The sequence below is a fragment of the Musca domestica genome, unplaced genomic scaffold (genome assembly GCF_030504385.1).
Source record: "Musca domestica strain aabys unplaced genomic scaffold, Musca_domestica.polishedcontigs.V.1.1 14, whole genome shotgun sequence".
Classification (NCBI taxonomy): Eukaryota; Metazoa; Arthropoda; class Insecta; order Diptera; family Muscidae; genus Musca; species Musca domestica.
In genome coordinates this window covers 2,945,453-3,233,810 of record NW_026712192.1, presented here as the reverse complement: position 1 = coordinate 3,233,810, position 288,358 = coordinate 2,945,453, and the positions used below count along the sequence as shown (strand labels likewise).

Here is a 288,358-nt window from a genome sequence, read left to right as displayed (position 1 = left end):
AAATAACTGATCACAATAATAGCTAAAAACGCCGAAAACTCAATATTTAAGGAGTTATGGCCATTTTAAAGTTTTCGATAATTCATGCCCAATAACTGATTACAAATAATAGCTAAAAACGCCGAAAACTCAATATTAAGGAGTTATGGCCATTTTAAAGTTTTCGATAATTCATGCCCAAATAACTGATCACAATAATAGCTAAAAACGCCGCGAAAACTCAATATTTAAGGAGTTATGGCCATTTTAAAGTTTTCGATAATTCATGCTTAAAAAAGTGATCACAAATAATAGCTAAAAACGCCGAAAACTCAATATTTAAGGAGTTATGGCCATTTTAAAGTTTTCGATAATTCATGCTTAAAAAAGTGATCCCAAATAATAGCTAAAAACGCCGAAAACTCAATATTTAAGGAGTTTATGGCCATTTTAAAGTTTTCGATAATTCATGCTTAAAAAAGTGATCACAAATAATAGCTAAAAACGCCGAAAACTCAATATTTAAGGAGTTATGGCCATTTTAAAGTTTTCGATAATTCATGCTTAAAAAAGTGATCACAAATAATAGCTAAAAACGCCGAAAACTCAATATTTAAGGAGTTATGGCCATTTTAAAGTTTTCGATAATTCATGCCAAATAACTGATCACAAATAATAGCTAAAACGGCCGAAAACTCATATTTAAGGAGTTATGGCCATTTTAAAGTTTTCGATAATTCATGCCTAAAAACTGATCACAAATAATAGCTAAAAACGCAGAAAACTCAATATTTAAGGAGTTATGGCCATTTTAAAGTTTTCGATAATTCATGCTTAAAAAAGTGATCACAAATAATAGCTAAAAACGCCGAAAACTCAATATTTAAGGAGTTATGGCCATTTTAAAGTTTTCGATAATTCATGCCCAAATAACTGATCACAAATAATAGCTAAAAAACGCCGAAAACTCAATATTTAAGGAGTTATGGCCATTTTAAAGTTTTCGATAATTCATGCTTAAAAAGTGATCACAAATATAGCTAAAAACGCCGAAAACTCAATATTTAAGGAGTTATGGCCATTTTAAAGTTTTCGATAATTCATGCTCAAATAACTGATCACAAATAATAGCTAAAAACGCCGAAAACTCAATATTTAAGGAGTTATGGCCATTTTAAAGTTTTCGATAATTCATGCCCAATAACTGATCACAAATAATAGCTAAAAACGCCGAAACTCAATATTTTAAGGAGTTATGGCCATTTTAAAGTTTCGATAATTCATGCCAAATAACTGATCACAAATAATAGCTAAAACGGCGAAAACTCAATATTTAAGGAGTTATGGCCATTTTAAAGTTTTCGATAATTCATGCCCAAATAACTGATCACAAATAATAGCTAAAAACGCAGAAAGAAGGAAAACTCAATATTTAAGGAGTTATGGCCATTTTAAAGTTTTCGATAATTCATGCTTAAAAAGTGATCACACAATAATAGCTAAAAACGCCCGAAAACTCAATATTTAAGGAGTTATGGCCATTTTAAAGTTTTCGATAATTCATGCTTAAAAAAGTGATCACAAATAATAGCTAAAACGCCGAAAACTCAATATTTAAGGAGTTATGGCCATTTTAAAGTTTTCGATAATTCATGCTAAAAAAGTGATCACAAATAATAGCTAAAAACGCCGAAAACTCAATATTTAAGGAGTTATGGCCATTTTAAAGTTTTCGATAATTCATGCTTAAAAAAGTGATCACAAATAATAGCTAAAAACGCCGAAAACTCAATATTTAAGGAGTTATGGCTATTTTAAAGTTTTCGATAATTCATTGCTCAAATAACTGATCACAAATAATAGCTAAAAACGCCGAAAACTCAATATTTAAGGAGTTATGGCCATTTTAAAGTTTTCGATAATTCATGCCCAAATAACTGATCACAAATAATAGCTAAAAACGCCGAAAACTCAATATTTAAGGAGTTATGGCCATTTTAAAGTTTTCGATAATTCATGCCCAATAACTGATCACAAATATAGCTAAAAACGCCGAAAACTCAATATTTTAAGGAGTTATGGCCATTTTAAAGTTTCGATAATTCATGCCCAAATAACTGATCACAAATAATAGCTAAAAACGCCGAAAACTCAATATTTAAGGAGTTATGGCCATTTTAAAGTTTTCGATAATTCATGAACAAATAATGATCACAAATAATAGCTAAAAACGCCGAAAACTCAATATTTAAGGAGTTATGGCCATTTTAAAGTTTTCGATAATTCATGCCCAAATAACTGATCACAAATAACAGCTAAAAACGCCGAAAACTCAATATTTAAGGAGTTATGGCCATTTTAAAGTTTTCGATAATTCATGCTTAAAAAAGTGATCACAAATAATAGCTAAAAACGCCGAAAACTCAATATTTAAGGAGTTATGGCCATTTTAAAGTTTTCGATAATTCATGCTTAAAAAGTGATCACAAATAATAGCTAAAACGCCGAAAACTCAATATTTAAGGAGTTATGGCCATTTTAAAGTTTTCGATAATTCATGCCCAAATAACTGATCACAATAATAGCTAAAAACGCCGAAAACTCAATATTTAAGGAGTTATGGCCATTTTAAGTTTACGATAATTCATGCCCAAATAACTGATCACAAATAATAGCTAAAAACGCCGAAAACTCAATATTTAAGGAGTTATGGCCATTTTAAAGTTTTCGATAATTCATGCTTAAAAAAGTGATCACAAATAATAGCTAAAAACGCCGAAAACTCAATATTTAAGAGTTATGGCCATTTTAAAGTTTTCGATAATTCATGCTTAAAAAAGTGATCACAAATAATAGCTAAAAACGCCCGAAAACTCAATATTTAAGGAGTTATGGCCATTTTAAAGTTTTCGATAATTCATGCTTAAAAAGTGATCACAAATAATAGCTAAAAACGGCGAAAACTCAATATTTAAGGAGTTATGGCCATTTTAAAGTTTTCGATAATTCATGCCCAAATAACTGATCACAAATAATAGCTAAAAACGCCGAAAACTCAATATTTAAGGAGTTATGGCCATTTTAAAGTTTTCGATAATTCATGCTTAAAAAGTGATCACAAATAATAGCTAAAAACGCCGAAAACTCAATATTTAAGAGTTATGGCCATTTTAAAGTTTTCGATAATTCATGCTTAAAAAAGTGATCACAAATAATAGCTAAAACGCCGAAAACTCAATATTTAAGGAGTTATGGCTATTTTAAAGTTTTCGATAATTCATGCTCAAATAACTGATCACAAATAATAGCTAAAAACGCCGAAAACTCAATATTTAAGGAGTTATGGCCATTTTAAAGTTTTCGATAATTCATGCCCAAATAACTGATCACAAATAATAGCTAAAAACGCCGAAAACTCAATATTTAAGGAGTTATGGCCATTTTAAAGTTTTCGATAATTCATGCCCAAATAACTGATCACAAATAATAGCTAAAAACGCCGAAAACTCAATATTTAAGGAGTTATGGCCATTTTAAAGTTTTCGATAATTCATGCCCAAATAACTGATCACAAATAATAGCTAAAAACGCCGAAAACTCAATATTTAAGGAGTTATGGCCATTTTAAAGTTTTCGATAATTCATGAACAAATAACTGATCACAAATAATAGCTAAAAACGCCGAAAACTCAATATTTAAGGAGTTATGGCCATTTTAAAGTTTTCGATAATTCATGCCCAAATAACTGATCACAAATAACAGCTAAAAACGCCGAAAACTCAATATTTAAGGAGTTATGGCCATTTTAAAGTTTTCGATAATTCATGCTTAAAAAGTGATCACAAATAATAGCTAAAAAACGCCGAAAACTCAATATTTAAGGAGCTATGGCCATTTTAAAGTTTTCGATAATTCATGCTTAAAAAAGTGATCACAAATAATAGCTAAAAACGCCGAAAACTCAATATTTAAGGAGTTATGGCCATTTTAAAGTTTTCGATAATTCATGCCCAAATAACTGATCACAAATAATAGCTAAAAACGCCGAAAACTCAATATTTAAGGAGTTATGGCCATTTTAAAGTTTACGATAATTCATGCCCAAATAACTGATCACAAATAATAGCTAAAAACGCCGAAACCTCAATATTTAAGGAGTTATGGCCATTTTAAAGTTTTCGATAATTCATGCTTAAAAAAGTGATCACAAATAATAGCTAAAAACGCCGAAAACTCAATATTTAAGGAGTTATGGCCATTTTAAAGTTTTCGATAATTCATGCTTAAAAAAGTGATCACAAATAATAGCTAAAAACGGCGAAAACTCAATATTTAAGGAGTTATGGCCATTTTAAAGTTTTCGATAATTCATGCCCAAATAACTGATCACAAATAATAGCTAAAAACGCCGAAAACTCAATATTTAAGGAGTTATGGCCATTTTAAAGTTTTCGATAATTCATGCTTAAAAAAGTGATCACAAATAATAGCTAAAAACGCCGAAAACTCAATATTTAAGAGTTATGGCCATTTTAAAGTTTTCGATAATTCATGCTTAAAAAAGTGATCACAAATAATAGCTAAAAACGCCGAAAACTCAATATTTAAGGAGTTATGGCCATTTTAAAGTTTTCGATAATTCATGCTTAAAAAAGTGATCACAAATAATAGCTAAAACGCCGAAAACTCATATTTAAGGAGTTATGGCCATTTTAAAGTTTTCGATAATTCATGCTTAAAAAAGTGATCACAAATAATAGCTAAAAACGCCGAAAACTCAATATTTAAGGAGTTATGGCCATTTTAAAGTTTTCGATAATTCATGCCCAAATAACTGATCACAAATAATAGCTAAAAACGCCGAAAACTCAATATTTAAGGAGTTATGGCCATTTTAAAGTTTTCGATAATTCATGCTTAAAAAAGTGATCACAAATAATAGCTAAAAACGCCGAAAACTCAATATTTAAGGAGTTATGGCCATTTTAAAGTTTTCGATAATTCATGCCCAAATAACTGATCACAAATAATAGCTAAAAACGCCGAAAACTCAATATTTAAGGAGTTATGACCATTTTAAAGTTTTCGATAATTCATGCCCAAATAACTGATCACAAATAATAGCTAAAAACGCCGATAACTCAATATTTAAGGAGTTATGGCCATTTTAATGTTTTCGATAATTCATGCTTAAAAAGTGATCACAAATAATAGCTAAAAACGCCGAAAACTCAATATTTAAGGAGTTATGGCCATTTTAAAGTTTTCGATAATTCATGCCCAAATAACTGATCACAAATAATAGCTAAAAACGCCGAAAACTCAATATTTAAGGAGTTATGACCATTTTAAAGTTTTCGATAATTCATGCCCAAATAACTGATCACAAATAATAGCTAAAAACGCCGATAACTCAATATTTAACGAGTTATGGCCATTTTAATGTTTTCGATAATTCATGCTTAAAAAAGTGATCACAAATAATAGCTAAAAACGCCGAAAACTCAATATTTAGGGAGTTATGGCCATTTTAAAGTTTTCGATAATTCATGCCCAAATAACTGATCACAAATAATAGCTAAAAACGCCGATAACTCAATATTTAAGGAGTTATGGCCATTTTAATGTTTCGATAATTCATGCTTAAAAAAGTGATCACAAATAATAGCTAAAAACGCCGAAAACTCAATATTTAAGGAGTTATGGCCATTTTAAAGTTTTCGATAATTCATGCCCAAATAACTGATCACAAATAATAGCTAAAAACGCCGAAAACTCAATATTTAAGGAGTTATGGCCATTTTAAAGTTTTCGATAATTCATGCCCAAATAACTGATCACAAATTATAGCTAAAAACGCCGAAAACTCAATATTTAAGGAGTTATGGCCATTTTAAAGTTTTCGATAATTCATGCTTAAAAAAGTGATCACAAATAATAGCTAAAAACGCCGAAAACTCAATATTTAAGGAGTTATGGCCATTTTAAAGTTTTCGATAATTCATGCTTAAAAAAGTGATCACAAATAATAGCTAAAAACGCCGAAAACTCAATATTTAAAGAGTTATGGCCATTTTAAAGTTTTCGATAATTCACGCCGAAAACTCAATATTTAAGGAGTTATGGCCATTTTAAAGATTTCCATAATTCATGCTTAAAAAGTGAAAACTCAGTATTTAAGGAGTTATAGCCATTTTAAAGTTTTCGATAATTCATGCCCAAATAACTGATCACAAATAATAGCTAAAAACGCCGAAAACTCAATATTTAAGGAGCTATGGCCATTTTAAAGTTTTCGATAATTCACGCCGAAAACTCAATATTTAAGGAGCTATGGCCATTTTAAAGTGTTCGATAATTCATGCTTAAAAAATGCTTAAAAAAGTGATCACAAATAATAGCTAAAAACGCCGAAAACTCAATATTTAAGGAGTTATGGCCATTTTAAAGTTTTCGATAATTCATGCTTAAAAAAGTGATCACAAATAATAGCTAAAAACGCCGAAAACTCAATATTTAAGGAGTTATGGCCATTTTAAAGTTTTCGATAATTCATGCCCAAATAACTGATCACAAATAATAGCTAAAAACGCCGAAAACTCAATATTTAAGGAGTTATGGCCATTTTAAAGTTTTCGATAATTCATGCCCAAATAACTGATCACAAATAATAGCTAAAAACGCCGAAAACTCAATATTTAAAGAGTTATGGCCATTTTAAAGTTTTCGATAATTCACGCCGAAAACTCAATATTTAAGGAGTTATGGCCATTTTAAAGATTTCCATAATTCATGCTTAAAAAAGTGAAAACTCAGTATTTAAGGAGTTATAGCCATTTTAAAGTTTTCGATAATTCATGCCCAAATAACTGATCACAAATAATAGCTAAAAACGCCGAAAACTCAATATTTAAGGAGTTATGGCCATTTTAAAGTTTTCGATAATTCATGCTTAAAAAGTGATCACAAATAATAGCTAAAAACGCCGAAAACTCAATATTTAAGGAGTTATGGCCATTTTAAAGATTTCCATAATTCATGCTTAAAAAAGTGAAAACTCAGTATTTAAGGAGTTATAGCCATTTTAAAGTTTTCGATAATTCATGCCCAAATAACTGATCACAAATAATAGCTAAAAACGCCGAAAACTCAATATTTAAGGAGTTATAGCCATTTTAAAGTTTTCGATAATTCATGCCCAAATAACTGATCACAAATAATAGCTAAAAGCGCCGAAAACTCAATATTTAAGGAGTTATGGCCATTTTAAAGTTTTCGATAATTCAAGCTTAAAAAAGTGATCACAAATAATAGCTAAAAACGCCGAAAACTCAATATTTAAGGAGTTATGGCCATTTTAAAGTTTTCGATAATTCATGCTTAAAAAAGTGATCACAAATAATAGCTAAAAACGCCGAAAACTCAATATTTAAGCAGTTATGGTCATTTTAAAGTTTTCGATAATTCCTGCCCAAATAACTGATCACAAATAATAGCTAAAAACGCCGAAAACTCAATATTTAAGGAGCTATGGCCATTTTAAAGTGTTCGATAATTCATGCCTAAAAAATGCTTAAAAAAGTGATCACAAATAATAGCTAAAAACGCCGAAAACTCAATATTTAAGGAGTTATTTCCATTTTAAAGTTTTTGATAATTCATGCCCAAATAACTGATCACAAATAATAGCTAAAAACGCCGAAAACTCAATATTTAAGGAGTTATGGCCATTTTAAAGTTTTCGATAATTCATGCTTAAAAAGTGATCACAAATAATAGCTAAAAACGCCGAAAACTCAATACTTAAGGAGTTATGACCATTTTGAAGTTTTCGATAATTCATGCCCAAATAACTGATCACAAATAATAGCTAAAAACGCCGAAAACTCAATATTTAAGGAGTTATGGCCATTTTAAAGTTTTCGATAATTCATGCCCAAATAACTGATCACTAATAATAGCTAAAAACGCCGAAAACTCAATATTTAAGGAGTTATGGCCATATTAAAGTTTTCGATAATTCATGCCCAAATAACTGATCACAAATAATAGCTAAAAACGCCGAAAACTCAATATTTAAGGAGTTATGGCCATTTTAAAGTTTTCGATAATTCATGCCCAAATAACTGATCACAAATAATAGCTAAAAACGCCGAAAACTCAATATTTAAGGAGTTATGGCCATTTTAAAGTTTTCGATAATTCATGCTTAAAAAAGTGATCACAAATAATAGCTAAAAACGCCGAAAACTCAATATTTAAGGAGTTATGGCCATTTTTAAGTTTTCGATAATTCATGCCCAAATAACTGATCACAAATAATAGCTAAAAACGCCGAAAACTCAATATTTAAGGAGTTATGGCCATTTTAAAGTTTTCGATAATTCATGCCCAAATAACTGATCACAAATAATAGCTAAAAACGCCGAAAACTCAATATTTAAGGAGTTAAAACTCAATATTTAAGGAGTTATGGCCATTTTAAAGTTTTCGATAATTCATGCTTAAAAAACAATAGCTAAAAACGCCGAAAACTCAATATTTAAGCAGTTATGGTCATTTTAAAGTTTTCGATAATTCATGCCCAAATAACTGATCACAAATAATAGCTAAAAACGCCGAAAACTCAATATTTAAGGAGTTATGGCCATTTTAAAGTTTTCGATAATTCATGCCCAAATAACTGATCACAAATAATAGCTAAAAACGACGAAAACTCAATATTTAAGGAGTTATGGCCATTTTAAAGTTTTCGATAATTCATGCTTAAAAAAGTGATCACAAATAATAGCTAAAAACGCCGAAAACTCAATATTTAAGGAGTTATTTCCATTTTAAAGTTTTCGATAATTCATGCTTAAAAAAGTGATCACAAATAATATCTAAAAACGCCGAAAACTCAATATTTAAGGAGCTATGGCCATTTTAAAGTGTTCGATAATTCATGCCTAAAAAATGCTTAAAAAAGTGATCACAAATAATAGCTAAAAACGCCGAAAACTCAATATTTAAGGAGTTATGGCCATTTTAAAGTTTTCGATAATTCATGCCCAAATAACTGATCACAAATAATAGCTAAAAACGCCGAAAACTCAATATTTAAGGAGTTATGGCCATTTTAAAGTTTTCCATAACTCATGCTTAAAAAAGTGATCACAAATAATATCTAAAAACGCCGATAACTCAATATTTAAGGAGTTATGGCCATTTTAAAGTTTTCGATAATTCATGCTTAAAAAAGTGATCACAAATAATATCTAAAAACGCAGAAAACTCAATATTTAAGGAGTTATGGCCATTTTAAAGTTTTCGATAATTCATGCTTAAAAAAGTGATCACAAATAATATCTAAAAACGCCGAAAACTCAATATTTAAGGAGTTATGGCCATTTTAAAGTTTTCGATAATTCATGCTTAAAAAAGTGACCACAAATAATAGATAAAAACGCCGAAAACTCAATATTTAAGGAGTTATGGCCATTTTAAAGTTTTCGATAATTCATGCCCAAATAACTGATCACAAATAATATCTAAAAACGCCGAAAATTCAATATTTAAGGAGTTATGGCCATTTTAAAGTTTTCGATAATTCATGCTTAAAAAAGTGATCACAAATAATAGCTAAAAACGCCGAAAACTCAATATTTAAGGAGTTATGGCCATTTTAAAGTTTTCGATAATTCATGCCCAAATAACTGATCACAAATAATAGCTAAAAACGCCGAAAACTCAATATTTAAGGAGTTATGGCCATTTTAAAGTTTTCGATAATTCATGCCCAAATAACTGATCACAAATAATAGCTAAAAACGCCGAAAACTCAATATTTAAGGAGTTATGGCCATTTTAAAGTTTTCGATAATTCATGCTTAAAAAAGTGATCACAAATAATATCTAAAAACGCCGAAAATTCAATATTTAAGGAGTTATGGCCATTTTAAAGTTTTCGATAACTCATGCTTAAAAAAGTGATCACAAATAATAGCTAAAAACGCCGAAAGCTCAATATTTAAGGAGTTATAGCCATTTTAAAGTTTTCGATAATTCATGCTTAAAAAAGTGATCACAAATAATATCTAAAAACGCCGAAAACTCAATATTTAAGGAGTTATGGCCATTTTAAAGTTTTCGATAATTCATGCTTAAAAAAGTGATCACAAATAATATCTAAAAACGCCGAAAACTCAATATTTAAGGAGTTATGGCCATTTTAAAGTTTTCGATAATTCATGCTTAAAAAAGTGACCACAAATAATAGCTAAAAACGCCGAAAACTCAATATTTAAGGAGTTATGGCCATTTTAAAGTTTTCGATAATTCATGCCCAAATAACTGATCACAAATAATATCTAAAAACGCCGAAAATTCAATATTTAAGGAGTTATGGCCATTTTAAAGTTTTCGATAATTCATGCTTAAAAAAGTGATCACAAATAATAGCTAAAAACGCCGAAAACTCAATATTTAAGGAGTTATGGCCATTTTAAAGTTTTCGATAATTCATGCCCAAATAACTGATCACAAATAATAGCTAAAAACGACGAAAACTCAATATTTAAGGAGTTATGGCCATTTTAAAGTTTTCGATAATTCATGCCCAAATAACTGATCACAAATAATAGCTAAAAACGCCGAAAACTCAATATTTAAGGAGTTATGGCCATTTTAAAGTTTTCGATAATTCATGCTTAAAAAAGTGATCACAAATAAAATCTAAAAACGCCGAAAACTCAATATTTAAGGAGTTATGGCCATTTTAAAGTTTTCGATAATTCATGCTTAAAAAAGTGACCACAAATAATAGCTAAAAACGCCGAAAACTCAATATTTAAGGAGTTATGGCCATTTTAAAGTTTTCGATAATTCATGCCCAAATAACTGATCACAAATAATAGCTAAAAACGCCGAAAACTCAATATTTAAGGAGTTATGGCCATTTTAAAGTTTTCGATAATTCATGCCCAAATAACTGATCACAAATAATAGCTAAAAACGCCGAAAATTCAATATTTAAGGAGTTATGGCCATTTTAAAGTTTTCGATAACTCATGCTTAAAAAAGTGATCACAAATAATATCTAAAAACGCCGAAAACTCAATATTTAAGGAGTTATGGCCATTTTAAAGTTTTCGATAATTCATGCTTAAAAAAGTGATCACAAATAATATCTAAAAACGCCGAAAACTCAATATTTAAGGAGTTATGGCCATTTTAAAGTTTTCGATAATTCATGCTTAAAAAAGTGATCACAAATAATATCTAAAAACGCCGAAAACTCAATATTTAAGGAGTTATGGCCATTTTAAAGTTTTCGATAATTCATGCTTAAAAAGTGATCACAGATAATAGCTAAAAACGCCGAAAACTCAATATTTAAGGAGTTATGGCCATTTTAAAGTTTTCGATAATTCATGCTTAAAAAGGTGATCACAAATATTATCTAAAAACGCCGAAAATTCAATATTTAAGGAGTTATGGCCATTTTAAAGTTTTCGATAATTCATGCTTAAAAAAGTGATCACAAATAATAGCTAAAAACGCCGAAAACTCAATATTTAAGGAGTTATGGCCATTTTAAAGTTTTCGATAATTCATGCTTAAAAAAGTGATCACAAATAATAGCTAAAAACGCCGAAAACTCAATATTTAAGGAGTTATGTCCATTTTAAAGTTTTCGATAATTCATGCTTAAAAAAGTGATCACAAATAATAGCTAAAATCGCCCAAAACTCAATATTTAAGGAGTTATAGCCATTTCAAAGTTTTCGATAATTCATGCCCAAATAACTGATCACAAATAATAGCTAAAAACGCCGAAAACTCAATATTTAAGGAGTTATGGCCATTTTAATGTTTTCGATAATTCATGCCCAAATAACTGATCACAAATAATAGCTAAAAACGACGAAAACTCAATATTTAAGGAGTTATGGCCATTTTAAAGTTTTCGATAATTCATGCTTAAAAAAGTGATCACAAATAATAGCTAAAAACGCCGAAAACTCAATATTTAAGGAGTTATTTCCATTTTAAAGTTTTCGATAATTCATGCTTAAAAAAGTGATCACAAATAATATCTAAAAACGCCGAAAACTCAATATTTAAGGAGCTATGGCCATTTTAAAGTGTTCGATAATTCATGCTTAAAAAAGTGATCACAGATAATAGCTAAAAACGCCGAAAACTCAATATTTAAGGAGTTATGGCCATTTTAAAGTTTTCGATAATTCATGCTTAAAAAGGTGATCACAAATATTATCTAAAAACGCCGAAAATTCAATATTTAAGGAGTTATGGCCATTTTAAAGTTTTCGATAATTCATGCTTAAAAAAGTGATCACAAATAATAGCTAAAAACGCCGAAAACTCAATATTTAAGGAGTTATGGCCATTTTAAAGTTTTCGATAATTCATGCTTAAAAAAGTGATCACAAATAATAGCTAAAAACGCCGAAAACTCAATATTTAAGGAGTTATGTCCATTTTAAAGTTTTCGATAATTCATGCTTAAAAAAGTGATCACAAATAATAGCTAAAATCGCCCAAAACTCAATATTTAAGGAGTTATAGCCATTTCAAAGTTTTCGATAATTCATGCCCAAATAACTGATCACAAATAATAGCTAAAAACGCCGAAAACTCAATATTTAAGGAGTTATGGCCATTTTAATGTTTTCGATAATTCATGCCCAAATAACTGATCACAAATAATAGCTAAAAACGACGAAAACTCAATATTTAAGGAGTTATGGCCATTTTAAAGTTTTCGATAATTCATGCTTAAAAAAGTGATCACAAATAATAGCTAAAAACGCCGAAAACTCAATATTTAAGGAGTTATTTCCATTTTAAAGTTTTCGATAATTCATGCTTAAAAAGGTGATCACAAATATTATCTAAAAACGCCGAAAATTCAATATTTAAGGAGTTATGGCCATTTTAAAGTTTTCGATAATTCATGCCCAAATAACTGATCACAAATAATAGCTAAAAACGCCGAAAACTCAATATTTAAGGAGTTATGGCCATTTTAATGTTTTCGATAATTCATGCCCAAATAACTGATCACAAATAATAGCTAAAAACGACGAAAACTCAATATTTAAGGAGTTATGGCCATTTTAAAGTTTTCGATAATTCATGCTTAAAAAAGTGATCACAAATAATAGCTAAAAACGCCGAAAACTCAATATTTAAGGAGTTATTTCCATTTTAAAGTTTTCGATAATTCATGCTTAAAAAGGTGATCACAAATATTATCTAAAAACGCCGAAAATTCAATATTTAAGGAGCTATGGCCATTTTAAAGTGTTCGATAATTCATGCCTAAAAAATGCTTAAAAAAGTGATCACAAATAATAGCTAAAAACGCCGAAAACTCAATATTTAAGGAGTTATGGCCATTTTAAAGTTTTCGATAATTCATGCCCAAATAACTGATCACAAATAATAGCTAAAAACGCCGAAAACTCAATATTTAAGGAGTTATGGCCATTTTAAAGTTTTCCATAACTCATGCTTAAAAAAGTGATCACAAATAATATCTAAAAACGCCGATAACTCAATATTTAAGGAGTTATGGCCATTTTAAAGTTTTCGATAATTCATGCTTAAAAAAGTGATCACAAATAATATCTAAAAACGCAGAAAACTCAATATTTAAGGAGTTATGGCCATTTTAAAGTTTTCGATAATTCATGCTTAAAAAAGTGATCACAAATAATATCTAAAAACGCCGAAAACTCAATATTTAAGGAGTTATGGCCATTTTAAAGTTTTCGATAATTCATGCTTAAAAAAGTGACCACAAATAATAGATAAAAACGCCGAAAACTCAATATTTAAGGAGTTATGGCCATTTTAAAGTTTTCGATAATTCATGCCCAAATAACTGATCACAAATAATATCTAAAAACGCCGAAAATTCAATATTTAAGGAGTTATGGCCATTTTAAAGTTTTCGATAATTCATGCTTAAAAAAGTGATCACAAATAATAGCTAAAAACGCCGAAAACTCAATATTTAAGGAGTTATGGCCATTTTAAAGTTTTCGATAATTCATGCCCAAATAACTGATCACAAATAATAGCTAAAAACGCCGAAAACTCAATATTTAAGGAGTTATGGCCATTTTAAAGTTTTCGATAATTCATGCCCAAATAACTGATCACAAATAATAGCTAAAAACGCCGAAAACTCAATATTTAAGGAGTTATGGCCATTTTAAAGTTTTCGATAATTCATGCTTAAAAAAGTGATCACAAATAATATCTAAAAACGCCGAAAATTCAATATTTAAGGAGTTATGGCCATTTTAAAGTTTTCGATAACTCATGCTTAAAAAAGTGATCACAAATAATAGCTAAAAACGCCGAAAGCTCAATATTTAAGGAGTTATAGCCATTTTAAAGTTTTCGATAATTCATGCTTAAAAAAGTGATCACAAATAATATCTAAAAACGCCGAAAACTCAATATTTAAGGAGTTATGGCCATTTTAAAGTTTTCGATAATTCATGCTTAAAAAAGTGATCACAAATAATATCTAAAAACGCCGAAAACTCAATATTTAAGGAGTTATGGCCATTTTAAAGTTTTCGATAATTCATGCTTAAAAAAGTGACCACAAATAATAGCTAAAAACGCCGAAAACTCAATATTTAAGGAGTTATGGCCATTTTAAAGTTTTCGATAATTCATGCCCAAATAACTGATCACAAATAATATCTAAAAACGCCGAAAATTCAATATTTAAGGAGTTATGGCCATTTTAAAGTTTTCGATAATTCATGCTTAAAAAAGTGATCACAAATAATAGCTAAAAACGCCGAAAACTCAATATTTAAGGAGTTATGGCCATTTTAAAGTTTTCGATAATTCATGCCCAAATAACTGATCACAAATAATAGCTAAAAACGACGAAAACTCAATATTTAAGGAGTTATGGCCATTTTAAAGTTTTCGATAATTCATGCCCAAATAACTGATCACAAATAATAGCTAAAAACGCCGAAAACTCAATATTTAAGGAGTTATGGCCATTTTAAAGTTTTCGATAATTCATGCTTAAAAAAGTGATCACAAATAAAATCTAAAAACGCCGAAAACTCAATATTTAAGGAGTTATGGCCATTTTAAAGTTTTCGATAATTCATGCTTAAAAAAGTGACCACAAATAATAGCTAAAAACGCCGAAAACTCAATATTTAAGGAGTTATGGCCATTTTAAAGTTTTCGATAATTCATGCCCAAATAACTGATCACAAATAATAGCTAAAAACGCCGAAAACTCAATATTTAAGGAGTTATGGCCATTTTAAAGTTTTCGATAATTCATGCTTAAAAAAGTGACCACAAATAATAGCTAAAAACGCCGAAAACTCAATATTTAAGGAGTTATGGCCATTTTAAAGTTTTCGATAATTCATGCCCAAATAACTGATCACAAATAATAGCTAAAAACGCCGAAAACTCAATATTTAAGGAGTTATGGCCATTTTAAAGTTTTCGATAATTCATGCTTAAAAAACTGACCACAAATAATAGCTAAAAACGCCGAAAACTCAATATTTAAGGAGTTATGGCCATTTTAAAGTTTTCGATAATTCATGCCCAAATAACTGATCACAAATAATAGCTAAAAACGCCGAAAATTCAATATTTAAGGAGTTATGGCCATTTTAAAGTTTTCGATAACTCATGCTTAAAAAAGTGATCACAAATAATATCTAAAAACGCCGAAAACTCAATATTTAAGGAGTTATGGCCATTTTAAAGTTTTCGATAATTCATGCTTAAAAAAGTGATCACAAATAATATCTAAAAACGCCGAAAACTCAATATTTAAGGAGTTATGGCCATTTTAAAGTTTTCGATAATTCATGCTTAAAAAAGTGATCACAAATAATATCTAAAAACGCCGAAAACTCAATATTTAAGGAGTTATGGCCATTTTAAAGTTTTCGATAATTCATGCTTAAAAAAGTGATCACAAATAATAGCTAAAAACGCCGAAAACTCAATATTTAAGGAGTTATGGCCATTTTAAAGTTTTCGATAATTCATGCTTAAAAAGGTGATCACAAATATTATCTAAAAACGCCGAAAATTCAATATTTAAGGAGTTATGGCCATTTTAAAGTTTTCGATAATTCATGCTTAAAAAAGTGATCACAAATAATAGCTAAAAACGCCGAAAACTCAATATTTAAGGAGTTATGGCCATTTTAAAGTTTTCGATAATTCATGCTTAAAAAAGTGATCACAAATAATAGCTAAAAACGCCGAAAACTCAATATTTAAGGAGTTATGTCCATTTTAAAGTTTTCGATAATTCATGCTTAAAAAAGTGATCACAAATAATAGCTAAAATCGCCCAAAACTCAATATTTAAGGAGTTATAGCCATTTCAAAGTTTTCGATAATTCATGCCCAAATAACTGATCACAAATAATAGCTAAAAACGCCGAAAACTCAATATTTAAGGAGTTATGTCCATTTTAAAGTTTTCGATAATTCATGCTTAAAAAAGTGATCACAAATAATAGCTAAAAACGCCGAAAACTCAATATTTAAGGAGTTATGGCCATTTTAAAGTTTTCGATAATTCATGCTTAAAAAAGTGATCACAAATAATAGCTAAAAACGCCGAAAACTCAATATTTAAGGAGTTAAGGCCATTTTAAAGTTTTCGATAATTCATGCTTAAAAAGGTGATCACAAGTAATAGTTAAAAACGCCGAAAACTCAATATTTAAGGAGTTATGGCCATTTTAAAGTTTTCGATAATTCATGCTTAAAAAAGTGATCACAAATAATAGCTAAAAACGCCGAAAACTCAATAATTAAGGAGTTATGGCCAATTTAAAGTTTTCGATAATTCATGCTTAAAAAAGTGATCACAAATAATAGCTAAAAACGCCGAAAACTCAATATTTAAGGAGTTAAGGCCATTTTAAAGTTTTCGATAATTCATGCTTAAAAAGGTGATCACAAGTAATAGTTAAAAACGCCGAAAACTCAATATTTAAGGAGTTATGGCCATTTTAAAGTTTTCGATAATTCATGCTTAAAAAAGTGATCACAAATAATAGATAACAACGCCGAAAACTCAATATTTAAGGAGTTATGGCCATTTTAAAGTTTTCGATAATTCATGCCCAAATAACTGATCACAAATAATAGCTAAAAACGCCGAAAACTCAATATTTAAGGAGTTATGGCCATTTTAAAGTTTTCGATAATTCATGTCCAAATACTGATCACAAATAATAGCTTAAAACGCCGAAAACTCAATATTTAAGGAGTTATGGCCATTTTAGAGTTTTCGATGACTCATGCTTTTTGATAATTGGATAATTGATGCTTAAAAAAGTCATAACAGATGATAGCTAAAAACGACGAAAGCTCAATATTTAATGAGCTATGGCCATTTAAATTTTTCGATGTGGTACAGAGTATTATGTCTTTGAACATTTGTTTGTAACATGTAAAAGAAAAGGAAGTAGATCCATAGTTCATTTTGATGATCTTCATAGAATCACATATTTGCATGTCCGTCCGTCTGTCATTTGTTTGGACTAAGGACGAATGTTTTTGAAATTGGTGAGAATCGGTCTAAATTTAGCTTTAACTCCCATATATATGTTTCATCCGATTTGGGGTTTAAATCACTCACTTCCATAATATGCACTCTAAAACAATGATATTTGGTACCGTATATCAAATACAACTCAGGAGTACCTCTACCAAATTTTATCGAGATCGGTTCAGATTTGGATATAACTAACATGCATTGTGCACCCAATATTTGACAAATGGTATGGATTTTTGAACATGCAACGGAATTTTTCCGGTTCCGGTTGATCAAATTTTTTCGGTTCGTCAAATTTGGTGAAAATCGATTCAGATTCGAATATACCTCCTATATTTTAGTTCCCTTCGATTCCAACTTTTAACTGGAATAGTAGCATGTCAAAATGTTCTACAAAATTATTTGCCATAAAATTCTACTATAGGCCCTAGAAGACGTCAAGAGTCTAAGTCTTACCTAAAAGCCCGAAATTCATATATATTAAAAACACATTTTAGGGTTAAAGCTGTACTTTGTGTGAGTTTACGCAAAAATCTCCAACATAGCATCATTTTAGAAGAATGGCGTCAAAAACGAAAATATTCTTCACGAAATTTCACTAAATTTCAACAAAAAATTTGAACAAAAAAAAAGAAATCTCAAAAAAAAACTCGAAAAATTTTCTTTATTTTAGAGGCAAATACTATACAAATACTACTCTTTCCGACAAAACTTTACACGTTAGAATTGGGTCTTACGAAAATGTTTTTCTACAGAAATATTTTAACAATTTCTTATCTCAGCCAATATTTACAAATCAATCGCAATTCGACGTAAATCTACCATCAAGTGGGCTCATAAATGTTTTTATACCCTCCACCATACATACTATGGAGCGTATATTAAGTTCGTCATTCCGTTTGTAATTCATCGAAATAATCATTTTAGACCCAACAAAGTATGTATATTCTTGATCAGCGTAAAATTCTAAGATGATTTACCCCTGTCCGTCCGTCTGTCCGTCCGTCTGTTGTAATCACGCTACAGTCAAAACGAATTAAGATAGAAAGCTAAAATTTTGCACAGATCTCTCTTTTGTCTGCAGGCAGGTCAAGTTCGAAGATGGGCTATATCGGTCCACGATATCGTATAGCCCCCATACAACGGTACCCCCCGATATTCGATATTTTGATTATTTTAGATACATTTTCTAATAGAATTGTCTGAGGTTCCACACAAGAAGTCCCTTCTGTGTACTTTCCCCCCTGAAAGAGAATTGTCTATATAGGTCCACGATATCGTATATCCCCCATATAACGGTACCTCCCTATATTCGGTATTTTGACGATTTTAGATACATTTTTCAACGGAACTGTCTGAAAATCCATACAAGAAGTTCCTTGTGTATACCTTATACCTTGGAAGAGAATTGTCCTCCCCATATAACGGTACCTCCCGATATTCGGTATTTTGATGATTTTAGATACATTTTTCAACGGAATTGTCTAAAATTCTACACAAGGAGTTCTTTTTGAGCACTCCATCCCCTGAAAGAGAATCATCCATATAGGTCCCGATATCGTATATCCCACATATAACGGTACTTCCCGATATTCGGTATTTTGTTGATTTTAGCCACATTTTTCAATGGAATGGTCTGAAAATCCACACAAGGAGTTCCTTGTGGGTACTTTATTCCTTGGAAAAGAATTATCTATATAGGTCCACGATATCGTATATCCCCCATATAACGGTACCCCCGATATTCGGTAAATCCTGATATTCTACACATGGAGTTCTTTATAAGCACTTTACCCCCTGACAGAGAATTCTCGATATTCGGTATTTTGATGATTTTAGCCACATTTTTTAATGGAATTGTCTGAAATTCCAAACAAGGAGTCCCTTCTGAATACTTTACCCCCAGACATAGATTTGTCTATATAGGTCCACAATATCGTATATCCCCCATACATCGGCAGGTTCCGATGTTAGGTATTTTAAAGGTTTTAACTGAATTTTTAATGGATTTTATTTTTTTTTTTCTTTTGAAAGTTTTCTAGTTCGTTTCAAATGGCGGAGGGTATTCAAAGTTCGGCCCATCCGAACTTACTGCTTTTTTACTTGTTTTTTTTCACTTTTTTATCAATTTCACTTACATGTAACGATTCTTCATAACTCCTGCAATAATTGGCCAAATGTTGCAACTCGAAATCGTGAGCAAACTATAAAAGACGTCAAGAAGCAATGGAAAGTCTTTCAGTTCCTTTTTTGTACTCGAAGTTGATTCGTGCAGAACGCAATTGGTGATAATGAAACTCTCTAACGATTGGTCGAAGAAGGAAACAGCTACCGAAGATGAAGGATCAAGCAACAAAATATCCTCCGATATCATTATAAGCAACACCATGCCTTCAAAAGTTTTGAACGAGTCATCTATGAGCACATTGAAGAAGGAAAATTTGGAAGACCCTTCTGTATCACAGATTTGGGAAAAAGAGGAATGGTTCAGCCCGGAAAGTTTAGCGAAATTGGAGAAAGATTTGGCTGCCAAAGGACTAATTATCCATCCATTAGCTCAAGGTTTGGAAAACATTGATTGGTCGGATGATATCGATTGGTCGAAGAAGGAAACAGCTACCGAAGATGTAGAGTCAAACAACAAAATATCCTCCGATATCAATATAAGCAACACCATGCCTTCAAAAGTTTTGAACGAGTCATCTATGAACATATTGAAGAAGGAGAATTTGGAAGACCCTTCTGTATCACAGATATGGGAAAAGGAGGAATGGTTCAGCCCGGAAAGTTTAGCGAAATTGGAGAAAGATTTGGCTGCCAAAGGACTAATTATCCATCCATTAGCTCAAGGTTTGGAGAACATTGATTGGTCGGATGATATCGATTGGTCGAAGAAGGAAACAGCTACCGAAGATGAAGGGTCAAGCAACAAAATATCCTCCGATACCATTATAAGCAACACCATGCCTTCAAAAGTTTTGAACGAGTCATCTATGAACATATTGAAGAAGAAGAATTTGGAAGACCCTTTTGTATCACAGATATGGGAAAAGGAGGAATGGTTCAGCCCGGAAAGTTTAGCGAAATTGGAGAAAGATTTGGCTGCCAAAGGACTAATTATCCATCCATTAGCTCAAGGTTTGGAGAACATTGATTGGTCGGATGATATCGATTGGTCGAAAAAGGAAACAGCTACCGAAGATGAAGGGTCAAGCAAAAAAATATCCCCCGATATCATTGTAAGCAACACCATGCCTTCAAAAGTTTTGAACGAGTCATCTATGAATATATTGAAGAAGAAGAATTTGGAAGACCCTTTTGTATCACAGATATGGGAAAAGGAGGAATGGTTCAGCCCGGAAAGTTTAGCGAAATTGGAGAAAGACTTGGCTGCCAAAGGACTAATTATCCATCCATTAGCTCAAGGTTTGGAGAACATGGATTGGTCGGATGATATCGATTGGTCGAAAAAGGAAACAGCTACCGAAGATGAAGGGTCAAGCAAAAAAATATCCCCCGATATCATTGTAATCAACACCATGCCTTCAAAAGTTTTGAACGAGTCATCTATGAACATATTGAAGAAGAAGAATTTGGAAGACCCTTTTGTATCACAGATATGGGAAAAGGAGGAATGGTTCAGCCCGGAAAGTTTAGCGAAATTGGAGAAAGATTTGGCTGCCAAAGGACTAATTATCCATCCATTAGCTCAAGGTTTGGAGAACATTGATTGGTCGGATGATATCGATTGGTCGAAGAAGGAAACAGCTACCGAAGATAAAGGGTCAAGCAACAAAATATCCTCCGATACCATTATAAGCAACACCATGACTTCAAAAGTTTTGAACGAGTCATCTATGAACACATTGAAGAAGAAGAATTTGGAAGACCCTTTTGTATCACAGATATGGGAAAAGGAGGAATGGTTCAGCCCGGAAAGTTTAGCGAAATTGGAGAAAGATTTGGCTGCCAAAGGACTAATTATCCATCCATTAGCTCAAGGTTTGGAGAACATTGATTGGTCGGATGATATCGATTGGTCGAAGAAGGAAACAGCTACCGAAGATAAAGGGTCAAGCAACAAAATATCCTCCGATACCATTATAAGCAACACCATGACTTCAAAAGTTTTGAACGAGTCATCTATGAACATATTGAAGAAGAAGAATTTGGAAGACCCTTTTGTATCACAGATATGGGAAAAGGAGGAATGGTTCAGCCCGGAAAGTTTAGCGAAATTGGAGAAAGATTTGGCTGCCAAAGGACTAATTATCCATCCATTAGCTCAAGGTTTGGAGAACATTGATTGGTCGGATGATATCGATTGGTCGAAGAAGGAAACAGCTACCGAAGATGAAGGGTCAAGCAACAAAATATTCTCTGAGGGAGATGATGAAGAAGGATTGAATGGAAGATGTCGCAAAAGATTTAAATACTTTTAAGAATATCATGAACCAATTTAATAATAAATATAAAGAATAAAACAATAAAAAATCATGACTTTTTTTTTGCTTTGTTTTGGGTCTGGTAATATTATTATTATTATTTGGTTTTGTTAATAAAATAAAAGAAATATGAATAGAAAATTGTTGTCTTTTTTATTATGAGGGAATAAAAAAAATAATGGAGTGAGAAGGGGGTTTGTCTTCTCATTTTATATAATTATTGGGGAATATATTTAAACAATATTATTGGATAGGTTGGATTGGGTGTGGAGTCAAACATAAGCAATACCATATAAATAAATACAACATTCTATGAATATCATACAGTTTAAAAACAAGTGTTTTAAGATGAATTGCTACACTAAATATATAAATAAGCGGCGCCTACAAAACGCAAACAAAATATGGAATGAAAATTGTTTTAAAATTGGAGGACTCTATTTTCTATCTACCAGCAAGATGCATTTCTCTAGGAGAGGAAGGAAGAATGAAACTGAGTGAAGGAGGATTTTCAGAAACCAGCTAAGAAACCATTGAATGAAGCGAATTATACCACCACCTTTAAATTAGAATTAAAACATATTTTACCCAACGATCTATTTTATTCACCATATGTAGCTTAATAAAAGAATTGCTTTTTTTTTTCATTTATTAAGCATAATTAAATTAAATTAAAGAATATTATAAAGACGTCGTCGTCGCAAAATGAAGTCAAATGGACAATAATGATATTTGGATTGTCGTTTTTTTGTGGATAGCGACAAATGATAGCTATTATCATTGTCGATATAACAGTCGACGTGAAGTCGATTTTTGAGAATATCTGTCGCCGTAAAAAATTGCGACGACATTGTATTTTTTAGTCGACCATGAAAATAACAACAGCAAAACAATTTGAGTTGGAAAAAACCTCTGTTTGGCAAAAGGGTTTACCAAAGGTCACGTTCCTGCTAAGTTTAAATCAGATTGGGAATCCATTGCTACAAAATTAAATGTAAACGGGCCTCTGATTAGAGACTCCGAAGGCTGGTAAAAAGTATGTTAAAATTAATATTATCTTTGTATATTTTTATTAGTTAGTTTTCTAAAATTCTATTAAGTTCGGAAAGATTTAAAAAAAAATTGTGCACAATAAGAGTGAAGCCAGCAGCACTGGAGGTGGCATTTTTAAGCAAATGACTTTGTGGCATTGTCGCGAATGTAATGCAGTTTCAAAAGTTACTGAACCCACAAGAAATAGAAAATACGAAAAAAATAAGTGTAACAGACGTTATAGTTCATGAAAATGAGTAAATGGACAATGCCGATGACAAGACTGATGTAACTACTATTAACGATTTTCCATCGCCCAGAAAAAAACAATGGTTAATTGCTGTCAACTTTTATTTTAAACTGTCGATGTCGCGTCCATGCATTACCGTAATACCATTTTTGAAACGAAGCGATGGCGAGGGCGACTTGCACATAAAGTCGACGACAACTATAGAAACGACAACCGTAATTGGGCCGATTATTTTATTTTTATAAAAGGCAATTCATATTTTACCCAAAATCAGTATTAAAATAGAAGTTCCAGTAAAAGCATGCATTTCTCTAGCTATCAAAACGTAAGCTCATCAAACTTCCTTGAGGAATGTTTTTATAGAGAGGAGACGCGGTTGAAGACATTCGATGCCTGGCCACTAATAAATCCAAAACCTAGAGAAATGGCAATGGTTGGATTTCATTATTCAGGACAAGCAGATAGAGTTATTTGTTATTTTTGTATAGTTGAAATTTTTCGTTGGAAAGAAACAGATTCGCCACTGGCAGAACCCAAACAATGGTCTAGCAACTCTGCTTTAATGTGGGGAAATCCAACCAACAATATACCATCAAACTTAAAAGCATTTAACAATATTCTACCTGAAGCAGGCTTTGATACGCGCGGAATGCATTATATTGTCATATCAGAGCAATATCAATCCAAAGAAGTAAATCATTCAAATTCAATAGCCCCACCTATACAGAGTACTTTAACAATTGATAGTATTATAATGTTTCTTATATTTTGCCTAGTAGTTCTTACTGGTTTATACACATTTTTATTTTATAAATGCATAAATAAAAGATAAAAAATATAAATCAAATAAAACAAGATGATGTTTTTTTATATAACATTTATTAATTTTGTTCTACATTATCATTTATTACTTTTACTACTGCTTTATAGACAAACGTTTAAAAGGAACTCCAAACACAAATGTCCGCAGCTGAAAGAATTGGATTTTTGTTTTCTTGTATAGTTATAAGTTACATCAGTTCCTAGATACTTCAGTATTTCCAAAGGGGGCTGAAGATTGCCGAAACTATCAAAATATTCTTTTTTATTATAATTTTTATAGTATGCTACCCAATGAGTCCCAGGACCTTTATACGATCGAGATTAACAATACCGCATTGTACAATATGTGGTTTTTTGGGAAGTTTATCACGCATATATACTCTCCTAAAATGCGGAATATATTTCCTTGTTACATATCGATTGTCGATAGTTTATTTTTATAAATATTTCTGAGCTGTATTCGATATATTTCCCTGAATATCGTTGTTACGGAGTGCATATTACGGCTGTGAAAACCAGTAAAGAAAGTCCTAAAGTCGGGCGGGGCCGATTTTATGATACCCTACACCACTTTGCTAATTTAGTTGAGCTCCACATAACAAGTAAAAGTTTTTATAATTTAAAGTACTAAATACGCCGAAGCATTTGCATCTTTTAAATTCAGACTTGTATTGCCCATTTGGTGCAAAATTAATTCTAAATCAGATAAAGATATATATGGGAGCTAAATCCAAATCTGAACCGATCTCGATAAAATTTGGCAAAGATATTTCTGAGCTGTATTTGATATATTTCCCTGAATATCGTTGTTACGGAGTGCATATTACGGCTGTGGGTAACAAATACTACAAATCGGATGAACAATATATATGGGAGCTATAGCTATATCTGAACCGATCTTCACCAAATTTTGCATACTACCTTCTAGACTCAATTCGGTCGTATGTTCCAAATTCCATCCCATTTGAACAAATATTAGACGTTTGGTGCACAATAAAAGGTAAATCGGACGAAGTTATATATGGGAGCTATATCCAAATCTGAACCGATCTCGATAAAATTTAGCAAAGGTATTTCTGAGCTGCATTTGATATATTTCCCCAAATATTGTTGTTACAGAGTGCATATTACGGCTGCGGGCCAAACAAATGTTGTTTGGAAAATTTCATCTCAATCGGATAATAAATGTGACCTGCATTTTGTTCACAAAAATACATGGACAGACGGACGGACGACGGACAGACGGACTGACATGCATAAATCAACTCAGAAAGTGATTCTATGCAGATCGTCAAAAGGAACTATGGGTCTATCTCGTTTCCTTTTGCCTGTTATAAACAACCACCTTGTGGTGTAGGGTATAAAAATTAATATTTAAATTTTATGATTAAATGTGATAGTGTACAGTCAATAAAATGCGTTTGATGGAACAAGATACAAATATCAAAGTGATAAACTTTGATTTTAAACGACATAATAGCGGAAAACACATACATAGCAAATTGCTACCAAACTCTATAAGAGCTGTAATAGTTGACCCATCGAACTGGGGAAAACAAATGTTATGATTACTTTGATTGAAAGTCCTAATTGATTAAAATTCGAAAACATTTATATATATTCAAAATCACTTCATCAACCAAAATATAAATATTTAGAAAATCCCTTCACCCCTATAACGGAATGGCGTTCCACACATTTTCCGAAAATGCTTATTTTATACAACCAAATGATGCTGAAGAAAACTCTATAATGATATTTGATGATGTTGCTTGTGAAAAACAAAATAATATTCGTGCATATTTTGCATGGGGAGACAGAAAAATATCGATTCTTTTTATTTATGTCAAACATACACAAAAATTCCAAAACATCTTGTAAGAGATAATGCAAATTTTCTCATTATATTTAAACAAGACCACGTAAATATGAAACATATTTTTAATAAACATGTTGGAGCAGATATGTCGTTTAACAAGTTTGTCGAGTATGCTGGACGTATAAATATGGATTTTAATTATAAGCAAAGATAATAGCATTTTGAATTTGAAGGATTTAATGTATTTATACAAATTTAGTTTCCGTTATACTTTGATTCAATCAGACATTGCGCTTAATCCGTCCAGCGTATATTGAAAGCTACAGCCTTTCATACCTCATAGTTTGCTTATATAAAACATCAAACATTTTAAATAACATTCATTAAAAAAAACCAACTGTTTGAAGAACGACGGTTTTAAAACCACCAATTTGAAAACCATCGGTTCAGAAACCACCAGCTTGAAAACCATCGGTTTAAAAACCACCGGTTTGAAAACCATCGGTTTAGAAAAAAATGGACGACGACGTTTTTAAAGAACTTATTAAATGTTTTAAAAAGAAAATTTCAATCAATCAAACAGGGAAAGAACGAGATGGGAAAGCGATTAGAGTACACATTCAAACCAATAATAAACCCACTAAAAAATGTTGTAACATTATGTCATTTAAATTTGGCTGAGACTAAAAATAAAATGAACATAATTAAAAATGAATCTAAAAATGAGGTAGATGAAACCAAGTTCAGTGTTAAACACGAGGATCAAGATTACTCCATTGATGATACATTTTGCATTATTGGAAAAAAATACATTTGATGCAATATATGGTCCACACAAAGTCGAAACAGGCGATTGAAATTTTGAAAATAGCAAGCTATATTTTGTTGAAGATAAAATAAAAATTGGAAATCAAATCAATCTCTAACAGCTGGGTTATATAACTATAAAAAAAATAATGAACCTCTAATGGACAAATAAGAGGAAACCGAGGCCCCAAAATATACAAAAATATTTCAATCTACTCACACTGGCGAGGGCCTAATGAATGAATGAATATATATATATATATATATATATATATATATATATATATATATATATATATATATATATTTAAATTTAAATTTATATATATATATATATATATATGATCCTAAAAAAAATATTTGTATAAATAATGATTTAACACTGTTTTGTTCTTGATTTAAATAAGCAAAGAGAAATTTGACTGGGAAGAGATATTTTCTTTTTGCGGCTCTGAAAATAGGAAAATTTGAAAATAATCAGTCGGAAAATAACGACGCAGTCCACAAAGCTTACCTACAAACACAGATCGTATATATCATCCGAAATAAGAAATTTGCGAATTTCTGTTGGCAACCCTGTTGTGATTAGTGTCAAAAAAACTGTGGTGCTCCGTGCTTTTGAAAAAATATTAGTTATATGTTTTATTAAATTAATTAATCTGGTAAAAAAGTGTTCAATAGTGATTTTGTAACTCAAAGTGATAATTGGTGCAGTGTTTTAAAATCTTGTTATGTCTTTTAAAGTAATATCAATTTTCCAATTGTGTAGTTGTACATTCTCCTTTTATCCACTTTCTTTTGTTACAATAGCTAATTAGTTGTTGTAACATATCGTCTTGTTTTGTTTTGTCATCTCATAAGAGTTGCCAACATTTAAAAAAGAATAAAATAAATTAATAAAAAAAAATCCAGCTACAGATCTAATCTTGAAAAATATAGTTGTAACTTGTGTATTAAAAAGAAATAATTATGATTAAAATAAAAAATGTCGTGACCTTTTGAATTGTGTAATATTGTTGCAGAGGATGAATTGTGTGTTACCTGTTGGTTTTGTCTTAATCAATGGCATGCAAAATGTGCTAGGATTAATGCAAAAGTTGTAGACACAATTAGAAATAATATTAGTGTTCGTTGGTGTTGTGTGCAATGTAGGAAACTCTCTGCAGACTTTTATAATTTTGTAAAGGATTTGCAGTCGGAATTAACATCGATGAAAAAAGATTTTTCCTCACTATCACTCCGATTTGAGAATTTCTCTACATTGTTTGAGAAATACCAAGAATTAGATGAGATTGTGTCGTCACCGTCAGTTTCTGGCCAGAAACGCAAAAGGGCTGCGTAAAAGGCACCAATTAGGGGAATGCCTAGTCGCAAAGCAATAGTTTCTGTGGAGAACACTGTTCCACAACCGGTTTCAGTTAATTTCTAAGAAATTAAGAAAACCTCACAATCTACTCGTAACATACAGGAATTATCACTTCCTCAGGGGTTCTAGAAACCAATATAGCGTTGGTTCACTAATGTCATTACCTCAAAACATTATTCTTGACCAAGATCTCAAAAACTGATAAATGGAAAGACGAGCAATTGTAAATGACCTTCATTCTCAAGCGAGAAAGCGCTTTCCTCGCGGAAGAGTTATAACAAAAGGCATTGACGATTTATGGCAAGCAGATTTAGTGGAAATGGGAAATTTTTCTACAACTAATAAAGGAATGAAGTACTTGCTTACAGTTATTGATACTTTCTCTAAATACGCCTGGACGGAAGCAGTTAAAACAAAAACTGTAGTGGCAGAATACCCAAAAATTTACAAACTGATGATGACAAAGAATTTTTTAATAAAGACTACGAAACTTAGGAAAATATATTCAATTAATCATTATTCAACATATAGTGTTATGAAAGCATTTGTTGTTGAGAGGTTTAACCGTACCTTAAAAACTATAATGTTTTGAGAGTTCTCATATAATGGGGCATATCAATGGATTGACCTTCTTAAAAAAACTTGTTGATTAATATAGTAGACGGATACATTGCACTATTGACATGGCACCCATAGAAGATAATAAGAAAAATGAAAAAATGTTGCTAATACTGTCTATACTCATATTAAAACATTCCCTCCATCTAAATATCGTGTAGGAGATTATGTTCGAATAAGTAGATATAAGAATGTTTTTGAAAAAGGGTATACATCGAATTATACTACAGGAATTTCTTAGTATTTGTTTAAGTAATTCGTTGAACTCTATTAAAAGATCTATTCTCCACATGTGATTGTATATGTTCACTTACCTATTTTTTTATTTTAAAAAGCTCATTTTTGCGGCACCTGATCTACATCTCCTTTTGCGGAACCAGTAGACCCAGCCTTTGAGCACTAGTTGTTAGAATCTTTAAGTTCATGTTAACGGCACCTAGTCTACAATTCCCTCTGCGGAAACAATAGACACCAGCCTTTGAACAGTAGTCTTTGTTTAAGATATTATTTTCACTGTTATTTGTTTATATTTGTTATAAATGTTATATGTTTTGCTCTAATTCCTTTCTCTATAGTGTATTTTTACCTATTACTTTGCCGGCTGATATACTAGACTGTATCTGGCACCACTAACTCACAACTAACCCACCATTCCTGGTCTTTGGTGTGTACGCGCTCCCTACGTATGGGGAGGTCGCCCCCTCGGTCGGCAGGGGTGGGAGTGAGAGGCGTGGGAACGAACGAAAAAAAAAAAATATTCCGAGTAAAATAAATTCATGTAACAAATCCAGTTACATATTTATTGAAACACTATGCAGGTACCCCTATCACAGATGGTTTTTACAAAGAAGAATTAAAACATACACGATATCCTAATACTTATCTTGTGGAGAAAGTTTTCTATGACCAAAGGAGATAAAGCATATGTGAAATGGTTGGGGTTTTCTAATAATCATAATTCTTGGATAAATAAAAACGACTTATTATAAGAAAATATTGTAATGTTTATTTACATTAATACATAAGATTTGATTTCCCCTGGATATAAAATGGCAATTTAATTTATCTTCCTGTGAATGCCAAAGAAATAAGTTCGCTTAAAGTGTGGACATTACCACTCTCGGATAAAGGCATACAGTTTTTAAAATCCATTAAACTACGTCTCAAGGAAAATGTCTGAAATATTTAATGTTGAAGACAAACCGTTCTCAGATGACACTATTATTAAAAAAAGATTATCATAGCTATGTTCCGTACATCCGTTCTTTCAAAAACAATGATGAAATAAGAATTACAATTCAAAATCAAGATCTATATATATTACCAAGTGAAAGTTATATAAATGTTGAAGGTTCGGTAACATTACCAAGAGGAGAACTATTGTCTAATGCTCGTTTAGGTAATAACTGCGTAGCCTCTTTGATGAAATCCGATATGAAATAAATGGTACTGAAGTCGATCGCACACGCCATTTGAGTGCATCGAGCACAATAAAGAATGTTGTTTCTCTATCGAGTGCTAAACGCAACACAATAAGAAATGCAGGATGGAATAATGGAGAACATCTTAAGCATGGGTGTACTCAAAAGGCTGTTGGGGTTTGCGGAAGATTACAACAGAGTCATTTTACATAGTAAACATGATCTTATTGTGTTGCGGAGTTTATCTGATCAATATACATGCTATTCTACCGACTCCGATTACCGAATGAAAAATTAATTTTGACAATCACAAATATAACATGGAGAATACTTCATATACATTTATCGGATACATCTAAATTACAAATTATGAAAACAATTAACAATGGAAAGTCGCTCCCTATAGCGTTTCGAAGCTGGGACTGTCACTTTAATCCAACATTTCCAGGTTCAACAAAATGTCATTGGAATGTTAAATTATCAACAAATAGTGAAAGACCACGCTTTGTAATATTAGCTCTAGAAAATGATGGAAAATTCATTCACTCTAATTTAGTAAATGTTAAGGTTCATTTAAATTCCGAAACATACCCGTATGATGATTTGAACTTAAAATTTGAGGACAACAGATATGCAGTACTATATGATATGTACGCAAAGTTTCAACAAAATTACTTTTTAAAAGAACCCGAACCAATTCTATCATGGGAAAGTTTAAAAACATGCCAATTGCAGTAATTGATGTTAGCTATCAAAACGAAGTCATTAAAAGCGGACCTATAGATGTTAAGCTGGAATTTGAAACTAATACACCAATACCATCGAAAACATCAGCATACTGTTTAATACTCCATGATCGATTAATTGAATATACACCACTCACTGGAATTGTTCGAAAGATAATCTAAATATTTTCTCATTTAATTTATTTTCTTTATTAATACTTTTTTGTACCTACCTCTGTCATAAACTTTCAATAAAATAAAAAAGCATTAAAAATAACTTTATAAATGTTTTATTTATTATTATTATTTTATTTCAGAAAGGAAATGTGGAATAAATAGCTTACAAATAAATAACAAATTATACAATATATTAAATTAAATTGGTGTCAATATCCATTTCCGATTCATAATTCTGCAGCATATTACTGAGATCATCCTCATCCTCTATACCATAATGGCCCCAAGCATAGGTGTTTACTTTATCTAATCTTACTTTTCTTTTACTATCTTTAAAATTTAAAACTACTTTATACAACTTGGTTGTATACACTTGGTGTAATTTGGATTTAAAATTTATCATGTAATCACTAGTACTAGTTTCATTGTATAAGGTGTTCCTAAAGTTATTTATGGTGTACCGCCCAATGACACATTTTTTGACACCTTTCGCTTTTTTACCTCTTGACCATAATCTACCGTATATGAATACATTTTAGGCCATAGTCCAACAAACTCTGTCATAATTTTTCCACTGTTTTCATCCTTCATCATAGCGATAATATTTTTATTACGGCGAGGTATATTATACTTATTATTATTTATGGGTATGATTTATGATTTCTTCATAGACATTTCCAGAAAATATTGTACATACAAAAGAGTCAGTATCCATGTAATTTAAAATTATGCGCTCATCGAATTTCTTCTTCATGTATTCATAGTGGAAATCATACATCTTCCACTTGGCTAATTCTAATATACAGAAACCAAGATATGTAGGCTTATTGTATGTTACTTGTAGCCGATTCATTTCAATAGCCCAAAAATCTGTACAAATTTCAGTTACACTGTTGAAATTCGGTCTAGATATTAAAGATCTAGCACCCAATACATTTGGTGCTTTATCAGGCCAATTTGTTAGTACCTTTATATCTCTTCTTTTATCAACATTCTCCATAGTTTTGCCAAAAACTGCATTATTTAGAAGCTTAAAAAAGTTTCTATGAAAATCGTTAGTTGCTTCTTGCCTTTATTTATTATTTTTATTGATATACGAGGCTAGCCATGGGGATGGTGTAAATGATAAAGGACGATGATCTTTTTTTTAAGACAAACCATTTTCTAAGCATTGTTTTAGATTCATGTAATGTATTGAATAATTCGTTTTTGATGCAAAATCCGCTATAACTTTTGGATACTTTGAACCTAAAAGTTTCTTATTTTCTGGACAAAAGGGTAAATCATTATGATTATCGTGAAGATTCTCTGGATAATCTAAGTTAACTACTAGCACATATCCAGTTTGTTGATTTACTTTAAAATTGTGAATTGTCTGAGCATCAAAAGGCGTCTTGTCGAGATCAACCCACGCAAAATCTCCCGTAGGCAGTTATTGTTGCATAGCCCAACCATAAAAATTGTTAGCATCTATATACAATAAATAGGTAGATGGTTTACTACTGTCGAAATCTTTCATGTATTTGTTATTTGCTTTGGTATGTCTTTTAGAGCATTGTGTAAGGCCACCTCTTAAACCATTTTTAAACAAATTAAACATGTCTGAATCTGTTAACAAATCCAAATCTATTTTTGTATGACGAAGCATAGCATCAAAAGATAAACCAGGAACTATGTAATATTGGCGTGCATCTAGTTTGTGAATTCGTTTACATGATTTCCTAAAATTTTCAAAAACATCGATTAGAAAAAGCACGTCTTGCATTTAAATGTTTTCCAAACTTGTTTTACGTTTTCATAGTCTTCTACGCTACAACTTTTATAGTTTAATTTACTATGAAATGCTTCAATAGGAGGTAGAGCAGTTTCATCTAATTTTTCGAATAAGTCGATATATTCATAACAGAATATGCCCTTTTTCCTCATCAATCCAAATTCATCATTGTTCGAAAAATGTTTCCTTATAGATGTCAAGTCTGAATCATCACAGAAACTAGCTAATGCGTCTAAACTGGCTGCCATAAAGCGGAAAGAATCTAAAAATCTATATTCAAGTGTATCATATCTACCATCACTCATTTTTATTGTTTGTGATAAAGATGTATACAATTATTATTTATTGTGAGATATAATATTTGTTTTCCCTTCAATTGTACTCAGCAAATTTGTTACAAATAAATGCCAGTCCTAAGCAGAGAAATTGTGGAAGTACATAAGGATGAATTTTGAAATTGTATAATTTATATTACACTCATTGTGAGCTGCTCGCCTATACCGTCCAGTTATATGACAATGATCACGAACTCTATCTGTACCTAACTCGTCATCACATATATGACAATACACTGCGGAAGAAAATGATTCTTTTTCATTTAATGTCAATGGTGTCATTGGGCGGTTTACATTTAAATACTTATTATAAATATTCTTACCTACGCTTTCCGGAGTTTTTATAAATATTTGAGCGGCGTTATCACCGGTATAAGAATAACATTTATCTAATCTACTAGCAAAACTATACTTAACATTAAACCCAAAAGCGCATGGAATATGATTATTTATTGTATTACTCACTCCCCCTTATCTTTTAAAACGCACTCAAAATCGGCGTATACTACAAAGGGGAAATCCATTTGCTTCTTCTAGTTTGCAAATGCTAATCTATTCTCACCACTACAATTCTCCTTATGTCCCTCAAAAAGTCTCAAATGTAAATGTAATGTAAGTGTGTAATAAAAACATGTATTACATATTTAAAGATGATTTCTTCCTGAGGAAAGTTGCGGTGCCAATGACCTAAAAATAAAATATATATGTATGTGTTATTAGAATTATTTATGTGTATTGTATTTTCATTATTCACCTTGATGTATCCTTAACTAGTATGTAGGTGAATTGTTTTCGTTTTCCAACAATAGCAGATTGATATATGTATAGGCTTCTCTTTATTAGTGACGTGATATGGTCCAACAACAGCATTTTCCTCGTACCCAAAAACGTTAACACTTTTATTTGGGTTATTTTCTTTAAAGACTTTTATTGATCTCAATTCTAGTGGAAATTTAATTTAAATCCATCTTAAACAATTATTATCCGATCTGCAATATTTCTGATGATGTTTTACGAGCATTCGTAAGCCTATTTCCGAATGCGGCAATTATGTACCATTTTAAACAATACACATCATTATTGAAATATTTATGTTGGTATATATTGAGATCCCTTCAGTGGAGAAGATTTGTTAACGCTTATTTCAAGTGTTTTTATTTAGATTGAATTTAATCAAATAATGTGTGCTTAAATTGTCTTCTATTAGTGCGATAATTGATTTTTCAGTATTGCGAATTACTTCATTGAAGTCGAGAGTATTATTACATATTTTATATTGGAACTTCTCGATTCGTTTTTCAAAGCCTTAACTCGTTGATTGTAGGTTTTCTTTAATTATTCTCTCGCTTTTATTTCTATGCAGCTCTGATCTGCAATGCATGATCCAAGTTTCTAATAAAATTTTATTATTGCGTGAATTGCAATATTTTGTTCTTTTTGTGCAAGGTTCATTTTGCATTTGATTATCTAAATGTTGTGCTTCTTGCTGTTATGGTTGAGTCCATTTTGCTGTAGTTTGGTTCCTTGCTCAGAATGTTCCACCGCATAATGAAGCATAAGAGCTGCGGAATACAATAGAAATTTCTTGCAAATATTGCACATTTTGTGCGTTTCTAAATGTTTTTTTATAAGCTGAAGGGCTAACTGAATTCTTTGAGCAGAGTTTGCACACAAATTTCCAGATTCCATTTTGAAAAGCTTCACACGTAAAAAAATTTTGACACTTTATAGCCGAAGTCTCAACAGAAAGTGAATATGAGTAACAGACTTTTCACAAAACATCGACTCTGTTACAACAATTGTTTACACCATGGGAATTTTGACTGTCTCCTATAAGAAACTTATTTTAACCCGATGACTACCAAGAATCCATCATTCAAAACGACATATGAGGAAGTTAAAAAAAATCATTGAAAATCAATGCATAATTCAGACACACATCTTAAAAATTCCCTAGAACAGAAATTAGCCTTAAGTATGTCTCAATGCTAACACCTGCATACATTATAGAAATCCTGGGTTGTCGTCAATAAAATCAATTTACACTTGACGAACACCAAGATTCTATCACTCAAACAATATTTTTAGAATAAATGTCCACCTTTTTCCGAATTTATTGACAATTAATTCATAATTCAAACATACGAAAATCTTAAGTATATCCCATGCATACAATAACTCACTGCTCGATATTAACTGCAATAGAATGCCCCGTGGTTAATAAGTCATAGGCACGATCACACACATACATAACGACCTGCATGACCCCCATTTACACCACGTAAACAAATCACGTTCAAATCAAAAATCTTGGAAAATAAGTCATAGACACGAACAATACAAATAAAAGAGATAACAACCACAACACCTTGCCTTTGACATGTGTATTGAACACCTGCATTCCCCCCCGGCTACTAAATCCGCATAAATTATCCCCATATCAGACGCTAATTATTCTATACTGACACTAATTGCTAAATTTTAGCTATTAAATTCAGAATCCCCAAGCCCTATCTACTGTTATGGCCATTTTAAAGTTTTCGATAATTCATGCCCAAATAACTGATCACAAATAATAGCTAAAAACACCGAAAACTCAATATTTAAAGAGTTATAGCCACTTTTAAGGCTTTCAATAATTCATGCTTAAAAAAGTGATCAAAAACAGTAGCTAAAAACGACGAAAACTCAATATTTAAGGAGTTATGGCCATTTTAAAATATGATGTCAACAAAATATGTCAGCAAAAATCTTAAAAGACGCAAAAAGCTCCAGCAAGAGGAGATTTTCCCAAATTTCCTAATTGAAAACAACTTTAACAGATGTCAACATTTTGAATTTTCAAAAACTGTTCATGTTGTAGGATTTCACCACAATTAGATCTGTGGCGAAAATGGCGTAAATAAATATCACGCCATAACCAAATGTTGCGACGTCATTACATTAGCCACAATTAAAACAATCAACTTCAAGTGTTTTATACCCTATGCCACGCTGTGGTACTGGGTATTATGTCTTTGGACATTTGTTTTTAACACGTAAAAGGAAAGGAGGTAGATCCATAGCTCCTTTCGATGAATCTTCATAGAATCACATTCTGAGTCAATATTTGCATGTCCGTCCGTCTGTCCATGTATTTTTGTAAACAAAGTACAGGTCGCATTTATAGTCAGATTAAGATAACATTTTCCACAAATCATTTGTTTGGACCAATAACGAACTCCTTTGAAATTGGTGAGAATCGGTCTAAATTTAGCTATAACTCCCACATATCTTAAGATTCAAATTTAATTTCATTGTGCTCTATATTTGTAATTGCGTCCAAATAGGTTCATCCGACCGAATTCAACCCAGAAGTAAATGCTTCAAATTTGGTGAACATCGGTTGAGATATGGCTATAGCTCCTCTCCTCCTAAATTCCTCGCTTTCGTAATATACACTCCAAAACAATGATATTTGGTATCATATATCAAATACTCAGAAGTACTCTAAGAAGTACCTCTGCCAAACTTTATCGAGATCGATTCAGATATGGATATAGCTCTCATTTATATCTTTTTCCGAATATTGTGCTTCTAATATGCGATTCCGCTTGATGCATATTATATCATACACTCTATGCCTTCGTAAAATTTGGTGAAAATCGATTCAGATTCGAATATACCTCCCACATTTTTTTGTTTCCACTGATTCCAACTTTTAACTAACGAATAAGTCGATATATTCATAACAGAATATGCCCTTTTTCCTCATCAATCCAAATTCATCATTGTTCGAAAAATGTTTCCTTATAGATGTCAAGTCTGAATCATCACAGAAACTAGCTAATGCGTCTAAACTGGCTGCCATAAAGCGGAAAGAATCTAAAAATCTATATTCAAGTGTATCATATCTACCATCACTCATTTTTATTGTTTGTGATAAAGATGTATACAATTATTATTTATTGTGAGATATAATATTTGTTTTCCCTTCAATTGTACTCAGCAAATTTGTTACAAATAAATGCCAGTCCTAAGCAGAGAAATTGTGGAAGTACATAAGGATGAATTTTGAAATTGTATAATTTATATTACACTCATTGTGAGCTGCTCGCCTATACCGTCCAGTTATATGACAATGATCACGAACTCTATCTGTACCCAACTCGTCATCACATATATGACAATACACTGCGGAAGAAAATGATTCTTTTTCATTTAATGTCAATGGTGTCATTGGGCGGTTTACATTTAAATACTTATTATAAATATTCTTACCTACGCTTTCCGGAGTTTTTATAAATATTTGAGCGGCGTTATCACCGGTATAAGAATAACATTTATCTAATCTACTAGCAAAACTATACTTAACATTAAACCCAAAAGCGCATGGAATATGATTATTTATTGTATTACTCACTCCCCCTTATCTTTTAAAACGCACTCAAAATCGGCGTATACTACAAAGGGGAAATCCATTTGCTTCTTCTAGTTTGCAAATGCTAATCTATTCTCACCACTACAATTCTCCTTATGTCCCTCAAAAAGTCTCAAATGTAAATGTAATGTAAGTGTGTAATAAAAACATGTATTACATATTTAAAGATGATTTCTTCCTGAGGAAAGTTGCGGTGCCAATGACCTAAAAATAAAATATATATGTATGTGTTATTAGAATTATTTATGTGTATTGTATTTTCATTATTCACCTTGATGTATCCTTAACTAGTATGTAGGTGAATTGTTTTCGTTTTCCAACAATAGCAGATTGATATATGTATAGGCTTCTCTTTATTAGTGACGTGATATGGTCCAACAACAGCATTTTCCTCGTACCCAAAAACGTTAACACTTTTATTTGGGTTATTTTCTTTAAAGACTTTTATTGATCTCAATTCTAGTGGAAATTTAATTTAAATCCATCTTAAACAATTATTATCCGATCTGCAATATTTCTGATGATGTTTTACGAGCATTCGTAAGCCTATTTCCGAATGCGGCAATTATGTACCATTTTAAACAATACACATCATTATTGAAATATTTATGTTGGTATATATTGAGATCCCTTCAGTGGAGAAGATTTGTTAACGCTTATTTCAAGTGTTTTTATTTAGATTGAATTTAATCAAATAATGTGTGCTTAAATTGTCTTCTATTAGTGCGATAATTGATTTTTCAGTATTGCGAATTACTTCATTGAAGTCGAGAGTATTATTACATATTTTATATTGGAACTTCTCGATTCGTTTTTCAAAGCCTTAACTCGTTGATTGTAGGTTTTCTTTAATTATTCTCTCGCTTTTATTTCTATGCAGCTCTGATCTGCAATGCATGATCCAAGTTTCTAATAAAATTTTATTATTGCGTGAATTGCAATATTTTGTTCTTTTTGTGCAAGGTTCATTTTGCATTTGATTATCTAAATGTTGTGCTTCTTGCTGTTATGGTTGAGTCCATTTTGCTGTAGTTTGGTTCCTTGCTCAGAATGTTCCACCGCATAATGAAGCATAAGAGCTGCGGAATACAATAGAAATTTCTTGCAAATATTGCACATTTTGTGCGTTTCTAAATGTTTTTTTATAAGCTGAAGGGCTAACTGAATTCTTTGAGCAGAGTTTGCACACAAATTTCCAGATTCCATTTTGAAAAGCTTCACACGTAAAAAAATTTTGACACTTTATAGCCGAAGTCTCAACAGAAAGTGAATATGAGTAACAGACTTTTCACAAAACATCGACTCTGTTACAACAATTGTTTACACCATGGGAATTTTGACTGTCTCCTATAAGAAACTTATTTTAACCCGATGACTACCAAGAATCCATCATTCAAAACGACATATGAGGAAGTTAAAAAAAATCATTGAAAATCAATGCATAATTCAGACACACATCTTAAAAATTCCCTAGAACAGAAATTAGCCTTAAGTATGTCTCAATGCTAACACCTGCATACATTATAGAAATCCTGGGTTGTCGTCAATAAAATCAATTTACACTTGACGAACACCAAGATTCTATCACTCAAACAATATTTTTAGAATAAATGTCCACCTTTTTCCGAATTTATTGACAATTAATTCATAATTCAAACATACGAAAATCTTAAGTATTTCCCATGCATACAATAACTCACTGCTCGATATTAACTGCAATAGAATGCCCCGTGGTTAATAAGTCATAGGCACGATCACACACATACATAACGACCTGCATGACCCCCATTTACACCACGTAAACAAATCACGTTCAAATCAAAAATCTTGGAAAATAAGTCATAGACACGAACAATACAAATAAAAGAGATAACAACCACAACACCTTGCCTTTGACATGTGTATTGAACACCTGCATTCCCCCCCGGCTACTAAATCCGCATAAATTATCCCCATATCAGACGCTAATTATTCTATACTGACACTAATTGCTAAATTTTAGCTATTAAATTCAGAATCCCCAAGCCCTATCTACTGTTATGGCCATTTTAAAGTTTTCGATAATTCATGCCCAAATAACTGATCACAAATAATAGCTAAAAACACCGAAAACTCAATATTTAAAGAGTTATAGCCACTTTTAAGGCTTTCAATAATTCATGCTTAAAAAAGTGATCAAAAACAGTAGCTAAAAACGACGAAAACTCAATATTTAAGGAGTTATGGCCATTTTAAAATATGATGTCAACAAAATATGTCAGCAAAAATCTTAAAAGACGCAAAAAGCTCCAGCAAGAGGAGATTTTCCCAAATTTCCTAATTGAAAACAACTTTAACAGATGTCAACATTTTGAATTTTCAAAAACTGTTCATGTTGTAGGATTTCACCACAATTAGATCTGTGGCGAAAATGGCGTAAATAAATATCACGCCATAACCAAATGTTGCGACGTCATTACATTAGCCACAATTAAAACAATCAACTTCAAGTGTTTTATACCCTATGCCACGCTGTGGTACTGGGTATTATGTCTTTGGACATTTGTTTTTAACACGTAAAAGGAAAGGAGGTAGATCCATAGCTCCTTTCGATGAATCTTCATAGAATCACATTCTGAGTCAATATTTGCATGTCCGTCCGTCTGTCCATGTATTTTTGTAAACAAAGTACAGGTCGCATTTATAGTCAGATTAAGATAACATTTTCCACAAATCATTTGTTTGGACCAATAACGAACTCCTTTGAAATTGGTGAGAATCGGTCTAAATTTAGCTATAACTCCCACATATCTTAAGATTCAAATTTAATTTCATTGTGCTCTATATTTGTAATTGCGTCCAAATAGGTTCATCCGACCGAATTCAACCCAGAAGTAAATGCTTCAAATTTGGTGAACATCGGTTGAGATATGGCTATAGCTCCTCTCCTCCTAAATTCCTCGCTTTCGTAATATACACTCCAAAACAATGATATTTGGTATCATATATCAAATACTCAGAAGTACTCTAAGAAGTACCTCTGCCAAACTTTATCGAGATCGATTCAGATATGGATATAGCTCTCATTTATATCTTTTTCCGAATATTGTGCTTCTAATATGCGATTCCGCTTGATGCATATTATATCATACACTCTATGCCTTCGTAAAATTTGGTGAAAATCGATTCAGATTCGAATATACCTCCCACATTTTTTTGTTTCCACTGATTCCAACTTTTAACTGCTCTAATAACACGCATTCAAAAAATGTTCATAGTTGGTATGATCTACTAAATATAAATTCCCAATATTGACTTTCATTTGTTACTGGTAGTTCTACTGAATATGCATTGTGGTTAGGGTACATATAGTCGGTGCCGACCGACTTTTGACCTTCCTTTACCGGTTTTCTTTGGTGACTAATTCTTGGAGTATTTTTTTATTAAATAAATGTCGCCGTATCTCGCACACGGCACTTTCATTCTTCGTTACAAATAAAATTAAGTAAATACAATACTTAAAATTCAATTATCGAACTTAGATAAGGGATTGAGTTGTAAAAGTTTTTAGAGGGAATAATTTTTTTTCTGCAGATAATTCATATTTAAGTTGTTCGAAATACATTTGCTCTGAGCGTGAGGACAATTTTTTTTTTGTTGCCAGGAAACTATTTTGCGAAATAAGAATATTGATTGTTAGTGAGAAGTAGAACAGTATAGTTCTCACAGAACCCAGCAAACATTTTCATGACAGATCCACACAGTTATATACGAAGTTTTTAAAGCCTCATAAAAATATGTATTCTTTTTGTCTTCAGATTAGAGAAGGTTTATCAAAGGATATTAATTTATTTATTTTTTGGCTAAATGATAGCAACGAAATGCTTTTATTTGAATTTATCTCTGTTTTTGGGATTTATCGCCAAATGGTACTGCAGAGACCTATGTTAAAGGGTTTTCTTAGTTTTTATCCACAACAACTGAGAAACAAAATACCAAATAATAAGATTGTAAGAAACTCTGTGGGAATTCCTCAAAGTACCCAAAATTAGGAAGTGCCGTTATATAGGTCCCATATATAAAAATCAGCTTATCCTCACAAAATTTAGGAGATATTTTTAAAAAACATATCTATAATTTGCAAGTGCGGTATGAATTAAAAAAAAGAGCCAGGTAACTCATAATTGGGCTTAACATTGTGATCGAAACCTTGAAAATATCGAAAATTAGGAAGTATGGTAACATGGGGCCCATACCAAATAGTGAAGCAATCTTAACCTTTTTTTTAGCAAGGAGAAATTATATCTACTCTTAACTCTTAATGTCAGGCTACACATGATTTGACTTAAAATTGTGGTTGAAACATTGAAAATACCAATAAGTAAAAAAGCTTTAAATTCAGCCGGGCCGAACTTTGAATACCCTCCACCATTTGGTACAAATTTGGCAATTTTCAAAAAATTAAAATCCATTAAAAATTCTGTTAAAATCTTTAAAATACCGAATGTAACCGTATATTAGGGTTTGTACGACGACGTGGACCTGCATACGCAACTTTTGTCATAAGCCTGCACAGACAATTTTCTGGCATAGGCTGTAGTATCCATTACGAATTTTAAATACAAAATTTGAAACAATTCCGGTAAGTAATGTCGCTAAAATCATCAAAATACCGAATATCAGGGGGTACCGTTATACGAGGGCTATATGAAGATGTGGACCTGCACGGACAGTTTTCTGTCACAGACTGTAATATGCATTACGAACTTCGAATACCAATATTGAAAAACTTCCGGTAAATAATGTCGCTAAAATCATCAAAATACTGAATATAGGTATAGTTAGGTACCGTTATATGGGGGCTATACAAAAACGTGGACCTGCACAGACAATTTTCTATCATAGGTTGTAGTATCCATTACGAACTTCGAATACCAATATTAAAACAATTCCGGTAAATAATATCGCTAAAATCATCAAAATACCGAATATCGTGGCGGTACCGTTATATGGGGGCTATATGAAGACGTGGACCTAGTCGGCTCATTTTCTGTCTTAGGCTGTAGTATCCATTACGAAATTCAAATACCAAATTTGAAATAGTTCCGGTAAATAATGTCGCTAAAATAATCAAAATACCGAATATCGGGAGGTACCGTTATATGGGGGCTATACGAAGAAGTGGACCTACTCGTCTCATTTTCTGTCTTCGGCTGTAGCATCCATTACGAACTTCCAATACTAAATTTAAAATAGTTCCGGTAAATAATGTCGCTAAAATCATCAAAATATCGAAAATCGGGGGGTGCCGCTATGTGGGGGCTATACGAAGACGTGAACCTACATGGCCCATTTTCTGTCTTATGCTGTAGTATCCATTTCGAACTATTTGAAACCTATTTTGAAACAATCCCGGTAAATAATGTCGCTAAAATCATCAAAATACTGAATATCGGGGAGAACCGTTATATGGTGGCTATACGAAGACGAGGACCTGCACGGACAATTTTCTGTCATAGGCTGTAGAATCCATTACGAACTTCAAATGCAAAATTTAAAACAATTCCGGTCAATAATGTCGCTAAAATCATCGAAATACCGAATATCGGGAGGTACCGTTATATGGGGGCTATACCAAGACGAGGACCTGCACAGACAATTTTCTGTCATAGGCTGTAGCATCCATTACGAACTTCGAATACTAATATTGAAAGAATTCCGGTAAATAATGTCGCTAAAATCATCAAAATACCGAATATCGGGGAGAACCGTTATATGGTGGCTATACGAAGACGAGGACCTGCACGGACAATTTTCTGTCTTATGCTGTAGTATCCATTACGAACTTCGAATACCAATTTTGAAACAACTCCGGTAAATAATGTCGCTAAAATCATCAAAATACCGAATATCGGGAGGTACCGTTATGTGGGGGCTATACCAAGACGAGGACCTGGACAGATAATTTTCTGTCATAGGTTGTAGTATCCATTACGAACTTCGAATGCCAAATTTGAAGTAATTCCGGTAAATAATGTCGCTAAAAGCATAAAAATACCGAATATCGGGAGGTACCGTTATATGGGGGCTATACGAAGACGTGGACCTACTCGGCTCATTTTCTGTCTTAGGCTGTAGTATCCATTACGAACTTCAAATACCAAATTTGAAATAGTTCCGGTAAATAATGTCGCTAAAATCATCAAAATACCGAATATCAGGGGGTACCGTTATACGGGGGCTATACGAAGACGTGGACCTGCACAAACAATTTTCTATCATAGGCTGTAGTAGCCATTACGAACTTCAAATACCAAATTTGAAATAGTTCCGGTAAATAATGTCTCTAAAATCATCAAAATACTGAATATCGGGGAGAACCGTTATATGAGGGCTATACGAAGACGTGAACCTATATGGCCCAATTTCTGTCTTATGCTGTACTATCCATTACGAACTTCGAATACCAATTTTGAAACAATTCCGGTAAATAAATCATCAAAATGCCGAACATCGGGAGGTACCGTTATATGGGGGCTATACGAAGACGTGAACCTACATGACCCATTTTCTGTCTTATGCTTTGGTACTCAATACGAACTTCGAATACCAATTTTGAAACAATTTCTGTAAATATTGTCGCTAAAATCATCAAAATACCGCATATCGGGAGGTACCGTTATGTGGGGGCTATACGAAGACGTGAACCTACATGGCACATTTTCTGTCTTATGCTGTAGTATCCATTACAAACTTCAAATACTAAATTTGAAATAGTTCCGCTAAATAATGTCGCTAAAATCATCAAAATACCGAAAATCGGGGGGATACCTTTTTAAGGGGCTATACGAAGACGTGAACCTACATGGCCCATTTTCTGTCTTATGCTGTAGTATCCATTACGAACTTCGAATACCAATATTGAAACAATTCCGGTAAATAATGTCGCTAAAATCATCAAAATACCGAATATCGGGGAGGCACCGTTATATGGGGCTATACGAAGACGTGGACCTGCACAGACAATTTTCTGTCACAGGCTGTAGTTTCCATTACGAACTTCAAATACTAAATTTGAAATAGTTCCGGTAAATAATGTCTCTAAAATCATTAAAATACCGAATATCAGGGGGTAAAGTTATATGGGGGCTATACGAAGACGTGAACCTACATGGCCCATTTTCTGTCTTATGCTGTAGTATCCATTACGAACTTCGAAGACCAATTTTGAAACAATTTCGGTAAATAATGTCGCTAAAATCATCAAAATACCGAATGTCAGGGGGTGCCGTTATCCTGCATAGACAATTTTCTGTCCTAGGCTGTAGTATTCATTACGAACTTCAAATACTAAATTTGAAATAGTTCCGGTAAATAATGTCGATAAAATCATCAAAATACCGAATATCGTGGGGATACCGTTATATGGGGGCTATACGAAGACGTGGACCTACATGGCCCATTTTCTGTGTTAGGGTGTAGTATCCATTACGAACTTCGAATACAAAATTTTAAGTAATTCCGGTTAATAATGTCGCTAAAATCATCAAAATACCGCATATTGGGAGGTACCGTTATGTGGGGGCTATACGAAGACGTGAACCTACATGGCCCATTTTCAATACCAAATGTCCTGCAGACATAGTACACATTTGAGTAAATTTTTATCAACTTACTTCATTTCGTTCGGAAGCTAGAGTGATTTCCACAGACGGATAGACGGACAGACGGACGGACTTTTGGAATTTTTCAGATGCAGATTGCTTGGAATTCGTTCATTTTAGGTATATTATGTCTGGGGCAATATTATAGATAACAATACTAGGATTATTTTGAGCAAAAATTTTAACCCTCAAGTGGGTTAACAAAGGGGTCATTTTTGTGCTTTTATTAGAATATGGCTAAAAATTCATTTTAAATGGAATAGTAGCATGTCAAAATATTCTACAAAATTATTTGTCATAAAATTCTACTATAGGCCCTAGAAGACGTCAGGAGGCTAAGTCTTACCTAACAGTCCGAAATTCATATATATTAAAAACACATTTTAGGGTTAAAGCTGTACTTTGTGTGAGTTTACGCAAAAATCTCCAACTTAGCATCATTTTAGAAGAATGACGTCAAAGACGAAAATATTCTTCACCGAATTTCACTATTAGTCAACAAAGAGAAGAGATCTCTATCTCCGCTCAAAATAAAAAAAGCTCGAAAATATTTTGAGGCAAATACTATTTTTTCTACGACCCCTCCTCCTTTCGACCCAACTTTACACGTTAGAATTGGGTCTTACGGAGATTTTTTTTTCTACAGAAATATTTTAACAATTTCTTATCTCAGCCAGTCGAAAATAATTACAAATAAATCTCAATTCGACGTAATTCAACCATCAAGAGGGCTCTTAAGTGTTTTTCACTTTTTTTTTTATCAATTTCACTTACATGTAACGATTCTTCATAACTCCTGCAATACTTGGCGAAATGTTGCAACTCGAGCAAATTGTGAGCAAACTATAAAAATCGTCGAAAAGCAATAGAAAGTGTTTCAGTTCCTTTTTTGTACTCGAAGTTGATTCGTGTAGAACGCAATTGGTGACAATGAAACTCTCTAACGTAGTTCTAGTTTTGACCGCCTTTCTGATGGTTTTTGTCGTAAGTCAGAATCGGGAATTTTTTTGAAAAAGAAGTTGAATTTTAATTTTTTGGAATTTTATTGAAATCAGGTTAATGTCAACTCAAAATCTGTAGACGTGAGTGCCATTAGTCATGGCGATGATGCCGAACATTCTCAACCAATTGACCCTAAAGCTGTCGCCACTACTGTAGCTGTGGAAGTTACAACGACCAATGTTCCTGAATCTTCAGAAAATACAGATAGTACTCCGGCCGATGTAACAGAGGTCACCGAAGTTACTGAGGGCTCAGGAGCAACGGAAGTTACTGAGGGCACAGAAACTACCGAAGACACTGAAACTACCGAAGTAACTCCCGTGGTAACTGAAGCTCCCGAGGGCACTGAAGCTCCTAAAGGCATGAAAGGTCGCAAAGGCCTGGATTCATCACAACCTCCACTGACCTTGGAAGAACCTCACCAATTTATCGATCATTTAATGAAAGTTGTGGCCGAAATTGTAAATTCTGTGGTAAAATCAAAATTTAAACCTATTCTTCCCATCCAGGATCCGGATAATTTCTATATTTTCGCAAATTTCAGGTTGATGCTGTCCACAATAGCCGAACACATTTGCCACCCAGTGAGTAACCTTTGCAACCACATTTAGATAACCGACCAAGACCTCCTTTCCCTCAACCCGTTGAGGTAGAAAATTAATTTTGAAAATTCGTAGAGCAAATAATGTTCAAAATCTTTTCTCAGGTTTTATTTAAATAAATTATTGGCGGTTGTTAATGATATAAAAAATATTAAATTCAATTACTCCTCCTTTATAAACATGAATACTCTGCTGTAGCCTTAAGGCCTAAAACAGATCACAAATTAAATCGTGACTTCGGCGTGAAAATGCAATACTGTTGTCAGCTACAAGTGGCAACAGTGTTGTATTTTCACGCCGAAGCCACGATTAAAGCTTTGATCTGTTGCACCTTCTTACGGTCCGCCTAAAAATATGCTTTGAAAACACATCACCGAACCTCTCAGAAGGCCAACCTATCTAAAAACAAGTAAGAAAGCTGTAAGTTCGGCCGGGTCGAACTTTTAATACCCTCCACCATTTGGTACAAATTTGGCAATTTCCAAAAAAATAAAATCCGTTAAAAACTCTGTTGAAATCTTAAAAATACCAAATGCCTATATGACACGTAGACCTGCATAGGCAACTTTTGTCATAAGTTATAACAATATATAAATGCGAAACTTGAAGAAAAATCTGTTTATAATGTGGCTAAAATCATCAAAATATCGAATATCGGGGGGTACCGTTATATGGGGGCTATATGAAAACGTGGACCTGCACAGACAATTATCTGGCATGGGCTGAAGTATCCATTACGAACTTCACATGCGAAATTTGAAACAATCCCGGTAAATAATGTCGCTAAAATCATCAAAATACCGAATATCGGGGGGTACCGTTATATGGGAGCTATATGAAGACGTGGATGTACACGGCCCATTTTCTGTATTATGCTGCAGTATCTATTACGAACTTTAAATGCCAAATATGGAACGATTCCGTTAAATAATGTCGCTGAAATCATCAAAATACCGAATATCGGGGGTACGTTATATGAGGGCTATACGAAGACGTGAACCTACATGGCTCATTTTTTGACTTAGGATGTAGTATCCATTACGAACTTCAAATACCAAATTTGAAACGATTCCCGTAAATAATATCGCTAAAATCATCAAAATACCGAATATCGGGGGGTACCGTTATATGGGAGCTATATGAAGACGTAGACCTGCACAAATAACTTTCTGTCTTAGGCTGCAGTATCCATTACGAACTTCAAATGCCAAATTTGAAACAATTCCGGTGAATAATGTCGCTAATATCATCAAAATACCGAATATCGGGAGGTACCGTTATATGGGGGCTATATGATAACTTGGACCTACATAGCCCATTTACGAACTCAACCTGCCTACTGGCAAAATATACATGTATGCAAAATTTTAGCCTTCTATCTCAATTTGTTCGAAAGATAGTGTGATTACAACAGACAGACGGACAGACAGACAGACAGACAGACGGACATGGCTAAATCGTCTTAGAATTTTACGCTGATCAAGAAAATATATATACTTTGTTGGGTCTGACATGAGTATTTCGATGAGTTACAAACGGAATGACAAAATTAATATACCCTCCATAGTATGGTGGAGGGTATAAAAAAGGGTAAAGTGATTGACCGACTGACTTAATGATTCATTAAGGACCAAGCGAAAAGGCTGTAGCTGGAAATTTTTGGGTGAGATTCATTCTTGGACCGAAAGGTTCAAATAAGTCAGGGTTTTTGGAATTTTGTACTAGAACGGTACGAAAAGTAAAAAAAAGGTACTAAATATGGTACTCTTTGTATTTGAGAAATCAATAGAGCTAGAACTCTTAAATTGTGGAATAGGGGTCATTTATGGAGTTTATGATGAATGTACCAAAGTGTACGAAAAGTACTAAAATGTACCACATTTGGTACTACTTCGTATCATGTGAACGGTTAGAGCTAAAAACTTGAAATTTTGGAATGGCAATCAAGGTTGAGGAGTAGAGTCGATGTAAGGAGGTAGTTTTGAAAGTGTGTACTCATACATACGAAAAGTATTAAATGGTACTAAATTTAGTACAATTTGAATTTGGAGGAACGGATGGAGCTGGAATCGTGAAATTTGAAATTAAAATTAATGGCGGAGTGTTAGATTGGGATATGGAGGAAGTTTTCGAAATTTGTACTTATGTTCACGAAAAGTACTAAATTGTACACAATTTACTACAATTACGATTTGGGTAAACCGATAGAACTGGAATTCTTAAATTTAGAAATAAGATTACTATTGCATCCTGGGACTAAAAAATGTAGGTACTAAATTTGGTACAATTTAAATTTTGAGAGAACCAATAGAGTTGGAATCCTGAAATTTGGAAATAAGATTACCAATTGTATTGAAGTTCTGAGGAGTGTGGTAGTTTTGGAAGTTCGTGCTTTGTGTATTTAAATTGTACTAAATTTGGTATAATTTAAATTTTGGGTGAACCGGTAGAGGTGGAATCCTGAAATTTGGAAATAAGATTACTATTGTATTGCATATTTTGGAGATTCGTACTTAGGGGTACTTAATGGTACTAAATTTGGTACAATTTTAATTCTGCGAAAACCAATAGAGTTGGAATTCTGAAATTTGAAAAGACTGTCGGAGTGTAGGATTGGGATATGCAGGTAGTTTTGGAAATTTGTACTTATATATACTAAATTTGGATTTGGGTGAACCGATAGAGCTGGAGTTCTGAAATTTAGAAATAAGATTAATATTGCATTTTAGGACTGAAGAATGTAGGTAGTTTTGAAAATTCGTACTATATGGTACTAAATTTGGTACAATTTTAATTCTGGGTGAACCGCTAGAGGTGGAATCCAGAAATTTGAAAATAAGATTTCTATTGGACTGTATGATGTAGGTAGTTATAAAAATTTGTACTTATGTGTACTAAATTTGGTACACTTTGGATTTGGGTGAAAAAATAGAGCTGGTATCCTAAAAATGGGAAATAATATTACTGTCGGAGTGGAGGATTGGGATATGTAGGTAGTTTTGGAAATTTATATTTATTGTACTAAATTTGGTACAAATTGGATTTTGGGTGAACCGATAGAGCTGGAATCCAAAAATTTGAAATTGGGATTACTGTAGGAGTGTAGGATGTGGGAGAGGGTATGTAGGAAGCTTTGAAATTTCGTACTTCTGTGTACTACATGGTACTTAATTTGGTACAAATTAGAATTGTGATGAACCAATGAAGCTGGAATTTTAAAATTGGAATGATAGTCACTGATGGAGTGCAGGATCGATGTACCAAAGGGTGGTTTCGGCAAAAAAAAAAAAAATTCTACTATATTTGGTACAATTCGGTATTGGGTGAACAGATAGAGCTTGAAATCTGAAATTTGGTATTAGGTTGGCTGTTCATGTGTATCCGGGACATATGGAGGTGATTTCTGGGATGCGTAATATAATTGTACGAAAAGTACTGAATGCTCCTTTATTTTGTATTGGATTACTGATGGTACCTGTGTTTGAGATTCGCCAGTGGTTTGGAAATTTGTACTACAATTGTACGAAAAGTACTAAGTGGTAGTAAATTGGGTATAGGGTGAAGAGATAGGGCTTGAACTCTGAAATTTGAAATTGGGGTCGCTATGCATGTGCAGCCTGGACACATGTAGGTGGCTTCAGAAATGTGTACTATAATCGTACGCAATGTACTGAATGGTACTATATTTGGCATTGGATGAAGGGATAGAGAAAAAAATTCGAAATTTTATCTGATATCTGTGTTTGAGATTTGGCGGTGGTTTCGAAATGTGCACTATAATTGTATGAAAGTGCGATAACTGTTGGTCTCTGGGATTTTATCATGGAACGGTTTTGCAATTGTACGCAAAGTACTAAATATTACTACATTTGTATAGAGTAGAGTATAGAGTGGTATAGAGTAAGCCGAAATGGAGTTGGAAAGCTTACGAGCGTACGAAAATAATTAAATATGGTATTGGGTGAAGGTATGCAGATGAAATCCTAAAATTTGATATAGATGTCACTGTGGTTAAGAAATGAAGATGATTTTGGACTATATTCGTACTAAATGTATTATAATTGTACTAAACGGTACTAAATTCGGTAAGGGTGGAAATTACAGAGCTGAAATACTGAAATTGCATATTGAGGTGGTAGTTTTGCAAATGCCTATTATAATAGTTAGAAAAATGACTAGGATTGAGAGATGTAGATAGTTCTGGATATGCATACCAAATGCTACATTTAGTATTGGGTTAAGGGATGGAGCTAAAACTCAGAAATTTGATATTGAGGTCACTATAGCTTTCAGAGTTTACATATGGAAACGTTGAAATTGTTTTGGACAAAAAAATTGAATGTGAAAAGGAGGGAAATTACCCTCTCTTTTTAGTTACCTTTGCGATGTAAACTTTTAAAACCCTAATATACGTGTCCTCTATTTTTAGTTCTGCTTACATAATCTCTAGGATTTTGCCTGTCACTATGTTCCTGAAAACTATTGTTTTTAAAGTCTAAAATGAAAATTTATATTCTTAAACATATACTGATTTTTAAATACCCATATTAGTTGTATACCCACAGCCATATGGCTAAAGAGGGTATCATTTAAGACAGTCAAAACGTGCCTCATCGCTCACGATAACTCTCGAAGGTGGTACCCGATTTGGTCCAAACTTGATATATCGTAATATTATTATCAAACTTAGATCGAGTTCGGAGATGGGCAACATCAGTTCACTCCTTCTGGTACCTCCCCCACAAAAGATCGAAAATTTACAAAAAAAAAAAAATATTTTATTGCACAGAAGGAGATATGATAACCCGATTTTGCTTGTACTTTGCTAATCATAATATTTGCATTAGGGCTAAGTCTAGTGCGAAAATGGAAAATATCAGCCCACTCCATCAAGTACCTTCCACACAAAGGCTCAACATTTTGAATATCCATGAAACTCATAAAACGAGAAGTTAACATCCGATACCATGCAGACTTGGTACATCTCAAAACTACCTTCAACACAAGGTCTGTAATAAAGATGGTAGAAATCGAACCACTCCTTCTTGTACCACCCCCACAAAGGGTCAACGGGTTTTGAATAACCAAAACTATTATAAAATCCGATTTCATTCGATTCCCTTCATATTTCACTCATCCATCCATTTTTTCCTCTAACACAAGATACACTGTGAAGATGGGATATATCGGTCCACTCCTTCTGGTACCTGCCCCACAAAGAGTCAAAATTTTGAATTTCCATCGATCGATTCCATTCAGACTTGTTACATCTCAATATTTTAATATTGGCCCATTCCTTTGGAACCTACTCCATAGAGGGTCAACAATTTGAATAATCATAACAGAAGTCAAAATATATTGAAATAATCGAACATTGGCTAAGGGTACACAACTGTCGGCAAAACCGACTGATATTTTCTAACTTGTTTTTTTTAATCCACGATTGATAAAAACATCTTTTAACTCATTTTTATTCATGAATTTCAAAAAATAACATTTAAAATTTCCGCGATTATATCCCTGAAATAGTATCTTGAAAAAGCCCTGAAATATTATTTTTAAAAATCCACAAAAGTTAAAATATTCACTCAAAAATATTCCTGAAAATTCCACAATTGTAGTCCCCATACTCCCTTCCAAAAGTCGGATATTGTTTTAATGATGATTCTGAAAATATAATCTTAAACCCTCAAAATTTAAAAAAAAAAACAATATATGAATTAAAAATATATGTATGACTTACTTTGAACTCATCTCAAGATTGTTTTTCTTTTGATAAATTCTAAAACAAAATAAAACCAGTAAATAAAGTCTTAAAGTCGGTCGGGCCGAATTTATGATATCCTACACCACTTTGCTAATTTAGTTGAGCTCCACTTAATAATTAAAAGTTTTTATGGGAGAATTCAAACATACACGCTATGATTATAATTATAATTTAAAGTTCAAAGTGCTTAATATGCCGAAGCATTTGCATCTTTTAAATTCGGACTTGTATTGCCCATTTGGTGCACAATTAATTTGAAATCGGATAAAGATATATTTGAGAGCTATATCCAAATCGGAACTGATCTCGACAAAATTTGGCAAAGATATTTTTGAGCTGTATTTGATATATTTCCCCAAATATTGTTGTTACAGAGTGCATATTACAGCTGCGGAGGACAAAAATAACAAATCGGATGAACAGTATATATGGGAGCTATAGCTATATCTGAACCGATCTTCACCAAATTTGGCATACTACCTTCTAAACTAAATTCGGTCGTATGTGCCAAATTCCATCCCATTTGGACAAATATTAGAAGTTTGGTGTACAATAAAAGGTAAATCGGACGAAGTTATATATAGGAGCTATATCCAAATCTGAACCGATCCCGATAAAATTTAGCAAATGTATTTCTGAGATGTATTTGATATATTTACCCAAATATTGTTGTTACAGAGTGCATATTACGGCTGCGGAGGACAAAAATAACAAATCGGATGAACAATATATATGGGAGCTATAGCTATATCTGAACCGATTTCGATCAAATTTGACATACTTATTTTCAGGCCTAATTTGATTGTATGTGCAAAATTTCATACTATTCGGGCTGATATTACACGTTTGGTGCACAATAAAAAGCAAATCGGACGAAGATATATATGGGAACGATATCTAAATTTTGACCGATTATCTCCAATTTCAATAGGGTTCGTCCTTGGGCCAAACAAATGATTTGTGCAACATTTCATCTGGATCGGGCAATAAATGCGAACTGTACTTTGTTTACAAAAATACATGGACATCCCTGTTACAAACAAATGCACAAAGACATAATACCCTGACCACCTTGTGGTGTTGGGTATAAACAGCAGACAATCTTGTAGAAGATTAACAGAAGACTTGACAGGGCTGTATATCTCCCTATAGAAGTAGGTTTGCAAAACCTTTAATAAAATACCTTCAATTCTATTTTTAAATGATTTCAAGATTTTTCATATCTTCTAATAGAATATCTTTAGACATTTTCATCAAAAATTGCTTTTTTGTTCGACGTTTTAATAACTGATATCGAAATATAAACTTTGTTAAAATACTTAAAATCGGGGTTTACGCTTATATAGGGACTATCGCAAAAAGTGGACTGATATTGTCCACTTCCTAAACCAAGCAAGCAATTCAAAGCTCTTCATAAATTTTCGAAGCTACACATTAATTGTTGCGGAATATATCTCAAAATATTGGGGTCCCTTCGTATATGGTAAAGGCTATTTAAGGCCTTAATAATAGTTTGACCCGTAACTACTTTGAGGTTTTGATCTACAAACCAAATTCTATTAAATAAGCCTGGCATTTTCTAAAAACCAGAGTAGCTTTTGGACAGAAAAATTATAAAAAAGTTTGCAACGATTTCGAAAATACGCAACGTTTAGAAAAAAAAGGTTTTTTTATAAACCGAAATTGGTGATATTTTTCTATGGTACATATTAAGCATACTCATTTCTTTTTTTATAAACCGAAATTGGTGATATTTTTCTATGGTACATATTAAGCATACTCATTTCTTTTGTATAGAGACTCCCATTAAAATTTGGTGGATTTTTGTGTTAAATATTTCTTTTTTATACACTTTCTGTTTAAAGCGAAATTTTATGTTATTTTCAGACGTCAACTTGCGTGTGCCCCTTTTAAAGGGTTAACCATTAAAATAAATGGCAATAAAATAATAATAAGAAGAGTGTTGCCAACCATTTTTAGGAAACAGCTGAGTATTCCAGTAGCCAAAGTGCCAACAAGGGGGAAAATGTGCCAAAATTCGGGCCATTTGGGCTGATATTGGCCATTTGGTGGTCAATTAACCCGAAATCGGATGAAGATATATATGGAAGCTATATCCAAATCTGAACCGATTTCGATAAAATTTAAAACAGCTATTTCTGTGCTCCATCTAATACCTGGTACCAAATATCACGGTTGTGGAGTGCATAGTAGGAATGTGAGGGACTTAAAGATCAAATCGGATGAAAGATATATATGGGAGCTATAGCTATATCTGAACCGATTTTCTCCAAATTTGATATACTTGCTTCTAGGCCGAACTCGGTTGGGTGTGCCAAAATTCAGGTAATTTGGACTGATAGTGGACATTTGGTGCACATTTAACCCGAAATCGGATGAAGATATATATGGGAGCTATATCTAAATTTGATCCGATTATCTCCAATTTCAATAGGGTTCGTCCTTGGGCCAAACAAATGTTGGTTGCAAAATTTCATCTCAATCGGATAATAAATGCGACCTGCATTTTGTTCACAAGAATACATGGACAGACGGACGGACGGACGGACGGACGGACAGACGGACTGACATGCATAAATCGACTCAAAAAGTGATTCTATGAAGGTTCTCAAAAGTAACTATGTGTCTATCTCGTTTCCTTCTCCATGTTACAAACAAATGCACAAAGACATAATACCCTTACCACTATGTGGTGTAGGGTATAAAAAATCAAATTAAATTGTGTAAAAACCAGTAAGGAAAGCTCAAAAGTCGGGCGGGGCCGACTATATGATACCCTACACCACTATGCATATTTAGTAGAGCTCTCGTAAAAAGGTTTATACAGGGCATTTCAGAGCTCTATGAGATATTTGGTACAAAATCAAAATCTATCTAATTCTATCGTGCATTTTACGAACTATAGCTATATCTGAACCGATTTTCACCAAGTTTGATGTATTTGATTCTAGGCTGAATTCGGTCAGATTTGCCAAAACCCAGGACATTTGGGCTGATATTGGACATTTGGTGCGCAATCAACACGAAATTGGATGAATATATATATAGGAGGTATATCCAAATCTGAACCGATATTTGTAAAACTGAAAAAGAAGATATTTCTTGGCTGCATCTGATACCAAATATTATTCTTGTATCGTACATTTTTCGAATTTGAGGGACTTAAAGTACAAATCGGATGAAAGGTATATATAGGAGCTATAGCTGTATCCGACCGATTTTCACTAAATTTGATGTACCAATATTAGCCATTTGCTGCACATTTAATCCGAAATCGGATGAAGATGTATTTGGGAGCTATAGCTATATCTGAAACGACTTTTACTAAAATTGGTGTCCTTGCTTCTAGGCTGAATTTGGGCAGATATGCCAAAATTCATGCCATTTCGGTTGATATTGGCCATTTGTTGCACAATTAACTCGAAATCGAATGAAGATACATATGGGTGCTATATCCAAATCTGAACAGATTTTGAGAAAATTAAAAGCGACTACTTTTGGGCTTTATCTGATATCTGGTACCAAATATCATTCCTGTGAAGAGTATGCTATGCTATACTATATCCAAATCTGAACAGATTTTTATAAAATCAAAATCGACTATTTTTGGGCTTTATCTGATATCTGGTACCAAATATCATTCCTGTGAAGAGTATATTACGAATGTAAGGGACTTAAAGAGCAAATCGGATGAAACATATATATGGAGCTAGAGCTATATCTGAACCGATTTTTACTAAAATGTGTGTACTTGCTTATAGGCTGGTTTCGGTCGGATTTGCCAAAATTCATGCCATTTGGGCTGATATTGGCCATTTGATGCACAATTAACACGAAATCGGATGAAGATATATATGGGAGGCATATCCAAATCGGAACAGATTTTAATAAAATTAAAATCAACTATTTTTGGGCTTTATCTGATAACTGGTACCAAATATCATTTCTGTGGAGTGCATATTACGAATGTGAGGGATTTAAAGACGAAATCGGATGAAACATATATATGGGAGCTATAGCTATATCTGAACCGATTTTTACTAAAATTGGTGTACTTGCTTTTAAGCTGGTTTCGGTCGGATTTGCCAAAATTGATGCTATTACGGCCATTTGGTGGTCAATAACCCGAAATCGGATGAAGATATATATGGGAGCTATATCCAAATCTGAACCGATTTCGATAAAATTTAAAACAGTTATTCCTGTGCTCCATCTAATACCTGGTACCAAATATCACATGTAAGGGACTAAAACACTAAATCGGATGAAACATATATATGGTTGCTATATCTGTATCTGAACCGATTTTCACTAAATTTGATATACTTGCTTCTAGGCTGAATTTAGTCCGATGTACTAAAATTCAGTCCATTTGGACTTATATCGGCCATTTGGTGCACAATTAACCCGAAATCGGATGAAGATATATATGGGAGCTATATCCAAATCTGAACCGATTTCGATAAAATTACAAACAGCTATTTCTGGGCTGTACCTTATATCTGGTACCAAATATCACGGTTGTGGAGTGAACATTACGAATGTAAGGGACTAAAACACTAAATCGGATGAAACATATATATGCTTGCTATATCTATATCTGAACCGATTTTCACTAAATTTGATATACTTGCTTCTAGGCTGAATTTGGTCCGATGTACTAAAATTCAGTCCATTTGGGCTTATATCGGCCATTTGGAGCACAATTAACCCGAAATCGGATGAAGATATATATGGGAGCTATATCCAAATCAGAACCGATTTTCTCCAAATTTGTTGTATTTACTTTAAGGCTAATCTCGGTCACATGTGCCAAAATTCGGGCCATTTGGGCTGATATTGGCCATTTGGTGGTCAATTAACCCGAAATCGGATGAAGATATATATGGGAGCTATATCCAAATCTGAACCGATTTCGATAAAATTTAAAACAGCTATTTCTGTGCTCCATCTAATACCTGGTACCAAATATCACGGTTGTGGAGTGCATAGTAGGAATGTGAGGGACTTAAAGATCAAATCGGATGAAAGATATATATGGGAGCTATAGCTATATCTGAACCGATTTTCTCCAAATTTGATATACTTGCTTCTAGGCCGAACCCGGTTGGGTGTGCCAAAATTCAGGTAATTTGGACTGATAGTGGACATTTGGTGCTCATTTAACCCGAAATCGGATGAAGATATATATGGGAGCTATATCTAAATTTGATCCGATTCTCACCAATTTCAATAGGGTTCGTCCTTGGGCCAAAAAAATATTGTTTGGAAAATTTCATCTCAATCGGATAATAAATGCGACCTGCATTTTGTTCACAAGAATACATGGACAGACGGACGGACGGACGGACGGACGGACGGACGGACGGACGGACGGACGGACGGACGGACGGACGGACAGACGGACGGACATGCATAAATCGACTCAGAAAGTGATTCTATGAAGGTTCTCAAAAGTAACTATGGGTCTATCTCGTTTCCTTCTCCATGTTACAAACAAATGCACAAAGACATAATACCCTTACCACTATGTGGTGTAGGGTATAAAAACCTGAAACATGTCAATAAAAAGTACAAAAGAAAACGTACACCTAAACTACAACCAAATCTTAATTTAACTTTAACTATCACCACAGAAACAGTGCTCCTGGCGGCTGAACAACCAGGAGATAGCCCTCCCCCCGAGAACACCTCTCGCCATCATGTCTATTTATTCCTGAAGTCCCAGATTTGAACCTTAACTTACCATATTTTATCCCATTTCCACCATCTTTCTAATGGGGCTTTAAGCTGAAGACATGTTCATCTTTTTCATAAAAATTTTGTACATTTTATTCAGCCTATTTTTACGATTCAAATAGAGAAACAATTCATTAAAACATCTTATATGTTTTTTATATAAATCAAATTCAAATTGAAAGTAAAAAACTTAATGACAAGGAAAAAATTTGAAATCGAATCAAATTTATAGCGCCAAAACTAATGCCAAATCTAATATTTTTCCTTTCTCCTTTTTCCACTTTTAGGTTGCACTGACGGACACCACAGGTAGGGCACCCTGAAGGCAGCTAATGTCTGTGGTTCTTCCAAACAAGTATGTGCGGTATTGTTAAAGTTTAGTTTTCTTAATTATATTCCACGTTCAATTTATTATAATTATATTTCTTTTTCTTTCAATTTGTTTTGTTTTCAAAGTTTGTTTAAATTGTCTCCAAATTTTGTTTAATTTTTAAATAAGTTCAATTTATCTCTTTTAATTTTCAAATTTTTATGAAAACTTTTTGTTTTTGTTATAAGTTTTCAACTTTTGCCTTTTGTCCTTAATCTTTGTTTAATTGTTTTAAGGCTTTGGATTTTGTTTAAAAAAAGTTTGTATTTTGGTGTTGTTTGTTTATTGTTTCAAACAATAAAAAAATTGTTTAATCTTTTTAACAAGTTGTTCATCACAAAAAACTTTTGCTGGTTTTTTCTTTGCTGGTTACAGGGAGCCACACATCCAATCTTTTTCGCAGGTAAAATCAAAAGGAAAGGTTTTTCTGAAAATTTTGGCCGGGAAATTCTGGTTGCCATTTTTATACCCTACACCACATAGTGGAAAGGGTATTATGTCTTTGTGCATTTGTTTGTAACATGGAGAAGGAAACGAGATAGACACATAGTTACTTTTGAGAACCTTCATAGAATCACTTTTTGAGTCGATTTATGCATGTCAGTCCGTCTGTCCGTCCGTCCGTCCGTCCGTCCGTCTGTCCATGTATTCTTGTGAACAAAATGCAGGTCGCATTTATTATCCGATTGAGATGAAATTTTGCAACCAACATTTGTTTGGCCCAAGGACGAACCCTATTGAAATTGGAGATAATCGGATCAAATTTAGATATAGCTCCCATATATATCTTCATCCGATTTCGGGTTAAATGTGCACCAAATGTCCACTATCAGTCCAAATTACCTGAATTTTGGCACACCCAACCGAGTTCGGCCTAGAAGCAAGTATATCAAATTTGGAGAAAATCGGTTCAGATATAGCTATAGCTCCCATATATATCTTTCATCCGATTTGATCTTTAAGTCCCTCACATTCCTACTATGCACTCCACAACCGTGATATTTGGTACCAGGTATTAGATGGAGCACAGAAATAGCTGCTTTAAATTTTATCGAAATCGGTTCAGATTTGGATATAGCTTCCATATATATCTTCATCCGATTTCGGGTTAATTGCCCACCAAATGGCCAATTTCAGCCCAAATGGCCCGAATTTTGGCACATGTGACCGATATTAGCCTTAAAACAAATACAACAAATTTGGAGAAAATCGGTTCAGAAACAGCTATAGCTCCCATATATATGTTTTATCCGATTTGGTGTTTAAGCCTCTCACATTCGTAATATGCACTCCACAAGAATGATATTTGGTACCAGATAAAAGATACAGCCCAGAAATAGCTGTTTGTAATTTTATCGAAATCGGTTCAGATTTGGATATAGCTCCCATATATATCTTCATCCGATTTTGGGTTAATTGTGCACCAAATGGCCGATATAAGTCCAAATGGACTGAATTTTAGTACATCGGACCAAATTCAGCCTAGAAGCAAGTATGTCAAATTTAGTGAAAATCGGTTCAGATGTAGATATATATATAGCAACCATATATATGTTTCATCCGATTTAGTTGTTTAATCCCTTACATTCGTAATATTCACTCCACAACCGTGATATTTGTTACCAGGTATTAGATGGAGCACAGGAATAGCTGTTTTAAATGTTACCGAAATCGGTTCAGATTTGGATATAGCTCCCATATATATCTTCATCCGATTTCGGGTGATTTACCACCAAATGGCCGTAATAGCATCAATTTTGGCAAATCCGACCGAAACCAGCTTAGAAGCAAGTACACCAATTTTAGTAAAAATCGGTTCAGATATAGCTATAGCTCCCATATATATCTTCATCCGATTACGTGTTAATTGTGCATCAAATGGCCAATATCAGCCCAAATGGCATGAATTTTCGTACATAAGACCGAATTCAGTCTAGAAGCTAATACGTCAAATTTGGAGAAACCCAGTTCAGAGATAGCTATTGTTCGTAAAATGCACGATAGAATTAGATAGATTTTGATTTTGTACCAAATATCTCATAGAGCTCTGAAATGCCCTGTATAAACCTTTTTACGAGAGCTCTACTAAATATGCATAGTGGTGTAGGGTATCATATAGTCGGCCCCGCCCGACTTTTGAGCTTTCCTTACTGGTTTATCATGATTTTTCTATTCATGATAGTTACTATTATAGCCTTCGAAATAATCTTTTTAATAATCCTCAATTATAGCCGTGAAAAAAAAAAAAAAAAAACAATATTAAACCCTGAAATAATATTTTAAGAAATCGGCTATTATATTTCCGAAATTATATCTAGGAAAAGCCCTGAACTATTATTTTTAAAAACCCACGACAATTGTTATATTCTCTGAAAAAAATATTCCACAATTGTAGTCCCCATACTACCTCAGAATAGTCCGATATTGATTTACTGATAACTCTGAAAAAAAAATATTCTTAAACCCTCAAAATATTATTTAAAAAAAATCCCAAGAAATGAATCAAAAATATTTGTATGACTCACACTGAACTCATCTCGAGTATTTTGTTATTTTTTCACCTTTTGATAAACTCTAAAACAAAATATAAACATTTTCCAAATCATCACTTGCACGATGACACAAATTCGATTATGAAATTGCGTATTGAGAAAACTTCAAACACTTGAGATAAGTGTTGTTTTTTTTTTAATTAGAATATGTGTAACAAAATGCAATCGAAGTAAAATTTTTCCGATATCATTTATTACATCAGAATTCACCTTGAAACTATAAAACCAGTTAGATTTCTTGGAGTATGGACTAGTTGTTATACGTTGCTATTTGAAATCGTTTGACGAAACTCCAACAACAATGAAACTCTCAATTTTATTCAGTTTTCTGACTGTGGGCCTTGTGGCATTTGCGGTAAGTTGGGAACTTTGTAGCATTTTTTTAAAAATATTTTAAATATTTCCTCACTCCTTAGGTCGATGTTAACTCGGCACGAGTTAGATACTATCACAATGGTTTTGAGTTGAAAGGTACTGAGGCTCCGGAGCCTACGGATGTTACTGACGCCACCGATGCTACTGAAACCACAGAACCAGATGAAAGTACTGATGCTCCTGACAATCATGTCCCCGACCAATTGCCCATTGATGAGGCGCATCGTTTCATTGAACATTTAATGGATACTGTGGGCCAAATTGTGCAATCTGTGGTAAGTGCCTGCACGTCGATGCTTCTTAAGGTTCATGAAAAACCAATTTTTTAATAGTCCTCAATTAAATCTCTTGGCGTTCTTGGGAAAATAATCCCTAAAAATACACGAGCCCGTCAAAGCTTCTTAAATTGTTGGGAAAAAATTGACGGAAAATCCAGAGAAAAAAATCTAGTAATCCTTGAACAAAAAAAAATTCAAAACGTCCAAGAATGTCCTTAAAATCCTTTAAGAGGATATTTTAAAAACTCAATGTCCATGAAAAAGCCAATTGCTTAATAGTCCTCGATAATCTCTTGGTGTACTTGCGAAAATAATCCTAGCATGACTAACCTCCAAGTGTCCTTAAAAAATATTCTTAAAACCTAAGCTTCGACTAAACGAATATCCTTTAAAAATATTTCTAAGACATTGATTTTCGAAGTTAGCCGAGGAGGATATTAGTAAAACCATTGCACAATGCAGCCACAACTATTCTACATCTCCATATGTAAACCCTAGAAACCAACAGTGACCTCCGTATCAAATTTCCGAATTTCAGCTCAATCTCTTCACATAACACCAAAATTAGTACCATTTAGTACTTCTCGAAAAATTGGAGTACACATTTGCGAAACCACCAACAGATCTCAACACCAGGCACCAACAGAAGCCTCAATATTATATTTCAGAATTTCAGGTCTATGCGTTCACTCAATACCGTATTTAGTAACATTTAGTAGTAGTCGAATAATTTTAGTACACATTTCCAAAATCACCACCATATCTCAAATCCAGGTACCAATAGGGCCTCAATATCAAATTTGAGGATTCCAGCCCTATGCCAATACCAAATTTAGTACCATTTAGTACTTTTTGCACAATTAAAGTACGCATTTCCAAACCACCGCCAAATCTCAAACACAGATACCATCAGTAATGTAAATATCAAATTTCAAAATTTTAGATCTTTTCCTTCACCCGATACCAAATATAGTACCATTCAGTACTTTTCGTACAATTATGACACACATTTCCGAAACCACCATCAAATGTCCAGGCTACAAATGAACAGCGACTCCAGTACCGAATTTCAGATCTCAAGCACAATCTGTTTACCCAATACCAAATTGTACCAAATATAGTACCATTCAGTACTTTTCGTACACTTTTAGTACACATATCCAAAACCACTACCAATAGGGACCGCAATACAAAATTCCAAAATTTCAGTTTTATCCGTTCACCCTAAAGCAAACTGTTCCAAATTTAGTACTATTTTGTACAGTTCGTACACTTAGTACACATTTCCAAAACCATCTTCATATATCAAGCTTACATTCCAACCTTGATTCTTATATCAAATTTTTAGTTTTAGCTTTTAGAAGTTAAGTACCATTTTAGAACTTTTTGTAACCTCAAAGTTCGAATTTCCAAGAACTCTTTGGTTCATCTATTCACTCCATCGAGTTACTCCATTCCAAATTTTTAGAATTCTAGAATAGAAATTATTCAAATTTTAGTATATTTTAGTACTGAGAAATCCGCATTTAGTGATCCAAATGTCCTTGACGAAATATTCTCTGAGAATCCATGATTACAGCACCGAGTATCCTTGAGAAAATATTCTTTAAAAATCCAAGATTATAGCAGCGAGTGTGCTTGAGAAAATATTTTTTTTTAAATCAACGATCATAGCTCTGACAATCCTTGAGAAAATATTTTTAAAAATCCACGATTATAGCTCCATGTGTCCTTGAGAAAATATTTTTAAAAATCCACGATTATAGCTCCATGTGTCCTTGAGAAAATATTTTTAAAAATCCACGATTATAGCACCGAGTGTCCTTGAAAAAATATTCTTTGAGAATCCACGATTGTAGCTCCGGCTTTCCTTGAGAAAATATTCTTTAAAAGTCCACGATTATAGCACCAAATGTCCTTTAGAAAATATTCTTTAAAAATCCAAGATTATAGCACCGAGTGTCCTTGAGAAAATATTCTTTAAAAATCCAAGATTATAGCACCGAATGTCCTTGAGAAAATATTCTTTGATAATCCACGATTATAGCACCGAGTGTCCTTGAGAAAATATTTTTAAAAATCCACGATTATAGAACCGGGTGTCCTTTAGAAAATATTCTTAAGAAATCCACGATTATAGCACCGAGTGTCCTTGAGAAAATATTCTTTAAAAATCCACGATTATGGCACCGAGTCTCCTTGAGAAAATATTCTTTAAAAATCCACGATTATAGCACCGAGTGTCCTTGAGAAAATATTCTTTGATAATCCACGATTATAGCTTCGACTGTCCTTGAAAAATTTTATTTGGGAATCTATGATTATAGCGATAGTCCTTGAGAAAATATATTTTTTAAATCCACGATTGTAGCTCTCAACCCGACTATCCTTGAGAAAACAGTCTTAAAAATCCTGCGTGTCCCTGAGAAAATATTTCAAAATTACGACTCACAATGTCCTTAACGAAATATTTTTAAAAAGTCCATGATAAGGGCTCCAGCTTTTCTTGAAAAAATCTTCTTAAAAAATTCACCGTTGGGACTCCGAGGGTCCTTGGGAAAATATACTTTAGAAAATCCATGAGTATACCTGCTAGTGTTCGTCAGAAAATATTCTTTAAAAATCCATGACTATAGCTTCGGCAGTTTTCTAAACAATGTCTTTTATAAATCTCTCTAACTCTCTTTCGTTCTCTCTCCTCTCTCTTCTCAGTTTTGACACAAACCATTTTTATTAATATTACCCTTTTCTTTTTCAAAAAGACTGAAGGAATATACTCAGGAAAACCTGTGGAGATTCTCTATTATGAAGGACGTCCACATCCACATTTCCCTCAGCATGGCTTACCCAATCACCATGAATCTGAAGAAGGCAATCATGTGGCTGGACATCCCAACGGTCATGAAGGACCTGAGGAAGATAACCATGTACCCGAACATCCCAATGGTAATCACGAAAACCCTGACGATCACCATCCAGAGCATCATGAAGGTCCCGAGAATAACCATCCAGAGCATCATGAAGGCCCCGAGAATAACCATCCAGAACATCATGAAGAGCCCGAGGGAAATCATCGCCATCCAGAGCACCACGAAGAACCCGAAGAAGAAAATCACCATCCAGAACATCATGAAGAACATCCAGAGCATCATGAAGAGCCCGAGGGAAATCATCGCCATCCAGAGCACCACGAAGAACCCGAAGAAGATAATCACCACCCAGAACATCATGAAGAACATCCAGAACATCATGCAGAGCCAGAGGGAAATCATCGCCATCCAGAGCACCACGAAGAACCCGAAGAAGATAATCACCACCCAGAAAATCATGAAGAACATCCAGAACATCATGAAGAACCAGAGGGAAATCATCGCCATCCAGAGCACCACGAAGAACCCGAAGAAGGGAATCATCACCCAGAACATCATGAAGAACACAAGGAAGACAACCACCATTCCGAACATCATGAAGAACCAGAGGAAGATGATCATCAGTCAGAACACCACGAAGGCCACAATGAAGATGACCACCAACCAGAGGATCACGAAGGCCACGAGGAAGACGAACACCATGAAGGCCACAAGGATAACGAACACCACGAAGAAAATAACAAGGAATCTGAAGAAGAAAATCACGAATCAGAACACCACAAAGAATCAGAAGAAGGTGATCACCATTCCGAGAATCACAACGAATCCGAGGAAGAGGAACACCAGGAAGAACCGGAGGAAGATTAGTCTGTTTTCGTTCTATTCAAATTAAAATCACCGTCTAACTAAATTTAAAGGTGTCCCCACATGCAGGTGAATGTGTTCACAACACCTTCGCCAGGCTTAGAGATTTCCGAGCAGATTTCCTCAGTTCAGTTAAAGAGCTATCTAAATTTGAATGGAATTTCGTAATTTTATTTACAAAAAGTAAAAAAAAATTAAAAACATTAATAAAGGAAATTATATAAATTGCGTTGAAACTCTGACTTTATTTTTGAGGTTGAAATTCGAGGGCTTATTCTACACCAAAAATTAAATTTTGGTGCAAGTAAAATAATAAATATTTTTTTAAGACCTGAAATGACGAATATTTAAATATTGTAGGGGGAGCTTTGGAAATATTCACAGAAAAAAATTAGCAAATAATCTTGTAGAAGATTAAGAGAAGTCCTGCAAGCAATCTTAAAGAAGCCTTAAGGGCATCTTCCTATAAAAGAGGTTTTGAATCAACTTTTTATAAAATACCTTCAATTCTACTTTTAAATGATCTCAAGATCTCGTATATCTTCTAATTAAACCCTCAGCCATAGAGAGGATATATATCATTTGATACGGCCAAATCACGCCTCATCGAAATAACGGTTTTAGACCCAAGGTCTCTTTGGACCAAAACCGTTTCAGAACATTTGAAGTCGATCTAGCGATGTCCGTCCGTCCGTCTGTCTGTTTGGCTGTTGTGCTCGAAAACTCTCGAAGGGAGTATACGATTTCGCCCGAACTTGGTAAACTGTAATATTGTTATCAAACTTAGATCGAGTTCGGACCACTCCTTTTAGTGCCTTCCCACAAAAGGTAAAAAAAAATATTTTTTACTGCACAGACAGAGAAAGGATAATCCGAGTTTGCTCCAACTTTGCAAATCCTAATATTTGCATCCATGCTAGTTCAGGTGCGAAAATCGACTATGTCGGTCATGCAATTATTCATTTGACAACATCTTATTGCCAAAATATATATTTACAAATCAATTGTAAATACACATATCAGAGATGGGAACCTGTGAAATTTGAAAAACAAAATTCAAAATGCAGAGATGGGATTGCTTCTTTGAATTGACTTTACTTTCTTAATTATACCATGGCACATATGGCGCACAGTAAAATTGAAATCGAACGAAGATTAATATGGAAGTTATATCCATATCTAAACCGATATCCTACAAATTTGACAAGAGTACAGCTGGGACCATTCCCCAAACTTTACTACGACTAATCACCAGGGATACAAAATTCCTGCTCAACCCAACTGCCATCAATTAATTCCCTTGGAACAATGAAACTATTTGAATGTAGTGGAATTATTTCTTAATTGTTAATATTATTCCGATTTGGCGACAAAACAACACAAACTTCTTACCCGTGATGCACCAATGAACACTGCATTTGTCTAATGAACAGGCAATTGATCTTTTCCCAATTGTTAGTAATATTTGCTCCACTAGCAATGTTCATCAACATATAAATAACACTGCTTACCATCAATCATTAATAGCGATGACCCATGGGCAATATTTTACACCACCTTTATATATTGCCCATTAATTAGCCGTCCATTCTCCGCGAGTAATAATCCAACGATCAGCGTTGTTATAACAAGAATAATATTATTTTCTTACTTATTCTCTTCCTCATGTATATTAGATTCGAAAAGATGGACTTTTTCCTCCTAACTATAAAAATGTATTTATTAATGTTCCAATGAACATTTCTCCTCGGCGTCGAAAATAGAATGACAAATTAACAAGTACCCCAGCGGATTTTTTAGCACATACATCTTCCATCTGAGACCAATGACAATGTAGGTGCGACCCATCCAAAGCCTGTATACAATTTCTACTTATATTTACACAGCGATGGCCTAGGCCGTCAGACGAGTCCGAAATCTAAAGACAATGTAAGCGAATGTTGGATGGGTCCGATATCGACCGACAATGTAAGCGAATGTTGGATGGGTCCGAAATCTATAAACATTGTAAGCGAAGGTTGGATGGGTCCGATTCCATCCACATTTTAAATTGTGGAACTTAAATTTCAGCTGTTTTTTTATTAAAATATTCGTATTATAGAACAGTGTTTCAACAATAAAATATTCTTATTGTAATTAGAAATAATGCATAAAAAAGAAATTCATAAATTCATAAATGTTTTTCAAAAGACGTGGGAAGAAATAAAGTTTAAACTAAAGAAAAAGAAAAAATTACATTTTCCAGTTTTTTTATTGTAGGACATTGTTCGGAAGTGTCTGGCCTTATGGAATTTGAAACAATTTCTAATTTTTTGGCGTAATCTTGTTCATAGAATCCTTCACATCGGACAGCTTCTGAAATAAGGATAGAAAATATAGAACAATTTTTTAATATTAAACAGTTATACTATAGAATAGACTAATGGATTACATTTTAAGGAAATATAATATCACTTTTCCATAAATATGTAAGAAAAAAGTTAACTTACCGAAAATGGCCATATTTAAAAGTTTAAATTCCTTAAACGCCTTTTTATTTCGGGTACCATCTGGCCTTATTTTAATAAGGCCATCTGGTGAAATTATAACTTTTATGATACTAACCTGAAAGAAATTAAATTATTAATGGATTCTAACGGGGATTTTTTAATATTCTTACATATTTTCCAAAATCTTCCACAATTTTGGAATGCATGGAATCTGCTCATTTTGTAGAATATCATTGTTTTCCAAACAGTCCGTCCTCAACTGTGCATTTATTTTAAAATTGTCTAATTCTACTTTCTTTAACCGTCTTAAATTACTCCTACTGAGTCCTGACATTTTATTTAACTTATTTAACAAACAACACTTACTATATTCTTATTTTATTAATTTATTTTAATAACTTTTGTTCAATATTCACAACTTGCACTTTCAAAAACACTTCACAGAATAAAATTTTGCTTTTAAAAAGAAAAAAGCATCATAAATGAATAACGGTACAACACCGGCTGCAACAACACACAAAAAAAACTTACAAAACAATACAAAGGCATCCGATTCAGATGCAAGTGCGATGGACACATTTTATTTTTTGTTTTGTTCTTTAATTCTAATGTGGATTTTGTTCCACAATGTAATAGCAATGCGACTCATCCAAATCAGATGCTAGTTGTATGCTATAAACCACTTTTATTTCATTTTTTCCAATTGACAAAATAGCATACATTCGGATGGGTATTAAATTGTAATGGCGAGCGGACTGCTGGGACGTTCTTTTACTAAGCAAACAGCGCTTCTTCCTTGCTCTGATGTTTCTTCTTATTAGAATACTGGTTATTTTTTTCTGAGCAATTAGCGTTATCAAATCTCTTTCTCTCCCTTGGGTAATTGTGTTTGTTCTTGCTCTATTTATAATATATATTATATTTATAATAGTGAACACAGTTTTGCAATACAATTGCCATAATAAGAGAAAGAGAGTAACAACCAAGAAGAATAAAAAGCAACAGTGCTTATGTGGGGTATGTTCAGTAAAAGCTGCTGTAACGTTTCTCACACAAACAGGTATTTCTAGGCTATATCGATAAATGTTGTAGAGTGCAAATTATGCCTTTTGGGGACATAAATATCAAATAAAATAAAATAAATGGTAGCTATAGCTATATCTGAGCCGATTTCCTTCAAATTTAATATGCTGACCTCCAAGCTACAATTGATGGCATATTCTAAAACTTTTCTAACTTGGGCATATATTAAGCATTTGGTGCACAATAAAGTGGAAATTGGTGAAAGATATATATCTAAATTTGCACCGATTATAACCAATCTCAATTGCGTTAATCCTTGAGTCAAACAGAAGATCTGTGCGACTCAATCCAACAATAACTTTCCTAACAAAAATACATGGACAGACAGACGGACGGATGTGCATAAATCGACTCAAAATGTCATTCTATGAGGATCATCAAAAGAAATTTTGGAGATATTTTAGTTCCTTCTTCATTTTTCAAACAAAAGCACCAAGCAATTATAACCTAAACCACAGTTTAGCGTAGGGTATAAAAATCATGCCAATGAAAAAATACTTCAAAAACCAACGTATATACTACCCCCGCTAATCCCTGAGAAAAATCAAAATACATTAGGGGAGCTCAACTTATCTCAAGCATTCTGATAACATTTGAAAAAAAAAGAACAGACATTCCCTAAGATAACAGGTCTTAGAAAACTTTGCAGCAGCACTTCAGACAAGTATCGTTAATGCGAATATCGACTAAGGGGCACTCGAAATAAATATTTCGATGTCGTTTATCTAAACTTCGGAGCTATATAAGTCAATTGTATTCCGGTGAATATGGACTAGTCATACGTTGCTATTCGAATTCGTTAGACGAAATTTCAACGGGAATGAAACTTTCAATTTTAGTTGGTTTTCTGGCTGTATGCCTTATGGCATTTGCGGTAAGTTTGAAGCTTTGAAGCCTTTCTTTTCTTAAAGATTTTTTGTTTTTTTTTTTACTCCTTAGGCCAATGTTAACTCGGAGCGAGTGAAATACTATCATGATGGTTTAGAGTTAAAGGGTACTGAGGCTCCTGAGGATGTTACTGAGACCACGGATGCTCCTGAAACCACAGAACCAGCTGAAAGTACTGATGCTCCTGATAGTCATGTACCCGATCAATTGACTATTGAAGAGGCCCATCGTTTCATTGATCATTTAATGGCTACTGTGGCCCAAATTGTGAATTCTTTGGTAAGTAGCTGATCCTCCTCTTAATGTATCCACAATTGTAAGAACCTTGAGAAAAAATTACGTTTATGTGAGAAATGCTAGTTTAGCATTACTGTAGATTTTACTGAACATACCCCACACAAACACTGTTCTTTTCTTATTTTTTCACCTTTGTTACTCTCTTCTCTTGTTATGCCAATTGCAGAAAAACAAGTGTTGGTTTATGTGAGACATGATGAGGAGCATCACTATAGCTTTTACTGAACATACCCCATAAAGCACTGTTCCTCGTTATTCTTCCCCCTCTGTTACTCTCTTTCTCTTGTTATGACAATTGTAGAGAAACTAGTATTAGTGAGAAGTACCGTAGTCACTAGCATAAAAATGAATGGAGCAAAAATATCAACAATCACACAACGGTGAGATAGAGAGTTGTAAATGGAATTTAATTTGTCTTTGCTCAGAAAACAAAAACCAGTATTCTAATGAGAAGAAGCATCAATGCGAGAAAAAGGCACTGATTGCTCACAAGAATTTTTCATTCTATTTTCGCAACCCAGGTGAAATGTTCATTGGAACATTTATAAATACATTATATAAGTTAGAAGAAAACGTGCGGAAAGCTGTGTCATTTATAGTTTGGAACAAATATCACTAAGAATTGGGAAAATATCGATTGCCTGTTCATTAGAGAAATGACGAGTTCGGGTAAGAAGTTTCAGCGGCAAATATTATTAACAACCAACCAGAGACGGCAAATTGAAATCGTTGCAAAGGGAATTCGTTGAGAGCAGAAGGGTCGACCAGGGATTGTGTATCAGTGGTAGTTAGCCTTAGTAAAGTTGAGGAAGGGCCCCAACATATTCCATAAACATTGCAGCACCGAATGTCGTGGACTGTCCTTGAAAATTTTTTCCTTAAAAATCCACAATCATGGCTCCGACTTTCCTTGAGAAAATATTCTTTAAAAATCCACGATTATGACTCCGACTGCCCTTGAAACTATTTTTTAAAATCCACGATCATGGCTCCGACTGCCCTTGAGAAAATGTCCTTAAAAATCCACGATTATAGCTTCGACTATCCTTGAGAAATAATCTCTAAAAGTTCGCTATCATAGCCCGGGCAGTTCTTAAGAAAATGTTCTTTAAAAATCCACTTTTACAGCTCCAACGGTTCTTGAGAAAATATTCTTTAAATTTTCACTTTAACAGCTCCGATTGTCTTTGAGAGAATATTTTTAAAAAATCCAAGATTATAGCTCCGGCTGTCCTTGAGAAGATTTTTTTTTTTTTAAATCCACGATTTTAACTCCGACTGTTGTTGGGAAAATATTTTTTAAAAACAACTTTTTTAGTTCCGACTATCCTTGAAAATGTTTTCCTTAAAAATCCAGGATTATGGCTCCGACTTTCCGTAAGGAAATAATCTTTAATACTCCATGTAATTAGCTCTGACTGTCCTTGAGAAAATGTCCTTAAAAAATCCACGAATATAGCTTCGACTTTCCTTGAGAAAGTATTCTTTAAAAATCCACGATTATGGCTCCGACTTTCCTTGAAAAAATATTCTTTAAAAATCCACGATTATTATTAAAAAATCCACTTTTATAGCTCCGACGGTCCTTGAGAAAATGTTCTTAGAATTTCCACTTTAGTAGCTCCGACTGTCCTTGAGAAAATATTCTTAGAATTTCCACTTTAGTAGCCCCGACTGTCCTTGTGAAAATATTCTTTAAAAAATCCACGATTATGGCTCCAAGTGCCCTTGAGAAAGTATTCTTTAAAAATGTGCGATTGTCTTGAAAAAATGTTCGTGATAAATCTCTCTTGCCTCCTCTCTCCCTCTCTGTTTTTCCTCTCTTTCCAAGTACACTTCTTTGTTTTCACACAAACCAATTCTAATATTTAAGCACTTCTCTTTCAAAAAGCTCGATGCATTGCACTCCGGCAAACCTCATCCACAGCCAGGTTATCCGCATGAAGGCTTACCCAATCACCATGAATCCGAAGAAGGCAATCAAGTGCCTGAACATCCCAACGAACATGAAGGACCTAAGGAAGATAACGATCTTCCCGGACATCCCAATGACAAGCATGAAAATCCTGACAATAATCATCCAGAGCATCATGAAGAACATAAGGATGATAAACCAGAACAGAACGAAGAACCAGAGAAAAATAAACCTCATCCAGAGAATCACGAAAACCCTAATCAAGATAAGGAACATCCAGAACACCATGAAAACCCCGAGGAAAATAAACCTCATCCAGAACATAACGAAGAACCCAAAGAAGATAAGGAACAACCAGAACACCACGAGGAACCCAAGGAAAATAATCACCTTCCAGAAAACCACGAAGAATCTAAGGAAGATAGCCGCAATCCAGAGCACCATGAAGAACCTGAGAAAGGGAATCACCCTGCACAACCACTCGAAGAACCCAAGAAAAACGAACCCGCTGTAAACGTTCACGGACCCAACGAACAACTGTCCATTGAACCCCGTACCATTTTCAGTCCATTCTGGTGGCTAGTAAAATCCGGGATGAAAACTTTGCGCGGAATCAATTGCAGTATTAAGGGTGTCGTCAATGTCAGACACAATACCGAAGAAATGCTACACAATTTCCAACGTTGTGAGGCTGGAACAGTGAAACAAGTTCAGGCAGTCGTTGATTCGGCCTACAAGGTTCTGGCCATTAGCGCCGAAATAATTCACATTAACGATGAGGATTGTGGCAATCCCAATTACATGGCCGATAATGTTGATCCCAAAGCTAAGGCTTCGGCAAGTTGTGCCAAAAAGTTGCGTAGCAAAATCATTAGCTTGAATAGTCAAATTAAAACTACCGTTAAATTGATCAAAAAAGTACCGCAAGATGCTGGGGTGTGTGTCCACAACACTTTTGGCCAGTACAGAGATTCCATTGCAGATTTTCCCGGTTTCGTTAAAGAGTGTTCCAAATTGAAGTAGATTTTCTTTTGTAAATTTTGAAAAAAGAATTTAAATAAATAAAGAAATTATAGAGTTGCATTGAAACACAAAGTATTCATTTTGGGTGTGGATGGGGGGAGATCATTTTGTCCTTTCTTTTAAGCTGCTATCAGATGATAAGGGTTTTACATATGTTGTGTCAAATTTTTCATATGTAGAAGTTGCACACATCGTGTGATACATGGACGACATTTCAGTTGTGAAATATATGAGTAAAATACAAATGTCCTTTTTCGATCACAGCGATCCCTTTTTTTAATAGGAAAAAAATATAAAAATGTTGTTTAATTTTTGTTGGAAAATATGTAAAATTACATGTGTTGTAAATTATTATAACCAGTAAGGAAAAGTGGGGGGGAGTGGTCCATTGTATGGGCGTTATAGAAAGGCATGGACCTGCACCTGACATTTTTCTGTCTTCGGCTGTAGTATCCATTACGAACTTCAAATACCAAATTTGAAATAATTCCGGCGAACAATGTCGCTTAAATCACCAAAATACCGAATATTGGGAGGTAACGTTCTATGGGGGCTATACGAAGACCTTTACCTGCATAGCCAGTTTTCTGTTACAGGATGAGGCATTCATTACGAACTTCAAATACGAAATATGAAAAAATTCCGATGAAGATGTGTCGGTGGACTTAAAACCCCAAATCGGATGAAACATATATTTGGGAGCTAAAGCTTTATCCGAACCGATTTTCACCAAATTTTATGTACTTGCTTCTACATTGAATTCGGTCGGATGTGCCATATTTCAGGTAATTTGGACTGATATTGGCGATTTGGAGCCCAATTAATCCGAAATCAATTGAAGATATATGCGAGCCATATCCAAATCTGAACCGATCTTGATACAACTTGGCAGAGGTATTTCTGGGCTGTATCTGATATCAGGTACCAAATATCATTCTTGTGGGGTACAAATTACGCATGTGGGGGACTTATAACCCCAAATCGGATGAAACATATATATGGGAGCTAAAGCTATATCCGCACCGATTTTCACCAAATTTGATGTACTTGCTTCTACATTGAATTTGGTCGGATGTGCCAAATTTCAGGTAATTTGGACTGAAATTGGCCATTTGGTGCACAATTATCTCGAAATCGGTTGAAGTTATATATGGGAGCCATATCCAAATCTGAACCGGTCTTGACACAAATTAGATGTGGTGTTTCTGGGCTGTATCTGATACTAAATATCATTTTCTGGGGTGCATATTACGAATGTGAGAGTCTTAAACCCCAAAATCTGATGAAGCATATATATGGGAGCTAAAAGTATATCTGAACCGATTTCCACTAAATTTGAAGTACTGGTTTCTACGACGAATTCAGTCCGAATTGCCAAAATTCAATCCATTTGCGCTGATATGAGCCACTTGGTTCACAATTAATCTGAAATCGGTTAAAGATATAAGTGGGAGCTATATCTAAATTTGAACTGATTCTCACCAATTTCAATAGAGTTCGTCCTTGGGCCAAAAAATATTGTTTGGAAGATTTCATCTCAATCGGATAATAAATGCGACCTGCATTTTGTTCACAAAAATTCATGGACATGGACTGACTGACATACATAAATCGACTCAGAAAGTAAGTCTATGAAGATCCTCAAAGATAACTATTTTTCTATCTCGCTTCTTCGCATGATACAAACAAATCATGGTAGAAGAATATAGGTAGATGCATCAGCGCTTGGGAACATTGATATGTCAAAAATTTTAAAATGTTTTGTCAAAAATAAGTAGATTTTTATATGTTTTCTTATACGACGCAAATCTGAGGTTGTAATGTTATGTATTTTACAACAATTTTTACAAATGTCAAGGATTTTTCATTCAAGATTTTCAATTCCAAAATAAGTTTGACATTTCATTCTCCCAGCAGCTGTGTCGATGCGACCAACTGTATTCTTCTACCATGAAACAAATGCACAAAGACATAATAGCCTTACCACTATTTAGTGTAGAGTATATAAAGTAGTAAAGAGTACATAAAATGTATTAATAATAAAGAAAATAAAAGCAAACATATTATGCCCTTTTGTCAATTTTTAGCTGCCAGATTAGTATTTAAACAATTATAACTTGTTGACTTAAATCAAAGAGGTTATGACAATTTAAACCATGTAAACCTTACATTGAACACCATGTTTTGTTGGACGACATGTTTGACAATCACGCCATTTACTAAGGTAGCCAACTAACAAAATGAATGCCCCTTCAAATGGAATGGAAAATACAACTCTGTGTTAGTATTCCAATCAAAATGAATGGCATGAGAAAAAAACATTATTTTCAATAGAGAGTCATCTCTTTCTAATTGGAGATGCCATATGACAATGGCAAAAACAAAACAAACTGAAAATTGTGCAATTAATCATAAGAATAACAACAACATATTGCACAAATGAATGCATGACCAATTTAGGAATTATCTAATTTAATTTCCATATCAAAACAAACCGGAAAATATAATAACTCTTATGTTTTTATTTGCAAACTATCGACAAACATATGGCAACACTCACACAACAATTTCCCAACAATCTATTCATCGCACTCACTTCTCTTTGAAACTCATTGGTGATTCGGTTCATTAGAAAATCAGTCGCTGTTGTGAACGGACGCGCATCTTGACGAGTGCTAGTGAGCGAAAAAGGTAAAAATCTTTTCAACAGAAAACACAACAAACTTCAACAGGAAAAAAAACTAATTAAAGGTAAGTAAATTTGAAAAAAGTGAAAAGCGCAAAGGTTATTCGAATAAGAAAAAGTCAGCAAAATGGAAAATTGTGTGAAAATCTTAGAAATGGTTTCTATGATAGAGACTTGTAAATTTTTCTTTCTCCAAGGGTGGTGGGGATCGTGTGAAATCTGTTTTTTTTTTGGCTCAGACTATTGTGTGTTGCTACCATTTCTTTACAGTCTGTGAAAAAATCAAAATGGCGACTCTTCTCCACTGCAGAAAATACTGGAACACAACGAATGTGGATGATGATTACTATATTCCTTTTCACAATAGTGCGCAATTAAGAAAAAAATCGGCGGTGATATGGTCGAAAAATATGAATCCTTGGTTGAATATTGCAAACAATCATATCGTATGTTTATTAAATGAATTCCTAGTGAAACTTTGAATCGGAAGATATTGAAGAAATAGCAGCAGGGCATTATTAAAGTTCTGTAACTTTTTCAAATGTGGTTTTGTGTATCTTTTTTTAATGGCCTCTTTTGTGTGTGAGAGAGTGTGTGTGCGTGTGTTGTTAGTTGATTTTCTCATGCCGTCGCGCAAAATTGTTGTGTCGTCCATCGTCATCGTCGTTTATGGTTCGTGACTGAGTACTGCTTTAACTGCTGCAGATATATATGTACATGAGATTGGTACGTTTGTGTGTACCTATCGAGGTAATATTTTTTGGCGGTTTGTTAAAGAGGACTCCTCGTTTTCGTTGTGCCCCCCATCTATACTTTTTTTCTTGTTGATGTATGCTCTTCATAGACTTCAGTTTTGTTGTTTTTGTTGAATCGACGGAGACGATGACGATGCATTGAAACATGTTTTGCGCGCGAGAAAAACTCACGTTTTTATTTTGTTTTGTGTGCGTGTGTTTTTTCCCACTTGGACTTGTGTAAATTATTTGTTATTATGACATCTTGGCGCACATTTTGACAATCTTACTTATAAGAATGGACTGGCCGCCAGCTGATTGGATGTGTAGGCTCGAGGAGTTATCGATAGTGGTTTTGTAAACAAAATAATTTCACAACTTTTATTGGACGGGACAATTGGAAGATTTTATAGCCATTTTCCTTATGTACATATTAAGATTGACCATTCTCTAACATCGATTTAAAGAAGTGGTTGTTCACAGCTATGAATACCTAACGTAAACATTTTTCTGTGGCAGATTTAAATTATTTATTATGTCTTTGTGCATTCGATTGTACCTTAAAGGAGGACGCGATATAGATCCATAGTTACTTTTGGTGATCATCACTTTCTGAGACGATTTATGCATTATTTTCTTTCCGTCCATGTATTCTTGTGAACAAAATGCAGGTCGCAGTTGTTGGCCGATTTGAGATGACATTTTCCATGCAATATTTGTTTGGCCCAAGGAAGACCCCTATTGAAATTGTTGATAATCGGATCAGATTTGTATATAGATCCAATATATCTTCAACCGATTTCGGGTTAATTGTGCACCAAATGACCAATATCAGACCAAAAGTCCTGAATTTTGGCATATCCAACCGAATTCAGTCTAGAAGTGAAAACATCAAATTTGGTGAAAATCGGTTCAGATATAGCTCCCATATATCTGTTTCTTTCTATTCGGTGTTAAAGTCTTTCATGTGCACAATATGCAACCACAAACATGATATTTGGTACCAGATATCATATAGAGGTCGGAAATACCTTTGCCAAATTTTATCAAAATCGGTTCAGATTTGGATATGAAATCTATCGATTTCAGGTTAATTGTGCACTAAATGGTCAATATCAGTCCAAATGACCTGAATTTTAGCACATCCGACAGAATTTAATCAAGGACTTTGTGGATCTTGGCTCCGATATTTATTTTTAATATAATCCTTTTCGAAGTGAAATCATGCACTCTATAGCAATGTTATTTGGTAGAAAAGATTAAAATATCTCCGTCAAATTTGGAGAAAATCGATTCAAAATTGGATAGGCCTCCCATATATTAGTTCCTTCTGAAACCAAACTATAACTGCTCTAAAACCAAAATTTGATTCAAATAGATTATTAGTGGTGTAGGTTATCATATAGTCGGCTCTGCTCGACTTTTGACTTTTCCTTACTTGTTTTATGTGTGTCACACTTTTCACCCTATTTGCTTGAAATTTGGTATATAATTATAATTAATTACATCAGGACTAATCTGGTTTGTCTAAGCTTCCGACGTTCTTCAGCTGCAATTGATGGGAGTTGACTCCTTGAGCGGAATTCATGCTGTGATTTTGTATGGCATTTGTACTTCAGTATGTGAATGCCACTCAGACCTGCTTGATAGGCTTCTTGGTCTAGAGGGTCTATCTAGTAGCGTTGGACCTCCCACTCTTGATCATGTATGTCATTCCTGACACGCATGGGTGGGGGATGACTCCCATGATAACACCCAACCAGATACTGTAACGAAAGTATATGGTTATGCTGACGTACTGGAAGGACCTTCGCCTCCTCATGTAGATGGTCCACTGGTGCCATGAGGAGGAACCCTTTCGCAGTTCACTGCGGAACATTCTGACAGGTCTTAATTTTGTTCCACTGCGTAGAACCTAAATTCGCAGACCACATTGGGCCTCATAGCTGACCACAGACTGACTACCGCGCTGTAAGAGGTCAACAAGCGTCTTAAGGATCTTGCTCCTACCTTTCATTTTTCGCTGATTGGTGTGACTTGCACGAACGGCTAGAACATGATGTCGAATGTGACCCCTAGGATCTTGGGATAGTCCTTGATCGGAATAATATTTTAAAGCATTTTGGAATGTTTAGACGTCAGATATAATTTGGTTTATATTTTATATTTTCTTGACTTTTTAGAGTTCAATTAATAATTGGTGTTCAAAAATCGGTTATTTTGGTCTAGATAAATACATAATTGGTCTGTTCCAGAACTGCAAGAATGTACAAATTGTTACTACGATAACCAATTTTCCCTGCATTGCCGAAATCAGGGTAAAACCTCGACCTTAAGAAGAAATAAATTCAATCAAGTCAATCAAGTACTAAACTAGAGTTGTTCCCAAGTAATCTTTTTTAAGCCACGTTCGAAATTTTTCAATTCAAATTCCTTGTTTGACACGGTTCTACTAAAACTATTTTCACTGAAAAATATTAATACGTATGACAAAATTTTGGAAAAGTTTTTGGAGTTTTAAGTTTAATTTAATTTGGGTCTACAAAACTGTTTTTATGGCTCTAAAACAAAAAATTACCCACAATTTAAAATCTTAAATTCTCAACATTAAATTTTCAAACAAGCACTTCAAAAAATAGTTTCGTCATGGTTGGTTACAAGAAGGAAAGTTTATTGTGTATTACAATGTCTCTCTTTGTCTTGCATTTATACTGCAGTAAAAATGTACTTGAGTTTTTGTCATCCTTGCATGTGAAGTGGATTTGTGGATGAATGTGGTGGTGATGGTGGTCAACAAGAAGATTGAGGTTCTTTGCTTCCATGCCCCGTCGTGTAAGACAAGCAGCAAACTTTGTTATTGATTATTTGTGATTTTAAATTGAAAACATTTTGGGGTAAAATATACATCATCTACTCTATATAAACGAGCAGTTGCAACGTACCGTGGCAAATAACACACTGTCATCATATATTAGATAAGGAAATATTTCTATCGAACACTTGAATAGATCCAGCTCTAGTTCCTTGTTGTGATTTGTGTTAATCCCCTTTAGACCCTGTCGAAATTTTTGTCGTTCTTCTAATTATTTCGGCGTTATATGCATACCAATGGCATATAATTTCACCATTTGAATATATATAATTAAAATCAAATATAAATAAAAAAAATTCAAAAATGATGTACTTTTTCGAAGCTTGAAACCGGTTTCTATAGATCTTGAAAAAATAATAATTACATCATTAAATAAAAATAAATTAGCTTGTTTTGATGAGGTCCAGACGAGTAGTGTTGACGCAGACTAAACTGGAAACATGTACTTTGTGTATTATTGGCTTCTTTCTAAATCGCAATTTCAATTAAAAATATTATTTTGTAAAAGATTTGTCTAACGAAAATATCGTTTTTTATTGATTGCTTAAGTCCGAAATATTCCTCGTTGGTTTAACTTCATATTGGTCTACTAAAGAGAGCAATGTTTTTCAAAACGTAGCTGACAGCTTTGCAATATCGCTACCAATATAATTAATTCAACCTGGCGAAAGGCTTGGTTTTTCAGCTTTTGGATATGGCGACTTTGGTGAAAAGCACGCTCTTGTAATCCCTCGAAATATTGGTCCTAGACCCACCATGTAGTTGACTCGGCGAACTGAGTCGATATAGCTATGGGTGTCTGTCTGTTCATCTGTCCATGTTAATTTGAAATCACTCTACAGGCTATAGGTAAGGATCAATCCGTAGGAAATTTTGCATGGGATTCGGGTCAAAATAGCCTATTGTTTTAAAAAGAGTCAAGTCAAAGAGACGCACAATTTTGGGTACCGTTAGAGTTTGAGACAGACAGGCAAAAACCTATTATTTTTGGCTTGCCATCAGATAATATTTAGTAGGTAAGAGGTCTATAACTTTTGTGTGAAAAATGTCAATATTTTCATTTTAGAGTGAGAGCGAGAAGTCACTCTGTGAATTTATATATACATTAAAGCGAACTTCGGATTTTTTTTACATTGATGCTGATTTTATTGTCGTATATAGTCAGATTTCAGAGATTTAGCAATATATACCCAGGTTTCTGTTTTTCAAAATTTGTTGGAAATTATCATTAGCTATGAAGTCCTAGAGACCTTGGCACTTCCTTAAAGGTATTTAAAAATTTGGTGAAAACGATTCTTGCTAAATTTTTATGTCTCAATGCCAAGGTCGTTATAAGCCGACTTATTTATAGACATTGTTCGAAATCTTAGCACCTTTCAAAAGAGCTCAATTAGTTTTTGGAAAAAAATACGTGTTAAAGAGTTTCAATCGGTGTTCCGACAAATATACCTTAACTTGTATTTCGCAAAATCTTGGCATCTTGTAATAGTAGCGATTTTAATGTACTGTCTATTTTAAAAGAGCTAAATTAGTTTTTGACATGCATACATGTTAAGAAGTTGTAGTCGGTGTTCCTTACCTTGTGGAGGCCTCCCAATCACCATCTGGTGAATAGGCAACCTCCGCCCACGAATGTAAGGAAAGACCTTCACGATCTAGAGAGAGAGATGTAGAAGAGAGCTTTTCGATAAACAGGCCTATCAAGCAGGACTTAAATGGTATTCGCTCTGACGCTGTCACAGAACTCATGGAGGAATAAAGATTGAAAAAATACATTAGAATCTCCAACCTACCAAATAGCCTAGCCGATGTCTCTTGTTGGATAACATGGGGCATCTGCATTGTAAGTTTTCATCGTCCCTATCTCTTCTTCATTTTTACAAAGTATGAAGTAGACGGGAACACGGTTATCCCATTTTGCGTTCAGATATCTGATACTGCAGTGGCCTGTCGGAATGCCTTCCCTACAATCGGTCTATAAGTGTTATCTTCTATCGGGCACTTCCATATGAGAACACTGTTATCCCATTTTGCGGTCAGATATCCGATACTGCAGTGGTATGTCAGAATGCTTACCCTACAACTTGTCTCTAATTGTTTTCTTATATCGGGCACTTCCATATGAGATTTGTTTTTTTTTTCGCAGAATTTTTGATTTTTGTAGTGGAGGTACCAGAAGAAGTATGGGCCCGATATGTGTAGATACAGATGGACGGGCATGGCTATGTCAATTGCAATTGTTCTGACACGGATATTTTTAAAAAGGATCTGAGTTCTTTAACAGTTATTTCAATTTTTTTAACCGTATCAGATGATGTGTAAATTGCATGACTTACCACATTTGAAATGGAACTTATGACAAACGCCATCTATCGCCCAGGTTTAGGACAAGATTGCAAAGTCGTTAGTACTATACCAAAAAGTACAGTACTATATTACAATGTTTAGACAATTTCTTCCACACTTTCTTTACAATTGTATTTTGTGCCAACCATGGTAGAAGAATATAGGTAGACGCGTCGACACAGCTGCTGGGACAATGAACTGTCAAACCAATTTTGGAATTGAAAATGTTGAATGAAAAATTATTTAAATTTGTAAAAATTTTTGAAAAACGCGAATTATAATAGCCTTCGAATGACGTAGTATAAGAAATCATATAAAAATCTACTTATATTTGAAAAAAAACTTTTGAATTTTATTGACATATCAATGCTCCCAATCGTTGATGCATCTACCTGTATTCTTCTGCCATGGTGCCAACTGTACGCAAAATCCAAAAACATATGCTTAGAATAGCTTCATGTTAATTTTAGCCATGTTGATAGGTCAAATTGCGTTACATTATTGGTTCTCTTGATAAAATAATCTAATATTATTATATTATTTTATTTTGAATATTTCCGGTGACGCCGCTTGTGCATCACACATTGGGAATTCCAGGAATTTTGTTGCGATAATGTCACCCTTTAAAATGTTGCTTTGCAATTTATAAATTTTCGCTTAAGCAAACTCTAGTCTTTAAAATATATTTAAATAAAATTGATATACAAATATAAAAATGTATTGGTTGTACTTATTACTCAATGTACTTCTTCACTACTTGCCCTCCATCTGTTTATTTTTTGTCCCATAATTGTTTTCTTATGCCAAACAAGCGTAAAATATTTCTAATGATTCAACTATGCCATCAATTACCTATCTGATTTTTCAATCCTACCTACCTACCGAATATAAAGTGCTTCAGGATGATTTGTCCTTACTCTACCTATACTCGCGCTGTGGGAACCGGACATTTTTGTTTTATTATTTAAGCATGATGTCCTTTCGTCGTTTTTAGCGGAAATTTCGTCTCGCCGACAACAATTGAAAGTAGAGGGTTGATTTAATTTCAATTGCAAACAGCATGCGGTGTATTTTATTAGTTCATGCTGTTTCCGAGTATTTCGGGGTTTGTTGTGCTGCTGTTACTTCTACAAAAACAATTACTAATGCTGGAAACCCAAATTTTTAAATCTTTAAGAAAGAAACATTTTTTCTTTTCATGGCAATTTTGCTGCTGTGTCGTTGACCTTTTTTGAGTCATTAAGAGAGGGAATTATATACGTATTTTAATTGTCAAAACTATTTCCGATTGCTTCGCTCTGTATCACAATGATTAAAGGGAATGTTTAATTTAAAACAATTGTAATTAAATGTTCAAATATATTTCATGAACAAGGCCATTATAAATTTGGCAAATTTTATATCCTTAGACATAGAATTGAAACGAGGGGAGGGTTATTGTTGACATTTGCATTTCCTGTTGTAACAAAGGCTAGACAGTCATCCTTTCAAAGTTTAAAAGTTGTAAATTTTTTAGGATTATCTTTTTATGGCATTTAATTTTGTTTCCGTTGTTGGAAATATCCGTGAAAAAATTGAGACATGTGCCTATGGAATACCTATAAAATCTGATCAGCATCGCCTTCAATTTAAAATATGTTCTAGTTGTCCAAAATGTAGTTTTAAATGCTTTATTGTTCTATTGAAGTTGCATAGATCAGAAGGTTAGCCACGGCGGGTTCAGTCGGTTTCACTTTCTCTGTTGAAAGTTTCTCTCCCTGCCTGCCTGATTACCCTATTGAAATCTTCCACAGCCTTCATCTTTTTCAAAGACTTGGCTGACTAATATTGCCCTTGTTCCGGATGCGGCAAATCTTTCGATGCGAATTTTGAACAGTCACATTTTTAGAGGTGCAGCTATTCCAAATACGGAATGTGAGATTTTCGTTTTGTTCTGGACAACTTGAGCAGCTTGGCAAATAAAATTACAAAAACAAAGAGTCGGTAATCTAGATGGAATCCAAATCCAAGTATCTGTCACAGTAGTTAAAATCATGCGGCACGCTTTGGTTGTCCTTGGCTTTTTGCCCTTGCAATCTTTAGATTCGGAACTTTTTGTTCGTCTACATTAAGTGTATTCTTTCGAAGAACACATTAGAAAGGTTACTGAACCTAAAAATTATCTTACAATCCAAATCCATGGATTAAAATCATTAGTAATCCATAGATTCGAAGTTTATTGTACATCTACATTGAGTGCATTATTCGGAAGAAAACCTTAGAAAGGTTATTAAACCTGGAAATACACTTACAATAAGCAGTCGACAGATCAAACGATAAATGACACTGTCAAAACACTGATAAGTTATTATCTCAGCTGTTTCAAGAGTTCCACCCTAATCGAGGATTTTGCAAGAGATGGCACTTGGAAACCAATTGCTAGGTGTCTAAGCGCATCTGTTCCATAAGCTCGAGAAAAAGAACATGATCCAACTGTAGTCTATGTGAGGATGAGAAGAAGAAGTAGAGACGATTAAAGATCTACTATAGAAATGTCGGTCAATGTTACCAGACATAAGATGTAGGCTATTTGGTGGCAGGCATAAAATGCTTTTTTATTGGCTTAAGTTATCGCTGGCTTCTTCGTAGAGAAACAAAGGAGTTTTAGGTAGACTTAGTTTGATTTTGGCTCTACGCTCCTTTGTTCCTTTCCGAAGAAGCCAGGCGATGACTTAAGACAGTCAAATAAGCGTTTTATGTATCTCAACTTAAGACAAAGTCGAACGTTCATATGTTGGACGTAGATCCCATCATTATCGATAGGTTTGCCTAAAATCATGTCCTGGCTGGACACATACATTCCTACAAAACCCTCCCATATTTTTCGCTTCTGTAATACTCTTTTTTCTATCACCACTTCTTTGTACTAGGATGAACACAGTGTACCAAAGGACTCCGAGGGAAAATTAACCTAGATCAAAAATACATTGTCATTGGCTGTATGTCAATTATTCCTCTCGATAAATTGATGGCTGGCCCAATATTGTCATCCATAGAAAAATATAAAAATTGGGAGACCACGCTTTTATGTGACACCAACGAATTTAAAGGGATTTCAGAAATTTCTCATAGAGAATAAAACATCCTTGAACTTGTTTGCTAGACGTTCCAATGCGGTCATGGTCTGCTATTGAAAGTACAAAGTAAAGGATTATAGGGTTTTAATTCGACAACCAACCCCTATAACGGTTAGAGGAGATATTCTAACTCAAAATGCTATCATTATCATACCATAACCCATACCAAAAGCGAAAACATCTGTCAGTGAAATTGGTCTCGTGACCTCAAACTTGTCTAACCTAAGTACAGTATCTTCACGAAATTACTAGTCACTGGAAACTATGACATATTAAAATATTATATTATTTAATAGAATTAACTTTAATTTGAAATTTGGGTTCAGTGGGAGAGACGTTTTGCAATATGGGAGCGTACTTTTATATATCCCCCTTAGAGCCACGAGAGTCACTCTGTTCTTCCTGTTTCAACAACGTCGGATCATTGATGACTTGGATCATTGATAAAATTACAATTTGTTTTTTAAATATATCTTAAAATCGCAAGATAAAAACACGAAAAAGGAATTGTAATTTAAGGGGGGTTTTTCTATAGCTTCAAGAAAATGTAAAGTTATTTTAGGTTGTGCAAAGGACAAAATCAAGATTTGAAATATGCTGTTTTCTATTCGCACTACCACCCTACTGTCTTTCTTCCCAAAAGAAGTAGTCCAGAGTTACTTGAACTGAACTCATGACTACACTCCTTTTTGGGCATTAAAAATTGTTGGAAACGTAATTAGGAATCCAAGATTAATTCCTAAATTAAAATAAGAATTAATTCAAAACTTCGAAGATATTTACTTTTCTACGCCTTTTTCCTAAGATTCTGAAAATTCTGCAACGTGTCGGCTTCTTCCACTTTTTTCTGTGAAAAATGTCAAAATATTAGGGAACGCGTAAAGCGACCACAATTTTCCCGCCAAAATTGATATCACTTAATGACAGATTTGGTGAGTAGGTAGACATGTGCCATTCAACCGAAACAGAAGAAAGATGTTTTTTCTTTCCTCTCTCAAAGAAAACACATCTGTCATCGGAGAGAAGAATACTTAACTTACATTTTCGAGGGCACAATAAGGTGACAGGGGTAGCTAAGCACATTTCCGTCTTTCTTTCTTAGGTAGTTTGTAATTTTGGAAAACTCAAAACAATAGCCCATTTTTGGGTTGTATAATCTTAGGCAAGCCCAACAGGCGGCAGAGAAAAGGTACAGCTGCAAAGCTAAACAAAAGCAAGGTGGCATCAGATGTTTTATCATCTATTCATTTCATTATGTGTGCAGTCAGGCAGGCAGGCAGACAGACGTTGGTGTTGTAGACAGTTGTTATAGCACCCTCTCTTTCTAACCTGTTGGTTAAATAGAGGTTTACCCATTTGAAATTGGTAAAAATCCAAGTAACCATTGCAACTATTTTAACTCAACATCAGTTAGCTACAAGCATTCTAAGAGAACGTTACACAGTTTTTTTCATTTTGTAAAATAAATTTTTTAAGCTATTTGTTATTAAATTTTATAATTTAATTTTACAATAAAGTAAGACGAAATTGTTTGCATTTTTTCCCAGCAATATATTAATTTTCCTTTTATTATCTTTTTCTTGCAGTAATAATCTTTAAAGATGGCCCGTACCAAGCAGACAGCCCGTAAATCTACCGGTGGTAAAGCTCCCCGTAAACAATTGGCCACCAAGGCCGCCCGTAAATCGGCCCCATCTACCGGTGGTGTCAAGAAGCCCCATCGTTATCGTCCCGGTACCGTAGCCTTGCGTGAAATTCGTCGCTACCAGAAATCCACTGAATTGCTTATCCGCAAGTTGCCATTCCAGCGTTTGGTACGTGAAATTGCCCAGGATTTCAAGACCGATTTGCGTTTCCAGTCGGCTGCCATTGGTGCCCTCCAGGTTAGTAGAAAATACATTTGTTGTTGTATTTCTAATTCAAAGATTTTAGCAATTTTTAGGGGAGAGAGACATTTTTGACGTGAGAATATAAGTTTTATCTTGTATGGTTGAAAGCATGTGGAGTCGCATCTGCATGTACAATGAGGGGTGGTTTTTTGTGCAAAATTTTCAGAGGAAGAATCAGTCATTTTTTCGGAACTTAAATTATCCTGATAACATTTTCATCTTTGTCCGAGTCGTATTTACTACAATCAAAACGGAAACTTGAAAATCATTATTTTATAACATAAGTTCTGTAAAGGCGCTGAGATGTGTTGGAGAGAAAGAAGCAGGAAATGTGGGAAACATTCTAAAAGGGCCTATTTTTATATGAAATACTGCTTCTTTATAGTCTCAGCGCACTACTTGCTGGTTGAATCTGATACAAAAAATATACAAATGGCTGAATAGAGGAGTACTCTTACGCACGCTCAAGTCAATACAGTGTCACCCCATCCCGTATTGGCAGTAAAAAAACTCATCCATTTGGCGCTTACTGTATTTAGTACTAGTACAGTCTTTGCAGGGTTTACTTTCAGACCATTGTCATCGGTCCAACCAGACCGCTGCACCAGTGCATTTTTCATTAGGTCCGATGCAACTGTCGAAGGCGACTACTTTCATTTTTAGTTGATCAAAACTCACACTTTGGTATTTTTTAATGCCAACCTTGCTTTTCAAAATACTCCAGACACAATAGTCTAACGGATTGGTATCCGGAGATTTTGGTGGCAGAACCTCATATTGTAACCATTCTTGGGTGGCGCGTGCTGAGTGCGATAGTGCTGAGTCCTGTTGGAATGCCCAAGGTCTATGTTTGCGTGCCCAAGGCTATAATACACCCTCCAGAATATGTTCGTGATAATATTCAGCATTTATTCTGAAGCCACGGTCGATTAATACGAGCAAAGAGCGGCCATCGGCTGTTATGGCGACCCACACCATCACCATGGCCGGCATTTGAGTTCTGGTAGCCAATAGAAGGTGCACATTTTCAGCTGACCTCTTTGGCAAGTAAACACGATCATATTTTTTTGTTTACAAACTGCTGGACAACGAATATTTTCTCAACGGAGAAAACCAAATTCGGCAGTTTACAACTTTCGTCGGTGGCCAAGCGAAGCAACTCTAGCTATTTTGAATCTATTTTTTTATTGCGGTGTAAGTTTTGCACTTTTTGAAATTTCAATGGCTTTAAATGCGCTCGGGCATTTTTCAATATTTGCCGAATGGTATTTTGCGATAAGGTCAGCTCACGAGACATTTTTCGGCCTTCGATGAAGTCGCTTATTTACTTTTCGAACCACTTCTGCTGATGTTTTCTTTCGTCCACTACGCTACCATTATCACGGTAACGAGCGATGGTACAAGACACAAAAGATTTATTCACATTTAAATGCTAGAGTACTCTAACGATAGCCTCTTCTGGTTTTCCAGCCAAATTTAAAGAAATCACACTATCACGAATAACTTTTTTTCTGGAAAATTCTCACCAAAATGCTTTTGTACGCTTGTAAACAACATAATGAGCTGTCACTGGAATAATTTTAACAGCTGTCGGACGAGTTGCTTAGAAATGACAGCAGTCTAAAGTTTATTGCAGTTTTTTTCATTTCTGCGAAACCTTTCAGTACTTTTATCAGCGATAACTTGCGAAAAAATTCGGCGGTTCTTTACAACCCCCATTAAAGGGTCAAAAGTTTGAATAATCATAACTCAAGGCTGGGGGTACACATCTGTCGACAAAACCGACTGATACTATTTTTACTTGTTTTCAATTCACTTTCTTATTTGTTTTTATTTTTTTGTGATCTCAAAATTCTAATCATTTTCTTTTTTTTTATTTCCACAATTTTGCAGGAAGCTTCTGAAGCCTATTTGGTCGGTTTGTTTGAAGACACCAACTTGTGCGCTATCCATGCCAAGCGTGTAACCATTATGCCTAAGGACATCCAATTGGCTCGCCGTATTCGTGGTGAACGTGCTTAAGCATCTTTTGTAGTAATAGCAGCAGCTAATAATAACAATGACAGCAACAACAACAGCAAAAATGTCAACATTATTTTAATAACAAAATATCAATGCTGCCAGCCGCATCAACATCAGCAGCAACAGCAGCAAAAACAACAACAACAAAACAAAAATTACATTTCTTTTATACATTTTAATTATTATCTCTCTTATATCTTATCATTTATATTAATTATATAAAATAATAAATATATGCAAAAACAAAAATTACTATAAAATTACAATTAAAATAATATACAAGAAAACAAAAAACAACACAAAAATACAATTTTTTTCTTTTAAACATAGTTTTTAGTCCAAACGTGAGCTCGAAAACAACATCTCAACGGGCTCTGTGCGGAAACCCTAGTTTTAAGAAAAGTTCAAAGTAATATATACAACGGCATACACGACTCTATGCAAATATATAAGATTTAATTATTAATAAAAAAACAATTTTACTTATAGTAAGGACAACAAGAAAAAAACAAACAATTACAATTATTATTAATCCAATATATATATTCTCTATATATGACAAAAATAAATATCTACTAACATTATAAATAAAAAAAAAAACAAAAGAACATTTAATAAAAATTATATATGTATGAAAAAAAAAAGAAACAACAACCACAACACTTATATAAAAGAAAACAAAATCGCCAATTGATTGATTTACAACAACATATATAAATATCCAATATATAAATACAGATATATATATAAATACTAGCCATGTAAGATTTGATGATTATTACAAAAACTTTTTTTATACTGATTGTGATTGTGAGATTTGTGATGATACAATCTCTGTGTCTAGCGTTGGATCATAATCTCCATTTCATATTGTCATATTGCAAACAAAAAAATAAAATATTCAAATAAATAAAATCCCCAACAGAAGTAGAAGAACCATAATAAACAAACAACATCATTACAATAAATGAACGAACATCATTCTTCATATCCATCCATATATATATACATGTTCTCTATGAAGATGACAAGGCAAAAAGGGAGGTGGTTTTGTTGGAAACCGTATCAGGCTCAAGGAGTTGAGTGGCTTTTTAGGCAATTAATTGAGAATGGCATAAAATTTCAACAGATTTTTATGCATGCCCCGGGAGGAAGACAGAAAGAAATTCGAATCAATCCTCGATTTCGATTTAGACACCTCTTTTTTTGATTGTCTCTCTAGAAAATAAGGAAGAATGATTTCCATAACAATGCTTTGATTATCTGCAAATTAGTTTATCCCCATAAAAGCAAGACAACATCTCATCTATGTAAGTCACCCCTCCTCTCCCAATCAAAGGAGGGAAATAAATCTCTTTTAAAAAAAGGATTCATAAAAACAACACCCATACAAACTTTTAAGAGGGCTTACAAAACTTAGATTTTTTTTATAAATATATTCTACCATAAAAAAAATAAATAGAATGAATTTTATCGTAAACGGAAGTTGAATTATTATATACATTGCAACAACAAAGCTACAACAGCACATTAAAAAATATATAAATATTAGCAAACAATATATACATATATGTATCAATGTTAGTTTCAATGAATTATGAATCTAGAGAATTCACAAAAACATACATTTTAAGTAGCGCTGTATTAGTATAAGATTCTGAATACGATCTAAGTAAATGAAATGAAACGACGAGACAACAACCACAGAAGTGGTTTACATTGGAATAGAAGTTGAAGCCAACCTACCTGCCTGCCTCTGTCCAGCATCTTAAATAGCTGGCATATGGGATAGATGATGAGATTCGTATGCCAAGACAAAGGGTGACATATGCAACTAATCAATCCGCACACACACACAAAACTTCTTTGCCACACAACATCTGGGAAGTTTTGGCCCAAATGAGTTGGAAGCTTTAACAAAAACCGCCAAACACTTTCAAACTCATGGGGGCAGCATATTGTTGTTGTTATGTTGTAATCGCACTCCTTGTTTTTGGTGTGAAAATCTCCATTCAAACCATTTCAGTTGTTTTTGATTTTTAACATCTGTCTGGACATAGCGGTGGTGGGTGGTTTCACTTTCACCAATTGCTAAACCGCTGAGATTTTTTATTCAATAATTGACAACAAAACTGAAAAAAACATTTGAATATTTTATAACAACAAAAAAACACACCGAGTTCACTGATTTTTTTATTAACAATTTTATTTCATTTTTTTCTTATATTATTACTAACAATTTGATTTTTTTTATATAACATTTTTATTATTATTATTACTAACACAATACAATTATCTAAACATTTTATATATATGTATATCAACAGTTATACGAATTATACCATAATTTTAAGCAATTTTTTTTATTCATTTTTATTACATTTTGTTTTTCAAATATATATATTTTCTTTTTTCTTTTTAAATTATAAAATAACCAACATACATATATAATTTTCATTGTTCTTAAAAAAAGAATTTACATTTCTTATAGACAAAAAACACACACACAATTCTATATGTTGTTGTTCCAATAGAACAAAAGTAAAAACAACATACAAATTTATAAAATATCAAATGCAAACAAAAAAAAAATCACAACAAAAATTAAAAAAATGGAAAATGATTAAAGCAACAGCGAAGCAAAAAAAAAAATAAAATCCTGGATCTTCAGATCCGGTCGAACAAACAAATCGATTTGGTTTTAATCAGCCCGATTCTGAATACTCCCCGGGAGATTATTCCCGGGGAGATTATTTTTCCCGGGAATAAAATCCTCCTATTCTAAACAAACGGGGAGAATGGTAATAAGGGAGAGAGAATTTCGATTATTCGAAGTCAGCTGTTTTGCGTCAGCTGTTTTGTTTGGCTAACAATTTGCAAATATTTTTATGACTTCAAAAGCATAAAGTGATTAAAAATAAAAAAAGAACTATAAAAAAACAATTTAAAAATGTTTAGTGTTGCGTTTGTGATGCTAGCTGATGCAGAAAACGCTGAAGTGCAGCAGCAGGAGAAAAATATGCAAAGGATAGAAAGGAGAAGGTTACGCGATGCCATCAACCCACTTGAGTTGCCTCAATCTTTGTAAGTACATACATGAATAAACTATTATTAAATTTTATTTATTAACAAGAATCTTACTTTTCAAAGATTTGAAAAATATTATAGGGTAAACAAACCGGCATTCAAGTATCTGTTGGGCGTGTTAACTTCCAACATTCAACCTAAACGTAAGTCATTTGCAGTTTCTCCTGTTGTGAAACTAAGTGCGGCTCTACGCTTCTTTGCGGAAGGCGGGTACCAAACAGGCATTGGAAAAGATTGCGACGTGTCTGTGGCCCAGTGTAGTCTTAGCAAAGTTCTCACGGAAGTCATAAATATATTTGAGAAACATCTCTGCCCAAAATGGATAAGGTTCTGCAGAACGGAAGAGGAGAAACGTAAAATTGCTTTAGCGCTTTATATAAAGCATGGCATTCCGAGCGTTATAGGATGCGTTGACGGAACACATGTCCGCATTATTGCTCCCTCCGCCAATAAGCACTTATATTACAACAGGAAGGGCTACTATAGTTTGAATGTTATGCTGGTAAGTAGTTTCGCTGATTGTTTGTGTTCAAGATATTCATCGGAATGATCAATAATTGATTTTTAACAACAACAAAAATTACAGGTGTGTGATCATGAGTTGAGGATTCAGTACGTGGATGCATCGCATCCTGGGGCGTGCCACGATTCATTCATTTGGAATACCAGCGAGTTGCGAGCCCACCTTGAGGAAGTCTATCGAACAGGCGGTAGTAAATATTGGCTCCTTGGTAAGGTTTTGAATGACAACAGAAAGTATTCACAAATTAATATTTTATTTTTTACTAGGAGATGCAGGGTATTCTCTAGAACCGTGGCTTTTGACCCCTCATAGATGTCCACAGGATGAATCAGTTGAAATTAAATTCAATGAAATCCATTCAAAGTGCCGCAATGTAGTTGAACGCACCAATGGCGTTTTGAAAAATAGATGGAGGTGCATTCTTGGTGCTAGGGAGTTGCACTATTCTCCTGAAAAAGCCGCAAAAATCACAAATGTTTGCTGTGCCTTGCATAATATATGCATTCATTTCAAATGCAATACTGACGTCAACGATGTTGAACATGTTGATAGTATTAGCATACAATATAGTGATAGTGATGTAGTATCCTTGGCCACGCAGCAGTATTTGTCGGTTGCCCAAAATATTAGAAATAATATTGGACATAATCTGTAGTAGATATTCCCCTAAATTTAGACTCAGACACTAATAAACGGCAATCAATCACTTATATATATTGCGACAGCCTAATGTATATTTGTAAATTAAAATAATAAAACATAGGATTAGTTATCACATAGGAATAGCATCACATTTTATTTTAAACAAACTAAAAAACAATTCAAAAACAACCAAAAAAAAACTCAATAAAATTCATGTTCAAAAACAAACAAAAAGAAAACACATAAATTCATATTCTAAAACTAAAAACAAAACTAATACTATTTACAGGTACGTTCATATGCACGTTTTCAGTCTGTGTGTATGTGTATATATATATTCAGGTACTTTCTAGATTATTTTTCAGTTCTTCCAGTTCTAAGAGTCGGCGGTTCTTTTCAATTTTATCCTCCACTTCTCTTAGCCGCAATTTTTCCATAATTAAATTGTGCCTTTTCTGCTCTTTTAGTTCTTCCTTTTTGACTTCATAAAGGCGGTCAATAGAACGATACACCTTTTTTGAAATTTGTTGCTGCTCAATCATTGCATCCAACATACGTTTCTGAATGTCTATCTCTTCTGATAGAACGTCGCGAGCGGATGCCTGTGTATTGAAATGCTGGCCACTTATTTTAATTTTTTTCGCCGGCGGCTTTTGCGGAGTGTCTTCATTGCTGTGCACCGCAGGACATTCAGCCTCCTCTCCGTCTGGCTCTAGCAACTCCAGAATTTCATTTGGAAGGCGTTCTGGGTTCTGTATTGTAGAAGTGGAAGATCCTAACCCATACTTGATGGCCACACCTTCCACTGACTCCTTCATGCCAACCAAATCGTATATGGCCTCTTCGTTTGCAGAAAACTTCTGCTCCATGTTGGGGCCTCCACCAGTTCCTCTGGAGTATTTGAGGTTTTGTGCCGCCTTCTGCCGTACATACTTTTTTTGATCGGCCCATACCTGAAAAAGGTTTTGCATTTTTGTCATTTGTGCATTGTACAAATCAAATTTTGTGGTACATACCTTCTTCCACTCGGCAACACTTTTTGATGGTGGCCCGGCAGCATTTAATTCCGCCTCCAAATTGCGCCATACCCGGTTTAGCTCCTCTTTTCCTCCCTTAAACCAACCTCGCGCAATATCGCTATGTAATTGCATAGAGGTAAGCAGAATGTCTAACTGCTTTTTGTTTGTTGTTTTTGACCTGAAAGTAAAAATAAATGTTTTTTTTTTCATTTTTCATGAAAAATTTTAAATACTTACATTTTTTGGCACAACTCGCTTGCAATTTTTTGGCGGAATTATTCCCAAAATTCGTTATCACATTCGCCCTTTTATTGACATTCATAATACCTACTTTTTTCCCGGGGAAGAGTTTCCCATTTTCGAAGTTCATTTAGAATAAGGGAGAAGGGAAAAGGGAAAAAATTCCCCGGGAGATTTTATTTAGAATAGGGGAACAGGGAATAGGGAAAAAATTCCCAGGGAATTGTCATTAAGAATCGGGGTGATTCTTTTTGGGGGTTTTTCAGAGAAGTAGTTTTAAAGGCAATATAAAGAGAGATATGAAACACAGTCAAGGCAATACAGATGACACGTCCGCCATGTTCCATAGGTTCAGTATGCTAACGCAAAAAAATATTTTTTTCCAAGTGCAATATTTTAATTCAATTAATTCATTATATTTTCGTAAATGAATCATATTTGCAAAGAAATTGAAATAGTCAGTAAAACTTACAAGTAAATGCATTTAGTTGATATTAAACCTTTTAAAAATTATCAATCGGTTTTGCTGACAGATGTATACCCTCAGCCAATGTTCGAATTTTTAAATATATTTTGACTTCTGGTGTGATTATTCAAATTGTCGACTCTCTATGGAGTAGGTTCCGAAGAAATGGGCCAATATTGTCCATTTCATATGGGACTTAAATAAATATGTTATAAATATGGCGACGTGCCTGGTTGGGACAGGGTGAGATGAAAAAACTGCATACAATTTAATACTGCTGTCATTTCTAAGCAACTCGTCCGACAGCTATTAAAGTTATTCCAGTGACAGCTCATTAAATTGTTTACAAGCGTAAAAAAACATTTTGGTGAGAATTTTCCAAAAAAAAAAAAATAATTCGTGATGGAATTCAAGCGTGATAGTGTGATTTCTTTATATTTGACTGGAAAACCACAAGTGGCTATCGTCAGAGCACTCCAGCGTTTAAATGTGAATAAATCGCTCGTTACCGGGATACTGGCAGCGTAGTGGACAAAAGAAAATAGAAACATCAGCAGAAATGTTTTGAAATGTAAAGAAACAACTTGATCGAAAACCGCGTCGCAGTAGCCGAAAAATGGCTCGTGAGCTGAACATATCGCAATATTCCATTCGGCAAATATTGAAAAATGAGCTCGGGATAAAGCCATTGAAATTCCAAAAAAATTGCAAGAACTTACACCGCCACAGAAAGAAAAATAGACTCAAAAGAGCTAAAGAATTGCTTTGCTTCGCCGAAAGTGGTAAACTGCCGAATTTGGTTTTCTCCGATGGGAAAACATTCGTCGTGCAGCAGTTTGTAAACAAACAAAAATGATCGAGTTAACTTGCCAAAGAGGTCAGCTGGAAATGTACACCTTCGGTTGGCCACCTGAACTCAAGCGGCGGTCATGGTGATGGTGTGGGCTCGTATTAATCGACCGTGGCATCAGAATAAATGCCGAATATTATCGCGAAAATATTCTGGAGGATGTATTAAAGCCTTGGACACGCAAGCATTTTGGCCGTAGACCTTGGACATTCCAACAGGACTCAGAACCATCGCACTCAGCACGCGCCACCCAAGAATGGTTACAAAATGAGGTTTCTCGCTTCATTTCCAACGCACAACGACCACCACAATCTCCGGATACCAATCCGTTGGACTTGCAGGTTTGGCACTAAAAAATACCAAAGTGTCGATCACCTCAAGCAAGCGCTTCGCCAGGAATGGGCCAAAATACCACAAGCAACATTCGGGCAGCATGTGACTGTTTCATTGGCCGTTTGAAGGCCATAATTCGTGTCAAAGGTGACCAATTCGAACAAATCTAAACTTATTCTAAAATTTGATGTTATTTCCGACATGTTTTTGCTTTCATTCAATAAAATTAAAAAAATTAAAAAATTATGGCGTTTGACTTTGTTGCAGTTTTTTTTTTATTATTTTACGATGTATATACTTTATAGAGTCTATCATGAATATTTCGAGGAGTTACAAACGGAATGACAAAGCTAATATACCCTACATAGAATGGTGGAGTGTATAACAATAGCGGTTTGATTCAAAACAGCTTCGGAACCGATTGGTGATTAATTTTTCGACTTCAATCACCTAAATTGAATAATATCTTCTCAGTTCTTCTGTTTTAAATTAAACCAACAGTTTAATTTTCGAAAAACTTTGGAAAGCTATGCTGAAATATTTGAAAGCTTTCAGCTTTTTCTCAATACATTCCACATTGCATTTGTGGGGGTTTTGGCGACTAGATGTTTTAGTTCTTTACTTTCGCTTTGCCAGTTCATTCATAAACTGTGGTGATTAGAAGAAACTACACGACCCGGCGGGAAGAAACATAAACATTATGTACGAGAATATGAAGAACAAAACAATATTGGTAACCGGCGCCGGAGCAGGTAAATACAAAATAACAATAAACTGCAATTGTTTGCCTAGCATTGCATTATTTAACTCAAGAAGGGCATGGAAGGAAATGGAAAATTTTTAACTAAATTCCTTAAACTATCAATTCTCTTTTTTGCGATGTTCGATTTAACCTTCAGCTTATCAACCTAATTACTATTCTAATCTGCTCTATTTCGTATCGTTATTATTCGTGTTGTTGTTGTCGTTTTTCATCTTCAAACAGGTATTGGCAATGAATTGTGTCGACAACTAGCGCAGGCGGGAGCAAATGTTATCGCCGTTGCCCGTTCAACGGAACAACTCAAGGAATTGCGGTCATTTAGTCCGTCCATCAAAACGTTACAGGTCGATTTGAAAGATTGGCAACAAGTACGTCAGACACTGGCCACCGTTCCCGATCTTGATGGTTTGGTTAACAATGCGGCGGTGGCAATTATCAGGCCATTTACGGAATTGACGGAGCAAGATTTTGATAAGTAAGTGTTATTTTTAGAAAATCAATGTTTGACAAGAGATTAAACTATTTTTATTGCCATCATTTTGATGTGAGTACATCATACCTTTGAAGAATCGAGAAATATGGATATTTGCATGATTTTGAATTAATTTCAAGGTCAAAGACTATAGTTGTGTTCCAGAACCTGCAAATGTGTATTAATTAGTATTTATACCCTACACCACATAGGTGGTAAGAGTATTATGTCTTTGGGTATTTGTTTGTAATATGGAGAAGGAAACGAGATAAATAATTAAGCATGTCAGTCTATCCATGTATTCTTGTCCGATTAAGATGAAATTTTCCAAACAATATTTGTTTGGCCCAAGGACGAACCCTACTAAAATTGGTGATAATCGGGTCAGATTTAGATATAGCTCCCATATATCTTCAACCAATTTCTTTTTAGTTGTGCACCAAATGACCATATATATCCAAATAACCTGAATTTTGGAACATCCAACCGAATTTAGCCTAGAAAAAAGTACATCACATTTGGAGAAAATCGGTTCAGATATAGCTATAGCTCCCATATATATATATTTCATCTGATCATCATCAAGAATGATATTTGGTATAAGATACAGCCCAGAAATACCTCTGCCAAATTTTATCAAGATCGGTTCATATTTCGATATAGCTCCCATATATATCCTCAAACCGATTTAGCGTTAATTGTGCACCAAATGGCCAATATAAGTCCAAATGGCACATCCAACCGAATTCAGTCTAGAAACAAGTACATCAGAATTGGTGAAAATCGGTTCAGATATAGCTATAGCTCCCATATACAAGGTGAGATAAAAAAATGCAACAAACTCAAACGCCAAAATTTTTAACATTTTTTTTTCATTTTTTATTGAATAAAAATAAAAAATGTCGGAAATATCATAAAAATTTTAGATTTGTTCGATTTGATGACCTTTGGCACGAATTATGACCTTCAAACGGCCAATGAAACCGTCATACGCTACCCGAATGTTGCTCTGCGGCGAAGTGCTTGCTTGAGGTGATCGACACTTTGGTATTTTTTAGTGCCAACCTTGCTTTCCAAAATACTCCAGACACAATAGTCCAACGGATTGATATCCGGAGATTTTGGTGGCCATTGTGTGTTGGAAATGAAACGAGGAACCTCATTTTGTAACCATTCTTGGGTGGCGCGTGCTGAGTCCTTTTGGAATGTCCAAGGTCTGCGGCCAAAGTGGTTGGGTGCCCAAGACTTTAATACACTCTCCAGAATATTTTCGTGACAATATTCGGCATTTATTCTGATACAACGTCGATTAATACGACCAGAGAGCGACCATCGGCTGTTGTGGCGGGCCATCAACATCAACATGACCGGCGCTTGAGTTTTGGTGGCCAACCGAAGGTGCACATTTTCAGCTGACCTCTTTGGCAAGTAAACACGATGATTTTGTTTGGACTACGAATGTTTCCACATCGAAGAAAACCAAATTCGACAGTTCACCACTTTCGGCCCTTAAGAGTCTATTTTCTTTTTGTTGCGGTGTAAGTCTTTGCACTTTTTGGAATTTCAATGGCTATACCCCGAGTTCATTTTTCAATATTTGCCGAATGGAATATTGCAATATCTTCAGCTCACAAGCCATTTTTCGGCCACTACGAAGCGGGTTTCGATCAAGTCGCTTCTTTACTTCTCGAACCATTTCTGCTGACGTTGCTGTTTTCTTCCGTCCACTTCCTTGATGTCGGGCTACGCTACCAGTATCACGGTAACGAGCGATGGTACGAGACGCAAAAAATTTATCACATTTAAATGCTGGAGAACTCTGACGATACCCACTTGCGGTTTTCCAGCCTCGAATAACTTTGAATAACGCTTGAATTCCATCACGAATAACTTTTTTCTCACCAAAATACTTAGAAATGACAGCAGTCTGAAGTTGGTTGCAGTTTTTTATCACACCCTGCAATATCGGTAGTTTGACAATCTCATCAGACCGAGCTAATTCATCGGCCATTTAATTCTCCGCCATGTTGCCATGTCCTGGGACCCAACAAAGCGTAATGAAGAGGGATTTCTTGCCCCAAGAGAGCTTTCTTGTAATCAAGAACGGCTGTCGACCTTAATGCACTTTATTTAGTAGCTTTAACGGCCGCCTTACTATCACTGGCCCTGTTTAGCTTTTAGATATTTATCTGTCTATTACTTCTACCCTCTTGACTGCAAGAATCTCCAAATGAAAGATGCTACATTTTTAAATAAGTTTATATCAGCTTCAAATAATTTAAATAGAACAGAACCAGTACCTTCGTCAATCTTGGAACCACCTGTCTAGACAGCCACAGAAAATTCAGCAACAGCCCAAGCGTCCCTATCAGGTATGCTTCAATTTGGTCATGTAATCACTAATTCGATAACCTTCACCCAAGATATTTGGACTTATTGGTATGTCCAGGATTCTCAACGAACTCCTTGCCTGCTTGGGATAATAAAATGCTTTATGCGCTTCCTTATTTTTAGTAATAAGTTTTTGATCAGCATATAATTCTATGTCGATTTCGCGATGTCCGTCCGTCTGTGAAAACACCTAACCTTCCGAATGAAAAGGGTTGACACAATTTTACTCAAATATATATTATGTCTGCAGGACTTTTGGTATTGAAAATGGGCCATATAGGTCCACGTTGTGGTATAGCCCTCATAAAATGGTACCACGGTATTTTGATGATTTTAGCAACATTTTTCACAGATTTTTTTTTTTCAAGTTTCGCATTTAAATATTGTAATGGCTTATAGCAAAAGCTGCATATGTAGGTCCACGCTGGTCCCTAATATAAAGGCTACATTCGGTATTTGTAAGATTTTAACAAAATTTTTAACGGTTTTTTTTTTTGAAAATTTCCAAATTCTTTCCGAATGGTGGAGTGTATTTAAAGTTCGGCCCGGCCGAACTTACAGCTTTTTTTCTTGTTTTGCATGTTATTAATTTATTTAAATGCCAACCCATTTTTCTTCCAGCACCTTTGATGTCAACATTAAGGCGGTATTCAATGTCACCCAGACGGTTTTGCCCAAATTGAAGCCGAACTCGTGCATTGTAAATGTTTCCTCTTTGGCTGCATCTCGATCTTTCGATGGACATACGGTTTATAGTGCAACAAAGGCTGCAGTTGATTCGCTGACACGTTCCCTGGCCCTGGAGTTGGGACCGCGCAAGATACGTGTAAATTCAGTAAATCCCACTGTGGTATTAACCAAAATGGGTCGAGACAACTGGAGTGATCCAGCCAAATCTGGCCCTCTATTGGCTCACATACCCCAGAATAGATTCTGTGAAGTTCAAGAAGTCGTAGATGGTATTGTCTATTTGCTGAGTGACAAATCTAGTTTTGTCAATGGCCACCATTTGAATTTGGAGGGAGGTTATTCGGTTTCATAAAAAAACGACATCTTTTTTTGCATATTTTCTTTTGTTGTTTTATTTTAAATATTAATAATGTAATATATTCACATATTGTAAATAATCAAAAAATCAAATCAAAAGTATAATAAAATCATAAATCAATGACGTTTTTTTTATTTTTATACATTTCAATGATGTAATTTTCTTTAGGGGTATTTAATTTCATTTTTGTGTGTTTTTTTTTTCAATTTCTTTTTATTACATAGCTAACAATCTAAAGTGTAAATTAAAACAAATTCTAATTAAAAGAAATTATTGGTAGAGTCTTAATTACTTTTTTACCAAAAATGTTACAAAAATTTGCATGTGTGTGTGTTTTTTACAATTCTTCATAAAATTTTGCGATTTTTTTTTTTGGAGTATATAGCTTTTTTCAACTCTACTAAAATCTACTTTTGAAAAAATATCTGAATTTCATTCTGCCCCAAATAGATTGCTGGGATCGATCGTAGATACATTTGTTTATGTTTTGAACATTGCAATGTACGTACAAAAAAAAAACAAAAACCTTGTATGAAATTCGTATTCGAATATTTTTTGCTTCGAAAATGCTCTTATATACTACTTTGTGTTTAATATTAATACATAATAAACAAATTGCAACGTTGTTCTGTCCGTTAAAAAAAAAAGATGTGGCTGGAAAGGATGAGTGGGCGAGCGAGCGAACAAGATTTAAAGGCCGAGTGTGTCGGCAGCCATTACCCTTTACATCACAGCAACAGTAACGGCAACGCCTTTTATGTGCCCACCTTCATTTGCTGTTGACTCTGCATCAGCTGTTTCTTTTCACGTTCTCGTCGACGCAACTTCTTCCGCCGTCGATCAATACTGGCCAAATCTGTTTTAATAATGTTATAGGTTTTGCGCAAATCTTGTATTTGTTTTAATAATATTGCTATACATTGATCGGAGCTAAGGGAGGGATCTGGAAAAAATGGAAGATAAAAGGAAATGTTAAAATCGATAGTGAATTATATAGGTTTTTTGTTTTTATGGGAGTTAATAGTAAGAGATGAACTAGGTCAATGGCGAAGTCAGTCCTTTGGACGCTCTGTCATTCTTAAGTATGTGGAGAACATAGAAGGCAAAGTTTCGAATCACTGGAAATCTATATACACAACAGGGACACCTGGACCCGGAACACTCCACCTTTAAACGGTATAGCTGTCTATACCGATGGTTCAAAGATGGAAGGTGGAACGGGAGCTGGGGTATTCTGTGAATATTTGTATACGGAGATTCTTTAAATAAAACAACGACAGCAGAGTTTTTCAGGAAAAATTCTTTGCTATCAGGAAAGCCACGGAGCTGCTGGAAAAAAGAATGGACCGGTCACTATATATATTTTACAATCAAATCTATGTTTGTTCTCGAATGCAGAAATGCTCTGGAAAAGTTTAAGTCAAACTTTGTTGGGCCCAGGGCATTGTAACATATCTGAATCAGCAGATGAATTGGCAGTGAAGCTCAGTACAACCACCATTAAGTCACTTCTTCCAAGTATTAAACAAGCACAACCTTGGGAGATTCAATCCGAACTGACTGATTGGAAGGGCACGTAAAGTCTAAAAAAAAAAAAAATAAATAAATAAATAATAATATGGCCAGTAATCTCCGAACGGAGATGAATGTCAGTCATCTCCTTGATGAAATCTGACATAAAGCTTATGGTGGATCCAATTACGGGTCACTGTAACATAAGGGCCATGACTTCAAAGTGGAGGGGGATGACAACACTGAATACTGTAGGCTTTGTCAGGATAAGGAAGATACAAAGACGGTTGAGCACTTATTCTGCCACTGTCCAACTCTCTTTGGAGCCAGACCGAGGCAAATGATCCCAGAGTCGAAGAAGGTTAACCGTACTGTTCTGCAGCATAAGAGGAAAAAGTAACTAGATCATCTGAGGTGTTGCAACAATGAAACCGATAGGAGTAAGCTGTGGGTAACGATTAAATCGCTCTCGAACCCTGGGACATAACGGTGACTGATACGAATAGGTGCAATGCATATTTTGGCAGAAAATTTGCTGAGTATCGATAGGGCGAAGAGTAATGTGTCGTATCGGATATCTTCCCGCCAACTAGGAACCACCTCAGTTTACGATGGGTGATGTTGCAAATGTCATCCAAAAAGCAAAGTCAGCCAGCACGGAATCGAAAATTGACCGGGTGGTCCCGCTACTGAATCCAGGTAAGGATGCCAGCAAAGGCGAGTCATATGGGACAATTTCGCTTTTGACGCCAGTAGTGGAGACTTTTGAGGCTTTACTCCTCTCCATCATTACAGGAGGCTATCCAGTTGCAGACCACCAACAAGGACACTGTCTACTACATAGTACCACAACAGAATTGCATGTCATATTCACACAAATAAGTCGAGGACTACACCAGGACAATTAGTTATCAAAGACTTTTGAGACAATCAACCACTTCATACTGTTTGAGGATATGGAGAGAACGGACTTCGGCCAAGTTTGAAACTTTGGGTAATCAGCTATATATTTGGACGAAATCATACGTGGAATTAAGGAAGAGGAAGAATTCCAAACTCAGTGGAGTTCAACGGCGATTTTCCAAGGTAGACATTGAGTTTCTTACATATGCAGATGACTGTACGAGCATAGGGTTGGCTGATGACATATCCTCTGGTTGATTAAATATGTGTAAAGTTTAACATCTTTCTGGCGTAGCTTTGCTGACTTCTTCCGAGGAATAAGAATATATCCGCTACGAAGTCAACGCCACACTCTTTACAACATGGTCTGCGGACATAAGAACGCAGCTTATCTCCGACCACCAACTACCTCTAGATCATAGTCCGCGCAAGCCACAGCTATCTGCTATAAATTAATAAATATGAACAAGGCGCCAAAAAGCAGACCTTGTTGACATCTCTGTGGGGATATGTGCGGTCCCAGTGTGGTCTGAGAATACTAGTGCTACGCAGTGGAAGACCTACCGGAACACTTGAAAGTACTTTCTCATAACACCAGTACATCATCTACATGAGCAGGTCCTTCACATATGACAATATAACCGCATGCTTTAGTGGCAGTACCCGCTTAGGTGTTACCGTGGGAGTCTTCCAAACCATTATTTGGTAGATAAAACTTTTCCATCAGAAAGAACTTACACCAGAGAGAGGTCCAACGTTACAAAAGAGAGCCTGTATATCCAAAAGCATATGAGGCAGCTCTGAGTAACATTTTGATGCAATCACAAATACCACCAACAATTTCAATATGAATACCGACAGACCCATCCAATATACACCCGAAGACCTCGGCCGGTGAAGGTTTCAATTATTTAAAGTAGCTGAATTTTTAAAGTCACAGTTTAAACCTGATTAACTGTTACAACCACAAACGTATACTGCAGGAATATTAAGAAAACGTCGAGACCTACTCTGCAGATGTCCCATAGTCTATTTCGGTAGATGGGAGATAGAAATTCTAATTTTCTGGATACCATTATCGTTTATAGTTTTTTACCAAAAAGCATCTTCTGCCTAGGCAAACAACCGCACTGTTAACACATCTCTAAAACCCATTCTTTCGGTCTTAGCTTCTATATGTTTCCTTTCATGTGGTGTGAATGGAGAAGCGTAAAATCCTTCAATCTCTCTCCCTCCTAACAGTTTTCTTATATGTTTTTCCTAATGAACACAATGGATCCATGGTCTCTGAGTACAGTAGCTGTGATAACTTACTGCTGTGCATACTTTAACTCAACCCAGTCCATTATATTTAAGATTCTCTACTCCTCCTCTATTTATGTTCTTAATTTGTCTATGGCCAAAGTAAAAAAAACAAATCAAACTCCTTATTTTATCCTGCAAATACTCACCCAATTGTACCAGGAAATTGTATGGACATGGTTTTGAACCTGATGATGATGAAGAACTTTGTTGTGTCTGCGACTGTTGTTGTAGACTGTGTCTTGGGGTGTGTGCGCTGCGTTGGGAAATATTATCTGAATTGTCATCGCTATCAGAACCAGCTGTAAATGAACAAATTTAAAGAAATTTAAATTATTTACCATAAACTTTTGAAAATAAAACACCCAAACAAACAACTACCTGTTTTATTTTTATTTATTGTCATAGCACGACGTCGCTTCGATTGCTGTTGTATGTGTTGGTGTTGCTGCTGCTGCTGCTGTTGTTGCTGCTGCTGCTGTTCATGGGACAATGAACCACTGGTGCTGCCATCACCTTGCTTGCGTGTACGTCTACGTTTCTGTGGTGAAACACCACTATCGAGATCCAAATCTTTTTTAATGTCTTCACTTGATTCATCCTCTTGGCTGCCAGAATCATTGGGAGAACTATTGACATTAGCACTGCCCGCAATAGCCGCCGATTCCATGTTCGAGGATTCAGCAGTTATGGTTTTAGTAGCACTACCTAAAACGGAGAAATCTTTATCGCCACACCCGATTGGATCGGGCAATAAAGATGTCGCCGTACGCTCTTGTGAATCTTCACGTCCTGCTATAACTGAAGCCGGACTACCGGGTATGGTTTCTTCACAACGCAACTGATTTATGGAATCATTGTGGGTGTCTGGCAAATTGGATGAACTATCCAGGTGGGGTAAATTACTACTGCTGGCGATATTTTCAATTCTCGTTGTTGTTGTTGTGGAACTACCCTGTGGTTTGGGTATATCAATCAAAGGCTTGAGACCATCATCGGGTCGTAGTTCAGTGCGAGGATCCAAATAGAAACCAGACGTTGATGCCGGTGGACCTGAGGTGGTAATTGGATGAAAACCCCCAGATGTTTTGGTCACCGTTAAGGGTATACCACTCGAACTTATATTGGGTTTTATAATCTGTGGCACAATCGGCCTAATGGTGGTGGAATTCTCAAATGATTTTGTTGTGGCCACAAATGCTGTGGGACCACCACTACTTTGGACGGGGGTAATGAGACTTTGCAGGGGACTCGACACGGATGCCGTTGAGATGGGTATAATTGGTGTTGGCTTGGCTATACTGCCACCACTGAGTGTGGGTGGGGTAATGGCTTGAGAGGATTGTGGCACTTGTTTCTGTGGTGTTTGTTTGGGGGTTTGTAAAGCAGCTGCTGCTGCCTGGGCCGCGGCCATGACAGAGGGTACAGCCGAGGAGGCCACAACCACTGAGGCTGGTATATCGGGTAGGTCAATGGGTACACCAGTACTGGAGGCCGTCACCACACCACTAGCCGTGACTCTTAAGCCTTGCTGTAGCTTGGCGTGTTGCGTTGATATGACATTTGTTGCACCACTACTGTTGCTGGCAGTGGTCTCTGCACTGCCTCCAATTTGGGTGGTGTTTTGGTGCAAATTCAATCCACTAGACATAACTACAACACTTTTTGGCAAGGCTGGTGGAGAGTTTGCTGCCGAGACTGCACTATTTGATTGGGGATTTGTTTGTATAACCGGCTTAAGGTTACCACTGCTATTGGGATATACCACAGTACCACTTCCCGGTTTATTCACCACCAAACTTGATGAGGACACTATATTGACAATATTCGTTGGATTCGATGCTATGGTCGGGGTGATTGTGGCTCTGGTTGCGGTAATAGCTGTCACAGCTTTAATGGGTATTGGTGCAGGAATGTCATGTTGGGCGGCATAGGCTATTTTCGTGGGTACCAATGTGGATTCCAGTTTAATGGGTAAACTACTACTGCTGATGCTGACAATGGGTGTTACCGTTGTCGTGGATGTCGCCGTTGATTTGGATGACAATGATGGGGACTCTGTTCTGGGCAATGACACAGGACTGGGTTTTTGTTCGACGACAGATGTTGTGGCTGTAGATTGTGGTTGTGCTGGGCCCGTTTCATCGACAACATCTTCAATGACCAAACGTCTTTCAGAATCTGTACTGTCATTACTGTCTTCGGAAAAGGTCTCGGGATTTGTGGTCGATAGGGGTGTGGTAGGTGTTACAGGATGACTCGTGACTGGTGTACGTCTTTGAATGGCACATTCCAGTTTTTGTATGGTTTCGGATAGTTGGTTTTTGGTACCACTCATCGACTCCAGTATGCCCATTTTTGGTTCTGGAGATGTTAGAGGTGTGCGTTTGTTTGCCAAGAATGTGTTGAGGGGACCACTCAACAGTGTTGTGCAGACCTGACCGGCTGTTAGGTCGGTGTTGATTTTCAATGGTTCACTTAGCAGTACCGACGATGAAGTACTTGGGAAAGTGGTTGATGGCTGTGGCAAGGCATCCAAATTACTTTTACCCGCTAATGCAGCCAGTCCCAAAAGACCAGTTGTTTCTTTCGTGGGTTCTGCAAGTGTTCCCTCTTTTTCTTTCCTCGATTCCTCTTGTTTCTTGTTCTCCTCTTCTTCTTTCTTCTGTGAAATGGCTTTGAGGACTTTATCAGCAATGGAAGAGGTTGAAGGTTTTGTTTCCAATTTCGAAACATCCAAATCAAAAACTCCGCCTGTAGCCGACAACAACACCTTGGCATTCTCAAGCTCAAATTTATTCTCCCGGCCACTGGTACCAGCTCCAAAGGATAGTTCAAAAACACTTCGGGTCTCAATGAATGGACTTCCCACTTGAGGTTTAGTTGTGGTGGTATTACTACTGCTCGGTGGGGTGGTAAGTTTGGGAGATTGTATAGTCTGTGAAGTAGAAACTGATGTTGCAGTACCAGCACCCGTAGAAGTTGGTGGGTGTGCTGCTGGTTGTGGTGCTGGTGGTGGTGTCTGGAGCAGAGGTTTTAAGTTAGGTCCACCACCACTAGAGACAGGCATATTTACAATCATTTTAGTTGGGGTACTTTCGTTTGGATTATTGGGCACTATCACCTGTGACTGAGGTGTCTGCAAAGCATCTGTCAAGGCCCTGGTGGTTTCTTGTACTGTTTGTGCCAACTCTTCATTTAGAGCATTGATATTCAAGTTAAAACTGGGAGATTTACGTAGGGCATCGAAAACAGATGGCGCTTCTGCTGAAGAGGAGGACGAGTGCTTCTGGGGCACTGTTATCACAGGAGCCAACAGTGATGAAGCACTTGAGGCTGGCGTATTAATGGGAGCTGCGGTTTTCGGTAGTGCCGGAGCATGCATTATTGTTGTACCCGCTGCTGTCTTGGCCATGGCACTTGCTGGCGTTTTAACAATGGCCGTTGGACCTCCCGACATTGTAGAATGATGTACAAGTTTGGCATCCTGTACCAAAGGACTTGGATTACTGGGTTTATCGTCGAGTTTCAATAGTTTTGATTTCTCTATGACCGATTCCTTCATGGGCGAACCACGTTTCTTGTTTTTGACTATGGTCGACATGGGATTTTGTGCCATGGGCATATGTAGATCCGTTTTTACGGAAGTCTTGAGTCGTTGTGCCGAACTGCTTGCCCCAACACTCGATGTGTTGGTACTAAAAGCACCACCAGCTGTAGCTGAAGATGCCGCCAAAGAGGCTGCCAAAGAACTGCCCAAATTGGCAGTTATAACGGATGAACTACCGCCGCTGCTGCTGCTGCCACCAGTCACCATTGGTGATTTACGTATTTCAAATTCAAATGGTTCGGTATCTTTGAATTCGTAGATATCTGGCGATGGTGGCTTGTTCACAGTCATAATATTGCCCGCCGCCTTTTGTTCCTTGGCTACGGCACTGGCGTATGAAGTTGTCGAGGATGATGAGGTGGAATTTGAGGGCGAAGATGTTGAATTAGAAGACGACGAAGTTCCGCTTATATCCAATTTACTCATATCGGGTAAAAATCTAGAGCCCGAAGAAGACGATGTGGCCGATGATGAGGACGATGTGGAAGAAGATGTAGAGGATGTCGATGAGGGGGAACATGCTGCTGGTGGCTCAACCTTTAGTATTTCCTTGTGGACATTTGGCTCAATAAACTTTTTAATGGTGTGCACAGACATTTGACTTTCAGTTAGAGACGACGACGAGGACTTCTTGGGAGTGTCCACCTTTTTCGTAAATGAAGTCTCCAATTTCTTGACAGCAGATAATGGTTTTTCCACAATAACCGAGGCATACTTATTGGGAGTGGATGAGGGTGTTAGCGATGACGATGTTGCCGAGGTGGGAAAACGTGTGGGTTGTATTAAAGAGCATTTCATTTCGGAACCCAGTGTGCCAATCAGGGATTTCTTTTCTTCATCCTTTATGGGCGTGCTGCTATCCCTTTTCATATCCATTTCCATTTTTAAGGATGCCAATGTTGGCTTAATTTCCTCCTTGATGGTAATCTTTGCTTTTGAAGCTTCATTGCGTTTCTCGGATTCGCGCTCCTTGATTATTTTTTCCACAACCCGATTGCCACCGGCACCACTAAACGATTGTGGCTTTGTGGATGATTTTTCAGAAGATTTATCGGCATTAATTAGCTGTTGGAATTTCTTACGCATATTTTCCAATTTGGTTGTCTTATCGGATGACTGTGATTCATCATCGCCAAAGGAATCTGTTTCCGAGGACACTTCCGTTGAGGATCTCTTATGGGGTTCCTCCTTGGATTCCGATTTCAATTCCTCCTTAATTATAACCGATGAAGCGGCTGAATTTGTTGAGGATTTTGAATCAAATTCCGGCTTTTCTGTTTTAATTTTACCCAAAGGTGAATCTTTTGTCTCATGTTTGATTTCGCCCGAATCGTCCAAGTCATTGGCAGATGATGATTTTATGGTCTCGAAACCCTTAAGTTCCGAGCGAATCTGTGATAGATCATAATCTCTGCCCTTGCGAGGAGTTGTTGTCTTACTTGTAGATGGCATATCTTCATCCTCCTCCTCATCTTCATCGTTGTCCTCACTTTCCGATTGACTATTCGGTGCTGATATGGACATTTTCGATTTTCCTGGTGATTTTCGGGTTTTGAGGGAATCTTTTAGGTTGCGATTTGGACGTTTAACGGGTTCATCTGAATCGGTGTCGGATTCTTCTTCCGTGGCCATGGATACATCGGATACATTTGCCGATGTTCGCCTGATATTACCCTGCATTTGTCGCTGAGGACGTTTCTTTAGAGCCGAAGATGTAGCTGGTGATTTGGTACGACTGGAGTTGGAGGCAACCGAGGATGGTGTGGTGGAACGTGGTGGCATTGAATCACTACGTCCCCTGCCACGTTTGGCAGCAGCGGTTGGTGTTTTTGCCGCTGCCGATGAGAGATTTTGTTGATTGCCGCTGGAAGCCGAGGATGATGTTGAACCACTATTTCCACCTCCGCTCCCGGTGCCGCCACCACCCCCACCACTACCAGCTGAAGCAAATGACGATGCTGTTGGGGGTTTTGGAGGATTCTCTTTTGTCTTTTCATTACTGTTCGACGAACGTCCCTTAAATTTCGAACCTTTAGTTAGATTTTCGGCAATACGTTCCCGTGGCACCCATTCATCGTAACGATTATTCCATCCCGTATAGTGTACCAAATACATTGGGGTATTACGTTGTAATGTGATTTCCAAAACTTTGGCCTCATACGTCACCTTTTTCTCGTGATAGTAGACCTTTAATTTATCTCCAGTCTCTACGACAAAATCACCTGTATCTATTTTTTCCACAACAATTTCATCTTTGCGGCGCTTATTACGTTTGTCATCACTTTGGGATGATTGTTTACGTTGTGATTTGTCCTTTTTGGCTGAGAGATTGGAACCTGAAAGTGGAATAAATGGAAAATATATTATGGGAGATTTCGGTGAAGAAAATTATCAAAAAGAAATATAACGTATTGAGACTTCTCACAACGAAGCTATGATAAATGCCTTCTCATGACTCCAGTGAATCATGAGAACTGCAACAGGCTACAACCTCATAACACCTGTGAAGCACACGTTTGATATAACAGATTCACCCACCACGGCAACATAATAGCATGATTACGATGTCTTTTTTTTGCAGTGGTTTGGATGTGTCAGCTACTTATATACATACAGGTTGAAGGCAAAAAATGTCGGAAATAGCATCAAATTTTAGAAAAATTTTAGACTTGTTCGAATTGATCAACTTTGGCCTTCAAACGGCCAATGATACAGTCACACGCTGCCCGAATGCAGCTCTGCGGTATTTTAACCCATTCCCGACGAAGCGCTTGCTTGGTGTGGTCGACACTTTGGTATTTTTTAGTGCCAACCTTGCTTTCCAAAATACTCCAGACACAATAGTCCAACGGATTAGTATCGTATTCTTGAGCGTGCCCTCAAGAATATTTTCGCGATAATATATGGATTTTATTCTGATACGACGGTCGATTAACACGAGCGGAGGGCGACCATCGGCTGTTATATGGCGGCCCACACCATCACCATGGCTGGCGCTTGAGTTCTGGTGGCCAACCGAAGGTGCACATTTTCAGCTGACCAACTTGGCAAGATCATTTGACACGATCATTTCGTTTGTTTACAAACTGCTAGACAACGAATATTTCTCATCGGAGAAAACAAAATTCGGCAGTTCACCACTTCCGGCCAAGCAAAGCACAAAAGATTTGTTCAAATTTAAATGCTGGAGTGCTCTAACGATAGCCACTTGCGGTTTTCCAGCCAAATATAAAGAAATCACAGTATCACGCTTGAATTCCATCATGAATAACTTTTTTTTTCTGGAAAACGCTCACCAAAATGCTTTTGTGCGCTTGTAAATATTATAATGAGCTATCACTGGAATAATTTTAACAGCTGTCGGACGAGTGGCTTAGAAATGACAGCAGTCTGAAGTTTGTTGACGTTTTTTCATCTTGCCCTGTATATTCATGATCAGCTTAATTCTACGTCGATTTAACGACGTCCTTCTGTCTATCCGTCTGTCTGTCTGCCGAAATCATGATACAGCCCACATTATTTGACGTAGAGCTTCAAAGGGATGTAAGAGATGATTGGTATTGAAAATGAGATATATCGGTCCACGTTTTGGTATAGCCGCCATATAACGGTAAATGCCGATATTCGTTATTTTGATGATTCTTGCCACATTTTTCACGGATGTGTGTAAAAATTGGTATTTATAGGTCATAATGGGCTCTTGCTCCGATGGCGAAACATTGTATTTGTAAGTCCGCATTTTTGTATACCCCCATATAACGGTGTCTCCCGATATTCGGTATTTTGAAATTAATATTTGTGCTTCGTTATGGGTTTCAGCTCCGGTGGCAGAACATAGTATATATGGATTCACGTTTTGATATAGCCCCCAAATAACGGTGATTTTTTGCGACATTTTTTTACGGATTTGTCTAAAAATTGGGCACATATAACGATACCCGCCGATATTCGGTATTTAGATAATCCTATTGACATTTACCCACGATAATGTTTCAACTTTGGTATTTAAAAAGATTTGGCAGATGACAATTTTAAAGAAAATTATTTCAAAATTCATTCAAATTTTTGCGGATATTGCAAAAATCATACATTTGCTTTCCTGAAAATGCTTTATTTCAGACCTGCGAATATTAAATATTCAGTAAATTTTTATATTTAAAATCCCACAACCTGTTGCTCCAATGTGGTTGATGTCTTCGTTTAATTGCCATGAAAGCTTTCTTTTAGCATTTTCTTTAAATTCCTTTCTACATCCACACTGGCTAGTGGCTGGCTGGCATTAAGCTTTTATTATCACGTTCTACTCTTCACACGGCTATTATCGTTTTCAATCTATATTCTGACATTTGTAAATACGTACGTATCGGCAGCACCACTAAACAACAATAACAAATAAGACACAAAAAAAGTTGCCGACACCGCCACCAACTGATTATATTAAAAAAAGTGAAATTAGAAATAAATATAATTTTTTGAAATAAAATAAAAACAACTGCCAAAATAAGGTAAAGAAATACGTATTAAGAATTAAACAAATTATTAAATTCAAAGAAATTATCACTGGAAAAATTAGTGAAAATACTGCTGCCTAAGATACCATCCATGGTATTTTTCCATAGTAGAGTGTTTACCCTCAAAAAATATTCCAAAAATTCAACAAACACAAGGTGGCTTTTTGAAAATCTTATCAGCAGTGGGCAATACAAAAATTCATAAAAGGTCAATGGCTAAAAAACATTGCAAATCAAGTGCTAATATGACATGATATGAAAGTGGAGCATGTTTAATGGGAATTATACGTAAATTAATAATTAATATGTCAATTAAGTATATGGAACCACTGACAGTACGCTAATTAACTTATCAATAGTTAAAGGAATTTAGTACAATTTTCTTTTCTCTCTCTTTGTTCCCGAAATATAAGAAAATTCAAGATTAGTATTTTTTAATCTGGGAAAAGGAAAACTTCCAAAACAGGTTTCAAAGGTCTGTGCAAGGTCGTGCAACAACGAAACCCAATGTATTTAAAAATAAACTAACATTCTTGTTAGCAAAGTTTCAATCAACTCAAAAGATGCTAAAATTCCCTTTTCTGTGATAGGCTATTATTTGGTTTACTTTTTTGCTTCAATTCTTATTTAAGGTATTCATCAGTTCGGCCTGTTGAGATTACTATCATTTGAAACTGAGAATAACAGCGAAATCAGCAAGAAAGCAAATCAAAGTGCTCCAAATACTGAATATGGGGCGGTTATATAATATTGAGACTACACCGACGAGTGTGTTCATCCTGGGAGGAATAAGTAGTGGTGATAAGAAATATAAAGCTATAGTACAAGATGGCGCAAGAGTAATCCTTCTATCAGAATATGATATAAATTTTACGATTTCGGGGCCAATCGGTCTTAATTACAGCAAAAAAAACATCGGAATGTCTGTCAAGTACATATGCATGTACAAGGTGACGCAAAAATAAACTTCCGACGTTTTTTTTATACCCTACACCACAAGGTGGTCAGGGTATTATGTCTTTGTGCATTTGTTTGTAACAGGCAAAAGGAAACGAGATAGACCCATAGTTCCTTTTGATGATCTGCATAGAATCACATTCTGAGTCGATTTATGCATGTCCGTCCGTCCGTCCGTCTGTCCGTCCGTCTGTCCATGTATTTTTGTAAACAAAGTACAGTTTGCATTTATTGCCCTATTCAGATGAAACTTTGTACAAATCATTTGTTTGGCCCAAGGACGAACCCTATTGAAATTGGAGATAATCGGTCACAATTTAGATATAGCTCCCATATATATCTTCGTGCGATTTGCCTTTTATTGTGCACCAAACGTGTAATATCAGTCCGAATAGTATGAAATTTTGCACATACGATCAGATTGGACCTGAAAATAAGTATGCCAAATCGGTTCAGATATAGCTATAGCTCCCATATATATTGTTCATCCGATTTGTTATTTTTGTCCTCCGCAGCCGTAATATGCACTCTGTAACAACAATATTTGAAGAAATATATCAAATACATCTCAGAAATACATTTGCTAAATTTTATCGAGATCGGTTCAGATTTGGATATAGCTCCCATATATAACTTCGTCCTATTTACCTTTTATTGTACACCAAACTTCTAATATTTGCCCAAATTGTATGCAATTTGGCACTTACGACCAAATTGAGTCTAGAAGCTAGTATGTCAAATTTGGTGAGATCGGTTCAGATATAGCTATAGCTCCCATATATACTGTTCATCCGATTTGTCATATTTGTTACCCACATCCGTAATATGCACTCCGTAACAACGATATTATTATGCGCAGCTCTACTAAATTGGCAAAGTGGTGTAGGGTATCATAAAGTCGGCCCCGACCGACTTTAAGACTTTCTTTACTGTTTTTTTTTTTGCTTTAATTAAAAAACATTAGGGGCCAATCGTAAAATTTATAGCGTATTCTGATAGGAGGATTACATTTGCGTCACCTTGTATATAGACCAGAAAATGATTTAAGCAAACCTGTTGATGATGACGGAATCTACATCTGAGAATAACTTTAGAATTTCTGTTAACCAGAGGCCAAATATTCTATGTCTCCTAATAGATAACATGGGACATCAAACCTGGTAATTGATTGAATCTGCTGAAAAAATATATTATCGGTTGTTTGACAATCTCATCTATCGGTAGATCAATCGGCTGGGAATCTTCTCGTGCCAATTCAACAGACATTCTCCACTATGTGACATAATAACATATCAAACAGAACTTATTGAATTCACTTATTTCAAAGAGGATTTGCCTGCAATCAAGAATGGTTTTCGTTTGAATGGCACTTGACTTCATAGCTTTAAGGTCCACCTGTCTAAGGACACATATTTTTCCATGTCTGCTGCCTTTTTGATTGCAAGAATTTCAGCCTGAAAAACGCTTTATTTCCTTTAATCATATATGAGCAATTAATGATTGGGTTAGGGCAGAATACGCCCACAGGGGTGCCTTCTTCCATCTTGGAAGCGTATGTATAAATAGCCATCCGGATAAGGTTCCCCGCCACCCCACGAGTCCCTATCATGTATTGTTACGTCAATACAAACAAGTAAAAATGAACCTAAGTTCGGCTGGGTCGAACTTTTTATATACTCCACCATTCGCAAGGAACTTAAAACTTTTCAAAAAAAAAAAAAAAAAAAATCCGCCGAAAAATACCGCTCAAATGAAAACCTTTATATGGAAACTATACAAGGACGTGGTGCTGCATAAGTAATTTTTTGTCATAGGCTGCAGTAACGATTCCGAACTTGAAATACGAACTTTGAAACAGTTCCGGTGAATAATGTCGATAATATCATCAAAATAGCGAATATCGGGAAGTACCATTGTATGGGGGCTATACGTAGACGTGGATCTGCACTGACAATTTTCTGTCTTAGGCTGACGCATCCATTACGTACTTTAAATACCAAATTTGAAACAATTCCGGTGAATAATGTCGCTAAAATCATCAAAATACCGTATATCGGGAGGTACCTTTATATGGGGGCTATAGAAAGACGTGTATCTGCACAGACAATTTTCTGTCTTAGGCTGTAGCATCCATTACGAACTTCAAATACCAAATTTGAAACAATTCGCTAATATCATCAAAATACAGAATAAAATGAGGTACCATTGTTTGGGGACTATAGAAAGACGTGGACCTGCACAGACAATTTTCTGTCTTAGGCTGTAGCATCCATTACGAACTTCAAATACCAAATTTGAAACATTTCCGGTGAATAATGTCGCTTAAATTACCAAAATACCGAAAATAGTAAGATACCATTATATTGGGGCTATACCAAAACGTGGACCTACATGGCCCATATTCAATACCAAAAGTCCTGCAGACATAATATACATTTGAATAAAATGTTATCAACCTACTTCATTTTGTTCGGAAGCTAGGGTTATTTCCACAGACGGACAGAATTTTATTAATTTTATAGAATTTTATGCTGATCAAGAATATATATACTTTGTGGGGTCTAAAATGTATATTTCGAGGTATTAAGCGACACCTCAATCGCATGCCACCAAATAAGATTCCCATACGTGAAAACAGGAAAATCCGCTGCGACATACCACCATTGTACGACTTGTGCTCTGAGCCCCCAGCTCTCCCCCAAGGTATTCCAACATGCATAGGGCGCCATGTGACCTTTTAGTCCTACAATCCTCCATGTTCCTGTACCAGTTTAAACGTTGGCCCAGGATCGTACCGAGTACCATCCAATATTGGCAGCGAACACTTATCCACTATGTGTTTTCTTGTGAATGGTACTACTTAAGTCTTTGCAGGGTTTACTCCCAGACCTTTGTCATGGGCCCAACCAGACAGCTATACAACGCACTTTGCTCTGGGTCTGAAATAATTGGAAGAAATCGTATCACTTATCAGTACCACAAAAGCCGCAGCAGGAGTGAGAGAACTCTGCCCGTTGCTTAATATAAAATTCTCCCAATACTGTAGCATCCTATAAAAACGGATACAAGAAATTTCAGTATGGATCGACTCGAGATTCACATTGTTAAAAACCCCTCTCCACATCGAAGAAGGCTGCCAATGTGAAGTTGGTGTTTTCCATATTCCTCCCAATGTGTCCGATAACTTCGTTGAAGGAAGTATCCACTGACCGAACTTCGACATAAGCGTGCTGTTTATTGTCTGTGTGTACTTAGTTGAAAGAATTTTTAGGTCCTCTTAATGTGTCCGAAAACTTCGTGTAAGGTAGTATCCACTGACCGACCTTCGACATAAGCGTGCTGTTTATTGTCTGTGTGTACTTAGTTGAACGAATTTTTAGGTCCATTAACCTTTCTATGGTCTTCATTAGAATAAAGGAATAAATGCTGTAGTCCTTGGTCAATGTGTGCCTAGGTTTCACGCCTTTGAGAGTATAAGTCATTGTTACCTTTTCCCACAGAATGAGGGAATGAAAAAAAAAACTAAGACAAACTTCAAAGATCTTCTACAAGATTGCCAACATTGACTCATTTTGTTATATGGCATCTAGTATGCCATCAGGACCAGGGTGCTTAAGGGTTAAAAGGTATTGTTCGTATATAATAGTTTGAGATAGTTACTTATCCTTTGTATGAGTATGAGACATTCCACTGTGTAATTTTGGGGGAGGTGTTCATAGGAGTTCAGTTGGTCCCTTTGGGGTAAATGGTTGTCAAAATGCTTTGCCCATCGGATTCAATTTTAAGCTACAGTCGTGTTTTCTTGATTGGCATTTGTATATTCCTCACATTGAAGAAGCCCAGAGTCTCAATGAGAAAGGATTTCGATTTTAGGCATATATCCTGGATGAGAGGACCTCAAAATTTCAACATAAGATTCGAAAATTTTCACACTGCCACATGACAATAGTTTCGACAAAATCTGCACGAATGTACACTATCTTTAATATGCATTAAATCTGCTTTAATTGCCTCTCAAACTAAATAAAATAGAAATGAAACTTTTTCTATTCTCTTCCAGATAATCACCGCGTGTTCGAACATGAGTTTCCTAATTAAAGCCACATATAGTCTAAGAAATTCATATAAACCTGGATTGAGATGTTTGTCAACGGGACAATACAATCACACCTTACTTTCAAACAACAACCAACAACACAAACAACAATATAGATATGCATCTGGAAATGCTAAGGGGGCCAAAAATCAAACTGCCGTTTATACACTTTTTACACTGGGTGGCATAACTTTGGGCTATTTGTTTTTCGATAATTTGGAAAATTTGAAGAAGGTTGCCGCACAAGCAAATAAAAACAATGTAAAGACAGCAACAACACAAATTAAAGAGCAAAATTCCAATAAGAATGATGTCAGTGACGATGGTGACGATGCCTACAAGAAATGGCATTCAACGGAACGCAAAGATTTGCCCACATTCAAATTGGAAGATGTACAAAAACACAACACCTTGGAAAAAGGCATTTGGGTAACCTATGGCATTGGTGTGTACGACATAACTGACTTCATACCCAAACATCCGGGTAGTGATAAAATCATGTTGGGTGCCGGTAGTGCCATTGATCCATTCTGGGCAATTTATCAGCAACATAATAACAAGGAAATTCTATCGCTTTTGGAAACATATCGCATTGGTAACATTTCGCCCGAAGATGAGGTGTCTACAGATGATATGGGTTCACCATGGGCAATGGAACCCAAAAGACATCCATTGCTAAAGCCCGCATCAGAGAGGCCATTTAATGCTGAACCACCATTGACAATATTGGCAGAGAATTTCTATACCCCTAATGAATTTTTCTATGTTCGAAATCATTTGCCTGTGCCGGTTATTGATGTAAAGACCTATGAATTGGAAGTGGAAATTGAAACGGATAAGGCAGGAGCCAAAAGCACACAAAAAGCATTGAGTTTTGAGGACATCAAAGCATTACCCAAACACAGTGTGACAGCTGCCATAATGTGTGGTGGTAATAGACGTTCGGAAATGACAGAAGTCAAAAGTGTTAAGGGTATGTTTTTAATCGCTTAATATTTGAATGCGTTTTTAATTTGATTCTGCTATGTTTTTTAGGACTATCATGGGGTGCCGGAGCTGTGGGCAATGCCAAATGGTCGGGAGCCCGCTTGCGTGATGTCTTACTGGCCATGGGCGTACAGCCAAATGAAAACCTTCACGTCATATTGGAAGGTGCTGATCTAGATCCCACCTCCAATCCTTATGGTGCCTCAATTCCTCTTTCCAAGGCATTGGACGAAAGAGGCGATGTCATTTTGGCCTATGAAATGAACGACAAACCACTTAATCGCGATCACGGTTTTCCCATACGTGTAATTGTGCCCGGTACTGTGGGTGCACGCAATGTCAAATGGTTGACTCGAATTGTGGTGGCAGACCATGAATCCAATTCTCATTGGCAGCAAAATGATTACAAAGGATTCAGTCCCAGCACCGACTGGGATACAGTAGATTTTACCAAATCACCAGCCATACAGGCAATGCCTGTTACCTCGGCCATTTGCACACCTCTTCCAGGTGAAAAGGTTAAAGTGAGTGCAGATGGTTTTGTGGAGGTACGTGGCTATGCTTGGTCTGGTGGTGGTCGTCGCATTGTACGTGTAGACTTGACGGCAGATAAGGGTAAATCATGGCATGTCGCTACTTTGGAACAAGAAAACGAGCCTGATGGCCGTCACTATGGCTGGTCGCTGTGGACAGCACGCATACCCGTCGACACCAAACTCAAGGGCGAGGAAGTGGAAATTTGGTCTAAAGCTGTGGATTCAGCTTACAATGTACAACCTGAAACATTCGCAAATATTTGGAATTTGAGAGGTGTGCTTTCCAATGCTTATCATCGTGTTAAAATATTGTTGAATTGAAATTGGAAATAATATATATTTTCCCCTATTGGAATAAGACAGATAATGCAATAAAGAAAACAATTTGTTTTACTGAGCAGATATCTAAATTACTGTCCAAGGACTTTAATAACAAAACGGCCAGCCAATATTCCTACCGCATTTCTTAGGTCAGACCAGCACTTCTCGAAGATACCGCCAGTTGGCCTTAGATATCTTGTGATCGGTTTCTGAGTATCATCTTCTTCAATGAGAGTTTTCAGATTTCCATCCATTCAATCTGGATAGTGAAATACCAGAGGCATGGAGGGCATTTTGGATCGCCTCAAGGAAAACTGTCAATGTTAATTTAGAGTTTTCCATATTTTTCTTAATGTATCCGACAACTACGTCTAAGGCAGTCTCCACAGACCGAACTTGGATTTAAATTAAAACGAATTTCCAGTTCCAGTAACATTTCTAATATTTTCATCAGAAAGAAAGGAAAGGATGGTCTTTGGGCATAGCGATGTAAACCCTGATACAAGCCTTAAAGATTTCCTGCAGGTAGTCAGCACTGACTTAGATGCATTTTGCAAGATTGCGGGTATTATGCCATAATAAGGCTGGCCTATGATTTGGGGTAGTTTGTTATCCTTTTTAGGAGCCTCTTATCTTCCCCAGTATGATGTGAAACTGGTGTTAATGATTGCTTCCTATAACCTTCATCCCTACAACCCGGGAAGTGGGTGCCTGATGGAAGCTCTAAAGTTGGTCCACGTACTATTATCTCGCTTTGTACTGTCAAAGTGTTTGTGGTTCTTTTTTTAGCCTTATTTCACTCACTTTTAAAATTATTGAAATTGGCCTTATAGGCGTTCCAATCAATACTAAATTTAGTTCAGCTGGTTCTAACCTACTTGCGGTTTTCCGAAGAATGGCAAGGACCTTAGTTCACCAAACCGTTTGGGATTTCTTCCTAAGATTCCTCATAGCATAAACATTTTCCCACAAAATTCACTGTACTCTCAACGTCATTGGTTGATTGCAGATCTCGAGGGTCATATTTTAACTCTGAAGTAAGATATTCGAATTTTCTCCAGTCTGTGCTTCTTGGATTCTTATAAGATTTAAGGTCCCCAGGCTTTATGTAAAGGATATGGGAATTAAAACGAAAAGAGATTTTAGTTCCAACGTTTTCGACGAAAGTAATAAAACTTTCTTCCAGGCTAACTATACTCTGCATTCGTTTAAAAATTATCAGACCAACATTTTTCTGTTCTCTTCACCATAAACCTGTCACTTAAGGTCTATTCGCCAGACTTTTTAGGACAGTTTTTTTAGAAGATTAATTCGGACATTGCTTAAAAAATTATCCAGTATGATTGCAATCCTCAATCTTCCAATGCGAAAAATTAAAATTAATTTTACTACTTACCCGATGGCGATGAATCTCTTGTAGCATGACCCGAAGAATCCTTTGAACTACCGCTATCCTTTTCTTTGTCTTTTTCCTTTTCCTTCTCCCTCTCAGCCTTGTCGCGTTCCTTTTCTCGCTCCCGCTCTTTCTCCTTCTCTTTAGCGCTTTCCTCACTTTTCTCTTTATTTGCACTGGTAGCGGCGGCTTTCATTTTAGACAACGGAACATCACCATCATCTTTAAGATTTTTTTCTTCATATTTTTCCACCAACCCTTTGACCTTACTACCAGTGGCGGCAGCAACGCCACTACTTGATCCAGCAGTAGAGGAACCTCCCAATGAGGATTTACGTTTACTTTTATTTGTATTATCCTGGCTACTCGATTCACTTGTATTTTCCGATTCTTCGGTAATCGAAACATTCGTGTTGGATGTTGACAGGGAAGTGGTGGTGGTATTTGCTGCAGCGGCAGCCGATGTTGAGGCTGTACTTGAAGTTGAAGTTGTTGCCAATTTGCTTATTGGTATCGATGATTCTCTGTTGGTGTCTTGGGGTTTTGGCGATGCCACCGAATTGGCCCGCACCAAACTGCGACCCTTACTGCGGTTTGAGTTGCGCGGCGACATCAACATGGAACAACCCAGCTTACGATGGAATTCTCCATAAGGTTGTAGGAATTTCTTATATGCCTGTTTAACCAAATTGGTTATGCTAACTGTGACAGGGGCGAAACCCAAGCGAACCGCAATTGATTTCCATTGATTTTGGGCAGTTACACGATTGTAACCTCCTCTCTTTTGAACAGCACGAAAAAGTCGATATAAATCAACATCCTTATTTTGTATTGAGGGTACTTTATTAAGTGGTGTTCCACGATCATCCATATATTTATACAATTGGGCGACAAAACGATCTTTCTCCTCTCGTGGCTCATCATCCGAAGAGTCGGAATCTATTTCGTCTTCATTTTCACTCGATGTATTGCTTAGGGCAAATAAGGCATCTCGTTCCCAATGTGGGGGCAGAACATCACTATCAAGATATTCCAAGGCAGCCTGTATTGCGGGACCATCTTGTTTAGCAGCCGCCTCTCGCGTGAAGCCAGTTGCTTCCTTTTTCGGCACCGTATAATAACGACCATCCTTAAATGAACGCACCAAATATTCATCTTTAACCCGTATGCGTACCGTGGCTTGAGCTGTAGGAGCCACCACTAAGCCAGGAAACCACTTTTCCTTATCTTTTTTCTTTGATTCCGTTTCGACACACACAACTTTGCCAATATGTTCTTCCTTCTCGTTGACAACCTCTTTGGCATCACTTTCATCGTCTTCATCGGAACTACCATCGTTCATGTGGCCTCGTCTACGGCCACGTCTACCGCCCACAACAGGGTTGCCAAAATGTTCAGGATGAGTGAGAGGCAACTGATCTAAAGTTTCACTTTCATTAAAATGCCGTCCACTTTTCAAACATAAAGCCGTGCGTCTCAACGTTGTAATGTCGCCATCATCAAAGACTACCGTATACTGGGAACAATCTTGAATTTTTGTAACTGTTGCCTCAACATAATCTTTGCGATCGGGGTGGCGTACCTCAACAACAGCTCCCACCCTAAGCTGTCCAGGCGTTGCTTTAATATCATCATCGGATACTAAACCAGAACCTAGGCCCTGTTTGTAGGCAACCTTGACTTTGATATTGCGAACAACTTCACTAACTTTGGCTTCACAAAAGGCGCCCTTGTATTTGGCACTGACTTCCGTGCCCACTTGTAAATAGGGAGGATCGTCCACTTGCTAGAATGGTAACAGAGAAAAACACAATTTTAGTAATCAATTACCTATAATACATAGATTTTAATAAGGTTATGTCTGATGTGAAGTGCAGCGTCCACGTAAAATAAGAAAAAAACTCAATCAGACGGACGCTTTAGTTTCATATAACAAATGAATAAGCATTGCTTTTGGGAGGGCAATTCATCTGGAGTTGGAGTTTTCTTACGTACGCACACACAAACACTCAGTCAGTCAGCATAGATGGGAACTTACAAGGCCCCCACCACAAAATGAAACACTTACCTGCATTTTCTGAAGAAAATAACGTTCAAAACTTAAATTATCGCTTACAAACGCCACTTTTGCAACAATTTATTAAACATTTCCCCAAAAAGTAAATGTTTTTCTTGGTGAAATTCGAAGAGTTTTAAGATTTTCTTTCAATATTGTTTTCTGTTCCTCCGTTCCTTTTGCAGTTCTGTGTATGTCTATTGTGTCGTTGTACATACACAAACACACATTCACAACTTCTAATCGAACTGTTAACACAATTTTCTCTGAATAGATTGATATTTTGTAATTTATTAAGGCTTTTCACGATTTCCTTTAAGATTGTTGCTTTTGCATAATGAAATATTTATCTGGCCCATGTATTGAAGAAGGAAAACTTCTGGATTTTTGGCGCACACAAATAAACGATTTTCACTTTTCTCAGGCACAGGAATGATATATACAGTTGACATTTGCGTTTATAGGGTTCTGTACGTCGATAATGAGTCTCATTGTAAATAATCGTTAGTATCGATAAAAGGCACAGCAATCATAGGTTGTGTTTACATCCAGTTGAAATAATATTTACATTTAAGGTGTTTTTTTTTTTTAAATACATGTCATATAACAATTTTTCGAGCGTTTACATACTTTATCCCTTTTAACCGTGATAAATGATTGACCACAATAAATTAAAGTATAGTTAAATGAATTGTAATAATTAAATGAATTGTAATGATTAAATGAATTGAATTGGTCTTAAAGGGGATAAAAGTTAAAACTTTCATGAAATTTTGTTCCATGAGGTTCCTTAAGTATAGAACGGAACGTAAAGTAGGTACACAGACTAAATTTGAACCCGCTTTAACCCTAATAATTGGCCAATCATAATAAAATATGTTTTCCATTGTTAGTTGAAGCATCATCGGCTGGCTTCTTCGTAAAAGAACAAATGTGTTTTAGGTTGACTTAGTTCAACTTTGGCCCATAAATTGTACTTGTTTAAAGTCATTTCAAATAAGCATTCCCATCTCTGCATTTTCTGTAAATTATCTTGTCGAATTACACTGCAAAAAACAAGGTTTCCATCTCTGTTTTGTGCACATACAATGGATTTATAAATATGTATTTTGACAATGAGATGTTGTCAAACGAATAATTTTGTAAAATTGCAATGGATGCTCCAGCCTAAGACAGAAAATTCTCTGTGCAGGTCCAGGTCTTCGTATAGCCCCCCATTTAACGTTACCTCCCGATATTCGGTATTCTGACGATATTAACGACATTATTCACCGACTCTTTTTCAAGTTTCGCATTTGAATATTGTAATGGCTTATGACAAAAGTTGCCTAGTTGTCCACGTCGTCGTATAGACCCTAATATATCGGCTACATTCCATGTTTTTAAGATTTTAATAAAATTTTTAACGAATTTTATTTTTTTGTAAATGGTCAAATTCTTTTCAAATAGTGGAGGGTATTTAAACTTATAGCTTTTTTACTTATTTCTTTCAAGAAGAACCCACGAAGAACTCAAATCAGAGATGGAAACATATTTTCAGTGAAGTTAAAATAAAAAAATGTGAAAATTTAAAATGAAGAATATTTGGTTTACAAATTTGGTCAATTGACATTCTTTCCGTTATAAAAGTTTTTATTTCACTATTATATAAGGCTAACACGATTTAATTGTACCATGGGTGTCCCTATTGAAGTTTTACTACTTAAATATTTGGTTCACATTTAACTATTAACAGACACAGCCAACTGTTATTTTTGTTTGGCCATGTTAATCATACATTTTACAATTTATTGGGGGTTGTTTCATTTCACTACGTTTTACTTTCTCTCTCTCTCTCGTGCTCTCTATTGAATGTGCCCCATATTCGGTTTTGACGTTTAGATTTTATGTTCTCATCACCCAACGGCATAACACAGCCAGCATCTAGTGAGGCCCGCTGCTGTGATGAGTGCGATGCTGCTAACGCGCAGACACACTTTTTTCACCTTTAGCTAGCTAGAAACTAGAACACAACAGAAATGTGTGGTGATGACAAAGCTTTACCCCAACCATCCTCATCCTTTATCAGATCTAAAAGTAAACTCTGCACGACGACACAACGAACTGACTAACGAATGAACATAGACCATAGTCGTGAAATTCGATTCTCTTGCTAAGTAAAAGTTATTGGATGCTGAGCATGTTAGTTCAGTGTTAGTAAGAAAGGACGACAGAACTGAAACGGCAAACTAAGATCTGCAGGCATTATTTCGGGGCCTAAAAATTAATAAATACTAGTATAAATGTATTTAATTATTTTAATTCACACTTAATATATTAAACCACAATGGCGGCCACTGCTAGTATTGAATGCGATAGTAAGTTAATATAAAGGAATTCAATTAAAAATTGTCGATGATAAATTATTTTGCAACGTTCAATTTTGTGTATACCACGAAAAAAAAAATCTGACAATATTAGAATAGTCGTTGATTGATTTTTATCCTTGAAAATGGCAAACTATTATTTGTGTATGAATGACGACGTGTGTTTGTGTGCTTTTGTATATACGATGTGTCCTGTGTGTGTGTGTGCATGTGTTCGTGTGCTGTAAAATTTTAGTAGGATGCTGGATGCTAAACGCCAGAGAGCATATTTTAGTTAGTATATACGAATCGTATAAGTTTCTAGCTGTTATGACATTGTCAGTGGAATGACGTCGATGGTGGTGGTGATGATGATGTTAAGTGATGAAGTTTGTTGTGTTATTGAAAAGTTAACAGAACCGTTATTTGCTGTTGTTTACATCTGTTATGGAAGTTGATTTTATCACAGGTTAGGGAAACAGCAGTTTGTTTTTTATGGAGCATACCGTGACCTATGGTATAATAACTTTAAGGTAAAAGCAAAACTGCAACAAATGCAATTTTACAAGAACCACATTAGTAGTTGTTAATTAAAGTAATATTTCCTAATAAGTAAACAAGAAAAAATATAATTAATTTCAAAAGTATACTTTTTTAAAGTGTATTTATTTAATAAAAATTCATAAAGGAAAATAAAAATTAAAATTATTCCATATAATTCTGCATATTATCATGGGGCAACACATGGCTCAATAAGAATGTTTGCCTTTTTTTACCTATAAAATTTAAAATATTTTCTTATAATTCTGTATTTTATCATGAGCTAACACAATTTTATGCTATTTTGTTATTGTTCGAATGCACAAGTTTATTTCGAAGTAATTTATTTTAAACACACATTAATTTCGAAAAAATACAAAACCACGGTATATTTTTATACCCTCCACCATAGTATGAAGGGTATATTAAGTTTTTCATTCCGTTTGTAACACCTCGAAGTATACGTTTTTTAACGGTACCTCCCTTTTTCGGTATATTGATGATTATGACATTATTCTCCGGAAATGTTTCAAATTTGGTATTTTAAGTTCGAAATGGATACTACAGTTTGAGACAAAAAATTGTCTATGCAGGTCCACGCCTTCGTATACCCCCCATATAACGGTACCTCCCGATATTCGGTATTTTGATGATTTTAGCTACATTATTCACCGATTTTTTTAGGTTACGCATTTGAATATTGTAATGGCTTATGGCAAAAGTTACCTATGCAGGTCCATGTCGTCGTATAGATCCTAATATAACGGCTACATTCGGTATTTTTAAGATTTTAACAGCATTTCTCTAAAAAACTCCAGCACAGAGTTGCATTTTTGTAGTTTCTTTGAAGTTGAGTAACCTTTTTTATTGAGCCATGATAGCAATATTATTTATTTATTTAAACAAACATATGTGTGGGTGATACCATGACGACATACTCATTGAAATACACATGGTTTAGGAAATTGACAGCACATATGTAAAAAAAACATTCCGTCTGATAAAGTCCTAAGATGTCAAAGAAATAATAGGAGTGTCTGGTTAGTTTATTCTTCAATGTATATAACCATGGTCTGCATTTTCTGTAATTTATCTTGTCAAATTTCATTGCATAAAAAACGTGTTCCTATCTCTGAATTATGTATGTACAATGGATTTACGAATACATACTTTGACACTGAGTTGTTGTCACATGAAAAAAATGTAAACATATGTTTGCATGACTTTACCTTTTTAATTCTACCATGGTATTAACAAAGAGCTGATGAAATATTCATTTAAAATTATGGGTTTAATAAAAAACAAAACGATCTTCAGCGGATCCTGAAAATGTTTGGAAGGTTGTGGACATTTGTAAGAATTCTATTTCTCATGCGAAAAAAATTTAACTGCCATTGTCATTATAGAAAGACAAAACAGAAAAACAAATAAATAGCTTTATTTTTAAAAAAAATAGTCAGTTTCTTGTCACTATCTTTTTTTCTAATTTTTTCTTTCATTTTCTTCTGTTCTTCATTGTAAACAAAAGCTTTGCGAGAACAGTTGATACTTTTGGTAGTGTTTCATATGTTAGATGTTTTTTTTTCAATCAAAACTATAGTTGCATACCAATAGTATTTAGATTTCGCACCGGATTAAAAAAATCCGGTCGAAAGAATATCTATTTTTGTATGGTAAATCTGGTTGAATAGATCCGGATTAAGCAATAAATCCTGATAATTTGGGTTAATCCGGATACAATTTTGTATCTATCTCTATAAGTGTTGATTTTTCACATGGTAGAAGAATATAGGTAGATCAACGCTTGCGAACATTGATATGTCAAAATTTTAAAATTGGTTTGTCAAAAATATGTACAGGTTTATATATTTTCTTATACGATGCAAATCGGAGGTTGTTACAATATGCATTTCTCAACAATTTTTACAAATTTTAATAATTTTTCATTTAACATTTTCAATTCCAAAATCGGTTTGACAGTTCATTGTCCCAGCAGCTGTGTCGAAGCGACTACCTATATTCTTCTACCATGACTTTTTAGTTATTGTCTTCTTGGCAACACTGGTTAAAACAGCTCATGTATGTTTCGTGTTTTGTTTCACTGTCGAACATCTTCGGTTTGATCCATAATTTAACCATGAATCGTCTAAAAACGAACAGCGGTGGCAAATCAAAATACATGTGCAGCAATTTATTGAATATTCGGCGAATCGTAATGTAACTGTAAATGGTGTGTGCTACCGTGAGATGATCTCAACTATTTTTTGCACAAAATGCATTGCATGTGGTTTCAACAAGACGGTGCCATATGCAACGGCACGCGTAGCAATGGACATATGGGCTGGGGAGATTAATTAACATTTTATTTCACTTTCGGGGCCGGTCAATTTGCCACTTATATCGTGCGATTAAGGCTCATGTGTATAAGACGAGCCCGCTTGAATAGACGCACTTCGTGAGATACCGCCTGAAATGTCGGAGAGAGTATTAAAAAATTAGACAGCGGTCAACATTTGAATGAAATAATCTTCAAACACGGGATTATATTTACCGCACTATCAATTCAAATAAATATTTCATACGATAACACGAGGTTACCTTTTTAATTCTACCATGAGAGACCGTTATAATAAGGGTGTTTTGAGGATTAGAATTATCTCGATGAACACATTAAGGATTATTATTAAACTATTTTATTTTAATTATTTCATTTTAGACTACTATCAAATTAGTGATGACGATTTAGACGATTGCGAAGATTTGCCCGATGATTGTCTGTTGGAAGAATCTGATGTGGCAAATGCCACAACATCTCAAGCACTTAATAGTACACATACCCGAGGTCCCTATGAACGGGCATGGACAACAGATGCAACGCGTGCTCTAATCCATATACGTGGCCCAATGGAACATCGTTTCACCGAAGGTCGGCAAAAACGTACGGCATTATGGTTGCATTGCACACGACAATTACAAAAGATGGGCTTTCGTTATAGCGCCGGCAAAGTTCAGAAAAAATGGCATAACATTTTAATTACATACAATAAGAATTTAAGTAAAAAATTCACTTCCGGCTATGTACATTGGGAATTTTTCGAAGAAATGTATAAATATTTACAAGGCAAAAAGGCCGATTTTAACGATAGTTCACTTAGAGGGAATAGACAGCAACAAAATCACCAAGCCATAACAAATGCGGCTGCAACACCGAATCTCAATCCAGAGGGAACAACAAACACATCATTTTCCAATGCCAATTCGGAACCTGCCATAATACAGCCACACGTTGAACTCGACTCTAAATCAAATGACGATTTCGATGAAGAGGATAGTAATTCATTGTCTGATTTGAAGAAACCCAAACTGGAGGTAAAAGATGAGGAGGACAGTCCCCAAATGTATCCTTTGGAAATAAATGAGGTGGAACCGCAACATAGAGATAGCACCGCCGTTCAAAAGTTTATGATATCAGCTGGGACTAGTGGTGCAAATGGCCTTGTCGATACACAATCCTGGTGGCAGGATTATTTTGATCGCAAGCTACAGGTGGAACGTGAAAAAATCGAACTACAAAAAGAGATGCATCGTGACTTGATGCAATTCAATAAAATGTCATTGCTGCAGCAAGAAAAAATCGAACGTATCAAAATTGAGGCCATCAACAATCTGACAAGTACCCTACAAAAATTAGTCGAGGTTAAATATAAAAAGCTATAAACTTGTAAAGTTAATGCTGTAAGAATTATAATATTAGAATAAATAAAAAATTATGATCGATCTAAAAATATCATTAAATCATTAAATATCAAATTACTGCCGATTCGGCCCGAAAATCATGGTAGAAAAATAAGCTTGGGAACATTGATATGTCAAAAAAAAAAAAAATTAAATGTCTTTTCAAATAAAAGCAGATTTTTATATGTTTTTTTACACGACGTCATTTGGAGGTTATTATAATACGCGTTTTTCAAACATTTTTACAAATTTAAAAAATTTTTCAAATAGTTTTCAATTCTAAAATTGAAAACAGTTCATTATCCCAGCAGCTGCGTCGATGCGTCTATCTATATTCTTCTACCATGGGTATATGTATGGATTTGTAAATATAAATTTCGACAATAAGTTATTGTCAAATGAATAATTTTGAAAAAATTGTAAACATATGATTACATGACTTTACCATTTTAATTCTACTATGGGTGCAATAAAAGTATTTTCCCCACAAAATCAATCAGGATGAAAATACCTATCGATGAAAAAAAATTCAAAATAGTTCCAATACAGCTTATAATTTCAACTTGCTCCAATGTTCAATGAAGTACAAAAGGAACGAAAAGAACGAATTAGATGAATGAAAATGCTGGATTTAGTTCCCATCGTTCCTTTCTCGGAGCACTTAAAAAGCCCACAATTATTACTATAACAGAACTTCAAGAAAATAAAAAAACATTATTACTCTGACAGCACCTAGTTCCCAGGGTCCATTTTAGTGAATTATCTATGTGATTGTGTTACTACCTTACAAAAGAAGCGCGGGAAAAACACAATCGCATAGATAATTCACAAAATGGACCATTTCTCTTTCACACCTCATTCGTTAACTCGGCCAGTTTGTTTTCGTTTATGTTTTATCAAGTATAATGTTTTGTTTCTTATTCGAAATACGTTTGGAACGTTTTTAATTTTTGTGTTTTGGTATTACGGGTGTCTGGCCGTGGAGATATTGGAGAATATATTGGAAATTGCAATGGAATTGAATATATTAGAACTATTCAGTGGCATCGGAGGGATGCACTATGCATTTGAGTGTAAGTATATCTTTTGAAATGATCCGGAAATATGTATACAACATTAAAGTAAATTCATCTTTAGATTCACAACTCAAGGGAAATGTTCGGGCAGCGATGGATATAAATACCGTGGCAAATGCAGTTTATGCCCACAATCATCGACAAACTCCAGTTATGAATAATAACATACAAAAACTTAGCCCCAAGACTATTGAAAAACTACAAATCAACACCGTACTCATGTCTCCACCATGTCAGCCGCACACACGTGTTGGACAAAAACGTGACATAGAAGACAAACGTTCCGATGCCTTAAATCACATATGCGAGATGTTGCCAATGTGCCATACAGTGCAATATATTCTAATGGAAAATGTCAAAGGATTTGAAGAGTCAATTGCAAGAACCAAATATATAGAGGCTTTAGAAAAATCCGGTTTTTATTATCGTGAATTTATTCTGACGCCCACACAAATCGGGGTACCAAACACTAGACATCGTTATTATTGCATAGCGAGAAAGGCGAATGATTTTAGTTTTGATGGTGGACAAATTTTAACATCCCTACCGGGAGCAGAGACATTCAAAACAAAATCACTGTCGTCTTTGTTGGAGCAAGTGACATTGCCAGAATTTCGCCTAGATGAAAAGGTATTGAAAAAGCGAGTATGGCTATTGGATATTGTAACGAATGAGTCGACAAATACAATGTGTTTTACCAAAGCATATACCCATTATTGTGAGGGAACCGGATCAGTGTTTTGTCCCTTGGCATTAAGTGAAATGCAAAATATATTTGCCAAATTGAAATCGATGGATGATGCAAATGATGGCTGTAATCAAACGGAATATACGGAACTCCTGCAAAAACTTGGTCTACGTTATTTTACACCACGTGAAGTCTCAAGATTAATGTGTTTTCCAGACAATTTCGATTTTCCAAAGGAGACCACAAATCGTCAGAAATATCGTTTACTGGGCAATAGTATCAATGTACAAGTTGTAGGCGAATTAATAAAACTAATGTGCGAAACATGAAAAATATTGCCTTTGTCTATAGGGTAGCTCAATTTATTAACAATTCTTATTAAGAATTTTAGAAGCGCTTTGTGGAGTTCAATTGGGGAAACTCCACAGACTTATAAGTATAGACCACAAAAAATTAACATTTCGCGGTCAAGTGACTCAAACCGATAAAATCGGTTATTCGAACACGATTTTTTAGAAAACTTTTAAAATGTTGCTGCATATTTTAATTAAGGTATAAACTTGTAGAAAAACACTGGCAATAGCGGCTTTGGTTAGATTAAAAAGCATAAAAAACTATACTTTTTGGTATTTGAGTGGAATTGAGCGATCAGCACACTCAATTTGAATTTGAGTGAGAGTTGTTCATTGTCTAGACATTGACAAAAGAAAAAAAATATAGACGAAGAAATACACTGAATGAGAACGTGCAAATTGAGTTGGCGACCGCGCTGCTCAGTTTCAAATGTTATTAAAAAACAATTTTTTAAACTTTTTAATAAAAAATTTATTTTCCACCGAAAAAAAAAATTATGCAAAAAAATATTGAAAATTCTCCCAAAAATTGTCTTTGTATCATTCTGAGTTTTTTTTTTGTTTGTTTGAGTGGAATGACTGCGCTATTGAGTTTTTCTTCGTCTATTGCATTGTTTGACTATATCTTATATTTATCTTTTTTTGTCTATGTGGTAATTGCAATTATCTTTTGTTTTGATCCCATTGTACGTAAACAGAGAGATATCTACCTTGCTCTCACTGAAATCTCGTGCGTTTTGTATTTTGCCAACTTTGTCTTTTCATTCCCAAATTCATCCAATTTGACAGCGAAATGACATTTTCAATTTTCATTCCATTTCCTTTTTGTACTGTTTTCTTCTAAATACTGAAAAAATTATTCGGTGGAAATTTTGTCGCAGACATGCAAAATATTTTTCAATGAAAAAACGGTTTAGAAACATCGGTTCTTCGCTAAAATTGATCAAATTAACGGTAATAAAGAAAAATATAAACAATTGTGATGTGAAAATTGAGTTTGAAAGTGCTTAAATAGTGATTGGAAAGTCAAAGAAAAAATTAAGGTGGAGTTCATTGGTGTAATTCTCAAATAGCAGAAAAGTCATTTTGTTTCAATTAGAAAACGTCTTAAATGAATACAAACAAAAAGCATAAGTGTCTTAATTGCCGTGTGTAATGAAATTTTTAATAAAAATATGAAAAATGAATGTAAAAATTTAAATTAAATTAAAAATGAAAATTTTCCAAATAATTTTACATATATATAAAAAGTGACGTACTAATAAGTGTTGCCAGATATTTACTTAACATGTTTGACATTTCGCTTGGCCGCTTTGCCATATCACTGAAATTCGATGTAAACAAGATTTTACGAACAAAACAACAAAGAGGTGTTAAAGAAAAACATTTGATTTTGTTGTGACCGGCATATACGTAAACAAACTAATAAAATATTTGCTCTCCGGTAGGTGGGCTCTCTTCTTCAATTTTCCTTCTAATTGGAATTCTCGGTGAATTTGACATTTCTTGTGATCTGTTATTCGCATTTACACAAGTTTTTGTTTTTGTTATTAGCAAAACAACATGGTAGAAAAATGCAGGTAGATGCATCAGCGCTTGGGAACATTGATATGTCAAATTTTTTTAAATATTTCTTCAAAAATAAGTATATTTGTATATGTTTGTCTACACGACGCCAATCGGAGGTTGTTATAATATGCATTTTTTAACAATATTTACAAATTTGAGTAATTTTTCATTCAACAATTTCGATTCCAAAATTGGTTTGACAGTTCATTGTCCCAGCAGCTGTGTCGAAGCGTCTACCTATATTCTTCTACCATGATTCACTATTAAAATTTGTAATTTAAATAATGTAAACGCAATCAAAACATTTTCGAAAATCAATTGAACACATATTTTCAGACAAAGGAACCGTGAGCAAGTAATGTTATTTTATTTTTATGACTTGTTTTCATCTGCTGCGTTGAGACTTCTTTTATTTTTCAATTTGCAACAAATGCAAAAGGATTATAAATTTGTTTTGTAAAGTTAATATGAAAAAGAAAAACATTTCTGAGTTAATACGTATACAAAGTGACTTCTTACTTAGTGTTGCCAGATTCGATGTAAACATGATTTTACGAACAAGACAACAAAGAAATGTCCAAGGAAAACATTTGATTTTGTTTTGACCGGCATGAACGTAAACAAATCCGATTTCTCTCAAAAAAAAAAAAAAAAAAAAAAAAAAAAACACCCTTTATACCCTCCACCATACATAGTAAGTCATTCCGTCTGTAACTCATCGAAATAATAATTTTAGACATAACCAAGTATATATTTTCTTGATCAGCGTAAAATTCTTAGACTGCCCGTCCGTACGTCCGTTTTAATCACACTAGAGTCAAAACGAATAAAGATAGGAATCTAAAATTTGCACATATAAGCTTTTTGTCTGCAGTCAGGTTAAGATGGGCTATATCGGTTCACGATATCGTATAGCCCCCATATAACTCATATTCGGTATTTTGATGATTTTGGCCAATCTTTTCAATCAAATTGTCCGAAAATCCACAAAAGGAGTTCTTTCTGACTACTTTACCCCCCTGGAAGGGGTATATCCCACACATAACGATATACGATTTTTTGACGATTTTAGGGACATTATTAACCCGAGTTGTTTCAATTTCATATTAAGTATTCGTAATGGGTACTACAGCCTATGACAAAAAATTGCGTATGCAGGTCCACGTCTTCGTATTGCATCCATATAACGGTGCCGCATTATTCAACGGAGTTGCTTCGCATTTAGAATTCGCAATGGGTATTACAGTTTATGCTAGTCCAGGTCTTCGTATAGGCCCCATAGATCAGTACCTCCCTATATTCGGTATTTTGTCGATTTTAGGTGCAATATCCAGTTAAATTGTTTGAAATTTCGTATTTAAAGTTCCTAAGAGGTACTACAGTCTTTGAAAGAAAATTGTCTATGCAGGTCCAGGTGTTCGTCTTCGTATAGACCCCAATATAAAGGCAATATTCTGTTTTTTAAGATTTTAACAGAATTTTTAACGGAATTTATTTTTTGGAAAATTTCCATATTATTTACAAATGGTGGAGGGTATATTATGTGGCATATCATAAAGGAATGCCAGAGCCGCACTCAAATTCTTTTGTCGTTTCCCTTTATAATTTGACATTAATGTGACTAGTCATCATTAATATGACATGTCACCTTAACAGTTGTTGTATGTAGCCAGCCCAGTCCGGGGCTTGAAATTTTCTCCTCTGGGGATGTACCACAACGGCTAACGCGAACCAAAGTTTTCTAAATTTAATACTTTTCTTCGATACCTATATTGTCTATATGAAGTAAGTGGATCCGGGTCCAGCCCGGGTTTAAACCCGGACTTTCGAGTCAAATTTTTGAAGTCCCGGCTTCGTACCCAGAGAAAAACATAGTTTCCCGAAATCAGGGTAAAAATACCTACCTCTGGAAAAAAACTTAAAAAAATCGAAGAGTTTTTCCTAAACTAGAGTTGTTCTGTTTTCTTATACGACATATATAGAAGGTTGTTATGTATATACTTTTTTTCAACAATTATTACAAATCTGTTTCAAAACCTCCAAGAATCTACTATTTTGGATTTTTTTTTCGATATCATAAAGAGAAAATCGGTAATCGTAGTAAACATTTTTACATTCTTGCAGGTCTGAAACAGACCAAATGTTTCATTCAAAATTTTCAATTTCAAATATGGTTTGACAGTTCCCAGCATCTGCGTCGATGCAACTACCTGTATTCTTTTACCATGATGTGTCGGCGGATTTTTCTCCTAGACGGAATTGGTCATTTAAATCCACTTGGCTTACAAAATCCAGTAAATTATAAACGTAATAGTTAAAAATATTTCAAAGCAATAGACCATTATAAAAAAAAAGGTTTGCACCATGGTACAATGAAGAGAAGGTAGGTCAACTTTGAAAAAATTGCTAGTATAGAGGTCTACCTGTTTGGCTTGTAATGTCAGAATTACTATCAAAACAATTAAAAAGCAAACAACTTGTTGCATTGATTTTGAATAAATAATTTAAAACCGCGAAAACTGAATGATAGTTCAACATTTCTTTTCAAAATCATATTCTATATATCTCTTATGGTTTATTTCGCGACAAAAACTGTAGATTTTGTCGATGCATATGTTGTAATAAGCATTTTGAAAACACCCGAATTTGAATATTTTCTGAAACATTTTTTATTATTGAAAAGAATACGCACACATAAACAAATTAAGTTGACATATTAAGCCAGAAAAATAAAAAAATTGAAATCATATGGTAGTTCTGCCCTACCTTGAATTCATTGTACCATGGGTTGCACTATCCATCTGCGTGTTGTTCAAAATCTAGTAATAGTTTCCAAATGATTGAAAATATGAATCATATGTAAAGTGGAAATACTGAGATGGATAATAAAATTGACAACACATATATATAAAATCCATACCGTCTGATAGTGCCTTAACAGTGATTTCGATAAACCAAACACCCAACTCGCTTCCACCTCTGAATAGTACCTAATAACTCTTATTTAATTACCAGTATGGAAATAGTTGGACTAAATGTATTCTTTAAGCAGGTTCAGATTTCTACAAAGTATATATGATATCAAGTTTTTAATTAAATTTTGCCAAAATGAAAGCGGTAATTTGCTGGTGAGTTTTTTCCTTGTAATCTGGCAACATATACACAATCCAACGTTTAATGAGCCGGGCGGCATCTTAATAATACATGTCAGTTGCCTTTGTTGTTCAGTAAATGCAGCCATCAACCCTTACAAAATGCATTCCTACGAAGAAAACAACAAAAAAGAATAACAAAAACATTTCAGTTTTGTTGTGCTCCGGATGGACGTAAACAGAGAGCCATTCAAAATGCAAACATTCTCTCAGAGTTTGTTTTTGTTTCTCTTCCTTCATTGTCATGCATTCTTATATTTTTCTGATTTGACAGTAAAATGACATTTACACCAGTTTTCCTTTCCACATCTGTTCACACAGACATTTCATTTTATTCCAGTTGTTTTTCGCATAAGTACTGAAAAATTTATATAGAAAAAATAATAGAATTTTTATCGGAGACGCTAGCTAAGAATTTTCCATATGAAAAAATAACTCTAAACGGATAATTAAATGCTAAATTGAAGGTGAACGAAGAAAATTGCTTGAGTTTTTGAAGTGATTGTGAAAAATATTAAAAGAAATTGAAATAAATAAAATTGCAATTGTAAATCAAAGGCGAAAATAAATTTAAGGTGGAGTTAATGCAAATGAATCTTGAAATTCCCCTTGAAAAGTGTTTGAATTACACACAAAAGTGAAATTAATCCAATAAAATATTCAATTTGAAGGATTTCAACAAGGTTTTTTCGAATAAAAGTATAATTGTAAAAATTGTGACACGGTCATTTCAATTTTTTTTTGTTTTATTCACACATACAATTACATGAAGCCAAAGTGACGTTATAGATGGTGTTGCCAGATTGAAAGATTCCCAGATTGCGGGGATTTGTTAGACATGTATGTACGCCTTTTAATTTGGCATGAAAGCAACAAAATTTATTAAAATTTTGAAAAGTGAAAAATTAATCAAAATTCTGTCTACCGGTAACCATGATTCGGCGATTAACCTTTTTAAGCCGTTGTATACAGTTTATATAGAAACAAACAGAAAGGAGTTTTAAGTTCGATTGGGCCATGGTACAATAAAATAAAGGTAACCTCATTTCAAATTGGCATTCCCAGTTCTGCAATTTCTGTAATTTACCTTGTCGAATTTCAATGCATAAAAGACCTTTCCCATCTCTGTTATTGAGATTCTCTGATTAATGGATTTATGAATGTACATTTTGACAATGAGCAGTTGTCAAATGTATAAATTTGAAAAAATGTAACCAAATGTAAAAAATGTAAACTTAAATTGCGGGGCTCGCATTAATGATATTAAACTGATTAGCCACGTAATTGAAAGATTGAACACTTAGGATACTATTTTTGAGAGAACATTGAGGTATTTCTTTTATCTTTCGCGCCATTTGATTCATTTTAAAAATAAATCCACCAAATAAATGAAAACAACTTGTTGGATATAATTTTGAATAATTCTGACAGGAAGCGGACTTAGCCAGAGGGCTGTATTTCTGTAGTTTTACGAAGCTGTTCTACTTCCTTATTGTACCATGGTTCTACCTCCTTAATGCACCTTGGGTTTTTTATACCCTACACCACATAGTGGTAAGGGTATTATGTCTTTGTGCATTTGTTTGTAACATGGAGAAGGAAACGAGATAGACCCATAGTTACTTTTGAGAACCTTCATAGAATCACTTTCTGAGTCGATTTATGCATGTCCGTCCGTCTGTCCGTCCGTCCGTCCGTCTGTCCATGTATTCTTGTGAACAAAATGCAGGTCGCATTTATTATCCGATTGAGATGAAATTTTCCACACAATCTTTTTTTGGCCCAAGGACGAACCCTATTGAAATTGGTGAGAATCGGATCAAATTTAGATATAGCTCCCATATATATCTTCATCCGATTTCGGGTTAAATGAGCACCAAATGTCCACTATCAGTCCAAATTACCTGAATTTTGGCACACCCAACCGAGTTCGGCCTAGAAGCAAGTATATCAAATTTGGAGAAAATCGGTTCAGATATAGCTATAGCTCCCATATATATCTTTCATCCGATTTGATCTTTAAGTCCCTAACATTCCTACTATGCACTCCACAACCGTGATATTTGGTACCAGGTATTAGATGGAGCACAGAAATAGCTGTTTTAAATTTTATCGAAATCGGTTCAGATTTGGATATAGCTCCCATATATATCTTCATCCGATTTCGGGTTAATTGACCACCAAATGGCCAATATCAGCCCAAATGGCCCGAATTTTGGCACATGTGACCGAGATTAGCCTTAAAGCAAATACAACAAATTTGGAGAAAATCGGTTCAGAAACAGCTATAGCTCCCATATATATGTTTTATCCGATTTGGTGTTTAAGGCTCTCACATTCGTAATATGCACTCCACAAGAATGATATTTGGTACCAGATATAAGATACAGCCCAGAAATAGCTGTTTGTAATTTTATCGAAATCGGTTCAGATTTGGATATAGCTCCCATATATATCTTCATCCGATTTCGGGTTAATTGTGCACCAAATGGCCGATATAAGTCCAAATGGACTGAATTTTAGTACAACGGACCAAATTCAGCCTAGAAGCAAGTATATCAAATTTAGTGAAAATCGGTTCAGATTTAGATATAGCAACCATATATATGTTTCATCTGATTTAGTGTTTTAGACCTTTACATTCGTAATATTCACTCCACAACCGTGATATTTGGTACCAGGTATTAGATGGAGCACATGAATAGCTGTTTTAAATTTTATCGAAATCGGTTCAGATTTGGACATAGCTCCCATATATATCTTCATCCGATTTCGGGTTAAATGTGCACTAAATGGTCAATATCAGCCCAAATCACCTGAATTTTCGTACATAAGACCGAATTCAGTCTAGAAGCTAATACGTCAAATTTGGAGAAACCCGGTTCACAGATAGTTATAGTTCGTAAAATGCACGATAGAATTAGATAGATTTTGATTTTGTACCAAATATCTCATAGAGCTCTGAAATGCCCTGTATAAACCTTTTTACGAGAGCTGTACTAAATATGCATAGTGGTGTAGGGTATCATATAGTCGGCCCCGCCCGACTTTTGAGCTTTCCTTACCGGTTTTATATCTGTCACAGCCTGAAGTATCAACGAAGTGCAAATACGAAATATTATCAATTCCGGGAAATAATGTAGATAAAATTATCAAAATACCGAATATGGGGAGGTGGGGCTATATTAAGGGGCTATACGTAGACCTGCACCTGCTTAGACAATTTTCTGTAATAGGGTGTAGTTTCCAATGGGAACTTCAAATATGAAATTTTTAACAGTTCCGGTGAAAAATGTCGCTAAAATCATGGACCTGCATAGAACATTTTTTGTCGTAGATTACCAACTATAAATACGAAATTAGAAAGAATTCCGATGAAAAAATGTAGCTAAAATCATCAAAATGCCGAATAAAGGGAGGTACCGATATTTAGGGCCTTTACGAAGACCTAGACCTGCATAGACAATTTTTTGTCATGAGCTGTAGTTTTCAATAGGAACTTGAAATACAAAATTTCAAACAATTCTGGTGAATAATGTCGTTAAAATCAACAAAATACCGAATATAGGAGGTACCGTTATATTTTCTGTCACAGGCTGTAGTGCCCATTACGAACTGAAATTTGAAACTATTGCGGTGATCAATGTCGTCAAAACCATTAAAATACCAAATATAGGGAGGGGCAGTTATATGGGACTGTATAGCCCATTTCAAAACGTGGACCTGTATAGCCCATTTTCAGTACCAAAAGTCCAGCAGGCCAAACACACATTTGAGTAAAATTTTATCAGCCTACTTCAATTCCATGGCCAGACAGACGGACGGACGGTCATCGTTAAATCAACATATCATAACATAACATGCTGACCGAGTATATGTATACTTTGTGGGGTCTAAAATGTATATTTTAAGGTGTTACAATCGCAATGACGAACTTAATATACTCTCCATACTATTTTGGGGGATATAAAAAAAATATAGAAATTGATTTAAGGAAGTAAATTGTTTTCTTTATTTTATTTATTTATTTATTTATTTATTTATTTATGGTAATTTTTTTATTTTATTTATTTATTGTAATTCTGACAGTACAATCCATGCAGTTAAGTGTCTTTTCCCACAATTTTCTCAAACCTACATTGTACCATGAAAGGTTGACTCTTAAAATTATGTCCTTTCAATTAGTTTGCCTTAAATACACTTCCCATCTGGCAACGACACAAAACGACAGGTACAAAAGCAAATTGGAATCTATTATTTTGTTGCTGCTATAGTAACTCAAACCATTGAGCAACCTAGCGACCCATCAACCAACCGAAAAAAAACCCAGACAACCACTCGCAAATCTCAGATTCTTTTGTTACAAACAGAGCACTGAGTGACAAGTAAGTGGAGAACGCTTAGCTAGACAGGGGACTGCTGCTGCAACAACTCTTTTTTTCTTTCTGACAGCCGATGCGTGTGTAAAGCTACTAAGGCTGCTTAGGAGGAGGAGGAGGCGACTATGGTTGAGAATTTCCTCAGCCATCATATACACACATCTCAAAAATTGTCAAGTGTTTAAAAATAAACAATAGTAATGCAAATGCGCCTGGTGGTGGCCCCCAAGCACCCATGAACATGTGAGCCTGTCACTTTTTGTTTTTATTGTGTAAAAATCAACAAACAATATTGTGAACGTGAGTTTAAAGGCATTGAAGTAAACAAATCGGTTACAATCACTAATTAGACACTCGCTTCCAATCACCGTCATATTGATATGTGGCTTATAGATTTGCTTTTTTTTATTTGTAAATAATTTGTATTGCATTTTTTTGCATTCGCAGATAGACGAGACAACACCACTACCATTGCATTACGACGTTCCGATTGAAAATTGATCTCATTGAGCTTGAATTGAATTACGACGAAACGAATTGGCACGACAAACACGCGATTTGATTAAAAATTCATTTGAATAATAAAAACGAAACAAACAAACAAACAACTGGAAATTAAAATGCTAGTACAATATGTATTCTGGTGATGTAGTAGGAGGTCATCATCGCCATCATCATACTGCATCCAGATCGAAAACGAACCGAAACGTAACGCGCTATAGAGACGTTTAGGACGGTAACATTTACAAGATGTCAACAAATTCAAATAACTCTGACTTGTATTTGAGACCTTTGCCATTTCTTGACCAGAAATGGGTAAGAGCGGATCTCATATCAAGTTTACGAAGCCCCGAAGATGCTGCAGTACTGTGGAATAATCTAATCCAAGATTGTGAATTGGTATCATCACCGGCAGCTCCAGTTCTAAACGCTGCCGGTAATTGGTCATATTTGGGCGATGATGGCAAACATTATTGTGGTGTACAAAAATTACAATGTTCCTGTTGTCCGGCAAATGACTATTGTGGCCCTTTGTCGGCTTGTAATTGCAGTGCTTGCCACAGTCTGGATTCAGATGCTACAATTAAGAAAATCACCACCCAAGCCCAGGCGGCCGCCGTTGCGGCCCAACGTATTGCAAGTGATGCCATTTTCGAGTCCTGGCTGTGGGGTCAGACACCAAATGCCATGGCTAAAACAGAATGTCAAAAAACCTTAATCAATGAATTACATGATATTGCCCTGCAAGCGGCTGGCAATTGTCTCTCGGCCATACATTTGCGACAGCAGTTGTTTATCTATGAACGATATTTTGTGGCATTGGCACGCTGTAAACAACAATTGCAACAGCAAAAGGCAATGCAACAACAACACAGCCTACAACAAATGCAGTCCACAGAAATACCCACATCTCTAAATCCTACAAATCCATTTTTAAATGTGGGCGATAAGACCAGACTCTCGGAAGAGAGTAATTTTTCTTCACGTGATCGTTTTGGTAAATATCGCCAGACCTCGTCACAAGAACTCCGATCGCCGGGACGTGATAGTGAACGAGCTACATTGGGTTTGGCACGCGTCTGTACACGGGCAGCATTGAATTTTTCATTCTTTTTCCTGCGTCGTGCCTGGCGTTCCGGTGAAGATACTGAGATGTGCAGTGAGTTGCTGTGTGAAGCCTTAGAATCGTTACAAGATTTACCCGAAGCTTTGCTATTCGATACCACGCAGGTGAGTGGAAATGTGATTGGCTTTAGTCAAGCGTTTAATGTATTATTGTTTGCAATGCTTACCTAGGTATGACCTTCTTTAGGGTTGAGTAAGATATGTTCCATGTAAAACAGAAAAATGTGGGAGAAATTTAATCTAAGTGCTATATTAAAGCGTTAGTTTGGTTAAAGGAACTCTAGAAACATCTATCCACAGCTATTCCACTTGGAATTTTAATGGCAATACATCTACATTGACCCCACGTCTGTGTGTAAAAACAAATTATTAAATGAGAATACCCTTCCTCTGTTGCAACTAAACTAAAAAGTCCTTGATAATGACTTAAAACCGTTTCCATTCGTATTAGTAAGAAAATTCTCAGACTTGTGTAACCAATTCACAAAATACCAAAAGAAAGAACAAAGGAAAGTTATAATGGGTCACTGAACTTTCTTTAGTTGAGCCATTGTTTGAAGAGTTAATACAAAGCAAAATGTGCATGAACTTCACATAAAGATTTCATTTGGTTGACCTTGAAATAGCAAAGCAACCATTCTTTTGTTGGGAGGGCATAGCAAATGGCCCAAACGCTTTTTAGACATGTTTATTTTTTCCCCCAAATAAAAGGAAAGATAGATTTACAGAAGATAATTTAAAAACATTTATTCACTCAATCAAAATTTAAATAAAGGGAATTTAATAGGCCTTCTGTCTTCTTCTGGGGGTTCTATTCACGAAGAACCAATTTCTATTTCTGGCCCAAGAAATATCTTCCATCTTCGTTAATGGTTATAAAGAAAATATTTTTGTATTTTATATAAAAAGTGTATTTTCAAGTTGTCTTAAAATAGTTCTTTGATCAATATATGGCATATTTGTATAAATACGAAATCCCACGAAATCTATTTCAAACATTTACTCTCTATCTAGGCATAGGACTATTTATGTTGGAAAGGAAATGTGATGAGGAAATGAGCAATTGATGAGAAATCAAATATCCCACTGAAAAATGTCTTCTATTTCAAAAACCCTCATTGAGGATATCCTATGTTATATACAGATCTCTTCCTATTTAAGAAGTCCTGTTAAAAGTTCTTTTGCATATACTTTACTCTTTCTCCCGGGGATATCTCATTATACCCTACACCACATAGTGGTAAGGGTATTATGTCTTTCTTCATTTGTTTGTAACAGGGAGAAGGAAGTGAGATGGACTCATAGTTACTTTTAAGGATCTTCATAGAATCACTTTCTGAGTCGTCCATGTATTCTTGTAAACAAATTGCAGGTCGCATTTACTATCCGATTGAGGTGAAATTTTTCAAACAATATTTGTCTGACCCAAGGACGAACTCTACTGAAGTTGGTGATAATCGGATCAGATTTAGATATAGCTCCCATATATCTTTAAATGTCCAAAATATGGACCTCAAATTTTCCAAAAACATTTATTTGAACCAAGGACGAACCCTGTTGAAATTGGCAATAATCGGATGATATATATAGTTATAGCTCCCAGATACCTTCAACCGATTTCGGGTTAATTGTACACCAAATGGCCGATAAAAGTCCAAATAACCTGAATTTTGGTACATCCCACCGAATTCAGTCTAGAAGCAAGTACCACAAATTTGGATCAAATCCGTTCAGATATAGCTATAGCACCCATATATATGTTTCATCCGATTTTGGGCTTTATGTTCTTCATATGCGTAATATGTACTCCACAAGAATGATATTTGGTACCGGCCATCAGATACCGCTTGAAAATACGTATGCCAAATTTTTATCGAGAACGGTTCAGCTATATACGGTTCAGTCCTCAAGCGATTCTGGGTTAATTGTGCACCAAATGGCCAATATATGGACCTGAATTTTGCTACATCCCACCGAATTCAGTCTAGAAGCCAATACCTCAAATTTGGATCAAATCTGTTCAGATTTAGCTATAGCTCCCATATATGTGTTTCATCCGATTTGGGGTTTTAAGTCCCTCACATGAATAATATGCACTCCATAAGAATAATATTTGGTACCGGGCATCCGATACCGCTCGAAAATACGTATGCCAAATTTTATCGAAATCGGTTCAGATTAGGATATAGTTCCCATATATATCTTCAACCGATATCAGTTTTTTTTGTGCACCAAAAGTCTAATATCAGCCCAAATTTACTGAATTTTGGCAATTACGACTGAATTCATCCTAGAAACCGGTACTTCAAATTTGGTGTAAATCGTTTCGGATATAGTTATAGCTCCCATATATATGTTTCATCCGATTTGGGGTTTTAAGTCCCTCACATGAATAATATGCACTCCATAAGAATAATATTTGGTACCGGGCATCCGATACCGCTCGAAAATACGTATGCCAAATTTTATCGAAATCGGTTCAGATTAGGATATAGTTCCCATATATATCTTCAACCGATATCAGTTTTTTTGTGCACCAAAAGGCTAATATCAGGCCAAATGAACTGAATTTTGGCAAATTTAATGTAAATCAGTTCAGATATAGCTATAGCTCCAATATATCACCTCACAAGCGTAATATGCATTCCACAACAATGAACTTTGGTACCAGATATCAGATAAAGCTCTTTGAGAACCTATAGATCCCTATGGCTGAGTAGAAGTGTTTTTTTATCGCAGCTGATCTTTTTGTTTATTTGCTGTTTACTTGCCTTAACTACGTATATAAACAAACGTTGGATACTATATAGCTGAAACATAATTGCATTTAGCGGATATCTCGTATTGAATTGTAAAATTTTTGGAAAGTTTGCAATTTTTGTGTGTTGCATAATCCTGCTGTGTTGCTGTTGTTGCTTTGTTGCTGCCATTTGTGGTTTCTTCTGGACATTTTGTTTTTTTTGTTGCTGTTTGCTAATAACCTCAGTTATGCCTGCCGCCAAATGTAAAATTTGTAACTATAATGTTACGAAGACACAGCCTAGTGTTCTTTGTAAAGCTTGCAACTGCTGGGTTCATACTCATTGTGCTAACATTGATGACAAAAACTTAAATGTATTGAAGTCGGTAAAATCGTTTGCTTACATTTGCCCTTCATGTGAGCCGAATTTATGCAGCAGCTCTACCAGTGATGGTGTCGTTGACAAAATTAATAGTCTGACTGCTAAATTAGATAACTTTATTGCTAGTTACCAGTCGCAGCAAAATAGTCTAAAAGTTGTTTTGGATGACATAAAGAAGGAAGTGAGTTCATGTATTGCTGAAATGAGGACTGACATCAGGCAATGTAACGACAATGTGCAGCGGATTGAAGCTTCTACTGCCACGAAGTTTGTTGCGCTTGAGAGGGAAGACAACGTTATGCATAAACGGATGAATCGGCCTGACATCCTCATAGGAGGGTTGCCTGAAGGTTTGGATGATTTGGAGTTGCCTGTTATTGCATTGGGATCATTCTATAACATACCTATAACCAGCCAGGACATCAATCATGTATGTTATATTAATCGTAGGAAACAGATTCTTGTTAAATTTAACAAAGTTGCGTTGCGTGATAGTTTGATGAGGGAATATTTTAAAACTCGTAATCTTCGAATCTGCGATCTACTGGGTGCCCAAGGTGTTGCTTTAAATAACAGGGTGTACCTTAATGATCATTTTTCGCCTGCTGCATCACATTTAAACTTTGTCTGCAAGAAACTGTGTCGCCTTAAAGTAGTCAAAAAATTTAAGATTTTGAATTCTGATCTCGTAAAGGCATGGCTGGTTTTTCCTGATGGTAGAGAGGATACTTACAACGTTAGTCAATGTGAGTCATTGCTTGCGGATTCGGAAGGCAATGGGAATTGAATTTATATATGAATATAATTTTTTCTAGTTAAAATTTCTATTGATTTTTTTTCTTAATTATTTTAATTTTCCATTAATTTAATTGTTTTCAATTTCTTATCCTGTTTGTGTGTTTGATCATTTTATTCTTTTATACATTTTGTAGTATTCAGCTGCGTTAAATTGTATTTATTTTTCTTAATGAATTTTTTGAAATTAAATTTTATTAGTGTAATTCTGTTGAATTCTTATAATTGGTTCCCCGCCACAACTACGTCTTATGTATTTGATGTCTTTTAGTACTAATTTGGGGCCGGTGATCAGCAACAATGATTATATTAAATCCGTTTTAATTTCATGTAGTAATAAGTTCAATATGGCTCATATAAACTCACGCAGTATTAGGCCATCTATGAATTCAACGAAGTTTTGTGAGCTCAAAACTATTTTATCGGGATCAGGCTTGCATTTTCTTGGTGTATCCGAAACTTGGCTAAAATCTGATATTCCAGCTAGTGCAATAAATGTACCTGGGTATAAATTTGTGAGGAATGACCGTCGATACTCTAGAGGTGGTGGTGTTGGTATATATATTTCTAGTGATATTTCTCATAAAGTCGTTTTCAGATCTTCTGTGATAGGTAAATGCGAATCGCTTTTTATTGAGGTTATGTCCGGCGATGAAAAGGTTCTGTGTGGTGTTGTGTATCTTCCTCCTCCAGGTGATATTAATGTTTTTGAAGATATTCACAGCGATTTATTCTTGGAGTATTCAAAAATTGTTATAGTGGGTGATTTTAATGCTAATATGTTTGATCCGCATAAATCTACGTCTGTCCGTTCAGTCTGCTTCCGGTTAAACTTGTCAGTTTTCCATAATTCCAAACCTACTCACTATGATGTTACACATCGTGCGTCTTCGCTGCTTGATTTTATGCTGGTAAATGATTGTGCTATGGTACATCTATCTGATCAGGCAATATGTCCATCGATATCTGACCATTCACTCATTTTTGCATCGTTAAATATAGGTGTTAATACTTTTTGCGATTTTGTTGAGTATCGAGATTACTCTTGTATTGACTGGCCGGGTTTTTTTTCTCATCTATCAGCCTTTAATATTGATATTCTGAATGTTGTGGATGTTGACGCTAAATGTTCTCAAATATCAAATCTTTTTTTGGGGTTGTTTGATTTTGTTCCTTTGGTACGTAGAAAAATGCGATCTGGAGATAATTGGATTAGTTCAAATCATATTACACTTGCCCGATCACTTCGCGATTTGGCTTTTAAGGCTTACGTTGATAATAAAAGCAATGATAATTGGAAAATTTTTTGTCGTTATCGTAATAGAGCGAAGTTAGTTATTCGTCGTGAGCGTAGAAAGTATTACTCTAAGAAATTTAATACGTTGGGTTCAACTGCTATGTGGCGTTTTTTTAGGGCTTCGGGTTGTATTGGTGGTGATGATGTGTTTCTTGACATTGATGTTGATGATCTAAACTATTTTTTTCAACATAGGAACTCACATATGCCTAATATTGATTTGCAATTTTCGGACGCACGCAGTGATGGATTTTCTTTTAGTTGTGTTCGTATGGAAGAAATTATTGTTGCACTTAGCAGAATAAAGTCTAAATCTGTCGGAGTTGATGGAATACCTGTGGATTTCTTAAAACTAATTTTTCCTTATGTGTGTGATATTGTTTTGGATTTGGTTAATTCTGTTTTGATGTCGTCTGTGTTTCCTTGTTTGTGGAAGCAAGCCCGTGTCGTTCCAATTCCGAAGGGGAATGTTGTTCATAGCCCTGATGATCTCAGGCCTATTTCAGTTCTCCCTGTGATGGCTAAGGTGTGTGAGCATGTGATGAAGGACCAAATACTTGCTCATGTTGCAAGCAAGATATATAATGGTCAATTTGCATTCCGTAGGAATCATAATACCACCAGTTTGCTTCTGTACTTAACTGACTTAGTGAGATATAACTCGAATCTTAAAAAAGATACTGTAGTTGTTTCGTTGGATCTAACAAGGGCATTTGATTCTCTTTCTCATCAAATATTACTCTGGAAACTGATGTATGAGTTCGATTTTTCTGAGACAGCTTGTAACCTTATTCTATCATATTTGTCCGGTAGATCCCAATTCGTTTACTACAATGATAGATCTTCAAGTGTGTCACTGCTTTCGTGCGGTGTTCCGCAGGGCTCTGTATTAGGCCCTTTGTTTTTCATTTTATATGTCAATAGCCTTTCTGAGTGTTGTTATGGTGAGAATTGCACTCCTCTCTTATATGCGGATGATGTGTTTCTCGTTTTTACTAATTCTTATATTAACCCTATTGCTTTTGAAAGCGAAATTAATAATTGTCTTGTTCATATTGGACAGTGGTGTTTTGAAAATTCTCTGGTTTTGAATCCGTCAAAGACAAAGGCTCTTAAGTTTGGCAGTCATGCATATAATCTCAATATTGCTCTTGATGGTAATCTCATTAGTTTTGTAAGCTGTCATAGAATGTTGGGTATTTTGGTAGATGAGAAACTTTCTTTTGAGACTCATATCGGTTCCGTTCAGAGGAGAGTTTTTGCTATTATTCGCAGATTATATGGCACCAATTTATTTTTACCATTGTGGGTTAAAAAGAGGTTGGCGAATGCTCTTTTAATGCCTCATATTAATTATGGGCTTGAATTGGTATCTGGTACGATAAATAGTTTTTGTTTAAGAGTTAAGCGTATAGTTAATGCTATCGTGAGATTTGTGTATTGTTTGAAGAGACGTGATCACATCTCAAATTTTGTTATAGATTTCTTGGGAGTTTCTTTTGAACAATTTTTATCCGTTAAGTTATTGCATTATTTTTACAAAACAATCAGAGGTGGAGTTCCTAGGTTTCTGGCTAACATGTTCAGTTTTTCCAGGTCAACCAGGAGTACTCAGATATTAATACCCAGAATAAATAACTTAACATTTGAAAAGTCCTTTGTTGTACGTATTGCACGTTTGTGGAATTATCTACCTATTGAGCTTAGAATTTTTTCCCATTCTAATAATGCCTTTCGTTTAAAAGTTTTGAATCATGTCCTGTATCCTGGTATTCATCCCATTTAGTTTCGTTGTTTTGAGCTTTTATTATCTTCGTTTTACCCTTTTTTAATGGTTTAATTTTCTTTATAGTCAAATTTATGGTTACCTTCCTTAAAAAAAAAAAAAAAAAAAAATTATTTGCTTGTTGTTGGTTATGATGCCCCTATTGATTCATTTTTTTACTTTTGATTTTCTTTCTGTAGTTTTGGCTGGGGAGCCTTTTATATCTTGATTTTAAATAATGTGATAGTTTTTTATAAGTTATTTTTATTTTTTCTACTTGGTATTGAGTACCTTATTAATACAATTAATTGGCCTTGGAGGCTTTAGTATTAAGTATGAATTAAATAAATAAATAAATAAATAAATAAATAAATAAGTGTACCAAATGTTGTGAAGATCGGTTAAGATGTAGCTCCCATATATATCCTCCAGCGATTTCGGGTTAATTGTGCACCAAATAGCCAATATCAGACCAAAAGTCCTGAATTTTGATACATCCGACCGAATTTAGTCTAGAAGCAAGTACATCGAATTCGTAGAAAATCGGTTCAAATATAGCTATAGCTCCCATATATATGTTCTATCCGATTTCTATCCAGATATCTTATAGAGCTCGGAAATACCTTTGCCAAATTTTATCGAGAACGGCTAAGATTTGGATATAGCTTCCATATATATCACTAATATGATTTCAGGTTTATTGTGCAAATAATGGTTAATATCTGCCAAAATAGGGTGAATTTCAGGACGTACGTTTCCATTTTGTGGAACTCTGCTCCGATATAAACTTTTTTAATAAAATCCTTCTCGAAGTGATATTATGCACTCTATAACATTGTTATTTGGTATAAAAGATTAAAATGTCTCCGTCAAATTTAGTGAAAATCAATTCAGAATTGGATATGCCTCCCATATATTAGTTCCCTCTGAAAACAAATTATAGTTGCTCTTAAGCCAAATGTTGATAGGTGGTATGACCTACATCAAATACATTCTCTTGTTCGGGAGCTCTACTAAATATGCATAGTGGTGTAGGGTATCATATAGTCGGCCCCGCCCGACTTTTGACTTTTCCTCATTGGTTTTTGATGTCTTCTATTTATCTCTTTTATCTCTCTAATTTTAGGTTTCGCCACTATGGATTGAGGTATTGGAACGTTCGATTAAATTCCTACGACAAGTCGCCCTGGGTGATCCTCTAGGCGGTCGTTGTTTGGCACCCAAAGAAGATCGACATACTGCCCTTTGTTTGCTATTAGAATTGGGAGCACAAAAAGGAAGTTTAGCCGCATCACTGGAAGCTGTGGTACTCTTATTCACCCTCTGGGAAAAAGATAAATCAACCGATGATAATCGTGATGTACCACAAAACTCGGGTGCACCATTGGTGCCAATTTTAAAACGCTACGAATCCATTGGCAATTATGGTCTAGCTCCAAATGGCTCAGCCAACGTCTTGCCATCCAGTGCAACAGAATGTTTTCTACGTTTCCTTACCTTGCCCGATCAGGAAAATGCAAATGTTGATCTGAAACAGGCAGCAGTTGTGATAATATCCCATTTGGATCGTTTGGCCAAACCGCACATGCCTTCAGCACATTCCATACAGACCAATTACAATGCAATGAATAAATATTCGGCAGCTTTGGGCAAGACATCGCTCATTAATCAAAGTTCTCAAGAGAGTGGTTCTTGTGGGGCGGGTGCTTCTATTACCACAAATAACAACAATAATATTTCCTCAAGTACCCCACAATTGCATGAGCAACGCATATATGCCCTGGGATGGTTGTCGTTAAACCCACACCAGAATGGTTTTACTGCCGAACCGGCAGTTGGCATGCCCCTGAATGGAAATCAAACAACCTTTAGTCAATATTCAGCACCAGTTTTGAATTTCTATTTTCAAGTACAACAGGTGGTTATATCGGAAGAGTATGTGCTATTCCTAACGCAGGATGGTAAAATGTATACATGGCGTATTTCGAAACCAGAAACTGAACCAATGCTAATTGAGGAAATGAGCGAGGTTCATGTTATTGCTGTGGCAGCCCATTGTGAGGGTCGACACTACATGGCTGTGGATAGTATGGGTAAGTAGAAGGGGTTATAAAACTATATTAGGATTTATTATGGAGTAATATGTTTTTTCTCCTACCCAGAGGGTGCTTTTTAAGTTGCCTTTTTTCCTGACAAAATCCAAGACATCCAATCTACAAAAAAAAATATCTTCAAAGATTGACTTTTAAAGGTCTATCCAGAGAAGGTATTTTAAAGCTTTTCATTAAAAATAAGACCTTCTAAAAGCCCCATCCTCAACAGAGAATCTACAGAAAGTTTCTCTGTCTGCAGAAGACCTATTGTTGTACCTATATACCTCTAGAAATTTAGTTTTTTTATAGAAAACATCTGCGGAGGCCTTTCAAAGTTCCGCAATCCATAAAAAAACTCAGTGGAAAGGTTTCTGCACTGCAGAAGATATAGTAAATAGTCTTTTCGAAAGGCGTTCTTTCCATTCTGTAGAAAAATTCTAAAAAATCTCTCCAAAACCTCTACGATACCTTATTTTTTGAATAGATATGGGTCTTTTATTTATAACAATTCTCCTCTATGCTTCTTTTAATAAATCATATATTCTATTTCTTTTTCCAGGAAATGCCTACTCCTGGGGCAATGGTGTTGGTGGTCGCCTGGGTCATGGTGATACTCTACCCCGAGAACATCCCACAAAAATTAATGCCCTCGAAAGTACTGTAAAATCGGTGCATGTTGGTTGTTCCTATAGTGCGGCTATCACTTTCAATGGCACTCTGTTCACCTGGGGACGTGGAACCTATGGCCGATTGGGTCATGGCAATTCGGATGATAAACTTTTGCCAATGCCTGTTACTGCATTGGCTGAACACAAAATAATTGATGTGGCCCTGGGTAGCGGTGATGCCCATACTTTAGCAGTAACTGCCAGCGGATTGGTATATGCCTGGGGTGATGGTGACTTTGGTAAATTGGGTAATGGTTCCTGTAATGGATCACCAATACCACAAATAATTGATACGCTGCCACGTGTACAACGTGTCTTTGCTGGAGCACAATTCTCGGTGGCCCTGACATGCGATGGCAAGTTATATTCCTGGGGTAAGTCCAGTGGTGGACGCCTGGGTCACAGCCAATTGGATAAACAAGTACAGTGTCTAAGTACACCGAAATTAATAACAGCCCTACAATCAAAGACCATAATTGATGTGGCCATAGGTGTCTCGCATTGTTTGGCCCTGAGTGCCAATGGTGGTGAGGTGTTCGGCTGGGGTCGCAACGATTACCAGCAAATATGCCCCGCCTCGATTTGTAAAGAACCTTTGGTAAAACAGCCCATATTGGCCACACATCCTTCGGTGTTCGCCTATGGCATAGCATGTGGGGCGGCGCAAAGCATCATTTGGAGTCAAACTTCTATACAGGGAATACCGGCACGTATACCATTTGTCATCGATCTGAGCGAACAGACATTCCGTCTGCTGGATCAATTGCTGGGCATGGTTTGTGGACAGGACTCGAATAATCGCCAGACACCCAATCAAGAAGCCGAATGTGTGGCGGTGGCCTGCTTAAATCTTTTGAGGCTGCAATTGCATGCTCTAATTGCAAATGGTATTGTGGCAAAAAGTGTGGGGCTCTCAGAGGGCTCACGTTTATTGGTCAGTTTAAAAACTCGTATACTCAGCCTAGCTGGTGGGGCAAATGTCTTGAAAACAATGCAAGAAGCTGCCCAATGGGCTCTGCAAGTTGGCTGGAGCGTACTTTTACCAACTGCCTCAGAAAGAGCACAAACATTAACGTCACTACTGCCATCGGAGCCGGGAATTTCCACAGCAGGCCATAGATTTATGACGGATTTATTGGTGGGTTCCCTAATGGCGGAAGGAGGCTTGGAGACGGCCTTAAAACAAGCCATACGACTGGAGTGTAATGACTGCTGTGCCGATAATGGACATAATCTACCCTTGCTGCATCTAATCAAACAATTGCTACGCAACAACTCTGCATTGACCCAGGCTAAACTAACCCAGCTAGTACTCAATAATGGTTGCCTCAAGACCTCAGAAGAAGACAATAATCCCTCATTGAATTCGCTACAATCGTTGGAACATTCTAGTCCCAGTTTAGATTTATTGCACCGCTTCCAACGTCTCCTATTTTCCCATATTCACGAAAGTCCCAAAAATGAGGATCTCACCGGTGCCGAACTACTGCTTAGCAAATATGTTCAAAGTGCTATTAGCCTATGCATACATTCCCTGCAGAAAGCCCATGAGGTGGCCTTGCAAGGCAAGGATGGTGTTGCCGACATCCTAATGACTGACATCTCCGACACATTGCTCTATGAACTTCTAATTGGCCTTATTATTTTGAAACGTGATCGCCCCACCCTTATGCCGGCATTCGATTGGTCTCATCATTTTGTTCCTCTACTGCATGCCTTAGATAATTTAAATCGTCTCATATGTGATAGTGATATACAGGACTCGGATGATTTGGGCTGGCCGGGTATCATATGTAGGGGAAATTTGAAGAACTCCTCAATGACACAGCAACAACAGGAGGAAATGGTGCTGATACGTAAGAATGATTTTGAGAATCATCTATTGGATGGTGGCAAATGGATTATTTTAAATGGTTATGTTTGTGACATCAATGATTACCAGTAAGTAGTTTAATGGAGGAAAAAAGAGAAGGCCATGACTTCTAATCCCGCGATATTTTTAAATCTTTTAGACATGAGAATTCTTGCATCAATGATTACCTTAATGAGAGCATTGGAAAGGATCTTTCGGTGGACTTAAATAACACCAATTATCGTTCGTGTCTGGAGTACATATTAAGTCATTACAAGGTTGGCCGTTATGCCCCGAATATAAGCGAAGAAAAGGTAAGCCATTGAAATTTGTAGAACAGCTCTGGAAGGTCGATCTATCCGTTTGGAAGGTTTCTCCACTTGTCGAAGGCACCTTGGAAGGTTTTTTTTTTAAAAGAAAATTAGCTAAGAAATAGAGATCTATTGAAAAAGGCCTTCTATTAGGACTGACTGCGCCATTGAGCCAGTTCATTGAGTCGTAGGGCACACCAGCAGCCTGTCTCTCTACAAAAAGACTTGAGTTTTTTAATAGAGTGTGGAGTGCAGGTTGGGGTGTGCTCTTAACCGCACATGTAATTAGTAACGATGCTACTCTTTGGACTTTATTAATGCTTTTACTGAAGGTAGCTTGCCACCATACTAGCCCTCCATAAGTTAGTATTGGCCGAACAAATGATTCATATAATCATTTGATTATATGTGGCTTAACTCCCAACTCTTCCCTATAGAGTTTCTACAAGAATAGGTGCGTTTAAACCTCTCTTCGCTCGCTCCTTGATGTTCCTTTTTTCAATTTAATTTTTGGTCAAAGACGGTACCAAGGTACTTAGCATCCGTTGTCAGCCTTAACCTAACTCCTATCAGCATAGGTAGCGAAAAATCTGGGATTTTCCGCTTGCTTGCAAAAAGCGCGAGCTCAGTTTTAGATGGGTTCACGCCGAGTCCGTTGCATCGTGCCCATTTAGAGAGTTTCACAAGAGCTCCCTGCATGAGATCTGAAATAATTTGCAAGAATTTACTCGCAATCAGCAGTACCACATCGTCAGCGTTAGCCACTACCTTTGTTCCTTAATTTCCAGGTCCTTTAGAATATTGTTTATCACCCGGGTAATACAAGATATGATCTCAATATATATTAGTCTCTCCAGTCTACGAAAGACTGATAGACCTGTAGTCAATCATTTCTCGCATCTATGCGAGTCAGTCCAACTTCCAGTCCAACTTAAGACAATCTCTAAGAAGGAGTGCAATCTGTACCTCACATATCATCTCTGGAGAACCTCTTTAGAGGTGTTCCTTCTATAAAAGACCTTTTGAAAATCCAACCATAGAAAGGAGTGTTATATATACCTTACCTTTCTATGTTTGGAGGAGAAAAGTTTTCCATTCTACAGAAGGCATCTTGAAAGTCCATCCTCCCATAAGGATATTTTTAAGGCTATTTGCCTATCTTTGGAGGAGAAAAGTTTTCCTTTTTACAGAAGGCATCTTGAAAGTCCATCCTCTCATAAGGATATTTTTAAGGCTATTTGCAATATAAGAACTTAAAAGACTCCTGCACTATTTAAGGATCTTCGAGGCCCAAAAACAAATTTCTATGCCTAACACTTTTAAGCCTTCCTATCAGTTCAAAGCAAAGCAGTTCCTGTTAAGACCTTAGATTAGTCATTCTAGAAGTCTTCTGTAATTTTTTTATCTACAGAAGACCTCAGAAGGTTTCTAAAAAGGGCCTCTGTTGAAGCAAGGTCTTTTATATCTACAGAAGACCTCTTCAAGACCTATTTTATGGGTTGCAGAATATCCGTAAAAATATGTTTTTCCTAAAATCTTAAATTTACTTTTACTTAATTTATTTTTTTTCTTTTCAATTTTCAGCCCCATCTGCAGCAGAGCAAAGTTCTTACCCATTTCAATTCCGAGCGGGCGTTGGCCTATCTTTTGGGATTGGTTGTTAACACCCTACAAATTGGTCCTCCACCCCAGCCGGCCGAGTTGCAATGTAAAACAATTATAAAGTCAAGTATCTTAAGTGGAGGTTTGCAGGTACTACAACCCAGTAATCCGTTCGATGAAGAAAAGGGTGAAGCTCGCAGCAGTGCCAGTACTGCTGGCAGTACACCTACCGAACCACCAGCCCATACAATGGCAACTATTGGAGCCACCATACTATCACCCAACAATGTACAACAACGTATTGAAACGCTTGTCTCCGGACTATCGGATGGACGTTTAACCGATCCCTTGGTCGTCACATGGATGACAATTTCTGAACGTTTTTGCAAGGAAAACAATTTGATATGGCATCAAGAATTTCCAGCCGAACATCCAGTACAAGAATTGGAACGTTTATTAACGGCAGTCTTGATACGCCATCAAAGTTTGGGTGGTTTAATATTGACGACGATTGAACGAGATTTGGGTGGTGTTACAACAAATCCCGCCGGAAAATTACCAAAGCAAATTTCAGAAATTATTCGTTTAATATATCAAACCAAATGGTCGGTAGTTCGAATACGGCAACAATTGAATCGCAGCTATAAAGAGGTATGTGCTCCCATGTTGGAACGTTTGCGTTTTCTATTGTACGAGGTACGGCCAGCGGTAAGTTTGGAACAAGAAGGTCTTCACAAATTGCCCATACTCCATAAATTACCGCGATTTAAGCAAATTGTGCGTAAAATTATTGGTGAAATGCGTGTGGCCAAGAAACAATTGGTATGTGCCAAACCCGAGGATATACTTAATGTTACGATACAGAGTCAGAATGTTGCCCAAAAACTGAATCAATCGCAGGTAAGCTGGAGAAATATTTTAAAGTTTAAAATCAATTGTTTACTCTATTCTTCCTTTAAGGAATCCCTGTTGGAAGCTTCAAATATCGATCGCAATCTACCACCAGCTGCAGAGATAGTTGCAATGCCACCACCCCCACTTGCCACTGTCCAAATACCACCAACCCTTACAAATCATGCCTCAAATGAAAATCTCCTAGAGGCGGGAGATAACAATGTTATTTTAAGTGAACGCAAGGCATCCCATGATGAAATTAAGCAACAGGCCGCAGCCGATCTGGATTACGAAGATAAGAAACCCGAAGTTGAGACAAGACTTAGCGGCGAACTCATACGTAGACTATGTGAAAAATGGTATTTCTCTGGAGATGTGAATACCACAATTATGAATGAAATTGTCGAATTTGTAATGCAAGAAATCTGTGATGTTGAGACGGTACGCAGAGCCATGTATTGTCAGGTGCAACGTTATCAAATACGTCGACAGGGTTTGGAAATGTTTCACACTATCCTGCAAGTCAATGGTCTAATGGATGCTGTGAAATATAATATGTTGAGCGGTTATTTGGGTCTACATTTGAAGGGCAACAAACAAACGACCACAAATATATTGGATGATCTCGGCTCGATAACGGCATTCCAGAAGGCCAATTTAATGTTGGCCCAGGCCAAAATATTGGAATGGTCAGTGTACGAACTCCAGAGACTGGTCAATCAAGAACAAATACATTTAAAGTCGAAATACAACAACACCGGCAAGGATAATTCGAATTTGGGCACCTATGTTTTTCTCAAGAAATTACCCAGGGCTAGATTTTTGCTAAGTATATTTGGTATTCTGGCCAAGGATGTAAGTTCCAATGAGCTGAGTTTGCTTATCAACTCGGGTACTTTGGGTACCGTTTTGGGTTTGCTAAGTCAAACGGGTGGAGATATACCGGCTGTAAAGAATACCTATGAACTGTCAACGGTCTATGAAGATACCATACTCAAACAGAAATCAAATAAGGCAAATTTAACCGGACCGGAATTGGCAAAACTAATGAAAATTGGTACGCGCATTGTGCGAGGTGCCGATTGGAAATGGGGCGATCAAGATGGCAATCCGCCGGGAGAGGGTAGAATTATCAGTGAAGTGGGAGAGGATGGGTAAATCTTCGGAACTCTTTTTTTATCATTTTACATGTAACTTATGTGATTTTGTTTCTAGTTGGGTACGCGTGGAATGGTATACTGGGGCCACCAACTCATATCGTATGGGCAAGGAGGGTCAATATGACCTACGTTTAGCCGACAGCGCCTTGAATATTGTCTCACCTGATTCGGAAACGGAAAAAGAAGAAATAACTTATGATTCCTCATTGAATGGAGAATCTCATCCCACAAAATTGTTACGCTATGCCTGCACAAAATTCCTGCAAATTGTCTCCGTCGGGATTGGCCTACATTCCGAAAAGATGGATAAAAATGCAGTACGTGGCATATCTTCAATGTTTCGCTCAATCTTAAATCCTGATTCAACGCTGGCTAATATTTGTGGTCTGGATAACTGGACAACATTGGGATTCTTGAAGGCAATTGCAGGTGAGTTTTGCATAAAACAACAATGACTTTCCGAAAATTAATAAAAAATGATGTTCTCTTATTTGCAGGTGAATCCATATCCTTGTCAAAACACTTAACCTCACCCATTTGGATTGATTTCTACATCAATCTATTGGAACAACCAACCAGCCGAGAACAAGATGTTTTTCGAAAAATCCACTGTCTACGCTTGCTGCAAATTGTTCTACTGCATTGGAGTGACGAGGGTGATCTCAATAAGATGACCGCATTGGTTAGACAAATATTTTCCACTTTGGGAAAACTGACTCTGTATTGTCCGAATGATTCGTCGCTTTTACAAACTACCACGGAAAATAAACCCCGAATATTGTTAACATCTTCACATTCTGGCACGGTGGCTGAGGAAATTATAACTTTGTTGAGAAAACTCCATACCCTACCCGTATGGAATACCGCCATAAATTCTTTCCTTTCACAAAAACTTTGTGTGGCAGCCGAATTGTTCGGCGAAGATGGCTTGGATTTACAACACCTGGAGAATGAATATATATTTGTAATGGGAGTGCTGACCACAATTGGTGGTTGTGACATACGACCCAGGGTGGGATTGCAAGTTTGCCATGAGGGTACCACAGCCACAATTTGTGGTTTCACCACCAAAGGCAAATGTTTGCTAAGCACCGATAATCAATCCCTGAATGGAGAATGCCGCAAGATATCACTGAGTGCCGCTTTGGAAAGTGCCGACTACTCGGTATTTAGCCTCTCTCGGCTGCCAATGAATGAAATGTTACTAAACTCATGGTCAGTGTTATTATATGGACCGGGAGAACGCAAAGAGTCGGTACCAAATATAATTGATATAAGCCTACTGCGTTCGCAGCAAATTCAATTGGCTGTATTGAATGCCAACTGTGTGCTGTATCGTCATCAAACTTCCTTACGTAAAATACTAAAACAAAGATCTCCAGGCATGTGTTCCTATTCATCCGAAGAAAGTATTTCCGATGAGGAACAAACCACCAAGGGAATAGGTAACACGGAACAACAGAGTAAACACCAGCATCACCACGACGGTGGCGAAGAGCAAGATCAAATAAACAACACTTCAACACAATTTATGCTGGGTTCAAATGAAACGGAACTTCTAATTCAAAGTATTTTAATTAGGGCCACACAACCCTCACCGGTCAAGGCCTGCTATACGTACAGTGAATTGGCTACGGCAGCTTTAAATTGTTCCCAAGTGTTGGCATCCCATGTCCATTCGGAACTCAACGATAATTGTTCCTCATCATCGCGTAATGCCGGCGCTGGCAACATGCCCTCTTCAATGCAGGCCACAATGATCCATGGCACACCCATCTACAATATGGGGGTATTCGATGAAGCCACCGGCACCAGCTCAACCAGTATTCCCTCAAACATTGAAATCAAAGATTCCGATACCACAATGAACACCTCCATGTCGTTGATATCCCAAATTATGGAAATGGGTTTTAGCAAAAAGTCCGTAGAATTGGCTGTTAAACAATTGACCGTCTATCCGATGATGCCCACACCCGAACAAATAGTCCAATGGATATTGGAACATCCTGATATTTGTAATAATACCATTGATCCCACAGACTATAATGATCCGGCCGAGTTAATGGCGCCCACACCATCTGAGACGGTGGTTGCAACACCCCACCAAAAATTATCGCTACAAGATGCCGAATGTGATTCGGAGGACAATGACAGTGTTGACACAAGTTCCGACACCGTGGAGGGCTCTTCGGTTCAGGATCATCAATTTAAATATCAGACTCGTAAAGATTTCCAAACAGCCGACCAATATGCCATGTATGTACGCGGCTTGGTGTGTCCGGGCATGATTGTGCGCTGTTGTCGCGACTTTGAAGAAATTAAACAGGGCGATATTGGCGCAGTGCTCAAGGTGGACACGGAGGGATTGCATGACCTAAATGTACAGGTAGATTGGCAGCTGCATGGTAATACTTATTGGGTATGTTTTGTCCACATTGAGTTGCTAGAGAAGCCGGTTGATAAACTCAGTACTTCGTCGGTGGCTAGTTTGGAAAGTGGTGGTGGCGGCGGTGGCATAACATCTTCCCAGGTGGTAATAGGTTCGCAAGTCCGTATGAGAGCAGCTCCACGCTATAAATGGGGAAACATTATGCGTGGAAGTGTGGGCACGGTAACGTCGGTCAATGGGAAAAATGTTTGCGTTGATTTCCCTCAACATCCCGGCTGGAAGGGCTCAATAAATGACATAGAAACGGTGGGTACTTCGGCCCAAGGTTGTACCCTGCTGGGATTGAATAGCCATTCGGTACCCAATGCCAGTGATCTCATTGAAGACTGGTCCCGTTGCATACGCTCTCTGAGTGTATCCTCCAATGAATCAACCGCCAAACATTTGCTAGACCGCAGTCCCAATTGTTGGCAAAGTTCCTCGAGTACCCAGGGAAAACATTGGATACGCCTGGAAATGCATGAAAATGTTCTGGTACACAGCCTATCGATTACGGTGAGTCCCAGTGATCATTCGCATATGCCTTCTTTGGTGGTAACACGAGTCGGTGACAGCATTGGCAACTTGAAGGAATACTCTTGGATCTCCATAAAAATCACCGACACCACAGTGGCTCTAATGACCGATGTACGGCAATACTACCCCTGGATTGAGATAGTCATTAAACAGTGTCGCAACAATGGTATACAATGCAAGGTTCACGCCCTGAACATCGTTGGGCGCCGCAAACAAACCGACCTGGATTTGATGCTGATGAATGCCTCATTTTTGGCTTGTGAATATGACAACCTATCGGATTCCAATCAAAACCTATCCATGTCATCATATGCGGATCCCAAATCTTCCTCTTCACTGAGTGATCCACCTTGCACCGTGATGGTTTGGGGTTTGAATGATAAGGAACAATTGGGTGGCCTTAAGGGATCCAAAGTGAAGGTGCCCACATTTTCACAAACCATTAGTCGTCTGCGACCCATACACATTGCGGGCGGCTCGAAATCGCTTTTTATTGTGTCCCAAGATGGTAAGGTGTATGCCTGTGGTGAGGGTACCAATGGGCGTTTGGGCTTGGGTACCAGTGCCAATGTTTCGGTGCCACGTCAAGTTCCAGTTCTGCATCAATATGTGGTGAAGAAAGTTGCCGTGCATTCTGGAGGTAAACATGCCCTGGCGCTGACTTTGGATGGTAAAATTTTCTCTTGGGGCGAGGGTGAAGATGGCAAATTGGGTCATGGCAATCGTTTGACCATGGATAAGCCAAAAATGATTGAAGCACTGCGTTCGAAAAAGATACGAGACATTGCCTGTGGCTCCTCGCACAGCGCAGCCATAACCTCAGCTGGTGAGTTGTATACCTGGGGATTGGGTGAATATGGCCGCCTGGGACATGGTGACAATGCAACCCAATTGAAACCGAAGCTGGTGGCTGGCCTAAGCGGAAAGCGGGTAATACAGGTGGCATGTGGCAGTCGGGATGCACAGACTTTGGCCCTAACCGAGGATGGTGCCGTATACTCGTGGGGTGATGGTGATTTTGGCAAATTGGGTAGAGGTGGTTCGGAGGGCTCATCTGTACCGCATGAAATTGAACGTTTGAGTGGCATTGGTGTCATACAAATCGAGTGTGGCGCCCAATTTAGTCTTGCCCTAACACGAACTGGAGAAGTTTGGACATGGGGCAAAGGTGATTACTATCGCCTCGGCCATGGCAGTGATCAGCATGTTCGTAAACCTCAACCCATACAGGGATTAAGAGGACGCAAAGTTATTCATGTTGCCGTTGGCGCCTTACACTGCTTGGCTGTCACGGACACGGGACAGGTCTTTGCCTGGGGCGATAACGATCATGGTCAACAGGGTTCCGGTAATACGGTGGTGAACAAGAAACCCGCCTTGGTAATTGGTTTGGACTCGGTATTTGTAAATCGTGTTGCATGCGGCAGTTCACATTCCATTGCCTGGGGTCTGCCACAATCGCCCTCGGAAGATGAGAAAAAGGGACCGGTGCCATTTGCAACGACCAAAGATCCATTGGGCGGCACTAGTTTGGGTATATATGATGCCGAGCCAACGGTTTGTGTGGCGCCCTCTACAAGCAGTGGCAATAGTAAAACGCCCAGCAAAGCCAGCCTAAGTGAAACGCTGTTGTCTTTGGAAACGAACGGAGCCCGACAAACGGCACTGAATTATGTGTTGAATGCCATGAGTATTTTGCAGGCACGTCAACTGATTGTTGCCGCCCTGACTAGTCATAGCAAAGTGAATTTAAATGAAAGACTGAGCAGTGATATTGATACGGAAACCAGTGCCGGGGGTGGTGGAGGAATGATGGGCACTGGTGGTGGTGGTGGTATGAGAGATACTCTGAGCCATCAAAGTAGCCAACAACAAATTGTCAACAATACCAATGAAGTTATAGCTCAAGGTGGCGGAGAAGCCCTGGCCGATGCTTCCGATCCAGCTGTTCACGAACCATCGCCAGAAGCTGAAATACCCAGCAGTGTTATGCCAACATCCTCTATGACAGAGAGAGGGGCAGAACGTATACGTTCAGATCTGAGTGCTTTCCATAGCCTAACCGGTTCGATGTCATTGTCGGCATCATTGTCGAGTACTGCACCACACAAACATTCGAAAATGTCGGCCTCTGCAATGTCTGTTATGGCGGCCACCATGAATAACCAGGAGGAGATGATAAATGAAACATCCTTGACAGGCTTGGATGATTTCACATCGTTGTTGGGCGAATCGGAGGCCAAGAGTCTGGTGGAGTTACTGAAGTTAAGTGTTGCTGGGCGCACTGGTCCCTCGAGTACTGCCCAAACAATTGCCGAGACCTTGATTGCATTGGGCTCCAACAGTCCCACAATTGGGGCTATGCTTCTGGAGACTTGCATAACTGAATTGGAAGATCTTTGTACATCACGCTACAGCCTGGGCAAAGTACCTAAGCCTGTAATGCAGGAGAGCAGCCACCCTTATGTTGACAACGTTACGACCACTGGTCATGTCAAGATACCCGGAGCTGAGGCTTTACGTTTGGAGTTCGATTCGAATTGTTCAACAGAAAAACGCAATGACCCTTTGGTCATTATGGATGGTTCGGGTCGTGTTATTGCAATGCGTTCCGGTCGGGAGTTTGCCCAGTGGGCGTCGGAAATACGTATTCCCGGTGATGAAATGAAATGGAAATTCACTTCAGACAGTTCGGTAAATGGTTGGGGTTGGCGTTTTTGGGTCCATGCCATAATGCCGGCCACCACAATGAATGAAAGGGGTTCAGATCGTGCGGTCTTGTCTCAGCCATCGATGCCTTTGGTGATGGCTTTACTAGATGAACGTTTGGGTCCCAACAACACCAGTGTCCTGTTGCGTTTAGCAGCTGCCTTGGCGGCTTGTGCTCAATTAAATTCGCTGACAACAACACAACGTATTTGGTCTCTGAAGCGGTTACATGCAGTGCTGCTAACGAAGCATGCTCCCAAGCCGCTGGACGCTTCCTTAAATCCAATTCTCATGCCCCTGATACCAGAACTATTGCGTCAATATGAATATGAAGAGCCACAGGTAAGGGGTGGCATTCATCTGATGCATTCCGACTATTTCAAGACATTGGCCGCCCTTGCCTGTGATATGCAATTGGATGCCGTTTTACCACCGGCCGATGTACACAAATGGGCGTGGTTTAAACGCTACTGCATTGCTGTACGCGTCGCCCAATCCCTGATAAAACGTAGCGAGTTGCCCAAGTCATTTTGCATGGAAGTGAGAAAGAAATTTGCCGAAATGATGCCACAACCCAATCAGCAGGCTCATTCGCATACACCGCAACCGGGCGGAGGATCGTCTTCCATGATGAACTCAACAACATCTTTGGGATCTTCGACGAGCACGGCCACAAATCCCTCACCACAACCCTGCCTCACGGCCATGGTAAATACGTTAACGCCTAGCACCAGTAGCTTGATACAGTATATAGATACCGTTATGACATTGTCATTGCAGGAGTCTGGAGGAGCTTGTGGAGGTGGTGCAGCATCTGCTGGTCCCATGACGCCATGTTCAACTGCGGGGGAGAGCCTACAGTTTATGCACGAAGATCATAGTTTGTTTAAGACCGAACATGACAGTCAATTGCTGCAATGGCTAAACAGACGTCCCGATGATTGGGCCTTATCGTGGGGTGGTGCCAGCACCATTTACGGCTGGGGCCACAATCATCGTGGTCAATTGGGTGGCCTCGAAGGCAGTCGCATTAAGACACCAACGCCATGTGAAGCTTTAAGTTTGCTGCGCCCAGTGCAATTGGCTGGAGGAGAACAAACCTTATTTGCAGTTACACCGGATGGAAAACTCTTTGCTACAGGTTATGGTTGCGGTGGAAGGCTTGGTGTGGGTGGTACAGACTCTTGGGCAGTGCCCACACTGGTGGCATCGCTGCAACATGTTTTTGTGAAAAAAGTGGCGGTAAATTCGGGCGGCAAACATTGTCTGGCCCTTACAACTGACGGTGAAGTCTACTCGTGGGGCGAGGGTGAAGATGGTAAATTGGGTCATGGCAATCGCATGGGTTATGATCGTCCCAAACTGATTGAGGATCTCACCGGTATTGGTATTGTGGATATTGCTTGCGGCAGTGCCCATTCGGCGGCCATTACAGCATCAGGCCATGTTTTGACCTGGGGCAAAGGACGTTATGGTCGTTTGGGACATGGTGATTCCGAGGATCAGCTGAGACCAAAGTTGGTAGAAGCCCTGCTAGGCTATAGGGCCATAGATATTGCCTGCGGCTCGGGCGATGCCCAGACGTTGTGTATTACCGACGATGACAATGTTTGGAGCTGGGGCGATGGAGATTATGGCAAATTGGGACGTGGTGGCTCGGATGGCTGTAAAGTTCCTGTCAAAATTGAAAGTCTTTCGGGTTTGGGTGTCATAAAAGTAGAATGTGGCTCACAATTTTCAGTGGCCCTTACAAAATCGGGTGCTGTTTATACCTGGGGTAAGGGAGATTTTCATCGTTTGGGTCATGGAACGGTGGATCATGTGCGCCGACCCAAAAAGGTGGCCGCTCTACAGGGAAAGAAAGTTGTGTCCATTGCCACGGGATCTTTGCATTGTGTGGCCTGCACAGACAATGGCGAGGTGTATACATGGGGTGACAACGATGAAGGTCAACTGGGAGATGGTACGGTTAGTGCCATACAGAGACCGCGGTTGGTACATGCTTTGGTGGGCAAACATATTGTCAAAGTTACCTGTGGTTCGGCACACACATTGGCTCTTTCGACATCGCAGTTATCGGAAAGAGTAAGACCGCCACCTAATCCCCCGCTGGAATATGATTTGGTTAGAGATTTGCCACCCGAAGCTTTACATGCACGTCTCGTGTTGCTGCATCATTTTTCAGAGCTGCTGTGTCCATGTTTGGCCATGTTGCCCATAACAGGTTTGTGGTCACTTCGTTTTTGAGAAATTTGAAAATTACAATTTTTTTGCATTTCAGGTGAACTAAGCCTGGGAGCTTTAAAAGATGTTTTGGTGTACACCATAAAAGAGGCGGCCTTCCGCAAAGTCATACAGACCACCATGGTAAGAGATAAGCAACATGGACCGGTGATAGAGCTAAATCGCATACAGGTGAAACGATCCCGCAATAAATCGGCGAATGGTTTGGCCGGTGTGGATGGCATGAAAAGTGTTTTTGGTCAAATGGTACAAAAATTACCTCTGCTGACGCAGGAGGCATTGTCATTGCCGCATCGTGTTTGGAAAGTGAAATTTGTGGGCGAATCGGTAGATGATTGTGGCGGTGGTTATAGTGAATCGATTGCTGAAATGTGTGATGAATTGCAAAATGGCAGCGTACCGCTTTTGATAGGCACCCCAAATGGCCGTGGTGAGGCTGGGGCAAATCGCGATTGCTTTTTGTTAGATCCCACACTCACATCGGTGCTGCAAATGAATATGTTCCGATTTTTGGGTGTTCTTATGGGTATTGCTGTGAGAACGGGTTCGCCGCTTAGTTTGAAGTAAGTTTCCTTTTTGTTTTGCAGAGGGAAAATTATTTTAACCTATTTTCTGATTTTGTTAACAGCCTTGCTGAACCAGTTTGGCGCCAATTGGCCGGTGAACAATTACGACCATCAGATCTAACCGAGGTGGATCGTGATTATGTAGCCGGCCTATTGTGCATACGCAACATGGACGATGATCCCAAGGTGTTTAGTACCCTAGAACTGCCCTTTTCCACGTCATCGGCCAAGGGACACGAAGTGCCACTGTCCACACGCTATACACGCATTACACCACAAAATCGCCATGAATATGTACGGTTGGCTTTGAATTTCCGCTTGCACGAATTCGATGAACAAGTTAAGGCCGTACGTGATGGCATGTCCAAAGTAATTCCCGTCCCTCTACTCTCATTGTTTTCGGCAGCTGAACTTCAAGCCATGGTTTGTGGATCGCCCGATATCCCATTGGGTCTGTTGAAATCGGTGGCCACATACAAAGGATTTGATCCCAATTCGGATTTGGTACAATGGTTCTGGGAAGTCATGGAGGAATTTTCAAATCAGGTACGAGTTTAAAATATTTGATTTTTTTTTGCATTCTTCATCATATTCTTTTTTATGCAACAGGAACGTTCGCTATTCTTACGTTTTGTGTGGGGTCGTACACGTTTGCCGCGAACCATTGCCGATTTTCGAGGACGTGACTTTGTTCTACAAGTTTTGGAGAAAAATCCGCCCGATCACTTTCTGCCCGAATCATATACCTGCTTCTTTTTATTGAAAATGCCTCGGTATTCGTGCAAAGTAAGTGGACATTTTTGGAATAACATTTTGTGATTAAGAATTTCTAAAAAAACATCGATTTTGTTTCGGTTGTGTGATTTCAGGCCGTTCTAATGGAAAAACTCAAATATGCCATACATTTTTGCAAAAGTATTGATACCGATGAATATGCCCGTGTTGCTATGGGCGATCCCACCGAAGCAACCGGCAGCGAAGATAATAGTGATTTAGAATCTGTAGCAAGTCATGATGCCTAAAATGAGCTCAACATTTTCGTCGTCGAAGCAGAGGAAGTACAAGACAATGCCATCTAAGTGCAAGGAATTCACAAAGACAGCTTAATTCGTACATCAAACATGGACAATTTTTGAAATTAAGAGCAACAACAAACCAAATGCAACAATTAGTTGTTTATTAACAAAACAAAAAAATACTAAAAATTTGGTCGTTTATATGACACCCACACACAAAAAAACAATTGTACAAGCAAAAATTACTATATAAATTGGTAAGTATATAATATGCATATTATAATTTATAATATCCACAGGGTGAGATAAAAAACTGCAACAAAGTCAAACGCCATAATTTTTACATTTTTTTTTTCAAATTTTATTGAATGAAAGCAACAAATCTCGGAAATAGCATCAAATTTTAGGATAAGTTTAGATTTGTTCGAATTGGTCATCTTTGACACGAATTATGGCCTTCAAACGGCCAATGAAGCCGTCACACGCTGCCCGAATGTTGCTCTGCGGTATTTTGGCCCATTCACGGCGAAGTGCTTGCATGAGATGATCGACACTTTGGTATTTTGACATGCTTTCCAAAATACTCCAGACACAATAGTCCAACGGATTGGTATACGGAGATTTTGGTGGCCATTGTGTGCTGGAAACGAAGCGAGGAACCTCTTTTTGTAACCAGTGCAATGGTGCTAAGTCCTGTTGGAATGTCCAAGGTCTGTAGCCAAAATGTTTGCGTGCCCAAGGCTTTAATACACCCTCCAGATAATATTCGGCATTTATTCTGATGCCGCGGTCGATTAATGCTTGCGGAGAGCGACCATCTGCTGTTCTGACGGCCCACACCATCGCCATGGCCGGCGCTTGAGTTCTGGTGGCCAACTGAAGGTGCACATTTTCAGCTGACCTCTTTGGCAAGATCATTTGACACGATCATTTGTTTATAAACTGCTGGACAACGAATGTTTTCTCATCGGAGAAAACCAAATTCGGCAGTTCACCACTATCGGCCAAGCGAAGCAACTCTTTAGGTCTTTTGAGTCTATTTTCTTTCTGTTGCGGTGTAAGTTCTTGCACTTTTTGAAATTTCAATGGCTTTACCCCGAGTTCATTTTTTAATATTTGCCGAATGGAATATTGCGATAAGTTCAGCTCACGAGCCAGTTTCGATCAAGTCGCATCTTTACTTTTCGGACCATTTCTGCTGATGTTGATGTTTTCCTCCGTCCACTTCCTTGACGTCAGGCTTCGCTACCAGTTTCGCGGTAATGAGCGATGGTATGAGACACAAAAGATGTATTCACATTTAAATGCTGGAGTGCTCTAACGATAGCCACTTGTGGTTCTCCAACCAAATATAAAGAAATCACACTATCACGCTTTAATTCCATCACCAATAACTTTTTTTCTGGAAAATTCTCACTAAAATGCTTTTGTACGCTTGTTAACAATATAATGAGCTGTCACTGAAATAATTTTAACAACGGTCGGATGAGTGGCTTGGAAATGACAGCAGTCTGAAGTTTGTTGCAGTTTTTTCATCTCACCCTATATATATCCAAATCTAAACCGATATCGATAAAATGTAGCAAAGCTATTTCTGAGCTGAATTTGATATATTTCTCCAAATATCGTTATGACAGACTGCATATTGCGGCTGCGAAGGACAAAAATAACAAATCGTATGAACAATATATATGGGAGCTGTAGCTATATCTGAACCGATTTCGATCAAATTTGGCTTACTTATTTTTAGACCCAATTTGGTCGTATGTGCAAAATTCCATACCATTTGGCCTGACATTACACGTTTGGTGCACAATAAAATGTAGCTATATCTAAATTTTGACCGATTATCTCCAATTTCAATGAGTTTCGCTCTTGGGCGAAACAAATGATTTTTCTAAAATTTCATCTGGATCGGACAATAAATGCGACCTGTACTTTGTTTACAAAAACACATGGACAGACTGACGGACGAACCGACATGCATAAATAGACTCAAAATGTGATTCTATGCAGGTCATCAAAAGAACCTATGGGTCTATCTCGTTTCCTTTTGCCTGTTACAAACAAATGCACAAAGTCATAATACCCTGACCACCTTGTGGTGTAAAGTGTCATTGCCATTCTATTGTAAGGGGATTTTTAAACTTCTTTTGAAAAAATTGGTTAAAATTGTGAATTCAAATAGTTCTGTAAAAAAGGTGTAGCACATTCATTCTGCTATGGCCATTTGAAGGTAAAGTAGAATGAATGGCTCATGCGTTATTTATAAAATAACTGCCTGTAACAGGCAAAAGAATACGAGATCGACCCATAGTTCATTTAAATGATTTATCACCATGGAATCACTTTCTAAGTCGATCCGTCCATGTATTTTTGCGAGAATAGTACAGATCCTATTATTGTCCGATAAAGAAAAATTGTTGCAGAAATCATTTTTTTTTTTGACTCAAGAACGAACGCTTTTCAAATTGGGCCAGATTTAGATATAGGTCCCATATACATATTTGCCCGATTTTAGTTTAATTGTCCACCAAATGCGCAATATATTTCAAAACTTGATCAATTTAAGAACATACGATCGAATTTACGATCATATGAAAGTGTGTTAAATTTGGGGAAAATCGGTTCAGATATAGCTATAACAGCCGTATATAGGTTTCATTTGATTTCCTATTTAAGTCTCCCACATCCGTTATATATGCACTCCATAAGAATGATTTCCGGTAGAAGATATCAGATAGAGCCGAGAAATATCCTTGACAAATTTTTACGAAATCCGTTCACAGTTAAATATAGCTCCCATATATAGATTCTTCCGATTTTAGGATTACATTCTATTCTAGTTGTGGTAGATTATAATCTATATAACATTTTATTTAGTTCCACAAAATGTTTACAAAATATTAAAAATCTTACTTTCTCATTTCAGCACCGCTTAGAAGTTGCAATAACAAACTGATGAATACAAAATACAAAACAACAACAAAAATTATAGGAAACTTCACAAATTCCCGTATATTCTCGATTAATCACGAAAAAACACACCAACACACCCACACATACAAAACAGCAATGTTTGAAAACCAAAATTGAATTTAAAAAGAAAAAAAGGTTTGCTTCTATATTTTTTGCTTTTTAGAGAGCCGTACATATAGCTGTTGAGCTTTCTAATATAAACGTTTCTAGTATTCTTTGATTCTTTTCCTTAATATATAATATATAACAAACAAAACAAAACAAAAAAACAACTATTTATTTTTTCTACCCTAGTATTACACATAGACAAATCGAACTACATACAAACATACATACATTATGTCTTTCCATTGAATAAATTATTAACAAAGCTCCTTTATATAAACAAAAACTATTTTCCTGTATCTATTTATATACACACATGAATTGGTTACGAAAATAAAACTGAATTTACAAAAACAAATTTATATAAGTATTGAATTTTTTTCCTGATTTGGTATTATTTTCCTCAAATTTTCTTTTCCTCCCCTTCAAAATAATTCTATATATCTCTCTTTTATTGTTAGTTACACCAATTATGATCAAGTTAATTTAAATACTACTTTACATTAGTTTTAGTTGTCATGTGTGAATTGTCGTTGTTTTTAAGTAATAATTTATCGCTACATTAGTTTTAGTCTTTTATTTCCTTAGTTAATATAATAATTTGTGAATTTTGTTTTTAATATTTTATTTCGAATATACATAATGTAATAGAAGAGTCATTATAATGAATCCCCTTTTTTTAATTTATAATATTTTGGTTTTGTTTTTATTTTCTAATTCAAATGTCATTGGTAAGCATGTCTTCTCATACTCAATATACTATTGATTTTATTACATAATAAAGAATAATTAGATTTTTCATAAAATGTATTTTCTCTATGAGAAAAAAATGGACTAACAGCTACATTATTAAAATTGGATTTGAATCACTTATGACATTTGGCCAGGGTTTAATTTTAGAATCTTCAGTTTGATCAAATCAAAATGTTTTAATAATTAAAATATACATTTTTTTTAGCTTACAAATGCACCGAATAGCTTGACACATTCATATAATTTATATAATTTTGAAATCATTTTAGTTATTACACATCATTTTAATTTTGTAATCCTTAACGGAAATTATTAAGCACGGCCCTAGAAAATCCCATCTGGTGGGATATTGAATATTAGCTTTTTTAATTAAGAGAAATCTATTACCCATCAATTCAGTTCTATACAACTAACTGTCCGGAATAGCTTTCAAAACTGGATAATGACAAAATAAAATGGTTTCTGAATTTTTAAACACCTGTTACTCTGTAGGACTTACAGGTTCTTCGCATGCGGTTTGATACAATGGCCCAACTTCTCATGTAAAGTTTTGGATTTAATGACTGAAGGTCGATTCTTAAATGACAACTGCATTTTGTCTGGAATTTTGACTGTTGAAAACGCTGCTAAAAAGGCTAAGGCTACTTACAGAGATCACTGCTGTTTCCCTGCCCTGAGGCTATCTTGGCAATCTTCGTCTATTTTCGCATCTTTTCCAAGATCTGTTACATTGGGAACTGGGAGAAAAAGTGGCTAAGAGATCATTACTTTTTTACTTTGAGGGGAAGGGCTTTGCAGCCTGAACGGGTTGGGTTTCCTGCACCCTGGTCAAGAGAATTTGGGAGTGAGTTTGAAAATGTTTGCATCTAAGGCTATTTACAGAGATCACATGTGTTTTTTTCCTGTCCCTGAGGCTGTCTTTTAGCCTATTTTTATCAGCTGTTACATTGGGAACTGGGGGAATAAGTTACCGAAAGATCATTGGCTATTTACAGAGATCACATGTGTTTTTTTCCTGTCCCTGAGGCTGTCTTTTAGCCTATTTTTATCAGCTGTTACATTGGGAACTGGGGGAATAAGTTACCGAAAGATCATTACCTTCAGTGGGAAAGGCTTTGCTGCCTAAAAGGGTTGGGTCTATTTTCTCGTCCATTTTAACCTATTTTCATGAGCTGTTACATTGGGAACTGGGGGAATTAGTTGCTGAAAGGTCATTACCTTCAATGGGAAGGGCTTTGCTGCCTAAAAAGGGTTGGGTTTTCTGGTGATTCCCTGTCCCTGAGGCGGTCTTGGCAATTTTGGTCTATTTTTAGCCTCTTTTCCGAGAGCAAGTTATATAGGGAACTGGGGGAATGGAAAGTGACTGACAAATCATAACCTTCAAGAGGAAGGGCTTTACTGCCTGAGCGGTTTGGGTTCCTACGCCCAGGTCACAAGATTTTGTGATTGAATTTTTAAGATGGTCTTGACAATTTTCTTTGTATTCCCGGTCATATTTGAAACTGGTGATGGACTGTCTCTTTTTCAACAGCTGTTACATTGCGAACTGGGCGGTATAATTGGCTAAAAAACAATTTCCTTTTAGGAGGAGGGCTTTGATGCCTGCACGTAGAGTGCATGTTTGATAGCAATGTTTCCCTTTCATTGGATTACCTATAGCTTGGTCACGAGGTTTTGGCATTGACTTCCTGAGGTAGTCTTGAAAATTTGTTTTGTATCGCCTTGAAGTAATTTGAAAACTAGTTATTGTAGCTGTCCTACTGCTGTTTTTGGTTTAATTATGGTTTGCCTTTTTACTCCAAATTCAAAAAGGAAGCGGCCTGTTTAGTTTTGGACCATAGCGATACAGGAGTTAGGTGAGTAGGTTTGGCTGGCCAGTTAATGAGGTGCAGCGTGTCATGGGAACCTGAGCTCTGGGCACTGCTGTCAATTGGAGCCCAACAACTTGGGTTTGTCGAGGCACATCTCGCTCTTCAGGGAGCAAGGTGACCTCCGATTACGGAATTCACTCTGTATTCATCCATGACATTTGTGACCGTGATAAGCCTGTTTATCTAGAGGCTCTCTCTCTTATTCCTCTGTACCTCCTCTCTATATTATGAAGGTATTTTCTTGCGTGCCTGGGTGGAGGTTGCCTATCCACCAGATGATGATTGAAATAATTGTGTTTACAAAAACCCAAGTAAGTGTAGCATTTTATTTTGCTGTCGCCCCGGTAAGACCTTCGCTTCCTCGGGTGTATAAGAAGGGAACCTGCATACAATTCTATGTCGTATAGTGATGTCCGTCCGTCTGTGGAAATCACTCTAGCTTCTGAACAAAATGAAGTAGGTTAATAAAATTTTACTCAAATGTATGTAATTTCTGCAGGACTTTTGGTATTGAAAATGAGCCATGTAGGTCCACGTTTTGGTATTGCTCCCATATAATGGTACCTCCCAATTTTCTTTATTTTGGTGATTTAAGCGACATAATTCGCCGATAACGTGTCAAATTTGGTATTTGAAGTTTGTAATGGATACTACAGCCTATAACAGAAAATTGTCTGTGCAGGTCCATGTTTTGGTGTAGCCCCCCATATAATGGTACATTCCTATTTTCGGTATTTTGGTGACATTATTCTCCGGAAATGTTTAAAATTTGGTATTTGAAGTTCGTAATGGATACTACAGCCTATGACAGAAAATTGTCTGTGCAGGTCCACGTCTTCGTATAGCCCCCTTATAACGGTACCTCCCTATATTCGGTATTTTGATGATTTTAGCGACATTATTCACGGGAATTGTTCCAAATTTGGTATTTGAAGTTCGTAGTGGATACTACAGCCTATGACAGAGAATTGTCTGCTCAGGTCCACGTCTTCGTATAGTCCCCTTATAACGGTACCTCCCTATATTCGGTATTTCGATGATTTTAGCGACATTTTTCAACAGAAACTTAGTATTTGAAGTTCGTAATGGATACTACAGAAAATTGTCTATGCAGGTCCAGATCTTCGTATAGTCCCGATATAACTGTACCTCCCTATATTCGGTATTTCGATGATTTTAGCTACATTATTCACAGAATTTTTTTTCAAGTTTCCCATTGGAATATTGTAATGGCTTATGGAAAAATTTGCCTATGCAGGTCTACGTCTTCGTATAGACCCCACTATAAAAGATACATTCGGTATTTTTAAGATTTTACCAGAATTTTTTAACCGGTTTTATTTTATTTATTTTTTTTTTTTAAATTGCCAAATTCGTTCCAAATGGTAGAGGGTATTCAAAGTTCGGCCGGGTTGATCTTATATATTTTTTTATTGTTATGTGTTGCCTTTGTCCTTGCCTCAGATTCTGATTTAATACTTATGAAGAGACGATGCTTATTTGAGTGAAGGTAAATTCTTTCAGATTTGAATTTAAATGTTATACAAAATATATCCAGCAGTATTTAATTGAGTTTTGTGTGGAATAGCATAATGTTCTACAAAATACAATAACTGGTCATGTTGTTTCTAAATTTTAAATGCCTATTTAAAAAATTGTGCTTTTTTCTGCCTTTTCATTTATTTATGTTTGAATTCTTTAATTTTGTGTTTAATCCTGAAATAAAATCTATTTAACCTGACATAAAGTTAGAGATCAAAATTGCAACACCTACATAAATACTCAATACTATAATGTAGTACTTAACATAATATACAATAATCTATGATGACGTTACTGTGTTAAAAGGCAAAAAACCAAAACATACATACAATTATAAAAACAAAAACATATAATTTTTAATTATTAAATATATATATGACAAGAAATTACCTAATATATATTACCATGTAGAAATAAAAACAAATGAGTTACATTCACAAAAGAAACAAAAAAATGGTTAAAAATAAAATGTAGTTTTTGTTTTATTTAAGAAAAAAAAAATAGAGGATGTAGTGAATTTCATTAAAATCATAGTAAGTAGACTTGAATAACACCATAATTAACTATGGCTATATAAAGTAGCAAATTGGCAAATATATTAGAATTAAAAAAAATTGTTATTTCATTACAATTTCTAAAATAAATAATTTTTTCAAATCTTCTTTTTTTCAGTTAAAAATAATATTTGAAGTTTTTTGCTCTTAGCGGTTACACTCATCCCTTCGTCCATGCTAAAAACTTGTGGAATTTATCTTTGATTATTACTTTCAAATCACCCAAACAAAATGGAAAATAACTGAATTCTATTCTACATTGGAAATAATGCTTTACCTTAAGACTGACATCATCATATTGCATACATGCGTACATATATACATATATTTATTTAAAAGCAATTTACTTTGTATCCTTTATTCCTATCTATTATCCATATAAGTAATCCTGCATTTTCTCTTATATATACTAAAAAATAATTAATCTTAAATCAATTACAATTATATTGTTAAATTTCATAGATACATACACGCATATTTAAATTAAAAATATATATTTAAAAAAATAAGAAAGAGACATGGATATTAATTATGACAGGAACTTGACATTTTTTTCATCATAAAGGGGATAGTTTTTTCTATTCCAATACACTATTTTAAGTTTATAAACAACTTATAATTGTTAATATTTCTAACATTTTTTTTTTTTTTTGATTTGAGTGACTTGATTATTTTCCCTCAATATTCTGAAACGATACGCACGTCTTCTTCAGATTCGAATTTTTTTTTCAATCATAAACGGTGAGAGCTTTCCTTCGTCCATATTTAGTGACACAAGCATAGACTAATGAATATAAAGACGAAGGAATGCTCTCACCGCTTATCATCGGAAAAATAGGATTAGCAGACATTGTCTATGTCGTTCCAGCGTATGAGTGAAAAATTGGTTAACAATGGTTAACTTTAACCATAGACAAATTAGGTATAGACTAAAAAGTTGTCTCATCTGTTATCTCTGACAAAAGTGCTTCAATAGATGTCGTTCATGCTGTAGGAGAGGTTCAGTAAACTCACTCAATTCTGTCAAAATACAAAATATTGAATATTTTTGTGATTCTCTATTATTTATCAATTAAAAACGAAACAGTGACTTTGTTTACTTTTACATTTTCCAAATATGTCGTGATATAAAAAAATATAGAACTTAAATAGCAGAAAAATGAATAAATTGTTTTTGAAGTCGAGTGACTTCACTAGCCCCGAGTGACTTGACTGGCCCAAGATCAACAATAGTGACATCTGCCGGAAGGGAAAATTTTAAAACTTTTTAGTCTATACCTTTATTTGTCTATTCTTTAACTTTGTCTTTGCTCTGCAAAGGAAAGCGTTTGCAGAGTGAAATGTTGACAATTGAGACATGGACTAATGAGCATATAGACAACGGAATGATCTCACCGTTTATTATCGAAAAAATCGAATAAGTAGATGTCGCCTATGTTGTTCCAAGGGTTTGAGTGAAAATGCAGAAGTCATTCAAAACTAAAATTTTAATATTATCAAAAACCCATGAAATAAAAATGTGTGTTTGGAAGTTGTGTAGGTGGACCGGCTCAATCAGAATGTCCAAACCACTTACCAAATTGGATTCGTTCGGTTTAGTGGTTCACACTACTTTTGAACCATGGTTTGGTTTTTGAAATAGGGTTACTGGTCGCTGGGACCGGTTCAGTGTTATGTGAAAAATATACTCGCCAAAGTTTTTTAGACAATAGTTTGGTTCGCAACCCTGATAAATCATAGTCTATAAATTCATTAGTCTACGAAGAAAGTACTTGTTACGAAGTGAGCACCTTCGTGGTGTTCTCAGTCAACATTTTCGCGCTTTACTTTTATATATGTTGAACATTTCCCTTGCCTCGCTGCTTTGGATTTGACATTGGGTTTGGCTCAATGCTCGACTTGATTGTTACTTACAGGGTGAGATACAAAAACTTCAACAAAGTCAAATGCCATAATTTTTACATTTTTTTTTAATTTATTGAACGAAAGCAAAAAATGTCGGAAATAGCATCAAATTTTAGAATAAGTTTAGATTTGTTAGAATTGGTCACCTTTGGCATGAATTATGGCCTTCAAACGGCCAATGAAACCGTCACACTCTGCCCGAATGTTGCTCTGCGGTATTTTGGTCCATTCCTGGCGAAACGTTTCCTTGAGTTGATCGACACTTTGATATTTTTTTTTGTGCCAACCTTGCTTTCTAAAATACTCCAGACACAATAGTCCAACGGATTGGTATACGGAGATTTTGGTGGTCATTGTGCGCTGGAAATGAAGCGAGGACCCTCATTTTGTAACCATTCTTGGGTGGCGCGTGCTGAGTGCGATGGTGCTGAGTCCTGTTGGAATGTCCAAGGTCTACGGCCAAAATTTTTACGTGCCCAATGCTTTAATACACCCTCCAGAATATTTTCGCGAAAATATTCGGCATTTATTCTGATGCCACGGTAGATAAATACAAGCGGAGAGCGACTATTGGCTGTTATGGCGGCCCACACCATCACCATGGCCATGGCGCTTGAGTTCTGGTGGCCAACCGAAGGTGCACTTTTTCAGCTGAACTCTTTGGCAAGTGACCACAAGCATTTTGTTTGTTTACAAACTGCTGGACAACGAATGTAGTCTCATCGGAGAAAATCAAATTCGGCAGTTCACCACTTTCGGTCAAGCGAGGCAACTCTTTAGCTCTTTTGAATCTATTTTCTTTGTAATTTCAATGGCTTTACCCAGAGCTAATTTTTCAATATTTGCCAAGTGGAATATTGCGATATCTTCAGCTCACAAGCCACTTTACGGCCACTGCGACGCGGGTTTCGATCAAGACGCTTCCTTACTTTTCGAACCATTTCTGCTGTTGTTGCTGTTTTCTTCCGTTCACTTCCTTGACGTCGGACTACGCTACCAGTATCACGGTAACGAGCGATGGTACAAGACACAAAAGATTTATTCACATTTAAATGCTGGAGTACTGTAACGATAGCCACTTGTGGTTTTCTAGCCAAAAATAAAGAAATCACACTATCACGCTTGAATTCCATCAGGACTATCTTTTTTTCGGGAAAATTCTCACCCAAATGCTTTTGTACGCTTGTAAACAATATAATGAGCTGTCAGTGGCATAATTTTAACAGCTATCGGAGGAGTAGCTTGGAAATAACAGCAGTCTGAAGTTGGTTGCAGTTTTTTTCATCTCACTCTGTGATAAAATGTAATAATAGCCATCAAACATTTTGTTTTTCTATCGAGTTCTCTGTGGTATCGTCATACAAAAACAGGTTTTACTTATTTACAAATACTTTTTGTACAGAGGGTCTTTTTCATTATTTATACACATGTCATAATTGAAAATAAAAGAAAACCCCCAATTCTCCAAATGAGATCAGCTGGAGGTTCTGCCATTGGTAAGCCTTTGAAAAATCCCTATAGGCAACTAAAGTCACATTGTTAATCTTTAAAGCTAACCATGATATTGAACAGGGCAATCAGCCATATACAGAATTTGAAAATGATTCGATACGAAGAAAATTCATTCAAAAAGTCTATTTGATATTGACGGCTCAGATAATCGCTACCATGGGACTGGTCTGGGCTCTAATATCCTGGGATATATTTTATGAATTCATTCAAGAACATCCTGTTGCGCTGTATGTAGCACTGGTTATCATCTTAGTTTTGGCAATATTCATGTCATTGTGCAACGCCTACCGACGCATCTCGCCCTACAATTACATATGCCTGATACTTTTTACCCTGGCGCAAACATTTTTAGTAGCTGTTATTTGCTGTCGATTTGATACAAAGGTCATACTGATGGCAGGTGGTTTAACGGCTCTTATCAGCATTTCCCTTTCGCTGTATGCAATGCAAACAAAATGTGATTATACAGCGATCGGAGGTGTCCTATTGATTTCAATTATTGTGCTTATGGTGCTGGGATTGCTGCTGCTTTTCTTTCGCACTCATGTCATGATGCTGATCTATTGTTCGTTGGGCGTGTTTCTATATTCAATTTTCATCATCTATAACACCCAATTGATGATGGGCGGCAAACATGCCTATGAGATTAGTCCAGAAGACTATGTTTTTGCTGCTTTAAATCTTTACATTGATATTGTGCAAATATTTTTATTTTTACTACATTTGTTGGGAAGCGATAACTAATGGGTAGAGATAAATATATTTTTATTTAATTTAAAAAATAAGAAGATTAAGTTCTCCAAATTTTATCAGAAAAAACCCATTGGAAGTGACCATTGTATAATTACAGAAGATAGCAGCAAAACCCAGCTAGTGGGTATTGACTTCAAATGTGTGGACAATTAGAATGAAAAACCAGTAAGGAAATGTAAAAAGTCGGGCGGGGCCGACTATATGATACCCTACACGACTATGCATATTTAGTAGAGCTCCCGTAACAATAGAATTTATTTGAAGAAGATCATACCACGCATCAACATTTGGCTTTAGAACAGTTTTAGATTGGTTTCAGAGGGAACTAATATAAAAATGGAGGCATACCCAATTCTGAATCGATTTTCACAAAATTTGACGAAAATATTTTAATCTTTTATACCAAATAAGATAACTAAAGAGTGTGTGATATCAAAAAAAAAAAAAAAAAAATACATATCGGAGCCAAGTTCCACAAAATGGAAACGTACGTCCCGAAATTCACTCTATTTGAGCTGATATTAGCCATTATTTGTACAATAAACCTGAAATCGGATTAAAGATATATATGAGAGCCATATCCAAATCTGAACCGATCTTGATAAATTTTGCAGAGGTATTTCCGAACTTTATAAGATATCTGGTACCAAATATCATTATTGTTGTATGTATGTTACGAATGTGAGGGACTTAAACGCCAAATCGGATGAAACATATATACAGGGTGAGATGAAAAAACTGCAAACAAACTCTGACTGCTGTCATTTCTAAGCCACTCGTCCGACAGCTGTTAAATTTATTCCAGTGACACCTCATTATATTGTTTAAAAGTGTGCAAAAGCATCTTGGTGAGAATTTTCCAGAAAAAAAGTTATTCGAGATGGAATTAAAGCGTGATGGAGGGATTTCTTTATATTTGGCTGGAAAACCACAAGTGGCTATCGTTCTTTTGTGTCTCGTACCATCGCTCGTTACCGTGATACGTCAAGGAAGTGGACGGAGGACATCAGCAGAAATGGTTCGAAAAGTAATGAAGCGACTTGACCGAAAACCGCGCCGCAGTGGCCGAAAAATGGCTTGTGAGTTGAACATATCGCAACATTCCATTCCGCAAATATTGAAAAATGAGCTCGGGGTAAAGCCATTGAAATTCCAAAAAGTGCAAGAACTTACACCGCAACGGAAAGAAAATAGACTCAAAAGAGCTAAAGATATATTCGCTTGACCGAAAGTTGTGAACTGCCGAATTTGGTTTTCTCCGATGAGAATACATTCGTTGTCCAGCAATTTGTAAACAAACAAAAATGATCGAGTTAACTTGCCAAAGAGGTCAACTGAAAATGTGCAACGATGGTCGCTCTCCGCTCGTATTAATCAACCGTGGTATCAGAATAAATGCCGAATAATGTCGCGAAAATATTCTGGAGGGTGTATTAAAGCCTTGGGTACGCAAACATTTTGGCCGCAGACCTTGGACATTCCAACAGGACTCAGCACCATCGCACTTAGCACGCGCCACCCAAGAATGGTTACAAACTGAGGTTCCTCGCTTCATTCCCAGCGCACAATGACCACCAAAATCTACGGAAACCAATTCGTTGGACTATTGTGTCTGGAGTATTTTCGAAAGCAAGGTTGTCACTAAAAAATACTAAAGTGTCGAACAGCTCAAGCAAGTGCTTCGCAGGGAACGGGTTAAAATACCGCGGAGCAACATTCGGGCAGCGTGTGACGATTTTATTGGTCATTTGAGGGCCATAATTCGTGCCAAAGATGACCAATACGAACAAATCTAAAGTTATTCTAAAATTTGATGCTATTTCCGACAGTTTTTGATTTCTTCAATAAAAATAAAAAAAAGAAATTAAAAAATTATGGAGTTTGTTGCAGTTTTTTTATTTCACCCTGTATGTGGTTTAGGTTATAAACATCGTGTGAGGTTATCGTAGCTGATATATATTTATCGTAAATTTATCCCCTGGTCGTCCTTGTGGTTTTCCAAAATCAATTGGTAAGAATAATCGTCAAATTCTGGTAGTAATTCAAACCCCTGAGGCTGTATATTTTTATCATTTTCGCCCCTCAACAATAACAACAATGCATGCCATAAGAGATTGATATTCACTCCAAAAAGAATGCAAATATTGTTGTATGAGTTTAATTACTATGGGCTTCCGCCGGACCGTACAACAAGATTTGGTTTTAGTTTCTTTAAGTCATCATTGAAGACAAGCGAAATGGAGCGGTTAAAATTCTGGATTTTAAGGTAAAATCAAAATAGTTTTTCCAAATTACTGAAGTAATATTTCAAATTGTATTTTTATATTTCTCAGTGTGATTCTACATTTTGTGTCTTGCCAAGAAAGTGCGACTAAATCCTGCCATTTGGAACACAAGCCGGGAAGTAAATATTTTCCCTCTACCTTTAAGTTTGGCGTGGCAACAGCTGCCTATCAAATTGAGGGTGGTTGGAATGCTGATGGCAGAGGACCCTCAATATGGGATACATATACCCATGAACATCCCGAAATGATTGTGGACCATTCGACAGCAGATGTGGGACCGGATTCTTATCATTTATTCGATAAGGATTTGGAAGCTTTAAAGGAACTAAAGGTAAAATCCGTGCATATTTGTGCTACTCAGTAATGGATTGCTTTGTTTTAGGTAAATTTCTATCGTTTTTCCATTTCATGGTCCCGTATACTACCCGACGGCTCCATCACATCGAAAAACCAAAAAGGCATTGATTATTACAATATGGTCATTGATAAACTGTTGGCCAATGGCATTGAACCAATGGTCACAATGTTCCACTATGACTTGCCCGAGGCATTGAACTTGTATGGTGGCTTCACAAATCTGCTTTTGATAAAATATTTCCTTGATTATGCGAAAATTTTATTTGAAAACTTTGGCGATCGTGTTAAGCTGTGGATTACCTTTAACGAACCCTATGACTACTGTATGCCCGGTTATGGTGAAGGAAATTTTCCACCCATGGGCAAAGATTCGGGTATTGCGGATTATCTTTGCATGGATACAACATTAAAGGCTCATGCCGAAACCTATCGCCTCTACAAGAGAGATTATTTCGAAAAACAACAGGGTAAAATTGGCATAACAATTAGTTCGAGATTTTATTTTTCAAAAACGAATAACACAACTCTCATAGATCGGGCCATGCAGTATTCGGTAAGTATGGCGGCATCGAAATTGAATATTCTTCCGTTTTTATCTGTCACATCCAGTTAGGTTGGTTGACCTATCCCATATTTGGTGAGACGGGCAACTATCCCCAAATTATAATCGATGACATTGCCGAGAATAGCCGCAAAGAAGGCCGAACATATTCACGTCTACCAATTCTAAGTGAACAGGACAAGAATCTAATAAAACACTCGGCAGATTTTCTGGGCTTAAATTATTATACTTCACGTTATGTTGATGTTGCCGAACCGCCTAGAGGTAAAAAACCATCTTGGGATTATGATTCACGCTTAAAATATGCCTTGGATCCGACATGGAAAAGAGCAAAATCATCCTGGTTGTATTGTGTACCACAAGGTCTGGAGGGGTTACTAAAGTAAGTAACTTTAAATAACCAAACATGGTTACTACGATAACTGATCGGAAAAGTAGTACAAATTAGAAGTAATTTGCAGGTTCCGGAAGAGTTATGTAAATATTCAGTTTGATACGTAACACCACATCTTTCTACGTAAAACCCTATTTTGGTATGGGACATTATGCGCTCTTACATTTGTAACAGATAAGCAATTTCTAAATCGATTGACGTATATGTCTGTCTGATCGACAGAAAATGATTGAGGGTTGTGAGCATAACAATAAATTAAAACCAGTAAGGAAAAGGCAAAAGTCGGGCGGGGCCGACTATATGATGCTGTGCACCACAATGCATATTTAGTAGAACTCCCGAAACAAAAGAAATTATTTGAAGTAGATCATACCACCTATCAACATTTGGCTTTAGGGCCTGTCCAATTCTGAATCGCTTTTAACTTAATTTGACGGAGACATTTTAATCTTTTATACCAAATAACATTGCTGTAGAGTGCATGATATCACTTGGAGAAGGATTATATTAAAAAAATGAAGGATTATATTAAAAAAACATATATCGGAGCCGAGTTGCACGAAATGGAAACGTTCGTCCCGATATTCACTTCATTTGGGCTGATATTAGCCATTTGGTGCACAATAAACCTAATATCGGATAAAGATATGTGTGGGAGCTATATCCTAATCTGAACCGATCTCGATATAATTTGACAGAGGTATTTTCGAGCAGTATCTGATGTCCGATACCAAATATCATTCTTGTGGAGTGCATTTTACGCATGTGAGGGACTTAAAACCCCAAATCGTATGAGCTGTAGCTGTATCGGAACAGATTTTATCCTAATTTGTGTAGTATGTACCGAAATTCGGGTCAATTGGACTTATATTGGCCATTCGGTGCACAATCAACCCGAAATCGGTTAAAGTTATATGGGAGCTCTATTTAAATCTGGTCCGATTATCACCAATTTCAGTAGGGTTCGTCTTTGGCTCAAACAAATATTGTTTGGAAAATTTCATCCCAATCGGATAATAAATGCGACCTGCATTTTGTTCACAAGGATACAAGGTCTATCTCGCTTCCTTCTCCATTTTACAAACAAATGCACAAAGCCATAATATCCTTACCACTATGTGGTGTAGTGTATAAAAAAGCTTCATTATACGCACTCTTCCGATATCATAAAGGAAAATTCAGCAATTCCTGGTCATGATATTCAAGTCAAATTTGTTACGTTATAGCTTCAATTCTTTTTATATTCTTATGTTTCTGGTTAATTATCTTGCTGATGCTTCATTTAACCTTTCCCCTTTCAGTTGGATCCGTTTAAGTTTCAATAACATTGAGGTTATGATAACTGAAAATGGCTGGTCGGACGAGGGACAGTTGGATGATATCGAACGCATAGATTATTTGAAGGTAAAAATGATATATTTGTTTTGTAAAAATGTATTACATTCTCATTATTTTCTTCTTAGGCTCATTTGCAGGCCGTTTTAAATGCCATTAATGATGGATGCAATGTAACGCATTACTCCCACTGGAGTTTAATTGATAACTTTGAATGGCAAAAGGGTTATACGTAAGTAATGGAAAAATATATATATATAAATTATATTAATGATATGAGATAGCCCATTCTATGAGCTATTTTTAGGGATCTCTCTCCATAGAAAATGTCTTGCAGAAAAGCATTTCAAAATTGTTTTGAATAGAAAAAATTTTTGCTGTTTTTATGAAAAATAAATTTTTATATTCGACTCAGAAAACCTGATGATAAAAAATGGCTTATTTAATGCATTTGGTGTAGATGCACTATGCAGGTTGCAAGACATACACGCCTGAAAACGCTTAGGAAACCTCTTTATATAATCAATGGAATGACTTGTTGATCCATTAGAAAAATCATTAAGCTTTAAGTTCATTAGAATCAATCTGAAAATATATCTATGAGTCGAGAAACTCTAAACTTCCTGTTCATTTACGTCATATTTACATTCGTCATTCCTTTAAATACCTTGATCCACTAAACATTTACTTTTTTTCTTTCAGAGAAAAATTTGGATTATACTACGTGAACAGCGGCAGTGTCAATAAAGATCGAATTGCCAAATATTCAGCACGTTATTATAAGGGTGTTATTAAAACTAAAACTATTCAAGCGGAAAATGTTTAATTAAGGCTTAAATTAAAAGTGAAGCACCTAACCACCAAAATATATGGGATTTAATAAATGGTATATTTCAGAAACTACAAAATCTACTAAATTTGCAATTTTTTGGTATCATAAACGAAAATCAGTTATCGTAGTAACATTTTTACATTCTTGCAGTTTCTGGAAGAGGTATGGTAAGAAAGAAAATAAATTTGTTGCGTGATATGTATGTAAATATAAGGCATGTACATTTTTTCCAGACGGGGTTTCCCTAGAAGTCTTCTACCTAAAAAATTCTGTACCAGGTATTCCCTATAGGTACCTTTTTATTTAGAGAACGTCTTCTGTAATAAAAGCCGTTTCTAAATTAAATATAGATGACTACAATTTCATGAGATCTTGTAGACTATCTTCCCTTTGCTTTTACTTTTTATCCAAAGAGTGACTAGAAGTATTCTTCTATCTACAGAAAGTTTTTTGTTGTTGCAAAAATCGTCAGACTTAATCCCATTATTGTTGTTTTTATAAAACAACATTTGTTTATTAATGGAGAACGATGGTAATATTTATCAATGTTTGTCAACTCTATTCTTAACTAGCTATTTATTCTTTCCACCTTACGTTTACGTCTTGCTAAGTGGAACATAAAAATTGCAAGTGTAGATAAAGCAGAGTTTGTGAAAACAATCGATAACAAGACAAAACGATGACAAACTATTTGGCGCCCTTAATAAACCTCTGCATCCCCAAATTACAAAGAAATTCTTTTATAAAGAAATGATAAATGGATAAAAAAAAGGAAAAATATAACTCAATACATCTCCTTCCTCGCGTAAACTTAATTTTTCCTTAAAACGCCCACTGTCTGATTTCGTTGAGGGAATGTTGCCACAGGTCAAGTGCAATTTAAAGTAAGTCGTGTGGCAACATTGTGTTTATGTCGATAGTGCAGTGTTTGCAAATAATTCGATAACACACCAGATCGATAGCAAGCCAAAACATTAAGGGAGTCCTTTTTGTGTAGCTAATTTCAAAACAACAACAACACAAATCTCAATCCAAAATAAAGGACAAACAGATTTAAAGTGTACTTCAATCATTAAGTAGTAAAGTGTCTTCGTATTAATATGTAACCATGGACCAAAGAACAAATTATTTGTCATTAATGTTATTGGATGCTCTGGAAGATGAAAACGAAGGGTTGGTTATATCCTTGACGTGCAAAAACGTTGATTCATTTTAAACTATTAAAAATTGTATTCATTACAGTGATATATATTTTGTACTCGATCGTAATGCCGATGTAATTGATCCCGGTTTTGTACCTCAAGATCGGGGAATTGCCCCCCTACATTATGTCTGCGGCATGTCAAATGAGAAACTGGCCATTGAAATAACAAAAAGGTTTTTGGATATGGGTGGTGAGTATTAATTGAGTAGAGGAAATGGAACATAAATTGATTGCGAATTTCTTTAGCTGATCCCAACTGCAAAAGTGAGGATGGCATGACACCCTTGCATGTGGCCGCCATGTATGGTAAAGTGGAAATTGTGCGTTTGTTATTGGTAAGTACTGACTGTACGTGTTGTTTACATATGGTAATCCCTGCGAACATATGTTGCTGTTCTCAAGGCTGCAGGATAAACCCAACTGTTTGTATTAGTGATTGTGTTTTCAATACCCTTAAACATATATTTAAATTGCTGGGAAATTAGATAAGAACTATTTTTTTTAAATGTTATCATTTGTTTATTTTTAGCAACATGGTGCCGAATTGGAAGTTTACGACGATGATCGCAAAACTCCAGTTTTATATGCCATTGAAGAGTGCCAGTTTGAGGTAGTACAAATTATGCGAGATCACATATTTCTGAATAAATACGCCAAGAAGAAACACACAAACTCCATACTTATGTCGGAGAGTAAATTTGAATATTCATTAAGTAGAAAATCCCTGAATAAACTATCAACGCCGGTTCGTTCAAACGCCCATAGAATGGAGCTAAATGCTAGTCCGCCACAGTGTATAAATAAAAACCTACTAAAGGTAGCCGAGATAGATGAACATCACAACACTATAAATGGAAGGGAAGATGGTGATTGTGGAAAATATACTCCAAATCGTATTAATTATAATTATGATGTTACCTCACCCTACTATATAAATATTACACATCGTAGGCATAAACCTCAACCTAAATTTCCTGAACCGGAACCTACGCCACAGGCAGAGCCTGATATACCACCAATGGAAGTGGAAAATAGTCCGGAAGAGATTTTAATACCTGATGAGGAGGAAGAGGAGCAAAACGATATATTATCAATTTCTATGCAAGACATTCGAGGAACCACACCTGAACCAGAAGAATATGAGGAGGCCGTAAATATATTCTCATTGACCAAAGAAAATTTAATGGAATTAACACAACGTACCAGAATCAATGAGAAGTCCAAAGTATCCATCATACAAACGTGGCGTGATAAAGTACAAAAATCCAGAGAACGTAATTCCATACTAACCAATTTCGATGATATCTTAGAGGCCATCGATGAAATAAAGAATAATTATGTTAAGCCAGAGGTTAAAGAAAGGATAGGAGTTACCGCAAACAATCACGTGGATAATAATGCAAAAGTGATTGAAAATGACAGTGGCGCCTGCAACACAACATCGTCATCATCATCGTCCGACATGGAAATAACACAATATCGTCTATTGCCGCAGGAACAAAAATCTTTAAACGAAAAGTCGAGTGGAAAAATGCCTATTAAACCATCAAAAACAATATCTTTTGTTGAACCAAAACTAGAAACGGTTCATGAAAACTCCATTGAGGAACCTATTGTCATTGCTGAGGTAACCTCCAAAACACCATCAGCCCAACAGGATGGCAATACAGATTTAGATAGTAGTTATAAAACAGTACCCGAAATTAAAGTTTTTTCTCCACAAGCCCCCAAAGCCGATGAACAGAATACGTCAGCGAATTTCATACATTCACCGAAAAACAATGAATATTTTCTGCAAATGGCCGAGGCGTATGTGCACACAGACGATGAGAATGGCATGGTGTTTTATGAAACGCGATTGTTAAGTAATGTGGGCAATAAGGTTGCGAACCAAAGGAATTTAGAGTGAGTTATTAAATTATTAATTTTTTGGAAAATGTGATTTTAAATTGTTTTGCTTTCCCTTAGGACACCACGAACCCATCATGATGGTAATACCTCTATGACATCGCAATCAACAAATGTAACACTGCCATTGGATTATGAGACAGATACCCTAAGAGCTGAATTAACAATATTTGGTGATCCTCCAGGTCCCATTACAAAAACCACAAAGCGTTTATATTTGAAACGTTTAATGAAATACAAGCGCAAAACTGAATTGGTGGAGGAGATCAAAACGCGACAGAAAGAAAACGAAGCAAGTAAGTGAATTATTTGTCGAGACAGGGATAACGAAGATTATCGGTTCCCACAAATTTATGTTGGAAAAATAAAAATTGTAGCTGTTAGTGGCCGATGAACGATGCATACTTTCAGGCGCGGTTTTTTTAGAAGATATTTTTTTCCAAAAAAACATTCCCAAAAGATCAATAGACATGGAAATTTAAAAAAAATGTTTCTTCAAAGTATTAAGAGACGGGGATTTTGAAAATAATATATTTTTTAAGTATCAACATGGCATGGGTAGGAAATATTTTTTCAAACTATAAATAGGCGTGGATTTTTTAAAAATATTTTTTCCAAATACCAACTTCACCTAGGATTTTAATCTTTCAGGAACCATGAGTTTTTTTCCACCAAAAGTTCTTAACCGCCCTCCTAATCTTGCCTCTCGCTCTCTTCCTTCCCCATCCACACCTCCATAGCCTCTAAGGAATTTTCATTTAAGAACTATGGATGTATGGAGGGGGAGAGAGATATAGCTTTTGTAACCATTGGGATAACACAGAGCCTCGTGTATTATCCACAGGCCGCCCACTAAATTATTCAGCAAAATTTATTGAAGTTTATTTTTGGTAAAGAGAAAAAAATAAAAACCAAAAAATTCCCTCCCATTAAAAAAAATAATAACAAATCCCAACAACAAGTTATTTGTACAAATTCTAACGATGATTTATCTGTCTGGCTGCCCAGCAGCTGGGCAAATTCATATGGAAACAGATAAATCTGACAATGAAAATGTATTGATTAGTAGACAGGCCATCTACTTAGCATCATGTCTTTCGGAATCCAACCATTTTTCTTTTTTTGCTTGTGTTGGGGTGTGCTTTTTTTGTTGAGTATATTTCCCAAGAAAAATTATTTTGCTTTTAATTTGAATTGAAAAATTTCATATTTTAATTCATTTTTTTTCTTGGCAAAATGTGTGTCCAAAATTATCTATTGAAAACTGTCCTATGCAAATTTGATCTCACGGCTTTGCGAAATCTTTACAAATTCGCATTACAAAACTCAAAGAAATCAAGTTCGTATAGTTTTGTAAAAATATATAATTAACGAAAAAAGAATAACTATTTTCTTGTCATTTCTATTGCAGAATTTTCTGTTGAACTACAAAGAACCACCAAATCAGAGGAGGCTTTTCTGCGCATACAAGATTTTATGAAATATGAAACACAATCAATGCAATATTTTGTCAATAATCAGGATAAGAAACGCATGCGTGAGGGCCATTTAAAACAGAGTTTTATTTATATGTTAATTGATCCCCGAATTTCGTGTAATTTGCCGGGAGAAAGTGCGGTAAGTTGTAAAATTTTTTTATCTGTCTGTGGCAAAAATATATATTTGTTTTTATTGATTCCCTTAGTTTATGCAAAAATTTGATGTATGGCAAAGATTTCTGCAATCAATATTCTATGTGGGCAAGGGGAAAACCTCGAGACCCTATTCACATCTCTACGATGCCATGAAAGCCCATGCTAGACTGCACAACAAGGATGCTCCAGCAGAGATGTGCAGTAAAACTGGCAAAAAAGTTTCAAGTAAGAGTTTCTTCTTTTAGTTTTTTCTCAGTTTTATTGACGCTACCATTTCTATTTACAGTTAAAAAACAACCCCTAAATGTGAACATGTTTAAATCACCACCCGAAAAATCATCGGATAGCAAGAAACTGGATCGCATCCTAAATATTTGGGGCAATGGATATGGTGTTGTTTGTTTGCATGTCTTCCACAATATTGTGCCCACCGAAGCGTATACGCGAGAGGCGGCCATTATTGATGCTCTAAGCTTACAACATTTGACAAATTGCAAGCGTGGCGATTATTATGGTCCTGCTAAATCTTGGTCTATGAAAGAGAAAAAATATCTGGGTATTGCTTTGTTGTTCAAAGCAATGCATATCTATTTGGCCGAGGGTGAATCGCAATTATCACCAGGTGATCTCGTTTAAATAGTTGCATTCCTGCGACGATGAGTGTCATATTATGTGTGTCAAGTGATCGATTGAAGTCTGTTGGTTTCCGTATACTCAAATGAAATACAACGACCGTTTTTATATTAAATTAAGAATTCACAAACGTTTATTAAAATCAATTATATGAGCTTAAACTAGTACGCCTTGTCAGGTTGGCTTCGTATCTTCAACTTCGTTACATTTTAAAAATTCAGGGTTGTATCCGGGTTGCATGTAATCGTATATTTTCACATGTATGCAACAAAAGGTATCTACTACTACTTTTAACTTGACAACTCGGCCTTTCCTGACCTGAAGTCGTCCTCGGCTTCATCTTCGCTTGAAACATCCAATTCGGGGGAACATTCACACCATTTCTTCAACTTGTCGGAACTGAATACGGAACAGAATTTCCTATTCGTGATGTTTATTCCAGGAATGTCCTCTATCAGGTACCTGTCGTTGCCCAATACTCGTGCTATTATGTATGGACCTTTGTATTTAGGTTCTAACTTCCGGGATTCACCTGTCGCTGGTGGTTCATTCTGTATAAGGATCAAGTCACCTTCCACATACAATTTCGGATTCGAATGCTTGCTGTCAAATCTTTTCTTCCATCGTTCTCGTTCGCTTTTGATGTTTTCTGCGGCCATGATACGTTTTTCGTTGATGGAAATTTCTTCGTTTTGTACATCATCTTGTACAGCTGCTAACAATCGGTTTTGTATTAAGTCGGTGGGCTTGTAATCGAAAATCAACTCATTCGGACTGTAACCTGTTGTCGAATTTTTGGTTGAATTGATTGACCATTGTAAAACGTGAAGTGCCGAGTCCCAATCCTTCGGTTCTTCAGTGGTAGTTCGTAAATAAGACAGGATAAGTTGATTGACCCTCTCAACTTGTCCATTGGCTCTTGGTGTACGAACGGCATTCTTAATGTGTTGAATATTGTTTCGATCGCAATATTCCTCAAACATTTTTGACGTAAAAGCTGTCCCACGGTCCGAAATTATTCTTCGAGGTAAACCAAAGTATCCACTAACCTCATTTAAAACGTTGATGACGGGCAATGTCTTCGTATTCCTTACAGCTTTAATAACCACAAATTTCGTAAAGGAATCGGCGATTGCCACTATATGTGTATGACCATGCTTGCTTCTTATAAACGGTCCCAAGTGATCAATATGTACTTGCCTAAATGGTAGCGGTTCGACATTACTAAAATGTAGAGCTCCTTCGTGTTTACCACCTTTTGCCTTGTTGTAGCAACACTCTACACACGCTGCAATGTATTCCTTCATATATTTCCTCATGCGGGGGAACCAAAACGTTTGTTCGACTCGTGAGAGGCTTTTCTCCAACCCGTAATGGCCAATATCATCATGACAGTATTTAGCTATGCGCCATCGTATAGCCTTCGGTATGACCAATCGTAGTCCATTTTTCGTTTTCCGGTATAGTCGATGTTTTTCCAATAAGTATTCAGATTTTATCTGTTTCTCTTGCTCAGATTTCAATTCATTTCGCAGTACTCTCATAATATTCTTTATGTGGTCGTCGTTTAGCTGCATCGTGAGAATCCAATCATCGCTATCAATATTCATTATGAACCCTGCTGGTTCAATCTCCGTCTGTGGCTGATCCGGTGAACGGCTGAGAGCATCAACGTGAGCCATACGTGACCCTTGTCGGTGTACATACTCACAATCAAATTCAAGTAATTTCATCAGCCATCGTGCTACTCGAGGTTGTAATTCCTTCGTTGTCTTCACATTAGTAATTGCGGCACAATCAGTGACGATTCGGAATGGCTTTCCAAGTAAATATATACGGAAACGCTGCACCGTTTCAACCACAGCTAAAACTTCCAGCTCGTAACTGTGATATTTCGATTCCGTTTCAGAACAGTGGCGGCTAAAATAAAACACTGGTTGCCAATTACCATTACCATCGGACTGTAATAACACTCCTGCTAATCCGAGACTGCTAGCGTCCGTGTGCACCTCGTGATCTGCTTTCATATCGTAGATTGCTAAAACTGGTTCACTACACAAAATTTGGATTAAACTTCTGAATGCGTTTTCATGGTGTACGTCCCAACGAAATTTATTCTCTTCGCTCTTTCGTGTCAACATCGCAAGAGGTTTCGTAATGGCTGCATAATCCTTTACAAATTTTCGGAAGAAGTTAGTTAGGCCAAGGAATCGTCGTACTTCTGTTACATTCGTTGGTACCTTAAAATTTCTAATCGCTTTTACTTTTTCTTCTCCAGGTAAAATTCCGTCACGTGTAACTATGTGTCCCAAATAAGAAATCTTTTCGGCTAGGAACGAACATTTCGCCAATCGTAACGTGAGACCACATTTCTTAAGGATATCCAAAAATCTTTTTATTCGGTCCAGACCTTCATCGACTGTTTTACTGGGAATTATGACGTCATCCAGATACGCTAAAACTTCTCCTGGTTTCATAAAGCTTATAACTCGGTTCATCGTTGCCTGAAAAACTGCAGGTGCGTTTACCAAACCAAATGGCATCCGGTTGAATTCATAATGACCATCTGAAGTCACGAAAGCTGTGAACTTTTTCGATTCTTCCTCTACTTCAATTTGGTGGTAACCCATACGTAAGTCGAGTGTGGTGAAATAACGATTTCCGGCGAGTTGTGCAATCTGTTCATCCAGTACAGGCATAGGATGCGCTATACGTACGGTTATTCGATTCAACTGTCTATAATCTATACATAAACGGTGTTCACCATTTCTCTTCTCGACCAAAACAATTCCCGATGCATACGGAGAGTTCGATTTCCTTATGATTTCGTTATCCAGTAAGTCTTTCACAATATTTGCCACAATAGGACGTTTGGCAAATGCTAGTCGATATGGCTTGCATCGTATTGGTTCTGGAGTAGTAACTTCGATTTCCATCTTCACTAAGTTACACTTACCCAATTCGCTTGACTTTTCTGAAAAACATTGTCGGTTTTCTTGAATGTTCAACTGCAACTTCTTATGCTCTTCAGATGTTAAGCCTTCGTTGATACTAATCGCATTTACGTTTTGCATCCAACACTCATCTCCTTCAATAATGGTGCGTCGACCTTTTTGGCATAAAACATCTCGACCTAAAAGAACATCATTCGGGATCATAGAATTTTCCACAACATAAAGGTTCACGTCGTAACTCGTCTCATCAATGTCAATTGGCACTTTAACCACCTTTGTGCACTCGTATTTGCCACCAGCAAAGCCATTTAAAACCATACTGCAATTTTCCGTTTCGCCAATTATCATTGCAAAACTTCGTCTGATCAGACTCCGATCACTTCCCGAATCAATAAATGCCTCAAACTCCTTGTCCTTTACTTTGACACGTTTACATAGTATTTCGTTGGACTTTACGCTGTCCCTTATATTGTTGACATTTGTGTTCAGGGTTTTTGTTGGACATTCACTTGCACCGTGTGAAGTCCGTTTGCATATCGTACATCTATTCTTCTTCTGTGGATCTGGGCAGTCTACGGCTTTGTGACCAGTATTACCACAATTAAAACATTTGAATTTATTCACTCTTTCATCGCTTTTCCTTTCTGGGGCAGTTCTATTTTCATTGCTACGTTTCGTCTTATTCGATATCGGGTTCAGCACTCTTCTTACCTCGTTATAACTACAGTATGCGTTGATGTCACTCAAAAGTTGATTACAGGTAATATACTCGTTAGATATTTTCTGCTTCAATCCTTGATCATTAATTCCGTTGACTATATGCCGTGCTATGGATGATTCATTTATATTGCCCCGTTTTCCAATAGCATACATTCTGTAATAATATTCCTGCGGCGTTTCGTCGAACTGCCGTTTTGTCTGTGCCATTCTAATGTGTACATCGGCTGCATTTACATTTTGAGGGAAATCTAAAAGAAATTTGTTAACAAACTGAGGCCAAGACAGAAATACCTCTTGCAGTGAGTCAACCCAATACTTGGCTGGGCCAGCCATTTTCTGTTGCACTGCAAATATAACTGATGCGTCGTCCCAGTTATAAGCTGTCTTCAATAATTCCACACGTCGCACGAATTGTGAAGGATTAATCGATTCTTCAGATGACGGATTAAACTCTGGCAAAAGTTGAATTATTTCCTTAACGTTCCCAAAGGGGTTGTGCTGAACATAACGTTGTGAAGGCTGCATAACTATTTCTGACTGCGGCGGCGCTGAATAGACACTTGTTGCAAATATCGGCGGTTGTAGATATGCGTTGTAGGGCTGCGTTGATTGAACATATCCATTGTTCGGCTGCGTGAACACTCCTGTCGGTGTTGCTGTTGTAAAATTCGAATGTGTCGTTATATGTGTTGGTACGTTGTAGCATGACGTCGCTACATTTTGCGTTGTATTTCGTGGAAGTTGAGCATGTCCGTGCAATGAAGGTGTAAACGTTGGTAAACCAGCAGAAGCACACGTGTGGACCGTTGGAATTGTTGACGTAGTCTGAAATGCACCAAAAGAAGTATTCGTTTGAACATACGATGGAATCGAACGTGATTCCGGTAATATTGTCACAACGTTTGCCACGTTTGGCAAGCTAGGCCGTGTGCCTTGCAGGGACATATTACCATCCGGTGTCGAAAACGTGTTCAAAGGGGATGATGCGTTGTTCGGCTCAAATTCTGATTGTCCACGTTGCTCCATAGATGAACGCAATTCAGTTACCATATCTTCCAAATGCGAAATTCGCTCCTGCATATCATGAGGAGATGCGAATCCGTGCAGCTCGCTTTCGTTGTTGACTTCAAGTCGTTCGATCAATTGCTTTTTGTTACCACTTTGAGAAACACCAATTTCTCTGCATTTCGCTTGCAACTGCTTAACCGTGCATTTGTGCAAATTCTCCATATTTCTTGTTGGTAGACGCTTCTTCCAATAAGACTTGTCGTATCCCACTTCTGAGAAAAATGTCAAGTGATCGATTGAAGTCTGTTGGTTTCCGTATACTCAAATGAAATACAACGACCGTTTTTATATTAAATTAAGAATTCACAAACGTTTATTAAAATCAATTATATGAGCTTAAACTAGTACGCCTTGTCAGGTTGGCTTCGTATCTTCAACTTCGTTACATTTTAAAAATTCAGGGTTGTATCCGGGTTGCATGTAATCGTATATTTTCACATGTATGCAACAAAAGGTATCTACTACTACTTTTAACTTGACATGTGTCTGTGATGTTATTTATCTAAAGTATTTAATTGTGTAATTTTTATGGACTTTTAAGTCATTTATCATTGATGAGAGTGTAGCGCACACATTTAGCATTGTATATTTTTGCAAGGTTTTTAAATAGTTTTGATTTTTCTAGGCAATTAAAGTTTAATAAACATGTATAATAATTATTTATAAATCTATTTAGACTATGTTTTAAGTGGTGGAATTATATTTCCATGGCATTTGGGTTTTCAATGCGAATCAGGTATTCATTCAATCGAAAATAATGCGGAGGGAGGTAATTTAATGAGAATCATATGGTTATTTCACATTTTATGAAAGTTTTTATATCCTCCACCATAGCATGCAGGGTATATTTAGTTTGTCATTCCGTTTGTAACACCTCGAAATATACATTTTAGATCCCACAAAGTATATATATTCTTGATCAGCATAAAATTCTATATCGATCTAGCGATATCCGTCCGTCTAGGGAAATCACTCTAGCTTCCGAACGAAATGAAGTAGGCCGATAAAATTTTACTCAAATGTATATTATGTCTGCAGGACTTTTGGTATTGAAAATGGGCCACGTATGTCCACGTTTTGGTACGGCCCCCATATAACCGCACCTCCTGATGTTCGGTATTTTGATGATTTTTGCGACATTATTCACCGGAATTGTTTAAAATTTGGTATTTGAAGTTCGTAATGGATACTACAGCCTATGACAGAAAATTGTCCATGCTGGTCCATGTCTTCGTATAGTCCCCATATAACGGTACCTCCCGATATTTGATATTTCGGTGATTTTATCTACGTTATTCAGCGGAAATATTTCAAATTTGATATTTGAAGTTCGTAATGGATACTACAGCCTAAGGCAGAAAATTGTCTGTGCAGGTCCACGGCCTATATAACGGCACCTCCCGATATTCGGTATTTTGATGATTTTAGCGACATTATTCACGGGAAATGCTTCAAATTTGGTATTTGAAGTTCGTAATGGATACTACAGCCTATGACACAAAATTATCTGTGCAGGTCCACGCCTTCGTATGCCCCCCATATAACGGCACCTCCCGATATTCGGTATTTTAATAATTTTAGCGACATTATTCACCGGAATTGTTTCAAATTTGGTGTTTGAAGTTCGTAATGGATACTACAGCCTATGACAGAAAACTCTCAGTGCAGGTCCACGTTTTGGTATAGCCCCCACATAATGTTACCTCCCTATATTCGGTATTTTGATAATTTTAGCTAGACCCTAATATAACGGCTACATGCTGTATTTTTAAGACTTTAACAGAATTTTTAACGGATTTTCTTTTTTGAAAATTCCAAATGGTGGAGGGTATGCAAAAGTATACAAAGTTCGGGTTTTAACCCGAAATTGGTTGAGGTTATATATGGGAGCTATATTCAAATCTGAACCGATCTTGAAATAAATTGGCAGATGTATTTTCGAGCTCTATAAGATATCTGGTACCAAATATCATCGTTGTCGAATGCATATTACGAAGATGAGGGACTAAAACCTAAATTGGATAAAACGTGTATATGGAAGCTATATCCAAATCTGAATAGATCTTGAAAAATTTGGCAGAGGTATTTATGGGCTGCTTCTGATATCTGGTACCAAAGATCATTCTTGTCGGCGTGCATATTACGGTTGTGAGGGACTTAAAACCCCAAATCGGATTAAACATAGCATGTATGGGAGCTATAGCTGTATCTGAACCGATTTTTATCAAATTTAATGTACTTGCTTCTAGACATAATTCGTTCGGACGTGCCAAAATTAAATTAATTTGGACAGATATTGGCCATTTAGTGCACAATTACCCCAAAATCGCTGGGAGCTACATCTAAATTTGAACCGATTCTCACCTATTTCAATAGGGTTCGTCCTTGGGCCAAGCAAATATTGTTTGAAAATTTTCATCTCAATCGGATAATAAATGCGATCTGTTCACAAAAATACATGGACAGACGGATTGACATGCAGAAATCGACATAGAAAGTGATTCAATGAAGATCCTCAAAAGTAACTATGGGTCAATCTCGTCCTTACCACTATTTGGTGTAGGGTATAAATATATAATATAGGGGACTTAATTCTTCTTCCTGCAAACTCAAATTTTCTTTCGTGAAACTTTCTGTGCCTGACTCTGGCCTATTGAAATTTTGATTTTGACATTTATAAGCTTTTTTTTTAATTCGTATAAATAATAATATGAAATCTGTGTGTTGGTTAAATTTTCGACGAGTTTTCTCATCAATGGTGCGCCAGCATTTTGCCAAGGAATGTGAAGTGGCCTTGAATAAACAGATCAATCTGGAATTGAATGCATTCTATAGATATTTGGCAATGGTAATAAGCGTCGAATTCTAAAACATTCACTTCACATTTTCCCCATCTGCAGGCATTTCATTTTAATCGCAGTGATGTTGCCTCGCCCGGAACATTTCGATTTTTCAAAACAGCCAGCGACGAAGAACATCAACATGCCATTAAAATAATGGAATATATCAATAAAAGAGGTGGTGATATAAAACTCATGCCTATTGAAGAACCAAAACAGTCCTATGAATCGATTAAGGATGCAATGCTGGAAGCTTTGGATATGGAAAAGTCGGTTAATGAGGTAAGGCGCCAGTGGGAATTTGAAAAGTAAATAAGGACCAATTTCCCAACTCAATTTTAGGCAGGTGATTAGTAATTGTTTGGAGAATTAAAGTATCTATTTTTTCTGTCCGCTGCTTGGATTGAAGTCGCAGCTTAATAGATGTACTTAAATACACTATACATTAGATATGTCTTGTTACTTTCCCAGTAACTTTTTGTTGAAGAGTAACTTTCCTCAACTGTCCGTCTGTCTCTCTGGCTGGCTGATGCGCACGATAACTCTCGAAGAAAGTATCCGATTTGATCCAAACTTTGACGATATACTTCAAACTTATATCGCGTTTGGAGATGGGCAATATCGGTCCACTCCTTCCCCACAAAATGTCAACATTTTCAAAGAGAAAAGTTTACTGCACAGAAAGAGAAAGGATAATCCGATTTTGCTCCGACTTTGCAAATCCTAATATTTGCATCAGTGCTACGTCAGGTGAGAAAATGAACAATATCGGTTCACTTCATCAAGTGCCTCTCCCACAAACTCTTATAAAATGTGATGTAAGAGTCCGATTGACTTTAAATTACACACAGTCAAATTAGAGATCGGACCATTTCTTCTGGTACCTTCCCCACAAAGGGTAAAATTTTTGAATACCCATGAAGCTCATTAAACGCAAAAATAACGTCCAATTCCATTCAGACTAGCTACATCTCAATATCTCGATCAACACAATACCTGTTATAAATATGGTAGAGATCGGACCATTTCTTCTGGTACCTTCCCCACATAGGGTTCAAGATTTTGAAAAACAAAACGCTCATAAAAAGCGAAATAAGCATCCAACTCTCTTCAAATTACACACATCCAAATATTTTTATCTGTATTAGATGATGTATGAAAATGCAATACTTCGGTCCGCTATATCTATCACCTCACGCATATTTCCACATTTTCCAAATATTTGCACATATCTCATATAAAGTATAGGAAGGTGTCGATATAGTCCAAATCTGGCACGTGGTAATATTTATATCAGTCTCAGGTCAGATACGAATTGGTCAACATTGGCCAACTTCTTCGGAACCTCGCCCATAAAGGGTCAACAGTTTGAATAATCATAACTCAAGGCTGGGGTATACATCTCTCCGCAAAACCGACTGATGCTATTTTACTTGTTTTTAATCCCTTTTTCACTTTAAGGCCCTTCTGGAAGCCCATGCCATTGCATCGGCAAACAATGATCCAAATATGTGTGAATTCTTGGAGTCGCATTTTTTGCAAGAACAAGTGGATGGCATCAAACAACTGGCGGATTATATTACACAAATTGAAACCTCCGAATGTGAGCTCAGTAATTATTTGTTTGACAAGTATTTATTGCACGAGGATCAAAGTATGCACAAGAAATAAACAAATTGGATTTAATTTTTAAATAAAAATATAACAAAATTTATTAAGCATACAATAACAGATTATTTGATAGGTACAAAACATTTTCCCAATATACATGCAGATATGTAAGCAGTCGATCCATTTTACTCATTTTTAATTCCATGAAATGGGAATCTCCCAAATCGAAAAGGTTGTGTGGTGTCTTTGATTTACAATTACGGCTAAGATACCACAAATCTATATATATACCAAGAGTGCTGGGATAAGTGCTCACACTTTTGGAAGTTCCAAAGGAATTTACGTCAGCGAAGCATTGTTGTTGCATGTTCTTATTATAACATACACATTATCGCCAATGTTGTCTCAGATAATGATTTATAATTTACAAGGCACTATTGCAATAAAAAGCTCAAATCGGCATTTGGTTTATATTCCACCGGCTCTTGGTTGCTGGAAAAGCAAATAAAACAAAGTAAGTATCACATTTACAAATATACATGGTTATTACAAGGTCTTTGGAAACGGGTAATAAACGTACGTAGTGAGCAAGAAAAACGAATATTACCATTCCCCGTTTGAACAATACTTACGGTCGGAACAATTTTGCATTTCTATCGCCCAACAGTGTCGCCTTCTGACCCTCAACCAATAGAGCTGTACCCTCACGTAAACCCAAGACACCACGTGATTGCTGCTCATATTCCAAGTACTCATTAATACGTTGATCTCTTGTCTCGCCTTTGTGTTTTGTATTCGGATCGGTTTCCAGATAATGGGGATTGATATTGAATGGTACCAAATTTAGGGCAACAAATGATGGTGGATATGCCACCGGCATATCATTGGTGGTATTTATGGATGCTGTTGCCACATTTGTACCAGCACTGCTACCCATATAGGGCACACCCTGATTTAGGACACGATTCCGTATCACTTCGACCAGATTCTTTTCATACAATGTCTTGAGAAGAACAAATGTGTTGCCTCCGCCTACAAATATCGCCTGGGCAGAGTCAATGGCCTTGATAGGATCTCCTTTGGTATGTATACCCTCAACCTTATAACCCATGGGTGTTAACGCTTCACTAACTACAGCGGTATATTTGTCATAATCTTTCAAGGCATAGGGAACAAAGAGTATTGTCTGGACATTTCTCCTGGAAATAGATATTTGAATAAAAATGCCATTATTGCTGTAAAATGTTGATTAGTTTCTACTAACTTGTTGAAAAAGTTTGTTATCTCCGGCTTGGCATGCTCCAAGAAGCCATAGCCATGTACACGGGATGAAGACAATAGCAATAGAGCTCTCTCAACCATCGTTACCAACTTCTGCATGAATACTGTTCGAAAGAGAAAGAAAAGTTTATTATACTATTACTTATCGCAGGCAGTTAATTGTGTTGTTCTTTTCTGATAATGGGCTCCAAACACACAGACAACAATGCAGAATATCTCTTACCGTCCGCTTAATAACTGTTTCGTACCATTTTGTACCCCTTAAAAATAATTAATTGTTTTTGGCCTTGGTGAAACCACTAGACTTATGCAGAAGATGACCACCGGAATACTCTAATGGATTCGCCTAGCTTATCCAAATGATTCTCCTGACATCATGTTAATAATCTTTATTGCTAATATTTGTTGATGCCTTGGCTCTGGTATTATAATTGGGGGATGTTTTTAATTTACTCACTGTTATCTTAAATATATCCACTGTTTTCGCCAAAAACCAAAATAAACTCTCCAGTGCCCATGGCAGAAGAATACAGGTAGATGCATCAACGCTTGGGAACATTTATATGTCAAAAAAATTTAAATGTTTTTCAAATATAAGTGGATCTTTATATGTTTTCTTATACTACGTCATTCGGAGGTTATTATAATTCGCGCTTTTCAACAATTTTTGCAAATTTAAATATATTTTAATTCAACATATTTAATTTCAAAATTTATTTGACAGTTCATCGTCCCAGCAGCTGTGTCGACGCGTCTACCTATATTCTTCTACCATGCCAGTGCCCCAACCATACTAAGCGGATCGGTTATATCGGCGGTTACTGCGAGCAATACAGCAGGTCATCGGCGGCGAGTTGCTGACCGTTTTCCGACTCGAGGGGCATTGCAACAAGGCAAGTACGAAATTCCGGATGTTACCATTTATTTGGCTAATGAGATTAACTTGTTCATTCTACCATAAAAAACAGTGGTCCGGATGGTATATTTCAAAGATATAGCTTTTATCAATCGATAAATATGAGTGTTTTACCTGATGTAGTTTCAATGTTGATTGGAAAGGGCTTCATCAGAGTAATGCCACAGTCGTTCTAATAGATGCAGACTAATAATCAGATTCTTGTGTGGGGATAATCTAAATGACGACAGGTGTTAAATTAAAATAAATTGAATTAATTTCCGTAATTTCATTGGTAAATTATTCTCTGTTGACCATCTTATCCATCATATCATTAAATACATTTGCGCCAAACGGTCGCTTCTAGAGGCATCAAAATTAAAAACGTTCCAAACGAGGCAAATAGAAAAAGCACACGCCCGGTACAATACCATAGGCAATGTCATGGCCCGGTGAAATATACAGAAAGCAAAATACGACGAATGAGGAGCGAAAATTAAAGCGACAGCCGTGAAGAAACATAAAGAAGTTGTTTACAAATGTGAAATGGAACAAAACACAATCAACACAAATATTCATTAAAATGAGCCGTGAAACTAGTTGTTTATACTGCCATGCAAAAATTTAGGTTTACATAAACTTACAAAGTAATAATCGCGTACTTTCTGAAGGAATGTCGATCTATAAATCCTGATATATGTTTCAAAGGTCTGTCAGAGAAATTAATGGCTTATGTATTGAATATTTTCTGAATTTTCTGACAGAGAAATGATCGTGAATTAAAGAAAAAAACTTTGAAGGCCTGATATATTTTAAGAATATTTGGTGGATTTTTATACCCTCAGCCATATGGTTAGAGAGGGTATATATCATTTGATGCGGCCAAAACGTGCCTCATCGAAATAACGGTTTTAGACCCTAGGTGGAACAACTCTAGTTTAGTAAAAACTCTTCGATTTTTTCGAAAAAAAAATTCCAGAGATAGGTATTTTTACCCTGATCCCGGGAAACTATTTTTTTTGGGGGGACGGACCCGGGATCTCAGATTTTTGACCCAAATGTCCGGGATCAAGACCCCGCCTGGACCCGGATCCACCAACCCGATATAGACACCGCATCCACTTACCCGATATATGGGTATCGATTGAAAGCTTATGGAAATACTTATCCAGCAAGTGGTCACATGAAAGTAAGTTGTCATGGTTCGGAAGTTATAGTCAAATTATTGATTTTTTGGACCCGGATTTTATATGAAACCCCCAAAAAGTCAAAAAAGGACCCCATTATGGGGATCAACAAAATTGTTTCCAAATTGTAGCTGACACTCTTACCTTTCCAAAATGCTATAATTTGTGCTAATACCTTTATCGGGTCCAGAGATATGGGTCTTTCCATCCGCATAACCCGATTCTAACCAGTTCATTAAAATGATGTTTTCAATAAAAATAGTTTTCCTGGATCAAGGTAAAAATACCTACCACTGGAAAAAAATTCGAAAAAATTGAAGAGTTTTTACTAAAATAGAGTTAAGCCCCCTAGGTTTCTTTGCACCAAATCCGTTTCAGGACAGTTGGAGTCGATCTAGCGATGTCCGTCCGTCTGTTTGTCTGGCTGGTGCGCACGATAACTCTCGATGGGAGTATCCGATATTGCCCAAACTTGGTACATCGTAATATTATTGTCAAACTTAGATCGAGTTCGGAGATGGACAATATCGGTCCACTCCTTCTGGTACCTCCCCTAAAAACATTTTCAAATAAAATAATTTACTGCATAGAAAGAGAAAGGACACTACGATTTTGCTCCAACTTTGCAAATCCTAATATTTGCATCAGTGCTACGACAGGTGCCAAAATGGACAATATCGGTCCACTCCATAAAGTACCTACCCCACAAACGATTCGCATTTTGAATAATTATAACTCATAAAATGTGATGTAAGTGTCCGATTTTCTTCAAATTACACACATCACAATATTTTTATTAACCCTAGGTCAGGTGTGGAATATATCAGTCCACGCCTTTTGGTACCTCCCCCACAAAGGGTCAACATTTTGAATATCCATTAAGCTCATAAAACGGGAAATTAAAATTCGATTCTATTCAGACTTGGCACATCTCAATATTTCCATCAACACAAGATCTGTTATAAAGATGGTAGAGATCGGGCGATTTATTCTGGTACCTCTCCCACACAGGGTTTAAGGTTTTTGAACCAAAAGTCTCAAAGAAAGCGAAATAATTGGATGCTTCTAAACACAAGATCTGTTATCTCTCTTAAAATTTCACACATTCAAATATTTTTGCTAACGCAAGATCTGTTGTAAACATGATATATATCTGCCAACCTCTCCTGGTACCTCATCCACAAAAGGGTCACAATTTCCAATACTAATACCTGTCATAACATGCGAAACAAGTCGGCGATTCTTTAAAACTTGTTGTATATAAATATGTCTCTTAACCAGAAACCTGAGATGCATATGTGATTTATCGAAATTTATTATTTCACATAAAATTAGATATAAATGTTCGATTTCCTTTAAATATATAAGTATTCGGTCCGCTATATCTGTCACCTTTTTTCACCTTTTTCCAAGAATTTGCACATATCTCATTTAAAGTATAGGAAGTAGTCAATGTAGTACAGAGCTAGGCAGAGAGCCTATTTTTTTGTGATTGTATGTGTTTTGAAATAATAAAATATTGCAAGTGTTTTTTTGCCTCTCTTTACACAGTGAGAAATAATTTGTTATCCTTAAATTTTCAATTTCAAATTTTCTGTTGTCAAAACAACTTTGTTGGTAAAAATTAATATTTTGATCAGACAATTCGGAGATATATTTGCACAATTTTTCAAATTTATTCATTGAAAAAAAAAAAAAAACATGTAAAAAGCTGTAAAAGCTTTGAATACCCACGAATTTGTCAATTTTCAATCAAAAATTTTGTTAAAAAATCTTTTAAAATCTTAAAAATACCGAACGTAAACGTTTTGTTAGGGTCTATGCGACGACGCGGACCTGTATAGACAATTTTTGTCATAAGCCATTGCAATATTCAAAGCGAAACTTGAAAAAAAAAATCGTAAATAATGTAGCTAAAAGCATCAAAATACCGAATATGGGGAGGTATCGTTATATGAGGGCTATACGAAGATGTGAACTTGTAAATATAATTAAATACCAAATTTGAAACAATTCCGGTGAATAACGTCGCTAAAACCATTAAAATACCGAATATGGGTAGTTACCGTTATATAGGGGCTATACAAAAACGTGGACCTACATGGCCCATTTTCAATACCAAAAGTTCTGCAGACATAATAAACATTTCAGTAAAATGTTATTAACCTACTTCATTTCGTTCGAAAGCTAGAGTGATTTCCACAGACGGGCGGACATCAAATATGTAGTAAGATATATTTATATGTTCCAATATTTCTTACGGTGTATTCATAAAAATATCCGACAACACCTTCCTCATCGATTGCTCGAACAAAACTAAATATTCTCATAAAACCAATTTGACAGATGTAGTGTAAGTCTGGTACGTTGTAATATATTTGTCAGTCTTAGGTCAGATAAAATTTGGTCAATATTGGCCAACTGCTTCGGAACCTGGCCCATAAAGGGTCAACAGTTTGAATAATCATAACTCAAGACTGGAGGTATGCATCTGTCGGCAAAATCGACTGATGCTATTTTACTTGTTTAAAGAATATTTGGTGGATTTTTGTGAGTACTTCTAGAGGTCTGTTAGAAAAATTAATAAAGGCATTTAAGAATATTTTCTTTCAATGTAAAGTAAAGTGGATCAAAAAATAAAATTCTGCAAAGAATTCATGTTGATTTTTTAAGAATGTGTTAAGAAGCTGTCAGAGCATAAATGGTGGATTTTTTAAGAATGTGTGTTTACTTACTTCCCAATTGGTAAAAAGAAATACAATTTTTGGTCTGTTATAGAACCTGCAAAAATCTACTAGATTTGCAATTGTTTTCGACATCATATGGATATCATAAAGTGAAAATCGGTTATTATAGTAAAAAAAAAATTACATTCTAGCAGTTCTGAAACAGACCATTTAAAATACAATATATGCACACGTTTTATTTATTACTTAACAATTTCACGTTTTTTTTTTTTGGAAAATAAATTATATATATTTACGTAAATTATGTATTTATAATAAATATAATGAACAGTACCAAATTAAACATACATAGAAATATGTACATAAATTATTTAAAAATATATATATATATAAATAAAGGAAACAAACAGACCATGGGAATATCATACGTAAACATAAATACATAAAGAGTCTATATAGGGCAATTATAAATAATTGGGATTTTATTTTATTATAATTTTTATTTATAGGAAAGAATACCATTACGCTTTTAGCTAAGTTTTTTTTTTTCCATAATATAAACCTTTGGTAAAATTTATACATAAAACTCTACTATGAATGGGTTTCTTTATTTTTTTTGTTTGTTTATATAACAATTTCTTTTTATATATAAAATTATAAATGACTCATGTTTTATAATATATTTTTTTTCTTTTTTTTAACAAATATCAAGCAAAACTTGATATATATATATATATAAAGAGAGGTAGTAACATCTAAGGCAGTCATATGTTTTAAATATTTTTAACAAAAAGAGAGAGAATAGTATTGTAAAAGACAAAATATTTTTTAAGAATATGGAATTATAAGCATCAATTCTTGTAGAAACGCAGGCCTTTTTGGTCCGTCTATTGTAGATAGGATAATAATAAAAAAGAGTATATATGCACATAGTTTATAGGAAAAAAATCGTTTGACTTAGAATAACATAAAAAACCATACAGGCCAAAATTGTTGCATAAATTTCTGTACCATAAGGAACTTGTTGTAATTTTTATAAATATATATATATAATATAATATAATATAAATAAATATATATATATAAATTACAATAAATTTAAAAAAGAACAAAGTTAAAACCTTTATACACAATATACGGGTGTCCTGAAAATCTATAAGTTTGGGGGATAACGTTACAAGGTTTATATATCAATACCAGTATATTTTGGTGGTACAATGAAAACATTTTGGGAATTAAAAATATTGAATGAAAAAGTATTTAAATAGGGGTATGTTTGTTGGAAAACGCATATATTACGCAACGGGTAATTTCTCTAATTTTTGTACGGGCAGTTCTGGATCATTCACATACATATTTTCCAACATATTTTCTGTTCATCCTTCTGTCTGCCAACGACCTGAGGATTTTTTTTCCAGTTTTCAACTTTCTGACGACTTAAACTTGCTGTCGATTGTAACTTCTAGAGATTTGGGACCATCAGTGATGAGAATTGCCTGTACATTCAGCTGCACTTTTATATTCGCAGTTTTTTTTTTTGATAAAAACTCTATTCTTTGATTGGCTGATCGGTATTTTTATTTTTGTTTGAAAGGACTTCAAGAGACCTTGGACATTTTGTTATTCTCATATTTGTTAATTTGTTTCAGTGTTTAATTTTAAGTAAGTCTTTTAGGATTAAGGATATTATAATTAATTTAGAGTAGTCATGTATAGAAGTTTTTGGAACCGTCCATGGCCCTGTCGGCTAAGTTTCTGTACAAATTGAAAATAAATAAAATAAAAAAAAAATAAAAAGATCTTTAAGAGTTGATTATTAAAAATATTTTCTCTGGATATAACTCTATTTACACTGTAATATTTTGTAAGGAAAGTCAAAAGACGGACGGGGCCGACCATTTGATACCCTACACCCAACCTTTTCCTTTAGAACAGTTATAGTTTGCTTTCAGAGGGAACTAATATATAGGAAGGCATATCCAATTCTGAATCGATTTTCAGTAAATTTGACAAAGACATTTTACCAACTAAAATTGGTATAGAGTGCAGAATATCACTCCGAAAAGGATTATATAGAAAAATATACTTCGGAGTCGAGTTCACAAAAAGGAAACCTACGTCCCGAAATTCACTTCATTTGGGCTGATATTAACCATTATTTGCACAATAAAGCTGAAATCGGATTAAGGATATATATGGGACCTATATCCAAATCTTAGCCGTTCTCGATAAAATTTGGCAAAGGTATTTCCGAGCTCTATAAGATATCTGATACCAAATATAATTGTTGTCGAAAGCATATTACGAATTTGAGGGACTTAAACACCAAATCGTATTAAACATATATATGGGAACTATAGTTATATCTGAACCGATTTTCACAAAATGTAATGCACTTGCTTCTAGACTGAATTCGGTCGGATGTACCAAAGTTTAGGGATTTTGGACAGATTTTGGTCATTTGGTGCACAATTAACACGAAATCGGTTGAAGATATGGATCGGAGCTATATCCAAATCTGAACCGATCTTGATAAAATTTGGCAGAGGCATTTCTGGGCTGTATCTGATATCTGGTACCAAATATCATTGTTGTGGGGTGCATATTTCGAATGTGAGCGACTTAGACACAAAATCGAATGAATCATATATATGGGAACTATAGTTATATCTGAACCGATTTTCACAAAATGTAATACACTTGCTTCTAGACTGAATTCGGTTGGATGTGATAAAATTCAAATCATTTCGACTGATATTGGCCATTTGGGGCACAATTAACCCGAAATCGATTGAAGATATATTTGGGAGCTATATCCAAATCTTGGCAGATCTCGATAAAATTTGGCAGAGGTATTTCTGGGCTGTATCTGATATCTGGTATTGTTGTGGGGTGCATATTACGAATGTGAGGGACTTAAAGACCAAATCGGATGAAACATATATATGGGAGCTATAGCTATGTCTGAACCGATTTTCATTAAATTTAATATACTAGCTTCTAGACTGAATTCGGTCGGATTTGCCAAAATTCAGATCATTTGGATTGATATTGGCCATTTGTTGCACAATTAATCCGAAATCGGTTGAAGATATATATGGGAGCTATATCTAAATCTGAACCGATCTCCATAAAATTTGACAGAGGTGTCATCATATCATTGTTGTCGAATGCATATTACGAATATGAGGGACTTAAAACCCCAAATCGGATGAAACATACATATATGTGGGAGCTATAGCTATATCTGAACCGATTTTCACCAAATTTGATGAATTTGCTCCTAGATTGAATTCGTTCGGATGTACCAAAATTCAGATCATTTAGACTGATATTGGCCATGTGGGGCACAATTAACTCGAAATCGGTTGAAGATATGTATGTATGGGAGCTATACCTAAATCTGATCCAATTTTAATAGGGTTCGTCCTTGGGCCAAAAAAATATTGTTTGGAAAATTTCATCTCAATCGGATTTTAAATACGACCTGCGTTTTGAAAATGTGACTCAGAAAGTTATTCAATAAAGATTCTCAAAAGTAACTATGGTTCTATTTCGCTTCCTTCTCCGTGTTACAAAGACATAATACCCTTTCCATATAGTGGATACAGGGTATAAAAAGTTCCTTAAAATACAGAAATTTATACAAAAATAAAATATAAACAAATATACAATTAAATTCTATAGGAATATTTTTCATATTTCGTAATAAAATATACAAGCAAGATTTTGGCAAATTATATGACAACTATGTTAAACAGAATAAATATACTATAATTATAATAAATTATAAATGTATATGCTAAATTATTTGAGCATTTGATATAATCGTTGGAGCTTTGTAACATTGGATTTCTATTATTTTTATATTTACGTATTTCTATTTCGAAAAGAAAATGTATGCATGTGGCATTTGTGTTCTACACAACACAATTTTTAAATGAATGTTTGGCAATTTTAATTTTTTTTTTATAAATTTTTAAATTATTACTAAAATATTTTCTTACACATAAAAATAATCCTATACATATATTTACAACAATAATAATGACAACAAACAAATACAATGAATATGTTTATGTGCATGAAGTAATTAAATAAAAAAAAAATTATTTAATAAATTCCCTAACTACAGACTATAAATTGGAAATACTTGACTCAATTATAAATTATATACCTACATATAACTGTGTATATATGTATGTATACATGACACTAGTAAAGTTAGCTGCAATGAGGAAGATATGTATATTTTCATTTAGAAATATTTAAAAAAAATATATATAACAAACTAATAACAACAACGAGACAGCCAATAGAGGAGAGCAAACAAAGGAAGTCACTCTTGTTTCTCTCCCCCGCAACCCACAAGTGGTCTCATTTGTTAATAATACTTTTATCTTCGTAACGTATTATGGCATAACCGATTTGCTTCCTCGATGCCAAGTGTATACACTTATGTTCTCCTTCATCTTTCGTCGTCGTCGTTCGCGTACTACTTCGTTCTTTTGCATTTGCTGGATCGCCGACCGCCACCACCTCGTCTCCAGTTTCCAGTGGACATTTTGGTATGGGTTTTGTTTCATAACTTTGTCTATCGATGAAATTCTTAATGGCACCACCGTAACGTAAATTCGGTTCAACACCCCGCAAAATATGCACCGGCAGCTGGGATGCCACAAACATATCGAGGACATTATTGATATTCTTGTCCGGTCGTGTCAGCAGCCGTTCAATGTCGTTATCGGAACGTGTTATCGGCACAGCTGCTTCAATTAGTTTGCGGGCTGGAAAAGAAGAACAAAAAATAGAAGATTAGAAAATTGAAGGTATGGCAGAAGAATACAGGGAGATGCATCAACGCTTGGGAAAATTGATATGTCATGTTTTCTTATACGACGCCAATCGGAGGTTGTTATAATATGCATTTTTCAATAAATTTTACAAATTTGAATGATTTATGATTTAAAAATTTCAGTTCCAAAATTAGTACCAGTACCAGCAGCTGAGAATATTCTGACCGTGTTACAATAATTTTAAGCTAGCCATTTCTAATAAAGACACCCAGTCCTGTATTTTCTGTAAGTTACCCTGTCAAGTTCAATCTTGAGCGAATATTTTTTGACAGTCGGTTTTGCCTACAGATTTATACGCCCAGCCTTGAGTTATGATTATTCAATCTGTTGACCCTTTATGAGTGAGGCTCCGAAGCATTAGTATCTGACCTCATATAAGTATTATTATATGAGATATGTGCAAATTCTTGTAAAATGTGGAAATATGCGTGAGGTAACAGATATAGCGGACCGAAGAATCCCATTTTCATACTTCATCTAATACAGATAAAAATATTGATATGGGAAAAATTAGAAAAAAATCGAACATTCATATCAAATTTTATACGAAATCATAAATTCCATTTTCATCTCAGGTTTCTGTTTGAGAGAAATATTTAGCTGACTTTTTTCGCAAGTTATGACACATGAAAATATTGAAAATTATGACTCTTTGTGGGTGAGATACCAGAAGGGGTTGGCAGATGTATAACATCTTCACAACAGATCTTGCATAAGCAAAAATATTGGGATTTGTGAAATTTGAAGAGAGTTGTATGCTTATTTCGCTTTCTTTGAACGTTTTGTTTTCAAAAATCTTGAACCCTATGTGGGGGAGATACCGGAAGAAATGGTTCGATCTCAACCATCTTTATAACAGATCTTGTGCTGATAAAAATATTGAGATGTACCAAGTCAGATGTTAATTTTGCGTTTTATGAGCTTCGTGGATATTCAAAAATTTTACCCTTTGGGGAGAGGTACAAGAAGGAGTGAACCGATATATCCCATCTTATAACCCAGACCTTGGGTTGATGAAAATATTGTGTTGTATGTAATTTAAAAAGAACTGGGCGCCTTTTTCAGATTCGATGATTGTTTTGGTTATTCACAAAATTGACCCTTTGTGGGGGAGGTAACAGAAAAAATCTTCCGAACTGTACCATCTTTATAACAGATCTTGTGTTTATGAAAATATTGAGATGTGCCAAGCCTAAATGTTATTGGGAATTCATTTCTTGTTTTATTCAGTATTCAAAATTTTGACCCTTTGTGGGGGAGGTACCAGAAGGAGTGGATCGATATATTCCATATTCACACCAAATATTGGGTTTATAAAAACATTGTGATGTTTGTAATGTGAAGACAATCGGACACTTACACCACATTTTACAAGAGTTATAATTTTGTGGGGAAGGTACTTGATGAAGTGGACCGATATTGTCAATTTTCACATCTGACCTAGCACTGATGCAAATATTAGGATTTGCAAAGTTGGAGCAAAATCGGATTATCGTTTCTCTTTCTATGCACTAAATTATTTTCTTTGAAAATGTTGGCATTTTGTGGGGGAGGTACCAGAAGGAGTGAATCGATATTGTCCATCTCCGAACTCGATCTAAGCTTGACAATAATATTACGATATACCAAGATTGGACCAAATCGGATACTCGCTTCGAGAGTTATCGTGCGCACCAGCAAGCCAGATGGGCGGACGGACATCGATAGATCGAATCCAATGAATCCTGAAACGGATTTGGTCCAAAGAGACCTAGGGTCTAAAACGGTTATTTCGACGAGGCACGTGTTGGCCGTATCAATTGATATATACCCATCCTTCTGGTACGTACCCCACAAAAGATCGAAAATGAGCATCAAATTCCATTTAAACTCGGCATATCCTAATGTGTATATCAATAAAAGATCTGCTGTGAATATGGAATAACCGGTCTACTCCTTCTGATACCAAAGGGGTTATATTTTTATACCCTCCACCATAGTGTGCATTAGTGGTCTGTGCAGGTTCACGTTTTGGTATAGCCTCCATATAACGGTACCTAACGATATTCGGCATTTTGATGATTTTAGCTACATAATTCACCGGATTTATTTCAAATTTGGTATTTGAAGTTCGTAATGGATACTACAGCCTTAAAGAGAAACTTGTCTGTGCAAGTCCACGTCTTCGTATAGCCCCATATAACAATACCTGCCGATATTCGGAATTTTGATGATTTTAGCGACATTATTCACCGGAATTGTTTTAAATTTGGTATTTGAAGTTCGGCTTTGAGAGAAAATTGTCTGTGCAAATCTACGTCTTCGTATAGCTCCCATGTAACGGTACCTCTCGATATTCGGTATTTTTATGATTTTAGCTACATTATTCACCGAATTTTTTTCAAGTTTCGGATTGGAATATTATAATGGCTTATGACAAAAGTTGCCTATGCGGGTCCAAGTCGTCGTATAGACCCTAATGTAAGGGCTACATTCGGTATTTTGAAGATTTCAACAGAACTTTTAACGGATTTTACTTTTTTAAAATTTTGCAAATTCGTTTCACATGGTGGAGGATATTCAAAGTTCAGCTTTTTTACTAGTTTTTTTTTTGGAAATGGCCATGCCATTCTCGTGGATTTATGGAACCCTGGCAGAAATGTCTTCCAGAAACTTTCATTACTGGGACAGATCGACAGCACTTCCTTAAATATTACAATTAAATCTAAAATCATATATCTTTAGGATCACAAAAGAAAAAGTGTCGTCAGGTCAAGTTTTCAATGAGAATTCGGACAAATCCTGTCGGTATCATGCAACGAGAATTTGTTAAGGCCAATGACATTTCTCGTGGGGAAATGGCTCAACTTGACCAATTCATTTTAAATTTCTTTACATCTAACATTTGCCTCTTACTTTATCCCATCATCTCGCACATACCTTGCACATAATCGCGACTATAAAATGAAACTATATCGTAATTCCATTTATCAAAGTACCCAGTACTTTGGCTGACATCACAGGTTTCGCATTCCTTACAAAATCCGGCAAGTTTACATGGGTACATCATGAAACCGATGGGTGAATAGACCTGGAAGCCTTGTATGGTATTCATGCGGACCTGTAAAGAAAAAAAATGCATCAGGTAACTATCTAAAAAATGTGGTAAAATACCATACCCGATTAAGAAAATCTGGTTTAAAGCTAATCGAATTTGAGGCCATTAGAACCAGACTGTCGAGACCCAGTTTGGGTAGGGCAAGATCGGCTACGGCAATGCTGAGAATTTCATTGCGGCCATATACTGAGCTCAACATAATGTCTTCCGTTGCTGAAGATTCGCTGAGGACCTGGGGTAGCCTCACCGAGACCCAGGCTATGCGTGAGCCATCACTTTTGTATTTCGATGAGAGATCGAGGGCAAGAGTTTTGATTACCTTAAAGGGATCGTTGTCACCTTTGCTGGCCGATTCGGTGCGATACATGAAAATCTGTAATGAAAGAGGGGGACATGTGAGATTAGGCCGAAATGGAATAGGATATATTCTCAACTTACCATCAACAAAAAAGTGTTATCCTGATTGCGCATGCAAGTCCTTTCATATTGATTGATAAACTGTAAAGCCTCTTCCATTTGATGTTCGAATGTCGGCACCAATATGGCTATTCTCGTCGATTCGGTGACATAGGGCGATGGCACCACTTCCACCCGTCCCAGGGGTTTAACAATTTGGAAATTTTTAATTTCTGGCCCCCTTTGAGTCAAGGCAGATAATCGTCCGGTATCGCGCAGCAATAAGTGTATACGATAATCCATACCCCGAGTGGCATCAAATCTCCGATAGATACTATGGATTCCCACATAAATCATATTGGGAAATTTATGTTTGGCATATTGCCGTGTTATGTCTAGAACTTTCTTCAGATCATCCGCCTCAATGGCAGATAAGGGTTCGACATTATTTTCGGCATTGGGCAAAAAGATATGTGTCTCATTCATGTAGTGCCACATGATGATGTCGTGACGGGTTTCGGGTGCACTAGCCAAGGGCACACCCAGGGGCCAGCGTATTTCGAGAATATTATTCGAAATTGTACCATTCGCAATGCGATAGGATTTTTGTTCCAGATCGGCGCTGTTCTGTTGAACGATCTCCAAATGATACTGTAATGGAAAGGGTAAATTTAATGGGATTTTAATAACGGAAATTATGCATTCAAATGCGTGAGGATCGAATTCTCTGATCGGATTAATATACAGGGTGAGATGAAAAAACTGCAACCATCTTTAGACTGCTGTCATTTCCAAGCCACTCGTCCGACAGCTGTTAAAATTATTCCAGTGACAGCTCATTAAAATGGTTGCAAGCGTACAAAAGCGTCCTGGTGAGAATTTTCTAGAAAAAAAGTTTTTCGTGATGGAATTCAAGCGTGATAGTGTGATTTCTTTATATTTAGCTGGAAAACCTCAAGTGGCTATCGTTAGAGCACTCCAGCATTTAAATGTGAATAAGTCTTTTGTGTCTCGTACCATCGCTCGCAACCGTGATACTGGTAGCGTAGCCCGACGACAAGGAAGTGGGCAGAAGAAAACAGCAACATCAGCAGAAATGGTTCGAAAAGTAAAGAAGCGATTTGATCGAAACCCGCGTCGCAGTGGCCGAAAAATGGCTCGTGAGTTGAACATATCGCAATATTGCATTCGGCAAATATTGAAAAATGAGATCGGGGTAAAGCCATTGAAATTCCAAAAAGTGCAAGAACTTACACCGCAAAGAAAATAGACTCAAAAGAGCCTAAAGAGTTTCTTCGCTTGGTGAACTGCCGAATTTGGTTTTATCCGATGTAAACAAACAAAATGATCGGGTTTACTTGCCAAAGAGGTCAGCTCAACATGTGCACCTTCGGTTGGCCACCAGAATTCATGGTGTGGCCGCCATAACAGCCGATGGTCGCTCTACGCTCTATTAACCGACCGTGGCATCAGAATAAATGCCGAATATTATCGCGAAAATATTCTGGAGGATGTATTAAAGCCTTGGGCACGCAAACATTTTGGCCGCAGACCTTCCAACAGGACACAACACCATCGCACTCAGCACGCGCCACCCAAGAATGGTTACAAAATGAGGTTCCTCGCTTCATTTCCAGCGCACAAAGGCAACCAAAATCTCCGGATACCAATCCGTTGGACAATTGTGTCTGGAGTATTTTGGAAAGCAAGGTTGGCACTAAAAAATACCAAAGTGTCGATCAGCTCAAGCAAGAGCTTCGCCGGGAATGGGCCAAAATACCGCAGAGCAACATTCGGGTAGCGTGTGACGTGGTTTCATTGGTCGTTTGAAGGCCATAATTCGTACCAAAGGTAACCAATTCGAACAAATCTAAACTTATTCTAAAATTTGATGCTATTTCCGTTGCAGTTTTTTTATCTCACCCATATGGGAGCTATATCCGATCTCGATAAAATTTGTCAGAGGTATTTCTGGGCTGTATATGATATATGATACCAAATAGCATTGCTGTGCAGTGCTTATTACGAATGTGAGGGACTTAAAGACCAAATCGGATGAAACATATATATGGGAGCTATAGCTATATCTAAACCGATTTTCACCAAATTTGATGTGCTTACGTCTAGACTGAATTCGGTCCGATGTGCTAAAAATTCAGGTCATTTGGGCTGATATTGGCCATTTGGTGCACAATTAACCCGAAATTGGTTGAAGATATAGATGGGACCTATACCTAAATTTGAACCGATCTTGATAAAATTTGGCAGAGGTATTTCTGGGCTTTATCTGATATCTCATACCAAATATCATTGTTGTGGAGTGCATATTTCGAATGTGAGCGACTTAAAAGCAAAATCGGATGAAACATATATATGAGAACTATAACTATATCCGAACCGATTTTCACCGAATTTGATGTACTTGCGTCCAGACTGAATTCTGTTGGATGTGGCAAAATTCAGGTCACTTGGACCGATATTGGCCATTTGATGCACAATTAACCCGAAATCGGTTGAAGATATATATGGGAGCTATATCTAAATTTGAACCGATTCTCACCAATTTCAATAGGGTTCGTCCTTGGGCCAAATAAATATTGTTTGGAAAATTTCATTTCAATCGGATAGTAAATGCAATCTGCACTTTGTTCACAAAAATACATGGGCGGACGGATTGACTTACATGCATAAATCGACTCAGAAAGTGATTCTATGAAGATCCTCAAAAGTAACTATGGATCTATCTCGATTGCTTCTCCATGTTACAAACAAATGCAAATGCACAAATGTGTAGGGTATAAATATGTTTATGATTCCAATTTCAGCTGTGGTAGATTTAAGAAGGTACATTACCTTTCAAATAATCATATCCATCTCTGCAATTTACCTTATCAAACTTTCCAATTTTTGATGAGATTTTTTGACTTTACCTTCCGAATTCTACAATACCCCTTCTTGGCATTAAAAAAAATTCCTTAAGAGAGAAAAAAAAAATGTTCTCCTTACCTTCGAAAAATAGGCATGCAAACGATAGAAATCATCCATCGATGTGACCGGATATATTGTGGTTGCATTGCGGAATGCCTCGTCTTTTGTTAGTAAATTCAAATCTTTGAATAGTTTCACACTCGATTTCAAATCATATGTCCGCTGTTGGATACCCTGAAAAAGAAAAAAAACGAAGATGGCAGAACATTATTTTTATGTTTGTTTAAAATATGTACAAGAGGCAAAAAGGGTATGGTGGGGGATGCGAAAGTTTGAGTGATGGTCTCCATCTTTAACCGTTTGACGGCATATTGTTAACAAATGTTTCACTCTGCTTGACAAGTTCAACGAGGATGAAACTTAAATCTTTTGACAGTATTTGGATATATGTACACATATACACATTTATTTATTTCTGCATAAACAAAGTCGGGAGATTGTTTAGAGTCCGAGAGTAAAACATGAGTAACACAGAGTCGGGGTAGGAATATTTTTTTAAAAGCATGTAAATATCAAAAAAATGCATCCCTCCATGAAGAATTTGTATACCCTCCACCATAGTATGCAGGGTATATTAAGTTTGTCATTCCGTTTGTAACACCTCGAAATATACATTTTAGACCCTTTAGACCCTTGATCTTGATCAGCATAAAATTCTATGTCAATTTGGCGATGTCCGTTTGTCTATCCCTCTGTGGAAATCACTCTAGCTTCCGAACGAAATAAAGTAGGTTGACACAATTTTACTCAAATGTATATTATGTCTGCAGGACTTTTGGTATTGAAAATGGGTCATGTAGGTCCACGTTTTGGTATAGCATCCATATAATGGTAATGGGAGGTACCAGTATTTTAATGATTTTAGCGACATTATTCACCGGAATCGTTTCAAATTTGATATTTGAAGTTCGCAATGGATACCACAGCCTATGACAGAAAATTGTCTGTGCAGGTTCACATCTTCGTATAGCCCCCATATAACAGTACCTCCCGATATTCGGCATTTTGATAATTTTAGCGACATTTTTCACCGGAATTGTTTCAAATTTGGTATTTGAAGTTCGTAATGGATACTACAATATATGGCACAAAAATGGCTGTGCAGGTTCACATCTTCGTATAGTCCCCATATAACAGTACCTCCCGATATTCGGTATTTTGATAATTTTAGCGACATTATTCACCGGAATTGTTTCAAACTTGGTATTTGAAGTTCGTAATGGATACTACAGCCTATGACAGAACATTGTCTGTGCAGGTCCACGCCTTCTTATAGCCTCTAGGTACCTCTCGATATTCGATATTTTAATAATTTTAGCGACATTATTCACCGGAATTATTTCAAATTTGGTATTTGAGGTTCGTAAAGTATACTACAGCCTATGACAGAAAATTGTCGGTGCAGGTCTTCGAATAGCCTCTAGGTACCTCCCAATATTCGGTATTTTGATCATTTTAGCGACATTATTCACCGGAATTGTTTCAAATTTGGTATTTGAACTTCGTAATGAATCCTTCAGCTTATGACAGAAAATTGTGTGTGCAGGCCCACGTCTTCTTATAGCCTCTAGGTACCTCTCGATATTCGGTATTTTGATGATTTTAGCGACATTATTCACCGGAATTGTTTCAAATTTGGTATTTGAGGTTCGTAAAGTATACTACAGCCTATGACAGAAAATTGTCGGTGCAGGTCTTCGAATAGCCTCTAGGTACCTCCCAATATTCGGTATTTTGATCATTTTAGCGGCATTATTCAACGGAATTGTTTCAAATTTGGAATTTGAAGTTCGTAATGGATCCTACAGCCTATGACAGAAAATTGTCTGTGGAGGTCCACGTCTTCGTACAGCCCCCATATAACAACCTCCCGGTATTCGGTATATTTATTTTTAGCGACAGATTACAGTACCGATTTTTAAACGATTCCACTGAAAACTGTAGTTAAAATCATCAAAATACCGAATATCAGGGGGACCATTATATGGGGGATATACGATATCGTGGGTCGATATAACCCATCTTCAAACTTGACCTGCCTGCAGACAATAAACTGATATGAGCAAAATGTTAGCTTCTTATATTTTTTCGTTTCGACTCTAGCGTGATTACAATAGACGGACGGACAGGGCTAAATCGTCTTATAATTCTACGCTTATCAAATTTATATGGAGGTCGGAAATGGGCAATATCGACCAACTCTTTCTAGTACCTCTCCCACAAATGGTCAACATTTTCAAAGAAAATAATTAACTCATGGAAAGAAAAAGGGTCATTCGATTGTGTGCAAATTCCATTATTTTTGTTAGTGCTACGTCAGGTGCGATAATGGAAAATATCGGTCCACTACATCAAGTACCTCCCCCACAAAGGGTCTAAATTTTGGCGTAATTATAAATCTTATAGAATGTGTAATAAAAGTCCGAATGTCTTCAAATTTCGCACATTCTAATAACTTTATTAACACAAAATCTGGTTTAAAAATGATGCACTCCTTCTGGTATCTTCCCCACAACGGGTCAAAATTTTAAATCGCCACGAAGTTCGTAAAATGTGAAATGTGTATTGTTTTCTTTTAAATTCACCAAATCTCAATATTTCTACCAATAGAAGATGTGTTGTGAAGATAGTAGATATCGACCTACTCCTCCCTGTACCGTCCCCACAAAAGGGTCAACATTTTTTTATTCCCCTTTTAAAGGTCTGATAGTCCTTTAAAAAATATTCAATATTTTCTTAATTTTTGTTTCTATTTTCACATTGTCCTCCACCCACCCCTTCATTACATTTTTGACTACGCCACTGCATAAAACGAAACATAAAAATTCATGAATATTTGAATGCCTGCCTTCCTGTCAACATAAAAATTCATTAAATTGCCATTAAATTCTCAGGGCACCATGAGGAGACAATGGATTCAACAGACGACCAGCCAGTCAGTTCCTTGCGAAAGTGTTTGGAAAATTGCACAAACAAAGCAAGTGCTTTGTTTTTGTTTCTTTGATTTTTTTGTTTTGGAAAAGGAAGCCGGCAATTTAATATTTAAGAAATTGAAAAAAAAAAAAACAATTTTTTTGGGATCCCATTCGAGGGTGTACATCATGACTAACGCCAGAATTTGCTGGAAATTAATAATGTTTGAAGGTTGTTGACCGCGGCGATGGAGATGAGAATGAAGTTGCAATGCGATCTTGAATTGCTTTGATATAAATAAAATCAGTAAGGAAAAGTCAAAAGTCGGGCGGGGCCGACTCTATGATACCCTACACCACTATGTATATTTAGTAGGGCTCCCACCCATTTACATTTGGCTTTAGAGCTGTTATAGTTTGGTTTCAGAGGGATCTGATATATTGGAGGCATATCCAATTCTGAATCGATTTTCACTAAGTGTGAGGGAGACATTTTAATCTTTTATACCAAATAACATCGCTATAGAGTGCATGATATCACTTCGAGAAAGGGTTATATTAAAATAATAAATATCGGAGCCGAGACGTGGAAATGTGCGTCCCGAAATTTACTCCGTTTGGGCTGATGTTAGTCATTATTTCCACAATAAACCTAAAATCAGATTAAGGATATATATGGGATATATATCTCAATCTGAACCGATCTTGATAAAATTTTGCAAAGATATTTCCGAGTTCTATACGAAATCTGACATGAAACATCATTCTTGTGAAGTGCATATTACGAATGTGAGGGACTTAAAAACCAAATCGGATGAAACATATATATGGGAGCTATAGCTATATCTGAACCGATTTTCACCAAATTTGATGTACTTGCTTCTAGACTGAATTCGGTCGGATGTGCCGAAATTCAGGTCATTTGGACAGATATTGGCCATTTGGTGCACAATTAACCCGAAATTGGTTGCAGATATACAGGGTGAGATAAAAAAAAAAACTGCAAAAAGACAACCGCCATAATTTTTACATTTTTTTTTTTTAATTTTTTTGAATGAAAGCAACAAATGTCGGAAACAGCATCAAATTTTAGAACAAGTTTAGATTTGTTCGAATTGGTCACCTTTGACACGAGTTATGGCCTTCAAACGGCCAATTGAACCCTTGCACGCTGCCCGAATGTTGCTCTGCGGTATTTTGGTCCATTCCCGGCGAAGCGTTTGCTTGAGGTGATCGACACTTTGGTATTTTTTAGTGCCAACCTTGCTTTCCAAAATACTCCAGACACAATAGTCCAACGGATTGGTATCCGGAGATTCTGGTTGCCATTGTGCGCTGGAAATTAAGCGAGAAACCTTATTTTGTAACCATTCTTGGGTGGCACGTGCTGAGGGCGGTAGTGCTGAGTCCTGTTGGAATGTCCAAGGTCTGCGGCCAAAATGTTTGCGTGCCCAAGGCTTTAATACACCTCCAGAATATTTTCGCGAAAATATTCGTCATTTTTTCTGATGCCACGGTCGATTAATACGAGCGGAGAGCGACCAACGGCTGTTATGGCAGCCCGCACCATCACCATGACCGGCGCTTGAGTTCTCGTGGCCAACCGAAGGTGCACATTTTTAGCTGACCTCTTTGGCAAGTAAACACGATCATTTTGTTTGTTTACAAACAGCTGAACAACGAATGTTTTCTCATCGGAGAAAATCAAATTCGGCAGTCCACAACTTTCGGCCAAGTGAAGAAACTCTCTAGGCTCTTTTGAGTCTATTTTCTTTTTGTTGCGGTGTGAGTTCTTGCACTTTTTGAATTTCAATGGCTTTACCCTGAGCTCATTTTTCAATAATTGCCGAATGGAATATTGTGATATGTTCAGCTCACGAGCCATTTTTCGGCCACTGCGACGCGGGTTTCGATCAAGTCGCTGCTTTAATTTTCGAACTATTTCTGCTGATGTTGCTGTTTTCTTCCGTCAACTTTCTTGTAATCACACTATCACGTTTGAATTCCATCACGAATAACATTTTTTCTGGAAAATTCTCATCAAGATGCTTTTGTACGCTTGTAAACAATGTAATGAGCTGTTACTGGAATATTTTTAACAGCTGTCGGACGAGTGGATTAGAAATGACAGCAGTCTGAAGTTGGTTACAGTTTTTTCATCTCACCCAGTATGGAAGGTATATCTAAATTTAAACCGATTCTCACAAATTTTAATAGGGTTCGTCCTTGGGCCAAACAAATATTGTTTGGAAAATTTCATCTCAATTGGATAATAAATGCGACCTGCATTTTGTTCACAATAATACATGGACAGACTGGCATGCATAAATCAAATCAGAAAGTGATTCTATGGAGATCCTCAAAAGTAACTATGGGTCTACCTCGGTTCATTATCCATGTTACAAAAAAATACACAAAGACGTAATACCCTGAGACGCGAAACGCGTCGCACCTATCAACCAGTAGATGGGTGGAACTTCGCTAGATTCTAATATTTTAATGACATCTCCTTAGTTCAATATTAAAAGCTTAATTCCAAAGAGAAAATTATCAAATGTTATTCCTCCGAACCCATTTCATGAGAATTGGTAGCTTGTGCCGCCCTTGATAAGATCTGGTAGCTGGTGAAAAATGAGTTACCATTCAAAATATAATTGCCATAATTTTTCACAAGAATTTTGCAATTTTTTTTTCTAAAAGTTTTCAAAATTCTTGGAGGCCTTTTCTTGCCATCTTTGATCCACAATCCCCAAAAAAATATTTATTTTGGAGAAAAAAATTTTTGATTTACTCAACAAATGAAAAATGAACAACAGATTTTTCATTATTAAAAACTAGATAAACAGTAGTTTGTTTAGATTTCTCTACGAAACGAAGTGAATCAACTCAAAATTGTTTTTTTCTGTTTTTTTTTTTTTTGGCGGGAAAATAAATTTCATCCGGACATAAATATTCCGAAGAAACATGCAAAATCAGTTTATTTTATGTGGGGGCCAACAACATTAAGAGAAAAAAAAACACGTCATTGCCAACAATAGTTTTATTTTTGGGAATTATTCGCAATTATTTTTTTTTTTATTTCGAACTAAAATCAGGTGAGTTGATCAAGCGATCGATTGATCGGTTTACTGAACACGCCAATAAACAAAACAAATTTACCTATGCAGTTGAAATATGTTCATGAGCTGCCACAGCAGAGCGGGGTGTGGAGGAGGGAGGGGGGGGTTAGTGTATCCATCACTGTAAAGTAATGGAACAATAATTTCGCTGACGTAAAATTCGAACAATCGACCGTCAGGTATCCTCATCATGATATTGAAAAAAGGTGGTGAATAAAATTCAATTATGCTGAGTTCAGAATATTCTTCTCAAATAACCAGAACTACCTACAACACATGGCATAGACATTTAATGCTGTTCATTTTTGCAAAATAAATAAATAAATAAAAAATAAAATAAAAAGCAGAATAAAATCAGAAAGTTTAACTGCAAAGAAAAACGTCAAACTCAAATGATGTGGCTCGTAGACCTTCAGAGATAAGACTAAAGGAAGACAAGTACTAAAATTTGACAAAGTTTTTTTTTTTTTTTTTGAATTTTAGGTCTCGAACTCTTCATGGGTCATGAGATCGATCCAAAATCTGCTACGGAATCTACATACCAACTAAATGCATCATTCTTTATTTATTTGAATAACTCCCATGTGGTATGCGTTTTCGCAAAGGCGTTGTCGGCACTAAAGGGTAGCCATAACATCTGAAGTAATCGGTTAAAACATCTAAAGTAATCGGTATATTTTAATGCGATGAGGTGATTTTAAAATCTAATCTCTACCCTTTTCACTGGTATTGATTATATTAATATAGCTCTGTAAATACCAGAGATATGCCTTCAGATGTTATACCCTTTCAAAGGGTATAACATCTGAAGTAATCGCTGTATTTTAAAGAAATTACGTGATATTAAAAAAATATCCCCCCTTCCCTGATATTGATTTTGTTAACATAGCTCTGTAAATACCAAAGATATGACAAAATAAAACGAGTGTTAAAACACGCTACAAATTCGGGTATTTTTGGTAATCATCTTCCAGAGGGCATATCATCTAAAAAAACAACGACGCGATTTTTAAAGCAAATCTCTTCCCTTTGCACTGACATAAATTACATTACTATAGCTCTGTAAATACCAGATATATGGCTAAAAGAAAGCGAGTATTAACAAACGCCAACATTTCGTACATTTTGGGTAACCATCTTCAAGAAGGCATATCATCCGAAGTAACCGTTGTATTTTAAAGAAATTACGCGATATTAAAAACAAATCTCTCCCCTTTTCACTAATAATAAATTGCATAAATTTATCTTTGTAAATACCAGAGATATGGCCAAAAGATAACGAATAGTAACAAGCGCCAACATTTCGCACATTTTGGGTAACCATCTTCTAGAGGGCATATCATCTGAAGTAACCACTGTATATTTTAAGGAATAATGCGGTTTTAAAAGCATATCTCTCCATTCTTTACTGGTATTGATTATATTAATTTATCCCCATAAATACCAGAGATATGGCCAAAATATACAGAGTGTTGAAAGCCGCCAGCATTTCGGATATTTTTGGTAACCTTCTTCCAGAGGGTATAACTTCTGAAGTAATCGCTGCAATTTAACACGCTGTCGCAATTTTAAAAGCAAATTGCCTCCCTTATCATTGACATAGATTACATTAATATAGCTCTACAAATACCAGAGATATGACCAAAATATAAAGAGTATTAAAAGGTGCCAAAAATGTAGCACATTTTGAGTAACCATCTTTCAGAGGGTTTAACATTTCAACGACGACGCGATTTTAAAAGCAAATATCTTCTGATATTAATTAGAATAATATATGTCTTTAAATACCAGAGATATGGCCAAAAGTTACAGAGTTTTAAAAACCGCCATCATTTCGGATTTTTTTGGTAACCATCTTCCAGAGGGTATAGTTTTTGAAGTAATCGCTTTATTTTAACACAATGACACGATTTTTAAAGCAAATCGCATCCCTTATCATTGACATATATTACATTAATATATCTTTAAAAATACCAGAGATATGGCAAAAATATCACGAGTATTAAAAGGTGCCAAGAATGTCACACATTTTGAGTAACCATCTTTCAGAGGGTTTAACATTTGAAGTAATCGCTGTATTTAAACGCAACGACACGATTTTAAAAGCAAATATCTTCTCTTTGCGCTGATATTAATTAGAATAACATATCTCTTTAAATACCAGAGATATGGCCAAAAGATACAGAGTTTTAAAAACCGCTATCATTTCGGATTTTTTTGGTAACCATCTTTCAAAGGGTATAGTATTTGAAGTAATAGCTTTATTTTAACATACTGGCACAATTTTAAAATCAAATCGCCTCCCTTATCATTGACATAGATTACATTAATATAGCTTTACAAATACCAGAGATATGACCAAAATATAACGCGTATTAAAAGGTGCCAAAAACGTCGCACATTTTGAGTAACCATCTTCCATGGCTTATAACATCGAAAGTAGTTGATATATTTTGACGCAATGACGAGATTTTATGAGCAAAACTTTCCTCTTTACACTGAAATTGATTGCAATAATATACCTCTGCAAATACAAGAGATATAGCCATAAGATAATAAGTATAAAAAAGCGCCACAATATCTGACATTTTGAGTAACCATCTTTCATGGTTTGTAACATCTAAAGTAACTGGTATATTTTCATGCGATGAGACGATTTCAAAAGCTAATCTACTCCATTTTTACTGATATTGATTGCAATAATATAGCTCAGTAAATACAAGAGATATGCCATAAGATAATGAGTATTTAAAGTCGCCAACATTTCGGACATTTTTGGTAACCATCTTCCAGAGGGTATAGTATTTGAAGTAATCGCTTTATTTTAACACAATCACACGATTTTGAAAGCAAATCGCCTCCCTTATCATTGACATAGATTACATTAATATAGCTTTACAAATACCAGATATATGACCAAAATATAACGTGTATTAAAAGGTGCCAAAAATGTCGCACATTTTGGGTAACCATTTTCCATGGCTTATAACATCGAAAGTAGTTGATATATTTGAACGCAATGACGAGATTTCGAGAGCAAATCTTTCCTCTTTGCACTGAAATTGATTGCAATAATATACCTCTGCAAATACAAGAGATAAAGCCATAAGATAATAAGTATAAAAAAGCGCCACAAATTCTTACATTTTGAGTAACCATCTTTCATGGCTTGTAACATCTAAAGTAACTGGTATATTTTCATGCGATGAGGCGATTTCAAAAGCTAATCTACTCCATTTTTATTGATATTGATTGCAATAATATAGCTCAGTAAATACAAGATATATGGCCAAATGATACAGAGTTTTAAAAACCGTCATCATTTCGGATTTTTTTGGTAACCATCTTCCAGAGCGTATAGTATATGGAGTAATCGCTTTATTTTAACACAATCACACGATTTTGAAAGCAAATCGCCTCCTTTATCATTGACATAGATTACATTAATATAGCTTTACAATTAGCAGAGATATGACCAAAATATAACGCGTATTAAAAGGTGCCAAACATGTCGCATATTTTGAGTAACTATCTTCCATGGCTTATAACATCGAAAGTAGTTGATATATTTTAACGCAATGGCAAGATTTTAAGAGCAAATCTTTCCTCTTTACACTGAAATTGATTGCAATAATATACCTCTCTAAATACCAGAGATATGCCTAAAGGAAAGCGGGATTTAAAAGGCGCTACAATTTCGCACATTTTGAGTAACCATCGTCCATGGCTTGTAACATATAAAGTAACCGGTGTATTTTCATGCGATGAGGCGATTGTAGAAGGAAATGTTCTTCTTTTTCACTGAAATAAATTACATTACTATAGCTTTGTAAATACCAAAGATATGGGTAAAATATAGCAAATAGTAATGATCGGCAAATTTTCTAACATTTTGGGTAACCATTTGGCAGAGGGCATATCATCCGAAGTAATAGCTGTATTTTAACAAAATGACATGATTTTTAGAGCAAATCGTCTTCCCGTTGCACTGACATAAATTACATTACTATAGCTATGTAAATACCAAAGATATACCTAAAAGATATCGAGTATTAAAAGACGTCACAATTTCGGACATTTTGGGTAACCATCTTCCATGGTTTGTACCATCTAAAGTAACTGGTATAATTTCATGCGATGGGTCTATTTTAGAAGGAAATCTACTCCCTTTTCACTGAAATAGATAACATTACTATAGATTTGTAAATGCCGGAATATATGGATGAAATATAGCGCGTAATAATGTTCGCCAAAATTTCTAACATTTTTGGTAACCATCTTCCAGAGGGCATATCATCTGAACAAATCGCTGTTTTTTAATGCAACAAAGTGAGTTTAAGAGCACATCTTTCTTCTTTACACTGTGTTATTGATTGCAATAGTATAGCTTTCTAAATACCAGAGATATGGCCAAAAGATACAGAGTATTAAAAATTGCCAAAGTTTTGGACATTTTGGGTAACCATTTTCCAGAGGGAATATCATCTTAAGTAATCGCTGTATTTGAATGCAATGACGCAAAATTAAAGACAAATCTCCTCCCTGGATACTGAAATCGATTTTAATAATATAGCTCTATAAATAGCAAAGATATGGGTAAAATATGGCGAGTATTAAAAGGCGCCGAAATTTCAAACATTTTGGGTAACCATATTCCCGAGAGCATGTATTCTGAAGTAATCGCCGTATATGAATACAATGACGCGATATTGAATGCAAATCTCCTCACTTATCATTAACATTGATTACATTACCATAGCTTATAAAATAACAGAGATATCGCTAAAAGAATACCTCTATTAAGAGGTAGCAATTTTTCAGACTTTTTGGGTAATTGTCTTCTTAAGGCCATAACATCTATAGTAATCAATGAATCTTAATAAACTTACATGATTTTGAAAGCAAAACATCTTAACCTAAGACTTTTATAAGCTACACAGATGTCACTCGCAAAATCACCGAGATATCGCCAAGTAAAGATGCGTGACAAAATATGTCAAATTTGTTAGCCTTTTAGGTAATAAGTTTCTAGAGTATGTAAGTCCTAAAGTCAAAGGGTTATTTTCACAAAATAACACAATTTTGGAAAGAGAAAAATCTTCTCATTTCAATTATGTAATTTAATTTGATATGACTTGCAAAATTCTGGAGATATGTCAAAAAGAAAACATGTCTCAAAGCGTGTAATTTTGTTGGTACTTCTGCGTTATTTTAATAAAAATAACTTCCACAAAAATCGAAGCATCATAAAATTGTAACCTGATTCTCAAATTTACATTAATATTATTTAGTCACTATAACTTTCAAGATTACCGAGATATCGTTCCTTCAAGGCACTTGTCAAAATAAGTCATTTTTTTCAGTATTTTCTTGTAATGTAATAGAGTTAATATTTTGAAAAGATATGGCAAGAAGAGTACAGGGATGAAAATGTGTAAATTTTTGTAATGTTTGAATAATTTTTTGATGGGTCATTGAAAAATAGCAACCCTTCAATGGGTCACCCTTTATTTTAACGCACATTTCTCCGTCTTATTCGTGTTTACCTTTTTGCGTATGCAACGAAATGCTTACTCAGATTGGTTTCGTTGGGTTTATGTGCAAGTGGTTCAATGTAAGTCAGGGCTATTAGGTTTTATTATTTTTTCTTTAGGTTGGAGAAATTATAAACAAAGTTTTCTGCAAAACAATATGAAGGGAAATTCGGGTAAAAAACTTGATATCCGGTTAAAGAAAATCAATTTCCAAATTACCCAATTTCTGATCTCTCTGACCTAGTGGTGGCAAATCATGAATAAAATATTATTTTTTTCAGTTGTTTTTTTTTTTCTCAATGATATTTTTCTTAACCGCAATATTTATTGGAATTAAGAGGTATCAACGACGCGCTTCTCATAATTTTAACAGCTAATTGATGTGCTGTAAAAAACGAAACCAACCAAGCAAACAACAACAATGATAATGGTATGATTTGACTTAAAACACGTATCAAAATTGTAATATTTTTTTTTGGTTCGTTTTATTTTTGAAATCGGAGAGGAGATATGTAGGAAAATATGTGTAAACGAGGGTCGTATAATAATTTATGAATAAATTCGAGAACATTGGGTAATTTCACATTTTGTAAGAGGTCTTGGAAATTGGAGAAGCTTTTGCTAGATTTTGGGGGGAATAATGAGCCTATAGAAAATAATAAAAAATAACATGTAACTTTGAATACCCTCCACCATTTGAAACAAATTTGGAAATTAAAAAAAAAAAATAAAATCCGTTAAAAATTCTGTTCAAATCTTAAATATGCCTAATATAGCCGTTATATTGGGGTCTATACGAAGACGTGGACCTGCTTAGGCAACTTTTGTCATAAGCTATTACAATATTCAAATGCGAAACTTGAAAAAAAAATCGGAGAATAATGTAGCTTGAATATAGACTATACTAAGACGTGGACCTGCACAAGCAATTTTCTGTCATAGGCTGCAAGATCTATTACGAAATTCAAAAACCAAAAAAACCAAACAATTCCGAAGAATAATGTTGGTAATATCATTAAAATACCGAATATCGGAGGTACCGTTATATGGGTTCTATACGAGTACGTGGATCTGCACAGGTCATAGGCTGCAAGATCTATTACGAACTGCAAATACCAAATTTTAAACAATTCCAGTGAATAATGTCGTTAAAATCATGAAAATACCGATTATCGGGAGGTAACAACGTGGACCTACATGGCCTATTTTCAATACCAAAAGTCCTGCAGGTATAATATACAGAGTGAGATAAAAAAACTGCAACAAAGTCAAACGCCATAATTTTTACATTTTTTTAAATTTTATTGAATGAAAGCTAAAAATGTCGGAAATAGCATCAAATTTTGGAATAAATTTAGATTTTTTCGAATTGGAATTGGTCACCTTTGGTACGAATTATGGCCTTCAAACGGCCAATGAAACCGTCACACGCTGCCCGAATGTTGCTCTGCGGTATTTTGGTCCATTTCCGACAAAGCGCTTGCTTGAGGTGATCGACACTTTGGTATTTTTTAGTGCCAACCTTGCTTTCCAAAATACTCCAGACACAATAGTCCAACGGATTGGTATCCGGAGATTTTGGTGGTCATTGTGCGCTGGAAATGAAGCTAGGAGCCTCACTTTGTAACCATTCTTGGGTGGCGCGTGCTGAGTGCGATGGCGCTGAGTCCTGCTGATATGTCCAAGGTCTGTGGCCAACATTTTTGCGTGTCCAAGGCTTTAATACACCCTCCAGAATATTTTCGCGATAATATTCCGCATTTATTCTGATGCCATGGTCGATTAATACGAGCGGAGAGCGACCATCGGCTGTTATGGCGGCCCACACCATCACCATGGCCGGTACTTGAGTTCTGGTGGCCAATCGAAGGTGCACATTTTCAGCTGACCTCTTTGGCAAGTAAACCCGATCATTTTGTTTGTTTACAAACTTCTGGACAAGGAATGTTCTCTCATCGGAGAAAACCAAATTCGGCAGTTCACCACTTTCGGCCAAGATAAGCAACTCTTTACCTTTTTCGAGTCTATTTTCTTTCCGTTGCGTTGTAAGTTGTTGCACTTTTTGGAATTTCAATGGTTTTACCCCGAGCTCTTTTTCCCATGTTTGCGGAATGGAATATTGCGATATGTACAGCTCACGAGCCATTTTTCGGCTACTGTGACGCGGGTTTCGATCAAGTCGCTTCTTTACTTTTCGAACCATTTCTGCTGATGTTGCTGTTTTCTTCTGTCCACTTCTTTGATTTCGGGTGATGCTGTCAGTATCGCCGTAACGAGCGATGATACGAGACACAAAATATTTATTCACATTTAAATCTTGGAGTGCTCTAACGATAGCCACTTTTGGTTTCCAGCCAAATATAAAGAAATCACACTATCACGCTTGAATTCCATCACGAATAACTTTTTTTTCTGGAAAATTCTCACCAAAATGCTTCTGTACACTTGTAAACAATGAGCTGTCACTGGAATAATTCAGCAGCTGTCGGACGAGTGGCTTAGAAATGACAGCAGTCTGAAGTTCGTTGCAGTTTTTTCATCGCACCCTGTATATATCTAATCATGTCATGTTGTGGAGCTTCTTTTTGTCTCTTTTCTATTGCATGCTTCGAATATAATAACAAATGTTTTCAAACTACTGCTACGTGTTCTAAATCAAAATCAAATGGAGGTCTTAATCATAATTCGCATGGCATATGCGTTTTTTGTTTATTATGCAATTAAAAATTCTTCTTCTTTTGAATACAGAATTTCTTTGTTTTTTTTTCGGGGGGAGAATTTGACCACAGACGTGATGAAGTTTAATTTGGAAAATTTGGAATTTTTTTCTCTCTGGAAATATTATTTAGTGAAGTAATAAATTTCTGCATTTGCGTTGCTAATTAGATAAGTCCGCAACGTGTTTGGCGAATTAATATTAGAAATTATGTCAGCGTTAAATAAAACCAAAGTGGGCACAGAAAAAATTTCTCTAAACTCTGTCTAAAGTCTGTCTAAAAAACTTGAGACCCCATGGGTCTCCCGAATTTTTTTCTATAGAAAAAAACTTGAGACCCCATGGGTCTCCCGAATTTTTTTCTATAGAAAAAAACTTGAGACCCCATGGGTCTCCCGAATTTTTTTCTATAGAAAAAAACTTGAGACCCCATGGGTCTCCCGAATTTTTTTCTATAGAAAAAAACTTGAGACCCCATGGGTCTCCCGAATTTTTTTCTATAGAAAAAAACTTGAGACCCCATGGGTCTCCCGAATTTTTTTCTATAGAAAAAAACTTGAGACCCCATGGGTCTCCCGAATTTTTTTCTATAGAAAAAACTTGAGACCCCATGGGTCTCCCGAATTTTTTTCTATGGAAAAAAACTTGAGACCCCATGGGTCTCCCGAATTTTTTTCTATAGAAAAAAACTTGAGACCCCATGGGTCTCCCGAATTTTTTTCTATAGAAAAAAACTTGAGACCCCATGGGTCTCCCGAATTTTTTTCTGTAGAAAAAAATTGAGACCCAAGGGTCTCCAGATTTTTTTTCTTTAGGAAAAAATTGAGACCCAAGGGTCTCCAGATTTTTTTCTGTAGAAAAAAATTGAGACCCAAGGGTCTCCAGATTTTTTTTCTGTAGACCCAAGGGTCTACAGATTTTTTTTCTTTAGAAAAAAAATTGAGACCCAAGGGTCTCCAGATTTTTTTTCTGTAGAAAAAAATTGATACCCAAGGGTCTCCAGATTTTTTTTCTGTAGAAAAAAATTGAGACCCAGGGGTCTCCAGATTTTTTTTCTGTAAGGTCTTTTTGTATTGAAAATGGGCTATTTGGGCCCACGCCTTCGTATAGCTCCCATATAACAGTACCTCCCGATATTCGGTATTTTGGTGATTTAAGCGACATTATTCACCGGAAATGTTTCAAATTAGATATTTAAAGTTCGTAATGGATACTACAGCTAATGACAGAAAATTGTCCGTGCAGGTGCACGCCTTAGTATAGCCCCCATACAACGGTACGTCCGGATATTCGGTATTTTGATGATTTTAGCGACATTATTCACCGGAAATGTTTTAAATTTGGTATTTGAAGTTCGTAATGGATATTACAGCCTATGACAGAAAATAGTCTGTGCAGGTCCACGTCTTCGTATAGCCTCCATATAACGGCACCTCCTGATATTCGGTATTTTGGTGATTTAAGCGACATTATTCACCGGAAATGTTTCAAATTTGGTATTTGAAGTTCGTAATGGATTTTACAGCCTATGACAGAAAATTGTCTGTGCAAGTCCACGTCTTCGTATAGCCCCCGATATTCGGTATTTTGATTTTATTTTTTTGAAAATTGCCAAATTCGTTCCAAATGGTGGAGGAAGTTCGGCCCGGCTGAACTTACAGCTTTTTTATTCTATGGAAAAAAAACACTAAGAGCCAAGGGTCTCCAGATATTTTTCTATAGAAAAAATCTGTTTCTTTTTTCTCAATTTTTTTTCCACGCAAAATCAGTTTCGGACCCCAGTTCGAATTTTATGAAATAATATTCTCAGCCATTAACAACCATCCCTCCTATCATCGTTTTGAAATCTTATCTTCGTGTGTAATACGAATCATAGATTCATGTTAGATGCACGTTTCCACAACGAAGATATGCCCTCCTTTCATTTGATAAGTGTGGTGTATTGCATTCGTAATTTGTTTACGAACTGATTTATGATCGTTTTTTTTTTTTTTTTTGAAGCATGATCGGATCGGGCTATTGATGGCGGTGGTGGTTATGATAGTGGCTTGTGGCATACCACAAACATAGTTGTTGGGAATGCCAGCCAGCGGTTCCCATCATAATCAGCATCATCGTCACAATGAGCGTGTGTGTTTGAGAGTGTGCTTGTCCGCTTGTCATTAGTGAATGAAATTGTGAGCAATTGATTGCGGAAATGCATTTAGCGAATCGTTTTTCCTCTTCTCAGCTGATGCAGCGGCTAATTTTTTATTGTTAGGTATTTAAAGAATGATTTTGCGAGTAATTTGAACTAGTTTGAAGGGTTCAGGGTTGTCGTTGCAATGAAAAAAATTTTGAGTGGAAAATAGAACGGGAAAATAATTTCCCAAAGTTACTAGGGAAAATTTTTCTATGGCAAAAAATCGAACTCCCAGTTAAGGATTTCTTGCGAAGAGAAAAACTATGTGTCTTGGGAGAAAGGGTATTTAAATAAAAGTGTGGCAACTCTTTGGCCGAAATTGGCCGAAATTTATTAATATCTGAGAAAAATAACCCGCATCCGTTAAAATTTCCCTCAGAGAGAGGGAGAGAGATAGACAGAGAAACACAGAAATATAGCATCTTTGGAGAGAGGGTTTCAAGTGAAAGTGTGGCAACACTGTAAATCAAATTGGCCGGAATTTGTTAATATCTGGATAAAAAAAAACCTCATCCTTTAAAATTTCCCTCAGAGTGAGGGAGAGAGAGATAGAGAATCAGAGAAAAATAGCATCTTTCGAGAGAAAGGGTTTTTAAATAAAAGTGTGGCAACTCTTTTAATAAAATTGGTCTAAATTTATTAATATCTGGGAAGAATAATCCGCATCCGTTAAAATTTCCCTCAGAGAGGGAGGGAGGGAGAGAGAAACAGAGAAAAATAGCATCTTTGGAGAGAGGGTATTGAAATGAAAGTGTGGCAACACTGTAAATCAATTTGACCGGAATTTATTAATAGCTTGTCTAACTGCTAATAATCAAAGCAGTTGTTACTTACTGCATTGGCAACTCTTTTAATAAAATTGGTCTACATTTATTAATATCTGGGAAAAATAATCCTCACCCTTTAAAATTTCCCTCAGAGTGAGGGAGAGAGAGACAGAGAATCAGAGAAAAATAGTATCTTGGGGGAGAAAGGGTATTCAAATAAAAGTGTGGCAACTCTTTTAATAAAATTGGTCCTCTAGAGAGAGAGGGAGAGAGACAGAGAAAAATAACATCTTTGGAGAGAGGGTATTCAAATACAAGTGTGGCAACACTGTAAGTCAATTTGACTGGAATTTATTAATAGCTTGTCTAGTTGCTAATAATCAGAGTAGTTGCTATTTACTGCACTGGTATTGTTAGCAAATCAATTATTGTGGATTTTTGATATCTGAAACATCTGGAAGTGGTGGTGCTGGTGATGTCTGCTGCCGCCACAATCAACGTCAGAATATAATTTATAAATTGCTAATTGCACCATTAGGGAAATTCTGATAGTTGGTGAATTAATTAAGAACGGTGGAAATGTTTATGTATTACACTGTGAAATTTATTAATATCTGAGAAAAATAATCCGCATCCGTTAAAATTTCCTTTAGAGAGAGAGGAAGAGAGACAGTCAATCAAAGAAAAATAGCATCTTTGGAGAGAAAGGTTTTTTAAATAAAAGTGTGGCAACTCTTTTAATAAAATTGGTCTACATTTATTAATATCTAGGAAAAATAATCCTAATCCTTTAAAATTTCCCTCAGAGTGAGGGAGAGAGAGAGACAGAGAATCAGAGAAAAATAGTATCTTGGGGGAGAAAGGGTTTTAAATAAATGTGTGGCAACTCTTTTAATAAAATTGGTCCTCTAGAGAGAGAGGGAGAGAGACAGAGAAAAATAACATCTTTGGAGAGAGGGTATTCAAATACAAGTGTGGCAACAATGTAAGTCAATTTGACCGGAATTTATTAATAGCTTGTCTAGTTGCTAATAATCAGAGTAGTTGCTATTTACTGCACTGGCATTGTTAGCAAATCAATTATTGTGGATTTTTGATATCTGAAACATCTGGAAGTGGTGGTGCTGGTGATGTCTGCTGCCGCCACAATCAACGTCAGAATATAATTTATAAATTGCTAATTGCACCATTAGGAAAATTCTGATAGTTGGTGAATTAATTAAGAACGGTGAAAATGGTTATGTATTAACACTGTGCAACAGCAAAATATTGGAACAAATCTAGTTTTGTAGTAGAGTTGGAGTCGGAGTATTTTGAAATTTGCCCTTTTTCGGGAAATATTTTTTTCTGGGGGACGGACCCGGATACCGGGATATTCGACTAATTTAGTTAAACTCTCAGCTTTTTTGGAATTGTTACAAGTGGTAGGTATTTGCAGCCCTATTTCGGGAAATATTTTTTCTGGGGGACGGACGCGGATACCGGGATATTTGAATAGTTTAATAAAACTCTCGGCTTTGTTGAATTATTGCTGGAGGTATGTATTTGGGAAAACATTTTTTTCAGGGATATCGGGATAATGGACAAGATTAGTAAAACTCTCATTTTTTTGAAATTTTTACAAGAGGTAGGTATTTGTAGCCCTATTTCGGGGAATATTTTTTTCTGAGGTGGACGGATCCGGATACCGGGATATTTGAATAGTTTAGTAAAACTCACGGCTTTTTTTTAAATTTTTACAAGAGGTACATAGGTATTTGTTGCCCTATTTCGGGAAATATGTTTTTCTGGGGGGACGGACCCGGATAACTGGATATTTGACTAGTTTAGTAAATTCTCGTTTTTTTGGAATTTTGCTGGAGGTACGTATTTGTAGCCCTATTTCGGGAAATATTTTTTTCTGTGGGGACGGACCCGGATACCGGGATATTTTTACTAGTTTTGTAAAACTATCGGTTTTTTTCGGAATTTTTACTGGAGGTATGTATTTGTAGCTCTATTTCGGAAAAAAAATTTTTCCCGATATCCGGGATATTGGACAAGATTAGTAAAACTCTCGTTTTTTTTTGAAATTTTTACAAGAGGTAGGTATTTGTAGCCCTATTTTGAGAAATATTTTTTTTCTGTGGGGACGGACCCGGATACCGGGATATTGGACTAGTTTAGTAAATCTCTCGGGTTTTTTGGAATTTTTACTGTATTTGTAGCCCTATTTCGGAAACAAAAAAATTTCTGGGGACGGACCTGGATACCGGTATATTTTAGTAGTTTAGAAAGATTCTCGGCTTTTTTTAGAATTTACACTGGAGGTAGATATTTGTAGCCCTATTTCGGGAAACATGTTTTTTTCTGGGACGACGGACCCGGATACCGGGATATTTGACTAGTTTAGTAAAATTTTTACAAGTGGTAGGTATTTGTTCCCCTATTTCGGGAAAGAATTTTTTTTTGGGTGGGACGGACCCGAAAACCGGGATATTTGACCCGAGAGTCCGGGTTCAAAACCCGAATTAGACCCGGATCTACAAAACCGATATGGATATTTGAAAACTAAAGAAAGAAAATACCTATCCAACAAGTGGTCACATTATGTGGTTATATGACGTGGTTCGGTTATCGAAAATTATAGATACCAGCATATTTGACTAGTTTAGTAAAACTCTCGGCTTTTTTGAATTATTACTGGAGGTATGTATTTGGGAAAACATTTTTTTCAGGGGGACGGACCCGGATACCGGGATATTGGACAAGATTAGGAAAACTCTCATTTTTTTTGAAATTTTTACAAGAGGTAGGTATTTTTAGCCCTATTACTGAAAAAAAAATTCTGGGGACGCACCTGGATACCGGTATATTTTAGTATTTTAGAAAGATTCTCGGCTTTTTTAGAATATTTACTGGAGGTAGGTATTTGTAGCCCTATTTCGGGAAATATTTTTTTCTGGGGTCGGACCTGGATATTATTACTGGAGGTATGTATTTGGGAAAACATTTTTTTAAGGGGGGCGGACCCGGATATCGGTATATTGGACTAGATTAGTAAAACTCTCGCCTTTTTTTTTGAAATTTTTACAAGAGGTAGGTATTTGTAGCCCTCTTTCCGGAAATATTTTTATTCTGGGGGGACGGACCCGGATACCGGGATAGTTGACTAGTTTAGTAAAACTCTCGGGTTTTTTGGATTTTTTACTGTATTTGTAGCCCTACTTCGGAAACAAAAAAAAAAAAAAAATCTGGGGACGGACCTGGATACCGGTATATTTTAGTAGTTTAGAAAGATTTTCGGTTTTTTTAGAATTTTTACTGGAGGTAGGTATTTGTAGCCCTATTTCGGGAAATATTTTTTTCTGGGGGGACGGACCCGGATACCGGGATATTTGACTAGTTTAGAACAACTCTCGGTTTTTTTTTTTTAATTTTTACTGGAGGTAGGCATTTGTAGCCCTATTTCGGGAAATATGTTTTTTTTTTTCTGGGGCGACGGACCCGTATACCGGGATATTTGACTAGTTTAGTAAAATTTTTAAAACAGGTAAGTATTTGTACCCCTATTTCGGGAAAGAATTTTTTTAGTGGGACGGACCCGGAAACCAAACCAACAAAACGGATATGGACATTTGAAAGCTAAAGATAGAAAATACCTATCCAACAAGTGGTCACTTGATGGGGTTATATGACGTGGTTCGGTTATCGAAAATTATAGATTTTTTGGACCCCCAAGTTTGATATAACTCCGGAACCGTTTCAAAAGACAATACATCATAAAATTTTTAATAGGTAAGTATTTGTACTCTTATTCCGGGAATTATTTTTTTTCTTGGGAGACGTAACCGGATGGCGGGATATTTGACCCGAAAGTCTGGGTTTAGAACCTGGTTTAGCATGGGATCTACAAAACCGATATAAACATTTAAAAGCTAATGAAAATACCTATCCGACAGGTGGGTCACATGATGAGGTTATTTGACGCAGTTCGATTATCGAAAATTACAGTTTTTTTTGGAACCGGATTTTTATATCCTACGCCACAATGGGGTCAGGGTATTATGTCTTTCTGCATTTGTTTGTAACAGGCAAAAGGAAAAGAGATCGACCCATAGTTCCTTTTCATACACTGCATATAATCGCATTCTGAGTCGATTTATGCATGTCCGTCCGTCTGTCCATGTATTTTTGTAATCAAAGTACAGATCGCATTTATTGTCCGATCCAGATGAAATTTTCCACAAATCATTTGTTTGGCCCAAGGACGAACTCTATTGAAATTGGAGATAATCGGTCAAAAAATGTAGACTAAATTAAGACTGGAAATAAGTATGCCAAATTTGATCGAAATCGGCTCAGATATGGCTATAGTTCCCACATCTATTGTTCATCCGATTTGATATTTTTGTCCTTCGCAACGATAATATGCATTCGGTAACAACGATATTTTGGGAAATATATGAAATACAGCACAGAAATACCTTCCCCAAAATTTTATTGAGGTCGGTTCAGATTTGGCCCTCATACATAGCTTCGTCCGATTTACCTTTTATTATGCACCAAACGTGTAATATTAGCCCAAATGGGATGGAATTTGGCATATACGACCCAATTGAGCATAGAAACACATATGTCTAATTTGGTGAAAGGCGGTTCAGATATAGCTATAGCTCCCATGTATATTGTTCAACCGACTTGTTATATGAAGGGTATCATAAATTCGGCCCGCCCTTTCTTTACTGTTTACTGTCCAAAAGTGGAAAAAGACCCATTTTTGGACTCCATGACCGGGTTCAAAGACACATATATCTGGCCCCAGGAAAGATAGTAACACATATTGTAACATTTTGAAAAGTGTATACTGGCATATACAACTTCAGACTGCTGTCATTCCTAAGCCACTGTCATTCCGACAGCTGTTAAAATTATTCCGGTGACAGCTCATAATATTCTTTACAAGCGTACAAAAGCATTTTGGTGAGAATTCTCCAGAAAAAAAATTTTTCGTGATGGAATTCAAGCGTGATTGGCGTATTTGGCTGGAAAACCACAAGTGGCTATCGTCAGAGCACTCCAGCATAAAAATGAGAATAAATCTTTTGTGTCTTGTACCATCTCTCGTTACCGTGATACTGGTAGCATAGCCCGACGTCAAGGAATTGGATGGAAGAAAACAGCAACATCAGCGGAAATGGTTCGAAAAGTAAAGAAGCGACTTGATCGAAATCCGCGTCTCAGTGGCCGAAAAATAGTTCGTGAGCTGAACATATCGCAATATTCCATTTGGCAAATATTGAAAAATTAGCTCGGGGTAAAACCATTGAAATCCGAAAAAGTGCAAGAACTTACACCGCAACAGAAAGAAAATAGACTCCAAAGGGCTAAAGTGCTGAGTGCCGAATTTGGTTTTCTCCGATAAGAAAAAATTCGTTGTCCAGCAGTTTGTAAACAAACAAAATGATCGCGATTACTTGCCAAAGAGGTCAGCTTAAAGTGTGCACCTTCGGTTGGCCACAAGAACTCAAGCGCTGGCCATGGTGATGGTGTGGGCCACCATAAAAGGCGATGGTAGCTCTCCGCTCGTATTAATCGACCGTGATGGCATCAGAATAATATAGCGAATATTATAGCGAAAATATTCTGGAGGGTGTAGTTAAACCTTGGCCACTCAAATATTTTGGCCGCAGACCTTGGACATTCCAACAGGACTCAGCACCATCGCATTCAGCACGCGCCACCCAATGGTTACAAAATGAGGTTCCTCACTTCATTTCCAGCGCACAATGGCCACCGAAATCTCCGGATACCAATCCGTTGGACTATTGTGTCTGGAGTATTTTGGGAAGCAAGGTTGGCGCTAAAAAAACACCCAAGTGTCGATCACCTCAAGCAAGCTCTTTGCCGGGAATGGGCCAAAATGCCGCAGAGCAACATTTGGGCTGCGTGTGACGGTTTCATTGGCCGTTTGAAGGCCATAATTCGTGCCAAAGGTGACCAATTCGAACAAATCTAAACTTGTTCTAAAATTTGATGCTATTTCTTGCTTTCATTTAATAAAACTTAACAAAAAGTAAAAATTATGGCGTTTAACTTTTTTGCAGTTTTTTATCTCACCCTGTATACCCTCTATAGCAATGAGGGCGGCTGAGGGTGTAAAAAATAGACCCAATGGTCTAGGAATTTTTTCCCCTAGAAAAGCACTTAAGCCTTACAAAAAATATTTATGATTCTGAAACAAAGTGGGAAATTTTTGAACCTTTGAACCATGAGCCACATTTAATTATTACTCACTAACATGACTGGAACTGAATAGATAGCCCAGTTCTCTGTACATGTGTGTGTGTGTGTGTGTAAACACATGTTTCTGCTTTATGGATTTCCATTGAAATCCGTCTAAATTGTCTTACCAACAATGCGTAGTTTGTTTTATTATTTGCCATAAAAAAAAAAAACGTTTTAGTTTTAGCTGATATTGAATAGAAAATATTGTTGTGTTCCAATGATGCCTACAGCAGTTCGGCCCAAATGCACTTTGAACCTTTTTGACCGCATTTGCATGGATGGGGTACAAAAAAGTTATGAATAATTTTTTCAATCTACAATCTGCCAATAAAAAAATATCATATGGGAAACATTTTCGATACTTTAATACTTGATTTCGATAATTTTAAAATTAATTAAAATTATTTTTTTTTATTTTTTTTAATTTTTTTTTAATTTTTTTTTTAAATTTTTTTTAATTTTTTTTTTAATTTTTTTTTTAATTTTTTTAATTTTTTTTTTCCAATTATTATTTTTTTTGTGGATTTGCCATTCTATCCAAACACTCGGCATTGTCAAACCTGATACCATTTCTGGGCGTTTGACAACTTTCCAAACCAACATCAGCCAGACATCTCAGACAGACAGCCACAGTGGCCACATTTCCGGGCAATGCTGTCAAACCAAACATTGTTTGCCTCAATTGCTGTATTGGGCGTTGAAATGGAGGCAAATGACCGAAACCGAACTCCAGCATGTGGTACTAAATTAAGTGTATTCGGACTCAAATTTTCTTTTTTATTATTACTATGCGTCACATGATTTCCGTTAGGCCAGCACTTTTTATCGGCGGTGCAAAAAGGATGTGTGAAACATTTTTTTTCGTCTGATTTATGAGCGGGTTATTTCGTTTGCTTTGTTTAATAAAAAAAGTCGACATAATCCGCTACTTAAGCGTTGCTGGCAATGAGATGCCCTCATTAGAGGCATAGTGAAAAAAAGTGAATGAAAATTAATTTAATGCGAATCTCTCTTGGTCGGGGCAGAGTGATGAGGTCGACAGTCATTATCACGGCTCATGGCTATGTTCTCATTAAAAACTTTATGACCAGACAGTGTCATTTGACAATTGGCCATGAGTCTGATCATGAAACAGATTAAGAATTTTTATATGAAAAAATATCCAATTTTTTAAATAGAAAAATATGTGAGAGACTTGGCTCGGGAGACCCTTGGGGTCCGATTTTTTTTCTATGGAAAAAAATTCGGATGAAAAACAGGAGACCCTTGGGGGTCTCAAGTGTTTTTCTATAGAAAAAAATTCGGGAGACCCTCGAGGTCTCAAGTTTTTTCCTATAGAAAAAAATTCGTGAGACCCTCGAGGTCTCAAGTTTTTTCCTATAGAAAAAATTCGTGAGACCCTCGGGGTCTCAAGTTTTTTTCGATAGAAAAAAAATTCGTGAGACCCTCAGGGTCTCAAGTTTTTTTCGATAGAAAAAAAATTCGTGAGACCCTCGGGGTCTCAAGTTTTTATCGATAGAAAAAAAATCGAAGACACCGTGGTCCACATTTTTTCTATAGAAAAAAATTCGGAGAAACTGTGGTCCACATTTTTTCTATAAAAAAAAATTCGGAGACCATGCGGTCCACATTTTTTCTATAGAAAAAAATTCGGAGACCCTGTGGTCCACATTTTTTCTATAGAAAAAAATTCGGAGAGCCTGTGGTCCAATTTTTTTCTATAGAAAAAAATTCGGAGAGCCTGTGGTCCAATTTTTTTCTATAGAAAAAAATTCGGAGAGCCTGTGGTCCAATTTTTTTCTATAGAAAAAAATTCGGAGAGCCTGTGGTCCAATTTTTTTCTATAGAAAAAAATTCGGAGAGCCTGTGGTCTAATTTTTTTCTATAGAAAAAAAAAATTCGAGAAGCCTGTGGTCCAATTTTTTTCTATAGAAAAAAAAAATCGAGAAGCCTGTGGTCCAATTTTTTTTCTATAGAAAAAAAATTCGAGAAGCCTGTGGTCCAATTTTTTTCCATAGAAAAAAATTCGGAGACCCTAGGGTCCAATTTTTTTCCATAGAAAAAAATTCGGAGACCCTAGGGTCCAATTTTTTTCCATAGAAAAAAATTCGGAGACCCTAGGGTCCAATTTTTTTCCATAGAAAAAAATTCGGAGACCCTAGGGTCCAATTTTTTTCCATAGAAAAAAATTCGGAGACCCTAGGGCCCAATTTTTTCCCATAGAAAAAAATTCGGAGACCCTAGGGCCCAATTTTTTCCCATAGAAAAAAATTCGGAGACCCTAGGGTCCAATTTTTTTCCATAGAAAAAAATTCGGAGACCCTAGGGTCCAATTTTTTTCCATAGAAAAAAATTCGGAGACCCTAGGGTCCAATTTTTTTCCATAGAAAAAAATTCGGAGACCCTAGGGTCCAATTTTTTTCCATAGAAAAAAATTCGGAGACCCTAGGGTCCAATTTTTTTCCATAGAAAAAAATTCGGAGACCCTAGGGTCCAATTTTTTTCCATAGAAAAAAATTCGGAGACCATAGGGTCCAATTTTTTTCCATAGAAAAAAATTCGGAGACCCTAGGGTCCAATTTTTTTTCCATAGAAAAAAATTCGGAGACCCTAGGGTCCAATTTTTTTCCATAGAAACAAATTCGGAGACCCTAGGGTCCAATTTTTTTCCATAGAAACAAAATCGGAGACCCTAGGGTCCAATTTTTTTCCATAGAAAAAAATTCGGAGACCCTAGGGTCCAATTTTTTTCCATAGAAACAAATTCGGAGACCCTAGGGTCCAATTTTTTTCCATAGAAAAAATTCGGAGACCCTGCGGTCCAATTTTTTTCCATAGAAAAAAATTCGGAGACCCTGCGGTCCAATTTTTTTCCATAGAAAAAAAATCGGAGACCCTGCGGTCCAATTTTTTTCCATAGAAAAAAATTCGGAAACCCCCTTGGGTCTCAAGTTTTTTCCTATAGAAAAATATTCGGAGACACCCTTGGTTCTCAAGTTTTTTCCAATAGAAAAATATTCGGAGACCCCCTTGGGTCTCAAGTTTTTTCCTATAGAAAAAAAATCGTGAAACTCATTTTAGTGGGTCTAATTTTTTTTCTTTCACAGGCGTCGGTTTTGTAATTTTTATAGAATTCTGTTTATGTTTTGTCCTTTATATCAAAATTAAAAATCCTACCCCCATCTTACCTGAAAAACTTCCTGGCATCCCGGCAAATTACTCGAGTATTTAACACAGCGCCCAATATTAATACTATGAACATTCGTAATGCCATTCCGAACACACCAATCCAGATTATTGCGCATCTTACGTATCACACTGCTGCTCAAAAGTATACCAGCATTTAGATCACAATAATTTCGATCGCTCAACATCCGGAATTCATCGCCCGCTCCTGCAGCGGCAGCTTCTGCAGCCGCCCCTCCCTCTTCACCCTCCATTAGCTGACGTTGTGGCGCTGCCGCCACATGATCATTGGCCCCATAGCTGCCGTAATTACTCGATTCCGATTTCGTTCCCATATACAAATCGAAGGTGATGCTCATGTGGTACAACATCGCCTTCAGTTTGCGGGCATCCACATACACATTATCCTGAATGATGAGGAAATAGTCATAGTCATCCAGATAAGTATCGGCTATATATTTGATGACATGGAATGGTCGCAGATTTTCCCGAGTATCGGTGAAACCCACAATGTTCTTGAGTTTGTAATTCGTCTTCACATTTTCGGCATTGATGAAGAATTTGATTCTGTTGACCAGATGGGCTGTGGTACGATTTATGGCCGTTGCAAGGGTGTTGATATTGTCTTGCGTTGTCATCACGCCAATAAAGATCTTCTCACGTATCCCCAGTTCGGAAGAATAATAACGCGGTCGTATGACATTTTTAACCTAAAAAAAAAACGAAAAAAAAAATAAAAATTATTTGGTTTGTCAAAAAAAATGTCCCTCAAGCCACCTAAGGAGACTTTTTTCTATAGGAAAAAATCTTCCTCAGGCCCACCTGAGGAGACTTTTTTCTATAGGAAAAAATCTTCCTCACCCCGGCTGAGGAGACTTTTTTCATTAGGAAAAAATCTTCCTCACCCCGGCTGAGGAGACTTTTTTCATTAGGAAAAAATCTTCCTCAGCCCGGCTGAGGAGACTTTTTTCATTAGGAAAAAATCTTCCTCAGCCCGGCTGAGGAGACTTTTTTCATTAGGAAAAAATCTTCCTCAGCCCGGCTGAGGAGACTTTTTTCATTAGGAAAAAATCTTCCTCAGCCCGGCTGAGGAGACTTTTTTCATTAGGAAAAAATCTTCCTCAGCCCGGCTGAGGAGACTTTTTTCATTAGGAAAAAATCTTCCTCAGCCCGGCTGAGGAGACTTTTTTCATTAGGAAAAAATCTTCCTCAGCCCGGCTGAGGAGACTTTTTTCATTAGGAAAAATCTTCCTCAGCCCGGCTGAGGAGACTTTTTTCATTAGGAAAAAATCTTCCTCAGCCCGGCTGAGGAGACTTTTTTCATTAGGAAAAAATCTTCCTCAGCCCGGCTGAGGAGACTTTTTTCATTAGGAAAAAATCTTCCTCAGCCCGGCTGAGGAGACTTTTTTCATTAGGAAAAAATCTTCCTCAGCCCGGCTGAGGAGACTTTTTTCATTAGGAAAAAATCTTCCTCAGCCCGGCTGAGGAGACTTTTTTCATTAGGAAAAAATCTTCCTCAGCCCGGCTGAGGAGACTTTTTTCACTAGGAAAAAATCTTCCTCAGCCCGGCTGAGGAGACTTTTTTCATTAGGAAAAAATCTTCCTCAGCCCGGCTGAGGAGACTTTTTTCATTAGGAAAAAATCTTCCTCAGCCCGGCTGAGGAGACTTTTTTCATTAGGAAAAAATCTTCCTCAGCCCGGCTGAGGAGACTTTTTTCATTAGGAAAAAATCTTCCTCAGCCCGGCTGAGGAGACTTGTTTCATTAGGAAAAAATCTTCCTCAGGCGGACTGAGGAGACTTTTTTCTATAGGAAAAAATCTTTCTCAGGCGGACTGAGGAGACTTTTTTCTATAGGAAAAAATCTTCCTCAGGCGGGCTGAGGAGACTTTTTTCTATAGAAAAAAATCTTCCTCAGGCGGGCTGAGGAGACTTTTTTCGATAGGAAAAAATCTTCCTCAGGTGGGCTGAGGAGACTTTTTTCTATAGTAAAAAATCTTCCTCAGGCGGGCTGAGGAGACTTTTTTCTATAGGAAAAAATCTTCCTCAGGCCGGCTGAGGAGACTTTTTTCTATAGGAAAAAATCTTTCTCAGGCGGGCTGAGGAGACTTTTTTCTATAGGAAAAAATCTTCCTCAGGCGGGCTGAGGAGACTTTTTTCTATAGGAAAAATCTTCCTCAGGCGGGCTGAGGAGACTTTTTTCTATAGGAAAAAATCTTCCCCAGGCGGACTGAGGAGACTTTTTTCTATAGGTAGAAATCTTCCTCAGGCGGACTGAGGAGACTTTTTTCTATAGGAAAAAATCTTCCTCAGGCGGGCTGAGGAGACTTTTTTCATTAGGAAATAAATCTTCCTCAGGCGGGCTGGGGAGACTTTTTTCATCAGAAAAAAATCTTTCTCAGCCCGACTGAGGAGACTTTTTTTCATTAGGAAAAAATCTTCCTCAGGCGGACTGAGGAGACTTTTTTCTATAGGAAAAAATCTTCATCAGGCGGACTGAGGAGACTTTTTTCTATAGGAAAAAATCTTCCTCAGGCGGACTGAGGAGACTTTTTTCTATAGGAAAAAATCTTCCTCAGGCGGACTGAGGAGACTTTTTTCTATAGGAAAAAATCTTCCTCAGGCGGACTGAGGAGACTTTTTTCTATAGGAAAAAATCTTCCTCAGGCGGACTGAGGAGACTTTTTTCTATAGGAAAAAGTCTCCTCAAAAAGTCTCTCCTCATCATTCAGGATAATGTGTATGTGGATGCCCGCAAACTGAAGGCGATGTTGTACCACATGAGCATCACCTTCGATTTGTATATGGGAACGAAATCGGAATCGAGTAATTACGGCAGCTATGGGGCCAATGATCATGTGGCGGCAGCGCCACAACGTCAGCTAATGGAGGGTGAAGAGGGAGGGGCGGCTGCAGAAGCTGCCGCTGCGGACTGAGGAGACTTTTTTCTATAGGAAAAAATCTTCCTCAGGCGGGCTGAGGAGACTTTTTTCTATAGGAAAAAATCTTCCTCAGGCGGGCTGAGGAAACAGTTCCTCAGATTATTTTTTTTCGAGTTTAATCATAGGGAATACCCAAATGACCTTGTCTTTGGAACTGATATGGTTTGCAGCTGTCTCTCTCAGATTTACTGCTATTTTTTCCAGACGATAAACTTTGCTACTAAGGTAAATAAAAGACATGACATTATTTTTATTTATGAACAACCGTCAATGGTTATCGTGGCGTACCTGCCACTTGACAGCCAGTACTTCTTTCGTACCACGTCACTCAAATTCGAGTAAAGCGATATTCTTCTTACATATCGACATTATTACACACCACACGATGGCTCATAAAAAATGTGTTTATATTTCTATTGCCTTGGCCATAGATAAGTGGAAGCATGGGTGTGAGTAAGGGCAGGCAATTATGGAGTACAGGCCACATGTGAAGAAAGAATGAAAGACAAAAATTTGTTACATTGTTACCTTTTTACTTCCGCAAAATTTCCAATGTTCAAAGAAACGATAAGGAAGTCTGAGATAAAAAAAATACAAAAGTGGTTAAATGCCCCAAGAGGGATAGAACCGGTCTAAAGGTGCCCTACATTAGAAGGATACCCTTCAAAAAAACTCTTCATTTTTGATCATCGGCTTTTGAATTCCAGGTTCAAAAATTCCGCTTCTTTTGCGAGCTGTAGCCAAAGATATCTGTAGTGAGTTGGCTTAGGGCAATTAAAGAGCATCGGATGTCTCATCAACAAAGTACTGCATGAGAGAGAGAGAGAGAGAGAGAGAGAGAGAGCGAGAGGAAATGCTCAATAAAACTATTGGTCCTTCGACCGGCTCAAAAGCCAATATTATTTGAAATACCCAAATATCTTCCCACTTCGAAATTCCCAAGCCAATCTTAACTACAGTCCGGCAATATTTACCAGCATATAGCTTTGGCAAACTATTTTCCATTTTAGAAACTAAAACAAAACAAACAAGAACCCCAACAATTCTAACAACAACAACGATTTAACAACCTCACCCGATTCCGATACTTAATTTATTTTCTTCTAAATATTTACATTTTCATTTAACTAAAAAATAATAAAAAATGCGTTCTCTTCTCGTGCTATTCCCAATTCAGATTTGGCACAGATGCCGCAACGAATGCTGTGCTGTGCTTCTCCGCTGCCTATCGACCTTGAGCTTTCTTGTTTCGTTTTCTTTACAATTGGCGGTTTGAAATAATTCCCACTAAAGTAGAAAAATACACAAAATTGCAATTAGTCGGAATTGAAGTGAAGACAGGCAGACAGCGAAACAGATAGACAAGGTGAATAGTTTTGTAAAATTCAAGGAATTCAGGTGAAGTGGAAGATGCGGCGAGTATTCGTTTATTTTAATAAGAATAAATTAACACGTGGAGCGGCTAAAGTAGGCCAGTGGCGGGCTGAGGAAGAATTTTTTCCTATAGAAAAAGTCTTCTCAGGCCACCTGAGGAAGAATTTTTTCCTATAGAAAAAGTCTCCTCAGGCCACCTGAGGAAGAATTTTTTCCTATAGAAAAAGTCTCCTCAGACCACCTGAGGAAGAATTTTTTCCTATAGAAAAAGTCTCCTCAGGCACCTGAGGAAGAATTTTTTCCTATAGAAAAAAGTCTCCTTAGGAAAAAAGTCTTCTCAGCCGGGTTGAGGAAGAATTTTTTCTATAGAAAAAAATCTCAAGCCACCTATAGACAAAAGTCTCCTCAGCTGGCCCGAGGACGATTTTTTCCTATCGAAAAAAGTCTCCTCAGGCCACCTGAGGACGAATTTTTTCACCTCAGGCCGCCTGAGGACGATTTGTTTTCCTATAGAAAAAAGTCTCCTCAGCCGGGCTGAGGACGATTTGTTTTCCTATAGAAAAAAGTCTCCTCAGGCCGCCTGAGGAAGAATTTTTTTCCAATAGAAAAATGTCTCCTCAGGCCGCCTGAGGAAGAATTTTTTTCCAATAGAAAAAAGTCTCCTCAGCCGGGCTGAGGAACGATTTTTTCCCTATAGAAAAAAGTCTCCTCAGGCAACCTGAGGAGGAATTTTTTCCTATAGAAAAAAGTCTCCTTTTTTTTCTATAGGAAAAAATTCCTCCTCAGGCCACATGAGGAGGAATTTTTTCCTATAGAAAAAAGTCTCCTCAGGCCACCTGAGGAGGAATTTTTTCCTATAGAAAAAAGTCTCCTCAGGCAACCGAAGGAGGAATTTTTTCCTATAGAAAAAAGTCTCCTCAGGCAACCGGAGGAGGAATTTTTTCCTATAGAAAAAAGTCTCCTCAGGCAACCGGAGGAGGAATTTTTTCCTATAGAAAAAAGTCTCCTCAGGCAACCGGAGGAGGAATTTTTTCCTATAGAAAAAAGTCTCCTCAGGCAACCTGAGGAGGAATTTTTTTCCTATAGAAAAAAGTCTCCTCAGGCCGCCTGAGGAGGAATTTTTTTCCTATAGAAAAAAGTCTCCTCAGGCCGCCTGAGGAGGAATTTTTTTCCTATAGAAAAAAGTCTCCTCAGGCCGCCTGAGGAGGAATTTTTTCGTATAGAAAAAAGTCTCCTCAGGCCGCCTGAGGAGGAATTTTTTCGTATAGAAAAAAGTCTCCTCAGGCCGCCTGAGGAGGATTTTTTTCGTATAGAAAAAAGTCTCCTCAGGCCGCCTGAGGAGGAATTTTTTCGTATAGAAAAAAGTCTCCTCAGGCCACCTGAGGAGGAATTTTTTCGTATAGAAAAAAGTCTCCTCAGGCCACCTGAGGAAGAATTTTTTTCCCATAGAAAAAAGTCTCCTCAGGCCGCCTGAGGAGGAATTTTTTCGTATAGAAAAAAGTCTCCTCAGGCCGCCTGAGGAGGATTTTTTTCGTATAGAAAAAAGTCTCCTCAGGCCGCCTGAGGAGGATTTTTTTCGTATAGAAAAAAGTCTCCTCAGGCCGCCTGAGGAGGATTTTTTTCGTATAGAAAAAAGTCTCCTCAGGCCGCCTGAGGAGGATTTTTTTCGTATAGAAAAAAGTCTCCTCAGGCCGCCTGAGGAGGATTTTTTTCGTATAGAAAAAAGTCTCCTCAGGCCGCCTGAGGAGGAATTTTTTCGTATAGAAAAAAGTCTCCTCAGGCCACCTGAGGACGAATTTTTTCGTATAGAAAAAAGTCTCCTCAGGCCACCTGAGGAAGAATTTTTTTCCCATAGAAAAAAGTCTCCTCAGGCCACTTGAGGAAGAATTTTTTCCTATTGAAAAAAGTCTCCTCAGGCGGCCTGATGAAGAATTTTTTCCAATAGAAAAAAGTTTCTTCAGACTTTTCGTTAAATTCCAATATAAAATGACTACAAATTTTCAAAATACAAATCATACGCCGTTTTTCACAACCAGTAGTGTAATTACCGAACACCATGATGACCTTAAGTGATTAAAGAAATTATTTGTGACCTCTCGTCCAGTTCAGTTTTATAATTGCAAAATAAGAAAAAATTGAAAATTTGTAGACGTGGTGCAAAGTATCATCACTTCGTTTTGAATACAAACAAGCTGTGATTTGTTTATTAGTTTCATTGCCAAAATAGAGATGTCGCTCGCAGCTGAGCAAAAAAATAAAACGATAGTGCCTTTTTTAAAAGCCATATTTTAGAAGTAAATAATTATGTCCAATGCGGGACCAATATTTTCATGACTCCCCCTCTCCCCCCCCCCCCCCCCCCCCCCAAACAAAAAAAAAACCTGAATCGAATTTTGATTTTTATAGCCTCTATGTTGGCATCCCTAAAATAAACTACCTACCATATCTGGGAATTATCATTTTCAATTGTGCTGCTGCTGATGTGTATCTTTCGGCACTTTTTTGTTTTCTTATTTATCTACGAACGTTGGCAAGGTATTATTAATTTAAGAGCACGAGCTATAAATTTAACACAAATGGAAAAATGAAATGGTCAACAAAAAAAGGAAACCTCGAAAAATCCAAAAATAAACCCTAATAGGAATTTGTATATGCAAGGAGAGATTAAAAAAACTGCAACCAACTTCAGACAGATGTCATTTTTAAGCCACTCGTCCGGCAGCTTTTAAAATTATTCCAGTGACAGCTCATTATATTGCTTACAAGCGTACAAAAGCATTTTAGTGAGAATTTTCCAGAAAAAAATTTGTTCGCGATGGAATTTAAGCGTGATAGTGTGATTTCTTTATATTTGGCTGGAAAACCACAAGTGGCTATCGTTAGAGCACTCCCACATTTAAATGTGAATAAATCTTTGGTATCTCGTACCATCGCTCGTTACCGTGATACTGGTAGCGTAGACCGACGTCAAGGAAGTGGACGGCAGATAACAGCAACATCAGCAGAAATGGTTCGAAAAGTAAAGAAGCGACTTGATCGAAACCCGATTTGCAGTGGCCGAAAAATGGCTCATGAGTTGAACATATCGCAATATTCCATTCGGCAAATATTGAAAAATGAGCTCGGGGTAAAGCCATTGAAATTCCAAAAAGTGAAGGAACTTAGACCGCAACAAAAAGAAAATAGACTCAAAAGAGCCTAAGAGTTGCTTCGCTTGGCCGAAAGAGGTGAATTGACGAATTTGGTTTTCTCCGATGAGAAAACATTCGTTGTCCAGCAGTTTGTAAACAAACAAAATGATCGTGTTTACTTGCCAAAGAGGTCAGCTGAACCTTCGGTTGGCCACCAGAATTCATGGTGTGGCCGCCATAACAGGCGATGGTCGCTCTACGCTCTATTAACCGACCGTGGCATCAGAATAAATGCCGAATATTATCGAGAAAATATTCTGGAGGTTGTATTAAAGCCTTGGGCACGCAAACATTTTGGCCGCAGACCTTGGACATTCCAACAGGACCCAACACCATCGCACTCAGAACGCGCCACCCAAGAATGGTTACAAAATGAGATTCCTCGCTTCATTTCCAGCGCACAATGACCACCAAAATCTCCGGATACCAATCCGTTGGACTATTACGTCTGGAGAATTTTGGAAAGCAAGGTTGGCACTAAAAAATACCAAAGTGTCGATCACCTCAAGCAAGCGATTCGCCGGAAATGGGCCAAAATGTCGCAGAGCAAAATTCGGGCAGCGTGTAACGGTTTTATTCTCTCTATGGCGTTGGACTTTATTGCAGTTTTTTTTATCGCACTCTGTATATTTTTTCGTTTTCCGTTATAGGTTGTAGTACGCATTAAGACTTTCAAATACGAAACTTGAAACGATTACTGTGAAAAATTGAGCTAAAATCATCAACAAACCGAATAAAGGGAAGTACCGCTACATGGGGACCATACGAAGACGTGGGCCTGCATATACAGTTTTCCGTCATAGGTTGTAGTACCTATTAAGATATTCAAATACGAAATTTGAAACAATTCCTGTGAATAATGTAGCTAAGATCATCAAAATAACCAATATCGGGAGGTATCGTTATATGAGGGCTATGCGAAGACGTGGACGTGGCATAGACAATTTTCTGTCATAGGCTGTAGTACCCATTACGAACTTTAAATACGAAATTTGAAACAAGTCCGGTGAAAAATTTAGCTAAAATCATGAAAATACCGAATATCGGGAGGTACCGTTATATGGGGGCTATACGAAGACGTGGACCTCAATACACAATTTTTTGTCATAGGCTGTAGTACCTATTGAGATCTCCAAATACGAAATTTAAAACCATTCCAGTGAATAATGTCTATAAAATCATCAATTACTGAATATAGGGAGGCACCGTTATATGGGGGCTATACGAAGACGGGGACCTGCATTTACAGTTTTCCGTTATAGGTTGTAGTACCCATTAAGATCTTCAAATACGAAACTTGAAACGATTCCTGTGAAAAATTTAGCTAAAATCATCAAAATACCGAATATCGGGAGGTATCGTTATATGGGAGCTATACGAGGACGTGGGCCGTCATATACAATTTTTCGTGGTAGGTTGTAGTACCTTTCAAGACCTTCAAAAACAAAATTTGAAACAATTCCGGTGAAAAATGTAGCTAAGATCATCAAAATACCGAATATCGGGAGACATCGTTATATATATAGGGACTATACGAATTCCTGGACCTGCATATACAATTTGCTGCCATAGCTTGTAGTACCCATTACGAACTTCAAATGCGAAGTTTGAAACAATTTCGGTGAATAATGACTCTAAAATCATCAAAATACCGAATATTGGGGGGTACCGTTTTATGGGGACTATGCGAAGACGGTGACCTGCACAGACAATTTTCTGTTATGGACTGTAGTATTCGTTACGAATTTCAAATACCAAATTTGAAACTATTCCTGTGAAAAATGTCGCTAAAATCATAAAAATACCAAATATCGGGAGACATCATTATATGGAGAATATAGGAAAACGTCGACCCGCTCATACAACTTTCTGTCATAGGTTGTATTATCCATTACGAACTTCAAATTCCAAATTTGGAACAATTCCGGTGAATAATGTCGCTAAAATCATAAAAATACCGAATATCAGGATGTACCGTTATATGGGGGCTATACGAAAACGTAATCCGACATGGCCCATTTAGGAACTTAACCTGGGTTCTTACTTCTACAATGACCCATTGTTTCAAAATCTATGTAAATATTCATTGATATGACGTACATTTTCATGGATGTTATGAAGTTCTTTCGCCCAGAGATTTTCCCCATTTTTCAAATAACCATCACCGAGCCACCCTAATATCCAAACACCCATTAAATCTGCTTGCTTCAATTTAAAAGTTGCCATAAATACTCGACGTGTGGGTCGCTCGGTCAGTTGGTCAGCTTTGCGAAAACAGACGGGCAGATATTAACAGATATACGAAAACATCCCATACATATCACAAAACTAAGATTGATATTCGCACGTTAAGAATTTCAATAGAAAAAGGAATGGAAAAAGAAAGAAGAAGAAGAAGAAACACACTCATACACACACACACACACAAAATGGAGATGAACAGAACCCTGCCATAAATCTCAACGATTTGACGACGATGACGCTGATGATGGCATGCATTAAATCCGCATCACATCTCAGTTGAATATTAGAATCTCCATTAGAGATGCGCGGAGGCAATTTAATAGGGGAACCAACAATGGCATCCAAATCGTCCACTTGAATTGAATGGCATTTACATATGTACATACATACATACATCCATGATAGGAATAATGCTCAGCAGACAGACAGAATGAAATCGTTGTGTGCGATCTCCTCAAGCCAATTGATAACCGACGTCGGACTACCCCAAGTAAGGTAGCAAGTGGGGGCTTAATCGACTTTCAAGTACCTTGGAGATTTTCTTTGTTTTTTTTTTTTTTTTTTGAAAAAGTGGTTGGCAAACATATTTCAAATACTTCAAGTGTTTGGAGAAAAAGAAAATGGAAAATGTTTTCTTGTTGGTGGGAAAAATATTTTCTTTAATTAAAAGAAAAATTCTGGTGTGGAAAGTTGCCTAAGAATTGTTGGTTTTAGTAGAAATCAGAAGGAAAAGAACAAAAATCGATTGGAGCCGACCCTACACCAGTACATGTGGGCAGATCTCAGATTTGCTAGTTTTCACTCGCGAATGAAACTTGCTCGCGAGCTGGATTGCTCAGAGAGTGGTAGTTTTTTATGGAGTCTACTCTTCCCTCTTTTGTTTTACGTGAGTGCATCTGCTCGATTTTAAACAAAATTCTCTTCCACTCAAAAAAGAGGAAAACATGATCACTTATATTCGAGCGACATCGAAAAAATGAGTTTGCTCAATTTTTCCAGTTCCCCGGAACGCACTCTCCCGAATTCGAGTGAGTTTCACTCTTTGAGAAAAATCGAGCGTGTTTTTCGGAGTCCTGCATGTGGGAGAGCTTTCGACGAAACAAATGTACATTTGTATTTTTAAGATAAGCTGCGGGCAACACGAAGTAATAATTAGGGACAAAATATTTCGACGAATGCCAAAGGGGGGAATCTCCCACCATGTAACAACCATAAAAGTCTTTTAAGAAGCCTAAGCCTAACCAAGAAGGGATGTGAATATATTTGTTACGCAAACGATGTTGAAATACTTCTGAGAGGCAAGTGACCAAAATTACTGCACAGAAGGTCGGAATTGTTGCTGAAGATAGCTTTCTACAGGGCCCGGCCATAAGGACAAAAAGTAAACCCAAAAAAAAAAAAAAAAAAAAAAACTGAACTAAAGGTTCAGGACACCAGAGCGCAATTTTTAAATTGGATATCACTCGAGTCTTGGCTCCCAATTTGTTATTGTTTGCTGTCCACCAGCTCGATCGACCGAAAATATTGCAGCTCTACTCCATTCACCTCAATTCTATTCAAAAGGCGGCGCAACTTGTCATAACGGGTACCTCAGAAAATTGTTGCCTCCTATCCAACAGCGAATTTTGATGAAAGATTTGCATCTTCATGGCATACAAAGTTCAATTGACTCAGGAACTGAAAACAACTGACCATGGTCGACAGTCCTTCTGAGAGGCAAGTCCCCAAAATTATTGCACAGAAGATCGGAATCGTTGCTGAAGATAGCTTTCTACAGGGCCCGGCCGAGAGGACAACAAGTAAATCCCGAAAAAAATGAACTTAAGGTTTGGGACACCAGAGCACAAATTTAAATTGAATGCCACTCGAGTCTTGGCGCCCAATTTGTTATTGTTTGCTTTCCACCAGTTCGATCGACCGAAATTATCGCAGCTGTTCTCGATTCACCTCAATTTTATTCAAAAGGCGGAGCAACTTGTCATAACGGGTACCTTAGAAAATTGTTGTCTCCTAATCCACCAGCGAATTTTGACGAAATATTCGCATCTTCATGGCATACAAAGTTCACTTCACTCAGGAACTGGAAACAACTGACCATGGTCGACAGTCCTTCTGAGAGGCAAGTCCCCAAAATTACTGCACAGAAGCTGGGAATCGTTGCTGAAGATAGCTTTCTACAGGGCCCGGCCGTGAGGACAACAAGTAAACCCCGAAAAAAAACTGAACTAAAGGTTCGGGACACCAGAGCTCAAATTTAAATTGAATGCCACTCGAGTCTTGGCGCCCAATTTGTTATTGTTTGCTTTCCACCTGCTCGATGGACTCAAAATAATGCAGCCGTATTCCATTCACCTCAATTTTATTCAAAAGGCGGAGCAACTTGTCATAACGGGTATCTCAGAAATTTGTTGCCTCCTAATCCAACAACGAATTTTGATGAAAGATTTGCATCTTCATGGCATACAAAGTTCAATTGACTTAGGTACTGAAAACAACTGACCATGGTCCACAGTCCTTCTGAGAGGCAAGTCCCCAAAATTACTGCACAGAAGGTCGGAATCGTTGCTGAAGATAGCTTTCTACAGGGCCCGGCCGAGAGGACAACAAGTAAACCCCGAAAAAAAAACTGAACTAAAGGTTTGGGACACCAGAACGCAATTTTAAATTGGGCGCCATTCGAGTCTTAGGGCACATTTGTTATTGTTTGCCTTACACCAGTTCGATCGACCGAAAATATCGCATGGAGAACAGCCATTCACCTCAATTCTATTCAAAAACTTGTCATAACCGGTACCTTGTTGTCTCCTAACCCACCAGCGAATTTTGACTAAATATTCGCATTTTCATGGCATACAAAGTTCAATTGACTCAGGAATTGAAGACCTGACCAGGTCGACAGCAATGGGTTTTCGTTAATTGAGAATTGGAGAGGCAAGACATGAAAATGCTGACATAGCCGATAAAATCTCATCTTCAGTGACGAGGCTCATTTCATTTTGATGCCTTCGTTAATAGGCAGAATCATGGCATTTGGGGTGAGGAAAAATCCTCCAGTCATTCACGAGGAACAAATGCACCCTCAACGTGTCACTGTGTGTGGTGTGGTTTTTGGGCCATATTAGACCTTTTGTTTGATGAAAATGAGGTAAGTCAAGAGTAAAGAGTCAATGGTGTTCGGCATCGTATCGAAATGATTATCAGTTTTTTCTGGACCTGAATTGAAGAGATTAATGTGGAGGCCATGTGGTTTCGATAAGACGACGCCACATGTCATACTGCCAGAGGAGCAATTCAATTGCTGCACCAGTCATTTCCCGGTCGTGCTATTTCGCGTTTTGGAGACGATATAACCCGAGACGGAGATATAACCCGTTTCGGTAACACCCGATATTCGGTATTTTGATGATATTAGCGACATTATTCACCGGAATTTGGTATTTGAAGTTCGTAATGGATACTACAGCCTATGACAGAAAATTGTTTGTTGAGGTCCACACCTTCGTATATCCCCCATATAACGGCATCTCCTGATATTCGGTATTTTAATAATTTTAGCGACATTATTCACCAGAATTGTTTCAAATTTGGTATTTGAAGTTTGAAATGGATACTACAGCCTAAGACAGAAAATTGTCTGTGCAGGTCCACGTCTTCGTATAGCCCCCATATAACGGTACCTCCCGATATTCGGTATTTTGATGATTTTAGCGACATTATTCACCGGAATTGTTTAAAATTTGGTATTTGAAGTTCGTAATGGATGCTACAGCCTGTGGCAGAAAATTATCTGTGCAGGTTCACGTCTTCGTATAGCCTCCATATAACTGCACCTCCCGATATTCGGTATTTTGATGATTTTAGCGACATTATTCACCGGAATTGTTTCAAAATTGGTATTTGAAGTTTCTAATGGGAACGACAGTCTGTGACAGAAAATTGTCTATGCAGGTCCAGGTCTTCGTATAGGGCCCATATATCAGTACCTCCCTATATTCGGTATTTTAACGAGTTTAGGTACAATGCCCACCGAAATTGTTTGAGATGTCGCATTTGAAGTTCGTAATAGATGCTACAGCCTGTGGCAGAAAATTGTCTAAACTGGTCCAGGTCTTCGCACAGCTCGGATATAACAGTACCTCCCTATATACGATATTTTGATGATTTTAGCTTTATTGTTCACCGTTTATTTCAAGTTTCGAATTTGAATATGGTAACGTCGTATAGACCCCAATATAACGGCTATATTCGGTATTTTTAAAATTTTAATAGAATTTTTTAAGGATTTTATTTTTTGAAAATTTCCAAATTCGTTCCAAATGGTGAAGGGTATTCAAAGTTGGGCCCGGCCGAACTTACTGCTTTTTAACTTGTTTTTTTTTTTTTTGTGTTTACATGACACTTCGACATGGTTGCCATGTCATTGGAATATTATACAAAATTCTGGATTGGGATTTCCGATTGGGATTCATCGACGAATAGATAAGGAGGTATAAATACGAGTGAGTAGGTGGCCGATGAGTCGTAATCGAGGCGAGAGAACGGGCCCTACTCTCTCTCTCTCTCTCTTTGCTCAACAACTGTCCAGCTGTTCCTTGAGCACTAGAGCCAAGCAGACCTAACTAAAAAGGAGGATCATACATCGATTATTTCCCGAAGACACCCGGTTTTGTTCTAAATAGGCCATTAACAACACATCACTTCGAATTCGATCAGCGAGCAGCAGAGATATGCCAGTTCATTGATGACGTCATAAGATTTGAGAGAGCAATGTTTTACAACTTCAAAAGAATAGAGGATTCGCCGCCATAGACGATAATTACATCATAAACTGCAGGAGCAAATCCTCCCCGTGGACAGAAAGGTTCCTTCTGCCGAGATGGATGCATGTGCAGATGGTCTGAGCTATCTATACAGATCGGCCATGGAAAACAACGCACCAACATATGAAGTTAGATGTCATTTGCTTGGAGATCTTCCACCCAATATCTTTGGAATCATCGTCGAGCGGAAGAATCTACGGGTAATACTAAGACGAACAGCAGATCTAGATCGCCATCCAATTCTCACGGCCGACTTAAGGAACCTAAGCATAATAATCAAGCAATTCATAATTCACGAAGAATATCGCTTTAAGGGTCACTTGGAGAACATTGAGGTGAATTCAAACACATATGGGAAGGCCAAGAGAGTCCCACTGGCCCACCTTTAAGGCAGAATAAAAAATTAATTATAAATAATGACGGAATAGTTACCTCGAATAACAAACACAAAAGTACACCGAATAAATCTTCTGACATCTCAGTATAGGCTGTTTCCCAATAGCCCCGAAGGTGGCACTAGTGGTACCAATTCCTAAGCCCGAAACAGATGCAACTCTGCCCAATTTTGAAAATTTTGTGATATTTTCAGGTAGACCACGACGCATGACGCAAAATATTTCATTTTATTGGAAGTCTTATCCTAAGTTTCCTCTGTGGATAGTAATTTCATCAATACCTTGACATTCTCTCAACTCAGTCGGCAATATTTGTTTTGTCATTTATAAATTAATGCACAAACAACAAACACCATAAAAACCATATGTACGTACATATGTAAATATATGTTTGTCCAGTAGTAGCACTGGATACAAATCCAAACCTCTTTGCCTCTTCGTAGATTTCTTTCGGTACCCCTATTCTCAGTTTTGCCTCACTTGCTCTTTCTTCTTTGGCGGATGTCTATAGGATTTTCAATTTAAAAAGGTGTTTATTTTAATTATTTTGTTGGTTTTACGGTATTGTGGATGGGTTGGTTCGGAGGTTGATGGTATGCATGTGTTTGGCATTCGGCAATCAAGTCAAATGTGAAAAGTAAACAGAACCAAAAACCCAACCATTTTATTTTTGGGAATACAACAAAGATTCGATTAAGATGTGACGCAAAAAAAGGCTGCGACGACGACGACGACCACCAAAAGAAAATCACTGAACGGACAGGCAGACAGACAGCCATTGAGGTAGCCAGCAGGGCAGGCAGTTTAAAACTGATAATCAAATTAAATTTTTCCGTAAAAGATAGACGGGTAGTTTTAGTGTCTACTTGAATTAACATATTTTTGTTGTTGTTGTTCTCGGTTGCTTATCTCGCCTGACAAGGCGAGGTCATTTAATAACTCATTAATTTATTTTATGAATTATCAAAAAAAAAATATAAAAATATGAATTTTCAATCTACTGAAACCCATGAAAATTTGAGGTCGATTTTTTCGAACTTTTCAATCGAAAATCAACTTAGGTATCCCGAGAATAAATGAAGAGCTAAATATATTTTTGGCCTAAGCGAAAATTTTAAAAATTACACTCACGGTACTTTGTGCCACATTCATAAGATCGTCACAGGTGACGGTCCAACTAAAATTGTTAGTGGAAGAAGCCATCCTTCCAAGAAAACGGTTGCTTCCAGTTTCCAAAACATCGGGTCGAACCAGTGTCTTTTTGATTAGTCGCTTTGTTGTTTACTGGCATTCGTTTATTTGTATTTTTGTGTATGTTTACATGACATATGGACGTGGTTGCCATTTGGTTGGAATATTCATCGATTGGGATTCCCGAAATATCGATAAATAGATGAGGAGTTATAAATACGAGTGAGTAGGTGTCCGGTGAGCCGTAATCGTGGCGAGAGGACGTTACCTACTCTCTCTCTCTCTATTTCTCTCTCTTTGCTCAACAGCTGTCCAAACCTGGAAAAATAGAGCCGACCACCTATAAATACGAGTGGGTAGGTGAGCCGTGAGTCGTAATCGAGGCGAGAGGATGGACCCTACTCTCTCTCCTTCTCTCTATCTCTCTCCTTAGATATGTAGCAGTTCATTGATGACATCGAAAGAGCTGAGGGAGCAAAGTTCTACAACTTCAATAGAATAGACGATTCGCCGTCATAGACGATAACATGATAGACTGCAGGAGCACATCCTTTCCGTAGATAGAAATGTTCCCACTGCGGAGGTGGATGCATGTGTAGATGGGATTCCCGAAATATCGATGAAAAGATGAGGAGCTATAAATACGAGTGAGTAGGTGGCCAGTGAGTCCTAACCGAGGCGAGAGGACATGCCCTACTCCCTCTGTATTTCCTCAAAAGCGGCCCACGCCTTTAACACTAGAGCCGACTAGACCTAACTAACAAGTAATATTTTGCGGAGACACTCGGGCTTGTTCTAAATAGACTATTATCAACATACGACGTCGAATCCGATCAGCGAGCAATAGAGATGTGCCAGCTGGCATCGAAAGAGCGGAGGAAGCAATGTTCTACAACTTCAATATAATAGAGGATTCGCCGCCACAGACTATTATTACAGCATAAACTGCAGGAGCACATCCTTTCCGTGGCTAGAAATGTTCCTACTGCCGAGTTGGATGCATGTTAAGATGGGATTACCGAAATATCGATTAATAGATGAGGAGCTATAAATACGAGTGTGAAGGTGGTCAGTGAGTCGAATCTGAGGTGAGACGGCTTACGCTATACTCTTTTCTCAATAAGTGCCCAAACCTTGAACACTATGGCCGACCAGACCTAACTAACAAGGAATATTTCTCGAAGACACCCGGGCGTGTTCTAAATAGAGCTATAAATACGAGTAGTAGGTGGACAGTGAGTCCTAACTGAGAAGAGAGGACGTGCCATACTCTCTCTTTATGACTCTCTCTCTCTCTCTTTTCTGAACAGCAGCCCACATCTTAAACACTAAAGCCGACCAGCGGAATAACAAGGAATATTTTGCGGGCTGGTTCTAAATAGACTATTAACAACACACGACTTCGAATCCGATCAGGGAGCAGTAGAGATGTGGCAGCTCATTGATGACATCGAAAGAGCTGAGGGAGCAATGTTCTACAACTTCAATAGAATGGAGGATTCGCCGCCATAGACTAAAATTACAGCATAAACTGCAGGAGCACATCATTCCCGTGGATAGAAATTTTCCTACTGCCGAGGTGGATGCATGTGTACATGGGATTTCCGAAATATCGACGAATTGATGGGAAGCTATAAATACGAGTGAGTAGTTGGCCGGTAAGTCGTAATCGAAGCGAGATGGCGTACGCTACTCTCTCCCAGACCTTGAACACTAAAGCCGACCAGACCTAAGTAACAAGGAATATTTCGCGAAGACACCCGGGCGTATTCAAAATAGAGCTATAAATAAGAGTGTCCACCTACAGTGAGTCCTAACCGAGGCGAGAAGACGTGCCCAACTCTTTCTTACTCTTTCTTTAACAACAGTCCACACCTTGAACACTAGAACCGACTCTGGTCGGAACAAGGAACACAAGACTTCGAATCCGATCAGCGAGCAGTAGAGATGTACCAGCTCATTGATGACACCGAAAGATCTGAGAGAGCAATGTTCTAGAACTTCAATAAAATAGAGGATTCGCCGTTATAGACTATAATTACATAATAAACTACAGGAGCACGCCCTATCCGAGGATAGAAATGTCCCTCTTTCCGAGGCCCTGGAAAACACCTTATCAATCCAAAAAATTAAAACGCGTTTCCTTAGAGATCTTCCACAAAATATCCTTAGAATTATCGCCGAGCGGAAAATGTTACGGGGAAAACTAAGGCGAACAGTAGATCCTGATGGCCATCCAATCCTCAGGGCCGACATGAGGATCCTAAGCATAATAATCAAGCAATTTAATATTCACGAAGAAGGTCGCTTTAAAGGTTAGAATACATAAAAGGCGTTTTTGACTGGCTTAAGTTACCGGCTGGTTCCTTCGAAAAGAACAAAGAAGCATTGGGTGCACAAGTTTAAATTACGAGTTGAAATTGAACTAAGTCAACCTAAAACTCCTGTGATCGAAGAAGAAGCCAGCCGATGACCAGTCAAAAAGACTTTAATGTATTCTCACCTTAAGGGGTACTTGGAGAAAATTGTGGCGATTTCGAAGACATATGGGAAGGTCAAAAGGGCCACTCGCCTATATTTACGGCAGCCTATAAAATAAATTATAAACAATGAAGGAGTGGTTAAAAGGACACCGAATAAGATTTCTGGCATCTCGGTATCGGCTATTTCCTAATAGCCTCGAAGGTGGCACTAGTGGTTCCGGTTCCGATTCCGAAACTCTGAATTCACCTACTTCTTATGACACTCTAAAAATTCGCACACATGTATGCAGTCTTATTTGATATCGATATCTCAATAATTATTCCAACGCTCAAAAAACAATGGATCGGCATTAAACAAAAATTGATTCGTGTCGGGAGACAAAGTTTTGGACATTTTATTTGTTTTTTTTTTTGAATTTTTCAAATGTGTGCGCATTGAAAATAAATTAAAAAATATATAATTCGGGAATATATAATTAGCGAGAAGTTGAAGGTCGTGCTTATTGGCGATAGACATATTTGACGAAAAATGACATATTGAGGGGTTTCAATGTGAATGCATATCAAAAGGTAAATATCCACAAATTAAAATTCAAAAAAAAAAAAACATTTTTTACAAAATAAATTCCCTTCTCTTCGCTAGCCATTTTGTTCTCCAAAAAATTATGAGAAAAAAATTGTATTTCCCATCGTGTCGGCCGACCATGCTTCATTTTAATTTAATTTTATTTGGACTTCTAATCATCGTTGCGTATCTATCAAATATTCTTGTTTATATTCGTAGATATGAATGTGTGGCCCCTTCTCTCTCTCTCTCTCCCCAGACGTCCTTGCCTTGCCAACCAACACATTGTGTAAGACAGAAATTATCTGTCAGGCCTTATCAATATTGCGTCAAATTATGTATTCGTCATTCAATTTTTGTTCCCAAAAAAAAACTCCATACGCCGCCAATGCTAATCGCAATCTATATTTATTTATTTTTTGAGGTCTCCTATTTTTTTTGCCGTAGAAAAAAATAGGCCTCAGCCGATCGACTTTTTTTCCGAAGAAGAAATAGGCTTCTGTTGTCTTAAAAAAGTAAAAAAGTTTTAGTTTCGACGGGGCCGAACTTGGTATATCCTCCATCATTTGAAACCAATTCGGAAATTTTCCAAAAAATAGAAATTTTTAAAAATTTTCCATCATTCGAAACCAATTCGGAAATTTGCCAAAAAAAAAAATAGACATTTTTAAAAATTTTGTTAAAATTTTAAAAATACCGAATATAGCCGTTATATTGGGGTCCACGCAAAGACATGGACCTACATAGGCAACTTTTGTCGTAAGCTATTACAATATTCAAATACGAAACTTGAAAAAAAATCCGCTCAATAATATAGCTAAAATCATCAAAATACCGACTATAGGGAGGTGCTGTTATATCGGAGCTATACGAAGACCTGTAACTGCATAGACAATTTTCTGTCAGAGGCTGTATTACCTATTAGGAAATTCAAATACGAAATTTCAAACAACTTCGGTGAAGATTGTACCTAAAATCGTCAAAATACCGAATATAGGGAGGTACTAATATATACGGCCTGTACGAAGACCTGGACCTACATAGACAATGTTTTGTCTATAGATTGTCGTCTGCATTACGAACCTTAAATAAAAAATTTGAAACAACTCCGGTGAATAATGTCGCTAATATCATCAAAATACCGAATATAGGGAGGTACTCTTATATGGGGGCTATAAGAAGACGTGGACCTGCACAAGCAATTTTTCGTCATAGGCAGTAGCACCCATTACGAACTTCAAATAAAAAAAACACCGTTGATAAATGTCCCTAAATTCGTCAAAATATCGAATATCGCGGGGGTACCGTTGCATGTGGGCTATACGATATCGTGGACCTATAAAGACATTTCTCTTCCAGGAGGTAAAGTTCTTAGAAAGAACTTATAGTCGAGATTTTTAGACAATTTCATCAAAAAATTTGGCTACAATTATAAAAATACCGAATATCGAGGGGTATCGTTATATGGGGTCTATACAATAGCGTGGACCGATATAGCCCATCTTCGAACTTGACCTATCTGCAGGCAAAAGACTGAACTGTGCAAAATTTAAAATTATTATTTCGCTGAGTTACAAACGGAATGACGAACTTAGCATATGCTCCATACTATGTATGGTGCAGGGTATAAAAGGGTAAATCTTCTCAAATTTTAGACAGAAATCATTGATATAGACATTTGTGTGCCGATTCAATTTTAATATTTTATCAATTCCTTAAACAATATTTCAATACCTTACCTTCTAAAATTAGTTCCAGGGTGAGATAAAAAAACTGCAACAAAGTCAAACGCCATATTTTTTACAGTTTTTTTTTTTTAATTTTATCAAATGAAACAAAAAATGTCGGAAATAGCATCAAATTTTGGAATAAGTTTAGATTTGTTCGAATTGATCACCTTTGGTACGAATTATGGCCTTCAAACGGCCAATGAAACCGTCACATGCTGCCCGAATGTTGCTTTGCGGTATTTTGGCCTATTCTCGGCGAAGCGCTTGCTTGAGGTGGTCGACAATTTGGAATTTTTTAGTGTCAGACACAATAGTCCAACGAATTGGTATCCGGAGATTTTGGTGGCCATTGTGCGCTGGAAATAAAGCGAGGAACCTCATTTTGTAACCATTCTTGGGTGGCGCGTGCTAAGTGCTATGGTGATGAGTCCTATGTTGGAATGTCCTAGGTCTGCAGCCAAAATGATTTCGTGCCCAAGGCTTTAATACACCCCCCAGAATATTTTCTCAATAATATTCGGCATTCATTCTGATGCCACAGTCAATTAATACGAGCGGAGGGCGACCATCGGCTGTTATGGCGGCCCATAGCATCACTATGGCCGGCGCTTGAGTTCTGGTGGCCAATCGAAGGTGCACATTCACATTTTCAGCTGACCCGTTTGGCAAGTAAATCCTAATATTTTTTTTGGTGGACAACGAATGTTTTCTCATCGAAGAAACCCAAATTTGGCAGTTCACCACTTTCGGCCAAGCGAAGCAACTCTTTAGCCCCTTCGAGACTATTTTCTTTCTGTTGCGGTGTAAGTTCTTGAACTTTTTGGAATTTCAATGGTTTTACCCCCAACTTATTTTTCAATATTTGCCGAATGGAATATTGCAATATGTTCAGCTCACGAGCCATTTTTCGGTCACTGCGACGGGGGTTTCGATCAAGTTCGCTTCTTTACTTTTCGAATCATTTCTGCTGATGTTGCTGTTTTCTTCCGTCCACTTCCTTGACGTCGAGCTACGCTACCAGGTAACGGGTGATTGTACGAGACACAAAAGATTTATTCACATTTAAATGCTGGAGTGCTCGAATGATAGCCACTTGTGGTTTTCCAGCCAAATATAAAGAAATCACACTATCACGCTTGAATTCCATCACGAATAATTTTTTTTCTGGAAAATTCTAGCCAAATTGCTTTTGTACGCTTGTAAACAATATAATGACCTGCCACTGGAATAATTTTAACAGCCGTCGGATGAGTGGCTTAAAAATGACAGCAGTCTGTAGTTGGTTGCAGTTTTTTCATCTCACCCTGTATATCCTTTCTAGACTTTCATATATATCATCTGGCATCATATTTAACTTTTGTCCCAAGTGTAAGGCGTTCAGCGAAAATTTCTATTTTAAAACCTCTCAAACGTATGTGACTGGTAATTTCATGTTGGGCGCCATTTTGAATATAACCGATTCGTTCCTGAAAATGTCCCGGTTATAGATCCCCAGCAGCGTTGGGCACCATTTTTCACCATGACAGGCAGTTTTTTTTTCATCTCATCCTGTATATACTTTCTAGACTTTCATATATATGTCATCTGGTATCATATCTACCTTTTGTCCTTATTTAAGGTAATTTCATGTTGGGCGCCATTTTGAATATAACTGATTCGTTCCTGAAAATGTCCCGGTTATAGATCCCCAGCAGCGTTGGGCACCATTGACAGGCAGTTTTTTCATCTCACCCTGTATATACTTAAAATTATGCTTATAATTATAACATTTTCCTAAAAAAGATGAAGGAAAACTTTTCCGTTGGGCGCCATTCACCTTTTTATATGGCTTTACTTTCAATCTACCTCTTTACAATAATAGATCAGGTTCTGTAAAATGAATTCTTATATCTTTTTTTATTTAGCAACATTTTAGAAAAAATCGGTAATCTCACCAAATATTTTTTCATAGAAAATAAATTTGACCATAGCGAACCAAAGTCTCTTTTCTGCCGCCTCACATAGGGTAAGTGTGCCTAAGTTCGGCATGTCCCAGTAGTCGGCACTTTTTATTTTTAAGCCCAAATAAATGAAGCTTTTACAACTAAATGTATTTTGTTTACTTCAAATATATTGTCAGCTATCTTTGTGTACAATTTCGCTAAGAAAAGATGATTTATTCTAATAAAAATTAAATTTTTGTCGGTGAAGGTCCTCAACAATCCATATTCTTAAGAAAAGTACAATAAAGGCGTCGAATCAGTTTAACTAAACAAAAATATTATATTTTAATGAATTAATTTATTATTATTATTAATTATTCTTACAAAAAAATTGCTATGCCGACTGTGGGAACATGCCATACCGACAATTGACAAGTGGTGCCGACTACTGGCAAAAAAGCATTGTTTTAATAAAACTACAAATTTATGAAATTTAATAAAAAGTTATTAAAACTTTATTTATTATTGCAAAAACTATACAAAATTTCGAATCTGAATAAATTAACTTTATAATAATTGAAAAGTTCCACTCAGAATGGTGAGCGATTAAAAACGCGAAAATCCTAAAAGTGCCGACTACTGGTACACTTACCCTATGACGTGTAAAAAAAAACATCGATGTTTCATATTCTTTTGCCAAAAAAAACTGATAAGTCAAGATAAGCATTTTTACGATAATTGTCATATCAGTAAATCCTCCAACAAAATCCCAAAATAGAAAAAATACCACTTCTGGTCGGAAATTACATATTTTGCCCAAAAATTACGAAAAACAAAAATTAAAGAAAGTTATTGTTTAGAACATCTACGGGCCATTAGAAATTAATTGGCTTTGTAAAATTGTTGGCAGACGACCAATTAAATACCGCCGCCAATGGAACACGTGCAGCACGCAATCGAATGCCAAAATAGCTGGGGAATTGAAATCAACAAGTGGTCGCAATACTTTGCGAAATAAAACATAAACAAATGTTTCTTTTATTTTTTGTGGTTGTTGTTGTCATTACACAATGAAAATAAACAAAAAGTAGTAGTGACGAAATCAGATCGAAAAGAAATATTCCAAAATGTGGCATTTGAGTTGAATTTTTTAAAGGCTTAATTTTTTTTTTTTTTTTTTTTTTTTGATAGAAAAATGTTTGAAATCCTTAGCTCTTCACTTTTTTCAATAGAAAAAAAAATTGAAGGCCTCAGTCTGCCGGTTATTAGTTTTTTCTATAAAGTCAAGTTCCTCAATAAACAGAGGCCTACTTTTTTATAGAAAAAATCGATAGGAAGTGGGGGCCAACTTTTTCCATTGAAAAACAGTCGAATACTACTTTTTCTATAGGAAAAAACAGTCCATTACTAGTGCTTTCTATAGAAAAACCGTCGAAGACTACATTTTCCGCAGAAAAACGGTAGAAGAACACCTTTTTCTATTGAAAACATTCGAAGATTACTTCTTTCTCTAGGAAAACAGTCAAAGGCTACTTATTTCTAAAGAAAAACAGTCGAAGACTATTTTTTCCAATAGAAAACAGTAAGAGACTACTTTTTTCCATGAAAACAGTCGAAGACTTCAGTTTATAGGGGCTATTTTTTTCTATTGAAAAAATAAAACACCTGAATTAGCTGGGACATACTTTTTTCTTTGGGAAATAGTCAAAGACTTTTTTTGGTTGAGGCCTAGTTTTTTTTTATACCCCCAGCCATAAGGCTAATTATACCCTCAGCCATATGGCTACAGAGGGTATGTATCATTTGATAGAGCCAAAACGTGCCTCATCGAAATAACAGTTTTAGACCCTAGGTGTCCTTGGACCAAATCGGTTTCAGGATATTTGGAGTCGAACTAGCGACGTCCGTCCGCCCGAAGGGAGTATCCGATTTGATCTAAACTTGGTACATCGTATTATTATTGTCAAACTTAGATCATCGGAGTTAGAGTTCGGAGAATGGCAATAGCGGTCCACTCCTTCTGATACCTCTCCCACAAAATGTCAAAATTTTCAAAGGAAATAATTTATTGCACAAAAAGAGAAAGGATAATCCGATTGTGCTCCAACTTTGCAAATTCGATTATTTACATCAATGCTAGGTCACGTGAGAAAATGTACAATATCGGTTCACTCCATCAAGTACCTCCCCCACAAAGGATCAACATTTTGCAAAATTAAAACGCTTATAAAATGTGATGTAAGAGTCGGACTATCTTTAAATTTCACACATCCCTATAATTTTATTAACCCAAGGTCTGGTGTGAAGATGGAGTATATCGGTCCACTCCTTCTGGTACAACCCCCCCCCCACACACACACACAAAAGGTCGAAATTTTGAAGAAAATATATTTTCTGCCCTGAAAGAGAAACGATAATCCAATTGTGCTCCAACTTTGCAAGTCCTAATATTTGCGATGGTGCTAGGTCACGTGCGAAAACGGACAATATCGATCCACTCCATCAATTAACTCCTCCACAAAGGGTCAACAATTTGAATAACCCAAACGATCATAAAATCCGAAATAAGCATCCGGTTCTTTGCATATTTCACACATGCCATTATTTCTATTAACCCAAGGTCTGGTGTGAAGATGGAATATATCGGTCCACTCCTTCTGGTACGTCCCCCACAAAACGGCGACATTTTGAATATCCATGAAGCTCATAAAACGCGAAATTAAAATCCGATTCCATTTAGACTTAGCACATCTGAATATTTCTCATAAGCTCATAAAACGCGAAATTACCATCCGATTCCATTCAGACTTGGTACATCTCAATATTTTCATCAGCACAAGATCTCTTATAAAGATGGTAGAGATCATATCATTCCTTGTAATAACCTTAATAACCAAAACGATCATACAATCCTAAACAAACATCTGATTCTCTTCAAATTACACACATCTCAATATATTTAATAATCCAAGGTCTGTTGTGAAGATGGAATATATCGTTCCACTCCTTCTGGTACCTCCCCCACAAAGGATCAACATTTTGAAGATTCATGAAGCTCATAAAACGTGAAATTAACATCAGATTTCATTCAGACTTTATACATCTCAAAATTTCCATCAGTACAAAATCTCTTATAAAGATGGTAGTGATCAGATCATTTCTTCTGGTACCTCTCCCACAAAGGGTCGAAGTTTTAAATAACCAAGACGATAATATAATCCAAAATAAGCAGCTGATTCTCTTAAAATTACACACGTCACAATATTTTTTATTAACCCATGGTGTGGTGTGAAGATAGAATATATCGGTCCACTCCTTCTGGTACCTCAACCACAAAGGGTCAAAATTTTGAATATCCATAAAGCTCATAAAATGCGAAGTTAACACAAGATTTCATTCAGATACATCTCATTATTTCCATCAAAACAAGATCTCTTATAAAGATGGTAGTGATCGGATAATTTCTTCTGGTACCTCTCCCACAAAGGGTCGAAGTTTTAAGTAACTAAAAAAATAATAAAATCCGAAATAAGCATCTGATGCTCTTCAAATTACACAGATCTCAATATTTCTATAATATTTGTTTTAATATATATATATATCGATCCACTCCTTCTAGTACCTCCCCCACAAGAGGTCAAAATTTTGAGTATCCATGAAGCTCAGAAAAGGCAAAATAAAAATCCAAATCCATTCAGACTAGGTATATCTCAATATTTCTACCAACACTAGATCCGTTATAAAGATGGTAGAGATCGTACCATTTCTTCTGGTACCTCCCCCACAAAGGGTTCAGAGATCTGATATGAATTTGTAATTTATCGAAATTTATGATTTCGCATAAAATTGGAAATAAATGTTCGATTTCCTTCAAATTTTGCACATACCAATGTTTTCTATCTATTTTAGATGAAGTATGAAAATGGAATTCTTCGGTCCGCTATATCTGTTACCTTGTGCATATTTCCACATTTTTCAAAAAGTCCCACATAGCTCATATAAAGTATAGGAAGTAGTCGATATTGTCCAAATCTGACACAATTTGTAATATTTTTATCAGTCTTAGGTCCGACACGAATTGGTGAATGTTGTCCAATTGCTTCGGAACCTCCCCCATAAAGGGTCAACAATTTGAATAATCATAATCATAATGTTTTAAAGAAAAAATTATTTTTGTTCGCACTTTCATCCTTAGAAAAAATTGAGTTTGTTTAGGTCTCTCTTTTTCTGTTTCTAAGTGCGGAAGTTATTTCCCAATTGTTTAAAATAACAATTATAATTGTGAAAATATTTTATGTCAATATTTAATAACGTTAACAAAGTAATCACAAACTGAATGCTACAACTGGCAAGCAAAAAAAAAACCGGCATTGGCCTGCACTTGTCGGCCAGGCGTGTCATAAGTACCAGCAGTTCAGATATCACTTACAATTAAATATTTTTATTTCAGTTTTTTGGGGGGTTTTCACTTTTTTTCAACAATTTTAAGTTTTAATTGTTGTTGCTGTAAAGACAGACAACCTTTTGCATGAATCAGATCAAGATTTCATCAAAAAATCCCAAAAAAAAGAGGAGAAGAAGAGGCTTGTGAACAATAAAAATTAAGTAAAACAAAAAAAAATCCATAAAAATGTTTATTTTTATTAACTTAAATTAAGCCACAGTTGGATTGTATAAAAATAAATGCTTATCTGACGGCCTGGCCTGACCTGTCTGTCTGCCTGCCTGCCATCTAGAGCCAGCTTACAGCCTACATGTCAACTGACCCGTACTTAAGTTATTTAACAAAAATATTTGGTTGAGTGCTACAGTCTTTGGCAAATGAGTGAGAATGGTTCGTTGTTAAGGGGTTGTATTAAATGGAAAATAACAAAAAATAACCACGCCGAAGGACCAAAAATATTAAAAAACAAGCAAAATTATATCAGTCGGTTTTGCCGACAGATGTATACCCCCAGCCTTGAGTTATGATTATTCAAACTGTTGACCCTTTATGGGGGAAATTCCGAAGCAGTTGGACGATATTGACTGATAAAAATATTACAACGTGCCAGATGTGGACTATATCGACTACTTCGTATACTTTATATGAGATAGGTGCAAATTTTTGGAAAATGTGGAAATATGCGTAGGGTAACTGATATAGCGGACCGAAGTATTCCATTTTCATAATTCATCTAATACAGATAAAAATATTGGTATGGGCAAAATTAGAAAAAAATTGAACATTTATATCTAATTTTATGTGAAATCATAAATTTCGGAAAATTACAAAAAAAAATTCCTGATTAAGAGAAATATTTATTATTATTTAGCAAGTTATGACAGATATAGGCATTGGAAATTGTGACCCTTTGTGGGAGAAGGGATTTTCACAAATGATCTTGCGTTAGCAAAAATATTGGGATGTGCGTAATTTGAAGAGAACCGGATGCTTATTTCGGATTTTACGATCGTTTCGGTTATTCAAAATGTTAACCCTTTGTGTTGGAGGTAATAGAAGAAATGGTCCGATCTTTACCATCTTTATAACAGATCTTGTGTTGTTGGAAATATTAAGATGTGCCAAATATGAATGGAATCGGACGTTATTTTCGCGTTTTATGAGCTGCATGGCTATTCATAATTTTGACCCTTCTGGTACCTCCAGAAGGAGTGGAACGATATATCCTATCTTCACACCAGACCTAGAGCTAATAAAAATACTGTAATGTGTGTTATTTGAAGAGAAACGGATGCTTATTTCGAATTTTATGAACGTTTTGGTTATTCAAAACTTTTACCCTTTCTGGGGGAGATACCAGAAGAAATGGAAATGGGTTAATAAAATAAAAATATTGAGATGTGTGTAATTTGAAGAGAACCAGATGTTTATTTCGGATAATATGATCGTTCTGGTTATTCAAAAATTCGACCCTTTGTGGGGGAGTTGCCAGAAGGAATCTTTATAACAGATCTTGTGTTGATGGAAATATTGAGATGTGCCAAGACTGAATGGAATCGGACTTTAATTTCGAATTTTATGAGCTTCATGAATATTCAAAATTTTGACCCTTTGTGGGGGTGTCCTTAATGGAGTGGACCGATATATTCCAGTTTCCACATTTGAAAAAAATCCGACTTTTACATCACATTTTATTAGAGTTATAATAATTCCAAATTTGTACTCTTTATGGGGAAGGTACATTTTCGCACCAGACCTAGCACTGATGCGAATATTAGGATTTGCAAAGTTGTAGCAAAATCGGATTATCCTTTCTCTTTCTGTGTAGTAAATTATTTTCGTTGAAAATTTTGTCATTTTGTGGGTAAGGTGCCAAAAGGAGTGGACCGATATTGCTCATCTCCGAACTCGATCTAAGTGAGGCACGTTTTGGCCGTCTCAAACGATATATACGCTCTGTAGCACTATGGCTGAGGGTATAACAAATCAGATGAACAATATATATGGGGGATATGGCTATATCCGATCCGATTTTCATCAAAATTGATTTACTTCATCTAGACTAAATTTGAGTGGATGTGCCAAAATTCAGTACTAATATTTGCCATTTGGTGCACAATCGACTGGAAATCGGTTGAAGATATATATGGGAGCTATAACCAAAGCTGAACCTATCTTGATAAAATTTGGCAGAGGTATTTCTGGGCTGTATCTGATACCAAATATCATTCTTGTGGAGTGCATATTACATATATGCATATTAAATATCATTCTTGTGGTATGCATATTACGAATGTGAGTGACTTAAAAGCCAAATCGGATGAACAATATATATGGGAGCTATAGCTATATCTGAACCGATTTTCACCAAATTTGATATACTAGCTTCTAGACTCAATTCGGTCATAAGTGCCATACTCCATCCCATTTGGACAAATATTAGACGTTTGGTGAACAATAAAAGGTGAATCGGACGAAGTTATATATGGGAGCTATATCCAAATCGGAATCGATCTCGATAAAATTTGAGAAATGTATTTCTGTGTTGTGTTTGTTATAATTCCCCAAATATCCAAATAGAGTCCATATTACGGCTGAGGAGGACAAAAAATATCAAATCGGATGAACAATATATATGGAAGCTATAGCTAAATCTGAACCGATTTCGATCAAATACTTATATTTACATACTTATTAACAGGCTTAATAAGGTCGCAAGTGGCAAATTCCATACTCTTTGGACAGAATGACTTCACACAACATGTAGGACAGACCATGGTAGAATCAAGAAGGTAAAATCATGCAATCATATGTTTACATTTTTTTTTCAAAATTATTAACATCTCATTCATTGCACATACACAAATCAGAGTTGGGAACCAGTTTACTATGCAGTGGAATTTGACAAGGTATATTACAGAAAATCCAGAGATGGGTACGCTTATTTCAAATGGCTTTACCTTCTTAATTTTACTATGGGACGGATTAAATATCGTTGAAAATTTGTCTTAATTGATGACATTGTGTTACTTACCAACTGTCCCAATTGACTGACCAATGTCTGTAGGAGACACTTACATCACAGCTCAAATGGTCATAGAGCATTAGAGATGAGCAAGCAGAAGAGGAAGAAGATTACGGTCAAGCTAAACTAATCACAGCAGTAAAGAAAATGATGGACAAGCGAGAAACGTTTCAAGTACATATTTACATAGTTATGTTGTTGTTGCTGCAGTTGTTGTGCCACAGTGACGTCAACAAGAAAAATATTTACATATTTTATTAGACAACGTTTTGAGGAAGACAAATATTTGTTCCATTGCACAAATAATGGATAGCTGAGAAATGTTCTCTGTTTGTTGCATGGAAATGGATTCTCGGGTTTGAAATGGTTAATATTTCGGGTTTGGTCTTTTAGGATGGGTTCTTAGATAGAAGGCGGCATACTAAAGATGCAAATACATACATAGAAGGCTAGAGAGGTTATAAATCATTTGATACAGCCCAAAACGTGCCTCATTGAAATAACGGTTTTAGACCCTAGGTTTATTTGGACCAAATCCGTTTCAGGACATTGGGAGTCGATCTAGCAGTGTCCGTCCGTCAGTCTGTCTGGCTGGCTGTTGCGCACGAGCATGAGTATCCGATTTAATCCAAACATGGTACATCGTAGTATTATTGTCAAATTTGGTTCGGAGATGGGCAATATCGGTCCACTCCTTCTGGTACCTCCCCCACAAAAAGTCGAAATTATTATTTTAAGACAAATGATTAAATTAAGAGAAAGGGTCAAAATTTTGCATAATTAACTCTTATAAAATGTGATGTAAGCGTCAGGCCCTAGGTTTCTTTGGACCAAATCCCCTTCAGGGCATTTGGAGTCGAACTAGCGATGTCCGTCCGTTTGTCTGGCTGGTGCGCACGTTAACTCTCGATGGGAATATCCGATTTAATCCAAACCTGGCACATCGTAGTATTATTATCAAATTTGGATTGAGTTCGGAGATGGGCAATATCGGCCCACTCCTTCAGGTACCTCCCCACAAAAAGTCGAAATTATTATTTTAAGACAAATGATTAAATTAAGAGAAAGGATAATCCAATTTTGCTCAAACTTTGTAAATCCTAATATTTGCATCAGGGCTATGCCCGATACGAAAATATCGATCTACTCCATTAAGTACCTCCCAACCACAAAGGGTCAAAATTTTGCATAATTATAACTCCTATAAAATGTGATGTAAGCGTCAGGCATTAGGTCTCTTTGGACCAAATCCCTTTCAGGGCATTTGGAGTCGAACTAGCGATGTCCGTCCGTTTGTCTGGCTGGGGCGCACGTTAACTCTCCAAGAGAGTATCCGATTTGATCCAAACTTGGTATATCGTAATATTATTGTCAAACTTAGATCGAGTTCGGAGATGGGCAATGTCGGTCCACTCCTTCTGGTACCTCCCCCCAAAATGTCAAAATTTTCAAAGAAAATAATTTACTGCACAGAAAGAGAAAGGATAATTCAATTTTTCTCCAACTTTGCAAATCCTAATATTTGCATAAGTGATTGGTCAGGTGCGAAAATGGACAATATCGGTTCACTCCATCAAATACCCCCCTACAAAGGGTTAAAATTTTGCATAATTAGAACTCTAATAAAATGTAATGTAAGTGTCCGATTGTCTTCGAATTATACGAATCACAATATGTTTATTAAGCCAAGGTCTGATGTAAAGATGGATTATGTCGGACCACTCCTTCTGGTACCTCCCCCACAAAGGGTCAAATTTTTGAATAATTATAAATCTAATAAAATATGACGTAAGTGTCCGATTGTCTTCGAATTACACACATCACAATATTTGTATTAACCCAGGGTCTGGTGTGAAGATGGAATATATCAGTCCACTCCTTCTGGCACCTCCCCCACAAAGGGTGAACATTTTGAATATTCAAGAAGCTCATAAAACTCGAAATTGACATCCATTCAGACTTGGCACATCTCAATATTTCCATGAACACAAGATCTGTTATAAAGATGGTAGAGATCGGACCATTCCTTCTGGTATCTCCCCCACAAAGGGTCAAAGTTTTGAATAACAAAAATGATGATAAAATCTGTAATAAGAATCCGATTCTCTTTAAATTACACACATTGGAATCTTTTTGTTAACCTAAGGTCTGGTGTGAAGATGGGATATAGCAGTCCACTCCTTCTGGTACTTGCCCCACAAAATATCAACGTTTTCAAAGAAAATAATTTACTGCACAGAAAAAGAAAGGATAATCCGATTTTGCTCCAATATTTCAAATCCTAATATTTGCATCAGTGCTAGCTAAGGTGAGAAAATGGACAGTATCGGACATTCCATCAAATACCTACCCCTTCCCCCACCCCCAAAGGGTCAACATTTTTAATAATTAAAGATAGGAAGCTAAAATTTTGCATGATTAGCCTTTTATCTACAGGCAGTTCAAGTTCGAAGATGGGCTATATCGGTCCACGATAATGTATAGCCCCCATGTAACGGTACCTCCCGATATTCGGTATTTTGATGTTTTTAGATACATTTTTCAATGGAATTAGCTGAAATTCTACACAAGGATTTCTTTGTGGGTACTTTACCGCCTGTAAGAGAATTGTCTATATGTAGGTCCATGATATCGTAGAGCTCACATACTACGATACCCTCGATATTCGGTATTTTAACGATTTTAGCTAAATTTTTCAATGGAATTGTCTAAAAATCCATACTTAGCACTCTACCCGCTGGAGGAGTAATGTCTATATAGGTCCACGATATCATGTAGCCCACATACAACCGTACCTCCCAATATTCGATATTTTGATGATTTTAGGGATATTATTCATCGCAGTTGTTTCAAATTTGGTTTTTGAAGTTCGTAATGGATACTACAGCCTATGAGAGAAAATTGCCTATGCAGGCCCAGGTCTTCGTATAGCCTCCATATAATGGTATCCCCCAATATTCGGTATTTAAATGATTTTAGCAACATTATTCACCGGAATTGTTTTAAATTTCGTATTTAGAGTTCGTAATGGGAACTACAGTCTATGCCAGAAAATTGCGTATGCAGGTCCAGGTCTTCGTATAGCCTCCACATAGCGGTACATCCCAATATTCGATATTTTAATGATTTTAGTGACATTATTCACACGAATTTGTTTCAATTTGGTATTTGAAGTTCGTAATGGATATTACAGCCTATGTCAGAAAATTGTCTACGCTCGTCCAGATCTTTGTATATGCCCCATATATCAGTCAGTACCTCCCGATATTCGGTATTTTAATGATTTTAGCGACATTATTCACCGGAATTGTTTCAAATTTGGTATTTATAATTCGCAATGTCAGAAAATTGCGTATGCAGGCCCACGTCTTCGTATAGCCTCCACATAACGGTACCTCCCGACATTCGGTATTTTGATGATTTTAGCGCCATTATTCACCAGAGTTGTTTCAAATTTCGTATTTAGAGTTCGTAATGGGAACTACAGTCTATGCCAAAAAATTGGCTATGCAGGTCCATGTCTTCGTATAGGTCCCATACAGCAGTACCTCCCGATATTCGGTATTATGATGATTTTAGCGACATTATTCACCGGAATTGTTTGAAATTTCGTATTTAGAGTTCGTAATGGGAACTACAGTCTATGACAGAACATTGTCTGCGCAGGTCCACGTTTTGATATAGCCCCCATATAATGGTATCTCCCGATATTCGGTATTTTGATGATTTTAGCAACATTATTCACCGGAATTGTTTCAAATTTGGTATTTGAAGTTCGTAATGGATAATACAGCAAAAGACAGAAAATGGTTTGTACAGGTCCACGTCTTCGTATAGCCTCCATATAATGGTATCTCCAAAACTTCGGTATTTTAATGATTTTAGTGACATTATTCACCGGAATTGTTTCAAATTTGGTATTTGAAGTTCGTAATGGATACTACAGCCTATGACAGAAAATTGTCTGTACAGGCCCACGTCTTCGTATAGCCTCCATATAATGGTATCTCCCAATATTCGGTATTTTAATGATTTTAGTGACATTCTTCACCGGAATTGTTTCAAATTTGGTATTTAGAATTCGTAATGGGTATTACAGCCTATGTCAGAAAATTGCGTATGCAGGCCCACGTCTTCGTATAGGCCCTAGATATCAGTTCCTCCCTATATTCGGTATTTTGATGATTTTAGCGACATTATTCACCGGAATTGTTTAAAATTTGCTATATAGAATTCGTAATGGGTACTACAGTCTATGCCAGAAAATTGTCAATGCAGGTCCAATGCTTCGTATAGCCCTCATATATCAGTACCTCCCTATATTCTGTATTTAGGCGATCTTAGGTACAATATTCACCAAAATTGTTTAAAATTTCGTATTTGAAGTTCCTAATAGGTACTATAGCCTGTGACAGAAAATTGTCTAGGCAGGTCCAGATCTTCATTTAGGCCCCATATATCAGTACCTCCCTATATTCCGTATTTTGATGATTTTAGCTACATTTTTGTTCAAGTTTCGTATTTGAATATTGTAATGGCTTATGACAAAAGTTGCCTATGCAGGTCCACGTCTTCGTATAGACCCCAATATAGGGCTATATTTGGTATTTTTAAGATTTTAACAGAATTTTTAACGGATTTTATTTTATTTTTTTTTTTTTTTTTGGTTTTTTGAAAATTTTCAAATTCGTTCCAAATGGTGGAGGGTACTCAATGTTCGGCCCGGTCGTACTTACTGCTTTTTTTACTTGTTTATGTTATAATAGATGATGTATGCAAACTTTTGCTCCGCACTGTGCTCGAATTAAATGGAATTTGTATACGTTTTCTTACTAAACGATAATTTTTAATTGAGATGAAAGATCGCACAGTTTAAAGTATGATGTGATGCAACAATTTCTAGTAGGCCCAGCCAGCTGTGTTGATGTTCCTCGATTTTTTTTGTATTAGAATCAAGGCGATCACCATTACCACCAATGGCTGCACGACCTTCTGTTAAATCTATTTTAATTAATAAAAAATATTAAAACAGAACCGGGCCGCTACCAACACTCACTCCAGTTTCCGATTTCAAAACACGTGTGTCTGACACAACTGTTGCTGGCTGGTTACTCATCGGCCGGTCATTGTTCGGCGAAATTCCCGCCAAATGTATTTCATTTGTGGCTCAAGTGGCACAAGACCAATTGAAGTTTGGGCATGTGTAGCAATGATGTGGCTGTAGATGGCATAGAGAGAAAGAGGGAAAGAATACCCAAAAAAAAAAAGAAGAACACAACGTCATGTCTGCCATTCATTTCGAAAAATCTTGCTAATTGATTTTCAAATGCTTTGAATGTGGTAAACATTTGACGAAGAAAAAAAAACTGAAAAAAAGACAAACAGGGAGACCCATCTGGAGAAGAACAGCCAGAAAATAAAACTCTCAAATTACCAAACAATTCGGAGCTACGAAAAAAAATTCAAATGACACGGTTAGGCTACAAAACATTTAGGAATTATTTTCATGGTTTCCAAGGCAAATCTTTGTCTGTTGCTTGGAAAGAGTTCAAATGTTATCAAAGCTTCATCTATCAAACTAAACGCTTAAGCTATTAGATTTTTTGTTTTGTATTTTTGCAATCATCATGTTCACACGAAACGTGCCAACAGTTTTAAGATAAGCTCATTGATGGTCTTTATAAGTTGCTGCAATTAGTCGGGGGGTTCACGAATTACCCAATAAAAATAATTGAGTATCAGAACCAGGTCCAAAGCAATAATTCTCAATGATTTTATAGGTTCTTTGAACTTGTTTTTTTTGCGAAAAGAATTAATTCCAATCAAATTGCATTAAAATGCAATAAAAACCAGTAAAGAAAGTCTTAAAGTCGGACGGGGCCGACTTTATGATACCCTACACCACTTTGCTAATTTTGTAGAGTTCTGCATAACAATGGGAGAATTCAATCATACACGCTATGATTATATCTTTAAAATTCGGACTTGTATTGCCCATTTGGTGCAAAATTAATTTGAAATCGGATAAAGATATATATGAGAGCTATATCCAAATCGAAACCGATCTCGATAAAATTTGGCAAATATATTTCTGAGCTGTATTTGATATATTTCCTTGAATATCGTTGTTACGGAGTGCATATTACGGCTGTGGGTAACAAATATGACAAATCGGATGAACAGTATATATGGGAGCTATAGCTATATCTGAACCGATCTTCACCAAATTTGACATACTAGCTTCTAAACTCAATTCGGTCGAAAGTGCCAAATTCCATCCCATTTGGACAAATATTATACGTTTGGTGCACAATAAAAGGTAAATCGGACGAAGTTATATATGGGAGCTATATCCAAATCTGAACCGATCTCGATAAAATTTTGCAAATATATTTCTGAGCTGTATTTGATATATTTCCCCAAATATTGTTGTTACAGAGTGCATATTACGGTTGCGGAGGGCAAAAATAACAAATCGGATGAACAATATATGTGGGAGCTATAGCTATATCTGAAACGATTTCGATCAAATTTGGCATACTTATTTTCAGGCCTAATTTGGTTGTATGTGCAAAATTCCATACTATTCGGGCTGATATTACACGTTTGGTGCACAATAAAAGGCAAATCGGAAGAAGTTATATATGGGAGCTATATCTAAATTTTGACCGATTATCTCCAATTTCAATAGGGTTCGTCCTTGGGCCAAACAAATGATTTGTGCAAAATTTCATCTGGATAGGGCAATAAATGCGAACTGTACTTTGTTTACAAAAATACATGGACAGACGGACGGACGGACGGACATGCATAAATCGACTCAGAATGTGATTTTATGCAGATCATCAAAAGGAACTATGGGTCTATCTCGTTTCCTTTTGCCTGTTACAAACAAATGCACAAAGACATAATACCCTGATCACCTTATGGTGTAGGGTATACAAATTAAATTAGCAATTGAATCTGAGGCTAGCGGCATGGAAGGTAGGATTTTTGTAAACAAGTTTTATTTTGGCATTAGAAATTTATTATTTTGTCATATTTTCACAGAAAGAGGTACCAATAATAGGTTTGAGAAAAAGTAATCTGTTCTGAATTTGTTTCTTTGAAGAAGATGAGTTTCGTTTAACACCTATGCATATTATGATGGAGGTATATTTATGGTGGAGGTATAAAAATTGAGTTAATGAACTAGGGAGCTAGTGGTATATAGAGTGAGATGAAAAAACTGCCACCAACTTCAGACTGCTGTCATGTCTAAGCCACTCGTCCGACAGCTGTTAAACTTATTCCAATGACAGATCATTATATTGTTTACAAGTGTACAAGAGCATTTTGGTGAGAATTTCCCAGAAAAAAAGTTATTCGTGATGAAACTCAAGCGTGATAGTGTGATTTCTTTGTATTTGGCTGGAAAACCACAAAAGGGCTATCGTCAAAGCACTCCAGCATTTAAATGCGGATAAATCTGTTGTGTCTCGTACCATCGTTCGTTACCGTGATACTGGTAGCGTAGCCCGACGTCAAGGAAGTGGACGGAAGAAAACAGCAACATCAGCAGAAATGATTTGAAAAGTAGGGAAGCAACGTGATCGAAACCCTCGTTGCAGTGGCCGAAAAATTGCTCGTGAGCTGAACATATCGCAATATTCCATGCGGCAAATATTCAAAAATGAGCTCGGGGTAAAGTCATTGAAATTCCAAAAAGTGCAAGAACTTACACCGCAAAAGAAAGAAAATAGACTCAAAAGAGCTAAAGAGTTTCTTCGCTTGGCCGAAAGTGATGAACTATCGAATTGGGTTTTCTCCGAACGAATGTTTTCTCGTTGTCCAGCAGATTGTAAACCAACAAAATGATCGTGTTTACTTGCCAAAAAGAGATCAGTTGAATATGTGCACCTTCGGTTGGCCACCAGAACTCAAGCGCCAGCCAGGGTGATGATGTGGGCTGCCATAACAGCCGATGGTCGCTCTCCGCTCGTATTAATCGACCGTGGCATCAGAATAAATGCCGAATATTATCGCGAAAATATTCTGAAGGGTGTACTAAAGCCTTGGGCACACAAACATTTTGGCCCCAGACCTTGAGCATTCCAACAGGACTCAACACCATCGCACTCAGTACGCGCCACCCAAGAATGGTTACAAAAATGAGGTTCCTCCCTTCATTTCCAGCGCACAATGGCCACCAAAATCTCCGGATACCAATCCGTTGGACTATTGTGTCTGGAGTATTTTGGAAAGCAAGGTTGGCACTAAAAAATGCCAAAGTGTCGATCACCTTAAGCAAGAGCTACGCCGGGAATGGGCCAAAATACCGCAGAGCAACATTCTGGCAGCACGTGACGGTTTCATTGGCCGTTTGAAGGCCATACTTTGTGCCAAAGGTGACCGATTCGAACAAATCTAAACTTATTCTAAAATTTGATGCTATTTCCGAAATTTGTTGCTTTTATTCAATAAAATTTAAAAAAAATGTAAAAATTATGGCGTTTGACTATGTTGCAGTTTTTTTATCTCATCCTGTATATATATTCTTGATCAGCATAAAATTCTATGTCGATGTCCCTCCGTCTGTGGAAATCACTCGAGCTTCCGAAAGAAATGAAGTAGGCTGATAACATTTTACTCAAATGTATATTATGTCTGCAGGACTTTTGTTATTGAAAATAAGCCATGTAGGTCCACGTTTTGGTATAGTCCTCATATAATAGTACCTCCCTATTTTCGGTATTTTGGTGATTTAAGCGACATTATTCACCGGAATTGTTTCAAATTTCGTATTTACAGCTCTTAATGGGTACTACAACCTACGACAGAGAATTGTCTATGTAGGTCCACGCCTTCGTGTAGCCCCCCATATAACGATACCTCCCGATGTTCGGTATTCTGATGATTTTAGGGAAATTATTTCAAATTTCGTAGTTACAGCTCTTAATGAGTACTACAACCTACGACAGATAATTATCTATGTAGGTCCACGTCTTCGTATAGCCCCCAAATAACGGTACCCCCATTTATGCAATATTTTAATTACATTTTTTGCCGGAATTGTGTCAAATTTCGTATTTAAAGTTCGTAATGGGTATTACAGCCTATGACAAAAAATTGTATATGCAGAATTAAGTCCTCGTATAGCCCCTGTATAACAATTTCCCTTGAGCGGTATTTTTCGAAGATTTTTTTATAAAATTTTCAAGTTCCTTCAAAATGGTGAAGGGTATTAAAATTTCTTCCAGGCCGAAATTATCTGTTTATACCCTACACCACATAGTGGTAAGGGTATTATGTCTTTGTGCATTTGTTTGTAACATGGAAAAGGAAGCGAGATAGACCCATAGTTACTTTTGCGGATCTCCATAGAATCACTTTCTGAGTTGATCTATGCATGTCAGTCCGTCTGTCCGTCCGTCCGTCCGTCTGTCCATGTATTCTTGTGACCAAATGCAGGTCACATTTATTATCCGACTGAGATGAAATTTTGCACAAATCATTTGCTTGGCCCAAGGACGAACCCTATTGAAATTGGAGACAATCGGTAAAAATTTAGATATAGCTCCCATATATATCTTCGTCCGATTTGCCTTTTATTGTGCACCAAACGTGTAATATCAGCCCGAATATTATGGGATTTTGCACATACAACCAAATTATGCCTGAAAATAAGTATGCCAAATTTGATCAAAATCGGTTCAGATATAGCTATAGCTCTCATATATATGTTTCATCCGATTTGTTATTTTTGTTCTCCGCAGCCGTAATATGCACTCTGTAACAACAATATTTGGGGAAATATATCAAATACAGCTCAGAAATACCTTTGCTAAATTTTATCGAGGTCGGTTCAGATTTGGATATAGCTCCCATATATAACTTCGTCCGATTTACCTTTTATTGTGCACCAAACGTCTAATATTTGTCCAAATGGGATGAAATTTGGCACCTACGACCGAATTGAGTCTAGAAGCTAGTATGTCAAATTTGGTGAAGATCGGTTCAGATATAGCTATAGCTTCCATATATATTATTCATCCGATTCGTTATATTTGTTACCCACAGCCGTAATATGCATTCCGTAACAACAATATTTCAGGAAATATATCATATACAGCTCAAAAATATATTTGCAAAATGTTTTCGAGATCGGTTCAGATTTGATATAGCTCCCATATATATCTTTATCTGATTTTAAATTAATTTTGCACCAAATGGGCATTACAAGTCCGAATTTAAAAGATACAAATGCTTCGGCATATTTGATCCTTTGAACTTTAAATTATAATTATTATCATAGCGTGTATGATTGAATTCTCCCATACAAACTTTCAATTATTATGTGGAGCTCTACTAAATTAGCAAAGTGGTGTAAGGTATCATAAAGTCGGCCCTGCCCGACTTTAGGACTTTCTTTACTGGTTTTTTTATTTGTTTTTTTTTTTTTTTTTTTTTTGAAATAGCTTAATATTGATGGACTTGTTAGAGTTTGTACACTGAAAGGATCTATATTTTAGATAAATAATTGCCTATAGAATGAGCGGAGTGAGTCCGTGAAAAATACATAGAAAATACTCCAAAAATTTTTTTTTTCCAAATGAAAAAAATATAAACATTTACTCACCGTTTTCTTGGCCGCCAATGGTTTATTGATTAAATTCAAATGCGGTTCAAACTCCTGGCCAAATTTTTCGATAAGACTATTTTCAGCTGCTTCCTGAGGACATTCTTCCTGCTGCACCAATTCCCAAATATCTTGTGGCACATAGAATGATAGGACGAGACCCAAAAATAGGCCAATAACAAAATAGTGATTTCGACTCAAAGATGTACGACGCATTTTTGGGCCTGACAGTAGGGGAATGTGCATTCTGATATAACGTTGAGCGGTGTTAAAGGTCATGTGTCCAGGGAGAAAATAATTTAAAAAAATATGTTCAATGTTATGCAGGCGGCATATGGTCGCGGGATTTTCTTTAATAGGTCTCCCTAAAACATAGAATACCGCACGCAAGCAATATTAGCTCCAGTTGTCACTGTTGCATTCCTTTTTTCTCTCAAGAAAAAATGCTCTAAACATAGAATTCCGCACGCAAGAAATATTAATTCCAGTTATCACTGTTGCACTCCCTTATGTTCTCAAGAAAAATGCAGATGTTATTGAATTTTAACAATTTTCTCATCACTTTTTTGTCTTTTGTAGGGGGAAATGCTTATCATTTCTTCTTGAAATTATCCGATTTTTTCCGAGTTATCTTAATTTTTTTCCGGGAATTTTAAAATCCTTTTGTAAGTGCGATTTTTTTTATTTTTAAATAAACGATTTTGTTAATAGAACATTTATGTTCTTCATTTGATAATTATATTTGTTCTCGCACTTTTTTTTAATTAAAACAAAAAAAAATAAGTTAAAAGGATTTCTCAATATTTGTGGATTTGGTTTCTTTTCCTCCTTTATTTTTGGAATTGTGGATAATTTTATTTGCAACAAGTGTTTACAGTGTAAATTTTACACTCACGCCTTTTTTTTTTTTGGGGGGGGGGGGGAGGTCACTTGTTTATTTTTCTTCCCTCTTCTCAGCATGAGAAGTTAATTTTGTTGACCTTTACCACTATTGTTGTTTTTAATTGGCCATATAATGTCTCTGAGTACAGCGCCACTCTCCTGTTTATACATTCATTGAATGTCATTCAACAATGTGCTATCTCCTTTGTTATTCCTTTTGCTTCCTTTTATGTGTGAAATAATATCTCATATTTACTCTCTCTCTTCTTTTAGTTTTTTCCACTAAGGGAGGGAGTCTCTTAATTATTCTTTGCTCTCTCTCAAGTAAAAAAACTCTGCCTTTGCGACCCTTGTTATGTTTCGTTTTGATCGTATGTTGTTGCTGTTGCTTGCTGCCGCTATTCTCTTAATGATGTTTATTATTATTATTGGTGTTGTTGTTTCTGTTATTGCAAGTGTGGCCTGATGTCTCCTTTTGTCATTTGTTTTGTGTGTGTGTTTTTTTTTCTTCTTGTTCTTGTTTCTCTTGTCTGTTTCTTGCTCTGTTATGTTTACATTTGCCGACGGCTGCCTCAGTTGGCGCATACGTTGACACTGATCTTGGCACTAGTTTCTTTGGATGAAAATGATGATGATTATCGTTGGTGTTATTATTATTGTTGTTGTTGCTGCACGATTATTATTATTATTGTTGTTACACTGTTATTATTCTTATTGTTGTTTTGCAATTAATGTTCCCTTTTGTATCTCAACAAACACTGGCATTTCGTTTGCTGTTGTTGTGCTTGATTGTCTGACGTTGTGTGGAGTAAGAAAAAAAAATGTGGCTGCTGGCGTCAATGCCGGCAGCAAACAAATAATTGGGGAGCTGTGTGTTTTTTACACAACAAAAAGAGACAGTACTGCAGATTGGTCTGGTGTAATGAAATAAAGACAATGATTAGAATATATTTCTAGGCATGGCCATCTTTGAAGAACTGCATTGTCAAATATATATGCTTGGCATCTGACAGATGACAGAAAAGGGGGTAAACAGATGATGATCATGCGTTAGCAACAAAAAAGAAAATATTACAGCAACAACAACACCTATTCGTGGCCTCAAGACAAAAACTAAAGAACTTTTCTTTTTTTGATTATTTCTTTTTTATATCTTTATGCTTTCTTTGATATCGCACAAGAGCAAACAAACAAAAAAAAAAACACACACAGCGAATGGAAGACAACAATAAAAGATACCAACAACTACACTAAAGGGGTAGATATATCGGATGGTTGATGGGTTTTTTTTCTGTTATTTTTATGCGTACTCTACAAAAATTTGTTGTTACTGCTCTGCTTTTATTTTTTGCCCGTATGCCCGCAGACAGGTTGGTTGCTGGTAGCTATGTAGGTAGAAAATGGTATGAGTTAAACGCCTGCTGATAATTTCCTTTTTTCACGTTGCGTATTTGTTGTTGTTATTTATTCTTGCACAATTTTTGTTTGTATTTATATCTTTTATTGCTTTGATAGGCCATATCAACAAAAACAAAAACCAAAAAAGACCGGCACCTTAATAACCGAAGATCACTCAAGAGGATATTCTATGCTTCTTCTTCTTCTTCTTGTTGCCAAAAGGAACCGGTTGTTGTTAACAAACAAACATCTTCACTTAGACTTCAATTAACACAAAACACACACGCACGCACGCACACACACACGAACCCCACTAAACACAAACATTATTAGGAGTAGGGCTTTAATTAAATTTAATTAGCAAATAATCTCGTTTTTCTTTTTTATATTTTCTTTTCTCAGCTATCGAATTCATAAAATGCCGGTCTAGCCCCAAAAATTTTTCATACAACCGAAAATAACAAAAAAAAATGCCGAACGTAACGAAAAAAATTAAAAAAAACGAACGTTTGGCGTTTGCCTTTAACCGTAATTTTACCGCAAAACAACCGCACGCTTGCAACCGTCCATGTCAAACTGACATTCTCCCCAGTTCGTAAATCGATACACACTTACTGTGGAGGGGGAACTAAACGATAACAACAGTAATCGATAACATAACGTTAATTCACTGCAATGATGGCAAGTCAAACTGTAACAGTGATGGCAACGATTTAGGCACGATCCAGCAAGGAGGTACAACAGTTGCGTATATATCATTACAACACACGGTATCTGGCATCTCCGTTTGCTGTTTAAATGATGTAGAGACAATAAATAAATAAAGACAAAAGAAATAAATGCATAGACAAATCATGAAAATAAAAAAAGAAACCAAAAAGGAAAAGTCAAAAGTCGGGCGGGCCGATTATATGATACGAATACGCATATATAGTAGAGCGCCCGTATCAAAAGAATTTATATGAAGTAGATCATACCACCTATCAACATTTGGCTTTGGAGCAGTTATAGTCTGGTTTCAGTGGGAGCTAATATATGGGAGGCATATCCCATTTTGAATCGATTTTCATTAAATTTGGCGGAGATATTTTTATCTTCATACATCTTTATCACTTCGAGAAGGATTATATTGTCGAGAAATATTTTTGACACCAAAAACAGATTTTTTTCCTTTTATTGTAATGGAAC

The 288,358-nt window shown here is 36.2% G+C and overlaps 18 protein-coding genes and 2 long non-coding RNA genes across 27 annotated transcripts; 14 read left to right on the top strand and 6 right to left on the bottom strand.

The window, feature by feature from the left end:
• The first annotated feature begins 46,056 nt into the window (after window positions 1-46,056).
• Window positions 46,057-46,987, top strand: LOC101888850 (uncharacterized). Its single transcript, XM_005190619.4, has 3 exons — window positions 46,057-46,211; window positions 46,283-46,702; window positions 46,774-46,987. Exons 1-3 carry the CDS (start codon window positions 46,158-46,160, stop codon window positions 46,819-46,821), a joined length of 522 nt encoding a protein of 173 aa, XP_005190676.2. The 5' UTR covers window positions 46,057-46,157; the 3' UTR covers window positions 46,822-46,987.
• A 14,508-nt stretch (window positions 46,988-61,495) lies between these two features.
• On the top strand, window positions 61,496-65,903 carry LOC101889779 (histidine-rich glycoprotein). Its single transcript, XM_059119114.1, has 3 exons — window positions 61,496-61,635; window positions 61,697-61,930; window positions 64,696-65,903. The coding sequence occupies exons 1-3, from the start codon at window positions 61,582-61,584 to the stop codon at window positions 65,668-65,670; spliced, it is 1,263 nt and encodes a 420-aa protein (XP_058975097.1). The 5' UTR covers window positions 61,496-61,581; the 3' UTR covers window positions 65,671-65,903.
• A 139-nt stretch (window positions 65,904-66,042) lies between these two features.
• LOC101889951 (uncharacterized) lies at window positions 66,043-69,500 on the bottom strand. Its single transcript, XR_009341693.1, has 3 exons — window positions 68,327-69,500; window positions 68,157-68,271; window positions 66,043-68,022 (listed from the first exon to the last, which is right to left on the bottom strand). It is a non-coding gene; the product is annotated as an uncharacterized LOC101889951 (long non-coding RNA).
• Window positions 69,501-69,955: 455 nt separating this feature from the next.
• LOC101889208 (TPR-containing protein DDB_G0280363) lies at window positions 69,956-73,434 on the top strand. The gene is made up of 3 exons (XM_005190622.4): window positions 69,956-70,113; window positions 70,179-70,406; window positions 72,316-73,434. Exons 1-3 carry the CDS (start codon window positions 70,060-70,062, stop codon window positions 73,360-73,362), a joined length of 1,329 nt encoding a protein of 442 aa, XP_005190679.2. The 5' UTR covers window positions 69,956-70,059; the 3' UTR covers window positions 73,363-73,434.
• A 2,522-nt stretch (window positions 73,435-75,956) lies between these two features.
• Window positions 75,957-89,155, top strand: LOC101889501 (histone H3.3A). Of its 4 annotated transcripts, none has more exons than XM_059119122.1 (3): window positions 75,957-76,053; window positions 86,703-86,999; window positions 88,899-89,155. In XM_059119122.1, exons 2-3 carry the CDS (start codon window positions 86,718-86,720, stop codon window positions 89,025-89,027), a joined length of 411 nt encoding a protein of 136 aa, XP_058975105.1. In that variant the 5' UTR covers window positions 75,957-76,053; window positions 86,703-86,717; the 3' UTR covers window positions 89,028-89,155. The 4 variants fall into 4 exon arrangements, with proteins under 4 accessions (XP_058975105.1, XP_058975106.1, XP_005190680.1 ...); XM_059119123.1 differs by having other exon boundaries at window positions 75,959-76,053; window positions 86,718-86,999; XM_005190623.4 differs by having other exon boundaries at window positions 75,959-76,113.
• A 2,585-nt stretch (window positions 89,156-91,740) lies between these two features.
• Window positions 91,741-93,351, top strand: LOC131801081 (putative nuclease HARBI1). The gene is made up of 4 exons (XM_059119115.1): window positions 91,741-92,111; window positions 92,178-92,616; window positions 92,701-92,845; window positions 92,904-93,351. The coding sequence occupies exons 1-4, from the start codon at window positions 91,978-91,980 to the stop codon at window positions 93,290-93,292; spliced, it is 1,107 nt and encodes a 368-aa protein (XP_058975098.1). The 5' UTR covers window positions 91,741-91,977; the 3' UTR covers window positions 93,293-93,351.
• Window positions 93,352-93,402: 51 nt separating this feature from the next.
• On the bottom strand, window positions 93,403-94,778 carry LOC131801082 (uncharacterized). The gene is made up of 3 exons (XM_059119116.1): window positions 94,536-94,778; window positions 94,296-94,476; window positions 93,403-94,232 (listed from the first exon to the last, which is right to left on the bottom strand). Coding segments are annotated over exons 1-3 (798 nt in total). The 5' UTR covers window positions 94,538-94,778; the 3' UTR covers window positions 93,403-93,617.
• Window positions 94,779-96,790: 2,012 nt separating this feature from the next.
• Window positions 96,791-100,863, top strand: LOC101898206 (L-xylulose reductase). The gene is made up of 3 exons (XM_005186110.4): window positions 96,791-96,939; window positions 97,173-97,425; window positions 100,435-100,863. The coding sequence occupies exons 1-3, from the start codon at window positions 96,888-96,890 to the stop codon at window positions 100,853-100,855; spliced, it is 726 nt and encodes a 241-aa protein (XP_005186167.1). The 5' UTR covers window positions 96,791-96,887; the 3' UTR covers window positions 100,856-100,863.
• Window positions 100,864-101,044: 181 nt separating this feature from the next.
• LOC101898554 (serine-rich adhesin for platelets) lies at window positions 101,045-123,501 on the bottom strand. The gene is made up of 5 exons (XM_005186112.4): window positions 123,058-123,501; window positions 120,993-122,775; window positions 104,960-110,524; window positions 104,728-104,880; window positions 101,045-101,804 (listed from the first exon to the last, which is right to left on the bottom strand). The coding sequence occupies exons 1-5, from the start codon at window positions 123,061-123,063 to the stop codon at window positions 101,617-101,619; spliced, it is 7,695 nt and encodes a 2,564-aa protein (XP_005186169.2). The 5' UTR covers window positions 123,064-123,501; the 3' UTR covers window positions 101,045-101,616.
• LOC101898377 (sulfite oxidase, mitochondrial) lies at window positions 112,527-119,654 on the top strand. Its single transcript, XM_005186111.4, has 3 exons — window positions 112,527-112,693; window positions 117,717-118,725; window positions 118,788-119,654. The coding sequence occupies exons 2-3, from the start codon at window positions 117,738-117,740 to the stop codon at window positions 119,594-119,596; spliced, it is 1,797 nt and encodes a 598-aa protein (XP_005186168.2). The 5' UTR covers window positions 112,527-112,693; window positions 117,717-117,737; the 3' UTR covers window positions 119,597-119,654.
• Window positions 123,502-124,932: 1,431 nt separating the features above from the next.
• Window positions 124,933-129,714, top strand: LOC101899189 (uncharacterized). The gene is made up of 2 exons (XM_005186116.4): window positions 124,933-125,402; window positions 128,647-129,714. Exons 1-2 carry the CDS (start codon window positions 125,372-125,374, stop codon window positions 129,645-129,647), a joined length of 1,032 nt encoding a protein of 343 aa, XP_005186173.2. The 5' UTR covers window positions 124,933-125,371; the 3' UTR covers window positions 129,648-129,714.
• Window positions 129,715-130,582: 868 nt separating this feature from the next.
• LOC101899369 (tRNA (cytosine(38)-C(5))-methyltransferase) lies at window positions 130,583-131,762 on the top strand. The gene is made up of 2 exons (XM_005186117.4): window positions 130,583-130,738; window positions 130,803-131,762. The coding sequence occupies exons 1-2, from the start codon at window positions 130,678-130,680 to the stop codon at window positions 131,756-131,758; spliced, it is 1,017 nt and encodes a 338-aa protein (XP_005186174.2). The 5' UTR covers window positions 130,583-130,677; the 3' UTR covers window positions 131,759-131,762.
• Window positions 131,763-132,601: 839 nt separating this feature from the next.
• Window positions 132,602-175,836, top strand: LOC101899543 (probable E3 ubiquitin-protein ligase HERC2). Of its 2 annotated transcripts, XM_059119111.1 has the most exons (15): window positions 132,602-132,736; window positions 141,330-142,613; window positions 150,614-151,580; window positions 152,140-154,189; window positions 154,261-154,414; window positions 155,996-156,913; window positions 156,974-158,061; window positions 158,123-158,496; window positions 158,565-165,965; window positions 166,023-166,548; window positions 166,614-167,097; window positions 167,161-167,337; window positions 167,421-167,824; window positions 170,500-170,681; window positions 175,490-175,836. In XM_059119111.1, exons 2-13 carry the CDS (start codon window positions 141,633-141,635, stop codon window positions 167,571-167,573), a joined length of 15,273 nt encoding a protein of 5,090 aa, XP_058975094.1. In that variant the 5' UTR covers window positions 132,602-132,736; window positions 141,330-141,632; the 3' UTR covers window positions 167,574-167,824; window positions 170,500-170,681; window positions 175,490-175,836. The 2 variants fall into 2 exon arrangements, with proteins under 2 accessions (XP_058975094.1, XP_011293627.2); XM_011295325.3 differs by lacking the exon at window positions 175,490-175,836 and having other exon boundaries at window positions 170,500-170,923.
• Window positions 175,837-178,660: 2,824 nt separating this feature from the next.
• LOC109613155 (protein lifeguard 1-like) lies at window positions 178,661-179,573 on the top strand. Its single transcript, XM_020037701.2, has 2 exons — window positions 178,661-178,772; window positions 178,829-179,573. Exons 1-2 carry the CDS (start codon window positions 178,745-178,747, stop codon window positions 179,530-179,532), a joined length of 732 nt encoding a protein of 243 aa, XP_019893260.2. The 5' UTR covers window positions 178,661-178,744; the 3' UTR covers window positions 179,533-179,573.
• A 2,205-nt stretch (window positions 179,574-181,778) lies between these two features.
• Window positions 181,779-185,300, top strand: LOC101899873 (myrosinase 1-like). The gene is given in 7 exon segments (NM_001309018.1): window positions 181,779-181,807; window positions 181,875-182,157; window positions 182,209-182,736; window positions 182,793-183,127; window positions 184,441-184,543; window positions 184,603-184,706; window positions 185,177-185,300. Coding segments are annotated over 7 exon segments (1,506 nt in total).
• Window positions 185,301-186,263: 963 nt separating this feature from the next.
• Window positions 186,264-190,757, top strand: LOC101898727 (uncharacterized). Its single transcript, XM_005186113.4, has 8 exons — window positions 186,264-186,479; window positions 186,549-186,700; window positions 186,757-186,845; window positions 187,040-188,415; window positions 188,479-188,714; window positions 189,830-190,035; window positions 190,103-190,277; window positions 190,339-190,757. Exons 1-8 carry the CDS (start codon window positions 186,415-186,417, stop codon window positions 190,686-190,688), a joined length of 2,649 nt encoding a protein of 882 aa, XP_005186170.2. The 5' UTR covers window positions 186,264-186,414; the 3' UTR covers window positions 190,689-190,757.
• A 7,356-nt stretch (window positions 190,758-198,113) lies between these two features.
• Window positions 198,114-199,981, top strand: LOC109612263 (ferritin-2 heavy chain). Its single transcript, XM_059119121.1, has 3 exons — window positions 198,114-198,275; window positions 198,328-198,549; window positions 199,729-199,981. The coding sequence occupies exons 1-3, from the start codon at window positions 198,138-198,140 to the stop codon at window positions 199,936-199,938; spliced, it is 570 nt and encodes a 189-aa protein (XP_058975104.1). The 5' UTR covers window positions 198,114-198,137; the 3' UTR covers window positions 199,939-199,981.
• LOC101901500 (probable alpha-aspartyl dipeptidase) lies at window positions 199,949-202,305 on the bottom strand. 4 transcript variants are annotated; one of them, XM_059119117.1, is made up of 4 exons: window positions 202,190-202,305; window positions 201,143-201,263; window positions 200,511-201,077; window positions 199,949-200,370 (listed from the first exon to the last, which is right to left on the bottom strand). In XM_059119117.1, exons 1-4 carry the CDS (start codon window positions 202,224-202,226, stop codon window positions 200,313-200,315), a joined length of 783 nt encoding a protein of 260 aa, XP_058975100.1. In that variant the 5' UTR covers window positions 202,227-202,305; the 3' UTR covers window positions 199,949-200,312. The 4 variants fall into 4 exon arrangements, with proteins under 4 accessions (XP_058975100.1, XP_058975101.1, XP_058975103.1 ...); XM_059119118.1 differs by lacking the exon at window positions 202,190-202,305 and adding an exon at window positions 201,617-201,771; XM_059119120.1 differs by lacking the exon at window positions 202,190-202,305 and adding an exon at window positions 201,408-201,551.
• A 7,297-nt stretch (window positions 202,306-209,602) lies between these two features.
• Window positions 209,603-285,363, bottom strand: LOC101898891 (chondroitin sulfate glucuronyltransferase). Its single transcript, XM_059119112.1, has 7 exons — window positions 284,891-285,363; window positions 243,951-244,658; window positions 217,284-217,439; window positions 214,320-214,928; window positions 213,943-214,254; window positions 213,704-213,884; window positions 209,603-210,715 (listed from the first exon to the last, which is right to left on the bottom strand). Exons 1-7 carry the CDS (start codon window positions 285,167-285,169, stop codon window positions 210,306-210,308), a joined length of 2,655 nt encoding a protein of 884 aa, XP_058975095.1. The 5' UTR covers window positions 285,170-285,363; the 3' UTR covers window positions 209,603-210,305.
• Window positions 285,364-285,808: 445 nt separating this feature from the next.
• LOC131801080 (uncharacterized) lies at window positions 285,809-287,789 on the bottom strand. The gene is made up of 2 exons (XR_009341692.1): window positions 287,083-287,789; window positions 285,809-286,385 (listed from the first exon to the last, which is right to left on the bottom strand). It is a non-coding gene; the product is annotated as an uncharacterized LOC131801080 (long non-coding RNA).
• Between the last annotated feature and the right edge of the window lie 569 nt (window positions 287,790-288,358).

Coding starts and splice junctions, on each gene's coding strand:
- LOC101899189 (XM_005186116.4), top strand. CDS start 125,372: ATGGCGGCCACTGCTAGTATTGAATGCGATA. Junction 125,403..128,646: donor TGCTAGTATTGAATGCGATA/GTAAGTTAATAT, acceptor ATTTCATTTTAG/ACTACTATCAAATTAGTGAT.
- LOC101898891 (XM_059119112.1), bottom strand. CDS start 285,169: ATGACCTTTAACACCGCTCAACGTTATATCAGAATGCACATTCCCCTA. Junction 217,440..243,950: donor GATGCCAGGAAGTTTTTCAG/GTAAGATGGGGG, acceptor TTTCTTTTTCAG/GGTATCCAACAGCGGACATA. Junction 213,885..213,942: donor AACCAGATTTTCTTAATCGG/GTATGGTATTTT, acceptor TTTTCTTTACAG/GTCCGCATGAATACCATACA.
- LOC101888850 (XM_005190619.4), top strand. CDS start 46,158: ATGAAACTCTCTAACGTAGTTCTAGTTTTGACCGCCTTTCTGATGGTT. Junction 46,212..46,282: donor CCTTTCTGATGGTTTTTGTC/GTAAGTCAGAAT, acceptor TATTGAAATCAG/GTTAATGTCAACTCAAAATC. Junction 46,703..46,773: donor CCGAAATTGTAAATTCTGTG/GTAAAATCAAAA, acceptor CGCAAATTTCAG/GTTGATGCTGTCCACAATAG.
- LOC101899543 (XM_059119111.1), top strand. CDS start 141,633: ATGTCAACAAATTCAAATAACTCTGACTTGTATTTGAGACCTTTGCCA. Junction 154,415..155,995: donor CGAATATAAGCGAAGAAAAG/GTAAGCCATTGA, acceptor TTCAATTTTCAG/CCCCATCTGCAGCAGAGCAA. Junction 166,549..166,613: donor GGTTCGCCGCTTAGTTTGAA/GTAAGTTTCCTT, acceptor TTTTGTTAACAG/CCTTGCTGAACCAGTTTGGC.
- LOC131801081 (XM_059119115.1), top strand. CDS start 91,978: ATGTTTAGTGTTGCGTTTGTGATGCTAGCTGATGCAGAAAACGCTGAA. Junction 92,112..92,177: donor CTTGAGTTGCCTCAATCTTT/GTAAGTACATAC, acceptor TACTTTTCAAAG/ATTTGAAAAATATTATAGGG. Junction 92,846..92,903: donor TAGTAAATATTGGCTCCTTG/GTAAGGTTTTGA, acceptor ATTTTTTACTAG/GAGATGCAGGGTATTCTCTA.
- LOC109613155 (XM_020037701.2), top strand. CDS start 178,745: ATGAGATCAGCTGGAGGTTCTGCCATTG. Junction 178,773..178,828: donor AGCTGGAGGTTCTGCCATTG/GTAAGCCTTTGA, acceptor TAATCTTTAAAG/CTAACCATGATATTGAACAG.
- LOC101889208 (XM_005190622.4), top strand. CDS start 70,060: ATGAAACTTTCAATTTTAGTTGGTTTTCTGGCTGTATGCCTTATGGCA. Junction 70,114..70,178: donor TATGCCTTATGGCATTTGCG/GTAAGTTTGAAG, acceptor TTTACTCCTTAG/GCCAATGTTAACTCGGAGCG. Junction 70,407..72,315: donor CCCAAATTGTGAATTCTTTG/GTAAGTAGCTGA, acceptor TCTTTCAAAAAG/CTCGATGCATTGCACTCCGG.
- LOC101889779 (XM_059119114.1), top strand. CDS start 61,582: ATGAAACTCTCAATTTTATTCAGTTTTCTGACTGTGGGCCTTGTGGCA. Junction 61,636..61,696: donor TGGGCCTTGTGGCATTTGCG/GTAAGTTGGGAA, acceptor CTCACTCCTTAG/GTCGATGTTAACTCGGCACG. Junction 61,931..64,695: donor GCCAAATTGTGCAATCTGTG/GTAAGTGCCTGC, acceptor TTTTTCAAAAAG/ACTGAAGGAATATACTCAGG.
- LOC101898206 (XM_005186110.4), top strand. CDS start 96,888: ATGTACGAGAATATGAAGAACAAAACAATATTGGTAACCGGCGCCGGA. Junction 96,940..97,172: donor GGTAACCGGCGCCGGAGCAG/GTAAATACAAAA, acceptor ATCTTCAAACAG/GTATTGGCAATGAATTGTGT. Junction 97,426..100,434: donor ACGGAGCAAGATTTTGATAA/GTAAGTGTTATT, acceptor TTTTTCTTCCAG/CACCTTTGATGTCAACATTA.
- LOC101901500 (XM_059119117.1), bottom strand. CDS start 202,226: ATGAAGCCCTTTCCAATCAACATTGAAACTACATCAG. Junction 201,264..202,189: donor CAACATTGAAACTACATCAG/GTAAAACACTCA, acceptor TCTTTCGAACAG/TATTCATGCAGAAGTTGGTA. Junction 200,371..200,510: donor AATGCAAAATTGTTCCGACC/GTAAGTATTGTT, acceptor TTGCTTTTCCAG/CAACCAAGAGCCGGTGGAAT.
- LOC101898554 (XM_005186112.4), bottom strand. Junction 104,881..104,959: donor AATAAATAAAAATAAAACAG/GTAGTTGTTTGT, acceptor GTTCATTTACAG/CTGGTTCTGATAGCGATGAC. Junction 101,805..104,727: donor CAATTTCCTGGTACAATTGG/GTGAGTATTTGC, acceptor CATTTTTTCCAG/ATCCCTCCCTTAGCTCCGAT.
- LOC101898727 (XM_005186113.4), top strand. CDS start 186,415: ATGGACCAAAGAACAAATTATTTGTCATTAATGTTATTGGATGCTCTG. Junction 188,715..189,829: donor ACAGAAAGAAAACGAAGCAA/GTAAGTGAATTA, acceptor TTTCTATTGCAG/AATTTTCTGTTGAACTACAA. Junction 190,036..190,102: donor ATTTGCCGGGAGAAAGTGCG/GTAAGTTGTAAA, acceptor TGATTCCCTTAG/TTTATGCAAAAATTTGATGT.
- LOC131801082 (XM_059119116.1), bottom strand. Junction 94,233..94,295: donor GTGTTGCCGAGTGGAAGAAG/GTATGTACCACA, acceptor AACCTTTTTCAG/GTATGGGCCGATCAAAAAAA.
- LOC101899369 (XM_005186117.4), top strand. CDS start 130,678: ATGGAATTGAATATATTAGAACTATTCAGTGGCATCGGAGGGATGCAC. Junction 130,739..130,802: donor GATGCACTATGCATTTGAGT/GTAAGTATATCT, acceptor ATTCATCTTTAG/ATTCACAACTCAAGGGAAAT.
- LOC101898377 (XM_005186111.4), top strand. CDS start 117,738: ATGAGTTTCCTAATTAAAGCCACATATAGTCTAAGAAATTCATATAAA. Junction 118,726..118,787: donor AGAAGTCAAAAGTGTTAAGG/GTATGTTTTTAA, acceptor TATGTTTTTTAG/GACTATCATGGGGTGCCGGA.
- LOC109612263 (XM_059119121.1), top strand. CDS start 198,138: ATGAAATCTGTGTGTTGGTTAAATTTTCGACGAGTTTTCTCATCAATG. Junction 198,276..198,327: donor TCTATAGATATTTGGCAATG/GTAATAAGCGTC, acceptor CCCCATCTGCAG/GCATTTCATTTTAATCGCAG. Junction 198,550..199,728: donor TGGAAAAGTCGGTTAATGAG/GTAAGGCGCCAG, acceptor TTTCACTTTAAG/GCCCTTCTGGAAGCCCATGC.
- LOC101889501 (XM_059119122.1), top strand. CDS start 86,718: ATGGCCCGTACCAAGCAGACAGCCCGTAAATCTACCGGTGGTAAAGCT. Junction 87,000..88,898: donor CTGCCATTGGTGCCCTCCAG/GTTAGTAGAAAA, acceptor ACAATTTTGCAG/GAAGCTTCTGAAGCCTATTT.